At 47.9% G+C, this 286213-nt stretch overlaps 6 protein-coding genes and 1 long non-coding RNA gene across 27 annotated transcripts; 2 read left to right on the top strand and 5 right to left on the bottom strand.

Annotated features, from left to right (window-relative positions):
- Positions 1–25199: 25199 nt before the first annotated feature.
- On the bottom strand, positions 25200–28484 carry TFF2 (trefoil factor 2). Its single transcript, XM_086315629.1, has 4 exons — positions 28366–28484; positions 27573–27722; positions 26266–26412; positions 25200–25397 (listed from the first exon to the last, which is right to left on the bottom strand). Exons 1-4 carry the CDS (start codon positions 28454–28456, stop codon positions 25384–25386), a joined length of 402 nt encoding a protein of 133 aa, XP_086171755.1. The 5' UTR covers positions 28457–28484; the 3' UTR covers positions 25200–25383.
- Positions 28485–40731: 12247 nt separating this feature from the next.
- Positions 40732–45178, bottom strand: TFF1 (trefoil factor 1). Of its 2 annotated transcripts, XR_015131939.1 has the most exons (4): positions 45054–45178; positions 42471–42573; positions 41363–41509; positions 40732–40923 (listed from the first exon to the last, which is right to left on the bottom strand). XR_015131939.1 is itself a non-coding variant. In XM_086315660.1 (3 exons), the coding sequence occupies exons 1-3, from the start codon at positions 45136–45138 to the stop codon at positions 40916–40918; spliced, it is 240 nt and encodes a 79-aa protein (XP_086171786.1). In that variant the 5' UTR covers positions 45139–45178; the 3' UTR covers positions 40732–40915. The 2 variants fall into 2 exon arrangements, 1 of the variants encoding a protein (XP_086171786.1); XM_086315660.1 differs by lacking the exon at positions 42471–42573.
- Positions 45179–68150: 22972 nt separating this feature from the next.
- TMPRSS3 (transmembrane serine protease 3) lies at positions 68151–91039 on the bottom strand. Its single transcript, XM_086315615.1, has 12 exons — positions 90931–91039; positions 85712–85822; positions 84757–84873; positions 84253–84376; positions 81237–81362; positions 79531–79574; positions 78791–78956; positions 77929–78098; positions 75865–75960; positions 74642–74784; positions 73850–74002; positions 68151–70777 (listed from the first exon to the last, which is right to left on the bottom strand). The coding sequence occupies exons 1-12, from the start codon at positions 91022–91024 to the stop codon at positions 70760–70762; spliced, it is 1362 nt and encodes a 453-aa protein (XP_086171741.1). The 5' UTR covers positions 91025–91039; the 3' UTR covers positions 68151–70759.
- Positions 91040–105895: 14856 nt separating this feature from the next.
- On the top strand, positions 105896–148859 carry UBASH3A (ubiquitin associated and SH3 domain containing A). Of its 2 annotated transcripts, none has more exons than XR_015141775.1 (14): positions 105896–106026; positions 108179–108232; positions 112630–112816; positions 115253–115451; positions 119925–120094; positions 121285–121493; positions 134014–134140; positions 138014–138113; positions 139639–139761; positions 140749–141530; positions 141781–141925; positions 142561–142667; positions 145771–145877; positions 147320–147876. XR_015141775.1 is itself a non-coding variant. In XM_086338881.1 (14 exons), the coding sequence occupies exons 1-14, from the start codon at positions 105914–105916 to the stop codon at positions 147455–147457; spliced, it is 1872 nt and encodes a 623-aa protein (XP_086195007.1). In that variant the 5' UTR covers positions 105896–105913; the 3' UTR covers positions 147458–148859. The 2 variants fall into 2 exon arrangements, 1 of the variants encoding a protein (XP_086195007.1); XM_086338881.1 differs by having other exon boundaries at positions 140749–140841; positions 147320–148859.
- A 21276-nt stretch (positions 148860–170135) lies between these two features.
- Positions 170136–183555, bottom strand: RSPH1 (radial spoke head component 1). Of its 7 annotated transcripts, none has more exons than XR_015141694.1 (10): positions 183266–183450; positions 181846–181956; positions 181395–181508; positions 181187–181292; positions 179738–179828; positions 179154–179261; positions 175141–175212; positions 172252–172411; positions 171147–171287; positions 170136–170346 (listed from the first exon to the last, which is right to left on the bottom strand). XR_015141694.1 is itself a non-coding variant. In XM_086338437.1 (10 exons), exons 2-10 carry the CDS (start codon positions 181861–181863, stop codon positions 170294–170296), a joined length of 891 nt encoding a protein of 296 aa, XP_086194563.1. In that variant the 5' UTR covers positions 181864–181956; positions 183266–183517; the 3' UTR covers positions 170136–170293. The 7 variants fall into 7 exon arrangements, 4 of the variants coding, with proteins under 4 accessions (XP_086194563.1, XP_086194632.1, XP_086194493.1 ...); XR_015141708.1 differs by having other exon boundaries at positions 183094–183335; XM_086338437.1 differs by having other exon boundaries at positions 179126–179261; positions 183266–183517.
- Positions 183099–285170, top strand: SLC37A1 (solute carrier family 37 member 1). Of its 13 annotated transcripts, XM_086337746.1 has the most exons (22): positions 183228–183368; positions 192898–192955; positions 214558–214746; positions 225983–226064; positions 235263–235395; positions 236467–236545; positions 236851–236931; positions 239820–239955; positions 241772–241848; positions 243392–243558; positions 248814–248851; positions 256397–256477; positions 263333–263464; positions 266343–266433; positions 269553–269615; positions 269983–270068; positions 271120–271168; positions 272330–272403; positions 274472–274550; positions 278899–278996; positions 283741–283805; positions 284246–285170. In XM_086337746.1, exons 3-22 carry the CDS (start codon positions 214691–214693, stop codon positions 284259–284261), a joined length of 1683 nt encoding a protein of 560 aa, XP_086193872.1. In that variant the 5' UTR covers positions 183228–183368; positions 192898–192955; positions 214558–214690; the 3' UTR covers positions 284262–285170. The 13 variants fall into 13 exon arrangements, 11 of the variants coding, with proteins under 11 accessions (XP_086194104.1, XP_086193872.1, XP_086193973.1 ...); XM_086337978.1 differs by lacking the exon at positions 236851–236931 and having other exon boundaries at positions 183099–183368; XR_015141404.1 differs by lacking the exon at positions 236851–236931 and having other exon boundaries at positions 283354–283805.
- On the bottom strand, positions 244216–244819 carry LOC147379029 (uncharacterized). Its single transcript, XR_015141719.1, has 2 exons — positions 244610–244819; positions 244216–244510 (listed from the first exon to the last, which is right to left on the bottom strand). It is a non-coding gene; the product is annotated as an uncharacterized LOC147379029 (long non-coding RNA).
- Positions 285171–286213: the final 1043 nt, after the last annotated feature.

Here is a 286213-nt window from a genome sequence, read left to right as displayed (position 1 = left end):
TTTGACTCCAGCCAAGCAGATGGCCGGTTGAAATAAACAAACACACAAACAAGCAAATATAATACTCTTCAGAGGGATATAACAGAATCTAGATTCTCCACAACTTAATAGTATTATTCTGCATATAATCCAAAATTCAGTTCAGTTCAATTGCTCAGTCATATCCAACTCTTCTCGATCCTATGGACTGCAGCACCCCGGGCTTCCCTGCCCATCACCAACTCCTGGAACTTGCTCAAACTCATGTCCATTGAGTCAATGATGCCATCCAACCATGTCATCCTCTGTCGTCCCCTTCTCTTCCTGCCTTCAATCTTTCCCAGCATCAGGGTCTTTTCCAATGAGTCTGTTCTTAGCATCAGGTGGGCAAAGTATTGGAGCTTCAGCAAAATTAATGAAAGACAAAGAAACAGATATATGTCATGCATTCTGAAGAAAAGAAACCAATCAAATTGGGATGACCCAGATGTAACAATCAGATAAAGATTTTAAAACAGCAATCATAATCATGCTTGACAAATGTTTGAAAAGTGAAAAACAGTAGAAGAAAGAAAGGAAGGAAGGATGGAAAGAATACAGTACAAAAAAAAAATAGACAAAAATTCTAGAACTGAAAACTCCAATATGTGCAATCAAAACTTACTGGATGATCTTAAGAGCAAAATAAAGATGACAGAGGAATGAGTCAGTCAGCTTAAAGATAGAACAAGGTAACTTATTCTATTTGAAGAACAGAGAAGAAAGAAAGTTTAAAAAACACCAAAGCCTTCAGTACCTGTGGGGCAGTATCAAAATATCTAACAGAAATGAAACAGAGAAAATAGCAATATAAAATAATTAACAACCTTTGAAAAGATAAAGAAAAAGATAAACCTCTAACTATGTTGATGAAAAAAAAATTAAAGAGAAGAAGTGAGCTATTACTATAGTCCTATAGACATAAAAGGAAAAAATTAGGTAATGTTCAGAATAATATTAATTAATATTAAAACCAACAAATTTGATAACACAGATGAAATGGACAAATTCTGTGAAAAACACAATTTACCAAAATTCTTCTATTTACAAGAATAAATAGAAAATCAATATATCCCTGTTTCTATTAGACTTTCTGAATTACTGTCAAAAGTCTTCCTATTAATACAAAGAAAGTTTCAGGCTCCAGTGGTCTCACTACTGCATTCTATCAAAGAAAGAACTCTAATCTTATGCAAACTTAGGGGAAAAAATGATAAGGAGGAAACACTTCTCAACTCATTTTATGGAGCCAGCATGAGCCTAATACTCAAACCTGACAAATTATGAATTATGAAAGATCATTATGAACATAGATACAAAAATGCCTAACAAAATATTAGTAAACTGAATCCAGCAAGATACAAAAACAATAATATATCAGAATGCAGATGGATGTATCTAAGGAAAACATGGTAGATTTAGCATCAAATAATTTATCACATTAATCAAAAAATGAAAATAAAAACATGCGATCATTTGAGTAAATGCATAAACGGCCTTTAACAAAATTCACACCTGAACATGATAGAAATTCTCAGTAACTAGGAGTGAATAGAAGGGAACATTCTCAAGCTGATAAACGGTGTCTACAAAAAAAAAATCCCACAACTAACACCGTACCTTATGGTGAAATACTGGACATTCTCCCCCTAAGATCAGGACCAAGAAGAGAATTCTCAGTCTCTCCACTTCTATTTAATATTATGATGGTGGTTCTAGAAAACGTAACAAGGCAAGGGAAAAAATAAAAGAAACTGCAAAAGAATAAGTAGAGCTGTCTTTATTCACAGATGATGATCTTTATTTCCAAATGCTTGTGTCTAATATATAAAACAACTTTGTCTCATAACTTTGTTGTTGCCAAGATTTCTCGGGATTTTCTAAAATAGCACAAATTATGAAGGCACTGTTGATAAATCTGACTCAAAATCAAGACTACATGTTTATTAAGATGCATTAGATGATTAAAAAGTCAAGTCTTTAACTCAGAGAAGATATTTGGAATCTACATAATTGAGGAAGGGCTGCTATAAAAGATACACAAAGAACTCCTATGCACTACGGCGAAAAAGTCAACATGGTTTTTACAATACATACATAGGAAATTTACAGTAAGGGAAACCTAAGTAGTCAATAAGGATGTGGAAAAAGGCTCCACCTCACTCACAAGATAAACTAACACTAGAATAGCATATCAGCAAATGTTGATAAGCGTGTAGAGAATTAAGAGCTCTTGCTTAAAGTTGGTGCAGGCACAGCGGACACATTCAGCTTGGCAAGCATTTGGCCAATACCTAGGAAATTGAGCAATTCCGTGTTGTCTCAACAGGAAGGAACTGAGAATAATATACCTAACTGCCTATCAGGAGGAGAATGCAGTCTGTGTTAAATTAAACGAACCAGACATATTTTTCAATATAAATAAATTTCATAAGTTAGCTGTAAAATATAGAATGAAAACCTGCCTATTGTGGTCCCATTTCTGATTATTTTGAAAACAACACATACTCTTTATTACTTATGGACATGGTGAGAGTAATGCTGCTGTTGTTGTCCAGTCACTAAGTTGTGTCTGACTCTGCAACTCTATGGACTACAGCATCCCAGGCTTCCCTGTCCTTCACTATCTCCTGGAGTTTGTTCAAATTCATGTCCATTCAGTCACTGATGCTATATAACCGTCTCATCCTCTGCCACTTTATTCTCCTCCTGCCTTCAGTCTTTCCCAGCATCAGGGTCTTTCCCAATAAGTTGGTTCTTCGCATCAGGTGACCAAAATATTGGAGCTTCAGCTTCAGCATCAACCCTTCCAATGAATACACTGACTTTAGAACAGCAGTCTACTCTGGGGAGAGAGGGGAAAGGATAGAAAGAGAGGGTGCCTTTATTGTTTTATTTCTTTTTATAAAAAGAAGGTATCAAGGCAAATAGAAGCAAAGTTGAAGGTGGATAAATCTGGGTGGCACACACACATATATAAAACCATAACATTACATACTGTTTATCTAAGCAAAAGGGCTTGAAATATGGTAGCTTTTTCATTAAAAATATCCAAATAAATAGAGTGGTCCAGGAAGCAGGGGGAGGAGGGTATAAGAGTGAGCAGACTTGGGAGAAACTGGCACCAAGGCTTAAGGTCAGAATCCTGGGGACCTAGCTTGTGGAGTCATTTAAACATTTCATTCTATATGCTCAGCCAAGATCAAAGGGGTTTATCTGCACAGGGATGAGGAAGGGGACCCATGAAATTGCATCCAGCATCCAGTTTAAGAGTAAAAAAAAGTCCCAAGTCACTTCGAGTTTACTTACTTGAATTCCTAGGTCCTTGGGCTTCTGCAGTGGAATCCCAACTTTCTCTTAGTGAGTTGCCAAAATCACTAAGTATGAAGACCTGGCTGTGTCGCTGGGTGGGAATGGATGTGACTTGGCATCCCCATGGGGAAGCGACTAGTAAGTGACCATGTTTTGTATGATGACCCTTTGGATCAAAAGTGCTCTCAGTGTGACACACCACCACCACCACCATCATGTACTATCTCATCCTGCACCTCAAAGTACATCAGTGAAAATAAGTTAAAGGTAACGTTTCCTATTTCGTAGCAATGACCCACTAATTTGTGCAAAGAGCGTGTGGTTCCAGCAGAGGTGAACAAACGTCTGATTAGATTTTTCACTACTATGCAGGATAAAAATGCTCCCAATTGAAGGTACCTTGTGAAAGTGAAAGTCGCTCAGTCATGTCCGACTCTTTGTGATCCAATGGACTATACAGTCCATGGAATTCTCTAGGCCAGAATATTGGAGTGGGTAGTCTTTCCCTTCTCCAAGTGAATCTTCCCAACCCAGGGATCAAACCCGGGTCTCCCGCTTTGAAGGGGGATTTCTTACCAGCTGAGCCACAAAGGAAGTCCAAGACTATTGGAGTGGGTAGCTTATCCCTTCTGCAGGGGATCTTCCTGACCAGGAATCAAACTGGTGTCTCCTGCATCAGAGGTGGGTTCTTTACCAACTGAGCTATCAGGGAGACCCCAAGGTACCTTACGTCTCATAAAAATGCAGCTACATCTCACTCCTGGTTCTTCCCACCACATCCCCAACAATTGTCAGCTCAACTATGTAGAGAATAGTTTTTAGGATATTCAGAAAACATTGAAAGCAAATCCATCCCGTAAGACACCTGTCACCAAAAGCAAGACCATAGCGGGCCATCAAAACTTCAAAGAGAACATATCAATTACCCAGACTGGAACTCCCAAGGATCTCTTGAAGCTATCTACACAGGAGAAAGGAGCTTTCTCTGTGGGGAGAAGTCCTCACAGTTGGTACCTCTCCAGGGTTGTTGCTCATAGGAATTCTAACTGGTTTGTGCTAAGGTGCCATTTGGACATTTGCCAGGTTTGAAGCAAGCTTATCTCAGGTTGATCTTCCATACTCACCATCATTCCAGAGTTTCAAAAACTGCTTTTCCCCTGCTCTAATATATTCACCTCATTAAGAATTCAGTCCACCAGGAAATTTAAAGCTCTGTGAGGCCATCAAGAATGGCAATGTCAACAGGTCAGAGCTGATCTCAACAGCCAATGCCTCTTTACATGTAGCTCTCAGTTATAAAGGAGCTCACAAGTTCTCAAGACCCAAAATAGACCTGTTTCACATATTAAATGGAAAGAAGCTAAAACCAAGGTTCATTAATAGATGACTCATAATCCATAGCACTCACATGATAGTTTTTGTTTGCCTGTCTTGAGGAGTTTTACCAAAATGTTAATATTTGTTCAACTCCCACACACTGATATGTTGTTGAACAAAGAATAATCAGTCAATATTTACTAAACATCCATTGTGTGCACAGCCTTTATCCCATATATTGTGGGAGGTTCCAAAGGAGGAAGATGATCCGGTCTCAGCTAATAAGGAAGCTGTGGTCATGAAGGGAGCATGAAGGTGACCTCAGACACCTCACTACGGAATCCACTCTGCGTCCCTTCTGCTGTACTGCTGCCCCCCAGTGGCTCCAAGCGTTAGGAAGGAACTTTATCGTTAGAATTTGGGGTGGGGGTCTGCTATTAAGTAAATGGTTAACAGGACACGAAAAACTCCACGGAACTCCAAGTAGCTTATATCTTTAAAAGTACACTCAATTTAGCAGTTTATTTATTTTACCATAGTCCATATTTATTTGCTTTTACTTAGGGCTCAGATGGTAAAAAACGTGCCTGCAATGCAGGAGACCTGGGTTCAATCCCTGGGTAGGGAAGACCTCCTGGAGAAGGGAATGGCTACCCACTCCAGTATTCTTGCCTGGAGAATTCCATGGACAGAGGAGCTACAGTCTATGGGGTTGCAAAGAGTCAGACACGACTGAGTGACTAACACTTTCACTTTCTATACGTGGTCATGTGTGTGGAAACGCTGTAACACTGTCTTGAGGTTTAATTTCACCCTAGAATTTTTTCCTCCTGAAATTAATCGAAGATGATCTACAGTCAACCTTGTGCTTTGTTTTCTATTAAATGTATTCCCTTTAATTCCATCTGAATAAAGGTGAATAACACCTAGACTTTTGTGAATAATTAAATTAATCCAACATGATTTGCCTGTGTGGAAGCTGTTATCATCCCCAAACTCATTTAAAAAAAAAATTATTTTATTGAAGTATATAGTTGATCAACAAGGTTGTGTTAATTTCTACTGTACAGCAAAGTGATTCGGTTATACATATATATGCATTCTTTTCCATATTCTTTATGTTAGGAAGGATTGAGTGGGTGAATATGCTGATTTCAAAAATAAATTCAGGACTTCTCTGGTGGTCCAGGGAATAAGAATCAGCCTGCTAGTGTAGGGGAATCGGGTTTGATCCCTGGTCTGGGAAGATCCTGCATGATGCGGAACAACGAAGCCTGAGCACCGAAACTATTGAGCCGGTGCTTCAGAATCCCTGAGCCACAACGACTGAAGCCTGTGGGCCCTTGAGCCTGTGCTCCTCAACAGGAGAAGCCTCTGCAATGAGAAGCCTGTGCACCACACAGAGAGCAGGCCCATGCACAGCAACAGGGGCCCAGCGCAGCCAAAAATAAATATACATAATTAAATAAGTTCAAAACACAAAGGCAGCCATGTGGGAGGGAAAGCATGGGTGTTGAGGCCCTATTGTCCACACATCACTCTTCCTAACAGAGGAACTGACTCATTGGAAAAGACTCTGATGCTGGGAAAAATTGAAGGCAGGAGGAGAAGGGGACAATAGAGAATGAGATAATTGGAAGGCATCACTGACTTGATGGACATGAGTTTGAGCAAACTCTAGGAGATGGTGAAGGACAGGGAGGCCTGGAGTGCCACAGTCCATGGGGTCCCAAAGAGTCAGACGGACTGAATGTAACCGAATAGAGGAAATACGAAAGATACAAGAGATCCTGAGTCAAGCTCTGCCAGGCAGGAGGCAGAGGGGTGTCTGAAATGTGAGGAAGAGCAAGATGAAGATGTAGCTAAAACACATCTCTCTCCAGGGCATCAGGGCAGAATGAGACGGTCCTGACACTGGAGCATCTGTGGTGGGAGAGACCCTGCACAGCCCTGGGAGGAAAGATCCCAGCACTTGGGTCCAGGTGGCAGCAGCTCGAGGGCAGAGCACAGCATGGTGACCTGGACTCGCCATGATATCATGTTTATCAAGCAGGAAGGCTGAGAGAGGATGGTCCTGTGGGGTCTCAAGACAGAAGACTTGACTGAAGCTTCAGTGGGTGTCCTCAGACTCCTGAGCCGTGGTTTCCTGATGGGCAACTGTGATCTCTCCCGAGGAGGGTGCGAGGCTGGAGCAGTGATGTCAGGGCCACCTAACAGGTAAAGCACCATCCTGGCGCTGGCCGCAGGGTGGTGCTGACATCATTACTGGTGACCTGTACACAGCGACCGCCCTATTACATTGTGATGCCCTGGAGGTGCGAACTCTATAAACCTCCCCATCCATCTGTCATGACTCACTGCAGCTTGACTTGGCCTTCTGGGCTGGGTCTCACTCTGGGTTTCGTGCCCAGAGCAGCTGCCCAGTCCTTGGCACCTCCTGTCCTGCCAGCTCTTCACCCTGAGCTGGAAGCTGCTGTCTGCTCAGTTCCCTGACACCCCAGCTGCAGGGGAGGGAAGTACTCCCAGTAACAGAGTATGGAAGAGGGACTGGTAAGGGAGGAGAAGGAAGGAGGAGACCTGCCTGGAGCACATGGGTGAGGAGCCCTGTAACCCAGGGCTGCACTCGGAGGCCAGCAGTCAGCCATCCAGCAGACTGCACGGCTCCAGCCAGCGCCCGAAGGCTGTTAAAAGATAGGAGACCCATCAGCTGGGCCCTTGGTTATCATCCCGTGTTTATAGACTCTATTAAAGCAAACAAAGCAGACAGGCAGGATCTCCGCGCTGGTTTTGTTTGCCTTAATGAAGACCATTTGGACCCTAATTCAATATGCTCATTGTGCCCAGATACATGTTGCAGAACAGTGTGGCCATAAAGCAGAAAAATTCAGAGATTCTTGAGCCCATACATAACTGGTGGGGTGATTCTGAGGTTCAGAGTGATAAGGACTGTGGAAGCAGGCATGGGGCCAGGCTTCCCACAACTTTTCACTCTGCACTTTTCACTACAAAAAGGAAAAAGCTCCAAACTCTTTTTCTAGAAATTACAAAAATAATTTTAAAAGTTGTAATAACTTTGAATGATGCAGGATAAAGTGAACTGATATAAAAATATTTTCTTTTCAATGTTTCCTTAAAAATGCAATCATTTATATTATGGTCCTTTTCTCCCTTGCCTTTCACTTCTCTTTTTTTCTCAACTATTCGTAAGGCCTCCTCAGACAACCATTTGGCCTTTTTGCATTTCTTTTTCTTGGGGATGGTCTTGATCCCTGCCTTCTGTATAATGTCATGAGCCTCCATCCATAGTTCTTCAGGCACTCTATCGGATCAAATCTCTTGAATCTATTTGTCACTTCCACTGTATAATCATAAGGAATTTGATTTAGGTCATACTTGAATGGTCTAGTGGTTTTCCCTACTTTCTTCAATTTAAGTCTGAATTTGGCAATAAGGAGTTCATGATCTGAGCCACAGTCAGCTCCCAGTCTTGTTTTTGCTGACTGTATAGGGTTTCTCCATCTTTGGCTGCAAAGAATATAATCAATCTGATTTCGGTATTGACCATCTGGTGATGTCCATGTGTAGAGTCTTCTCTTGTGTTGTTGGAAGAGGGTGTTTGCTATGACCAGACATTCTCTTGGCAAAACTCTATCAGCCTTTGCCCTGCTTTATTCTGTACTCCAAGGTCAAATTTGCCTGTTACTCCAGGTATTTCTTGACTTCTTACTTTTGCATTCCAGTCCCCTATAATGAAAAATACATCTTTTTTGGGTATTAGTTCTAGAAGGTCTTGTAGGTCTTCATAGAACCATTCAACTTCAGCTTCTTCAGCATTACGGGTTGGGGCATAGACTTGGATTACCATGATATTGAATGGTTTGCCTTGGAAATGAACAGAGATCATTCTGTCATTTTTGAGATTGCACCCAAGTACTGCATTGCAGACTGTTTTGTTCACTATGATGGCTACTCCATTTCTTCTAAGGGATTCTTGCCCACAGTAGTTGATATAATGGTCATCTGACTTAAATTCATCCATTCCAGTCCATTTTAGTTTGCTGATCCCTAAAATGTCGATGTTCACTCTTGCCATTTCCTGTTTGACCACTTCCCATTTGCCTTGATTCATGGACCTAACATTCCAGGTTCCTGTACAACATCGGACTTTACTTCCATCACCAGTCACATCCACAACTGGGTGTTGTTTTTGCTTTAGCTCTGTCTTTTCATTCTTTCTGGAGTTATTTCTCCACTGATCTCCAGTAACATATTTGGGCTCCAAAATCACTGCAGATTGCCAGGAGCTGGCATATTGCATATTGAGTGCAGCACTTTCACAGCATAATCTTTCAGGGTCTGGAATAGCTCAACTGGAAGTCTATCACTGCCAGGAGCCAGCGTGAGGAACTCCGCCCGTGGCAAAGGTCATGAGGAAGGAGGCTCGGCATACGCAAAGGCGGGATCGAGCCTCAGGAGTCCCCCTGGAAATTCTCAAGCATCTACCCCCAAACCAGAGTCTGCCTACTTTCTGCTTAGTGCTCTCACCTACACCTCTGACTTTACGGGGGGCTGTCCCCCACTACCTCTCTCTGAAAAAAGAGTTAACTTATAGCTCCAGTTAATAAAGTTCCTAGGTGTGATAGTGTTTCAACCTACAAACTCCTTTGAAAGTCCTCTATCCTGCCTGAATAGGTTTTTCCGGCCACATGTGATTGTTCAGAGCCTCCCAACTGTGAGAGGCACGAGATGTTCTAAACTGTCTAAATACAGAGTCCTTTGAGCAGTTAAAAGATTGATTAGAAATTGTATTGGTGAAGGGTTTTTCACTTATTGGGCCAATGTTTGCTGCTAAGTCTCCATATCCCTTACCTGCTGTGTCCCTGGCAGTGTATTGATTAATATAATTGGTGTAAGTAGTAGCTTTAATGTTTGTAACCTTGGACCCTTGAGTTAATTTTTTTTTGTTGTAGCCCACCACATCTTTGCCCTATAGGAATGCAACTTTAATGCTTTTGGAGGGTGGCGCCTGCCTTTAGAGAAAAATAAGTTTTCTGAAGAAAGGGTCTTAAAATGTTAACAGGCCTCTGGGCCAGTAGATGATGCAAATCACCTAAACTTTTGCATATGATAAGTTTGCAGGAAGAAAGCCTAGCTTACTGCATGACTCTACCCCTTCCCCCATTATCCTCTACGCATAACTTAAGGTATAAAAACTACTTTGAAAAATAAAGTGCAGGCCTTGTTCACCGAAACTTGGTCTCCCCATGTCGTTCTTTCTCTTACCTTCTGGCTGAATTATTCAGCCTCTTTTCTCCACTGAATTTCCTCACTGAGCTATCCTTATTTCAGCCTCTTTTCTCCACTGAATTTCCTCACTAAGCTATCCTCATTCTATTACTCTTTATGTCTTTGATGAATATTTAAATAAATAGGTCGCCGATGCCGTCTCTCCTTCAAATACCCTGGATCAGCCGGGGCTGGTCCCCGGCAGCAGATGGTGACTGCAGCCATGAAATTAAAATATGCTTGCTCCTTGGAAGAAAATTATGACCAACCTAGACAGCATATTAAAAAGCAGAGACATTACTTTGCCAACAAAGTCCGTCTAGTCAAGGCTATGGTTTTTCCAGTGATTATGTATGGATGTAAGAGTTGGACCATAAAGAAAGCTGAGTGCGGAAGAATTGATGCTTTTGAACTGTGGTGTTGGAGAAGACTCCTGAGAGTCCCTTGGACTGCAAGGAGATCCAACCACTCCATCCTAAAGGAAATCAGTCCTGAATATTCATTGGAAGGACTGAAGCTGAAGCTGAAACTTACTTTGGCCACCTGATGCGAAGAGCTGACTCATTTGAAAAGACCCTGATGTTGGGAAAGATTGAAGGTGGGAGGATAAGGGGACAACAGAGGTTGAGATGGTTGGATGGCATCACTGACTCAATGGACATGAGTTTGAGTAAGCTCTGGGAGTTGATGATAGACAGGGAGTCCTGGTGTGCTGCAGTCCATGGGGTTGCAAAGGGCCAGACACAACTGAGTGACTGAACTGAACTGATATTACGGTCCTGTTTATTTCTTCTTAACCTTGTTTTAACTTTCTGGGAAAACATTGATGTTCTCTATACAAATGTTATAGAAATAAATAGGATCATAATACAGATTATTGCATTTTTAAGGAAACATCAGAAATAAAATATTTTTATACCAATCCAGTTTATCCTACATCATACAAAGTTATTGCAACTTTTTTTGTGTGATTTCAACGAGAGATTTTTTAGGAGCTTCCCAGATGATGCTAGTGGTAAGGAAACTAACTGCCAATTCAGGAAATATGAGGCACAGTTTCTATCCCAGGGTGGGAAAGATCCCCTGGAGAAGGAAATCTCAACCCACTCCAGTATTCTTGCCTGGGAAATACCATGGAGAGAGGCGCCTGGTGGGCTATAATCCATAGGGTTGAAAAGAGTCAGACATGACTGAAGCAAGTCAGCATACACGCATGCATAAGATTTTTCAATTGATTCATCAAATAACTTCTCCATTGAAAATCTGAAGATGAATTTTCAGTACCATTACTTTTGTGATTGTTATCCTCATTACTTTTCTGTATTTATTGATCAGTATTCCTTTGTTTTCAGCTTATAACCAATAGTCATTGTGATAAAAAATTAGTCAATGTATGGCTAAAAATATAAACGTTAAAACACTAATGATCAAAAGTGATTTAATTGATGGGACACTAAGCAAAGGAGGTGTCTTGAAATCAAACAAAACAGGATGCAGGACAAACCACTTACACAGGATGGAGAGGGACACTTTATAAGCCACAATGCACAATGAAGGTGTAACAACAGTTATAAATATCTTTGTACCAATAATGGGCTGCATGCTGAGTCACTTCAGTCATGTCCGACTCTTTGCGACCCCATGGACTGTAGCCTGCCACACTCCTCTGTCCATGGGATTCTCCAGGCAAGAATACTGGAGTGGGTGCCATGCCCTCCTCCAGGGGATCTTCCCAACCCAGGGATCTACCTGGCATCAGTTGTGTCTCCTGCACTGGCAGGTGGGTTCTTTACCACTCGTGCCACCTGGGCTAGGCAGAGGTACACTTTACTAAATATAACATACAGATGGTGCAGAAAGAGAGAACAACACAGCTGATGTTTAGTTGGAAACACATGGGGTGATGAGGACCCCATTCTGCGTGTAAGTTATGTGAACAAAAAAATAAGAAAATGGAGACAATATAATCAATAAGGTAAATCTTTTGTTCATTCAGTTGCTAAGTCATGTCTTGATTCTTTTCAGTCCCATGGACTGTAGCATGCCAAGCTTCCCTGACCATTATTTCCTGGAGCTTGCTCAAACTCATGTCCTTCGAGTCAGTGATGTCATCCAACCATCTCTTTCTGTCACCCCTTTCTCATCCTGTCCTCAGTCTTGCCCAGTATCAGGGTCTTTTCCGATGAGTCGGCTCTTCACATCAAGTGGTCAAAGTGTTGGAGCTTCAGCTTCAACATCTGTCCCTCCAATGAATATTTAGGGTTAATTTCCTTTAGGATTGACTGGTTTGATATCCTTGCTGTACAAGAGGCTCTCAAAAGTCTTCTCCAGCACTGCAATTCAAAAGCATCAATTCTTTGGTGCTCAGCCTTCTTTATGGCCCAACTCTCACATCCATACATGACTACTGGAAAAATCACAGGTTGACTACACAGACTTTTGTTGGCAAAGTGATGTCTGCGCTTGTTAATACCCACTCTGGGTTTATCATAGCTTTTCTTCCAAGGAGCAAGCATCTGTTAATTTCATGGCTTGAGTCACCATCAGCAGTGAATTTGGAGTTCAAGAAAACAAAATCTGCCACTTTTTATTTTCCATTTTTTCTCCATTTATTTGCCATGAAGTGATGGAACCAGATGCCATGTTCTTGGTTTAGGGACACATGTATGTCAAACTTTAAGTCCTGATAATACAGATGGAACCGAGCAGAATCCTGCAGGGCACTGCCCACCTCCCCCACCCTTGAGTACAAAACCAAGAAGTTAATGAGAACAGTAGAGCCACAGACTGTTTTTGATGCACATTTATGAGTTATTTTACAAACACTGAAACTACCACCAGAGGGAAAAATCTAACTGCATGATGCCCAGACTGCAGCCGTGACATAGGCTGCTCCATCTTGAGCAGCACTGAGTCCATGGTCAGCACAGTTCCAAGAACTGGCCTCAAGAGAATGGGACTAACACTATTGCTTATAGTAATCTGCATCTTTGTGGGCATCAAAATAGTTGCAGTTTGTTCTGCCCATATATGTAAGCAGGCAACTAAAACTGTCAGCAAAGAGATGCTATAGACACTTGTCAACATCTTCCACTCTTAAGAACATGGTGTGCTATGTCAGCATGAAGAACTTACAGAAGATGGACCTTCACCTCGATCCCGTAGAGGAGTGATGTCCTGACAAGTGGGAAATTGAAAGCAGATTTTTCGACCCTTTCCTGTTCCCCATTTCTCTTTCCTCTAAACTTAAAAAGAACCTACTTACAGGAATGAGATCCCTAAGCAATCGAAACTAACTCCTGATGTATGTTCTCCTGAATTCACACCAGGCCTTGTCTAACTTGTGGATTCATTTCCTAGATGAGAAGTAAGAATGAAGAACTGAGTAGTTCATGAAGGACTAGCTCTCTACCCCCAGCTGCCCCCCATTAGCAATCCTGGATTTAGATCATGAAGGCAAGATAATATGTGAAGAGAGAGTCAGCCATTCTGCACACCATGGAGAAGGGTGCAGAACCCAGCCTCCTGCCTCAACAATTCACTGAGATTCTCATCCTCCCCCTTTTCCTTGAAAACTGTCATGGCTGAGCAGAATCTTAGAGTTGTCTCCGGACATCAGTCACCTTCTCTCCAGATTGCTGGCTTTCCTGATTAACGCACTTCTCCTTTCCATGGACACTTGCCTCTCTAATTATTGGCTTATGAGCAGCAAGCAGCCAGATCTGGATTCCATAACACAACTTCTTAAGTGCACGTGAAATAATCACAGAATTTAATCGCAAAGAAAGCATTACATTCCATAGGGTAGAAACATCACAATTACTCTACCATCAAATGTAAAAAAGCCACAAGATAATGACAACACTTCTGGAAGTTCTTGCAAAGGGAAATTTAAACATCTCTACTAAATACTTGTAGCTAAAAGATTAACTACAAACTGAGATTATAGACTTTCTTTAAAAAATCATGATAATAGAAACATCACATTTCTGAATCTATGAAGATTTGAAACAGTAATCAAAGGAAAATTTACAGATTTAAACACATATCAATAATAAGGGAATTAAATCTCCAACTCAGAAAACTAGGAAAAGAATAAGAGCACGAGGCAAAATAGCACAAAGGTGAAGAAATTAATGAGGCAGCTAAGAGAAAAAGAATAAAGTAATCCATTGAAATCTTGGTTCTTTTAAAAAATAAAGTATGCAAACCACTAGCTAACCTAATCAAAATATAAAAACAAAAAAGGAGAAAAAAAACCCCAAATAAACAGCAACAACAAAAGAATTCTTTGGGAAACATGATTAAATACAAGAAGCTTAAAAAATGATAAGAGGTTGCTCTACATAACTCTATGTAGCTAATTTGGAAAAATCTGGATGAAATAGACAAGTTCCTAGAAAAATCACACTTTACCCAAAGTGCTTCAGTAGAGGCATTAAGCGCAAATCCACCAAAGAGGTAGCTCAGCTGGTAAAGAATCTGCCTGCAATGCTGAAGATTCGATTCCTGGGTTGGGAAAATCCTCTGGAGAAGGGTTAGGCTACCCGTTCCAGTATTCTTGGGCTTCCCTGGTGGCTCAGACAGTAAAGGATCTGCCTGCAATGCAGGAGACCTGGGTTCAGTCCCTGGGTTGGGACGATCCCCTGGAGGAGGTCATGGCAACCCTCTCCAGTCATGGCAACCCTCTCCAGTATTCCTGCCTGGAGAATCCCCGTGGACAGAGGTGCCTGGTGGGCTACAGTCCACGGGGTGGCAAAGAGTCAGACACGACTGAGCGACAAGGCACACAACGACGAGGACTTAGAGAGCACTACCGAGGAACAAGTTTGTAAAACTCTCCGTGCCCGGATGGTCTCACAGAGAAAGTCTAATAGAGTTGCAAGTACCAAATACTCCTCAATGCAACATAAATGGCTTCAGAGAATTTAAAAAAAAAAAAAAAAAGGAAAATGCCCAAATTCATACTGAAAAGATTAACTCAAAATGTGTCAGAAACCCAAAATATAGGAGCTAAGACTATAAAACTCCCAGAAGAAAACATACTAGAAAATCTTTGTGGCCTTGGATTAGGCAAAGATTATTTTAGCTTAGGACACAGAAAGTGTGAATTGTTAAAATAAAAAAAAAGGTTGAAAACACTGGGCATCTTCAAAATTACAAACGTCTGTTCTTTGAAAGACACTTAAATGAAATGGCAAGAAAATATCTGTACAAGATAAATTTGGTAAAGGTCCTGTATGCAGAATAGATAAAGAGCTATTACAACTCAACATATAGAGGACTGAATACCTGAAGAAAACTATGGGACTGACATATACAGACTCTATGTATAAAACAGGTGACTGATAAGGACCTACGTAAAGCACAAGGAGCTCTAGCCAATCCTCCGTAATGACTTATATGGGAAAAGAGTCTGAAGAAGAACGGCTATGTGTGTATGCGTGTAACTAATTCACTTTGCTGTACACCTGAAACTAACACAACATTATAAATCAATTATTCTCCAATAAAAATTAATTTTTAAAAAGATGTGAACACTTTACCAGAGAAAAAAGTAAGAAAAAGACAAGCCTCTGAAAAGGCATCATTAGTTACCAGGGAAATATAAATGAAAGTGGAAACGAGATGCCCACTCCACACAGCAGCAGACTGAGAGTAAAGGCTGAAATGTCCTGCTGGAGAGGCCGTGGGAAACATCCACAGTTGGTCAGATTCTTATCAAGTTGAGCAGAACAGTTGCCGTAGGACTCAGCCAGCCTGCTTAGCAGATATTTGCCATGAGAAAAGGTATTTAACCTTTATTTATAGCCAGCTCCAGATGTGCACACACTTGTCCCCAGCAGCTTTGTTCCTAAAACAGTGAAACGACCCTGGAAAAAACCCCGAAATCCTATGGTCGGGGGATGGTTCACAAACAGTGAAGTGGCCCCTACGCAGCCCCCACAGAGCCCTACTCAGCAGGGAACAGGTGTGGACAACCCCGACGCGCTTCAGATAGAGACAGACGCAAATGACCGTGCAAGACGTGTCTAAACTTACAGGAAACTCTCGAAGAGGCAAAACTGTAGTGAAGGGAAGCAGATCATTGGTTACTTCGGGCTGGATGTGGGAGCGATGCGTTGACTACAAAAGGGCATGAGTGGATTGAGGCGAAGGGTGAAGACGTTGTGTATTTTCATCGTGGTCATGTTTATACAACTGGATTCATTTTTCAAAACTCACTGAATGGATTCACTTAAAATAGACTAATTTTATTGTATTGAATTGTGGGCTTCCCTGGTGGCTCCGTAGTAAAGGATCTATCTACCTGCTAAGGCAGGAGATGTGGGTTTGATCCCTGGGTTGGGAAGATCCCCTGGAGAAGGGAATGGCAACCCACTTCAGTATTCTTGCCTGGAGAATCCCATGGACAGAGGAGCCTGGCGGGCTACAGTTGATGGGATTGCAAAAAAGTCAGACACAATGGCTGAACAACAGCAGCAATAACAGAGACTAATTTAAAAAACAACAACCTCAAGGTATGACCATTGGCAATATTACTGATGTGAAAACAGTGAATTGAAGTCTGTCCCCAAATTCCCATATTGAACCCTTAAGGTGACTATGTTCAGAGCTGGAGCCTTTATGGAAGTAATTAAACTTAAGTGAGGTCATCAGGACCTAACAGAAGCAGAAGATATTAAGAAGAGGTAGCAAGAATACACAGAAGAACTGTACAAAAAAGATCTTCACGACCCAGATAATCACGATGGTGTGATCACTGACCTAGAGCCAGACATCCTTGAATGTGAAGTCAACTGGGCCTTGGAAAGCATCACTATGAACAAAGCTAGTGGAGGTGATGGAATTCCAGTTGAGCTATTTCGAATCCTGAAAGATGATGCTGTGAAAGTGCTGCACTCAATATGCCAGCAAATTTGGAAAACTCAGCAGTGGCCACAGGACTGGAAAAGGTCAGTTTTCATTCCAGTCCCAAAGAGGCAATGCCAAAGAATGCTCAGACTACCACACAATTGCACTCATCTCACACGCTAGTAAAGTAATGCTCAAAATTCTCCAAGCCAGGCTTCAGCAATACGTGAACCGTGAACTTCCTGATGTTCAAGCTGGTTTTAGAAAAGACAGAGGAACCAGAGATCAAATTGCCAACATCCGCTGGATCATGGAAAAAGCAAGAGAGTTCCAGAAAAGCATCTATTTCTGCTTTATTGACTATACCAAAGCCTTTGACTGTGTGGATCACAATAAACTGTGGAAAATTCTGAAAGAGACAGGAATACCAGACCACCTGACCTGCCTCTTGAGAAATCTGTATGCAGGTCAGGAAGCAACAGTTAGAACTGGACATGGAACAACAGACTGGTTCCAAATAGGAAAAGGAGTATGTCAAGGCTGTATATTGTCACCCTGCTTATTTAACTGCTATGCAGAATACATCACGAGAAACGCTGGGCTGGAAGAAACACAAGCTGGAATCAAGATTGCAGGGAGAAATATCAATAACCTCAGATATGCAGATAACACCACCCTTATGGCAGAAAGTGAAGAGGAACTAAAAAGCCTCTTGATGAAAGTGAAGTGGAGAGTGAAAAAGTTGGCTTAAAGCTCAACATTCAGAAAAATAAGATCATGGCATCCGGTCCCACCACTTCATGGGAAATAGATGCGGAAACAGTGGAAATAGTGTCAGACTTTATTTTTGGGGGCTCCAAAATCACTGCAGATGGTGACTGCAACCATGAAATTAAAAGACGCTTACTCCTTGGAAGGAAAGTTATGACCAACCTAGGTAGCATATTCAAAAGCAGAGACATTACTTTGCCAACAAAGGTCCATCTAGTCAAGGCTATGGTTTTTCCAGTGGCCATGTATGGATGTGAGAGTTGGACTGTGAAGAAAGCTGAGTGCCAAAGAATTGATGCTTTTGAACTGTGGTGTTGGAGAAGACTCTTGAGAGTCCCTTGGACTGCAAGGAGATCCAACCAGTCCATTGTGAAGGAGATCAGCCCTGGGATTTCTTTGGAAGGAATGATGCTAAAGCTGAAACTCCAGTACTTTGGCCACCTCATGCGAAGAGTTGACTCATTGGAAAAGACTCTGATGCTGGGAGGGATTGGGGGCAGGAGGAGAAGGGGACGACAGAGGATGAGATGGCTGGATGGCATCACTGACTCGATGGACATGAGTCTGAGTGAACTCCGGGAGTTGGTGATGGACAGGGAGGCCTGACGTTCTGCGATTCATGGGATCGCAAAGAGTCGGACACGACTGAGCGACTGAACTGAACTGAACTGAACTGAGGTCATCAGGGTAGGGCCTTACCTGACAGGAGCAGGCCTTATAATCCCCTTTCTCACTCTCCCTTCGTGTATACACACCTAGGAAAGGCCACACAAAGGCACAGCCAGAAGGTGACCATCTTCAAACCAGCAAGAGTCCCTAACTTCCCAGACTGCAGCACTAAATGTGGCATCTCTGCTTTGTGAACCCACGTCAATAAATCTGGGGCTTCCCTGTGGCTCAGACAGTAAAGAATCTGCCTGCCGTGCAGGAAGCCCGGGTTCAATCCCTGGGTCAGGAAGATCTCCTGGAGAAGGGAATGGCAATCCACTCCAGTATTCTTGTCCAGAGAATTCCATGGACAGAGGAGCCTGGCAGGCTATATAGTCCATGGGGTCACAAAGAGTTGAGCACGACTCAGCCACTAACACACACATGTCAATAAATTCAGCCTGATTTGACTTTACAAGTTTAGCAATTTACAGTAGTTATTAAGGTTACTAATAGTTACTTAAGTTATTAACTTACAATCTCTGGACATCAGAGCCCACCAGGGACTCTGTCCAGGGGATTTCCCAGGAAAGAATCCTGGAGTGAGTTGCCATTTTCTCCTCCGGGGGATTTTCCCGATTCAAGGGTCAAACCCTTGTCTCCTGCCTCTTCTGCATTGGCAGGTGGATTCTTTACCAGTGCGCCACCTGCGGATCCTCCATCAGGAAGCTGAGTACTGTCAGATGCCAAATCTCTGCCCGCTGAAAGTAGGAACGTCTGTTCCCAGGGTGGCCAGCAGAGGGCACTGGAGGACAGGCAGCCCTGTGAGCGTCCTGGCCCTGGAAGGTTCCTCAGGGGGAAACTCCTTCTGTTCATTCACCTTGTGTCATAAGTGAGGCAAACAGGACGATCCCTCCTTCCTTGAAGCCTCATTTCTGACTGTGCTAAATTAAGGTTGAGGCTTCATTAAGTGCTGAACTCTCTTTTGTCGTTCAATTGCTAATTCGTGTCCGACTCTTTGCGACTCCGCAGCACGCCAGGCTCCCAGAGCTTGCACCATCTCCCAGAGCTTGCACCATCTCCCAGAGCTTGCTCAAACTTATGTCCATTGAGTCGGTGATGCCATCCAATCATCATCCTCTGTTGTCCCCTTCTCCTCCTGCCCTCAAATCTTTCCCAGCATTAGAGTCCTTTCCAATGAGCCAGATCTTCGCATCAGGTAGCCAAAGTATTGGAACTTCAACTTCAGCATCAGTTCATCCAGTGTAATATTCAGGGTTGGTTTCCTTTAGGACTGACTGGTTTAATCTCCTTGCTGAGCTATCTTTGGACCCCAGGAAATATAGAAGTGGCCAGCCATGGGACCTTCTAGAAATCCAGTCCCCCAGCGCCAGAGCAGTATTAGCCCAGGCATCTGACTCCTGGGTGTGCATCTGAGCTGCCAGGGAGGCCTGGTTGGTTTGGAGCAGGGATCCAGCCCTGGGACCGTGGATTGAAATGACTCCTTGGGTTGCCATCCGTGTGGGCTGCAGTGGGGTCCAGGAAGCTGCCAGCAGTGTCCTGGAACACCTTACAGCTCTTCACACAGACGCAGACAGGCCTTGGGGCAGGGACAAGCCTTGGGGCTGTGTAAACAGAAGGGCTCCGGGGTGAAGGGGAGGGGCTTGACGAGTGGGAACGGGCCTTGGGAACCAGGCTGGGGAGAGCAGTGATCTGTGAGGGCACAGCCCTGAGTCTGCCTGGCTGAGCTGGCTGGGAGGCACGGGGTCACCTCGCTGTGGCTGGACGGACAAGCCACCAGCCAGGGGGAGGGGCGCTGCTCACCGCCCAGGTGCTGCTGAGGGGCGCAGACCCCAGGAGCACCCTCCACTCTGTGTGTGTGGCCCTGAAGCGGTAGCTTCGTGGGTTGCAGAGGACACCATGCGTCAGCACGGAAGACAAGGCTGCTTTCTCAAGGCTGTGGGGCCCCGAGGCTCAGCACCCTTGCCAGGATCCCCACCAAGTATAGCGAGAGGGAAAATGAAGTCTCCTCTCATTTCAAGACAGAGGATGAGATGGTTGGATGGTGTCACCAACTCAATGGACCTGAGTCTGGGTAAACTCTGGGCGTTGGTGATGGACAGGGAAGCCTGGTGTGCTGTGGTTCATGAGATCACAAAGGGTTGGATATGACTAAGCAACTGAACTGAGTTGAACTCATTTCACAGGAATGCTGCCAGCAGGCAGACCCTCAGGGTGTTCCCAGGGGTCCAGCAGTTGGGGTGCAGCCTGCAGTGGGGACAGCTGCCCCCCTGGACCACCACTTTAGCCAGGGCCACAGAAGGCTCCCCAAGGAGGGGACCTGGCAGGGATTAGCCTTCCTGTATCAGCAGGGGGGACCTTGGAGGGGCTGATGACCTGGCACTGAGACAAGGGAGATCCCTTCTGTACCCCCAGGTAATGGGGCCTGGACTGTTGGGGTCGGTACATGTGAATCCAACAGTAACTAGTCACTTTCATGAAGCACTCACCACGTGCCCCGCACTGGTCCAACCACATCTCAGGGTTTAACTCATAGAATCCTCACAGCAAGCCCACAGAAAAAGGTGCTATTAATACCTCCCACATTGCACGTGAGTAAAACTAGGTACCAACCACCTAAGTCACTTGCCCAAGGTCACACGGCTAGGAAGCAGCCTTGATACAGAAACTGTTACAGAAGATAAGTGCAATGCATATGTATTAATATATATTGTTATTTAGTTGCTAAGTCATGTCCGACTCTTTTGCAACCCCAAGGACTGTAGCCCATAAGGCTCCTCTGTCCATGGGATTCTCCAGGCAAGAATACTAGAGTGGGTTGCCATTTCCTTCTTCAGGGGATCTTCCTGACCCAGGAATTGAACCCGCATCTCTCACATTGGCAGGCAGGTTCTTTACACTGAGCCAACATATATATATGTTGGAGATCTGGTATGTAAACTTACTGCAGCCCCCTAATTCCATGGTGCCCTGTGGGGGCACTGAGGGGGTCACCATGGTGGGCACCGTGGAGGTCAGGTTGGGCTGTGGCCTCTCCTCCTTCTTCTTTAGGCAGAAGCAGGGAGAAGGGGTTATCAGCAGAGGGGCTGGCCCCCTGAACCCCAAAGCAACATCTGAGGTGTTTATGAGTGTGAATCCCATCTCCAAAATATATGTATAATGAATATAACAACTATTATGAACACACAGTTGATCCTTGTGATTCGCAGGTTTTCTGTCTGCAGATTTGCTGGCTCACTGGAACTTGTATGTAGCCCCAGAGTCGGTGCTGCCTGGCTTTTATGGCCATCAGCTCTGCGAGCCTGAGCATGGCAGGGAGACCCTGAACGTCCCCCAGTGAGAGCCCAGGGCAACCCTGCCTTCTTGTTTCAGCTCACCCTATAAACCAGGGGCCTTTTCACAACCTTGTTTTTCGTATTTTTGTGCTTGTAGCTGGTGACTTTGCTTTTCGCGTGACCAGAGCACAGTGAGAGTGCCGTCTCATGTCCCAAGTGCAAGAGGCTGGGCTATGCCCTCCAGAGAAAGCATGGGCATCAGAGGAGCCCCCTGCAGGTGTGAGTTACGGGGCTCTGGGGTGAGCTCAATGTTAGTGAAACAACAGCATATATTAAATCAGTTGTCTTTATTTTATTTTCCTTTTGCAACTGTAATTATCTTTTATTTTTTGTCTGGCTATTGATTGTGAAAACTGACAAATATCTTTCACCATTGTGGGAAAAAAAAAAAAGAGAAAAGGAGAGCGAGGCAAATACAAGTGAAAATGACAGGGTCCCTGAGAATGCTCGTTTTGTAGTGTCCATCACAGCCTCCCCTCCAGAATCTTGTCCATTATTGCTGATCGGCCCTCAGCATTCTGCTTCAAAACTCAGTGGTTCTGGGAAATCATCAGAGGGCAGATTTTTGATACCAGCTGGTATGTGACCCCAAGTCCTCGATCGCCAGTCTCCTTGTTTCCACCCTCCTGCAGCAGCCAGTCTGTGTTCATCCCCACTCGCCACACCAGCTCCAGTCACCCACATGGCCTTCCTTGACACGGGAGCCAGGATCCACCATAGTCCACTCAACCCAGGGCTCCTGCTGTCTCCTGGCTTCCTCGCGGGTGCCATACTTATACTACTAAGGGGTCTTCACACAGAAACACACACCAAGCAAGGTCACGTGCTGGTCAGTTGGCCAAGAGGCCCTAAGGCACCCAGCTCTGCATTTTCCCCAATCCTGATTGTTCACGATTTGCTCATTTGGGGTCAGTGATTTCACAGAAGAGAACTACCTTGAATAATGGAATCCACTGTATGTATACTCAATATACAGCTAGCATGTAATGAGCGTAACATATAAACGCACGTTCTCAGGACCCACGCCCGCTCTGGACTCAGTTGTGCTGCACTGCAGCGTAGGGGGAAGGACTGTTAGACCTGAGGCCGCTGAGTGGCCCACTGGGTGTCAGGACAGGAGGAGCAGACGGTCCTGGGAGGAGCTGCGTTTACTGGGAGCGGCTGTGCGCCAGGGCAGCTCACACACGTATTTCCCACCACGACCTTGCTGGGGACGCAATCATCACCCACGAACGACAAACAGGACACTTGAAAACCTCGGTGATAAGACAGCCTCCCCAAGGTCACTGTGACAAGCACTGTGACATCTCCTCTTGTCCCTCTCCCAGGACCTGCCTGGCCCCCTCTCCCTTGGTCCCCTGTGACTGCCTCTCAAAGCACCTTCATCACCTGAGCCAGCCGGCCAAAGACCTGGATGAACCCCGGGGCCCAGAGACCAGGACAGTGGGAGTGAGTCCCATCCCCCATCAGACCCTCTGCACCCAGCCCGCCCTTCTGCACCATCGGCAACTTCCCAGCTGAGCCCAGCGGGGCAGTGAGCACCTCTGGAGGGAGCAGAGGGGGAGAGGGAGGGAAGAAGGCATAAGAGAGAACGAAAGGTTGATTGTCTGATGGTGGGGGGAAGGATTAGGGAGGCTTGAATGTCTCCAGCTGCTGCTCCAGGGACAACAAGGGTACCCCTGTCCCCCGGGCCTGTGGGCCACTTACAGAAGGAGATCGGGGGCTGCTCCGAACCACACTGAGATACCAGGCAGTTCTCTGTAGTCAATGGTGTGGGAGCAAGAGGAGTTAGAGATATACATCACACAGATTAAAACGGCCTAAGAACCCCCAAGCCCAGAGAATGCCACTGAAATTGCTTAAAAATCTGCACTCAGCTATCAGAAGGGCCATAAGGAGTCATCTGGGAAATGAGGGGGGCGTACATCAGAAAGAATCTGTGAGAGGAGGTGGGATTGCGGATGGGGCGTGAGAAGAGGATTCCTGCGAAAGAATCAGGGTGCCTCTACCTGCTTCCCTGGTGGCTCAGACAGTAAAGAATCTGCCTGTAATGCTGGACATCCATGTTCAATCCCTGGATCGGGAATATCCCCGGAGAACCCACTCCAGTATTCTTGCCTGGGAAATCCCATGGACAGAGGAGCCTGGTGGGCTACAGTCCATGGCAAAGAGGCAGACACAGCTGAGGGACTAACACCTGCAGCCCGGGAGCAGGAGCCTGAGAGCAGAGGCTCCACCAGATCCTAAACCCCAGACGGCCTGGCGCCAGGAACAGAAGCACCCAATTCCGGGTCCGGGAGTGCAGGTACGAGTAATTCATGTGTCAAACCTTTCCCCCAGTACGTCAATGGTGGGGTTTGACTTGGCTCTGCGATGGGGAGGTGGGGAGGCTGACTCAGGGACTCATAAACTGCACGTGAGGACAAGTTGAGAAGACAAGGCACCTGGTGACTAATCAATTCACAACCACTGAGCCACTTGTCTTGAGTGTTTCAGACCCCGCGTTCCAGCCAGAGCCATTGTTTTACGGGATTTATGTGTGTGTCTTAGCAAGATATAGACGCAACACTGACCTAAGGCAGAACGGGGCCCTTTTCTCAAAATCGGTGTCCCGAGAGGGGATGTGGAGCCAAGTCTCTACCTGGAAAAAGCACTCTAGAATTCCCGCCTTGCAGGACAAAGCCACTGTCACACAGGAGAGGCCCTGGGTTTCTGGGGTGACTGGGCCCAGGCTGGGGGAGGAGGAACGGGGAGGGGTAGGCCACAGAGTCCGGCCTTGGATCACCCATGTTGCAGCCCCACAGCTGTGTGGCAGAATGTCAGGACCCCTTCACCACGGTGCCCGAAATATCTTTCACGCCACGACCTTCCCATAGGCTGCATAGAAGCCTTGATGAAAGTTTCAAACTTCCTCTTCAGAACAGCTTTCAAATTACAGCACAGTGCTGAGGCCGTTTGCTCCCAGGCCGAGGGGAGGAGGCACAGAAGCCCAAGTCCCCCACTCTCTTTTGGAAGCGGCATTAGGGTGACTTGCATGAATTTCAAAAGCAAGCACTCAGTGATACATTTGTAAAAGCAGTTTTGTAATTGCAATCTGAAATTATTTGTTACTCCAAGAGTAGCCTGTAATTTCTAATATGCTTTTAGGGATTTGGTGATGGTGGTTTAGTTGCTAAGTCGTGTTCGACTCTTAGAACCCCATGGACTATGGCCCGCCAGGCTCCTCTGTCCATAGAATTCTCCAGGCAAGAACACTGGAGTGGTTGCCATTTCCTTCTCCAGGGGATCTTTCTGACTCAGGGATCGAACCTCTGTCTCCTGCATTGCAGGTGGATTCTTTACCACTGAGCCACCAGAGAAGCCAATTTTTTACAGGTAAAGTCTTTGAATTTTTATACAGTGATCGAGTATGAGAGTTTTAAAGGGATCATGGATTCCGAAGTTCCTTACATACAATACATTTTCACTGTCAGAGTAGCCTGAACCTATTAGATGAATTCTTGCTCTTAAAGCAGATAAAAGAATATTAAAGTTACATACAACACATATATGTACTCTCAATAACTTTCTCTCTCAAACACACATGCTCACAAGCTTTGGCCACCTCTGCGCCAATGAAGCCAACATGGAACTTAGCAGATTTTAAGGGCTTTCTTTATTTGAAGAAATCATATGTGAAGCCATTGAAAGGGATAAAAAGCAGATGACGAAAACCCAGCAACTGGGGAAACATGAAATCCGAAACTGTAAGATGGTGAGTTTTCTTCTTCTGTTTCGGCACATCCAAGGAGCCTGGAGGGTTCTCTGAAGCCACTGCCTCTTAGTAATGACAGTCTAGAAATTTAAACACAAGACGGTTAGTAAGAGTACCAGGAAGCCTGGAATCTGGGCTAAGAGGCTCCATGGGTTTTGGGACTACAGCTCTCAGTCCAGCCATCCCTGCTGGAGAAGAAGTTGCCTACGGGGACACAGCCAGATGCCCTCTGGGAGTCCATTCTCCTCAAATAATTGGTAGTTTTCCAAGTAGACCCTTAGGTCACTCAAAAAATCACTTGGAAACTTCTGAAAGAAAAAGCATGCTCTTTGGAACATCCTGATTTCCCTAAAGGACTGATGCATTCTTCCCATCCTTTGGAAACATGTGATCTTTCCTTGTCGAATTCAAGGTCAGGGACACACTGTAGCTAAGGGGGTGGCAGGAAGGAGATGGCCCCCCGGGACTGGCACTGGGGCAGGACCTGTCACCCATGGTCACGGGAGAGAGCATCAGGGTCCGCAACAGAAGAGACCACATCTGCTTTGCTCTGGATCCTACCCATGATGCCCAGCGCAGGGCAAGGCATTTGGAAGCACCCAAAATAGTGACACCAGCCAACTGTGCTGGGACCTGGGGCTGTGGCTGAGGGTCAGGTGCTTTATACAACCATCAGAAAAGACACAGTGGGAAGACCCGAGGGCTTAGTTTATTTATTTATTTTTTTAAAGCTGTCCTTGTTGAGAACATTCTCGAATTGACTTCTGAGACGGTTCACAATAACGGTGAGCTCCCACACGAGTACGGTTTTTCCTAAACTGGCCACCCCCGGGGTCTGGAGGCCTGGCATCGGGCATCCTGGCGAGCTGAGGACCTCCCCGACCCTGGCTCCCACTGCCCCTGAGAATTGCCTGTGTCTGGGCAATTCCCTGTGTTCTCCGACGTTACCTTCCACGGAGATGGGGAAGAAGCACCAGGGCACTTTGGGGATGGTGTTGGAGAAGCAGCACTTCCGGGACTCACACTCCTCAGGACTGATGCCGGGGTAGCCACAGTCCTTGCGAGCCGAGACCTCCATGACACACTCCTCCGACTCTGCAAGGCACCACCGGGTTTGGGGACAACAAGGGGATGCAGTTAGGCTGGTTCATTAGCCAGACACATCCATCCCATCCTGCTGGGGGAGCATCTTGGGCTCACAGGTTTGGGGTAGCAACAGGGGCTCCTGGGACTGTCACCCCTGGACTACAGGTGGGCATCAGCGGGTGGCCACCCCTTCTTCCTGATACCCAAAGTCAGAGAGAAAGTTGCTTCACCTCCCTGGACTTGACATGGCTCTATAAAATGGAGTTGCCCACACTACCTCTTGGGAGGATCCTTTAAAGTTATAAAGCATTTGACCAAGAATTGAGTGGCTTCCCTGGTAGCTGAGTGGGAAAGAATCTGCCTGCAATCCAGGAGACCTGGGTTCGATCCCTGGGTTGGGAAGATCCCCTGGAGAAGGGAATGGCAACCCACTCCAATATTCTTGCCTGAAGGATCTCATGGACAGAGGAGCCTGGTGGGCTACAGTCCATGGGGTTGCAGAGTCAGACATGACTGAGTGACTAATACTGACTAATACTAACACAGAGAATTGACACCCAAGGACCCTCCCACTACTGGATGAACCTTGGCGATAGACAAACCGACCACCCGCCGTCAGTTCCGTTTCCCCCACAGCCCGGGAGCCTCCGACCAGCACCCCTGAGGGGTGTGGACGGGACCCAAGGTGCTGAGTTCCACACAAATGGTTCTGCTTTGCAGACAGAACTTTTTGTGTGCCTGCCTTGAAACAGGTGACTTTTTAAGTTGATAATATGCACAGATACAAAACTCACTCTCAAAAGATGACTCTAGAAGCCTTAACTTTATTTCTTAACATTTGGGGTCTGTTTGCAGTTATGTTAATAACACATCCTGATTTTAATGCCTTTATGTCCCTTAGAAGCTGATTCAGGAGCCATAGCCAACAGGGTCCTGAGACTCGCTCTTCCTTCAAATACAGTCAAGCAGTTGGATCCCCTGAAGTCTCCCTAGTCAGATCCCCTGAAGTCTCCCTAAAAGGACAAACATCTCACCCTCGGGATCTAATGTGGACACAGGAGACAGAGGGCATTTTCTCTTCCCTTGGGCTGGCCTGAGTGGTTAGAGAGCCTGGGGAAGCTGGGTCCTGGGCTGCTGGCCGGGGCTCAGGAGTGGACCTTGCCTGTTACCTTGCTTCGGGAGGGGATTGAAACACCAAGGGACCCTGGCGACGCTGGAGTCGAAGCAGCATCCTCTGGAGAAGCAGTCGTCACTGCTGATGCCTGGGAAGCCGCAGTTCACCCTGTTGTGGGGGTTCAGGCGCGAGCACTGGCAGGCGTCTGCAAAGAAGCCCAGGTCAGCCAGCCCCCTACACGTGCCCCCGCCCGCCAGCGCATCCAGGATGCTCCATCAGCTCTGCTCCGGCCTTGTAAAGGCCGTCTTATCGCGCTTGTGTTTGAACCACACAGCGTCCTTCAGAGGAATTGACAGGGCTTGGCTGAAAGTGTTTTATTAGTTTAAAAATAAAACCTTCTGGCAAGAGGGTGGACAGATGGACTCAGGCCAAGGTCAGGATGAAAGTGAGCAAGTTGGACCCTCTGGGAGACCTTGATGGGCCTCCCACCCAGCCCCTCCTCGAGCTGGCCCACCCACACCCAAGGCTGCTCTGACCGATCCTGAAGGGGGTCCTCCTGGGACGTCTCACCCCTCTCCCCCACTGTCCTCCCTGAATGGTGGGAAGCGGGTGGACACATGTAGGAGCCAGCTGCATGGCCAGCATCCCCAGTCCTAGGACACCTTCCCACCTGCTTCCCCACCATCCACATTTTCTCTTCCAGGGAAACTAATACAAATGGAGACCCCCAGGGGGCAGGAGGCAAGGACCTCACATCCCACCACCCCCACCCTCTGGGTTCTAGAAGGCTCCCAGGCTCGCTGGCTCGGATGCTCCACATCCCCTCAGGGACCTGAATCTCCACTTACCTGGTTTCTGGGCCCCTGCCAGGGTGCACAGACCCAGCAGGAGAAGCGCAGCCAGGAGCCAAGTGCCTCGGGGTCCCATGTCCAAGTTCATCTGCACCCCAGGGCCACCAGAAGAGTGCACACTCCCCGCTGCCAGGGGTGTTTTATAAGCTTCTCTCTGTTTGCTCAGCAAGCAAGATAAACTCGTCTCTGCCTGTGGCACCAACGATTTGAGGCCTTTGTTAGGAAAACGAGTTGCGATAGCTTGGCCAGCAGGTGGTGGGGGGTAGGGGTGACAGAGCAGAGCACTGGGCTTCCCACAAGCACAGCCAGGCCACCCCCCTGCCCCTGCCCCAGGCAGGGAGCCGGGTCATGCCAGGATGCCGACGTGGAAGATAGCACATGTGGTGCTGGGCGCTCGTGGGGTTCCACCCAGGAAGGGAGAAGTTAGGGATTTCTCCTGATAAAGCACGTGGCTAATACCACAGGAATTTTTAAGTCCTGGGCCCAAGGCTACCAGGGAAAATGAGCTAACTGCTGTCAGAGCAGACCCCTTCTGCAGGAACAGGAGGATGGCAGGAGACCCTCCTCCAGGGCTCCTGGTCCCTGGTCTGTATCTCCTTGTCTCTGTCTTGGGGAAGGGATGGATCTCCATGGAGATGAGGCTGACAGGGTAAAATGAACAGCCTCAGATGAGTGTAAAAGTGACAAGTTCATGTCAGCCAAGCCTGCATGCATGCTAAGTCACTTCATTCATGTCTGACTCTGCAACCTTACAGACTGTAGCTCACCAGGCTCCTCTATCCATGGGATTCTCCAGGCAAGAATACTGGAGTGGGTTGCCATGCCTTCCTCCAGGGGATCTCCCCAACCCAGGGAGCAAACCTGTCTCTTAAGTCTCCAGCTTTGGCAGGCAGGTTCTTTTCCACTGCTGCCACCATTTCTTTTCTTCCATGATAATTGTCTGTTTTCTAAAAGATGGCACCTGTGAACCAGCCTGTGCTCAACATAAGATGCTCCAGGGGAAGGGGTCTGAAAATGGGACTCAAAGAGACAAAAGAGAAATGGGGGGAATGCACCCCATGGGAATAGAGGAGAGATGGGGTGAGGTCAAGGAAGTTCATGAATGCCCCAACACTGGGGCACTTCTGGGAACCACCAATCTGTCAAGCATGGCTTGAGCAGCCAGGAACCTGAAGATGTATGGAGTCTGGAACTCTGGGTCTTCGAGTCCGGAGAACAGACCTGCATGCTCGGGGCTTCTGCCAGCTCCAGTTCCAGCGCCTACAGATTGGACCCCTGCCTAGAGCCTTGCCGAGCAGCCTGGAACTCTGGGTCTTCAAGTCTGGAGAGCAGACCTGCATGCTCGGGGCTTCTGCCAGCTCCAGTTCCAGCGCCTACAGATTGGACCCCTGCCTAGAGCCTTGCCGAGCAGCCCTGGGGCTCTGTCTTATCAAACTGTGAAAAAGTCACCTTTCCCCACCTGTGTCTCTGTCACCCTTCACCACCACCAGGACACAGGACCCTGAGTCTTCTCTTCCAGGTTCTCAGCCCCACTTTCCTCTCTGCCTCTTCCCTCTTGGCCCAACTTCCCGCTGTCCCATCCGGGCCTTTTCAGGATTCCTGCTGAAACCAGCTGATCCATGCCAAAGAGACAGCTCATCAGCCCCTTGTTCTCTGGCCTGCATCCTCCTTGGGGAGCTCCTTCTGCCTCCATCGGAGGTGGAGCTGTTCGGGCTCCCACCCAGGGCACCATCCGTCCACATGGCACTTTTTGCTTTTAGAAAAGGGCACATTTTCTTCAAGACAAGCTACTTCCACCTGTGGGGAAGTCATTATGGAAGATGCAATGTCTACAGTGTGAGCGGCACCCACCTGAGTGTGGACCTGTGCCCACAGAATAGCCTCTAAGCTGTGTTGGGTGACTCTGATGGGAGTTGGGTGACTCCCATCACATGAGGCTGGACACTGACCTTGAGCCACAGTGTCACCTAGGCTCCTTGAAGATGCATCTTAAAAAAGATCCCGCATTCTGCAACTAAGTCAAACAAACAAGAAGAAAAAGAGAAAGTTTTACAGCAACTGAAGACACACCGCAATCAGGGGAGCATGTTAAGAATTACAAGTGATCTCTCATCTGAAACAATGCAATATGCAGGGCAACAAAATGATATTTAAGTGCTAAAATGATATTTAAGTGCTAAAAGAGAAAACCTTGTCAAGTCAGAATTCTATACTCATGGAAAATTCCTTCAAAAATAAAGGCAAAATACTTAAAAAAATGTATATATATATATATATATATATATATATATATATATATTTAGAGTGGCTCTAGATTCACAACCTAACTGAACAAAACATACCCAATATAAATTTTTTTAAAAATTTTTTAGACAAAAGCTGTAGGCAGCTGTAACTTGCCAACCTATCCTCCAAGGAATCCAAAAGCGACTGAAGCTGTGGTAGTCTCTTGATGCAGGGCATGAGTTCTCCTGTCTGCTGCAGCCACTGCCCACCTGGCTGGATTTATTCAGCTATGGCAGCTGTTGGTCTCTGTCGGAATTTGTGTTTGCAGCCCAGTCTAGTCTCGTGATATCCCCCCTGGTTTGTACAACTGTCTATTAACTAATCGCTCAGCCAGAGCTTTGTCCCCATCCAGACATAAGTCTGCTGCCTTGATTACCTTTATAAAGTGACAGTCAGTATATGCCACTCCTCTGCCACCCCCTCACACCTCCCCACCTGAAGGGTAAAGCCCAAGCGTGAGTTTCCTGAGCACGGAAAGCAAGACCCTTTATGAGCTGGACTGCTGTTAGCCCCCACCCTCTCTGTTGTCAGGTCTCCTTCCTAATGTAAGCATCTGGCCCTCTTGATGCAGCCTGACCTCTGACCCTTTGCCTGAATGCCATTGTCTCTCTGCAGACAATTGTCTTCCTCTACTCTTTGCCTTCCTAACTCCTGTCCATCCTTCAGCTCTTGACTCAGGAGCCACTCCATCCAGGAAGGCCTCCTTCCCTGAGAGAAGACAGGTGCCCTTCACCCCTCCCCCAAGCTCACTAGATTCACCGCACAGTCACATCTTCATTTTAAGTGGAGTTTTACTTTTCCGGCTCCTTCATTCATTGTACTGAAGGTAACAGCTAACCCTGCAGGTTAATTTTGCGCCAGCTTATATTCTGATGATTTCACATGCTACATCTCATTTAATTCTTAGCACAATCCAAAGGAAGAGTTAAAAAGGTCAGCCCCATTTTATAGTCTATATGGAAAATTAGTTTTCCCAAACACACAGAAAGTGTAGGGTTACATACAGAATGGGACCTACGCCTCTTTCATTTGGAAACCCCAGAACCTAACCCAGAATCTGCACAAACTAGACCTGCTTGGTGAGGGTACCTGGCACCCGGCAGATGGGGAGCAGGAACCCACCACCTAACATCACGGATCACCCAAACTTCCTCCTGAAATTCTCAAAATAATACTTAGACCTGGGTAGGTGCAAATAAGTAAGGCAAGCCTCTTCTCCTCTCTGGACTAGTTTTCTCATCTGTGAAACAAGAGCTGAAATGAGGGTTTATTAAATGATCTCCAGTGTCTCATATGCCTGGTTAAACCCTCACGATGTTGCTGACTAGGATAACATCTCACTTTTACACTGTCATTGGGGGAAAAAGAAAAATTTTATTACCAACATTTGCATGTTCAGTGTTTCTAATACAATTTATCTCCCCACCATTCCAATTTTCTGGAGTTTGGCAGTGCTGATCAATAGAGTGGGTAAGTCACAGACACTTCCAAAGCCCAAGACTTAATTTATTTACTTAAAATAAAGTGGCCAAAGTTGGGAGGAGAAAGAAATAGATAAACCAACTATTAAGAATATGGTACTGAGTTTGGGAGGGAGTGAAATTAGAGACTTCGATGAATTATATTTGGGGGTATAATTGGATGGACATAAATCTTAGCATTTTTCAATATATTGTGCAAAGGAATTCCTCCTTGTACTACTTTGAAGGACTTTAGCCAAGATTTACATTCTTTCAAAATGTCTTTTTTGAATCCCTTTTGTATCTGAGTGGGAGCTGGGTAGTATTAAAACTTAAAAATACTTAAATAATTTAGGATACCACCTATCAAGGGAAAAAAATATATAGCAGGAGTTGGCAAATGATGACCCATGAGCTCATTGCCTGTGTTTAAATAAAACTCTATTAAAACACAGTCATACCCAGTCATTCACACATCGTCTGTGTCCACTTTCTAGCTGCAATTGCAGAGTTGATTACCTGTGGCAGACACCGTATGGCCCAGGAACCTAAAATATTTACTCTCTGGTCTTTTAAGGAAAAAAAAAAGTTTATTCCTGCACTTTATTACAACTCTAAAGATAAATTTTAAAAGGGGGAGAGAAATAATCGTATTTTATTTTATAAATGAAATGCGACAGAAATGTGCCTTAGTGTTTTTTTCCCCCTTCTGTTGGGAAAATGGTATATTCAGTATTCTGGTTGCCAGGAGACAATCCCCTGTGAGACTCTCATGTTTCCACATGTTGTAAATGAGGCACTAACTGTCCCAATGGTTTAGGACCTAAAATTATAATTGAATGTTAAGTGCTGCCCTGACATCTGGCGAAATTGAGAGGCCTCGAGTGGCCTAACCACGAGTTCTCTGCCCTACTTGGCTCCCACAGATAGGGCCCCTTAGCCAAACAACCTTCTTATCAAGGGGCTGGGCACAGTTCCTGCTTATTCCCAAGTAGCGGATTTCACTTCCCTGCCAGGCTGCAGACTTACTCAAACAAGCCAGTCACATCCTCCTGCAAGAATGAGTGGGCACCCCACCCTCCTGATACTACACGGCTCCTCCTGCAGCCCCTGCTGTTCATCCTGTTTCTTATGCAACCCCGCAATGGCCCGGCATGGCGGGATGTCCTCCCCTCCTGGGGTGAGCAATATGTGACTGGTAAACTGCTATCGTCCCATCTTCCCAGGGTCAGGTGTCATGGGTCTCACCATCCTTGTAGCCTTGGGTGGAAATCCCCCCCTCCCCAGTGAGATGAATAGGGGGTGATCCAAACTCTCCTTTCTTCCAGGCTGTCTTTGCAAGGATGGTGGTGTGGCAACAACCTTGGAACATTTATAAGGTATCTCCCTCTGGAGCAGCGGGCAGGCAAGCTTGCGTACATGTGTGCTTACTCGCTTAGTCATGTCCCCATGGACTGTAAGCCCACTAGGCCCCTCTGGAATTTTCCAGGCAAGAATACTGGAGTGGGTTGCCATTTCCTTCTCCAGGGGATCTTTTCGATCCAGGGATAGAACCTGTTTGTCTGTGTCTCCTGCAATAGCAGGCAGGTTCTTTACCACTAGTGCCATCTGAGCTCCAGGAGAGGCCAGGCTTCCTCCCCTGCAATGCGACTCCGTGTGTGCTGACGTCCATCTGAGCTCATCTGTGTCACCCCTGGAGGACGTGGGGACAAGGGAACCAAACGTGCTGCTGCTTACATTGCTAGCTACGCAGTGTAGTGAGGTGTGTATCTCTCCCAAGAGTCTCCTGTCCTCTGCCAGCACCCATGAAGCCATTAACCTGCAAATAAGGTGAACCCTCAGCCCTTCTGAGTTTGCCACACTGATGTGCTGCTGCTGCTGCTAAGTCACTTCAGTCGTGTCTGACTCTGTGCGACCCCATAGACGGCAGCCTACCAGCCTCCTCCGTCCCTGGGATTCTCCAGTCAAGAATACTAGAGTGGGTTGCCATTTCCTTCTCCACTGATGTACAAGATCAGATTAAATGTAGAAAGTTTAATTAAATGTAGAAAGTCCCACCAATATTTGCCTTCAGCATAGAGGTTCCCTACTTATAGGTTTACTAAGCTTCCCTGGTAGCTCGGATGGTAAAGAATCTGCCTACAATGCAGGAGACCCAGGCTTGATCCCAGGGTTGGGAAGATTCCCTGGAGAAAGGAATGGCAACCCACTCTAATATTTTTGCCTGGAGAATTCCCGTAGACTGAGGAGCCTGGCGGGCTACAGTCCATGGTGCTGCAAAGAGTTGGACACGACCGAGTGAATAACACTTTCAAACCTCACTGTACCACATATATATGCTACATATATATATATGTGAGTATGTCTGGTTTTTCCTAATTTAATTGGTTTGCTAACCCCAAAATGTCCAGCTTGGGGCAATATTAAGAGCTGAGCACAATTAAGAAATATCTTTAAAATTATTCTATTAATTTTTTCTATGTATATCTATGATGTGCCTGCTCAGACCTTTAAACCAGTGACTGTTTGAACCCTTCCATTAAGTCCCTGTGCTGGGATTGGCCTGGGACGTGTCTCTTGTTGGGTGATTATCCCTATCGGGTTCACAAGCTCTGAATATTTCCACAAACTGTCCCTGCCCACATGCACAAAGAAAGGTGAGGGAGTTTCCTTAAGCTAACAGGACCCTTCCCAGTGACCCTACAAATAGAATCTGAAGCCACAACTTGGCCTCAGCAGTTGGTTCCTGGTCTGATCCTTAGTTCAATATATTCTGAACAGAAGCCTGTTGTTGCGAGGGCAATCATCTGGCAGCAGCGATAACCTCCATGCACATAGCCAGCCGCAGGGTGGGAAGGCTCACAGACCCAGTTATGGTGTTTGACCCATGCGTTTTAGTAAATCAGTCTCCAGCACATGGCGAAAAATGAGGGGCAGAGGTGGCAGGTTTGCACTTTGCATGGGGTGCAAGTGGGTGGAAAGACTGGATCCCAAGTCCTGAGACGTCCTATTCCTCTCTTGGACTTCCCATCAGTACGTGGTGACAAGGACCAGAACTGGGCTCTGAGCAAGGGGCCAGGACATGGGCAGGGCCACCACACTCAGGCTCTAGTGGAGAGACTCTGGGCAAGCAGTGCTGGCCCAGCTGCACCCCCAGTGACCCACAGAGCAGCCGTGATGTTAGTCTGTGTTTCTGGGGTGACACACGGGGCCTTGAATTGGACCAGCACAAGGGTCACCAATGGGAACTTGATCAGGGATGATGGAGCAGTCAGCCTGGAGATGAGTGGCCGGCTTCTGATAGGCTGGGTCCGGTCCCACCTGTGATGACATTCTTCCCGTTGCGTCCTCTTTGTCAAGTAACACATCCATGTGTGACCCACTCCCTCACTGTTCTTAACACATTGTATGTCCTTTGCCCTTTGTGGTCACCCTGGTGGCTCAGTGGTAAAGAATCTGCCTGCAGGAGAGGCAGGTTCGATCCCCAAGTGGGGAAGTTCCCCTGGAGAAAGAAATGGCAACCCGCTCCGGTATTCTTGCCGGGAAATCACATGGACAGAGGAGCCTGGCAGGCTACAGTCCACAGGGTCGCACAGAGTTGGACACAACTTAATGACTGAACAACACCACACCGTATGAGTGTCACCCACGTCTCACTGTCTCTGGGTTTGCTCACTGTCTGTACTCGACATGTTCTCAGGCTCATGTAGTCCTTTTGATTTCTTACCACCTGGACAGAACCGGCTAGTCCCAAGAGCAAACAGTCATGACCCCTGCCCTTTGGTAATTTGCATTGACTGGGGTTCCTTGGTTGCAAGAGACACCAACTGTTCTGGGTTGAATTATCTCCCCTAAAGTCACACGTGGAAGTCCATTAGGTCCTGGGGTTACCCCAGGAGCTCATAACATGATCTTATTTGGAGATGGAGTCTCTGAACGGTAACTAAGTTAAAATGAAGCCAGTGGGGTGGACCTTGGTCCAAGAGGACTGGTGTCCTTCTAGAAAGAGGAGGAGATTGGGACACAGACTCACACAGGCGACGAAGAGTGAAGACGGCCGTCTACATGACAAGGAGGAAGCCCTCAGGAGAAATCGACGCTGCCCACACCTTGACCTTGCACCTCCAGTCTCTAGAACTTTGAGAATAATGTCTGCTGTTTACACCGCCCCATCTGTGGTATTTTGCTTGGCAGTCAACAAGGACACCAATGCGAGCTGATGAGGAATGGGGAGGGGGTATCACATGGCTTCAGGTGTTACTGGAACCTCAAGCTGGGGGCACAGCCAGTCCCGGGAGTGAGGACTTGCATCCCTGCCTTCCCTGCCCGGCCCCTCAGGCTGTGTGGAGAGATGTCCTCTCATGGGCTCCTGGGTTATACACTGTTACCCATTCCACTGACAGAGACGACCCCTGCCCACCCCAGTTGTCCACCAGAAGACCCCCAACTTCCCCCCACCAAACATGAATCTCTCCCATGAGAGACTTCCTAAACTTTCATCCGAAGCTCTTCAAGGACATGGAAAGTTCTAGAAAGTTCCCCGAGTTGGCGGTTTCCAGGATGGAGGGAAAGGGCAGCATATAGGATGTCACTCAGCCATGCTGATCGGCCAGTTAGCCTCATAGTTTCACATTTGCAAAAGCCAAGAAAACTACACAGACACATCATTCCGTTGTACTGTTCTCGAGTTGAAGGCCTATCTTGAAAAACAAAGAGAAAACATAAAACTTCCCACTAACAAGTGACGTGTTCAGATGTAGAAAATAGTAAGGTGGCCTTCCCTCCTCTGGCAGAAATCCAGTGGGTCTGAGGCGCAGAGAGCTTGTCCCCAACCAGTGTCCAAGGTTGGGGGTGGGAGGCGCACAGACCCTTTTAAAGCTGTGTGTTTCTGTGTCTGTATGTGTGCACACATGCGTGTGTGCATGCATGTGAGAAGGTCCCCAAACTGTTAAAGGCTCCTTGTGCCTTATCAGCAGGGCTGTTTTCATTCAGGCACTTTATCAAGCAGCCTGCACTTTTCCCACCACCACCGGATGCTTCAAGGCCTCCACATTGGCTGTGAGAAGGCGCCCATTGCTCCTAAGACCTGCTGTCAGCTCTGCTTCCCTGGCCGTGGACTCCTGGCTGCAGCAAGGTGTGGGGCGGGGCAGTGGCCCAGGCTCCCGGGAAACCCAGACTTCCCTCCCTGGGACCAACCAATCACCTTCATGGGGCGGAGTGTGCAGGTGGGTGCATGATAGGAGAGGCAGATGATGGGGGACCATGATGGGAGGGGTCACAGGGGCAGGCCGATCCCTGTGAGTTGTGGTCACTTCTTTACAATCCTTCGCAGTGGTGAGAAGATATTTCACTCTCATGGGACCTCACCCTGTTCTGCCCCCCGCCCCCCATCTCCTCCCTCTTCTCCCCCATCCTGGCTGTGAACATAGGAAACACGTGACACCTCAGCTCCTGCCTCCCTCCTTGCACAGCCTCACTGAGCACTGGACACACTGGGACCTCCCAGACAGCAGAGGCTGGACAGCACAGGCAGGCATGGGCTTGATCACCTTCTAAGGACACCTGGTTTCCCAGAGCATCCTGCGTCTATTCTGACAAGTCCTCCCGATGTGCTGTCTGGGTGCCTGCTCTCAGCTGCCTCCATCAGCTGCCTCCACTGTCAGAATTCTTATGGATTTTGTGATTCTTGGGGAGGACAGTGTGACAGGAGTCAAGTGGAATCCTCTTTCCTGCCCGTGCATGGGGCTGGGCCCTGTGGGGGTGCCTCTGCAGGAGTCCCCCACTTTGTATTCCTCACACTGGTGAGCCAGAGAGGCTTGGTGTCCAGATGATAGAGCCTCGAAATCACACATCCATGCAGGCAGACACCAGAGGAAGGGTCCAGCCATCGTGGCTCACAGACCTCAGGTTTTTTCTGTGTAACATGGTGGGAGTGGACGGGGGTGGTGGTTGAAGGCACTAGCCCTCCATCATTCACTTCCTCAGTGGGCAGGAGACCCAGCTGGCCTCCTATCACCTGGCCTCTGCTCCACAGTCTGGCGTATATGCCAGAAGGAAGGCACTTTCCTGCCGGAAATCCTGACTGCAGGAGCACTTAGGGTCAAGGACCCCCAATCTGTGCATCACGGCCCCCTGGAAAGTGGTGCAACCCACACAGTGCTGTGCCTGGGGAAAGGAGTGTGCCCAGGTCATGTCCCAGGCCCCATTCTTGGCTCTCTATTCATTACATCTTTGAAATTAGTAAACTTGGATTCAGGAGGCTCTCCATTTTACAAGAATCTGATGTGCCAGTCTGATCTGTGTGTCTGCTCACTTGGGCGAGTTATTAAATGTTTCTCAGCTTCCAAAACGGGGATGAAGATCAGAGTGAGATAACATTTGTAGTGGGGTTTGCTTTGAAAACTAAAGAAATGCCTTTAATTTCTCCTCACACGCATCTCCCTTTGCTCCTGATCACTCCTGATTCTGAGCCTAAGGTTCCTCATGAGAGCCTGAGACAGGCAGATGGTTCAATGAAAAGTTAATGAAACACTAGATGTGCTGGAGAGAGCGGATTGCCCACGTTCCTTTAATAGAAGAAGAACCCAGGCTGAAGGACTGCATGAGGACATTTACCTTTGGTGAGAATTTGCCTCTATCCATGGTATCTGGGATGAAGGCTCATTGCTGTAAGGTACAGGGAATACACAGGTCTTGGTAAAGCACTGACAAGGAAGAGAATACTCAACCAGCGTTGGTTTAATCCATAAGAATATTCAGATTTACTTAACATGAAGTCTGTGGATGGGTGATGCTGGGGCCAAGTCAGCATTTCAGGGATAACAAGTTTCCAGTCCTGTGACTTTTCCTCATTATCACAGAATGGCTGCCTGAAGCATTGCATCACACCCTCATATCACACAGCATCCAAAGACAGGCTGCAGAGGCCGTCCAGGACAGCTAGAGGGAGCTCTCCTCTCACCAAGGGGTAAAGCCTTTCCCCAGAGCCCCCTTTTGCTTCATGGGCCAGAAAGGAGCCCTGCTTCTAACTGAAAGAAAGGTTGGGAAAGTGAGTCTTTCCAGTGTTCTTTATAGGGTGAGGTCAGGGAAGAAAGAGGGAAATAATGGATAGTAGTCACGGGGAAATGGGCCTGCTGTGTCCTGGGAGAAAGCCCTTCTCTCAGGAGCTGGGGGATGTAGGGAGCACAAGGAGCTGGGGCGGACCAGCTGGGCCTCAAGAAGGGTCTGACGAGGTCCCAGATAGGCCAGTGGAAACCCAAAAGACTCCCTCACTCCACAGCTGTGGGTGCTTGGTCCACTCCCCATCATCCAATCAACTCTAAAGAGGGGCAGGAAAGTGGGGGAGGGAGAGGAGGAGGAGACTGGCTATTCACCCCCAGGGACCGCAGTATTACCTACAGAAGCTGCATAATTTACAATCACACACTGCATTTCCAAAGGGGCCAACTGATTAGTTGGTTTTTACCTCTTGCTAGCAGGCAAAGAAGCGACTTAGCAGCAGCAGCAGCAGGCAAAGATGTTGAAAAAGACCAGAGATGCTACAGATTAAAAGGAAAAACAGCCAACATGTTTCTGCACGTTCTCCAGTGAAGGAAGGCTACAGTGATCCTCACGGCACACAGGCACACGCCTGCTGATGGGTGCGTGTGCTGGGGGCCCCACCTTGACTGTTTCACGAGTGTCCTGGCCCCAGGACATCTGTGCTTGCTTGCCCTGGTGGCCAGGGCTGAGGGTGGGCGACAGCTCTTCTGGTAAATTTGAAAACAACTAGTCACGCCAAGAGCACTGCCCCTACTTCCCGGGAACCAGCTGGCTGTGGAGGGCCAGAGTGCTCCCAGGGCTCCCGGGACCCCAGGATCAAGCTCCTGGGAGGGGAGGTGTCCAGGAGCGGGACTGGCTGGGCTGAGCTCCCTGGAGCAGGGCTGACTGCCCAGGGTGGATGGGAGGTGGGGGGTGTTTTTCTTCTTCCCACTGAGCAAGTGGGGCTGGGGGCACCAGAGGCTGCTCAGGCAGCACTGCCCACCTGGGTGGGCGCGTCTGCTCAGGTCCAGTCAGGTCCGATTGGCTCCCTTCTATCTTGCTTATGTCGGTGATGAGGGGTCACTGGGGACTCTCGACCCTTCCCTTTTGTCCTATTTTCCAACTCGGAGCTCAAGTTTGGGGAGCCAGGTGGGTGGGGGAGTTTCCTCAAGGGGTCAACTCATGCTGTCCCCCTCAATTGTTTTTATTATGAGTATGTTCAGGCACTTGGCTGTGGGTTTTATTTCCTAAGTCAGTTTCCGTGTGAGGGACGTGAAGAAATTGCAAGGCAATTTTTGTTACCACAATGAATATGCAAAGAATGTGATAGAATTGGAGCCTGTTTTCATGATTTGACAAGGGTGTGGGCTCACGTTGATTCTCTGAGGCTTTTTAACCTGATGGTCTGGTGCACAGACCCCGATGACTGACGTCCACCGAGACCACCTAACAATGTTACAAGCCACGGTCTCGTCTGACCCAAGATAGCCTGAGTTAATGTGTAATCCACAGCGAGAACCCAGAGGCACAAGTATCTCATTTCTCTTTCAAAGAAGAGAAAATTGTTTATGTTTTTACAAGAAGTTCAAGCAGAGAGGAACATTCATCTCTTTTAATTTTTAGGCTAATTTGGAATACAAAGAATCTGAGCAGTCAATCCAGGCAGGGAGTTCAGGTTCATAGGACCCCAAGATATCCGGCCAGCGATGGAGCTGAGCCCCTGGCACCAGGCAGACGTTCTTCTCACTCCAATGCCATTTCCACCAGAAAAGTATCTAAAACTAGCACGCTGCAAGGGTGAAGTGTCCAAGAGAAGAGATTCGTGAGAATAAGTATTTTCTTTCACTTCTAAATAATCACAGAGAATTTACTTAAAAACATCACTGGGAAAATTTAGAAAAATTTAGAAAACAAGGATGGTCTTTGTATCGTAATTGTCACTCTTTCCAAGCCCCCAACCCCAAGTGAGCCATGAAGCATTACCAAGGACAGCTCTTCACAGATTTATGGTTAGACATGTAAAGAAAAGCCAGGAAAAGTAGGGTGTCCCACCAAACAGGTGTTTCAGATCTTTCCATCCCCCAGCCCTGGATTAACATGGATTTAGGCAAAACTACATCTTCCTCGTCACCCCAAGGCATTACTCTGGGTAAAAACACAGCTGGCAACTTGAATTAGGGTCCCATGGTCCCGTGTATTCATTCTCTGTGGGGTCGACAAGGCCCTACCTTCCTCCACCACGGGCGCAGGGTGGAAGCACCACGGGACTCCACGGACTGTGTTGTCAAAGCAACAGCCTTTTTCTTTGCACTCGTTAGCCGTGATGCCGGGGTGACCGCAATTCTGTCTTTGATGGGGTTCCACCTGACACATCTCTGAAAGGATATGGGCCACAAGGTGAAAGCAAGTCATGGGCGGACTCCTTCCCTGTTATGACCCACCCTCCACTTTGCTTCCTTCCCCAGTTAAATCATCCATCAGACGAGCAGCCCATGGAGACCCAGAGCTCACTTGCTGGCGAGGAAACCCTGAAACTCAGGACCAATGCAGCGTCTGAGATTCACAGACTTTGCACCTACACAGGCAATTTACCCATGTGCTCGTTAATGTCAATGAACAATTATTAAACTTTAGTCGCTAGATAAGTAAATATCTGTTGAGCACTGTTTGTGGGTGCTAGAAACTGGAGCGAGCACGGGACACAGACAGGAATCTTTTTATCCCCTCAAAGATCAAGTTCACGCCAGGCCCCGTGCTGGGTAACAGGGACCCGGAAATTGAAAACAGAAAAGCTGTTGTTGAGAAGCTAACAGTCTGATGGAGAAGGAAGCCAAATAAACATACAAAACAGCACAGTACAGTCAGCCACAGGGCAAGCCCAGCAGGGGTGATTGACTACAGACTGAACAAAGTGAAGAGGGCTTCCTGTTGGAGGAGGTTGGCCAGGTAAGAACGAGGCAATATGTATTCCAAGGAGAGAGAGAGCAGAGTGTTCAAAGGTGGAGAGGAGAGAGAGCAAGGTGTGTTCCAGGTAAAGGGGGAGGCGCGGGTGGGGCGATTCGGGGAAGGCAGGCTGAGGGCTGGGAGCGGATCATTGCAGCTCTAGAGCAAAGGGAGCCACTCAGATGCTCTAGCCAGGTCCGTGAGGCCATTGACCCAAGGCACAGAACATGCAGGGGAGATGGGCAGCTAGACACGTGGGGTCTGGACTTGGGACTCTGAGAAAGAGTGCCGCTCAGATCTGGTAGTGGACAGATTGAGGCAGGGGCAGAAGAGTCTGAAGCCCCTTCTGTCTCTTGGGGGTGGGAATGGAGAACAGGGGGCTCTTCTCCACACCTGGTCTCGGAGTGCCCATGGATGAAGGCCATCATCCGGATTCCAGAGGGAGGGCTGGCTGTGCAGGTGCTCCATTCACTCCCAGGCAAGAGTGTTCCTGGGGCTAGAGGGATGTGCAACGAGGGGTTAGGAGTGTGGGTGATAAAGAGACGGGGAGGGAAGGAGCCCTAACAGAACAGGGAAGAGAGTCAGAGAGGAGGGCAGGACCGAGGTCCAGAGCAGATGTTGTCACGGGCTCTCCTTGACCTAGGGCATCGCGCTCGTTCTAAAAGACAATCCAGTCAAAGACAGGTAGATGCAGGGCCTCTCCTAGACTGAGGGGCAGGAGGCCGCATTTGCCCCCATGGAGTCCAGCTGAGTGTCCTAAGTCAGAGCACATCACACAACCTGGTCTTTGTAGGGCTTCTGTCTTGACATAGAGCAAAGGTGGTTAGCACCCACTCCACTGGGCAGGGTGGTGGGAAAGGTCAAGACGGGCTGTGTGTGCAGAGCTGGGACCACAGTTCTCATGTCCTTTCTCTCCCTAGAGGAGGGGGAGGGGCTACTTTTCTGGGTAACCTGATCCCCACCACCGCCCCCGCCGTACCAGCTGCTATCCTAAATAGGAACTGAAGGTGTCCAAGGGTTCTGTCCACAGGAGTCTACCTTGCCCACCACTTTCTGTTGCATAACAGGACTAGACGGAAATGACTTCCATCCAAGGCTACGCTTACACTGGCACCCCACTCCAGGACTCTTGCCTGGAAAAGCCCATGGATGGACGAGCCTGGTAGGCTGCAGTCCATGAGGTCGCTAGGATTCGGACATGACTAAGCGACTTCACTTTCACTTTTCACTTTCATGCATTGGAGAAGGAAATGGCAACCCACTCCAGTGTTCTTGCCTGGAGAATCCCAGGGACAGGGGAGCTTGGTGGGTTGCTGTCTCTGGGGGTCGCACAGAGTCAGACACAACTGAAGTGACTTAGCAGCAGCAGCAGTAGCTTCACTACAATTGGATGGAGTTTTCCGTTGTCACAGGATGGCTGACCTGTGAGATCCACACAGAAAGGCTGAACCTTGGGCCCTAGGGCAGGGCCAGTGGGCAGCCAGCAGCAGCCTGGATGGTGAGGAACAGGGCTGGGCTGCACAGCCTCCTGGAGCCAGGCTGTGCAGTGGGCAGAGCTAGGCACTAGGCTGGCAGGGAAGATGCAGACAGGCCAGTGGGTATGGGTGGCCAGGCACAGACCACCTCCTCCATCCCCACAGCAGGTCATACCTCCTTTCAGGTCCAGCCCACTCCCTCCTCCTTACCTTAGACTGTGGGGCCCCCTCCCCTGAACCCCCATGCCTGATCCTCTGTTCCTGAGTCGTGAGATCCTTGGAAGGAGCCCAGAGACACATGGGAACCGTTCTTTACCTCCCTTCAAACCTCTATGGGAATCCTCATTCCAAAAACTTTGGAAAATTCTTATCCTGCCCCCTCCATTTAAAAATATATCTACCAGTAATAAATAATGTTTATATGGCACTTTGTAGCTTTTCCCGAATACCACTTAATTTTGTGACAACCCTCTAAAGCTGAAGACTGACCCCTTTGTGCAGATAAAGGATTTGAGACAGACAATTCAGAGGAGGCAGTGGGACCTCCTGCCTTAAGTCCCTCCTTGGTGATGCCCATGGACTAGCCAGACAGGACACATACACCAGTGGGACAGGGTCTGGGTTCCACAGAGCAGGGGGCCCAGGAGCCCATGGAACTTGTTGGAGGGGTCCCCAGGGACAGCAACCCTCGGAATAGGCTCTTGGACGTTTGTGTGGACCTTGAGTGGGTCCAGCCCCAGGGGGCAGAGTTTGGCTCGGACATTTGGAAGAGCTATTCTTATTCCCGACATTAAAGACAGCTCTTTGAAATACGTTACTTAAAAAGCAGTAGTATGTTCTAGCAGCGGTTCTGAAGACAGGGCTTTCCTGGTGGCTCTGTGGTAAAGAATTTGCCTACCAATGCAGGCGATGCCAGTTCAATGGTTAGATAGTGTCACCAACTCAACGGACATGAATTTGAGCAAACCTCAGGAGGTCGTCCCTGTAGCTCAAATGGTCAAGAATCTGCCTTCAATGCAGGAGACCTGGGGTCGATCCCTGGGTTGGGAAGATCCTCTGGAGAAGGGAATGGCAATCCACTCCAGTATTCCTGCCTGGAGAATCGCACTGGCAGAGGAGCCTGGCAGACTACAGTCCGTGGTATCGCAGAGTCGGACACGACTGAGTGACTAACACTACCACTACAGGAGCTAGTGGAGGACAGAGGAGCCTGGCGTGCTGCCGTCCATGGGGTCGCAAGAAGCTGGATGTGACTTAGCGACTGAACGACTGAAAACAGCCATCACTGCTCTCTTACCCCAGTTCCCAACGCTTCCACCGGCCCCTCTACCCTCCCCCTGTCCTCTACATATTCTGCCATCCAAAAATCTCTCCAGGGCCTAGAACAGCTCCTGGCACAAAACAGCACTTGGCTCAAAAGTACATTATGAAGCCCTGACTGCCCCCAGAGGTGGGCCTCTGCCCAGCATGCCCATTACAGAGCAGGAAGGGGCTGTCTTACCGGTCTCGCCCTGCGCCAGGCTGCTGAGAGCCAGCGATAAGACCAGCACCACCACGCAGATCACCTTGGGCTCCATAGCGGCCATGACCTTCCTTCTCTGTCCAGCGGGGCCCACGATCCAGGATGAGAGTGGGTCCTGGCCCTCGATCTTATACCCCAGGCTCTGTTTGCTTTCTACAGAGGGCCAGATTACGTTTGCCTAAGGAGGGCCCCGAAACCTTTCATTCCAAGTAATCTCCATTGATTAAAAGGTGTTTCCCAAACGCGGCCAAGCCAAACTGGCAGGTTTGCTGATAGAGAATAATGCATTATCGTGCAGTCATCATGGTTGAAGGATTGGAGATTCAGAAAGTTCCTCTCTTATCCTGTGGGAGCCTCCCTGGTCACAACCTCATCCAGCGCCTGAGCTATTCAGAGACCCTCCTGCTAAGCAAACAGCATACTCACGGGATGGTGATTCAGAGAGAGACGCCCACACCACGCTGGGCACAGGGTCAGCAGAGGCCATGGGCTTCCCCCACAGTGGTCCTACTAAGTCAACAGCACACTTACTTGAGGGTGACTCATAGGGAGAGACGCCCACACCATGCCAGACACAGGGTCAGCAGTGGCCATCGGCTTCCCCCACAGGGGTTCAGGGAAGGACAGGGGACAGGTGAGGCTCCCCCGGATGGATGTGGTCCTTTTCAAGTGGGCGTGAAGCTGTTTCCGACGATTTTCAGGATTCATGTCTCATGGAACAGCTGTGCCCGGACAAGAAGAGCAGAAAATACTAGGAGCTGGACTTCAAACTTCTGTTCCCCATTCGTTTGTCTTGTCAGACTTTCCCCTGGGAAACTGGTGCATGCGCAAAGCACCCATAGGCTCTTTGACCTGGCCTTGTCCTGAGGGGCCCCTTTCCTGCTGGCATCCACATTGAAAACTCACGTATGTTCAACCTCCTACTTACACTGTGGCATTGTAGGAGCATTTTTACTTATTTATCTTAATTAATTAAGGATAAATTACCTTATTTTTCTTCAAAATTATTTAAGATGATTTATCTTAAAAATCGGGCTTCTCTTGTGGCTCAGTGGTAAAGAGTATGCCTGCCAATGCAGGAGACACAAGTTCAATCCCTCCCTGGATTGGGAAGATCCCCTGGAGAAAGAAATGGTAACCCACTCCAGTATTCTTGCCTGGGAAATCCCATGGACAGAGGAGCCTGGCAGGCTACAGTCCATGGGGTTGCAAAAGTTGGACACGACTTAAAGACTAAGCAGCAACAAATCTTAAAAACTAATTAATACATTTTTTTGCTTTGTTCTTTCCTTTACAATGGAGTCCTTTTCACAGAGAGGTTGTGTGTATAAGAGCTGACGTGACGCTGATGACGTATCGGGCTCTCCCTTAAGCGGGAGATCGCATCTGGGAGGGGCTCCCTTGCTCGGGTCCTCCAGGTGCGGCCTCCTCGACTCTGCACCCAAAGGGTCTCCTCTAGCCCCCGTGTCCCAGGTCCCTCCCTGCTCTGGCCCTTCCTGCCCTGCGGTTCTCACTACCTTCTAAGGGGCACAGGGATTTGCTTGCATCCTGGGCTTGTTATTTACGGATCCTTTCCCAGCCCTCCAGCAGAGCAGCAGGGCCGTGACACACAGGGCTTCACCTACTTGGTGTGCTCAGGTGGACAAGCACCTGGGGTACCTGATTCAATAAATGCCTGTTGACGAATGAATGAATGAATATAGGAGAAATGTTTTCTCTTCACTGAAAGATTAGGCTCTGGGGAAACAGTCAAGCCTTGGAGTGAGACTGATTTTTCTTGGGTGACCTGGTAAGCTTGCCCTGGTGGTCCCTCTGGGAGGGGAGTGGAGTCAGAACCCGGGCAGCCACGTTCTGAGTAAGGCTCACCCCCAGCCCACCCACCTGGCTCCGGCTGCCAATCCCAAGACAAGGTCTCCAGGAGAGGCGCAATGTGCAGGATACATGGCCGTTTGTTAATCACTCCTTGTGCATGTACGACTTTGACCTCCCGTGTAGGTGGTATGGCTGGCAGAGCCCGTGTCACTCTCAGGCCCTCTCAGACTTGCAGCAATGACTCCAAGACTCCTAGAAGACAAGGCTAAATAAGATCGCAGAATCATAGGATGATTTATGGTTCTATTTTTTTTTAATGACCACTTGTTGAAGAAGACAATGCACTGAATTGAGTGTTGGTCTGCTAAGGGGTCGTGTCATCTTGTATAAATAGTTTAAGTCCTCTGGGTTTAACTTTTCTTACTGGAAAACAAAGTGGATGGACCCTGAGGGAGCTGGAGCCTGATCTAACCTGCCATCCTCTTGTGCTAGGGTTCTGGGGTGGAGGATGCCCCTGGTTTTGCATGCCTAGCAGATCTTCCTGCTTTGGGGATAAAGTTCTCTATCGCTGGGCCCCCTCCCCCACCCCCACTTCCTGTGTTGTGACTTGGCCTGACTTGTCCCATCCCCTCACCCCGTCTCCCCCATCCCAGAGCCACACTGGTTCTGCTCAAGGGTCAGTGTCTGAGTTGAGAGAGCTGGGTGTCCTCTGCCCATCCCATCAGCTCTCTGAGCCCCTGGGGGGTGGCGCTGCATTGGGTGTATCCTGCCCTCATGCCCTCTGGCTTCTGGCCACTGTGGTGGAGCCAGCAGGACACGGGTCCTTGGGAGGAAGTCAGCAGAGTCACCCTGGATGGGCCATGATCCCAGGTCCACCTCCAGCCCCAATGGGCAGTGTTCTCCACACAGTGGTCTTCTCCAGCCTCCCAAAACTGATCCCTCTCCTCACTCATCTGGCAGAGGGGTTCATAAGCCCCAAAGAGAGGTCAGCACTGTCCATCTAATTTTCCTTTAATTTCCTGGATTGGGAGTGACAGGCTGGCTGATTGATACAGAAATTGCTACCAACAGTGACCCTCTTTCTTAACAGATCCTGAAAATGAGACGCAAGTTTGGCTCCCCGGGCAGGTCTCCAGGCACAGGTCACAAACCCATCAAAAGTGGTGTAGAGTGAAGGTAAGGCAGGGGATGTGAGCAGGGGGGCATCTCATTTCCCTGGTAAAGTGGTAAAGATGGGGGTCAGCTGGCTTCTTCCAAGAGGTACACAACATTCAAGAAGGAAAGAAGAAATGGAGGGCTGAGAGTGTCCTCCTGGGAATGGGACAGTGGAAAGGCTTTCCTGGCTAAGTGTCAGGGCAGTTAGGGTGGGGCTCAGGTCCAGCCCAGATACTGGGTTTACAGCACCAATTAGATGTCCATCATTTCCTGCTTCCTTACACCAAAGCCTTGACATTGGAGAGCAAAGAGTTAAACTCTAAACATGAGATTGGGATGCTTGGGCAGAAAGATGAGAATGACAATTTGGGATCCTGAACAAAAGCCCTGACCCTTTCCCCCAGCAGAGGCGTTCCCTCTACCCCCATCTGAGACCTAGCATCTTTCCTCTCCATAAACACTTCCACTGACCACTGCCCCCCTCCCTGCCCCACTCCACCTCACAAGGGATGCAGCCACAGGATGAGATCATCTCTACATCTCATGCACTTCCAGGTGCATGAGGTTGTGATGCCTCATAGCCCAGACAGAGGCACAGCCTGTGTCCAGGAGAGTTGCAGAGTGGCATCAGCAGGACTCTGGAAGAACAGTGTGTGGGGTGTTGGACCATAGAGGATGAGGTGCCATGCTCAGAGGACTGGCATCATAACACTCCCCAAGATTTGGGAGAGATGTGCTGACCAAGCGCACAACAGGCCGTGACCATCCTCAGCTCAGTTCAGTTGCTCGGTCGTGTCCAACTCTTTGCAATCCCATGGACTGTAGCATGCCAGGCTTCCCTGTCTATCACCAGCTCCTGGAGTTCGCTCAAACTCATGTCCATAGAGTTGGTGATGTCATCCAACCATCTCATCCTCTGTCATCCCCTTCTCCTCCTGCCTTCAATCTTTCCCAGCATCAGGGTCTTTTCCAATGAGTCAGTTCTTCACATCAGGTGGCCAAAGTATTGGAGTTTCAGCTTCAACATCAGTCCTTCCAATGAATATTCAGTACTGATTTGATTTAGGATTGACTGGTTGCAACTTCCTGCAGTCTAAGGAACTCTCAAAAGTCTTTTCCAGCACCACAATTGGAAAGCATCAATTCTTCAGTGCTCAGCTTTCTTTATAATCCAACTCTCACATCCATACATGACCACTGGAAAACCCATAGCTTTGTTGGCAAAGTAATGTCTCTCCTTTTTAATATGCTGTCTAGGTTGGTCATAGCTTTTCTTCCAAGGAGCAAGCGTCTTTTAATTTCATGGCTGAAGTCACCATCTGCAGTGATTTTGGAGCCCCCCCCAAAATAGTTTATCACTGTTTCCATTGTTTCCCCATCTATTTGCCATGAAGTGATGGGACCAGATTCCATGACCTTCATGTTTTGAATGTTGAGTTTTAAGCCAACTTTTTCACTTTCATCAAGAAGCTCTTTAGTTCTTCTTCGCTTTCTGCCATAAGGGTGGTGTTATCTGCATATCTGAGGTTATTGATATTTCTCCCAGCAATCTTGATTTCAGCTTGTGCTTTATCCAGCCCAGCATTTATCATGATTTACTCTGCATATAAGTGAAATAAACAGGGTGACAATATACAGCATTGACATACTTCTTTCCCAATTTGGAATCAATCTGTGACCATCCTGCTAGCGGGTAACCAAGCCCTGGGTTGAAAGTGGCCAAGAATTCATGCAGCAGAAATACTAGAGTCCTACCCTCCACCCCCCCAAACATGGCAACCTCGCTACTCAAGGTGGTCCTGGGTTAGCAGAATCCCACCCTGGGATCTCAGCAGACGTGCTCTGCCCCCCGGGTTTCATGAGATCAAATCTGCATTCTAGAAAGTTCCAGGCACTACACAGGCACGTTAACTGTGGAAAGGCCAGTGATGCAGCAGGTGCAAGGGTCCCTGGCTCAGGGAGGTTTCACTATTGGATGGACCTATGGTGTGAACCCTTCTCAACCACCCTGGGGTCCGACATCCCTCAACTCGACCCTCAACCATCCTCCCCAGGCTCCTGCTGATGCAGTACTGCAATCTTTTGGGTACACCTGTCACTCAGGTGTTCATAATTGCCCTGAGGGGACACCAGCATCCTTCACAAGACCCATGGCTCCTTGAGCCTTTGTAGTCCAGAGTTGACGTGGGATCCAGAGTCTCTCAGCAAGAATAAAGGCCAGGTCCCCTTGAGGAAGAGCATCACAGTAAGGCCAAAGATGCAAGTGCTGAGCCTTCCCCAGAGTGATCTGAGCCATCCACAAGGGCTCAATTGCTAGAGATAAATTATGTCCCCTCAAAAGATGCTGGAGTCCTAACCCCTGGTACCCATAAATGTGACAGTATTTGGAATTGATTTGCAGATAATCAAGTTGGGGATGAATTCATTAGACAGAGTATTAAAAAGCAGAGGCATCACTTTGCCAACATAGATCTGTATAGTCAGAGCTATGGTTTTTCCAGTAGTCATGTACAGATATGAGATTTGGACCATAAAAAAAGGCCAAGTGAGAAGAACTGAAGCTTTTGAACTATGGTACTGGAGAAGACTCTTGAGAATTCCTTGAACATCAAGGAGATAAAATGAGTCAGTCCTAAAGGAAATTAACCCTGATTAATCATTGGAAGGACTGATACTGAAGCTGAAGCTCTAGTACTTTGGCCATCTCATGGGAAGAGCTGACTCATTAGAAAAGACCCTGATGCTGTGAAAGATTGAGGGCAGGAAGAGAAGTGGACGACAGAGGATGAGATGGTTGGATGGCATCACTGACTCAGTGGACATGAGTTTGAGAAAACTCAGGGAGATAGTGAAGGACAAGGAAGCCTGACATGCTGCAGTCCATGGGGTTGCAAGGAGTCGGACATGACTGTGACTGAACAACAACATAATCCGTTATGACTGTGTTCTTATAAAAAGAGAACATTCAGACACAAATATATGCAGAGGGAAGGTGATGTAAAGACATAGACAGTTAATACCATTTGTGGCCAAGGAAACACCTGAGTTTGACAGAAGGGGGAGGACCAGGAACAGCAGTCACCCTCAAAAAAGGAGCCAACCCCAGTGACACCTTCATCTCAGACTTCTAGCCTCTAGAACTGAGAGACAATAAGCTTCTGTTTTAAATTCAGTTTGTGGTACTTTATTACAGCAGTTTCAGCAACTAATACAACCAGGGTGACTGTGTACTTGAGAAGGAAAAATAAGACTTCCTGATTAAGAAGAGATGGCAAGAATACACAGAAGAACTGTACAAAAAAGATCTTCACAACCCAGATAATCACGATGGTGTGATCACTGACCTAGAGCCAGACATCCTGGAATGTGAAGTCAACTGGGCCTTGGAAAGCATCACTATGAACAAAGCTAGTGGAGGTGATGGAATTCCAGTTGAGCTATTCCAAATCCTGAAAGATGATGCTGTGAAAGTGCTGCACTCAATATGCCAGCAAATTTGGAAAACTCAGCAGTGGCCACAGGACTGGAAAAGGTCAGTTTTCATTCCAATCCCAAAGAAAGGCAATGCCAAAGAATGCTCCAACTACCGCACAATTGCACTCATCTCACGTGCTAGTAAAGTAATGCTCAAAATTCTCCAAGCCAGGCTTCAGCAATATGTGAACCGTGAACTTCCTGATGTTCAAGCTGGTTTTAGAAAAGGCAGAGAAACCAGAAATCAAATTGCCAACATCTGCTGGATCATGGAAAAAGCAAGAGAGTTCCAGAAAAGCATCTATTTCTGCTTTATTGACTATGTGGATCACAATAAACTGTGGAAAATTCTGAAAGAGATGGGAATATCAGAACACCCGATCTGCCTCTTGAGAAATTTGTATGCAGGTCAGGAAGCAACAGTTAGAACTGGACATGGAACAACAGACTGGTTCCAAATAGGAAAAGGAGTACGTCAAGGCTGTATATTGTCACCCTGCTTATTTAACTGCTATGCAGAGTACATCATGAGAAATGCTGGACTGGAAGAAACACAAGCTGGAATCAAGATTGCTGGGAGAAATATCAGTAACCTCAGATATGCAGATGACACCACCCTTATGGCAGAAAGTGAAGAGGAACTAAAAAGCCTCTTGATGAAAGTGAAAGTGGAGAGTGAAAAAGTTGGCTTAAAGCTCAACATTCAGAAAACGAAGATCATGGCATCCGGTCCCACCACTTCATGGGAAATAGATGGGGAAACAGTGGAAACAGTGTCAGACTTTATTTTTCTGGGCTCCAAAATCACTACAGATGGTGACTACAGCCATGAAATTAAAAGACGCTTACTCCTTGGAAGGAAAGTTATGACCAACCTAGATAGCATATTCAAAAGCAGAGACATTGCTTTGCCAACAAAGGTTCATCTAGTCAAGGCTATGGTTTTTCCTGTGGTCATGTATGGATGTGAGAGTTGGACTGTGAAGAAGGCTGAGCGCTGAAGAATTGATGCTTTTGAACTGTGGTTTTGGAGAAGACTCTTGAGAGTCCCTTGGACTGCAAGGAGATCCAACCAGTCCATTGTGAAGGAGATCCACTCTGGGATTTCTTTGGAAGGAATGATTTTAAAGCCGAAACCCCAGTACTTTGGCCACCTCATGTGAAGAGTTGACTCACTGGAAAAGATTCTGATGCTGGGAGGGATTGGGGGCAGAAGGAGAAGGGGACGACAGAGGATGAGATGGCTGGATGGCATCACTGACTCGATGGACGTGAGTCTGAGTGAACTCCAGGAGTTGGTGAGAGACAGGGAGGCCTGGCGTCCTGCGATTCATGGGGTTGCAAAGAGTTGGACACGACTGAGTGACTGAACTGATCTGATCTGATCTGAAGGTCATTTAATATTAGGTCTGAACTCACACCAATCCTCAGAGCCCAAACATCACGTGGAGCCAGTGGATTTCAGGTGCAGGTTGAGGTCTTGGCCCAAGTCTGTCTCACTGTGGGTCCAGCAAGGTGACACAGGCATCCTTGGGGATCTCCTCAGGCCCAGAATTGATACATTTAGTAGGTACCTTGCTTCTCTGATTTTTAGAGAGGGGTATTGTAGCAGAAGTCTCTCTTACCAAGACAGGGAGTCAAAACCAGTATTACAGTCCAGGAAAGAATTATAGAAATCAATGCCATTATCAAGGAACTGAAAAATTCAGGAGTGGTCACTGCACATGCCCTTTGAGCTCATGTGTTTGGCCAGTGCTCAAGCCAGGTGAGTTATGGAGAATGGCTACCGAGCACACACTCTTTATAAAGGGCCAGGCAGTGAAAATTTGAGGCTTGAAAGTGAAAGTTGCTCAGTCGTGTCCAACTTTTAGCGACCCCATGGACTACACAGTCCATGGAATTCTCCAGGCCAGAATACTGAAGTGGGTGGCCTTTTCCTTCTCCAGGGGATCTTCCCAACCCAGGGATCAAACCCAGGTCTCTTGCATTGTAGGCGGATTCTTTACCAGCTGAGCCACAAGGGAAGCTCTATTTGAGGCTTAGTGGGCCACATTTGGTCTCTGTCACATGTTCTTTTTTTAAATTAATTTTTATTGGTGTATAGTTGCTCATATGTTCTTTGTTTTATTTTCAATTACCCTTAAAACATGTAGAAACCACTCTCAGTTTGCAAGTTGTATAAAAACAGGCCACAGGCAGAGCTCGGCCCACAGGGTGACATTTATCAAGTGCCCTTTGTATAGGGTATCATAAATTTAACTAAGTGTGACAATTTGCTGTTGAGGTTCTGGACATGATATTGTTCCTGGAGCAAATGCCCTGGTATTTAACATGCATCTATTGACCTAGAAAATGTTTGATTTCCCCCCATTTCTTAGAAAAGATAATCAGAAGTACATTGCCTTTGCATGGTGGGAGCAGCAATATACTTGTGCTGTGTGAGTTTGGGTTATGCCAGGTCCCCTACTCTCTGATATAACTAACACATTCAGAGGAAACTTGCTGCTGCTGCTAAGTCACTTCAGTTGTGTCTGACTCTGTGCGACCCCATAGACAGCAGCCCACCAGGCTCCCCCGTCCCTGGGATTCTCCAGGCAAGAACACTGGAGTGGGTTGCCATTTCCTTCTCCAATGCATGAAAGTGAAAAATGAAAGTGAAGTCGCTCAGTCGTGTCCGACCCTCAGCGATCCCATGGACTGCAGCCTTCCAGGCTCCTCCATCCATGGGATTTTCCAGGCATGAGTACTGGAGTGGGGTGCCAACTTGAACATTACGCTAAACATCCTTCTGGCCCATTACATTGAAGATTACATTGATGACATGATGGTATGTTGATTGGATTTGGAAAATGGGAAGTTAGAGGCCTTGTTAAAACACACTTGCAGCAGAGATAGGAACTGGGAAGGTTCAGGGACTGTGAGTGAGGTGTTTAGGAGGTCTGGGGCAATTCTCTTAAAAGAAAAAGATAAATTTCTGCACTTTGTACCACTCACTCCCTCAAAATACTCATGGGGTTTTGAGGTAATATACATGACATTGGACGTATTGTTCTGGCTTATTTTCCAGGTCACCAATAATTTTTCAGTTCTCAGTGGAGTTCAGAGTCATAGAGAGTTCTGCAGCAGTTGGTCCAGGCTGTAATTCAAGATGCCTTGCCACTGGGTCCAGAAGTTCCAATGGCTTGTGAAATATTCATGGCAGGCACAGATATTATATGACACCTTTGGGAAGTCCTACTAAGAGAAATGGGCTTCTCTGGTGGCTCAGTGGTAAAGAATCCACCTGCAATGCAGGAGACACAGGAGACTTGGGTTCAGTCCCTGCGTCGGGAAGATTCCCCCTGGAGAAGGGCATCAGAACCCACTCCAATATTCTTGCCTGGAGAATCCCATTCACAGAGGCCTGGCGGGCTACAGTCCATGAGGGTGACAAAGAGGCGGACACAACAGAAGTGACTGAGCACACACACACACACCAGGGAAATAACCACATCCAGCTGGAGTGACAGCAGGTGAAAACAGGACATGAAATGAGAAGGAAGTTAAGATAACCCACTTTGACTTCTTGACCAGCAACCAAAGCAGGTACTGTAGCAGCTATGTTTAATGAAAATGACAGAAAATGATAGTAAATACTCAACACATTTCTAGAAAGTTTAGGGGTTTCTGAGCCTTATAACAATAAGAGAAATGATCTAAATGTATATAAAAATGTAGGTAGAGAGCAAATTTGACTATGTAAAATGTCTCAAACTTTGGGTATAAAACATTTTTAAATGTAAAATGTTTGTAGTATATATGATAGACAAAGGTTTAGAAACTTATGAGACTTAAAGCTCTTACACAAAACGATGTTTAAATCCTGTAATCCTCCCACAGTTAAAGAAGCAAAGAATGTTAACACAAAATTCTTAAAAGACAATAATGCAAATGCCCAAAAATTACAGGAAAAGTGAGAAAAGTTATTAACAATCACAGAAATAATTTGAAGCAACAATAACAATATTCAAACCAATCAAATGGTCAGATTTTGTTTTTTTAATCAGAAAATGCAATGCTGGTGAATGACGTTCAGGTGGAATGAATACTTATATCCATAATAAGTGGAAATACAGCATCACCTCTGTGGAAATCAACATGGTGCTTTGTACTGAGAATCTGAGAAAGCACACACTCTCTGACTCAATAAATCTACTCTGGGGATGCCCTGAAGAAAGAATTCTAAGCATAGAAAAATCTATTTTTTCCCTCAAGAAAAATCATTTTGCATGAAGATGTTCATCAAAGGAAAGCTTACTAATAATTAAAAATTATAAACAACCCAAATTACCAGCAATAGAGAAATCACTAACATGTGTTGGTTACAGCTACATGGTAAAATATCATGCAAACATCACTATGGGGTGTGCTCAGTCATGTCCGACCCTTTGTGACACCATGGACAGCACCACGCCAGGCTCCTGTTTCCTCTACTATCTCCTGGAGTTTGCTTAAATTCACGTCCATTGAGTTGGTGATGCCATCCAACCATCTCATCCTCTGTCACCCTCTTCTCCTTTTGCCCTCAATCTTTCCTAGCTTCGGGGTCTTTTCTGATGAGTCAGCTGTTCACATCAGGTGGCCAAAGTATCGGAGCCTCATCTTCAGCATCAGTCCTTCCAGTGAATATTCAGGGTTGATTTCCTGAATTTGGAAATTACTAATCATGGAATTTGTAATCATATACAGAATTTTCATCTTGCGGTGTTAAATAAGAAAGAATGAGATCACAAAGCTTTACAACAGCTCAGTAGAAAAAAAGAGAAAAAAGAAGCTGTGCCAGTGGGCATCCCTGTGAAAGGATGAGTTTCATTGCTCTCTTTGGATTCTGCCTTCCTGGTCATTGAACTGTTTCTGAAATGAGTATAATTAACTTTTATGATTGAAAAATACTATATTTAAAAAATGAAGTGTAATGATTTTGCCCTCCCCAAAAAGAGAGAAAAAGGGGAGTTTCCAAGCCTCCCCCACTCATCAGTGAGTCAGTGAGTCTAAGAGCCGGTATCTGACGTTGGAGACACTACCCATAGTCCATGCCCCACTGACCTTCCCTAAAGTTAAACACAACTCTGGGGTTGGTGTGAGCTACCTGTAATCTCTTAGATTTCAGCAATCCCACTGTGCAAAGCTGCCCATGCCTGCCGCCAGAGTCCTAGACCCACCCGGCAAGCCCCAGAGGCCTCTACACAATTCCCCTCCCCTCCCTGCCCCCTCGCCCCCTGGCTTCCCCCTCCACAGCCTCTGAGCCCAGCAGTAGCCCTCACCACCCTTCCTGTTCAGGGAGGTGGTCCCAAGACACAACAATCTCTTTCAATGACCAAGGCTCCAAAAACCAATGATGTCCTAACCATGGCCTCTAAGTTAGGGAGCTCAGTACCTAATTCCTCACCACCAAGCCACCCTTCCCAGCCTCCCTGATTCTGCCAAGCAGCAGCTAAATCTTCCATACTCGTCTCGGCACCAGCCAGGTCTGTGCCTTCCAGAGAGTGCATCTGGATTCATCTGCTGCTTCCTCAGCTTGGTTCCAGGGAGCCTAGGGTGAGTGCAGGCCCCAGAGTGAGCACTGGGCCAGCCCCTCCGAGTGTTGCTGATTCTGTTTCTTTTTCCTGCCAGCAGGCCCTGGCTGGAGTCTCGCCTCCTTGGGCCTCGGTTTTGCTCCTCTCCTGACCAAGAGTGCTGACTGGTTCAGCCCAATGACTCCTGCTCCTGTGGTCCACCTTATTCCCTCCTGCATCCCATCCCCCAGACTCCCAGATGGAGCCCTTTGATATGATCCTTTGGTTGGTTTCAATCCCTGTCTACCCCAGACAAAAGTGTGTGGTTGTTGTTCCAGGCACGAGGACTTGCCATCTGGCTGGGACTGGTGAAGAACTGTCTTCACTTCAGCCAAACTAGCAGCATATTAAAAAGTAGAGATGTTACTTTGCCAAAAAAAAGGTCCGTATAGTCAAAGCTATGGTTTTTCCAGTAGTCACGTATGGATATGAGAGCTGGACGATATAAAAGACTGAGCGCCGAAGAATTGATACCTTCGAACTGTGGTGCTAGAGAAGACTCTTGAGAGCCCTTGGACTGCAAGGAGATCAAACCAGTCAATCCTAAAGGAAATCAACTCTGAATATTCTTTGAAAGGACTGATGCCGAAGCTGAAGCACCAATACTTTGGCCACCTGATGTGAAGAGCCAACTGATTGGAAAAGACCCTGATGCTGGGAAAGATTGAAAGCAGGAGGAGAAAGGGATGACAGAGGATGAGATGGTTGGATGGATGGCATCACTGACTCAGTGAAGATGAGTTTGAGCAAACTCCGGGAGATGGTGAAGGACAGGGAAGCCTGATGTGCTGCTGTCCATGGAGTTGCAAAGAGTCGGACATGAATGAGTGACTGAACAACAACAGCAGTGGAGAAAAGGACAAGAAGAACTACATGTAAATTACCCTTAAGTAGAGCTGCCCAAGGAGGGTAATTACTGCCCCTGAAGCTGCTTCTGTGACACTATTTCACAAGCCCAAGATTATCCTGTGGTTTAGTGATCAGTCACGATTGACCAGTGGGGAGAGATTCATTTACTAGACCAAGGTTCTAGATTTGATTGTCTCTAAAGTGGCTTAGGTGGTAAAGAACCCACCTGTCAATGCAGGATACATAAGAGGTGCAGGTTCGATCCCTGGATTGGGAAGATTCTCCTGGAGGAGGAAATGGCAACCCATTCCATTATTCTTGCCTGGGAAATCCCATGGACAGAGGAGCCTGGTGGGCTACAGTCCATGAGTTCACAGAGAGTCAGACACAACCAGGTGATAACACGCATGGGAGAACACATGTCTAAATAATTTGCAGGTTAAAAAATAAGTTTCAAAAGAAATTTAAAAGTACATAGAGCTGAGTGAAAGTGATCACAATATATCAAAATGTACATGTGTGTGTTCAGTCGCTCAGTTGTGTCCAACTCTTTGTGACCCTGTGGACTGTAACCCACCAGACTCCTGTTTTCATGGAATTTCCCAGGCAAGAATACTGGAGTAGATTGTCATTTCCTTCTCCAGGAGGTCTTCCTGATCCAGGGTTTGAACCCGTGTCTCTTATGTCTCCTGCATTCGCAGGCAGGTTCTTTACCACTCGTGCCACCTGCTAAAGCAGTGCTGAGAGGGAAATTCATTGCATAGACTTATTAATACACTAGAAATGAGAAAAGTTTTTAAATCAAAAAATTAAGTTTCCTTTCTTAACATATTTAAAAAAATTTTTTGACCATGCAGGTTGTAAGATCTTAGTTCCCCAACCAGCTATGCATCCCATGCCCCCTGCAGTGTTGTGCAGAGTCCTAACCACTGGCCTGCCAGGGAGTTTCCAAAAAATTAAGTTTCTATCTCAAAAAATTAGAAAAAAATGAGAGCCACATAAATCCAAAGCAATGAGAAGGAAGAAAACAAGAAAGACAAGAGCAGAAATCAAAGAAATTGAAAAATAGGAAAACAATAGAAAAAAAACAATGAGATCAGAAGCTAGTTCTTCAGAAAAATAAGTAAAATCAACAAACCTATGACAAAACTGACAAAAATTAAAATCAGGAAGCCACAAGTAACATCAGAAATGAAACAAGGGATATCCCTACAGACTCTGCAAGCATCTAAAGGATAATAAGGGAATTCTGTGAAAAATTTTATGTTTATAAATTTGACAACATGCAAGAAATTGATTAATTCCTCAAAAACTATGAACAACCAAAAGTCACAGTGAAGATGGACTAGGAAATCTGTAAAGAAAGAAAGAAAGTGAAGTTGCTCAGTCGTGTCCAACTCTTTGTGACCCAGTGGACTGTAGCCTACCAGGCTCCTCTGTCCATGGAATTTTCCAGGCAAGAATATTGGAGAGGGTTGCCATTTCCTTCTCCAGGGGATCTTCCTGACCCAGGGATCGAAACCAGGTCTCCCTTATTGTGGGCAGACGCTTTACCATCTAAGCCACCTTGGAAGCCACTAAAAAATCTGATCATCCTTATAAACATCAAAGAATTGTAACTTATAATGTGAAATCTCTGAAAAAAAAAGTTTCCACCCAGTTTTAAAAGAATAATTAACAAAAATCTTACATAATCTCTTCCAGAAAATAGGAAAAGGATAAACATTTCCCAGCTCATTTTATGAGGCCGGTATCACCCTGATACCAAACCCAGGCAATGATAACACACCCAGGAAAGGAAACTAGGAACCAACGTCTCCTTTGAGTTTAGATGCGAATTCCCCGACAAAATATTAGCAAACTTAATTCAACAATATAGAAAAGAGAATTATATACTGTGGCCAAAGAGGGTTTATTCCAGGTATGCAGGGCTGCTTCAACATCAGGAAATAATCAATGTCAAGGTAAAGAAGAAAACCCATGTAATCATATCAACTAACATGGAAAACAAATTGACAAAGTCTGACAGTCATTCATAACAAAACCTCTCAGCAAGTTCAGAATAGTGGGGTATTACCTCAGCTTGGAAAATGGAATCTACACCTAGAGATGAGGTCAAACTTGAAAAAGACTGAGGCTTTCCCCCTAAGACTGGTAGCAAAGCAAAGCTATCTGCTCTCATCACTACTATTTAATATGTCCTAGATCTTCTAGCCACTGAAATAAGGGAAGAAAAATATATAAAAAGAACACAGATGAGAAGGGAAGAAATAAAATCATTCATAGATGGCATGATTATACGTATAAAAGCCCAAGGAAACTAAAAACAAACTCTTAGAAGTAATAAGAAAGTTCAGTGAAGTCATAGGATTCAGGATCAGTACGCAAAGATCAAAGGTACTTCTACACCTCTCAGTTGTTCAATCACTAAACAGTGTCCAGCTCTTTGCAAACCCCGTGGACGGCAGCATGCAAGGTTTCCCTGTCCTTCACCACCTCCTGGAGCTTGCTCAAACTCATGTCCATCGAGCCAGTGATGGCATCCAACCATCTCATCCTCTGTCGTCCCCTTCTCCTCCTGCCGTCAATCTTCCCTGCCTTCAGTCTTTTCCAGTGAGTCGGCTTTTTGCATCAGGTGACCAAAGTATTGGAGCTTCAGCATCAGTCCTTCCAATGAATATTAAGGGTTGATTTCCTTTAGGATTGATTGGTTTGATCTCCTTGCAGTCCAAGATACTCTCAAGAGTCTTCTCCAGCACCACTATTAGAAAGCATCAATTCTTCAGCTCTCAGCCTTCTTTATGGTCTCTGTTAACATGCACAAACTAAAATTAATGTGATACTATTATAACCACTTCAAAAAAGGAACACTTAGGTATACGTTTAACAAAACACATTGAAGAACTGAATGCTAGAAATGACAACATTCAGATGAAAGAAATCAAAGAAAATCTGATATGTTGGAAGACTCACCATAGTCAAGATGTCAATTCTCTCCAAATTAATCTATAGGTTTATGCAATTCCTATCAAAATCCCAGTAAGGCATTATAGACATAGAAAAACTTACTTTAAAATTTACATTGAAAGGCACAAGCCCTTGAATAGCTAAAACAATCTTGAAAAAGAACACAGTGAGATGCATCATTCTACCTGATAATATGGCTTTCTATCTAGTGGCTGTAATTGAAACAGAGGGATAGATGAATAGAACAGGACAGGGGACCCAGAAATAAACCCACACAAATATGCCCTAATGATTTGTGACAAGGGAGTAAAATCAATTCAGTGAAGGAAAGACAACCTTTTCAACAAATGGTGCTGGGCAAATGGACATCCACAGGGGGAAAAGTGAACTATGACTTAAATCCACATCTTATACAAAAAATTTACTTAAAATACAGCATAAAATCAAATGTAAAACATAAACCTATAAATCTTTTGGAAGAAAATAAGTGAAAACCTTTGGGACCAAGAACTAGGCAAGAAGCTGTTTAACTTCATACCATGAACAAGACACACAAAAATTGTGATAAATGGACTGTGTAACCCATTCCCCAAATTTAAAACTTTTGCTCTCTGGATGTTTGTGAGAGGAGAATGAAAAGACGAGCTACAGACCGAGGGGAAATATTTGCAAGCTACACACCAAACAAAGGACTTGTATCTAGAAGGTATAAAAGAACTCTCAAGACTCAGCAGTGGGGAAACAATCCAATTAGAAAACAGGCAAAACGGGAACAGACATTCCACCAAGAGGATGCACAGATGGCAAATGATCACCTGAAAAGGTGTTGAACATCAGCCCTCTGGGAGACGCAAGTTAACTTCACAATGAAATACTGCCACACACCTATCAGAACAGCTCCAATAAAACACAGGCACAACAGCAAGTGCTGACGAGGATTCAGAAAACCAGAACTCTCGTGCACTTCGGGGCTTGTCAAGTGCTGGAGTCGCTCTGAGAAAGAGGGCAGCAGTTTTCTAAAAATCTAGTTATGTGACTGGGGGATCCCCCAGCAAGTGCACCTCTGGGCATCTATCTGAGAGAAATGGAAACTGTCTGCTTCCTTTATGGGACATTTGGAAATGACTGTATTTTAGAAACGAAGAACAGATTAGTGGTTGCCAGAGATTAGAGAATAGGTCTGGGGTTGGGGGTGAGGGTGGTAGATTCGTGAGGGAATTATTAATAGGTGGGGTTTTTAAAAGGGCTGAGGGGGGATCCTCGCAGCCTTGAAACTGTTCAGTGTCTGCACCGTGGTGTTGGGTACACAGGCCTACACAGGTTCTACAAGGTGAACAGAGCTGAGTACACGCAGCACACACAGGCACACAGACACACACCACAGACACCGCCTGCATACACACACCACCAAACACACGTATTCACTCCACACACACATACACGCACAGAAAAACACATAAACAGACATGTCACACATACGGACCACAAATACACACACATGCATACACACATAGACACACCGCACACGCATACACAAACCACAAGTACATACACACGTAAGCAGACACACCACGTGCACACACACATATGCTGTGGCAATTCAAGCATGGGTTGGAAGAGAACTTCTAGACACAGGGGGAGTGAGTTTATTAAGAACAAAGAGCAGAGATAATGAGGGCACTGCAAGCACAGCAGGTCGACCGCCTGCTGGACCAGGCAGAGCCGACCCCTTTTGTGGATTAGTAGCCAATATTTATAACCTCAAGACAAAGAAAATTCCTGCTAGAAGGGTGGCATTAGGTGATCAGTTAGGGTGTTACAGGGTGATTACCAGGTGGACAGTTTTGCCTAATTTGAGGTCAGGAAGCTGGTTGTTAAGGATCGGGGGGTGTAGGCAGTGGTTACAATGGGGCACAGTCAGTTCCAGAGATGACCTTGGTCGTCTCTGTGGAGTTGGGATAGGATTCCATATTATACATACCGCATATACAGAGACACACCAAACACATACCAATACAAACACACACACAGGAGTCTAAGTGAGACTGGACACATCCAAATATGGTCAGCGCACTTTGTCACTGTCCACATCCTGCCTGAGACAGGGCCCTGTAGGTTTGTAAAATGTCATCATGAGGGGAAATGGGACCACATTCACAAGAGACCCCTCTCTGCCTTACTCCTCATGCCTGCACGTGATGCTGCCACAATCTCAATAAAGATTCCAGTTAGAAAATATTAGCCTGATAAGAATAGTTCTGGGAGGGACTTCCCTGGAGGTCCAGTGATTAAGATTCCGCTTTCCAATGCAGGGCATGCTGGTTCCATCCCTGGTTGGAGAGCTAAGCTCCCACATGCCTCTTGGCCAAAAAATCAAATCCCAAAACAGAAGCAACATTGCAACAAATTCAATAAAGACTTAAAATGGTCCACATTTTTTAAAAAGGGCTTCCCTGGTGGCTCAGCTGGTAAAGAATCTGCCTGCACTGTGGGAGACCTGGGTTTGATCCCTGGGTTGGGAAGATCCCCTGGAGAAGGAAAAGGCTACCCACTCCAGTATTCTGGCCTGGAGAATTTTATGGACTGTATAGTCCATGGGGTCACAAAGAGTCGGAAATGACTGAGTGACTTTCACCACATTAAAAAAACCCTTTAAAAAGAATGTTTCAGAAATCATGGTTCTGTGGCTTCATTAAACCAAACATAACTAAAAAATCATTGTCACAGTTATTTTTGTCAGTAACCCTCTGTGTGGTTGGCCATGGGAAAGTAAACGGAAATACCAGCGCTCCACCCAGCCCCATGCACCTGACTGCACCGGTAGATAAGGCCCCCCAGCACCCCCACAAAGGCCCTCGGGGGAACTCTTCCCTCAGCCTCAAGGAAGCTGGGGGCTGTGGGGGTGTCCTCACAGTTTCACGGCCGAAGGCCTGACTGAAGCCCTGGTTGAAGTGGGTGCAGACCCAGGAGTCCCCCCTGGGCCCTGCCATCTTCCAGCATCCCTCCTGGCTGGCTCTGACTGACAAGGGGCACCCCAGGGGTGGGGGCGGGAAGCAGCTCTGGCCTGGCCACCCTCTCACAAGCCAGGAGGAAGGTGAGATGTGGCTCCATGGTCACAGGCCCAGCAGGCTCCTCTCGGGGGTCTGGGAGAGAGTCTGGAATTTCCCAGTGATCAGGAGTGGAAGAGAGTGGCCACACTCCCCAGAGCCCCACCTGGCGGCCAGGCCAGGGAAGCGCCCAGGTTTCCTTTCCAGGAGGCTCTGAGGGCAGGTGTGATAAACCAGCAGTGTCTGGACCCCAGGACAGCGCCCTGCTCTGTCCCTCCCCTTTCCTGGCCTTGTCCTCTGGGGTTGCGGGAAATGAACACTAACTTCAGATACTGCTCTGGGAACCAGTGATGTTACACATTATATATAGTGTGCCAACCTGGGGGCCTCCCGCCTGGGCCACCCCCCGGGCCTGAGGAGAGAGCAGGGGGAATCGTGCGGAGGTGGATCTGCAGCCACTCCCGAGGAGGGGCATCAGCAGAGGGCAAAGCACATGGGGAGGGGGTGGGACACAGCAGACCCCAGCTCTTCCTGCCATCCTCCCCTGCTGCTCTGACCCCAGCAAGGAAGCGAGGGCCAGTGGGGACTTCTAGTTTGCACCTAAGGTGAAAAGGAAAGAAAGAGGGAAAACGGTAAAAAGATCCTGATAGAAAAAAAAAATCTCAAGTCCATTTCTCCAACTCTGAAAACATGACATCAGTGCTCAGTGGATGGATTTTAAAGAGCATCACTATCGTTTCTTTTCATTCTTAGAGTAAATTCTCTATTTTGCCATTTCTCGCTGCTTGATAGTTTTTCTGTGAACTAGACTTGGAGTCATAATTTTTTACAGAATTGTGATCATGCTATGGCACTCCAGGATACAGCGAAGACATCTATCAGGGCTCAGTCTTCATACAACGGCTGGTTACTGTGTACCTTTAAGGGGAGAGATATGGATGGTTTTCTAAAGAGTCATAATCTTCAATTATGAGTGTAATTACTAGGTTGATTTTCACCTACTTCCATACATATATGTCCTGGTTTATCACACAGTGGCATTCAGGCAGAGTCTGTAGAGGTGGTACGTTTATTTCATGGTCATCACTCAGTCCTCCACTGGCGTCCTTGAGCAGCTTCTGGGTCCTGGGCTGGATGCTGAGATGTGCAGGTGAAGAAAACATAGCCTGAACTCAGGAGCTTCAGCCGAGATGAGAGGCAGGCTCAGAAACAAATGAGTTTGTTGCTGTATAAATATGCTTCGATCTACGTGTGTGCGCATGCACACACACACACACACACATACATACACAGAGTGCTACAGGACCCCTGAAGAATGACCTCTCTCTACAGGTCCATGAGCTTTGGGGGAAATTCAGACCATTTAGGAACCCAGAAGAGGCACATGAACCAGAAGGCAGCGAGTCTCCAGAAGCTGCTCCCAGGCAGACAGACAGACAGCCCCATGGTTCTAGGTGTGGGGCTGGGCCAGGCACAGAGGACCTTGTGTCCCACCTCACCGAGACGCAGCAGGCCACCCAGGCTTTCTTTCCTGCAATGAGGGGGAAACATGGCCAGATGAGTAAATTTGTATTAATTAATTGATTAGAAGCCAATGTTGTTTAAGATTTCTCAGCAGAAACTTGATCCTTCTTGGTCATCACCAGCACATCTGTTTGCTGGAGGCTGGGCCCTTGGAAAATGCATCTGCCATTAAGCCAGAGCTTGGCTGCTACACACGTGCCCCAGTCCCACTGTCGTGCTTTGGAGACACTCTTGCCGAGGAGCCTTTGGACGCCGAGACCAGTACAGCTGCACCCGCACCTTGAGCTTCCTCCACCAGCGGTGGCTCCTGGGCCGGGCTGTGGGCCAGGGTCGCAGGGTGGGGAAAGCACAGCTAGACCTTCCTGGAAGCTCCTGCACAATCCAGGAGGCCTCTCCAGGAGAGAAGAGGAGGAAATCAGCTCCAGCAGTTTCCTCGGCTCCTGGCAGAAGCCCTCCTATTTAGGAGAGGGAGGCAACGGACAGTTTCTGTGGCCAACTACAGCATTCACGCTGTTGACCACTTTTCTAATACTGTTTGCAAGCTTTGTATAATATCACTAGGTTTTCTGCAATTCTCAAGTGTGCTCTCAAGTCACTCAGTTGTGTCCAACTCTTTGCAACCCCATGGACTGTAGCCCGCCAGGCTCCTCTGTCCATGGGATGCTCCAGGGAAGAAAACTGGAGTGGGCTGTCATTTCCTCCTCTAGGGGATCTTCCCGACCCCAGAATGGACCCTGTGTCTCTTGCATCACCTGCATTGGCAGATGGATTCTTTACCACTAGTGCCACCATAGCCATATTAAATACTAAGGTAATGAAAGAGAGGGAGAAAGAGAGACAGAGAGAGGACCCATTTCTGGGGTACTGTCCTGGACATTTGAGGTCAAGTGGCTCCCTCATCCACTCAGGACCTTAATGTCCCACAGCTGCTTCTTCAGACCTGAGTCACCAGGGAAGACAGCCCACCCATCTATGAAGTGTTCCTCTGGCTGTGGTCGGGCTGCAGGTTAGGAGAGCCCAGCCCTCTCTCCTGGCTCCTGCTCTGGCTGGCTGTCAGGCGTGAGGTGAGTGCTAAGCTCTTTCCACAAGGAAAAAAGAACAAGATGGCAAACAGCTCCACCCATAAACCTCAAGACAGCAAATATCTCCATTGGGACTAAACATTTCTAGGTAACAGAGAAGTTGGTTATGATTTTGAATCACTATCACATCTCAACTGAAGCTGAAACCCCAATACTTTAGCTACCTGATGTGAAGAACTGACTCATTGGAAAAACCCTGATGCTGGGAAAGATCGAAGACAGGAAGAGAAGGGGACGACAGAAAATGAGTTGGTTGGATGGTATTACCAACTCGACGGACATGAGTTTGGGAAAGCTCCAGGAGCTGGTGATGGACAGGGAAGCCTGGCGTGCTGCAGTCCATGGGGTTGCGAAGAGTTGGACACAACTGAGCGACTGAATTGAGCTTAACTGAACTACGTCTCAAATGGGTTCAAGCTGGTGGTGCAAAGTCCCCTTGGACTCAGATGCCAAAGCATGTTTTACTTCCTGCTAGTATAATGTGTGCCACTGGCCCCGTGTGTGGTCCTGGGAAAATATTGTCTGTTTCACAGCTTGGTTTCCTCACCTGCAGAATGGGACTGTGAGTACCCCTGTGTCATAGGGTTGGTGTAACCATGAAAAAGTCAGCACATGAAACAGGCTTAGAATGGGGCCAGGACACAGGACATGCCAAGGAACTGCCTGCCCGTAGCGTTACCCAAGACCTTTCGAAAGATGTAAGCCAGCAAATATTTCCCAACAAAATAGCAGAAAGAAACCACAATAGGCTTGAAGTACATTTCTGGTGACCTCAAAGTCAGGTTTTCACAATCGAGATGATCACATATGAAATCTTTCATCTTTTCACAACTTGGATCTTCAATACTTGCGTTACCACTGCTCTCTTTTATTTATTTATTTTTATTGGAGTACTACTTAATTTAACAGGGTGATTTTAATGACACTGAGCTTCCCAGGTGGCAGAGGATGAGAGAGTTGGATAGTATCACCAGCTCAATGGGCATGAACCTGAACAAACTCCAGGAGACAGTGAAGGGCAGGGAAGCCTGGCATGCTGCCATCTTTGGGGTCGCAAAGAGCCACGTATGGCTTAGCGACTGAACAACAGCAACAAATTTTAATGGAGATACATGGGTTTAGACCAAGAAATGATCAAGTGCCATGATGCCATTATAGATTGAAATATGAAGAACTTGACGATTTCTCTTTCTTTTTTCCTACAGAACATTGTTTTTATTGAAGTATAGTGGATGTACAGTATTATGTTAGTTTCAGGTGCTCAACATAGTGATTCAGCATTTAAATACATTAAGTTACTGAACAATCACTGTGGTAGGTCTGGTTACCATTTGTCCCCATATCAACCTGTTACTGTATTTTTGACTATATATATGTGCTGTGTATTACATCCCTGTTGCACATTTATTTTATAACTGAAGTTTGTCCCCCTTAACCTCCTTGACCCACTTCACCCAACCCTCAACCCCTTCCCCTCCGTCGACCACCCAGGTGTTCTCTGTATGTGATAGTCTTTTCCTCCTTGTTCATTTGCTTTGCTTTTTAGATGTCACATGTAAGTGAAATATTTCCTTTATTTTTTGTGTGTTAGTCTTTGTCTAATTTATTTCATGTAGCATGATATTCTCAAGATCCATCCACCTTGTCACTAATGGCAAGATCCCGGGCTTTTTTATGGCTGAATAATGTTCCACTGCTGGAGAAGGCGATGGCACCCCACTCCAGCACTCTTGCCTGGCAAATCCCATGGACGGAGGAGCCTGGAAGGCTGCAGTCCATGGGGTCGCTAGGAGTTGGACACAACTGAGTGACTTCACTTTCACTTTTCACTTTCATGCGTTGGAGAAGGAAATGGCAACCCACTCCAGTGTTCTTGCCTGGAGAATCCCAGGGACAGGGGAGCCTGGCGGGCTGCCATCTATGGGGTTGCACAGAGCCGGACACGACTGAAGCGACTTAGCAGCAGCAGCAGCAGCAGCAATGTTCCATTGTATGTGTATGCCCCATCTTCTTTATCCATTCATCTGCTGATGGACACTTCCATATCTTGGCTACTATAAACAAGGCTGCTATGAACACTGGGGTGCATGTATCTTTTCTGAGTAGTGTTTTTTTTTTCAGACATATATCCAGAAGTGGAATTGCTAGATTAAATAGTCGCTCTATTTTTAGTTTACTGAGGAACCTCCAGACTGTTTCTCATAGTGGCTGCACCAGCTTACATTCCTACCAATGGTGCACAAGGATTCCACATTCTCACTGACATTTGTTATTTGTGTTCTTTTTGATAATAGCCCTTCTGACAAGAATGGTTTTGATTTGCATTTTCCTGGTGATTATTGATGCTGAACATCTTTTCATGTGTTTGCCAACCATTGGTATGTCTTCTTTGGAAAAAAAAATGTCTATTCAGATCCTCTGCCCATCTTTTAAATTGGATTGTTTGCATTTTCTTGCTATTGAGTTGTATGAGTTCTTTGTATACTTTGGATATTAAACTTCTATTGGTTATATCATTTGCAAATACCTTCTTGCATTCAGTAGGCAGCCTTTTCATTTTATTGATGCTTTCCTTAGCTGTGCAAAATGCTTTTTAGTAAGATTTATTTTTGCTTTTCTGAGGAGACAGGTTAAAAAAATGATACTAATACTAATTTCAAAGAACCTACTGCCCATGTTTTCTTCTGCACATTTTGCAGTTTCAGGCAACGTTCATGTCTTTAAGCCCTGCTGAGCTTGTTTTTTGTGTATGGTGTGAAAATAGGCCAATTTCGTTCTTTTGCATTAGCTAAAGAGATTGTCCATTCCCCCACTGTATATTCTTGCCTCCTTTTTGTAGATTAATTGCCCATATAAACACAGGTTTACTTCATTCTGTTCCATTGATGTCTACGTTTTCATGCCAGTACCGTACTGTTTTGAGGACTGAAACTTTGTATTTGATATCAGGAGAGTGATACCTCCAGCTTTGTTGCTCTTTCTCAAGATGCTTTTGTGAGCTACCATTACTTTCAAAGACAGCTGGGCAGAAACACTCAAAATAAAAACGGTCTTGTCGCTTTCTGACATGCAGAGAGATCTGTGCAGGAACTCTGATGCAGTAAAGTGCATCCTAGCAGTTTACCTGAGCTCCCCCTCCATATCTTCCTCCACCCTGCTCTAACACATGGCCCAGGAGGCTCCCTGGAGCTGGCCCTTCCCCAGGCACCTGGACCCATCTCTGATCTCCTTGGAACTCACCCATCTTTCCCACGGTTGCCTCAGGGCAAAGCAACAGATTCATACTCCAACAAAGTCACTTGTGATAAAGCACCCCTGGACAATGATTACTTACCAAGGAATCTTCCTCTGTTACGCATGTGTTATGGGGACTTCAGAGGATGGGTGGGTACCAGGAGGGGCCTCTAACCTGCAGCTGTGCAGGAGATTTAACAGGCCCATATGGAGAGGTAGAGAAGCCCTAGTGTCTTAATGACATGAAACTGTCTAGTTGGCCTTCGGTAACATTGTGTGGGAGTTAGGTGGTCCTGACTTATTCCTTTCTTTTCTTACTCTGCTTCTGACTACTTGGATGTAATAGGGGATGATTCTGATCTCCCAATAAATCCGTTCCAACAGATCAAAGGAATTGAGCCTCTTGAATCAAGCTTACATGAACAATCAAGATTCATTCAATAAACTCCGAGTGATGAACTTGCTATGAAAGTCTATGTCCTTCAGAAGCAAGAGATAATGATACATCGAGGACCAATGACTACAAAACTATAATCACCTATAAGTTCCCACATGTCAAAGGAGATCCTGGTACAAAAAATCGGTTTGGTTCTGGTACCTGGATGAAAGGTGTGGACAGCTGTGTCTACACTGAGAGCACTCCTGTAGGTCCTGGCTGCATATCTTTGCTGAGGGGCTTTGCAAGGGAGGAAACCAGATGGAAAAGTGGGAAAAGGTAGTGCTTAGGAGGTGTTCCTGCTTCTGTTCTTGGGAAGATCAGCAAGGAGGTTCAGGATCGTTTTATTCTGATGCCCCTCTGGCTCGTCAGAGATCATAGAATAAAATTGTTCTAGATGTGGAGGAATGAAAAGATGCTCCTTCATTCAGCTCTGCTGTTAGAATCCATGGAAGGATGGGAGTGTCTCCATCTTGGCAGGAACTCATGGTGGTAACTTGCCTCTAACTTGTCAAGTTTTCAGGTCCCTCTAGAAATGAAAACATACGTATTACCCTTTTCATCATGTCAAGTCATCTCTCCAATATTAAGATAAAGTGTGAATGAATGCTTGCCCAGTCGTGTCTGACTCTTTTCGACCCCATGAACTGTGGCCTGCCAGGGTCCGTGGGATTTCTCAGGCAAAAATACCACAATGGGTTACCATTTCCTCCTCCAGGGGATCTTCCCCACCCACAGGTTGAACACACATCTCCTTGTGTCTCCTGCATTGCAGAGGATTCTTTACTGCTTGAGCCACTGGGGAAGCCCAAGATCAAATGAGTACCAGCATTTTGCCCTGAGGAGGGCATCAGAAGTTCACAATTAATGGGGATAAAATTGGTCTCTGCTCCATGTGGACCCCAGGTAAGTGTGAAATAGTTTCCCTGCCCTGTGCACCTCCAACCAGCCACACCCCACCTTCTCCATCTCCAGCCTGAGACTTTTCCACAGTTCCCAGCTCTTAGCATCAGTGTTCCTGTGTCCTGCTCTGAGTTGTAACAATGATTCGAGCTCCCAGTAGGGAGAGAAAACTAGTGGATGAAAAATGGTGCAGTAACCTTTAGCATCAGAGAAAAAAGATGGGCTGATTCCCCTCGAGGTATGTGAGCTACTGGAAGGCCCTCCCACTGATGCTCAGAAGAAACAACTAAAACGGCAGGCCTGCTGGAAAGCTCTCGTGGAGGGAAGCATCTTCTGGGTTGTCCCCTGAGACATTTGAGAGGACGTGACTCACGGAGGCCTTCAGGGCCTGGGGCAGCCCTGGTTGATATGCTCCCCAGGCCTCAGGAGAGCCATCCACCTGCCCAGAAGAGCCTGCTCCTCCAGTTCTGGGAGGAAGGGGAGCCCTTTCTGACCATCCCACTTCCCCCAGCACACCCTGGAGCCTCCTGCATCTGAACCACCAGATGCCTGATGAGAACCTCTGGAACGGGTGCTGGGACCCTCAGTGCTAGCAAGCAGCTGAGGGAGGTGCTCTGTACCCCAGGTTGGAACTCATCACTGTGCTGTGCGGCGAGTGTGGGGGTGGGCTCTCGGAGCTGGTCAGACTCAGGCTCTGCCCCTCATTAGCCTGGGTGGGGGCTTATGAGGATCCATCACCTGTAATATGGAGATGGTCCCAGGGGCCAATAGCCAGGGCAGTGCTGAGGGAAATGGGCTGAGATATTAGGACACCTCCCTTCAGAAGCTCCCACAGTGATTTTGGAACCCTGCGCCTGACCTGCACTCCGCCCAGCTCAGGACTGAGCCAGGCTTCTTCAACCTGCTGCTGCGACAAGCCTTGTCACACAGACCCTCTGACCCTGCGAGCACCCTCATGGGGGTGCACCTCTGAGGCTCCCTGGGTGAATGGGAAGAGTCCTCTGCCCCACCCTTGTCCACTTGGCTCTCAGCCCACGTGACCCTCCCACTGCCCACCCACAGGTCCCTCCTCCCCCATCCCCCACGTGGCTCTCAACCCCTTTAGTCCTGTTCACAGGCTGTCTGCAGCCACTGCAGTGAGGAGGCTGCGTTTTCAAATGTCTGTTTTCTGAGGGAGTGATGGGTTTGGGCTGAATTTTGTGCTGAAGAGTACCGCATGGCCCTCAGCACTGGGCCAGGCAGCCAGCTAACAGCCAAAGCACCCCAGCAGGTTCCCCCGAAGCCTGTCTGCTGCCCAGCAGTGGGCTGATAGCACACAGCTACACAACAGCAGGGCTGGAATTCTAACCAGGCCCAGGCCCAGGGCCTCAGCCCTGCCCTCCTGATGTAAGGCATATATTCAAGGAAGGAGTGGAAATTGACATCAAGGCACTTGAGCAGTTTGGTGCCGTCTTAGCCAGCTGCTTTAAATGAAAAGAAAGTGAAGGTCACTCAGTCATGTCTGACTGTTTGAGACCCCATGGACTATACAGTCCATGGAATTCTCCAGGTTAGAATACTGGAGTGGGTAGCCTTTCCCTTCTCCAGGGGATCTTCCCGACCCAGGAATTGAACCAGGGTCTCCTGCATTGCAGGTGGATTCTTTACCAACTGAGCTATCAGGGAGCATTTTAAAAGGTCTTGATCCCCCAGGACAGAAAGTAGATTACTGGCTGCCAGAGGACGAGATCCTGGCAACACAGAGTGACTGCTTCATGGAGTCTCATTTCCAGGAAATGAAAATGTTCTGGGTACAGGTCAGGCAGCAGCAACACAACATCCTTCATGGGCTGAATGCTGCCAGATTTGCACTTTAGGATGGTCAGCTTCACATTGCATATATTTTGCCTCAATCAACAACAACAAAAAAAAACCCCAGCAAAACCAAAAACCAAAGTTCTTTAAAAGTGGTCCAAGGCCTGATATGGGGCTCAGCCTGGCAATCGAGTAGGTAAACATTGGCTGAATGCCCATAGGGTGGAAGGCCAGGCTGAGGTTTCTGCTGCTAGGGAGGGTGTCACCCCATGTTTGCTAAGCCATTGCGGTAGGACCTGGAGTCAGCTGGGCATTTTCTGTCCCTGGATGCTCTGTTCTTCCTCCCTCCATCTCCAGGGCTCTTCCTGCCCACCCTTGTCCTGCTAAGCCAACCTCACTGACCCGTCTCCCTCCTCCCACCCCCACTGTAGGGAGGCCCCCAAGGCACAGAGCCACCCAGACCCCTCCTGATTCCAGATGCTCCGTCCCATCCTGGTTTCCCCAAAGTCAAACTCCCCAGTGGGCACTGAGGGCTTCCAGTCCAGACCACTCCCACCTGTCTCCATGCCTGCACGTGCCCACCTGACTGGTCTCCACCCCCAGGGCTGGTCCTCAGTCACCCCTCCTATTTCCCCAGTTGGCAGAAGTACATGATCCTCCATGTCCCAGCCACACTCGCCCTGTGTATGTCCAGCCCACCAGGCCCACCCTGCCAGGGCCTTGCTTGTGGGGTTAGCCGTGCCTAGTTCACACCCAGGAGCACAAAGTCACTTCTTGACAAATTAATAACTAATTAGTCACCTCCTGGCTCCAGATAGCAGGACTGGGGGCCCACAGAAAGGATGCTAGAGCTAGAATGATAGGCACCGACATGAGCTGCAGGGGGCTTGGGGGCTGCACCCACCTCCATCTGCTCGTGAATCCAGTCCAGGAAGGAAGTGATGCGTGTGTAGACTCCAGGCTTGTTCACCTCGGCACAGCCGATGCCAAAGCTGGTGGCTCCCACCAGCTTCCACACCCTCCGTTCCTGACATACCAGGGGACCCCCGCTGTCTCCCTGGATGGCAAGGAAAGAGCAAAGGCAAGGGCACGGAACAGACATTGCCACCATGGGTCACCTGTCCTGATGACAGGACCCTGCTTCACTGTATCACAAAATACAGCACGTGGATGGTGCTGCATCCACCACCTCCCCCACTGCCCTTCTGGAACTGATTTGCCCTCCTGAGGGTGAGGTCCTCGTCCTTTGGGGATGGTCCCCCTCCAGCTGTCTCCCTGCCAGGGCTCAGAGTCCTGAACCCACAAAGTCAAGGCAGCACGGGGAGCAGAGGGGTGCTTTCAGAGGGAGGATCTGCCTGGCCAGGGGCTTCAGCTGAACCAGGCAGTGTTGGAGTCTCGTCCACTGTGGCTGTGCAGGCTAGATTCACAGGTTTCCCCTGCCCTCTGCCCTTTTGGACCCCCTGGAAACTCTGAGACCCTCCTCGCCACCTCCGCCCAGCACCCAGGCAGAGGGGAGCGTTGAGTAAACACGGGCCTGGCCAGACAGGAAAGGGAACAATATCTTGAGCAAACTTCTTCCCACACCCTGTAAATTTGCTTTTCAGTCGGTCATAGGGACGTGCTGACGGTAGTCTGTCCTGAGGGCTGGGTCACCTTGCCCACGGCGTGGCCCCCAGACGTCACTGGGTGCCCCTACCTGGCAGCTGTCCACACCACCCTTCAGGTAGCCAGCACAGAGCATGGACGGGGAGATGATGCCACCGTACACATCCCTGTGGTTGCAGACCTTGTTGGAGATGAGAGGCACGGCCGCATGGTTGAGGACCGGGGAGGCATCACCTGGGTCAGAGCAAGGGGATGGGGGGGTCTGTGCGGTGAGGGGGCCCCACCAGGAGCTCAGATGACTGCCTGGGGGTGGGGCAGCCTGACGGTAGACAGCCTTAGAGCTCTGTCCCCTAGTGAGTGGGCTGGGGGAGACCCTGCTTCATCCCACAGCCACTCATTTCCCTAAGGTCGCCAGTGTGGGAAGATGGGGCAACCACAGCCAGCAGGTACCCCTCCCCCAGGGCCCATCCTAGACCAAGCACTCGACTACACCAGCCCATTTAGTTCCCTGAACCCAGGTAACAGAAGGAAACTGAGGCTCGTGAGGTCCCACACACAGCCTTGGGGTAGAGCCTGGGGGTGGTCAGCAGAAACGTGTCCTCCAGGCCCCAACCCTCCAACCTGGGGCCCTGCCACCTTCCATGGCAGAAGGGCCTTTGCGGATGTGATAAGACCTTGAGATGGGGACACCTGGGTGGGTGGACCTTAAATGTAATCCCAAGGGTCCTTCGAAGGGCTAGAGAAGGTGATGTGATGATGGAAGAAGCAGAAGTCAGAGAGGAGAGAGAGACTGGGGGACACTGTGCTGCTGGCTGCAAAGGGGGAGGAGGAGCAGGAGCAAGAGATGTGGGGGCCCCAGAGGCTAGAAAGAGGGGCACAGATCTTCCCCCAGAGCCTCGGGGAGGATGGCAGCCCCCACCCAGACACATTGATTTACAACTTCCGACGCCATAACTGTGAGGTGGTCCAGAGTGTTGCTTTAAGCCTCTAAGTTTGGGGTCATGTGTTGCAGCAGCGACCAGAAAGTAACAACATATCTGCAGTGGTTCAGCCTCACCCCCCTCACCCAGAGGGACGGACCCCCTCTAACTCCACGTGTTTGTAGACTGTGACCTTCACATCTTATGGGCTCACCACAGGGTACACCCCGCCTCTCCCTCCTCTCAGGTCTCAGCGTCCGGCTGAGGGTTTGTGCTCCCTCCTGACCATGACATGTCAGGGGGATGTTACACTGGGACACCAATAGGGAGCAGGCACCCGGGCGTCTTGGTTCTGGGCACACTGGATGCAGAATCTGGATCTCAGACCACTGACCTCCATCCTCTGTGGCCCCCCAGCCTGATGTCCAGCACAATTTTCCATCAGGAAAGTTCTCTTCAGAGTTGGGCAAACAGACTGGTTGGGTCATCTCTGTTTGGAGAGGAAACAAGAGAGCTTAGGCCAAGGAAGCTGCCGTCTGAGAAAGCCGCCACTTGGTGTCTGCCTCTCGGGGCTGGCGGTGGGGGTGTCTCCCAGAAAAAGGTCAGGTCCCTGGTCATGTGCTCAGACTGGGGACCTCTCCCCCACCAGAGCCCTAAAACAACCCTAGACCATGGCAACATGGGTGAGTCTAGACCACAGGTCAACCGTAGTCCATGGCAACATGAGAGTAAATCTAAACCAGAGGTCAACTCAACCCAAGACCAAGGTAACATGGGTGAGTTTAGACCACAGGTCAACCATAGACCATGGCAACGTGAGTGAGTCTAGACCAGAGGTCAACATATTTTCTGTAAAGAGGAAAATAGTATACATTTTAGGCTTTGTAAGCCATGTGGTCTCCATTTCAACCCTTACCTCTGCCATTGTAGCGTTAAAGCAGCCACAGGCAGTGGTGAACAGGGTGGGCCATGTGTCAATAAAACTTTATTTAAAAGGAGGCAGAAGGTCCAATTCAACCCATGGGCCCTAGTCTGCCCACTCCTGGTCTAGACTGTGGGCACACTGCTTTATGGAACATCGCTCTGTGAATCTTCCCATCCCTCCTGACACATCTGGAGGCAATGAGCCTGCCTGTCCATGGGGGCTGTATCACATAAGCCCTCCACCAGAAGCTGTCACAGGCCCTTCACATGACCACATTCTGAGATATGAACTAAGCTTTCCAGGTAGGACAAAAATGGAAAGGTGGAGAAAGGACAAGGGCGCTCATTTTCAGTTTTATCAAAGTGCAAGTGTTGGCACCTCATTTTTTTATAACCAAGGATCATTAATCATAATTAGCAAAGGAACACCACCATTACAACTTCTCTTTGTTTTTCTAGAAATATTTGTCTCAGAGTGTGACGCATAGAGAATTCTGTGTGCTGTGTGATAAATGCGTTGATGACTCTACAAGCTCCAACCTACTGTTGGTCCTGAGCCAGGTTTCTGCTCCAGCAAGGGCCATGTTTGTTATACTCTACCTGATCTCCAAGCTGCTCTAGTCCTTGGGAAGAAGAAGGGGGCTTTTCCTGATTTAGGCAGAGGCTCATGTGCTCTGTCATAATGGCAAACAGCTGGAGAATTCTGTCCTGGGTGACTTTTCTGGTGTTTTTGAAACCTCCAATCATTAGGACTTGACATTTCCATGGGTAAACAGAGCTGCTGGACTCAGCAGCTGGTTGTGAGAGAATATTTCTGAGTATTTCCAGGAGTTGGAGATGCCCAGTATCTTCCAGCTTATACAGAAAGGGCCACAGAGAAGATCCCACCCCAGCCAGCTGGCCAGCCTGGGAGGCCTTCCCTTCCTCAGCCAAGGTCAAGATACCAGGCTTGTGGGTGGCACTGGCAGAGCACCTCACCAAAATAAGCACCAAACAAGGAAAAGTTCTTTGTCCCCAGGGACCTAAGACCCCCTTCTACCACCCACAGGTACCAGGTGGCCTGGTCTGGGGAAACCCCTTTAATCTCCAAGAGGCACTAACTGAAAGAAAGTAGCTCAGGTGAGACCTCAGTGGCCCCAGGCAAACCAAGTTGGCCAAACTAGAGCCACAGAGCCTCTGAAGTCAAATAGTCATCAGAACCACAACCCACAAAAGTAGACCAAGACCTCATAGTAAACTTGAACAGGGTGACCGTCTGTTAAAACTGAAGATGTCTGTCTCCTAACATGCTGGCCCAAATGCCCAGGATGTGATTGAAAATTTCTCCTCATACCAAGAACCAGGAAAATCACAAGTTTAATGCAAAGAGACGATCAGCTGAGAACAATCAACACAGAAATGAATCTGGACATAGGACTAGACATTGGAATTACCTAGTGGAAATTGTAAGGCAGCCTTCATCAACATGCTTCAACAGGCAATTCAGATTCTCCTGAAACAATGATAGCAGGAAAAAGACAGATCCCGGACGTACCATTGAAAGTGACAGGCCCGGCCAGCTTCATGAGGGCGATGTCATTGCCCAATCTCTTCGGCTTGTACTTGCTGTGGTAGATGATTTTTTCCACCAGATGGGAGGGGGCTGGACTGTCTAGCAGGGAAACAAGGCCCACCTGGATGGTCCAGGACTTGGGGAGGTAGAGACTGAAATGAGACAGCCCCAAGCACTTTCACCCACAGATCACAAGTCTCCCGAGAGCCAGTGCTAAGGAGGTGGCAGGAGGTGCCCCCACAAGCCCTGCAGAAGCGCAGATCCACCCGTGTGTCCCCTAGACAGGCCTTGATCTCTGCACCTCTGGGCATTTGAGAAATGAGCTCATCTTTCCATAATGGCCCATTCTCCATCAGAAATCGAAATAGAGGCAGGTGGAAATAACACGGACACTTGCTACTGTGTTTGGAAGTATTTTCTGTGGTTTTCTTCCACGCCAAACCCCCTAACAGAGATTGCTCTGGGGAGACCCCGCCCACCCCGCACCCCTCTCTCTCTCAGTCACAACATGGTCCATGGGAATGAGCTACAAGGAGGTCTAGGGGATTTGCATTGCTGGGTTTCCTAAACATGAGAGTTTCCTTCCCCTCTTTCTATCTTTTCTGTAAGAGCTGAAGGTCCTTAAAATGATCCTGGAGTCACCAATCCCACCCAGCTGATGGAGCTGGATCCACAGTGAGGATGGTCTGTGGACATGACCTTGTGACGATATGGTCTGTTTCACGCTTTCTTGACCTGCCTTGCTGCTGACCACCCAAATCAGCCTTGTCCCCATGTGGCCTGTACTGGACGGGGGTCTGTGGGAGATGAGAATGCCCCCCACCAGGAGGTCAGGAGAACTCACTCATAAACACAGTGGGCAGCTGTGACAACCCACAGTGGGGTGATGACGGACCCTCCGCACAAGTGGTAGCCCTGGAACTGCAGGCTGGCCTGCCAGGGCCACTGAGCCAGCGAGGATGTGTTTCCACCCACGATGCGGGGGCTGGAGCCCGTCCTCAGACCGCAGGCTGCAGAGGGAGAGGGAGCGGTGGGGCGGGTGCCTCAGGGGAGGGGAGGGGCCAGGTTGCCTGAGACGGGGGATGGGTAGGGTGCTGTGGGGTGCAGTGGGCACAGCCCATTGGAGCAAAGAGCTGGGAGCCAGCATCGACCTCCCCATGACACTCATGTCCCCAGGATGGTGACAGCGCTCCAGGAGCCGGGGAGCCTCATGAATGCAGGGGCTGACTTCTTCAGCTCCAGCCTTGCAACAAGAGCCCCCTGCCAGCGACAGGGGGCTCCTGCCCAGGCTAGGGCTGAGGGGTTGGACAGAGCAGGCTGTGCCCACTTTCTGGTGGGGGGAGGGGAAGCATGAGTCAGGCTGTTGCAGCCACCACGGAGTGACAGAACTCTGTGCACTGTGGTCCTGTCTGCTGCTGAGGAGTCTCTCCAGGCTGCCTCCCCTGACCTGGCAGGTGGGGTCACAGAGCTCCCACCTGGCACCCAGGAGGAAGGGCCTGATGGCAGAGTGGTCCAAGCAGAGGGGACAGGAGCCTGTGAGCCAGGGCTTCCATCTGTTCCTCTCTGCAGTCCTGCAACTCTCACCTGAGCACTTCAAGGTAACCACGTGGCCCGAGGTACATCCCTCCCTAAAATGGAAAAAGAGTGTGTTTAATGAAACACCCTAGGCCTCAAAGAGTCAGGTACCACTGAAGCGTCTTAGCACTCACACACCTGAGGCCTGGGAACCAAACACTTTTTTTTTTAACTTAAATCTTGGGCTAAAATAAATAAATAAATAAACTCTATTCCCCCACTCTTGAATACAGATTTCAATTTTTAGTCTATTAAAAAACAACCAAGTCATTAACAACCGGTGACCACAGTGAAGTATGGTGTATGTGTGACCACTGTTGAGTATTTCCAGGCTTTGTATAGCTAACGATAAGAGACATATAAAGAGCTATATTAGATAAACATATACTGGTATCATTTGCTTGTCCATTTTACCCCGATGTACTTCACTGGCCCCTGCGGGACACAGAATGTCCATGGGATGGTGTGACAGGCTCCTCTGGCACCAAATCCTTGCAGCCGGGGACACACGCATGTCAGACAGGAAAACCCACCCTGCGAACCCTCTGTAAATTCCTGCCTCTAGAGCCCAGGCCTGTCATTCAATCATGCAAGAAAAAGCTGATGTCACCAGCCCAGGGTTTTAGGACCCAAGAAATGAACTGTCCCTGAAAACTGCATTTGGGTCCAGGGGGGCGATTGTCAACTCCACGACGGCAGGCTGAAGACTATTGTTTCCTGGAGCAAAGGGTATACTCCTCTTGGGGTTTGGTCCAAGAAATCAGGAAGAGTATGGAATGTGGGTTCAGAAAGCCTGTGGACCTCCTTGCACAGGCAGGTGACCCCTCTAAGCTTCAGGCGCCTGTCATTTATGGATACCTCATTTCACCTTCCTTAGAGATCTCCTGGAGAAAGAAATGGCTACCCTCCCCAGTATTCTAGCCTGGGAAATCCCATGGACAGAGGAACCTGGCAAGCTGCAGTCCATGGGGTCGCAAGGAGTCAGACACGACTGAGCGACTTCACTTTCACTTTTCACTTTCATGCACTGGAGAAGGAAATGGCAACCCACCCTAGTGTTCTTGCCTGGAGAATCCCAGGGACGGGGGAGCCTGGCGGGCTGCCGTCTATGGGGTCGCACAGAGTCGGACACGACTGAAGCGACTTAGCAGCAGCAGCAGCAGCAGCATTTCACCTTCCTTAGAAGATCTCCTGGAGGAGGAAATGGCTACCCTCCCCAGTATTCTAGCCTGGGAAATCCCATGGACAGAGGAACCTGGCAGGCTGCAGTCCACGGGGTCACAAGGAGCCCGACACGACTGAGCGACGGACTGATTGACTGACTTACAAGTTATTTGGAGAAACATTTAATACAAATGGTGAACATTAAAGTACTTTGTAAATAAAGTTAAGTTTCTTTCTTAATTCCTTTCTTTCTAATATTTCCCCTCCTTCCTTCCCTGCCTTCTTTTCCTAAACACATCTGCAGTGCCCACTGTGTGCCCAGCCAGTACCGCACTTACCTGCATCAGGTGACCACTTCATCACCCTTCCTCCGTTTCTCTGCTGGGCTGTATCTGCCTGGTTTGGGGTTAAGTTCCTGTACTCCAGCCTGGTGTGTCCACCCTATCTAACCAAACTGGCCAAGCCCTCAACCTGCACTTGGAGAACACAACCTCATGCTCAAACTCAGTGCATGACTAGACAGAGTGGACCCAGCACCAGCTGGCACTAACCTCGTGTACACCGAGTGGTGTAAAGCAGTCACTTTGTCGTCTGGCAAGAGGTGATTGATGGACACGAAGTCCTCTCGAAACTGCTCTTCGAGCGAATCCACTCTGAGGGTGTCTGAACTCACGTAGCTGCAAGCACATTGGAAATGCAGACCTGACCTGAGAAATTCACTCTGTGCCCCAAATCACCCTGGGCTCAAGTCATAGTGTCAGAGGTATCACACTGTGTGGGGGGGAGGGAAGGTCCTGGTGTGCTCCTAAACCATCAGTGGCTTCCTTCTGCCAACCTAGCAAGGCATTTCAGACCTGGAAGAGTCTGGGACAGCCCCCTCCCTGAAGCCCATTCACCCAACCCTGGCTCCAGGCACATGGGAGAGAGGACTACTTCCTGATGTAGCTAGGTGGACCCCGCCTTGATGCTGCCTAAAGCAAGTCCCAGAAGGGACAGAACATGGAACTCATTGGGGTGTTTTCAGGTGGGCACCGAAATGGGGTTGCTGAGAACCCCAGGTAGGAGTGGAAGATTTTCCCAGGCTGCCCAGTGCTGGTGGGGCTCCCGTTACAGAGAGACGGGCAGTAGACAGAGCGCTTTGTGGGGCTCCAGGACAAGTCAATGTTTGAAGGGCCAATGGAGAATGATGAAGAGGACATAATTTTTTTCAGATCAGGTGTTGGAAGAGTTATGACATAGCAGGACGTGGAACAAGCAAAAGACAAAGTTGCTGAGTTGCTTCACTCTTGAACTCACCAACTTATCACACAGGACTTCATCAGGTCGCTGTAAATGCAGAGGGGTGGGGCAGGCGGCAGGCACGGGATGCAAAGTCCAGCCGGGTTTGGTTTGGAGGAAAATGTAATCAAGGCCGTGGCACTGACCCTCCCAGCCTCCCCAGGTATTGCTCAACCCGCTGATACAGCAGGTGCCAGGTGAAAGAGCCAGTCGTCACCGAGATGGAGGTCCCAGTGCAGGTGGACTGGGCTACAGGCGGGGCAGTAGGGTTGATGCAAAGGGATCCCAAAGGCTGCTACTGGAATCCCACAAATCGTCAAAGACTCAGTGGTAACAGTAGCCATGACCGCATCTTACAGGGTGTCCCTGTGGTCCAGGCTGGCTCTGAAGCACTCAGATACTTGAGCCTCACAGCGACCCTCTAAAGCGGGTACTATTATTAGCCTTAATTCTGAGGCCCAGTCACATGACAGGGCTGCACGTGCACTGGGATTTGGACCCAGGCAATCTGAGTTGTCTGGAGAAGGAAACGGCAACCCACTCCAGCGTTCTTGCCTGGAGAATCCCAGGGATGGCGGAGCCTGGTGGGCTGCCGTCTATGGGGTCGCACAGAGTCGGACACGACTGAAGCGACTTAGCAGCAGCAGCAGCAATCTGAGTTGTCAGTCCATCTTTTCTTTTTACCACAGACCTCTGACACGGGATGCTGTAGTGCACAGGGATCAAAGGAGGGCTTTCAATAGAGAAGTAGAATAAACAAGAATGGATACAGAATAAATCTTAAAACTGGAGCAAGAGATAGGGAAGCAAAGAGCAAGTTTAGAGGGAAGAAAAAAGGACACTGCTGAGGTGATAGCCCAGAATCTTGCATCCACTGGACTTACCCTGAGAGGGAGCAGGGAATGACCATCCCGGCAGATGGGGAGGCGTGAGCAAAGGAATGAGGGGGCCAGGAAGTGTTGGAGCCAGGGAGGGGGGTCACTGGGCCCTTCTGCTTGATGGAGAGGAGGTCAAGGATTCCAGAAGGGGAAATATTCCAAGAGGGAGAGGCAGGGGAGGCAGAAGGGAAGAGGAAGGGACGCCCCCTAGTGAGGCCAAGAAACCACCTACCCAGGAGCAGAAATGTCCAAGGGAAGCTTTCAGCTGTGAGCCATGGTGGTGCGGCTTGTGTGTATATCTGGGTAATTGGTGCGAGTGTGTGTGTGTGTGTGTGTGAGAGAGAGAGAGATACGGTGTTGCGTGATGTGATACATGCATGGTGTGTAGTCTGTGAGTATGGTGTGTTTGCAGTGTGTGTGTGGTGTGTGTAGTGTGTAAGAATTGCATGGTGTGTTTGCAGTGTGTATGTATGTATGTGTGTGTGTGGCGTGCAAGCTTCCTCCAAGTCTACGAGGAGTTGAGCCTGTGTCATTTCTGAGGGCAATTGTGGGAGTGATTTGCTATCGTCATGGGCCTAGAAGTGCAGCTGATTCCTGAATTCAGGTCATTGCTGGAGAAGAGGAGGCGGGTCTCAGGGATACAGGCTGGAGGGCAGGTTTCACCGGTTTGGGAGGAAGGACCTAAGAATACGATACTTCACATTTTGCAAGTCCAGGGTCCCTGGATTCAGAGCACTGAGGTTTTGATGCCCATTTCCTTGGGTATAAACAGGGATGTTCACGTTCTGTGGGTAGTATGAGCACTCAGAGCCCGCATGCTTTTAATCCTGAGAATCCGGAGCAAAGGGGAGCAAGAGAGATGTCCTGGGCAGCTGCTTGGGAGTCTAAAGGAAGAAGCCAGGAGAGGAGAGGGGCTGCATCAGGGCCAAAATATGTCGACCCAGTGCGAAAAGTCACATGGGCAACACAGACGGCTGAAATGCAGAGATTTTACTACAAGAGTTCTTTTTCCTAGTTAGTGCTAAACAATTGTTTTAAATGATTAGACTTCCATTAAATTACTGACTTCTCAAACTTAACTCTCTGGGGTTCCTTGGGAAGTGGGACCAAGCAGGGTGGTGACTGGAAGCTTCCCTGCAACTGTGGTCAGAGGAACCGGGGGTTTGGTCTTCAGCTCTGAAGCTCTTTACTGAATGCTTGCACCTAGGATCCTCGCCTGAGATGCCCCCAAACATGCCATGCCCCTTTGTGTGTCAGGACCTTGGTTTGCGCACGCACCGGTGATGTCAGACATCGTGAGGTTGCCGTGAGTATATTGAGGTGCCCTGTGGGTGCTCAGATAAACAGCAGCTGTCTGCCCACCTCGTGACCGCTGCTTGTGTCCTGCCTACCGCTGGATGCTCTGAATTACCTTGGAAACCCAAGCTGGGCACAGGCGACAGTCGCATGGTGACTCTTCCAGGCCTCGGCGCACACGGTCCTCCAGGTGGCAGCCGTGAACACCTGGAGCACAGCGTTCTGGCCACTCACACGGACTGGCCGGCACACAGGAAGACAGGTCGTTAGTGCCCCGAAGGGCCCTGAGACCCGGCAGAGTTTCTCTGAAGCCAGCCCAGATCCTCCTGTGCTGAGTCTGACCTTCCCCTGACCAGCATCCCACCCCCACAGGGCAGCCACAGTTCTTATCATCTGGACCTGAGTCTCTTCCAATTGCTTAAGGAGTCCCCCCAACTTAATTTAAGGTCCATATAAGGCCCTCCCTTAACACCCAGCCCAGAGTCTCCTGGGGTGAGTGCCAGTTGGGTCCCAGGTCTTGAGAATGGTGTTGCCTTGGACCCATTTCACAGATGAGGAAGGTCAAGGCCGAATTTTACTGAAGTCCTCCTGCTTCTACAGTGAAAAGGCATGACTTTACCACATCGGTACTCATCCTCCCCGTCTCTGCAGTCTGACACCCCGTCGCATCGAGCCGTCAGCTCAATACACTTAAAAGACGACCGGCACTTGTACTTCCCGGAGCAGTCAAAGTGGACTGAGGAAAGGAGAGGGGGTGTCAAGGAAGGGCTGCTTCAGTGTGCCCCACGGACAACCATGCACCTGCCACGCAGCCTTGAACTTGCTCCAGAGTCATAAAAGCTGCATTGAAACGGCAGCCCTGCCAGTAACCTGTTCCCCTCAGCCCAGTTTCTCTTCTGGATTCCAGAGGGTGGGGCAGCTGCCCCCGGCTGTGTCTCCCTAAGTGGCGTCAAGCCACAACTCAAGATGAATTTAGACTCTGGAGACTCAAGGTCAACAGAGAAAGTGCATGGCTGCGGCTGACTGGCTGAGCCAGTTGAGCAAGAAGCCCTGAGGGTGGACCCTGGCCTCCAGTCTACCTCCTGTCATCTCTGACCCTGGGTGAGAAATGAGGGAACTGTGGACCCCAATGGCGAGCACGTGGAGAGTTAAACTGATCGGAGAGCTCCTTATTTGAGGAGTAAATGAGAAGTTGTTCCCTATCAGAGACCATTCAAATGATGCACTTTCTCCAAAGCTGCTTGCACCTTATTTGAAACCTGGCTTGGCCCAGCATGAATGGCCTCCTTGTCTCCTCCACCGGCTCCCACCCTCTCCTGCCTGTGGGTTCAGTTTCATCAGCTGCCTTTGGACACATCTAACAAGGCAGGCTCCTTAGTGACAAAGCCTCCAGCATGGCCAAAGGCTCTGACTGGGGCCCTCCAGAGTCCTGCAGGCAAATAAAGCTCAAATCAGCAAACCCAGAGAGTGTTTGCCTCAGGCTGTGCAGTGGCCCTGGGAGGAAAGGGGACCTTATGAGAGTCTAAATGCTTAACAAGTATTTGAGAAGCTACTAAATAATGGATGGTACTCACTGCCCAAACCGATGGCCAGCGCTAATATCAACGCAATTATCCCAATGACAATGATGGGAAAGAACTTCAATGGCAGCAGAGACAGGATCTGGGCAGCCACCTCATCGGCATCTAGAAACCAAAAAGTGGGGAGGGAAGAGCAAAAGGCCATGGCACTACAAATTTGAAAGAAAGAAAACAAAATTTAACTATTCCTCCACCTGTCTTCAATGCAGAGAATGTTCCAGCCAAAGAAAGCTGACTCAGGGGAGTGACAGCCTACCAGGGGCACGTTCTCTAAAATTTGAGCACTATGCTCCCTGACTCCAACCCAGTTCTATTCATTCTCCACTTGGGGATGATCTGATGGGTTTAACTGTGTCCCCCTGACATGTTGACATGTTTATGCTCAACCCCTCATACCTCAGAATATCATCTTATTTGGACATAGAGTCTTTACAGAGATGATCAAATTAAAACAAGGTCATCAATATGGGCTTTAATCGAAAATGATTGGCATCCTTATAAACAGGGGAAATTCAGACACAGACCAATACACGAAAAGGGAAGATGATGTGAAAAGACACGGGCAGAACGCCAGGTGAAGATGAAAGCAGAGACTGGGGTGACTCATCTATAAGCCAAGGAAGGCATGATTATCAACAACCCCCATAATCTAAGAGGCAAGGAAGGATTTCCCTGCAGGTGTTGGAGGGAGTAATGCCCTGTCATCACCTTGGTTTCAGACTTCTAACCTCCAGATGAGGAGGTAATAGATTTCTGCTGTTTTAAGCCATGGAGTCTGTGGTGTTGGTCGCCCTAGGAAATGAATACAGAGGGGAGGTAGGACCCCACCTCTCCTACAGAAGAGGGCAACATGTAAAATCCAAACAGGGTGCTCTCAGGAGAGGAAGAGCGGGGACTTTTGAGAGGGTCACCAGATGGCATGCAGGTCATTCTCCACCAGTCACGGGTGCAGACACTGATGGCCTTCATTCCAGACCATCTCTTGGAGAGTCCCCCTGCCTGTGCTTGGAAACTCACAACTTGAAGCGAAGAAAGTGAAAGTTGCTCAGTCCTGTCCAACTGTCTGTGACCTCGTGGACTGTAGCCCACCAGGCTCCTCTGTCCATGGGATTCTCCAGGCAAGAATACTGGAGTGGGTAACCATTCCCTTCTCCAAGGGATCTTCCCAACCCAGGGATGAAACTCGCATCTCCTGTATTGAAAATTCTTTACCATCTGAGCCACCTGGGAAGCCCCCTCTGGCAATAAAGACTGTGGTTGTAAAATGATCAGTAGCATTCCAAGTTGTCCAAAACAGAAGAGAATTGGGAAACAAAAATGAGAAGGAGTGAAGAAATAATAGAAAAGGAGAAAAGTGTAAAGAAGAAAAGGGCACGGGGCAGGTAGGGGGAGAGACGAATGAGGGGACGAGAGAAGCACACTAGGCTTAGTGCCAAGGGTGCAGAGCGGGGTGGAGGAACCACTGGCACGGCCCTTGTTTAGCCTTGGATGGAGGAGCAGGTGGCATGTTCCAGGCTGCACTCTCAGCACCCAGAACAGCAGTGGCCACACTGCAGTCCTCAGTAAATGTTAGTAGATTGAAGGGAGGGAGGGAATGAGGGAGGGATGGGCACATGGATGGACGGATGGATTGTTTCAGGATAATGAAGGTGGTTTTATCTCAGGGTCAGAGACCAGTTCTTTCCAGGATGACCAATTCACTGTCAGCAAAGCAGACTCCTCCCTTCTACCTTCCCTGCCCAGGAGGCCTGCCCCAAACCAGTCAGTCTCCCCACTGAGATGCCCACTCTCCAGTCTCACTTAAAACTCAGCGGGAGCCCTGAATGGCCGCTCATCCTCCTAACTGTTCTGTAGCTAAGAGGGAGATTTAGGAAGTAAGCCCTTACTGTAGATTCAAGTGCAAGTCATTCAGTCGTGTCTGACTCTTTGTGACCCCATGGAATTCTCCAGGCCAGAATACTGGAGTGGGTAGCCTTTCCCTTCTCCAGGGATCTTCCCAACCCAGGGATCAAACCCAGGTTGGCCACATTGCAGGTGGATTCTTTACCAGCTGAGCCACAAGGGAAGCCCAAGAATACTAGAGTGGGTAGCCTATCCCTTCCCCAGGGGATCTTCCCAACCCAGGAATCAAACCAGGGTCTCCTGCATTGCAGGTGGATTCTTTACCAACTAAGCTATCAGGGAAGCCCCGAAGAAAGTGAAAGATGCTCAGTCCTGTCTGACTCTTTGTGATCCCATGGACTAGTTCTTGAGGCCAGATTACTGGAGTGGGTAGCTTTTCCCCTTCTCCAGCAGATCTCCCCAAACCAGGAATCAAACTGCGGTCTCCTGCATTGCAGGAGGATTCTTTACCAACTGAGCTATCAGGGAAGCCCCTGTAGATCCAAAGATTTTCCTTTGGTTAGAACTTTTGTATCAGCTCACGTTTGCCCCTTTACAGCTCCTCAGCCGCATGCCCTGTGGGCCCCGTCCTGGCCCCCCTTCCTCCTTGCTGTCTTTGAGGGCAAGCTTGGAATAAAAAGCAAAAGCATAGTATCTCTCCAAAGAAGGAATGCAAATGACAAACAAGCACAAAAGACCCTTCAATCTCTTCAGAAATAGAAAGAAATAAAAAGCATATTAGACATAATTGTGTATCAACTTTGCAGTGTATTATTATTAGTATTATTCCTGCTGAAGTCCAGGCAAAAAGAAATAGGTCTCCACTTAACAGTCAATAGGAGTATAATTTGTGTAAACTTTTGGAAAGTCAAACTGGAAATATGTATTGGCAAAGAATCCGCCTGCAATGCACAAGACCCTGCTGGAGAAGGAACAGGCTACCCACTCCAGTATTCTTGGGCTTCCCTGGTGGCTCAGCTGGTAAAGAATCCACCTGCAGTGCAGCCAGCCTGGGTTCGATCCCTCAATTGGGAAGATCCCTGGAGAAGAGAAAGGCTACCCATTCCAGTATCCTGGTCTGGAGAATTCCATGACTGTATAGTTCGTGGGGTCACAAAGAGACACGACTAAGTGACTTCCACTTCGCATTAAAAAGCTTAAAAATGGATAGAATATTTGACCTATTAATTTCACTTCTAGGAATTTATTCTAAAAAGTCATCAGAGATGTACACAAATCTCTACAAACAAGTACACTTAAAGGCATGACCTTGATAATATTGATACATGGACACATGAAAATAGCCTAAGTACCCCCAAAAAGGAGCTGGTGAAATAGCAAGTGGTATAGAAATGCTTAAAATGATAAAGAAGAGGACTCGGCAAACTTTTTTGTGAAGGACCCAATTTAAATGTTTTCAACTTTACGGGCCATATGGGTCCCTCTCACCATTCCTCAACTCTGTAGACAGAAGCCAGACAAAATGTGAATAAATGGATGTCTGTGCTCCAATAAACCTTAATTTATAAAAACAGACGATGGGCCAGATTTGGCCCAGGAGCCATTGTTGGACAACCTTAAAAGGCTATTAATTACTTAATGCCATGGAAATATGAACATGATATTTTCAAGTTTCAAAAAAGCTTCAAAATTTTACAAATAGCATAAGCAGACCTCATTTTATCACTCTTTTCCAGCCAATATTGCAGTTTTCATAAATTGAAGGTTTGTAGCAACAGATAATGGCTAATATTATTTAGAAATAAGTTAACTGTTTAATTAAGCTAAAACTCAAGTTTTAACTAGGTATTATGTACATTGTTTTTATACATAATGCTGTTGCACACTGAATAGACTACAGTAGAGAATAAGTTTGACTTTTACATGTATGGGGAAATCAAAAAAGTAATATGACTCAATTATAATATTTGCTTAATTGGTGAATTAAGTGGTCTGGAACCAAACCCAAAATGTCTCTGGGTTCTCCCTTTATATGTCACTTTCAAAGGGAAACACAGATATGTTGATAGAATAGGAAAAAGGCAAGAAAACCTATAAAATGATATAGTGTTATCTCTGAGTAAGAGTATAAAATTGTGGGTCATTTCAAAAAATCTTTTTGATTAACTATATTTTCTAAATTTCTATCATGAACAATGCATTGACTTATTTTAAAAGAAAAGTTTTTAAAAGTTTTTACTCTTTCCTGAAACTAGGAATTAATCACGGAGAAATTTTCAAAAATTAGCAGAAAAGAATATGTATACTGCTATTGGTTTTCAGATGATATATATTATACAGTACTAGCAACAATTATATGTCAAATGATGCCAAATGGCCATGTAGATGATACATCTACTTGATGCAAAGTTGTAATCCTATTTTAAAAAAGGGGGCGGCGTGTTTATAAAACCAAGAAAATACAAGGAACAATACATGTCTCTCTCTGCGCTGTAGATGAGCATGTACTTATAGACAAGGACACAGAGAAAATAAAGAAGATAGAAAACCCAGCTAAATGTTGGTGGCCAGGTGATTGCAGGGCACTTTTTTCTTTAATTTGCACCGATGCTAATTTTTGAAAAGTGTTTAAATTGTGTATCTTTTCCCTTACACACCTCTTCTCCCACCTCGCATTCATTTACATCAATTGTCCAAGTGGTTTAGAAGGAATGATATGACAGCCCCCTACACCGTGCTTTCTGGAACCTCAGCAGAGCCCCCACATGTCACTCTGCTTAGCCCCCAGTTCAGTCTTCCTGACCACATCCGGGACCAGGAGCCTCAGATTCCTGTGACAAGTTCTGATAGGTTCTTGCCAAAAGGATCCTAACCAGGTATTAAGGAGCCCACCATTTGCCCAAGCGTTTATGACCCATTTACAAAACCAACTTCCCTTCCTTTAGTTGCTAGAAGCAACTCCGTCACTTGCTGTTGAATTTTAATCTAGGCATCTGACACCTTCAGGGGACCCAGCTTATTTTAAGTTTTCTGGAGGGGCTGGTGACCACTGATTGTCAGGACTTCCTGGAGATCTCAGAGATTTCCTGGCCAGGATCTGACCCCTAACTCCCCAGGAGAAATTGGAGCCTCAATTTCTGAAAACTTCCATCCAGAAAAAAACCAATTGTCTCCAGGGAGTTGTTCAGAGGCCTGAACAAAGTGATGGCCTTTTTAATGCCCCTTCCCTCTGGGATTCTGCAAACCCAAGGAAGTGGCCTGTGGATGTGAGGACTCCTGGGGAGATATTTCTACAAGGGACCTTCAGCCACATGGATCATCCGTATCTGGGGGGTGAGGTGGGGGCAGACATCACACCTGGTCCCGCTTACCTGGTACAACAGGACTTATTTTCAAATCGTCAAGACCGAAAAGTGATCTGAAGGAGAAGGGGGCTTCAGCAGCAGGCGAGTCGTTCTCCCCCATCGTGACTATTTCAGGACCTCGGAGGCCGGGCTCCACCTCCACCTCCACCTCCTTCTCGGGAAAGAGCAGAGAGTGCTTGCTTCTCTATTTAGAGTATTCACATCAAAAGAATCTTTGTTGAGAGAAATCTTTGAAATCTGACAATCCACATAAAACGCACTTGGTCCCGATAAATCAAAACTATTTGTCCGGGGAGAATGCATCTTTTTTTTTTTTTTTTTCTGAGCCCCAGCAGATAACAGAGAAACGTCGAGAGAGAGCAAAAAACTATGAACATAATTCTTCCAAACATGATTTTCCCAGTTTGCTCAACCAATTTTCAGCTCAATTGAATAGCACGTCGTTAGAGATATGCTGGTTTATAATTTAGAAGTCAGTGTGCCGTAATTTTTCAGAAGATAAATTACTTTCAAACACTTTCCTCCTGTCTTTCATCCCCCATAAACTTGACCTTTTGCCTGCACAGGTGATAACACATACCGTAGTCATAAGTTTTGATACTTACATGATGTCCGTGTCCCTAAAATGCAGACAGCACCAGGGAAGGGACGGTCATCCCCAGTATTTGGAGCTTCCCATAAACACAACCCTTTCCTGGCTCGCACAGGCTTGACCTAATTAAGGATGGGAGTATCCTTGGCCTCTGGGTGCCCAGGCCCCCCTTCCCTCGCAAAGGGAGGAGTGGCTGGGCACTGACCATAGGCTTGCACCAAAGCTACACTGGAGCTCTGTTCCCACCAAAAGAATTCCACTTGTCGCAAAGCTGGACAGGTGAGAAACCTTTGGAAGTCATTTCCAGTAACTCAAAGAAGGATGGAGGGGGCAAGGAAGGGGCCTAATGTTCCCAACGAAATTCCAGCTTACTCTCCCAGGACTCAGGCATAAGTTCCCCAGGAAGCTGCTTCTGCAAAGAGCTAAAACCTAGAACATTCCAACAGTCATATAAACATAGATATGTAGATAACCCATTGTTATTTTCTGTTTACTTGTAACATTTGAAATTCAAAAGGGAGCTATCAAGCCACTTAAACTCTGTCTTCAGAGTTTAAGAGCTACACATGAAAAACGTTTATTTCATTTCCATTGCAAGGGTAGCTTCAAACTGTATCTTAGGAAACTAATCAATTCACACTCAACATTTTTTACTTTGATGCTTGCTGATACATGCTGCTTGCCATCAGCTTATGGCAAATTCCACAGCCCAACTTTAGAACAAGCATAAGAATCAACAGCAAAATGCTTTCTGAAACCAGGAACCTAGGTAAGGGAGTCCCTTCCCAAAGGGCCATGGTTGGGAGGTTTCCACTGAGAAATGTTGAGAAGTCAACTTTTAGAATCACCTTCTCTCCACCCACCCACTTCACTCACCATTTCTGGAGCCGCCATCCTTCAAAGCAGAAATAGCTTCCTTTTTCATTATAAATGCAAGTGCGATGGTAAGCAGGCCGCCAAGAGCTTAGTCCAACCGGGAAATATTTCCACGGAGTCACTCAGCCTTGTCGACTCAATCATCGCAGCAAATGACAAGATCGCGGGCCTCTGTGTAACCCTACCTGGCGGTGACTATCAGGTAGCCACTGGGAGTTGACTGCAGAAACCAGGAGGGCAAAGCGTGGCTCGCCTTTAATTAGTAAGTGAGCAACCTTTTCAGACACTTTTCATCCGAGAGGCTTTGGGTCATAGGCACCCCTTTTATTTAAAAGAACTGAGAGGTCCTGCCCGATGCTGAGCAAGCTCACCCAGGGGGCAGGGATATGCCTTGGTGGGTGCTTCTAGCCCCCTGCACGCCCTGCATGCCTGAGCCTAGGTTTAGACTTGCAGCCACTCTGCAGACAAAAAACAAGGGACCCGCGGTCAGCACATTGCAGACACTTTCTGGCTCCATTCTGCAGGGGCCTCTGCCTCCCAAGAGGCTCCCGCACACAATACAGCTCAACTATGTGTAACCACAGAGCCCTGCTGCTGTGGGCTGGGGACTAGGAGCCCCTTTAGAAGGCTGGGGAGAATGTGAGCTAGATGGAAATCAGGCATTCATTGATTTAGCAGACATTCACAGGCCATCTGCCATGGGCCAGCCATCTAGACGCAGAGCAGATGGCGAAGGGGTCAAAGGACTCACCTGTGGTTTCAGGTGAAGAAAATACTGGGAAGAGATGAGGCTGGGAGAGGCTTAGAGAATCGTGGGACAGGGTGGTGGAGGAAGGCCTCCAGGAAGAAGTGACGTCTTAGCAGCCCTTGATGACGTGATGAAGTGGATCTTGTGAGCTCGATACCGACCAGGATTCTTGACCTCCTTAATAAACAGAAATAGATAAGAGGCCAGATGAGAAATTCAGGCAAGGCTTTATCGGGGCTCCTGCAGCCCCAGGAAGGAGGAAAAAGAAGGAAGAGTTTCCCTTGATTGCTCCTTGAGGAGGCTTGACCTGGTTCCTTACACAGGTCGAAGGTGGGAGTGGGTCCAGTGGACGGGCCAGAGGGGTGGCTTAGGTGGTTTGCCCACCCCTTGGGTCATGTTGAAGGCAGGGGGCATGGGCAGTACCCTGCTTTTGCTCCCAGCTCTTCAGAAGTGGCAGTTGGGTGGTTTTGTTTTGGTCTTCTATTTTGTGTATCTTGTCCAGAATTTGTCACCTTTGTGCATGCATGCAGTTGTTTTTAGTCCCTTATACTTTCTTTGTATTTTGTTGCTTGAGGAGACGTTTGTCCAGGAGCAAGCACTGCAATAACGGTCTCAGATCCCAGCAAAGAGGGGAGGTGTCTCCAAGCACGGGAACATTAATGCCAAAGGCCCAGTGGAGGGAGTGAGCTAGTGGTGCCAGAGAAACTCAGGGAAGCCTCTGTGCCTGGAGAGGCGGATAGGCAGGTAAGGGCCTGGGCCCCTGGAAGGACTCTGGTCTGGCATCTGTGTGAGGGACAGGCTGGAGGAGCTGAGCAGGGTCAGGTAGGGATCTACCCATGTGTGTAGGGTCAGGGGTGGGTGTGGAGAGGCAGGAGGAGGCCACTGGAAACCTGGGCCCCTGCAGCCATGACCAGGTGCTGGTGGTGCAAGTGGAGACCAGGGCTGGATTTGGGGGTGATCTTTTTAACATCATTTTTATTTATGCATTTATTTATGGCTGTACTGGGTCTTCGTTGCCGCGCAGTTCTGTGGCGAGTGGAGGTTATTCTTCATTGCGGTGTGTGGGGTTCTTGTTGCAGTGGCTTGAGCTTCAGTAGTTGTGGTATGTGGACCCAAAAGTTGCCGTTCTCAGGCTTTAAAGCACAGGCTCATAGATGTGGCATAGATGTGGCTCACTTTCATTCTTTCTTAACTATCATCTCCAGTCCCTGAAGGAATGAAATGAAAAGTGAAAGTGTTAGTCAGTCGTGTCGGACTCTGTGCAACCCCATGGGCTGTAGCCCATCAGGCTCCTCTGTCCATGGGATTCTCCAGGCAAGAATACTGGAGTGGGTTGCATTCCCTTCACCAGGGGATCTTCCCGACCCTGGGACCAAACCCGGGTCTCCTGCATTGCAGGCAGATTCTTCACCATCTGAGCCACCAGGGAAGCCTCCTTGAAGAAATATTTGCTCCTAAAGACAATGACAGGAAACTTAGAACTTCATCCTTTCTTTGCTTTTACCCAGATGTCATGGGGACTGCTCCCAAGTGCAGTTCAATCCCTGGAGGACAGAGTCCAGAATGTACTTTTGGGTGTTCAGCACAATGATGAGTGTATGATGGGTCTCCATGTATATGAGCTGATTATAAACTAAGATGGATGAACAATACTGAATAGACATGCAGGAAGCAAAAGCAATCACAAGGTCATATTAACATGTGTTCACATGTTGGCATGTGTGTCAGATGAGGTCAAAGATTGAGACAATTCACCAAGGGAGTATTAGGAAAAGAGCCCATGGAGGTAGCTGAACTTCTACCACCATGAAGTAGCCTTTCAGAAAGGTAACTTACAATTCAATTCCATCAAGCTCAAGATAAATGTTAAGAAAATAGAAATCAGCATGCCTAGGGCTGGCATCTGGTATTCCCCAAGCCACTGTCTTCAGAGGTCTTGGTTTAGAGGTGTGAGAAGGGCCATCCTCCCCTGAGGGCACCCCCTGGGCTCTGTGAAGCTGTGGGGACCACCTGCAGACAGCTGGAGTTACAGGTGTGGCCTGTTTTCACCTTGATTACCTTGGTGAGTGAAGGGAGGGGTCAGTCACAGTAGAGACCGTCTGGCAGGAAGCGTCAGTCTTCTCACTTTTGGCCTTTGAAGATAGCTTTTCATTCTAAGAAAAGTGAGTTAACCTCGATAAGGCATTTCCTGGTATACGGAAGTAAGTTTTTTAAAAAAATAAAAAAGATAAAGATATATTTTAGTGTTATAATCATCATTGCTCTAAAAGTGGTTCACCCTTAGAAGAGAAAAATATGTTCGAGTAGAAGCTGTATCTCAGAGTCCAAAGCTGCCTTTTTCCCTTTGGGTAGCAAGCTTTGTTTCTTTTCAGATGTTCAAATGTAAGATTTGCAATTCATTTGATTTTTGAAATGATTTCATCTTTTGATGTCCTCAAGGGAAGAAGATAATACTTTAAAATATAATTCTTACATTTCACACTTAAAGGTGAAATATGAAAAGCCTTTTCCCCTGAGGTGGAGAACAATATAAGGAAGTTCACTACATAGATATATATCATATGTATTCAATATTTGATATCCGAGCCAGGGCAATAAAACCAGAAGAAGGAGGAGGAGGGAGAGGGAAAGGGGAGGAATAAAGAATAAGGAAAAAAGAAAAAAGATGAAAGAAGAGAAGAAAAAAGAAAGGAACAATGGAAGGAAGGAAAGAGAGAAGGAAAGAAGTAAGCGGGGGATGGAGAATTTTTAAAAGAAAATATGTACTGGTTAATAAAAAGAAATAAAGCTATTCTTGATTGATAGAAAAATTATTTTGCACATAGAATATCTTTAAAATTCTAAAGATAAACTATTAGAATTAACAAGTTAGTCAAGCAAGACTGGTGAATATAATTTAAATATAAAATAATGTGAAACCAGTAGTATTTTGATCTCTGAGCAACAGAATCAGAACGTGAAATTTCAAAAAGATATAATTTACAGTGCATCAATAATAATCAAATATCTAAGAATAATAGAATCAATATTGCGAAATGTGAAAATTAATAAGAGGGAAACCCCACTAAAATAGAATTGGGAGGCCAGAAGGGGGCGTTCTCGCAGACATACAGTTAGAAATGCCAGTTACAGGACAAATTGTCAATAACAGACCCCAACAGAAGAATCATCAAGAGGAAGGAATTACCAGTAATGAAGCCCCATTACTGAGAAAAGAGGCACACTGCATCTTCTTCAAGGAATTGACCAACTCGGTAACTCAGCTAATGAGAAACCATCATCATCGTGCACTCTCTCTTTTCTCCAATGGACTTAGTTCAAAATAAGCCCTCCCAACTTCCTCTTTTTTAGCTATGAAGTAATGTTCCTCTCCTTTATTTACGGGACTCGTCCATGATTTTTACTTTGATTTGCTTGTCCCAAATTGTAATTCTTTGTTATTCTCAAATGAACCCATTTTTGCTGGTAAAATAACTGACTTGTATTTTTTTAAGATCAACAATCTGGACACGGAAATTATGTAACAATTGGAAGTGCCTGGAACTTGGGCAGCTCACATAAGATGGTCAAATTCCTTGAAAAACAATATGAGAGAACAGAAGAAGACTAGTCCTATACCACTTTAAAAAATTAAATTAAATCTACAGTTTAAAGAGAAAGCATTAGTCACTCAGTCGTGTTTGACTCTTTGCAACCCCATGGACTGCAGCCCGCCAAGCTCCTCTGTCCATGGGGATTCTCCAGGCAAGGATACTGGAGTAGGTTGCCATGCCCCTCTCCAGGGGATCTTCCCCATCCAGAGATCAAACTCAGGTCTCCGGCATTGCAGGCAGATACTTGCAAAAGAGATTTGCAAAAATATAAAATATAAAACATGCCAATCTTATCAGTAATTTTTTTTGTTTTGTAAAATATAGTTTTCTGTTACCAAAATATGATATTTACATTAACATATAATGGCTTATTATTGCTATTTTAAAGTGGATTAATAAAATTATTTTAATTTGTCCATTTTTTAAAAAGTCAATTGGTATAATTATCGAATAAAGAAGGAAAACAATATGATCACCTCAATAGATGCAGAAAAAACATAAGATTTAAATTTAATATCTATTAATGACATTTTAACACACTTCAGTAAACCAGGAGTGAAAAGGAATTTCTTTTATTTGATAATGACTGCATACCAAAAAGCCACTTTTATGGAGGTCTTTGCTCGACAATATGGCAAGAAGAGGAAATAAAGTTCATAAATATTAAATAAATGAAGTTTATAAATATTAAAAAGTGAGGGGGAAACCGTCCTTATTTGAGGATTACATAATAGTGTACATAGAAAATTCAAGAGAATCTACAAAATATTAGAATTAATAAGTGACCTCTGTCAGATTGCTGGATGTGATGTCAGTACATAAAAATCAATCGTGTTTTTATACACAGGCAACAAACAAATGTAAGTAGAAATTATTTTTAAACAATAGTACCAAAAACAAACAACATGGAGGAATAAACTTAACGACAGAAGTACAAAGCCCTGAAAATGACAAAGCCTTACTAAGAGAAATCAGATAGAGAGACACACCATACTTATGGAATGAAAGGCTCAGTATTATTGAAACTGATCTATAGAGACAGGAAAATCTCAATCAAAATCCCAGCAGGATCTGCTTTTTGGGTTTTTTTTTTTGGTGGAAATTGGCATACTGCTTTTTATTGTCCTTTGGATTCCTTTTCTTTCCTTTTTTAAAATTAATTTTATTGAAGTTTAGTTTACACACTATAAAATGCATTCATCCTAAGTGTTAGTTCGGTCATTCTACATGCTTAGTTCAGATCTATGTGCCTATCTAGTCACCACCAAATCAGGGAATAGAACATTTCCATTACCCGCAAAGCCCCTAAATATACTGCTGCTGCTGCTAAGCCACTTCAGTCGTGTCCGACTCTGTGCGACCCCACAGACAGCAGCCCCCCAGGCTCCCCTGTCCCTGGGATTCTCCAGGCAAGAACACTGGATACACTAGTTTTGGTCAACCACTTAATCTGTTTTCTGTTTCTATAGATTAGTTTTATCATTTTTAGGATTTTATTTAAACAAAATCATATAGCATGATTTTGTCTCTGGCTATTTTTAGCTGATATAACGTTCTTTTAAATTCACCCATGATATTGTATGAATCTACAGTGTGTTCCTTATTATAGATAAATATTATCCCATTGATTGAATATGCAGTGGAAGTGAGAAATAGATTTAAGGGCCTAGATCTGATAGAGTGCCTGATGAACTATGGAATGTGGTTCGTGACATTGTACAGGAGACAGGGATCAAGACCATTCCCATAGAAAAGAAATGCAAAAAAGCAAAATGGCTGTCTGGAGAGGCCTTACAAATAGCTGTGAAAAGAAGAGAAGCGAAAAGCAAAGGAGAAAAGGAAAGATATAAACATCTGAATGCAGAGTTCCAAAGAATAGCAAGAAGAGATAAGAAAGCCTTCCTCAGCGATCAATGCAAAGAAATAGAGAAAAACAACAGAATGGGAAAGACTACGGATCTCTTCAAGAAAATCAGAGATACCAAAGGAACATTTCATGCAAAGATGAGCTCGATAAAGGACAGAAATGGTATGGACCTAACAGAAGCAGAAGATATTAAGAAGAAGAGATGGCAAGAATACACAGAATAACTGTACAAAAAAGATCTTCACGACCCAGATAATCACGATGGTGTGATCACTGACCTAGAGCCAGACATCCTGGAATGTGAAGTCAAGTGGGCCTTAGAAAGCATCACTACGAACAAAGCTAGGGGAGGTGATGGAATTCCAGTTGAGCTATTCCAAATCCTGAAAGATGATGCTGTGAAAGTGCTGCACTCAATATGCCAGCAAATTTGGAAAACTCAGCAGTGGCCACAGGACTGGAAAAGGTCAGTTTTCATTCCAATCCCAAAGAAAGGCAATGCCAAAGAATGCTCAAACTACCGCACAATTGCACTCATCTCACACGCTAGTAAAGTAATGCTCAAAATTCTCCAAGCCAGGCTTCAGCAATATGTGAACCGTGAACTTCCTGATGTTCAAGCTGGTTTTAGAAAAGGCAGAAGAACCAGAGATCAAATTGCCAACATCCGCTGGATCATGGGAAAAGCAAGAGAGTTCCAGAAAAACATCTATTTCTGCTTTATTGACTATGCCAAAGCCTTTGACTGTGTGGATCACAATAAACTGTGGAAAATTCTTCAAGAGATGGGAATACCAGACCACCTGATCTGCCTCTTGAGAAATTTGTATGCAGGCCAGGAAGCAACAGTTAGAACAGGACATGGAACAACAGACTGGTTCCAAATAGGAAAAGGAGTTCGTCAAGGCTGTATATTGTCACCCTGTTTATTTAACTTCTATGCAGAGTACATCATGAGAAACGCTGGACTGGAAGAAACACAAGCTGGAATCAAGATTGCCGGGAGAAATATCAATCACCTCAGATATACAGATGACACCACCCTTATGGCAGAAAGTGAAGAGGAACTCAGAAGCCTCTTGATGAAAGTGAAAGTGGAGAGTGAAAAAGTTGGCTTAAAGCTCAACATTCAGAAAACGAAGATCATGGCATCCGGTCCCACCACTTCATGGGAAATAGATGGGGAAACAGTGGAAAGAGTATCAGACTTTATTTTTCTGGGCTCCAAAATCACTGCAGATGGTGACTGCAGCCGTGAAATTAAAAGACACTTTCTCCTTGGAAGGAAAGTTATGACCAACCCAGATAGCATACTCAAAAGCAGAGACATTACTTTGCCAACAAAGGTCTGTCTAGTCAAGGCTATGATTTTTCCTGTGGTCATGTATGGATGTGAGAGTTGGACTGTGAAGAAGGCTGAGCACCGAAGAATTGATGCTTTTGAACTGTGGTATTGGAGAAGACTCTTGAGAGTCCCTGGGACTGCAAGGAGATCCAACCAGTCCATTGTGAAGGAGATCAGCCCTGGGATTTCTTTGGAAGGAATGATGCTAAAGCTGAAACTCCAGTACTTTGGCCACCTCATGCGAAGAGTTGACTCATTGGAAAAGACTCTGATGCTGGGAGGGATCGGGGGCAGGAGGAGAAGGGGACAACAGAGGATGAGATGGCTGGATGGCATCACTGACTTGATGGACGTGAGTCTGAGTGAACTCCGGGAGTTGGTGATGGACAGGGAGGCCTGGCATGCTTCGATTCATGCGGTTGCAAAGAGTTGGACATGACTGAGCGACTGATCTGATCTGATCTGATTGAATATAGCATAATTTGTGTATCCATTCACGAGTTGATGGACATTTGAATTTTTTCCAGTTTGGGTCTCCTGTGAATAAAGCCATCAGGGAGGTTCATGTAAAGTTTTACTGTGGACATACATTTTTATTTCTCCCTGGAAGATTGCTAGGAATGACTTGGTCATATAGCAAATGTATGTTTAACTATAAGAAACTCAAATGTCAAAATGTTGGACAATTTTGCATTCCTACCAACACTGTACGAGAGTTCCAATTATTCCACAGCCTTGTGAGAGTTCCAATTATTCCACAGCCTTGCCAATACTTGGTACTGTCTGTCTTTTCAAATTTAGCTCTTCTAGTAGGTGTATTTGGGCTTCCCTGGTGGCTCAGACTGTAAAGAATCTGCCTGCAATGTGGGAGACCTGGGTTCAGTCCCTGTGTTGGCAAGATCCCTTGAAGGAGGGTGTGGCAACCCACTCCAGTATTCTTGTCTGGAAAATCACCATGGACAGAGGAGCCCGGCAGACTACAGTCTATAGGGATGCAAAGAGTCAGACACGACTGAGCTACTAAGCACAGCACAGTAAGTGTATTCGGCATCACGTTGTGGTTTTAATTTACATTTTCATGATGACTAATGATATTCAATAGCTTTCACGTCCTCAATAGCCATTTCTGTATCTTCTTTTGTTAAGTGTTCATTTAGATCTTTTGCCTATTTTTATTTTTTTATTTTTATTTTTTTTTCTTTGCCCGCGCGCTCTTGCGGGCCGCCTTAGTGGCCAGCTGCTTGCGCGGCGCCTTGCCACCGGTGGACTTCCGAGCAGTCTGCTTAGTACGAGCCATCACAAGTGAGTGATCAGAAACCAAAGGTCTTTTTGCCTATTTTTAAACTGGATTGTTTGTTTTCTTATTATTGAGAAAATTATATATATATATATACAAAGAGTGGGACACGACTGAACGACTAACACTACTACACCCAAGTGGATACATATGCAATTATATTATATTATATTATATTCTGGATCTAAGTCCTGTGTCAGGTGTGTTTATGATGATACCCTATCCCTGTCTGTGCATGGTCTTTTTATTTTCCTTATGATGTCTTTTAAAGAGTAAATGTTTTCAATTTTGAAGCCAAATTTATCAATTTTCTGCTTGTATGATTCATTCTTTTTATGTACTAAGAAAACTTGGCAATCTCCAACATAGGAAAGATTTCTTTTTTCTTTTAGAAGTTTCACAGTTTTAGCTTTTACATTTAGGTCCATCATACATTTTGAGTTAATCTGGGGACACGATGTGAAGAAAGTGTTGAGATTCATACTTTCTCCATACTGATGTGCAGTTAACAGCACTATTTGTTGAAAGCATTATCCTTTCCTCTGTGAATTACATTGACTTCCCTGGAGGCTTAGACTGTAAAAAATTGGCCTGCCAATGGGAGAGATCCAGGTTTGATCTTTGGGTCAGGAAGATCCCCTGGAGAAGGGAATGGCAACCCACTCCAGTATTCTTGCCTGGAGAATGCCATGAACAGAGGAGCCTGGCAGGCTATAGCCCATGGGGTCACAAAGCATTGGACACGACTGAGTGACTAACACTTTATGAATTACATTGGCCCCTTTGTTGAGAACCAGTTTGGCAACATATGAGAGTCTTTCTGCACCTTCCAATGGCCCACTACAGCAACTTGACTTTTAAATTTATATGAAAAATCAAAGGGTGTAGAGAAGCAAACAACCTTGAAGGAGGAGACAAAATCAGAGGGCTCGGTACCACAGTAATCAAAATAGTGTAATGTGGACACAAAATTGAACAATCAAATAATAAAGCATAATAGAGTCAGAAACAGGCTGATACATATCCAATCAACTGACTTATAGTAAACATTCTACTGCAATTCACTGGGCAAAGGATAGTCCTTTCAGTGAACAAAAACGTGGGGAATAAATGAACTTTCACCTCTACCTCCCACCATATATAAAATTAATTCAAATGGATAGTAGAGCTTAATATGAATTGTAAACTTGGTAAAATGCCAAGAAGAAAACATCAGATCAGATCAGATCAGTCGCTCAGTCATGTCCGACTCTTTGCGACCCCATGAATCTACCTACATCCATATTGTATTAACAGTGATTTCTTCAACAGGATGTAGAAAATCCTAACAATCAGAGAAAAGATTGCTAAATTAATTACATGTTGTTCCACCCAAAGACATTACTAAGAGATTTTTAAAAAGCAGACCACAGCTTGGACAAAGTTATTGCATGTGCTCAGTTGCTTCAGTCATGTCCAACTCTTTGAGATGTCTCTGTCCATGGGGATTCTCCAGGCAAGAATACTGGAGTGAGTTGCCATGCTCTCAACCAAGGGATCTTACCGACCCAGAGACCGAACATAAGTCTTCTGCATCTGCCTCATTGCAGGAGGAGTCTTTACCCACTGAGCTGGAAGCCCAGAAAAAGTTATTCAGTTCAGTTCAGTTGCTCAGTTGTGTCTGACTCTTTGTGACCCCATGGACTGCAGCATGGCAGGCTTCCCTGTCCTTCACCATCTCCTGAAGTTTGCTCAAACTCATGTCCACTGAGTCAGTGATACCATCCAACCATCTCATCCTCTGTCATCCCCTTCTTCTCCTGCCTTCAATCTTTCCCAGCATCAGGGTCTTTTCTAAATGAGTTGGTTCTTCACATCAGGTGGCCAAAGTATTGGAGCTTCAGCTTCAGCATCAGTCCTTCCAATGAACATTTAGGACTGATTTCCTTTAGGATTGACTAGTTTGATCTCCTTGCAGTCCAAGGGACTCCTAAGAGACTTCTCTAAAACCACAGTTCAAAAGCATCAATTCTTTAGCACTCAGCCTTCTTTATGGCCCAACTCTCACATCCATACATGACTACTGGAAAAACCATAGCTTTGACTAGACACCCCTTTGTTGGCAAAGTAATATCTCTGCTTTTTAATATGCTGTCTTTTCTTCCAAGGAGCAAGCGTCTTTTAATTTCTTGGCTGCAGTCACCATCTGCAGTGAATTTGGAGCCCAGAAAATAAAGTCTGTCACCTTCCACTGTTTCCCCATCTATTTGCCATAAAGTGATGGGACCAGACGTCATGATCTTCATTTTTGAATGTTGAGTGTTAAGCCAGCATTTTCACTCTCCTCTTTTGCCTTCATCAAGAGGCTTTTTAGTTCCTTTTCACTTTCTGCCATAAGGGTGGTGTCATCTGCGTATCTGAGGTTATTGATATTTCTCCCGGCAATCTTGATTCCAGTTTGTGCTTCATCCAGCCCAGCATTTCACATGATGTACTCTGCATACAAGTTAAATAAGCAGGGTGATAATATACAGCCTTGATGTACTCCTTTCCCAATTTGGAGCCAGTCTGTTGTTCCGTGTCCAGTTCTAACTGTTGCTTCTTGACTTGCATACAGGTTTCTTGGAAGGCAGGTAAGGTGGTCTGGTATTGCCATCTCTCTAAGAGTTTTCCACAGTTTGCTGTGATCCACAGAGTCAAAGACTTTAGCATAGTCAATGAAGCAGAAGTAGATGCTTTATACATATTACACTGCTATGTATAAAATAGATAACTAATGAGAAACTATTGTAGAGCACAGGGAACTCTACTCAGTGCTCTGTGTTGACCTAAATGGGAGGGAAATCCAAAAAAGAGGGGATATATGTATACATATAGATGATTCACTTTTCTGTACCACAGAAACACAGCGTTATAAACAATTATACTCCAATAAAAAATCTTTTGAAAATGATAAAAACTAAAAATTAATTAATTAAAAATAAAATAATAAATAAAGTCATCCAACAAAAGATTCGTCTCCAGAGTCTCCACAAATGGATAAGAAAGCCCAAACAACCCAGTTTAAAAATGGCGGACCGCCAGAAGAGGCCCTTCACCTAGGAGGAAATCCAAACGAACAACCCAGTTTAAAAATGGCGGACCGCCAGAAGAGGCCCTTCACCTAAGAGGAAATCCAAACGAACAACCCAGTTTAAAAATGGCGGACCGCCAGAAGAGGCCCTTCACCTAGGAGGAAATCCAAACGAACAACCCAGTTTAAAAATGGCGGACCGCCAGAAGAGGCCCTTCACCTAGGAGGAAATCCAAACGCCCAGTAACCCGTCTCAAGGTGCTCAGTGTCATCGCCCTTTGGGGAAATGCAAATTTAGAACCACAGTGAGATACCACGACACACCCCCAGATTGGCTGCAAGAATGATAACATCAAGTGTGGGCAGGAACTTCAATCCTCTGCTGCTGAGGGGGCGAGCTGGTACGACTGCTGAGTGAAATTGCTTGGCGGTGTCTGATGAAGGACGAACACGTCCTGTGATCGCGCAATCCCACCCTGAGACAGGTGCCTAACAGAAATGTGTGCATCGGGTACTCAAAGAAATATACCAAGAATGTCTGAAGGGCACCCAAATGTACATCAGCTGACAACTAGAGAAATAAAGCATGGTGCATTTATCTGATGGAACACTATACAGGAATATAGTGAAATATGGTTACTCTCAACAAGGATAAATTTCATGCTCGTGATTTTGGGCAAAAGGAACGGACATGGAAGAGAACACACTATACGGTTCTGTTTATGTCAGGTTCAAAGATGAGCAAAATTCATATACAAGTGAGAGCAACAGCTACAGGAAAGGGAAGAGAAAACTAGGAGGCTGGGGGCGGGGCGCTGGGGCCCGGGGGCTTCCAAGGTTCTGATGATGCTTAGAACAGAGGCGCTCAACTCTGGCACTGTTATCGTCTTGAGTTGGACCCTTCTTTGCTGTCGTGTATGCTGCAGCGTTCCTGGCCTCCCCTCACTAGGCACAGTTAGCAAACACCCCCTCCTCTGGTTGTGACAATCAAAATGTCTCCCAACAATGCCAGTGGTCCCTGGGAATGGGGGCCAAAACTCCCAGGTCGAGGACCTCTGTTTTGCTGCTGGTCCTGGAGGATTAGGGGTGTGAGTCCACTATGAAAACGCAAGGAGCTCTACCCGTAGGATTCACCAGCTTTTCTGCATGCGTGTTAAACTTTATAACGTTTTTACAGAAAAGAAATCAATGAACAACTAAAGAGCCAGAAATTTTAAAACTATGAGGGACAGCTGATACAGGGTAGTTTAATGTCTTCTACAGACAGGGAAACTAAGATCCAGGTGGCTCAGGGTTCTGCTGCCAGTGGGACCCAGTAAAGAACCCCACCCCGGATTCCCCTCCCCCAGCCTCCCTTCCCACCCATGCCAGGCAGACTCCTCCCAAGTGCAGCCCAAGTCAGAACCAAGGCCGATCCCATGACCTCCTGACCCCAAACCCCACTGTGGAAGGGGCTTGGTGGGCCCTGCACCCACACTCTGCAAAGAGAACTCTGAAAAGCAGTATCTCATGCAAACAGGATATTAGCTTTGTCAGAAAGATCAGAAAGGGCTTGAGGTTTTCTTCTCAGCCTCAGCCTCTCAGCTTTATCTGCTCGCCTCAGTCTGCAGCAGGAAGCGATGGCAGCAGGCGAGACCCAGCTCTATGCCAAAGTCTTCAATAAACTCAAGGGCCGCAGCACCCCTTCCCTCCTGGACCCCCTCCTGGGCATGGGCTTCCCAGCGCACACCGCGTGAGTACCGCCTGGCCTGGCCCGGCTCCCCGGACCCCAAGCTGACCCTGCTGTGGCCACAGAACTGCGGGCGGCTCAGAGCCCTGACTTCCTGTCAAGAGGTGCACCCTGCGGGCCCGAGATTCATCTCAAAATGAGGCCTTTTCTGCTTTTATAAACGACACGCGCTTTGCCTTTTAAAGACAAACTTTGCTGTCTGGTGATGGTGGGATCCCGAGGTTTGTGAAATTGGAACCAGGGTTTGGAGACGCCTGGCTGTACCCTCTCTGTGAGCAGTTTGGATAATCACAGATGGCTTTTGAGACTTGTTGTAAAAGGCCCTAAGTCGGTCAGGGGTGGTCTCTGATCCTGGGACCTGTTGAAATACACAGGAATGTTACTTCTAAATGTGCAGAGAAACCCCTTGTGGGTAAGGGTTCTTGACTGTGTGATAATGAACAGAAATGGTTAAGGAAGCCCCCAAGCAGGGAGGATATGATCTTAGGAGAAGGGCCACACAGAGACGACTCCACCCTGAATATCCCCACCAGAGAGGGAGGGTGAAGGTGTGAGTCATGTGAACTCTTTTGCAACACCATGGACTATAGCCTGCCAGGCCCCTCTGTCCATGGAATTCTCCAGGTAAGAATACTGGAGTGGGTTGCCATGCCCTCCTCCAGGGAAAGATCCCCCCAGAATGATGAGCTTTGAGCCTGACAGTGGTGGCAGCTTCCACGTTGTTCTTAGATCTGGTCCTTTTCGTGCCTGTATTCACATGGGAAATGCATCAGAAGTCCCCTTAGGTGACTGTGGATGTGGGAGGGGGCAATCACTTTAAACAGATAACAAACCCCTGCCCAACTGGACGGAATGACTGAGGCTAGACCTCTTTTCTCCCCAAACCAAATCAGGACTTTGTTGTCACGTCACGTTCATAGTAAACCGGGAGTCTGTGAGACAGGAACAGGATCAGGCATGCACGGGTGCCTGCCGTAGGCTGGACACCGTCCATCAGGTGCAGACGAGGACATAGAGGCAAGAAAGGGATGGTAGTGGAGGGGCAGGGCTGGAACCCCAGTCCCAGTGCCTGTAACATTCACTCTTTATTATGTGACTGAAGTTGCCGTTAGACACATACTTAAAATTCCTTCCAATTTAAGGACTTTCCTGATGGTCCAGTGGTTAAGGCGCCATACTTTCAGTGCAAGGCGTGTGGGTTCAATTCCTGGTTGGGGAGCTAAGATCTCATATGCTGCAAAGCGTGACCAAAATAAACCCAATTCCTTCCAGTTTAAACATTAGCTATGTGTTGGAGTTGGAGAAACCTGTTTTAAGTGTCTCCCTGGGGTGGGAGCACCCCGGTAAGTCTCCTGCTAACCTCTCCAGAAGGCCTCAGGCCCACCAGCATCCTCTGAAATAGCCCCACTGGGCAGTGGCCATCTCAGGTTCCTGGCGATATCCAGGCTAAATTTGAGGATGAATTGCCTTCATCAAACTCCATTCTGTCTAGTTTGGGCCCCTTCGGTTAAACTCAATTCACTGTACATACAGCAAGGATGAGTAAGACATGGTTAAGCCCAGGGAGCTCACAGATGGTTGGACAGGCAGGCGAACACGAGTCCATTGAGATGAGGAGCAAGGTGCCATGTGTGTGGTGGGGAAGCACAGGAGAGCTGCACGCGCACCCTCCTTGAGCACTTTAGGGAGGGCTTCCTGGAAGAAGAACACCTGAGCCAAGCCTGGAAGACCCTGTGCCATTTCCCCTAGGGCATGTGGTCAGGGAGGCACATGTACAAGCCAGGGACGTGGCCCTGCATGGCTGCCTTGAAGATCTGAGAGTGCATGGGAGAGGGTCAGGGAGGTGGGATTCAGGCATGGGTGAACCTCAGGACATGAACCCTTGGTCTCCATGCCAGGGACTGGGGGTGGGGTCAGGGAAGGGAAATCATGGGTGGGAGTGGAGAGATGCAAGCAGTCTGTTTCCCAAACCACAGTGATGCTGCGCAGAGGGTGGAGGTCTGGGCACTGCATCACACTCTGAGGTCTCCCCATCTAGCTCTCTGGGGTCCCTCCTGAAGGTCTGCTGTATTGTGGAGACAGCCCCCCAACCCCGACCTTTTCCAAAGAATGAAAGTTAGCGTTCTGAGAGCTCCTTGCACTCTGCCTCCCACAGGCTCAAGGCATTGGCAGCCACTGGAAGGAAGACGGCAGAGGAGGCGTCAAACTGGTGAGTGGGGGGCCTGCAGGTTGTAGGGTCTCTGCAGGGGAGCTGGGAGGTCCCCAGGATCCCCCGGGCGGGCGGGCACCTCTACACAGCCCACGGTGCCCAGGGAAAGCAGTAAAAAACCCCCAGCTAGAATGGAAAACAAAAGAGAGAAAACTCTGAACAACGCTTTCTTAAGATTTCTTAAAATTCTGATATGATCCCAATGTGACTATCAATGAAGAGAAACATTCATGTGGTTTGTTGTTGAATAAACAAGAAAGAGACATTTTTGCTGATGTGAAATCGAGGTCGCCACTCTCTCCACTTCTGATGGAGTGAGAACTGGCAGGTGGTGGTGAGAGCCCCCAGGCCTTGGCACGTTGCACCTTAAGGGTGCTGGGTGCAGGGGAGCTCTGGGTTCCAGGCGGCCCTGCCAGCCTCCAGCTCTGCGGCTTTGCCACCCGCCCACTGCTACGGGCCTTGCTCTCCTGCCCCAGGAATCAAAGAGGACGCCCTGTTCTCTAAAACTCAGGCCCGCCCGCATGTGCTGTGATGCCATCATTCTGTCCCACGGTGGGAAGTCCCCTTGTGCTCCACCCTGGAATAGCTGTAGAAAATCAAACAGAAACCCCAGGTCCCACTGGCTGGGGGCCCGTTCCCAGAGCAGGATGGCGAGCACTGGGGGCTCAGGGTGTCCTCAGCGGGAAACCCCTCCTCCTCCAAAAACTCTAGGCCTCCAAAACTCAAGGGTAAAAATGCAACCCCTGTAGAGGAAAAAAGGAAACACCCAGGACCCTCTGGACTAGGCTGACTTTATTTTATTTTATTTGAATTGCCTATTTCTTTTCTTTTTTTAAATTTATTTTAATTGGAGGCTAATTACTTTACAGTATTGTAGTGGTTTTTGCCATACATTGACATGAATCAGCCATGGATGTACATGTGTTTCCCATCCTGACCCTTCCTCCCACCTCCCTCCCCATCCCATCCCTCTGGGTCATCCCAGTGTACCAGCCCTGAGCACCCTGTCTCATGCATCGAACCTGGACTGGCGATCTGTTTCACATATGATAATATACGTGTTTCAGTGCTATTCTCTCAGATCATCCCACCCTTGCCTTCTCCCACAGAGTCCAAAAGCCTGTTCCTTACTTCTGTGTCTCTTTTGCTGTCTCACATATAGGGTCATTGTTACCATCTTTCTAAATTCCATATATATGTGTTAATATACCATATTGGTGTTTTTCTCTCTGACTAACTTCGATCTATGTAATAGGCTCTAGCTTCATCCACCTCATTAGAACTGATTCAAATGCATTCTTTTTAATAGCTGAGTAATATTCCATTGGGTATATGTACCACAGCTTTCTTATCCATTCGTCTGCCGATGGACATCTAGGTTGCTTCCATGTCCTGGCTATTATAAACAGTGCTGTGATGAACATTGGGGTACACGTGTCTCTTTCAACTCTGGTTTCCTCGGTGTGTGTGCCCAGCAGTGGGGTTACTGGGTTGTATGGCAGTTCTATTTCCAGTGTTTTAAGGACTCTCCACACTGTTCTCCATAGTGGCTGTACTAGTTTGCATTCCCACCAACAGTGTAAGAGGGTTCCTTTTTCTTCGCACCCTCTCCAGCATTTATTGTTTGTAGACTTTTGGATAGCAGCCATTCTGACCAGCGTGAGATGGTACCTCATTGTGGTTTTGATTTGCATTTCTCTGATAATGAGTGATGTTGAGCATCTTTTCATGTGTTTGTTAGCCATCTGTATGCCTTCTTTGGAGAACTGTCTGTTTAGTTCTTTGGCTCATTTTTTGACTGGGTCAGTTATTTTTCTGGAATTGAGCTGCAGGAATTGCTTGTATATTTTTGAGATTAATTCTTTGTCAGTTGCTTCGTTTGCTATTATTTTCTCCCATTCTGAAGGCTTTCTTTTCACCTTGTTTATAGTTTCCTTCACTGTACAAAAGCTTTTAAGTTTAATTAAGTCCCATTTGTTTATTTTTGCTTTTATTTCCATTACTCTGGGAGGTGGGTCATAGAGGATCCTGCTATGATTTATGTCCGAGAGTGTTTTACCTATGTTTTCTTCTAGGAGTTTTATAGTTTCTGGTCTTACATTTAGATCTTTAATCCATTTTGAATTTATTTTAAAGTCAGTGGCCAAATTGGAAGTAAAAAATAAACATACTGCTGTGAGAGTAGTGGTTGGTCCCTGCTGATGGTGACTCAGCCAGAGACATCAGCAGACCTGCCAAGGATCAGGGAGACCGTGGGTCTTCTGGACTGTGCAAGAGTGGCCCAACCTCACTGGCAATCAGGGGGTTGCAAATTAGGATGCCGTTAACAACAAAAGGCAGCTTCAAGCGGTGGTGAGGATGAGGGGAAGGTAGTCTCTCTCTCACTTTCCTGGTTGCAACTTGGGGTGAATATCAACACTGAAAATGTGAGTAGATGCTGCCTGGCAGTTCATGTCTTAGTACATTCCTTGGAGAAACACAAAGAGCCTAAAAAGAGTGTGCAGGGGACTTCCCTGGTGGCTGGTCCAGTGGTTAAGATTCTGCTTCCAAAGCAGTGGCTGCATGTTCCATCCCTAGTCAGGGAACTAGGATCCCACATGCCCCGGAGAGCAGCCAAAAAAAAAATAAAATAAAATAAAAAATGTGAAAAGATCTTAATCATAGTGCTATGAAGTTTTAAAAGAAGAAAACAATTTAAATGCCCATCAGTGGCGTGGATGGATGAAGTATGGACTGTTTTATAGCCCTTAGAAGGTTCACTCTGACACACTTAACCAGTTGTATGTGTATCAACAGGGAGAGATTACAAAAACATATTGCTGAGTAAAAAATGCGAGTTGTAGTATGATTTGAACAATAGCTTTTGATTTAAATAATACACACAAGTGCTATCTACGCACCTGTTACCTAAATGTCTGTGAGAACACAAAGCAGATTAAGAGTTGAGATTTCCTCTCCTAGAGCTGGTAAGTGAGCTGTGATAAAGGGAGCAAAGCTTCCTCCTTGGTGTTTTTTTATTGTTAAGAAGAAGGTATTTGTGTGTATCTCATGTCTTCTCCAGTGGTTGTACCCTGATTTCTAAATTTAATGTTATATCACAAACACTTCTCTGAGCCATCAAAAATTATTCGAATCTGTAATTTCCAGTGACTACATGATAAAGTTATTATCACTTTTCTAGTTTTTTCCTTCGTTCATGTTATAAATAATGGTATAATAAACATTTTATACATGCAGTGTTATCTACACTTTTTGCCTTGAATAAATTTCTGGAAAGGATTTATTAGTTCAAATGGAAGGGGTATTTTAACGCTCTTGATACATCTTGGCAAATTGCTTTATGTAAAGGTTGTAGAAATTCATCCTTCAGTCTCTGGGCACCTTTGACAAAACGAAGCTTAGCTTTTATCCTCTGAAAGGCATTCTGGTAATTTTACAAGTGGGAAAATGGTATCTCTCAGTTGCCTCAATTTTATTCATTTTTTACTGTTGGTGAGAAGGAGCCTGACTTGGGGGCTGTATGTCATCTTTCATAGTATTTTAAATAACTTTCTGGGACTCCCTGGTGGTCCAGTGGTTAAGAACCCACCTTGCAACGGCGTGGACGCACTAAGATCACTCATGCCTAGAAGCAAGTAAGCCCACATGCCACAAATACTGACACCTACACGCCGGATCGAAAGACCCCGCGTGCCGTAACCAAAGCTTGTGGCAGCCAAATAAACGTAGATAACTTTCTGAACTCAAAGAAAATAGAGTAGCTGCCTAAGTTCTGTCTAGGTCTTTGGGGCTTTGATGTTTATACTTAATTTGAAGATTGAGATAAAATTAAAATGCAGGTTTTTCCCAGAAAACTTCAACCCTAAGGAGATACCTGACCCGGAGGGACCATTAGAAAACCAGGTTTTGAGTATTTTGGTCACCTTCTCACCTTGTCTTGGTTATTAGCCTGGGACTCAGACTAGCCAGGGTCTGAGACCTGGTTTCCCAGGTGGCGCTAGTGGTAAAGAAACTGCCTGCCAACGCAGGAGACATAAGAGACACAGGTTCTATCCCTGGGTTGGGAGGACCCACTGGAGAAGGAAAGGGCAACCCACTCCAGTACTCTTGCCTGGAGAATCCCATGGACAGAGGAACTTGGAGGGCTACAGTCCTTGAGGTTGCAAAGTCAGACACGACTGAAGTGACTTAGCACAGCACAGGGACCTGGGTGGATGCCCAGCTCCTCTGCGATCACACTCAGCCCTGTGCTCGGTGAGTTCTGCCTGGGTGCAGACACCCTGGTGCTCTACACATGGCGGGCTGTTCTGAGTCACCATCAGCACTGCCCTCTGCCTTCCCTGGGGAAAGACTCATTTGGCCACAGTGCCAGGTGAGTGTCCCTTCCTCTCTTGCAGGCTACACTGCCATTGCAATGACCCTTCTCTGGACGACCCCATCCCCCAGGAGTACGCCCTGTTCCTCTGCCCCACCGGTCCCCTGCTGGACAAGCTTCAAGACTTCTGGAGAGAAAGCAGGCGGCAGTGTGCCAAGAACAGAGCCCACGAGGTCTTCCCTCATATAACGCTCTGTGACTTCTTCACGGTGAGTTGGCCCAAGGCACATTTAATTCTCATTAACATAGCAGCTGAGTCATTTCCTGCAATAACTAGGTGGTGATGGGGCAAAACTAAGGGGTTTATTTTCATAGAGTGGTGCACAACAGTGATGTTTGCGTGAGATAGCCTTTACTTTCTTCCTCGTCTTCATCTGGTCAACTCCTATTCATCCTTCAGAACCCAAATCATTTATCCTCTCCCTTTTTGAGTCTTACCCCCCCTCCCCAGGCAGGCTTCCCTGATGGTTCAGTGGTAAAGAATCCACCTGCAATGTAGGAGATGCAGGTTTGATCCCTGGGTCGGGAATCTATTTTTCTCCCCTGGAGAAGGAAATAGAAACCCATTCCAGTATTCTTGCCTAGAAAACCCCATGGAAAGAGGAGCCTGATGGGCTACTGTCCATGGGGCCGTAAAAGAGCCAGTGACTAAACAGCAACATCTCCCCAGCTAGAAGCGTTGTGTGCTCCGTGCTCCCACCATCCCTTTGTTCCCTATCTAGTGGCTCTTTCCCTGTTGCACGGCAGTGTGTCTGATGCAACTTGGCATCCCTCACTGGACTGAAACCCTCAAGGCAGGGAGGAGGCTTCGCTCACTATTGTACCTGCAGAGACTAGCAAGTGCCTCAGCCTGAGTGGGAGCTTCACAAACCTGTGATGGATCAATTAATGAACAGATTGGCCAGCTGCAGATGCAGGACTTCTTCCTGCCTTGGGGACCAGCTCTCTGGCCCAGAAGAGGTCAGGAGGCAGTTCTGCAGGCGTCCTGGGAAGGACCTGGATTGCTCAAAGACAAGAGGGAGGCATGAGAATGAGGCGGGAAAGACAACACTGGGGCTCCTGACCAGAAAAATGTAGAGGGCACACGCCGCACCACCCTGGCTCTGCTGTCAGCAAACTCTCAGCGTCCCACTGGGGCCCAAGGAATCCTTTGTTCCAGGCTCCTCTGCATTGCACAGAAAGGGGGCTGCACACCTGTGCAGGATGGTTTCCAGAAGATGCCCAGGAGAAGCAGTGCCTCCCAGAGCCCCTGATAAACACCCTCATTTGCCATGAGGTGGGGAGGGATTCCCAGGTGTTGAATCCAGAAGAGTCCAGGTAAGCTGGGTGAGTTGGTCACCCTGCTTGGCCAGCGACTGGGTTCCTTTATGGCTTGTCCTGGGAGCTCATCAGGGAAAGGAGTGGCAGCCAAGCCAGCTCTGAACATGACCTTAGAAATGGATGTGCCGGTCATGACCACGGGGAAGCTGACCTGGGGCTCCAGCTCCTCACAGCCCACTGAGGCATGGGCACAAGTGCACACATACACACATCACACACACAGTTCCCTTCTCCCAAGGGAGCTGCCCCGCTTTCCCCAACCCTGCCCTAGAGGCTGAGGGTCCTTTTCCGGCAGAAGAGTGTAACAGGAATTCACTCTTTGCCTGATTCTAAGAACATACAGCCACCAAATGGTGGCGTCAACTACAGCTCTATGTATAACGTGGCTCCATGCTCCAAGGTTACATGCCTGAGGCCAAGAAATACGTGTGCAGATATGTTCATCTACATGGCGGTTATGAGTTGAGTGCCCTGTGGGTATATCCCATGCCTTCCAGGCCTGTGAGGGCTGCAAATATATGGCAGGGGTGAATTTAGTGAGCTCCTGGTGAGTGGGGAGCTGTGGGTGTGTGTTAACAACAATGATAAGGTTCATAGCTCAGAGAGCAAGGGGGGCTATGGGAAACCCAGGGGAGCCTGCTGCTGGGGAGAGGAGGGATCAGCCAGCTCCCCATGGGGGTCACTGTGTTGGGGTTCACTGGGGTCCCCCATGGCCTCATGGAGTCTTCCTCACTGAGCCAGGAGCTGTGTGGCCAGATAGTGGGTGTGTGGGTGACAGTGGGGATTGACGGGGAGCTTATAAGCCAAGACCACATCAGAGGAGACCCTTGTAGACAAGGATGGTTTGATCACCGGCCAAGTGCGAGGCCTGCTGCCCAGTCTGAAGGCCAGCAGCCAAGGAATAGGCTACAACCCTCCTCAGTAGGTTACGTTCTGAGCAGCACACCCCAGGACTGCATCAGTGGAGCCTACAGGAACCCCCAGAAGCCAATAATGCAGTTCTGAGCATAGCTGTGCTCCATGGGAGTGGGAGAGGGGCTCAGGATGCAATATGGGGGCGTTGGGTCAACTCAAGATGGAGTGAAGGACGAAGTTCAAGGGACCCAGGGTTTCCTGCCTGGGCACTTAGAGGCTATTCCATTCCAATAAGAGCTTGACCTGAATTGCCTAAGGAACTGGGGACCAGCTATAGAACAGACCCATAATCCCAAACACTGGGACCAGGTAAATTGTGTTACAGTGTCGGGAGCAAAAAGGAGGCTCCCGTGGCTGCCTGGTTCTCATCAGTTAAGGTAACAGGTGACCGACCTGTCTCTGTCCCTCAGTGCGAGGACCAGAAGGTGGAGTATCTATACGAGGCACTGAAGAGAGCTGGTGACAGGACCCTGCGCGCATTCCCCTCGGCTGTGCCTCTGGTTCTCCATTCTTCCGTTAGCTACCTGGGCTTCTTTGTGGACGACAGCCCTGCAGACATCATCCGGGAATTTGCTGTGATGTTCGCCACAGAAGCCTCCGTCTTGGCAGGTAGGCAGCCCTGGGCAGTGGTGCACAGAGAGCCCCGGTTAACAGAAGGGAGTCCCTTTGTGCCTGGGGCTGGGCTCGCCACACTCGGATGCTAGGAGTGGAGCCCAGGGCAGCAGGAGTGAGGCTGTTCCCCAGTGCAGTGATGGTCAGCCTGCGAGCTAGTCTGGTGGCGGGACATGGGGGTGCCTACACCATCACCAGGCCACTTCAGCCCTCACCTGGCCCTTTACGGCCAACAGCTACTTAGCCTTAGCCTGTGGCTTAACAATTACCTAGAACCTCCATAAAATGCCAGAATGTCCTTCAGAAACCTGAGTAAAGTAAGTTAGACAGAGACAAACACCATTTGATATCGCTGATCTGTGGAATCTAAAAAAAAAAAAAAAAGGCACAAATGACCATATTTACAAAGCAGAAATAGAGTCACAGATGTAGAAAACAAACTTATGGTTACCAAGAATGGGGAAGGGATGAACTGGGTAATGGGGATTGACATATACACACTACTCCGTGTAAAATAATAGATAACTAGTAGGAACCTGCTGTGTGGTATGGGACTTCCCCTGTGACTCAGTGGTTAAGAATCCATCTGCCAGTGCAGGAGATGCAAGCTCAATCCCAAGGTTGGGAAGATTCCCTGGAAGTAGAAATGGAAACCCACTCCAGTATTCTTGCCTAGGAAATCCCATGGGCCCCTGGTGTGCTAAAGTCCATGGAGTCACTATAAGAGTTGCACACGACTGAGCAACTAAACAAGTGCAGCACAGGGAACTCTACTCAGTACTCTGTAGTGACCTATATATGGGAAAGGAATCTGAAAAGAATGGATACGTGTATATGCATAACTGACTGACTTTGGACTTCCCAACCAGTCCATCCTGAAGGAAATCAGTCCTGAGTATTCATTGGAAGGACTGACGCTGAAACTCCAATAACTTTGGCCACCTGATGTGAAGAACTGACTCGTTGGAAAAGACCCTGATGCTGGGAAAGATTGAAGGCAGGAGGAGAAGGGGACGACAGAGGATGAGATGGTTGGATGACATCACTGACTCAATGGACAAGAGTTTGAGCAGACTTCGGGAGATGGTGAAAGACAGGGAAGCCTGGCTCGCTGCAGTCCTTGGAGTCGCAAAGAGTCGGACATGATGGAGCGACTGAACTGAACTGATATGCCAAAATAATTTAAGTTTTAAGAAAAGTGAGCAAATAGCCTCCGAGCAAGCAGAGGGCTCTTCTCTAAGTGAGAATAGCCTTGTTGTATTGATGTGGTTTTTCAAAACACTCAGCTGCTGGGAAACGGCCCCGGGGGATCATTGTGCGGCCACATGACGATGGGGATTGTAGGCTGGGGTGCCTCCCCCAGCCCCACATCCCACCTGGGACACCTGTCCTCAAGGGGCCAGCATTATGTGTAAAACACAAGTCCTAGTTGATTTGTTTAAATTTTTTAGGTATGAGCATAGTCTAGTCTCCTTGGCCTCTTGGTAGGGGGATGGAGGGGGAGGTGCATTACCTAGACTCACTTTGAGAATCAGCCAAACTCCCTTTTCTCAACCAGCAGCCCTGGTCTGGGGACTGGGGCTCCAGCTGGGGTTTAGTGGGAAGTGTTCTGGACTTGACCTCAGGTGTGAATTTTCCCTCATTCCTGGTTGGTGATGTGACCCTGAATCGTGTCTTCTGACCCTTGAGTCATCTTTCTTTTCGAATGACTGGGCCCAACCTTCAAACAGTGCAACCTGTCTGGGAACGTCCTAGTGGTCCTAGAACACAGAGGTGCTCAGCACTGCTGTGTTTTCTGTGTCTGAGACTCAGAGAGACCATGGCGCCCTGACGGGAGGACCCCCCTCTGCCCCCAAGACGGGTATGAACTTTGATCCTGGCCACATGACTAGTTTCATCAATCCCAGATTTCCACCTGGAGGCTGGCTTGACGAGTCTGGAGTCATATGTTCTAGATAGCTATAAACTTAGCCATGTCTTTGAGGAGTGCTCAGTTGCTCAGTCATGTCTGACTCTTTGCAACCCCATGGACTGTAGCCCACCCGGCTTCGCTATCCGTGGGATTTTCTAGACAAGAATACTGGAGCGAGTTGTCATTTGTGAAGAATGATCTCCTTTATGTAAACCTGAGTTCAGATGATGACTCTGGAGTCCCCTTGTCTCTAAAAGGATGACATGGCTCTTGTCAGGATGCAGTGTGTCAGCTGCTAGCCCTCACACAGAACCAGTGCCTGCCTTACTTTCACAGCCCCCTGCTCCCGCCCCAAAGGGACTCTCAATGGCCACTCATTTTAAAAGTGGAGTGACCAAGGGCCGTGAAGGGCTGTGACCCGCCTGAGGTCACTATCGTGAGTTGAAGACTGTCCCCTAGAATTCACATCTCCCAAAACCTCTGAAAAGGACTTTCTTTGGAAATAAGGTCTTTGTAGATGTAAGTAGTTGAGGTCACACTAGTGTAGGACAGGCCTTAAGTCCAGTGGCCAGTGTCCTCGTGAGACGAGAAAACACAGGGACACAGAGGAGATGCCAGGCATTGAAGTGATGCGGCAATGAGCCAAGGAGCTGGAGGAAACAAGGAGGTACCCTCCCCGAGAGCCTTCAGAGGGGGTGGCCCGAGACAACTTGGCTTTGGATTTCCAGCTCCAGAACCATGAGGACAAATCTCCATTGTTTTAAGCCGCCCAGTGTGTGGTCATTTGTGACATCAGCGCAGGAAACCGACAAAGTCCCCGAGCCAGTGAGTGTTAAAGCTGGCCCTGGAGTCCAGCCCTCTCCTGCTCCACCTGGGTCTCCTGCTGACTGGCCCCTGTCCTACGAGAGCTGGTTTTGACCCCCTGTCCATCACCCAACTCTGAGCTGGTTCTGCCCTGCCCTCCATGGCCACTGCCCCAGGCCTGACCCTGTTGGGTCAGGAGGGGTCAGTCACAGCTCCAGGGGGCCTTGCCGGCACATGTGTCCCTGCCCAGGGCACAGTCCTCAGGGGCATGGGCCATGGAGAGAAGATACACAAGTGTCCATTCAGAACGCCAGTGACTCAGTGATCTCTCGGATGACTACCGTGGCGGGCCCTTCCCAGGCCATGCTGACTCACCCCCAGCAAGAGAGCCCTCCCCACCACAGCTGGAACACCCGAGAAAAGGAATTTCCCTGCCGCCCACACACTCTCATATTTCAGGCGCCTCAATCCCCGCAACTTGGGGCATGGAGACCTCAGCGGTTTCTCTTTTACTACCAAATGCTCAGACAGAGGATAAAGATGTTAGTGGGGCCGCCACGTCTGGGCTCCAGGAAGTGCGTCATTGACATTGCTCGGTTGAGGACACGTCCTTGTGTGCCTCTCAGTGTTGCCCGTGGGTAACTAATATCTGGGCTTCCCAGGCGGCACTAGTGGTTAAGAACCCGCCTGCCAATGCAGGAGTCATAAGAGACACAGGTTCGATCCCTGGGTTGAGAAGATCCCCTGGAGGAGGGCATGGAAACCCACTCCAGTATTCTTGCCTGGAGAATCCCATGGACAGAGGAGCCTCGCGGGCTACAGTCCATTGTGTCGCACACAGTCGGACACGACTGAAGCAATTGAACATGCAAGCAACTATTGTCTACCAGAAGTCTCTGGGGGACCTTAGAGTTAAGAGGCTGGTTTCCCAGGCCACACCAGCAATCCTCACCCTCAGGTTGTTGCTGTTGAAACTGAAGCTGAGTCAGACCAAGACACTCCCCAAGGTCACCTGCCAAACGGGGCAGGTGGGTCTAAAGTCATGTCTATCTGCTTCCCGAGTCTGTACAGTTCCACTGATCACTGCCTCCCCAGAACAGAGCCGCTTTGTGGCCTGGCTGAAATCAGATCCTGGCTGCTTCGGGGACACCACCGCCCACTGACCTGAGGGCCCTGGAATGAGGACCAGGAGAGCTGGGGCCCGGGGGACAGAGGTCACTCAAAAAGGCCAGGGCCTGGCCACTCTGAAGTCTTCCTGCTTCACAAAGCCAGATGGATATTAGAGGTGCTGGGGTGTTTTCTTCCAGAGACTTGGCAACTGAAAAAAAACCATGACCTGGCTGGGATCCCAACCCATCCAGGCCACCAAGAAACATGTGCATCCCAGGGGACGAGGGAGATTTGAATCAATTGTTGGAGCAACTAGCTTGCAAACTGACAGACCCCCCCCCTCCAAGCATGTACCCCTAAACCTGTATCTCTACTCTTTCTGCTCACCTGCTTCCTGGTCAGATGTGCACACTCCCAGCCGTCTCCGTCACAAACTGACCTCCATGCAGCAGCCCATCTGGGCCAAGAACTCGCCTCATCAGGAAAGCACTGGTGCAGGGGGCGGGGGTGAGAATGGGCAGAGATAGGACCCTGTGTAAAAGCATTTGCATCGCCACCCTGGTCACGTAACCGCTGTGGACGGGGAGCCCTGGGCGTGCAGTACAGCCATCTGGGTCAAGGTGCCCATGTACCTCCTTTCACAGACTGCACGGTGAAGCCTTGCACCAAGCAGCTGCATCTCACCCTGGCCCACAAGTTCTACCCTCACCACCAGAGGACGCTGGAGCAGCTGGCCAGAGCCATCAACCCCAGCCACAGCTGCCAGTGGACAGCCACGCTCTACTCCCGGGACATGCGCTTTGTACACTACCAGGTGGGTAAGCCCAGGTGGGGAAGCCCAGGCGGGTGGCTGGACTGGACCCCCCACCCTGGGATCTGGTGAGCTGCTGCCTGCCTGACACAGCCCTGACCCCAAGAGCCCTTGGCTGGAGCTATCTCAGTAGAAGGAAGAATTTGAATCCCTTCTTGAAAATCATTTTGTTGCCTGCATTTTGGAATTAACATTCTTTTATTTGTAAGTTGCAGACATCCAGAAATTTGGAGGGGAGAAAAGGAACATTTCTGGTATTAAAAGTGGACTGTTGCAAAGATTTATGAATACATTATGTTGGCTATTAATTTGTTTAAATAGTGACTTGAGTGAAGCCTCAGTCCAGGACTCCCTCCCTGTGGGACTGGTATTAAAAATGGACTGTTGCCAAGATTTATGAATGCATTATGTTGCTTATTAATTTGTTTAAATAGTGATTTAGTGACGCCTCAGTCCAGGACTTCCTCCCTATGGGATTGATTGGTTTAGAAGATTTTGTTATACTCCTTTTCAGACCCATGGAACAAGTATGAATCCACTGTGTTCCTTCACATGGGAGAAACTGTAAATAACCTCACTCCAATGGGGGTGGATGTGACATCTGGTTATGCTTTGAGATTTTTCATATAATAAGTAAACAGAGGTAGATAGGTAAGTAGGTAGACAGATAAATAGGTATAGATTGATAATTGATAGAGGATAGACAGGTAAGTAGATGTTTAGTAGATGATGGATAGATAGATAATAGATACAGAAATATAGATGATGGATGATTGATAGATGTTAAATAGATGATAGATGGGTGGCACTAATGGTAAAGAATTGCCTGCCAGTACAGGAGATTCAGGTTTGATCCCTGGGTCAGGAAGACTCCCCCAGAGAAGGAAATGGCTACCAACTTTAGTATTCTTGCCTGGAGAATCCCATGAAAAGAGGAGCCTGGCAAGCTACCATCCATAAGGTCACAGAGAGTGGGACATGACTGAGTGAGCACAAATACAGATACTTTGGTAGATAAATGAGAGAGACAGAGACATGACAGGTAGATACCAATACCCATTTCTAAATCTCTCCAAAGAAATCTTTGCATCCTTTGGTCACATTCCACTGACATCAGCCAAAGGCTTGGGTGTGTCCTGGAGACACAGAACCCGCCCTTACTTGACACCTGAAGACTCCTGCCTCCTTTCCAGACCCTGCGGGTCCTATTCCAGTACAAACCCCAGAACGTGGATGAGTTGACGCTCAGCCCCGGGGACTACATCTTTGTGGACCCCACGCAGCAGGAGGAAGCCAGCGAGGGCTGGGTGATCGGGATCTCGCAGCGGACGGGCTGCCGGGGTTTCCTGCCGGAGAACTACACAGAGCGAGCCAGCGAGTGTGACACCTGGGTGAGACACAGGTGAGTGCTGCCCCCGCCCTGCAGCCCACACATCTCTCCTGGAGTCACAGAGAGTGTCTTCTGGAAAGAGTGTTCACAGTACTTGTGTGCTTCTAGATCATTCCTACCATTGGTGAAAATGGCCTGCTCCGTGCTGGCAGCATTATCCCTATAGGTATCTGGTAAATGTCTTGACTGATTCATGGCTTTCCACTGAAAACATTCAGAAGACATTAATTACTCTATAAAACTTTTCTGAGATCATAATCCCCAAAGGACTACAAAATACACATCCTTATTCTGAACCTGATAAATTGTGGAAGCATGCAAGTACTGTGGAAGAGATAATTAAATTGAAAATAAGCACCTGAAATCAATTATGATACACCCATACAATAGAATACTTGAAATTTTTAAAAATGATCACGAGGAGGTATTTATGCACTGATGTAAAAAAACACAAGGTAAATTGCAGAACAATGTGTATAGGATAGTACTAACTGTGGGGAACAGATGAATTAAAACATCATCCGTACTCACATATATTTATATGCATGTTCATGCAAAGGCAAAATGATAGGATACTGAAAGAGGAACTCCCCAGGTCATTAGGTGCCCAATATGCTACTGGAGGTCAGTGGAGAATAACTCCAGAAAGAATGAAGGGATGGAGCCAAAGCAAAAAGAATACCCAGCTGTGGATGTGACTGGTGATAGAAGCAAGGTCCGATGCTGTAAAGAGCAATATTGCATAGGAACCTGGACTGTTAGGTCCATGAATCAAGGCAAATTGGAAGTGGTCAAACAGGAGATGGCAAGAGTGAATGTCGACATTCTAGGAATCAGTGAACTAGAATGGACTAGAACGGGTGAATTTAACTCAGATGACCATTATATCTACTACTGTAGGCAGGAATCCCTTAGAAGAAATGGAGTAGTCATCATGGTCAACAAAACAGTCCAAAATTCAGTACTTGGATGCAATCTCAAAAACGACAGAATGATCTCTGTTCGTTTCCAAGGCAAACCATTCAATATCACAGTAATCCAAGTCTATGCCTCACCAGTAATGCTGAAGAGGCTGAAGTTGAACGGTTCTATGAAGACCTACAAGACCTTTTAGAACTAACACCCCAAAAAAGGTGTCCTTTTCATTATAGGGGACTGGAATGCAAAAGTAGGAAGTCAAGAAACACCTGGGGTAACAGGCAAATCTGGCCTTGGAATACAGAATGAAGCAGGACAAAGGCTAATAGAGTTTTGCCAAGAGAACGCACTGGTCATAGCAAACACCCTCTTCCAACAACATAAGAGAAGACTCTACACATGGACATCACCAGATGGTCAACACTGAAATCAGATTGATTATATTCTTTGCAGCCAAAGATGGAGAAGCTCTATACAGTCAGTAAAAACAAGACTGGGAGCTGACTGTGGCTCAGATCATGAACTCCTTATTGCCAAATTCAGACTTAAATTGAAGAAAGTAGGGAAAACCACTAGACCATCCAGGTATGACCTAAATCAAATCCCTTATGATTATACAGTGGAAGTGAGAAATAGATTTAAGGGACTAGATCTGATAAATAGAGTGCCTGATGAACTATGGGTAGAGGTTCATGACATTGTACAGGAGACAGGGATCAAGACCATTTCCATGGAAAAGAAAGGCAAAAAAGCAAAATGGCTGTCTGAGGAGGCCTTACAAATAGCTGTGAAAAGAAGAGAAGCAAAAAGCAAAGGAGAAAAGAAAAGTTTGCATCTGAATGCAGAGTTCCAAAGAATAGCAAGAAGAGATAAGAAAGCCTTCCTCCGCGATCACTGCAAAGAAATAGAGGAAAACAACAGAATGGGAAAGACTAGAGATCTCTTGAAAAAAATTAGAGATACCAAGGGAACATTTCATGCAAAGATGGGCTCCATAAAGGACAGAAATGATATGGACCTAACAGAAGCAGAAGATATTAAGAAGAGGTGGCAAGAATACACAGAAGAACTGTACAAAAAAGATCTTTACAACCAAGATAATCATGATGGTGTGGTCTCTCACCTAGAGCCATACATCCTGGAATGTGAAGTCATGTGGGCCTTAGAAAGCATCACTACAAACAAAGCTAGTGGAGGTGATGGAATTCCAGTTGAGCTATTCCAAATCCTGAAAGATAATGCTGTGAAAGTGCTGAACTCAACATGCCAGCAAATTTGGAAAACAGCAGTGACCACAGGACTGGAAAAGGTCAGTTTTCATTCCAATCCCAAAGAATTGAGCAATGCCAAAGAATGCTCAAACTACCACACAATTGCACTCATCTCACATGCTAGTAAAGTAATGCTCAAAATTCTCCAAGCCAGGCTTCAGTAGTACGTGAACCGTGAACTTCCAGATGTTCAAGCTGGTTTTAGAAAAGGCAGAGGAACCAAAGATCAAATTGCCAACATCTGCTGGATCATGGAAAAAGCAAGAGAGTTCCAGAAAAACATCTATTTCTGCTTTACTGACTATACCAAAGCCTTTGACTGTGTGGATCAATAAACTGGAATATTTAAAACAATAAACTGGAAAATTCTGAAAGAGATGGGAATGCCAGACCACCTGACCTGCCTCTTGAGAAACCTATATGCAGGTCAGGAAGCAACAGTTAGAACTGGACATGGAACAACAGACTGGTTCCAAATAGGAAAAGGAGTACGTCAAGGCTGTATATTGTCACCCTGCTTATTTAACTTATATGCAGAGTACGTCATGAGAAACACTGGGCTGGAAGAAACACAAGCTGGAATCAAGATTGCCGGGAGAAATATCAGTAACCTCAGATATGCAGATGACACCACCCTTATGGCAGAAAGTGAAGAGGAACTCAAAAGCCTCTTGATGAAAGTGAAAGAGGAGAGTGAAAAAGTTGGCTTAAAGCTCAACATTCAGAAAACGAAGATCATGGCATCTGGTCCCATCACTTCATGGGAAATAGATGGGGGAACAGTGGAAGCAGTGTCAGACTTTATTTTCAGATCAGATCAGTCGCTCAGTCATGTCTGACTCTTTGCAACCCCATGAATCGCAGCACGCCAGGCCTGCCTGTCCATCACCAACTCCCGGAGTTCACTCAGACTCACGTCCATCGAGTCAGTGATGCCATCCAGCCATCTCATCCTCTGTCGTCCCCTGCTCCTCTTGCCCCCAATCCCTCCCAGCATCAGAGTCTTTTCCAGTGAGTCAACTCTTCTCATGAGGTGGCCAAAGTACTGGAGTTTCAGCTTTAGCATCATTCCTTCCAAAGAAATCCCAGGGCTGATCTCCTTCAGAATGGACTGGTTGGATCTCCTTGCAGTCCAAGGGACTCTCAAGAGTCTTCTCCAACACCACAGTTCAAAAGCATCAATTCTTCGGCGCTCAGCCTTCTTCACAGTCCAACTCTCACATCCATACATGACCACAGGAAAAACCATAGCCTTGACTAGATGAACCTTTGTTGGCAAAGTAATATCACTGCAGATGGTGATTGCAGCCATGAAATTAAAAGACGCTTACCCCTTGGAAGGAAAGCTTGACCAACCTAGATAGCATATTGAAAAGCAGAGACATTATTTTGCCAACAAAGGTCCGTCTAGTCAAGGCTATGGTTTTTCCAGTGGTCGTGTATGGATGTGAGAGTTGGACTGCGAAGAAAGCTGAGCACTGAAGAATTGATGCTTTTGAACTGTGGTGTTGGAAAAGACTCTTGAGAGTCCCTTGGACTGCAAGAGTCCCTTGGACTGCCAGTGCATTCTAAAGGAGATCAGTCCTGGATGTTCATTGGAAGGACTGATGCTGAAGCTGAAACTCCAATACTTTGGCCACCTCATGCAACGAGTTTACTCATTGGAAAAGACCCTGATGCTGGGAGGGATTGGGGGCAGGAGGAGAAGGGGATGACAGAGGATGAGATGACTGGATGGCATCACCAACTAAATGGACATAGTCTGAGTGAACTCCGTGAGTTTGTGATGGACAGGGAGGCCTGGCATGCTGTGATTCCTGGGGTCACAAAGAGTTGGACATGACTAAGCGGCTGAACTTAACTGAACTGAACTGCCAAGTTCCAGCCCCGCCTGACCCAGGGTATTCGAAGGGGAGACGGTGTCGGCAACTATTTACATATTCATCAAAGATATAAAGAGTAATAGAATGAGGATAGCTCAGTAGGAAAATTCAGTGGAGAAAAGAGGCTGAGTAGCTTGGTTTACGCGGAAAATCAATATAACCTGTGACACCAGGTTAGCTCTGACCACGGAGGCTGCAGGCGCCCTCTCGAATAGCGGAAGGTGCCCCACCTTAGACACCTTCTCGACTGGGTCTTAGAAGCCCAGGCAAATAAATGGTCGCAGAGGGCCTCCGTGCTCCAGATGGAGACTCAGCTGGAAATTGAGGAGAAGAATGACATGGGGAGACCAAGCTTTGGTGAGCAAGGCCTGTAGCTTTATTTTCAACAGGGGCTTTTATACCCTAAGTTACACATAGAGGATAATAGGGGATGCAAAGTCAGCAGTCTTTGATCCTTATCAAAAACCAGGGTTTCTATCCTGCAAATTTATCGTATACAAATGGTTTAGGTGATTTACATCATCTTCTGGCCAGAAGGCCTATTAACATTTTATGACTCTTGACAAAGGTTTGTCAACCATAAGACTTATTTTCTCTAAGAGTAATTATTTTAAGGTTTGGCGCCATCTTCCGAAGGTGTTAGATAAAATTGCATTCCTATAGGGCAGAGGTGCAGTGGGTTTACAACAAAGGAAAGAATTTATTACCTTAAGGGTCTAAAGTTGCTAACACCAAGGCCACTACTTATTTTTTCTACATACCAACTATATTAATTAATACACATTCAAGGATACAATTCAGGGGATGTGGAAACTTGGCAGCAAGCATTGGCTCATTAACGAAATCTTTTACTAGTTTTATTCTGACAGTTTCTAACTCTCTGAGAGGCTCTAAGCTATTTGAATATCTTAAGCTTTCCTCTTGAGGCTGGGAGACTGTAAACAATCGTATGCATAGCTGTAGGAGTCCAGGTAAACTTGTCAGGCGAGTTAGAGAGCTATCTGAGGGGTTTAGATTTAAACACTCCTAATTGCCCAGGAACTTTATTAATTGGAGCTGTAAGTTAACTCTTTGACAGAGAGAGCGAGATGGTGGTGGGGGACAGCCCCCGGTAAAGTCAGAGGTGAGAGCACAAAGCAATAAAGTAGGCAGACTCTGGTTTTTTGGGGGGTAGATGCTCGAGAATATCCGGGGGACTCCTGAGGCTCAATCCCGCCTTTGCGTATGCCAAGCCTCCTTCCTCATGACCTTTGTCACGAGTGGAATGCCTCTCGCTGGCTCCTGGCATCGAACTGATGCCTAAAAGTTCCCTGAAAGGGAAAAACCTCTAGAAACTTCCAACAGAGCTACCCTTCAGGGTTGAAGGTGGAGTTGGGAGAATGGTCTTTTAGATCTCTACAACTGCATAATTTAAAAAAATTTTTGAAACTTAGAAATGCATTGCTTCTTCAAAATGTAAGATAATCAATTTTAACTTTAAAGAAAAAAACATAAGGAAGTTGGGTCAAAGGGAGAGAAGTCAGACAAGCCTGGGACCAAGCTTTGTATCCACCGTGCAAGCTGTGGGACTCAGGCTCCAAACCCTCCCACACCCAACATGGAACGGGACACAACTTCCACAAAACCATCACAGTCATCCCGGGGGCAAGGACACCAGTCATTCCAGAGAAGCACAATTTTTTGGATGTGGCTATGCCCATGGGTCCAGTAGCCAGGACAAAATCACAGCACGTTGGTACCACGAGGGACTGCAGAGATAATTGGCTACATCATCCTCTCTGAGAGGTGAGAATACTTGGGCCCAGGGAGCTGGAGGGGCCAATTCATCATGCAATTAAGGAAGCACTTGGTTCCTTGTAGAACCAGTTCAGTCAGTCCATTTAAGGTGGAAGATGCTGTTTCCACCCTAACTGACCATCTGAGGTCCAGGAGGCATGGGCTTCCGTCTGGCTCATGTCCTTTAGTGAGTCCTCCAGTCCTTGCTCAAGACAAAAGAGCTTCACTGGCACCAGGCAACTGGCAAGCTGGATGTTGCTACAACTATGCTGCAAAGACTCTATAGAAAATGAGTTTATGGTTACTACATTTTTCATCTTACAGTTTATCTGTCAGTAACCTGCCACCAAAATAACCATTCCAGTTTTAGGCTGGACATTTCTGGGACTATTCCTTCTAGAAGCAAGTTTTCTGTAGAAATAAATAAGTATTAACAAGAATCACAGCAAAAGAAGAGAAAACTGAGTGTTGAGCTGGGCTGTGGGTGTCTGATGACCGTGTTTTGGAAGCTCCCCATTCATGCTGGGGAAGGCGCATGGCAAACAGTGGCCTGTGATTATGGCTCAGAAAGGCAGAGACCCAGCTCTGCTGTCAGACTCAGCTGACCTGGCTGTGTCTTTTAAAACAGCCAGAAGTGTACTTTATTAACCATTCAGAGATTTTTAATCAGAAACCGGCCCCAGAATGTCAGGACACATCGCTAACTGCTTAAGCAGAAATTAAGAAATTGCAGTTCAGTGACACTGTCTCACGGCTACCTTGGCTATGGGCAGACATACTGTTGTTCAGACAGTGGATAAATATCTTGGAAAGTGTCAGTGCAGAATTCACACTTGGCACATGCAATCCAAGCAGGAAAAGTTTTCCTGCACCAGTGACCCATCTCCAGTATGACAATTCAGTCTTTGTGCCAACAGTTCGGGGTCTCTGGATTCGCTTGGCAACAAAATGACCATTACTTCGCCCATTATTTTGAAGAAAAAGATCAGAGGCCACCAGCGTGATGGCGATGGAGTTCATACATGAATCACAGCAGTTTTCAACCCTCCCTGGAGAAGAAGGATGTAGTATAACTGTCAAACAAGGAGCTGGGAATATTAGAGCTCAGAGAACACATCCTCTCTGAGCCAGGATAAGAGTCCCAACCTGGAAGCAGTACATGCCCATGAGTTTCCAAAACCACAGAGCAAGTTGGTGGCTAGTAGCTCAGAAGTTATAAAGGTGATGTCATGGGCTGCACTGGGTCCCCAAAATTCATATGTTGACAGCCTAATCCCAGCACCTCACAATGTGACTATATTTGGAGATGTCTTTAAAGTGGTGAAAAAGTGAAGTCGCTCAGTCGTGTCCGACTCTTTGTGACCCCGTGGACTGTAGGCTACCAAGCTCCTCCGTCCATGGTATTTTCCAGGCAAGACTACTGGAATGGGTTGCCATTTCCTTCTCCAGGGGATCTTCCTGACCCAGAGATTGAACCTGGGTCTCCCACATTGTAGGCAGACGCTTTGCCGTCTGAGCCACCAGGGAAATTCTTTAAAGAGGTGACTGAGGTAAAAGGAGATCTCAAGGATGAGCCCTGATCCAGCTGACTGGTGTCCTCATATGAAGAGTAAGAGATGAGGACACAAACACACACAGAGAAGGATGATCACACTTGTTCACAGGGAGGAGATGGCCATCCACACGCCCAGGAGACAGGCCTCGGGGGGAACCAGCCTTGACCACACCTCGGCCTTGGGCTCTCAAACTCCAGACTGTGTGAGAATAAGTATCTGTCCCGTAAGCCACCTCGTCTGTGGTTCCTCACTCTGGCATCTCTGGAAGACACGCTGGGACACAGCTCACACAACCCGCCAATGGCAGCTGCACCCCTGGTAAAAGTCAGGGAGAATTTAAACGCATCTATCTGTATGGTATAAGTTAAGCATTAAGTAGGTTTCTGAGGTTTAAGAGAAAAACAGAAATATCGAAATGCTACCTTCTTTCCTTTTTCCTCTCATTGCCAACATCCCCATCATAATCTAGGCTGTATTTCATTTGACAGACTAGCAAAAAAAATTCAGTTTTTCTCTCTGTCTGTAAACTTCACACATGTCATTTATAGATAACGCGGCTTCACTACCTGCTCTGTGGGCCACAAGCAGGGTGTGTGTGTGGGGGGCCCCACCTCGCCCTCAGGAAGGGGAAACCAATCAGCGTTTCCTGTATCAATGTGAGGCTCTTCAAATACTGAGAACGTGTTCACTTGAAGGGGAAAACGTCAATGGTCTGAGTACAGGGATCGTGTTCTCATCTGCTTACCACCAGCTAAAGCCCTAAATGCTGTAAGAATATGAGCCAAGTAAATCTGTTTAACCTGAACCCCTCTGGTAGGATTTACCGCTCGAGACAGGAGAGAACATGGAAAGAGAAGGTACAACTCGCAGATGACTTCAGAAATGCTTTCACTACACTGAAACCCCACGTGGGCACTGAGTGTACTGTGGTGAGGATGAAAGGTGGGTGACCGAGCCCGTGGGCCCCTGAGATACAGAAGAAATGGCTCCACTCCCAGCTCAGGACCCGGTGAGGGTCTCGGGATGCAGGCCTGGGAGCCATCAGCCATCAGCCTTACAAGAACTGGAGGGCTTGGGGCCTCTCTGAGAGAAAAAAGAAAACATTTACCAATGGGCTGAATAAGTAGGAACACACCAGGTTCACGATGGAGCAGGATGAATCCTGTCAGAGTCATTTCCAGGTTTAGTGAAGTACCTTCTAGGGCAATCCCAATGGGGTCATTTGTTGGAACTTCACTGAATGTTTGAAAAATTTATCTGGGAGAAAAAACAGGAGAGAAGAGCTAAGAACACTTTGGGAAACAAAAGTGATGGGAAGAGACATCTACCTTACTGGATATTAAAAGCATGTTATAGAGCTATGATATGGTACTGATGAGGGAAAGAGAAGAGACGGCAGAGCAGGAGACCTGGTATATTAGGGGCTCCTATCTGATGGGTGCATCAGAAATAGGAGAATACATGGGTATAAAACAGGTGGTATTCTGTATGATCCTATAGCACACACTGAGTCGAGTTAAACAGAAAATGAAAATTATTTTAAATAGAAGGACGTTTAAATGATGGTACTTCTGATTTCTGGACTAGGTAGAGTTTGAAAACAGAGAAACAATGGAGCATATCTTAAGTGAGATGTAACAGAGCCATCTTTTGGGCTCCCCTGGTGGCTCAGGCGGTGAAGAAGTGACCTCTCTTCACAAAAGTTCGATCTCTGAGTCGGTAAGATTCCCTGGAGGAGGAAATGGCAACCCACTCCAGTATTCTTGTCTAAAGAATCCCAGGAACAGAGGAGCCTGGTGTGCTGCAGTCCATGGGGTCACTAAGAGTCGGCACCACTGAATGACTAGGTAGAGCACGGCCTCTTTGGGGCAGTCTCTCAGAGCTATCTGAGGTGCTGTCTTCTGGGCTGCAGACTTCATCTTGAATCAGGTCAGATCAGATCAGTCGCTCAGTCATGTCCAACTCTTTGTGACCCCATGAATCGCAGCATGCCAGGCCTCCCTGTCCATCACCAGCTCCCGGAATTCACTCAGACTCACGTCCATCGAGTCAGTGATGCCATCCAGCCATCTCATCCTCTGTCGTCCCCTGCTCCTCCTGCCCCCAATCCCTCCCAGCATCAGAGTCTTTTCCAATGAGTCAACTCTTCTCATGAGGTGGCCAAAGTACTGGAGTTTCAGCTTTAGCATCATTCCTTCCAAAGAAATCCCAGGGCTGATCTCCTTCACAATGGACTGGTTGGATCTCCTTGCAGTCCAAGGGACTCTCAAGAGTCTTCTCCAACACCACAGTTCAAAAGCATCAATTCTTCGGTGCTCAGCCTTCTTCACAGTCCAACTCTCACATCCATACATGACCACAGGAAAAACCATAGCCTTGACTAGATGAACCTTTGTTGGCAAAGTAATGTCTCTGCTTTTCAATATGCTATCTAGGTTGGTCATAGCTTTCCTTCCAAGGAGTAAGCATCTTTTAATTTCATGGCTGCAGTCACCATCTGCAGTGATTTTGGAGCCCAAAAAAATAAAGTCTGACACTGTTTCCACTGTTTCTCCATCTATTTCCCATGAAGTGATGGGACCGGATGCCATGATCTTCGTTTTCTGAATGTTGAGCTTTAAGCCAACTTTTTCACTCTCCACTTTCACTTTCATCAAGAGGCTTCTGAGTTCCTCTTCACTTTCTGCCATAAGGGTGGTGTCATCTGCATATCTGAGGTTATTGATATTTCTCCTGGAAATCTTGATTCCAGCTTGTGTTTCTTCCAGTCCAGCGTTTCTCATGATGTACTCTGCATAGAAGTTAAATAAACAGGGTGACAATATACAGCCTTGACGAACTCCTTTTCCTATTTGGAACCAGTCTGTTGTTCCATGTCCAGTTCTAACTGTTGCTTCCTGACCTGCATACAAATTTCTCAAGAGGCAGGTCAGGCAGTCTGGTATTCCCATCTCTTTCAGAATTTTCCACAGTTTATTGTGATCCACACAGTCAAAGGCTTTGGTATAGTCAATAAAACAGAAATAGATGTTTTTTTGGGACTCTCTTGCTTTTTCAGAGCTATCTGAAGTGCTGTCTCCTGGGCTTCAGACTTCATCTTTAATCAGATCATCTTTAATAATGATTATTAAGTGCTTAAATTGTAAGCCTTCTCTATGTTAAAATCACAGACAAAACTACAAGATAAAGAGCAAGGTGATAATGCTTTTCAGAAAGTAAATAGTAATAAAGACGATGCTCCCTTACCAGTCACTCATGTGAGAGGACTGTCTGCCTCCTTCTCGCCCACCATAAATCCCAGACACTCTGCTCACCAGCTGCCTGGCATCTGACTTTTTTATCTAGTGGAAAAGATGAAAAAAGCCACCTACTGCATTCTTCACTCCTATCCGCTATGATAGGTGAACGTTGGGAGAATGTCCCCCACTCCGGTCACCTGCAGCCTCTGGGACACTTACCCTTCTCCCCTCGTCACACTGTGCTGCTTGGTCCCAACCCCTAGCTGAGGGTGCCCGTTCATAGTGTGTTTTATTCCACACCTCCTGGGCATCCTGCATCCTCCAAGGGCATTGTACCAGCATCACCTGTCCCCACGAGACCCTCCCCAATGGCTCCCCCCAGCAGACAAAGATGCTGTTGTCTTAAAAACAAAATCAAGCACAAGTTCTCTTTGTCCTGTTTCCCTCTCTAGCTACTGTTCACGTCTTTGCTCTGAATGGCTATGTCTTTTGCTCGACCCTGTTTGAAACTTGCCCACATGCTATAAAGCAGCCTATAGGCCCCATGAGTGTAGCTAATATTACTAGTTATATAGTTATACTCCAGTATAACTAGTCCTCCCCTCACAATCACCAGGACCCAGGTTCAGGTCCAGTAAGAAAGGGAACCAAGAGATGACTGTGGGTCATTCTTGTGTGTGTGCACGCTAAGTCGCTTCAGTCTTGTCCAACTCTTTGTGACCCCATGGGCTGTATCCCGCCAGGCTCCTCTGTCCATGGGATTTCCAAGGCAAGAATACTGGAGTGGATTGCCCTGCCCTCCTCCAGGGGATCTTCCTGACCCAGGGACCAAACCCATGTCTCTTGCATCTCCTACTTTAGCAGGCAGGTTCTTTACCACTAGCACCACCTGGCAAGCCCAGATGATTCTTACATACAGTTTAAAAAGATGACCTTTCCCTTTGTAAACTGAGTTTCCCCTGGGGGAACCTGGCAATTTCTTGTTGGAGGATTTCCATGACCATTGGCTCTTAGTTCCTCTTTCACGCTCCTCCTCTGGCCCCTACCCTGTCCTCTACCTCGGCATCACCACCCGCTGGCCTTCTGGGGTTCTCACAGCTCTTGTGTGCCCTGGGTGGTCCTCAGAGCTCCCAAGCAACTGCCCACCCAGGGCAGCTTTCTTGATCCCCTGGACCAGCAGCAGCCTCCACTCTGTCTACAACTGCTTGGGTACTGAGTTTGCCCACCTGCCCACTCATGCATGGGTGCCTTTTCTGTGTGTTTCCATGGCACTGATGTGTCTGTTCTACTCCCTTAGCCCCGCATCCCCACCACGAGCATCTTCATGCCTTTGGAAGGTGAATCTAAGAGGATGATGCCCTGGCTGCCCAGTGACAAGGCAGCACAGACGAGGCAGCTTAAGCAGGTGTCCCTTCTCTCACAGTCCTGGAGGCTGGAAGGCCAAGCTCAAGCTCCCTAGGCCTCCTCCTGGGTGTATAGATGGTCGTCTCCTCTCTGTGTCCCCACAGGGTCCTCCCTCTAGTCCTGATCTCTTCTCAGGAGGACCTGGGCAGGTTGAATGAGCACCCACCCTGGTAACCTCATGTTAACTTCATCCGCTCTTTAAAGGCTCTACCTCCACATAGAGTCCCATTTGGAGGTCCTGAGCATCACAACTAGACATCTGGGGACACACAGTTCAGTCCATAACAGGTGGTGATGGAGAAGACAAACCACCACCATTCCTCTGGAGATGCCATGCTTTGGGCACAGAGCTGTTTTGAACCATTGTTTTGTTTCACCCTCAAAATGACCCCACCCACCCATCTAGTCTCCTGTGTTCTCAATCACGTGATGACTGAGTGCCTCCCAGTGTCCATGTGACATGACATCCCTCTCCTCTCCCACAGGACATACACCTTCAGTGTAACCCCTGACCTGAACTCCAGAAAGGACGGCGAGGCCAGCAGCAGACGGAACGGGGAGCCCAACCCACCATCCTCGTCCAGGAGCCTCAGCAGCCTGCAGTCCCTACAGGTAACGGGGCCCTTGATGCCAAACAAACCACGCAACCGTGCCCTGGGTCAGCTCCGGGGAAACTTGGCCCCCCAGGAGCAGCTTTCATTCAGACACTGCTTCCTGGAGCTCAGGCCTGGGTGGGCCAGCAAAGGGCCCATCCTTCTGCTACCACATCCCTCTGCTCCGTCCATCCGGGGAAGAGGGTGACCCACACACACATATACATATACACATACACACACTCACATATACACATATACACACATACACACATACATACATACACACATACACACACTCACATATACATATATATACACACCACACACACACATATACACATACACACACACCACACACACATACATACACTCACATATACACATACACACATATACACACACACACATATATACACATACATACACTCATACACACACATATACACACACATATACACACTCACATACACATCACACACACACACACATGCTCACATACACATACACACACACTACACATACACACACACACATACACATATACATATATACACTACATGTACATATACACACACATACACACACCACACACACATATACACATACACACACACTACACACACATATATACATACACACACTCACATATACACATACACACACATATACACATACACACATATACACACATACACACACTACACATACACATATACACATACACTTGCACACATATATACACACACATACACACATATACACATACACACACATATCCACACTCACATATACATATACACACACTCATATATACACATACACACACACTACACATACACATATACACACACACACATATACACACACACACATATACACACACACACACATATACACACACACACATGGCTGTGAACCTGTCCAGTGTCCACAGGACAGTGTCCACAGTGTCCACATACAGCTCTTGTCTAAAGCTCAGTACTCGTGACCAAAGCTCAGTCACTCACGGGGCCAGGACACATGCTGGGGAAGGGGCAGAGGCCCAGCCCTCCCAGTTTGCCATGCTCTCTCCCTAACTCTGCCATCAGCCAGCTGACTCCTGCCCCAAGAACTCACCAGCCCCCAGAGGCTGCCTCTAGGTCAGACAAGAGCTGCACACAGGGCAGGGGAACCAGAACAGCGTGAGGGCATCACGGTGACCTCTAGCCCGGTCCTCAGGGGGACAACAGCCCGGGAAGAGGAGCCACTGACTGGGGGCCAGAGGCCTGCCAGCCCCAGGCAGACACAGATGGGCACCACCGGCTGCCTGCCTCAGTCTTACTGGGGAGGGGGAGAACTGGCCTAGAGTAGGGCTGGGGGCCCCCTGAGGCTGAGCCCCCTCTTTTCAGATTGAACAAGGAGAGGATTAGGTGGAAAAGCTCAGCCTCAGGCTCAGCCTCTGTGTGAACGTGCTGGTGTTTAGTGGGTGAGACCCTGACACCAGTCCTTGTGAATGGAACCCTCCTCTGGTCTGAGACCACTTCATCCACATGGTGAGAAAGGAAAACTGGCTACAGGTATGCCAAAACAATCATGTAGTGGGCTGAACAACGGCCCCAAAGAAGTGAGGTCTCAATTCCTGCCGCCTGTGAAACTTACAAGGAAACGTGTGTCTGCCTGTGGGACTGAGATGAGGATCTCAGTGGAGAGGTTGTTCTGGATTATCCCGTGATCCTAAACCAAATCACCAAAAGCAGGGGTGTGATGCGCGTAGAAGAGGAGACACAGCACTCAGGGAGAAGCCATGTGCCCAGGAGGCAGAACCTGGAGCCACACACCAAGGCAGCCACATGCCAAGGATGCTGGGGCTGCCGGGAGCTCAAAGAGGCAGGAAGGACCCTCTCCTAGAGCTTCTGAGGGGAACTGGCCCTGTGATAGCTTTCAGAACCAGAAGGGAACAAGCTACTTTTGTTTTCAGCCCCTGAAGTGGGTGCTATAACATCCCTGGTGACCCTGACCCCAGGCATGACCAAGTCCTGCGTCCTCCGTGGAGTGCCCCCTGCCCACCTCCTGTGGCAGCACCATCAGCTCTGCTCCCCCTCCATCCTCTAGCATCTGTGACTCGTCTTTCCACGCTTGTCCTCAGCCCCAGTGAGACCCCCTAAGTGGGGCACCTGTGGACGACTCCCTGTGTCCCAGAATCAGGCACAGGTGCTCCGGATGCTGACGGCACAAGTCACAGGAGACCACGGGCCTGTGCTGATGTGGAATTTCCCATTCTGCTCCAGAATTGCTGTTCAGTCGCTCAGTCATGTTCGACTCTTTGTGACCCCCATGGACTGTAGCCCACCAGCTTCCTCTGTCCTTGGGATTCTCCAAGTGGGTTGCCATGCCCTCCTCCAGGGGATCCTCCCAACCCAGGGATCAAACTTGTGTCTCTCTACATCTCTTGCATTGGCAAGTGGGTTCTTTACCACTAGTGCCACCTGGGAAGCCCCTCTTCCCTGGTTACTCATAGCTAAACATATACCCTGACACCAAGCAGAGAACCATCTTTAACATGCCAACACCTGGGTGGTCCTGGAGGGCCCCTCAGAAGAGGACCAGTGCCAGCAACAGAAGAGACTAGGATGGATGGATGGATAAATGATAGATAGACAGATAGACAGATAATAGATACATAGAAGATACATAGATAGATACATTAGATACAGGTGGTCCCCAACTTATAAGGTTCAACTTACAATCTTTTGACTTTACGATGATGTAAAAGCAAATCGTTCAGTAGAATTTTAAATACTTGAATTCTGCTCTTTTCCAAGACTAGTGATGTGTAGTCCAGTCCTCTCTCTGATGCTTGGCAGTGGCAGCACAGCCCCATTAGCCCTTGATCACGAGGGTGAAATACTGATACACTGATAACCATGCTGCACCTAGACAGCCGTTCCATTTTTCACTTTCAGTACCGTATCCAGCAAGTCACAGGAAATGTTTACCACAATTATAAAATACGCTTTGTGATAGATGAGTTTGCCCCTTAGTCAGCTAATATAGGTGTCTGAACATGGTTAAGGCAGACTGGGCTGAGCTAGGTGGTCAGTAGTTTCGATGCATTAAATGCATTTCTGACGTAAGACATTTTCAACTTATGATGGTTTTATTGAAATGTAACCCATCACAAGTTAAAAAAAGATCTGTACTTATCTACGTATCATATATATAGATCTATTATACCATGTAATATGTATTTTATACTATTATGTTAATACTATAGATTATGGATTTCCCTGGTGGCTCAGAAGGTAAAGAATCTGCCTGCAATGTGGGAGACCCAAGTTCAATCCCTGGGTCAGAAAATGTTTCATTCCAGCAGCCTGAAGGGACAAGACCAGGGTAGGCACTTGGAAGAAGAGGGAAGGTGGAAAACCGATGTGCTGAGGGGTGGACCATTCATTCCACTTTCTCTCCACTTCCTGTGTGCACTCTAGTGCCCAGAACATTAAAGGCTGCAAGAAATAACAGATGATTCTACTCCCACCTCATTGTAAAGGCCCCGGTAAGACAGGCTGCAGCTGCTCAACAGGCTTCCCAGCTGACACTAGTGGTAAAGAACCCACCTGCCGATGCAGGACATATAAGAGACGTGGGTTCAATCCCTGGGTGGGGAAGATCCCCTGGAGGAGGGCATGGCAATCGACTCCAGCATTCTTGCCTGGAGAATCCCATGGACAGAGGAGCCTGGCAGGCTGCAGTCCACAGGGTTGCAAAGAATCAGACATGACTGAAGTGACTGAGTACAGCACAGCATAGCTATTGAACAAGGACGGGAGGGATGCCTTGGAGTGGGGGCCGGGGACAAGTCTCAGAACGCAGTGTTAAACCTCAGGCGTCTCTCCTCCCCCCATCCCAGGCCACGATAGTGAGGAGAAGCGTCCTGGTGGTACGCCATGGGGAGAGGGTGGACCAGATCTTCGGGAAGTCCTGGCTGCAGCAGTGTACAACACCCGATGGTAAGTACAGTCCTGGCAGGATCCAAACAGAGGAATTAGAGCTAACACAGATCACGTCTCAGTATGCTTAGTCAGAGCCCTGGGGCACCATTCTTTACTCAGACTGAACTCCCATCAGAACCTAACCTCCTCCCAGATCCTCAGCTTCTTTGGAGCTCTGCCCTCTGCTTCACAAAGTGACCACAGATGAAGCATCACGGAGGCAGAAGACTCAATAGAATAGGTTCACATGTGGGGAGTCATAGATGCTCTTGAGAATATGATAAAAATGACGGAACTTCTCTTTGAATGGAAAACAAATACCACCTTCCGTGCAGAAGCAGTTAACACTTTGGCATTTAATAAAAGCCCTTAAAGCTTCCAGTTCCAGCAAAGTCTCTGTCAATGGAAATTCTGGGGAGGCGGCTTCTAGAAAAATCTTGCATAGAACCTAAGAAGACAAGATATGGAAAACAGCCGCTACCTCTCTCTGATTGGTGAACTGTTGGAAGGCTGGGCTGGTGTGTTCAGGCACAAGTGTTGACCGGCCACATGACATACATAGAGCAGGTCTCGGGAGAGGAATTTGGCTGCTAGAATCTGTTGTGGCCAGGATGTCTGGGAGACATGTGAGAGGATGTGAGGGCTTGGTGTGTTACGGAGTCCTCTGTGGGGATCACAGATAATCTGAGGATGAGATCAGACCTAACCCTACTGACTGTTTACTCTGAGCCAGGCTGTGGGCTCCAGGCATCTCCTTACTGACTCATTCAAACAACTATATCGTCGCCCACGTTTTACAGATAAGGGGAGTCAGTCAGCTGCCTCTAATACACAACTAGTCACTGGTGGTGCCAGGATGTGCACCAGACCATCCAAGCAGAGTTCAAGGTCAAACTCAAGGTGAACCAAAGTGCTCTGAGCCTCTGAATGGATTGGGGTGGGGGCAGGGCAGTCCCAGTGAATCCCCGTGAAAAGTGAAAGCGAACATGAAGTTGCTCAGTCGTGTCGGACTCTCTGCGACCCTGTGGACTGTGGCCCACCAGGCTCCTCTGTCCATGGAATTCTCCAGCCTGAAGCAATTGACTAACAGCACACAATGCAGGACCCACTCCTGCTCTCTGTATTCCGGCCCACAGGCAATGTGACACCTTAAAGCCATGGAGATGGGTTGAATTGCATCTAACTAATTAATGCCAATTTGAGATTCGTATTGAGTTAAGCTAAGTCAGTCATGGAGATGCTTGTTCTTAATCAGGGCAGTTGCACGAGTGTATCTTTGGGAGGGGTTTTGAGAAGATGAAGAAGGTCTGGTGGTGCCTGCAGATGAAACACAGGTTTTCTGAGTTTGAGGAAATGTGTGCTGAGTAGAGTAGAATTTCCTCCTGAAATTTAATCTACATTGCAGGGTGCATTCAAGAAAAAACACCGTTGACAACAGTTTAATTACTGTGCTTCAAATGTGGGTCTTGATCTTAAGCATTTAGTGGGACAGGTATGACCTAACTTGATGGAATTGAACAACTGGTACTTATTTATGCTGTAGGAAGATATTACCGGCCAGACCTGAACTTCCCTCGCAGCCTGCCCAAACGGAGCCGCGGCATCAAAGACTTTGAAAACGATCCACCATTATCGTCTTGTGGAATTTTCCAGTCCAGGATGGCAGGTATGTTTGAGGCTCAACCTAGGAGGAATGGGGCTTCCCAAGTGGCTTGGTGGTAAAAAATCTGCCTGCCAAGGCAGGAAATGAAGGGTTCAACCCCTGGATTGGGAAGATCCCTTAGAGAAGGAAATGGTAACCCACTCCAGCATTCTTGCCGGGAGAATCCCATGGACAGAGGAACCTGGCGGGCTACAGTCCATGGGGTTGCAAGAGTCAGACACAACTTAGCGATTAAATAGCAACAACCAAGAGAACAGTAACAGTGATTGTAGCAGTGATTATCACTCACTCGTACTGAGCCCTTGCCACATGCTTTGAAGGCAGTAATAGCATTATCCTCACTCTGCTGATGAAGAAACTGAGGCCCAGAGAGGTTAAGTATGTTGCCCAAGATCACATAGTAACCCAAGATCACACAGCAAGTAGGAAGCTCAGAGACTTGACCCAGGAATGGGTTGGTGGGGAAGTCAGGAGGAATGAAAGGGATAAAAAGAACAAGAGAGAAAAGGAAAAAAAAAATCAGTGATCACTGTGTACACTAAGGATGTCATTTTAAAAATTGAAAGATACATCCTGTCTTTGATTTTATTTCAAAATCTGTCCCTTTGGGCTTTTGTTTTGTCTGAGGTTCTGGTTCCACATGATTGACCTTATGGAAGAGAAGAGGCCATTGAGCTCATTTGGTCTGCATTCTATGAATTAAGAAACTCAAATCTAGAATCGGGAAGGTTCATGGGCTTCCCAAGTCACACAGTGGTTAACTGGAGGAACATACTAAAACCAGCTCCTCCCTGGGGCCATGCTGGCTGACCTTAATCACGGTTTCCACCCACACATCAGGCACAATCGTACGGGGTGCATACACTGGGGGTGGGAATCATGGAGCTACATAAAAGCTTTCCTGCCACAGGTAGTAAGCTGCCCTCCGAAGTTGCCCCCTTGGGCAGCTACAGTGATGAAGAGGGCACATTTCCCACTGCTGTTTTCCAGGGGAAGCTCTGCTGGACAGCGGCATCAGGATCACCTCAGTCTTCAGCTCCCCCGCCCTCCGCTGTTTGCAGACGGCCAAACATATACTGGGAGGTCAGTGAGAACTGCAGCGACCTTCTCACATGGCCGTGACCTCATGGTTCTTCTCTGGGGGGAGAGGGCAGTGAGCAGAGGTGCAAAGAAAGTGGATGGCTGTGAATGACAGTCTAAATTTACAAGACAGTTGCAAACCAGCCCCTGAGAATTGTGAGGAGGCACTGAGCCTGTTAGCATTTCTGGAAGGTCAAGATTTTAATTTGCCTTTGACCACCTTATGCATGAGTTTTTTAAGAGAGGTTGGTGCTGAGCTTAGAAGAGCAGGAAAGGATGTCATTGGAGGAGGAGTTATCAAAGGTGTGAAAAAAAATCAGTTTATGGAATGTGTTTTTCTATAGCAAAAATATGTGCTATTTTTGGCAAAACAGATCATGACTTCCATTTCCAGTTTTCTAATTTACAATAGAAAGTGGAGCTTTTTTTTTTCTCATTAAAAAAAAAAATCCTAGGGTAGGGTGAGTTGGGAGAGTTAGAATGTTCTAGAAGATGACTCCGATCCACCCTCTGCTTTGGCTCGGTCTGGGCTAAGTGTTTGCCAGGATGGCACTTCTGTGTGACTAACAGGCTCCACAATTGTTCATCTTTTCCGAGGATCAGTGGACCAGCCAAGTCCTCATGGGTGTGCTCCTTCTTAACCTGAGGATGAGCCCAAGTGCCGTGTGCAGTGGGGCCCACGCAAGGATAGGGTGAGCACCAGGGGGCTGCAGGTGTCTCCCAGATCCCGGGAGACTCCGGTCCTTCCTGATGGACAGAGGGTCATCCTGATAGCCTCCAACTGCCCAGTGGCTCTTGTCTGAGAACTAGCATGACTGTGCATGAAATAAAATTACGTTTTTTTCCCCCCAAAGGGTTGATTTAGACCTAGGAAGAGACTTTTTTACAGAAAGCCAAAATAAACCCTGAAGATGATAAACACGTGTGTTCTGTTGAATTCAGAGTTCAAACTGGAGAAAAAAGTTAAGATAAGAGTGGAACCTGGCATCTTTGAATGGACCAAATGGGAGGCCGGCAAAACCACCCCCACCCTCATGACCCTGGAAGAGATGAAGGAGGCAGATTTCAACGTCAGCCTGGATTACAGGTGAGCCGCCTCACGGTCATGGTGTCTGCAACTAGGCTTCCTGCTGCTTGTTTAAAGATGATGATGAAGGTGTTATTCACGAGGGACCATTGCAGTGGGGCGTGGCAGAAGAAGAGAGATGGGACTTCTCTCCAAATACAAGGCCCAGTGGGGATTTTTCAACCAGGAGAGGGGTGGGGTGGGAAGTTCATATAAGAATAGGGCGATTCTTGCAGACCTTAAACAATCCTTACTGCAGACAGGTAGGGGGACAGACACATCTGGAGGTGGACGGGGTGCCGAGTTTGCTCAGGTATCCAGGGTGGTCAGATACAGGGGGTGAGGGGTTCTGACTGAACTCAGTCCACAAGGTTGGACGTGAAGCCTACAGGTCCAGCCCACTGAGAAGAGGGTCAGGGAGCCCGGCTAGCATGTGTCAGCCAGAGAACCGCCCGTAGCTGGCTCTGCCATCACAAGCCTGTGTGCCTGTTGCTCAGTGACAATGCAGGCTGCAGCCCCCAACACCAGCCCTTTGCTGGTTTGGGGCACAAAACTGGAGGCTCACTGCTGACCATGAGCCCTAGCTAAAGGCAGAGCCATCTCGCTCCTTCTGTTGACACATGGGCCAGAATGGCAGCTCCCCTCTCCTCCTCCAGGCCCGCCTTCCCCCTCGCCTCTCTCCTGCCAGCCGAGAGCTATGATGATTACGTGCACAGGTGTGCAGTGAGCATGGAACAGATCGTCAGCACCTGCCCACAGGATGGTAAGTGCCCCAGCGACCTTGGTGCCAGCAGCCCCTGGGGCCAGAGTCCCCTACCTCTGAGTTAGAAATGGCTGATTTTGAACCTAGGAATGCCCTGACCTCCCCATCCAGTTTCCCCACCTCCAGAGTGCTGCACACTGCCTCTGTAGAGACACACGCCACCCCCAACCCTGGGGCCCCCAATTCCGGAACCGATGGGACCCAGGATCACAGGGTCAACACAGACCACCCATGCCCACTTCCCAGGAAACAAAAGTAGAAGCTAAGAACCAAACTACCAAATGTTGGGTCGTGTCTAAATGACAATTCAAACAAAACATCTGTTTAAGTTGATGGCTGAGACCATTAGAGAAATTTAAATATGGAAGGTGAATATGGAAATATTTAAAAAACACTTAATTTTGTTAGTGGGGTAATGGTATGGCAGTTGTGTAAAAATGAGAAGTCCTCATTTGGAGATGCAAACTGTGGTACATCCTGAGAAGTAGCGTGATGTTTGGGCTATGCTCTAAAAAACTGCATGAAGTGTTCATTATCCAACGAACAAATTAAGATGTACCTATGTACAATGGAATGCCACTCGGCCATAAAAAGGATGGAATTTTGACATTTGTAACAACATGGATGGACTTGGAGGGCATTATGCTAAGTGAGATAAGTCAGACAGAGAAAGACAAACACGGCACTTGTACGTGGAATCTAAAAATACAACAAACTAGTGAATATAACACAGAAAGAAGCAGACGCACAGATATAGAGAATGAATGAGTGGTGGGAGAGTGAAGCAGTGGGGAGAGGGAAGTAGGGAGGGGCAAGATGGAAGAGGGGAGCAGGAGATACAAACTGCTAGGTATAAAATAAGCTGCAAGGATCTACTGTGCAACACGGGGAAAACAGCCAATATTTTACAGTAACTATGAATGGAGTATAACTGTTAACATTGCAAATCACTATATTGTATGCCTTATATAATATTGCACATCAACTATACTTCAGTAAAAATAAAAATACCTCACGGGGAAGGATGTCAGGTAACAGATGATACCAGAGGGGCAGAACATCAACAAATGTTGGAGCTCCCTAATGAGGACACAGGGATTCATCAGACCTGCCTTTGGGGTATATATGAAAATGTCCATGGTGAAACATGAAAAGCCAATCCTATAAGACTTAAGTTAGCAAATGTGAACATCATCCATGTGTCAGGCATCAAATAGAACATCATGGGGAAAATCTCAGTGAAGAAGATGTATAATCTACCCTCAAGGGATATTTGAATGTTGTAGAAGTGGACATGGAACAACAGACTGGTTCCAAATAGGAAAAGGAGTACGTCAAGGCTGTATATTGTCACCCTGCTTATTTAACTTATATGCAGAGTACATCAAGAGAAATGCTGGACTGGAAGAAACACAAGCTGGAATCAAGATTGCCGGGAGAAATATCAATAACCTCAGATATGCAGATGACACCACCCTTATGGCAGAAAGTGAAGAGGAACTCAAAAGACTCTTGATGAAAGTGAAAGTGGAGAGTGAAAAAGTTGGCTTAAAGCTCAACATTCAGAAAATGAAGATCATGGCTTCTGGTCCCATCACTTCATGGGAAATAGATGGGGAAACAGTGGAAACAGTGTCAGACTTTATGTTTTTGGCTCCAAAATCACTGCAGATGGTGACTGCAGCCATGAAATTAAAAGACGCTTACTCCTTGGAAGGAAAGTTATGACCAACCTAGATAGCATATTCAAAAGCAGAGACATGACTTTGCCAACAAAGGTCTATCTAGTCAAGGCTATGGTTTTTCCAGTGGTCATGTATGGATGTGAGAGTTGGACTGTGAAGAAAACTGAGCGCCAAAGAATTGATGCTTTTGAACTGTGGTGTTGAGAAGACTCTTGAGAGTCCCTTGGACTGCAAGGAGATCCAACCAGTCCATTCTGAAGGAGATCAGCCCTGGGATTTCTTTGGAAGGAATGATGCTAAAGCTGAAACTCCAGTACTTTGGCCACCTCATGAGAAGAGTTGACTCCCTGGAAAAAACTCTGATGCTGGGAGGGATTGGGGGCAGGAGGAGAAGGGGACGCCAGAGGATGAGATGGCTGGATGGCATCACTGACTCGATGGACATGAGTCTGAGTGAACTCCGGGAGTTGGTGATGGACAGGGAGGCCTGGCGTGCTGCGATTCATGGGGTTGCAAATAGTCGGACGCAACTGAGCGACTGAACTAAACTAAAAAACTAAAGAGGAAAGGAGCGGACATGTCTGGAATAGCAAGAATGTTACAGGCTTCACCTGTGACTCAGTGGTAAAGAGCCTGCCTGCAGTGCAGGAGATGCACGAGATGTGGCCTCCAAAGTAATGGTGCCATTGCAACCCCATGGACTGTAGCCTGCCAGGCTCCTCTGTCCATGGGATTCTCCAGGCAAGAATACTGGAGTGGGCTGCCATGCCTTTCTCCAGGGGATCTTCCCAACCCAGGGATTGAACCTTCGTCTCTAGTGTCTCCTGCATTACAGGTAGGTTGTTTACCACTATGCCACCTGGGAAGTCCTTACAGTCACCTGAATGGATTACTCTGTGGCCCAGGACTTTCCAAGGAAGCTCGGGTTCCAGTTTCCTCCTCAGGTGGTTCAGTGGGTACAGCCGCAGGGTCTCCCTGACTCAGCAGCAGGTCTAACTCCCCAGCCTGGCTTCATCCCAGCCTTGGCTGCCCATACATGTTGCCCTGGACTCTGAAGGTCCTTCCATAAAGTGAGAGTCCTCTGTGGTCCATTGTGATGACCAGCTGATCAAGCTCAAGTTCACAGGCCTTGTCGACACAGCTCAGAGCATGGCACTCTCCCATCCCTGAAGCTTGAGGGCGGGTATGTCTGCACCCACCCTGTGTGAGGATGTGACAGGCTCAGAAGACCTTGCACGCAAACCAGAGGCCAGTTGCCAGTGTTATTAACCTGTTACCAACCATGTCTGCCTCCACCGGGGGTTGCCAAGGCCTCGGGGCACCACAAGTTTATTCCACTCGACCACTTTGGGGCCCCTGTCTGATAAGGGGCATCCTCTGTGCCTGCCCTGACTCGGGGTGCTTTCCTTCAACGGCAGGCATCATCCTGGTCGTGGGCCACAGCTCGGCGCTGGACACCTGCACTCGCCCGCTGCTTGGGCTGCCGCCCCGGGACTGCGCGGACTTCGCCCAGCTCGTGAGAAAGGTACGTGCCCCCTCTTTTCTCTTGGGGCCACGGAAGCAGGCAGCCTGAGGATGCGGGTCCCCACACCCCCTTTTCAGAACAGAAACAAATGTCCTGAACAACCCAGGGCAGCAGGGACACCCCCACCTTGTCCCCTGAGAAGGAGTCCGCTGCCTCTTGTGCAAAGGGTAGCCTCAGGCAGGGGTCTGTCAGAGGATGTCATCTTTATCATCATGACAGCTTTGGCCATTTGCTGCCAAGTTAATATAAAAAACAAGACAGAGGACTTTTATAATCAGGTCATATGATAAGTCCTTACCACTCTAGTAGTCGAGCACATGGTCCATTTGGTGAGGGTAGGTGCGGGGGTTAAGCAAATTAAGAAAGAAGAGAAAGACCAGTTACTGGGCTGGCTTGCTCTGGGGATGGTGGTGGGTGAGGGGGGAGACTGCAGACAGACAGAAAGCAGCCCCTCCCTCTAGCCTTTGGAGTCATCAAGCCATGGAACATAGGAGCTTGTTGAAGCTGTCAGAGTGCCTGGTGCTGGGCCGGGGTCACGTGTTGTTGTTCAGTCATGAACTCTCTGGACCCCATGGACTGCAGCACACCAGGCTTCCCTGCCTTTCACTATCTCTGGGAGTTTGCTCAGATTCTTGTCCATTGAGTCGGTGATGCCATCCAACCATCTCATCCGCTGTCGTCCCCTTCTCCTCCTGCCCTCAACACATACTGAAAAATCAAGTGGGTGATGGATGTGTAGAGAAGAATAACAAGTGGGCCAACCTGTAGAGCATCACCCAGCAAAGCAGAGATGGCTTTCCTCCCATTGGCAAGACGAAGGAGGCAGGCAAACTCAGGACTCAGCCCTCCCCATTCCCTGTCCCAGAGACCTACTCAGGGATAGACTTGCCCTCTGCCCTTGTCCTTTTCATCAAGTTAATCAGTTGATTGACCGGCCTTGAGGCTGGGAGTGAAGCAGTGCAGACAACGCCTGTGACGAGCGATAGTCTCTGACCAGGTCATGGCACCATTGCCGGCCACAGCTTGTTTGCTGCAGGTGTGGGCAGCAAGGTGTCTCTGAGCCCCAGAGTGGCCTGGGGGCTGCAGAAGAGCAGACCCCTGGCCCAGCCTGGCCCAGCCAGCACCTCTCTTTGCTGTGCAAAGCCCTTGGGTCTCTGAGCCCCTCCCTGCGCTGCCAGGAAAAAATACAGTCCTCCGTCACCCTGAGATGCCATGGCACCCCCAGTTGTGACAGACAGTGAGGTCTGCAGACACTTCCCACTGCTGTGGGAGGGGCAGGGAGTCCCCCTGGGGGCCACTGTGTTAGATGTTGGTGCCGAGTTCAAGGCCACAGTGCCAGCATGGATGTATCATGCCAGGCTTCAAGGCTGCTGGCTTGAGAACAAGTCTAAAATTGATCAACCTGGTATGGAATATTAATAACTGATTTAACTCTGCTCCAGGTCCCATCTCTGGGTATGTGCTTCTGCGAAGAAAACAAAGAGGAAGGAAAATGGGAGTTGGTGAACCCACCTGTGAAGACGCTGACTCACGGCTCCAACTCTGCGTTTAACTGGAGGAACTGGATCCAGGGCAACTGATGCCACCTCTGTTTGCATGCCTCACATTGGAGAGAAGGGACTCTGCAGAGGCTGTGAGGCACTGCTATCTTGAAGGGATGGGGGTTTCCCCGAGGTGATTCACAGAAGCACAAAACGCACTTTCAGACACCGGAGTGTTGGTCATCTGCCAACCGCCACCCTGCGAGCTAGGCTGTGGGGACACCATCTTGTACCCTGTGCATCTGCCGTGCCACTTGGCGGGGGATGAGGACCCGTGACTCTGGTTCCAGACCCACCCCAAGCCTACCCCAGGGAAAATTCCACTTTATATGTTTTTGTCAAGTTCCCAGCTATTTTTCCTTTTTCTGTTTCAATCACTCTTGGGCTGTTTCCACACAGGCTGAAGGAGGTAAAATATTGAATAAAATGGTGCAAGGAAACCACCTACCAGATAAAAACCAGGAACCGAGCTTGGTGTCCACAGACCAGGTATCAGTGACCTGCTGCTGCTATAATGAGTGAGCCCATGGTGGTGGTTAGAGACATAAGTTTTAAACACACATGCATTTACTCTGTTGCAGCCCTGCAGGCCAGCAGTTCTGAAATGGGCCAGAGGAGTACTCTTCTTCCACAGCCCTCAGGGAGAGTCTGATTCTGTTTCTCTGGCCTTCAGAGGTGCCCGCACTCCTGGCCCCTGGCACCCTCCTCCATCCTCAAAGGCAGTGGTGGCGCCCCTTCAGATCCCCCTGCTCCTCTACTTACACAGTCACATCGCCTTCTGCTGCTGACTCTCCCATCTCCCTTTTGTGAATTCCCTCAGATTACACTGAACCCACCCAACAATCTGAATATCTCCCCATCTCAAGACCCTTAACTTAATTCCACCCGCAAAGTCCCCTTCGCCGTACCGTGTGACACAGTCACGGGCCCAGGGCTCAGGGCGTGCACCTCTCAGGGGCCACCCTTCAGCCCATCAGCCCCCGTGCTCCCAAGCGCATTGGGCTATTTATGCAGAGGCCAGGGTGGAAGGCTTGTGACACCCCTTGGTGCTTACTCAGCTTCTCTTTTGCTCCATTTTGATCCAGTGGAGCTGGGAGGAGGGCTTTGAAAAATGGAGGGGGTGGGTCCCGCCCTGACTGTCAGGAGAGGGAAACCAGAGAGGACCCCCACCCAGGCACAGTGAAGCCTCCAGGGATGGTGCAGCCAAGGGTGCTCTGACTTTGAACAAGCTGGTCCAGGCAGTCAATGGAGGGGGCACCCAGCTCCGTCCTCTCACCCCATCCTTGCCCAAGAAGAAGAAATAGCCCTCAGAGTGCTCAGAGGGAGGGCGCAGTCACGCTGAGACACTCTGCTGACCCCAACACCTCTATTCTTTTCTGGATACACCAGTGCCACACTGACATTCCTAATCATGATGGTGAATAAAAATGTCACAAGTCAAGCTTGTGGGATTTACACATTCGCCACTTCTTTGGGGTGGTCCCCAAGACATCTGGGTTCACCCTCTGTGGGCTGAGGCTTCTGGGTCTCATGGCCTGAGTGGTGAAGGAGACAAACCACCACCTCCTCCTCACTGGACTACCTGTGGGCGTCTACACCAGACAACAAGATGGGTCTGAACCTCAGAGCTTGAGGTCAAGTATGCAAGGGACACAGTTCTCTTTATATCCTATAATGCTGGTTGACAAGACCTCCTTCTGCAACAAAGGTAGAAAAGCCCTCTTCTGTCATTCTTGACTTCTAGAATGACCCTCAAGTGGGAGGTGGGGGGAGTGGGTGGGAGGCGGCTGGAGCACAGAACTGTGCTGGGGAGGGGTGCAGAGCGAGGTGCCTTTGGAAGTGTTTCATTATTTGGCATAAGTTTTTGGTGAACTAATAAGAAACCAAAAAAAAAAAAAATTTCTGAGCACTTTCTTCTTTCCTTTGGCCCTGCTGGTCCTCGGGGTTCACAAGCCTCATCTGACCCCTGCTGATATCATCTGATATCATCTGGAAACAGACATCCTGTTCCCACAAGCTCCCACCTCCAACCCTCCCCGCTCCCCACATCATCTCTTCGATGTCTTCACCTATGGACAGGAACAAAACTTGAAAGGAACCCCCCAGCGTGGTTTACTCGCATCCCCGACCCAGCAAACGCTGTCTATGAATCTGGGGGCGCGATGACTGGGATTCTTCCCAGCTGAGCTTTCTCAGAAGAAGGGAGGAGGCTGAAGCTGGAGGAGGAGTTGGCCTAGGGCTGGGTTGCCGAGGAGCCGGGGATCCTGAACTCACACCTGTGATGGAGAAGCACTGAGCCGCAGGTTCTGGGGCCACCAGTCCCTGCAAACACTCTGCTGAGTTTCTCTGAGGAGAAAGACCCGTCACGTTCCGCTGAAGCCAGTCTTATTTTAGAGCCAAATTTGAGACGCTTCAGCTACGAGTTGTGTTGCTGAATCCTGTCTTCCCTTCCCAAAATTCGTTCAGATGAAGTCCTAACCCCAGCACTTGAGAATGGGACTTTTTTTTGGGGGGGTGGGGGACAGGCCTTTAAAGAGGTAATAAAAGTGAAATGCACTCACTGGGGTGGCCCTAACCCAAGATGACCGATGTCCTTATAAGAAGAGGAGATGAGGACCCTGACACACACAGGATGACCACATGAGGACACGGAGCAGACGGCCATCCATATGCCCAGAGAAAGGCCTCAGGAGAACCAGCCCCGCCCACACCTCAGCCTTGGATTCCCAGCCTCCAGAGCGTAAGACTAATTAGCAACTATTTTTTGAGCTGCCCAGCCTATGGCACTTTGTCAAGGCAGCCCCAGGACACTAATACAGAGCGTGAAAAACACTGATACAAATGCCAAAAACAGATGTTTCTGAAGGGCTGGACCAGCCAGAGGCATGCAGTTCCCACAAGGAAGATAATAAATGTCACACCAACCGAACCCACTTAATGCATCCAGATTCATGCATGACCTCTTCTGACTCTTTCTGTACCTATTTTCAAATAGGAAACACAAAGATCTGACTCCCTGTGGGCAGCTCTTACAAGGAATAAAGGCAAGAACCCAGGCCACACAAAGGTCCTCCTGCCCTGGCCCTGGGGAAGAATGAGGTCTGGGGACACTGTGCCGACACCCTGATGTATTTCCCAGAGTCCCCAAGGGAGCATGGGTGCTTGAGGAGGGGGTCTGTGGGACACTGCCCTTCTCAGCCCCCAAGTTCATGATGTCTTTGCCAACCTGCCACCTGGAGGAGGGCCAGGCACCCATCTAGGTCACGGCCAGGGCTCCCAGAACCTCTTTGCACAGAGACAAGTTGGGGTTCTCACCTTCTCCCAGGCCCTTTACTACTTGGTCTCAGGGGCTCACAAAGGTCTACAAACAGCTCTAACTGCTCCTCCCACACCATCCATATCAGCGCAAGGAGCCGTGGAAGATGAAGTGGAAACAGAAACATCCTTCCCACCCATGCACGTGCAGAGCCCCCACTCCTTCCAGGCAACTGTCACATGGAAAGCCAATTGTCAGTATTTGCCTGGACCACAAGCCTGGAACCCCATGAAACAGACTGAAATCCTCACACCCCAAGAAGAGAATTCAGCAATGTGGCTGAGTTCAAGGGTGAATTCAGATGGCAATAGCTTTTCTTTATGGCCACATCCCTAGGAGCTATAATGCAGGAAATGTCCTATTTGCATGGCCATGACAGCACAACATAAATGCCTTAGGAATACACTTACAGGACTGGTGAACATAGCTTATCCCTGAGGGACGCAGAGAAGGCTGGGACGGTTCCCACACAGAAAGGAAGATTCAACATCCACAAAGATGCTGTCTCCTAAATGAACCCACAGAGGGATCACAGTCAAATGAAAATTGTAAAAATGACTTTTGAGGGAGATAAGTGGATTTGAAAGTTCATGTGGAATAACAAACATCCCAGGAACAATGAACAAATTCCAAAGAGAGAGATGGGGGGAAGGAAGGGAAGTAACCCCAAGAGACAGTAAACACACTACAGAGCTACTGTAGTTAAAACAGTGTGGTCGACATGCTGGATTTCAGGCAGAGAGAGCAGAGCTATAAACAGAATACAGGGGTTTATGTTCCTTAAACTGGGTGATGGGATGACTGGGGGTAATTGGACGGTTAAGTCAGCAATGTTGAGACAATGGGGTCACCATCTGGGGAAAGGAAAGGAAATTTTTTCACTCATTAAAAAAAAAAAATCAAAGATTTAAATGTAAAAAGTGAAATTGTAGAAGTACTAGAAGATACCCTGTGAGAATTTTTTTTTTTTTTAAGTATTTCAAAGTATGAGGAAAGCCTTTGTAAAACCATGACACAGAAATCTGGAACTGTAAAAGGAAAAAGAGATAAATTCAACTAAAACATTTTTCAAATCTGCTTTGAAAGGCACCTTAAACAAAGTTTAAAAGTACAAGCTGGAAAAGCCATCCGCTCCTCCCTACCGGCAGCCCCTCCTCCCGGGAGCTCTCCTGCTGTCCAACCCTCCCAGCCTCTGCCTTCTGTACCCCAGGGACCCCCATGCCCTGAGCCATGCTCTGCCCTGCTCTGCTGTTTGCTGCCACTTGTTTGTGTGGGCATCACTTGTTTCAGGGAGTGCAGTGGTGACTGGGTGCCAAGTTCATTGTAAGCCAAGGACCTGGGCACAGAGCGGCAACCAGCCACCTCTGAGACAGTGATGCACCTGCAAACCCACTCCATTCACATGGTCCAGGGTTTCCCAGTCTTGGCTCTATTTACACTGGGGAGGGTCCATGGTTTGCTGTGGGGGGTGCCCTGCGCATGGAGGGACATTCAACAGCATCCCCGGTCTAGACCCAGTAAGATGCCAGAAGCACTCCTCCTCCCTATTACGATAACCAAAAAATGTGTGTGTGTGTGTCTGTGTGTGCTTAGCTGCTCAGTCACGTCTGACTCTTTTGCAACTTCAAGGACTGTAGCCTGCCAGGCTCCTCTGTCCATGGGATTCTCCAGGCAAGAATACTGGAATGGGTGGCCATTCTCTTCTCCTGGGGACCTTCCTGACCCAGGGACTGAACCCAGGCCTCCTACATGGCAAGCAGATTCTTTTTACCATCTGAGCCACCAGGGAAGCCCTCCAAATGTCTCTGGACATTGCCAAACGTACCTGGGAGCAAAAGAGCCCTGGTTGAGAACCACTGATGCATTCCTTTGGCAGAGATGCCAAATACCCTGGTCCTGGGTGATGACATATCTAGGCACTCAGGCTCCCCAGGACCCACAGAGGTACGCCAGCAGAACCCCTGCTGGGTACACGTGCTACTGTGAGACAGATGTCAGAATGAATAGGACCCTTCTTGAGCAGAGCAGCTTGTGATGATCTGAAGCGCAAGGCTCTGTGAGTTAGTGGACAGAGGAGGCCTAGAGGTGCCCATGAACAGATGTGTGAGTGGCAGGGATATGCTGCTCTGGCAGGGGCCCGAGAACAGCATGGATAAGCTCTGTCCAGCGGCCAGAGCTTTCTGTCCTGGTGGCCAGTCCTGGTGACAGCCCAGCCTTGCTTCTAGTCTTTTAGTGTGTTTGACTGAGTCTTCCAACCAAATTCTAGATCTTTAAAGTCTGTTTGTTTGTTTTTTAATTTTTAACTTTGTATTGGAGTATGGTTGATTTACAATGCTGTGGTAGTCTCAGGTGTACAGCAGGTGTACGGCAATGGGATTCAATTATATATATATATCTCCATTCTTTTTCAGATTCTTTTCCCACATGGGTTACCAGAGTATTGAGTGCCCTGTGCTATACAACGTGTCCTTGTTGATTACCTATCTTAAATATAGTAGTATATGTATGTTAATCCCAACCTCATGATTTATCCCTCTCCACCATCTTTCCCCTCTAATAAACATAAGCTTGTTTCCTGAGTCTGTTTCTGTTTTGTAAGTAAGTTCATTTGCTCGCATTTTTAGATTCCACATAAAAGCAATACCATATGAAAGTCTTCCACGAACACCCAAAGGCTGTAGAGTCCTTGGAACTAGCGCATGATCCTAAATCAGAGTAATCTTCTCCTCAGTCCCTCCCTACACTCCCCTCTCTCCAGGCCCCAAGGGCCAGCAGAGAGTGCGGATGCACAAAGATTAACAGAATTGCTTGAAATAGGTTCCATAATGAAGGCGACGTTAATTACTCAACTGTATAAACACCTCCAGCATTGTGTATAAACATTTCCTCCAGCAGGGGAAATGAATGGGGTTCAACGGACCTAGGTGTGAGCTCCAATTCTGTCTTTACTCATGAGATTGAAGACACAATCTCCGTGTGTCCTGGGCTCACCTTTGTGACACAGGGCAACGTCCCTCACTCTGTTCTGGAGGAAGCCTCATTCTCTTACCGGTGGCTGGTGGGGGAGGGGGGGCTGATCTGGAGTGTCTCTGATGTTTGTTAATTTCCGCAGGGCAAATCCTCCTCTCACCTTGGTTGATTCTGAGCCACCACCAGTGTTGAAACAGTTGATTTACAAAGTGCCTGAGAATTTCAAAACCCACTCTCTTGATCTGGTGTGAACCGGCTGAGCCCACCAATGCTCCGTTGGCTTAGTGGGAGGGGCTTCGACCGGCCTGTGGGCGCTATCGCAGCAAGTGCATCAGGCCGGTGCCCACTTCCTGCGGAGGAAAACCAGTCTCTTTCACAAAGCGGAGAGGGGCAGGAGGAAGGGGCCAGATCAGAAGAGACCATGGCCCTGGCCTGGGAGGAAAGACTCAGAAGAGCTGGGGCCGGGGTTTAGAGTGAAATGCTAGCCTCCGGACAGACGTTTGGCTCCTAAGATCCCTCCAAGGTTCTCTCTTTTGGATTCCCAGTCCAGATGGCGACTCTGGCGCCTGCACCCTGCCTGGAGGGAGCCTCTCTCCTTGCCTGTACCTAGCCACCCCGTTCAACTGAATGCCGCCTGCTTCCACCCGCCCTGACTTGCTGCCTCCCCCACACAGGAAACGGACACACTTCCTCCGAGGCAAGACAAGGCCAAATACTCCACACGCTGAGTGAACGCTGGGAGGTGGAGGCGTCAAACTACCAACTGAATTTGACATTTAGAGTTTGTAGGTTTTACAAGGCTGCTCCATCACAAAGGGTAATAGGAAGCCAGCTGTGTCTAAAGATCTTTGCAAGTGTCTGCAGAAAATTCCCAGAATCCCTAGCTTCTCATTCCTGTCTGGTTCCAAGGAAATGCCATTTCCAGCTGTTGGGTACCATTTTATTCTAAGACTTCAGCCTCCCAAAAAGCTAGAAACCAAACACACACACACACACACACACACACACAATCTTCTCAGTGAGGTAAAGATGTCCTGGAAGAAGTCATTCCCCAAATGAATGATCTGGAAATCTCAGATTTCTCCTTCTCCCTCCAAAAATGTCTCTTTCAACTCATAACTCATTATCTTTCATGCTGTTCCATTCACAATAAGATGAGGATCTGTTAGTGCAATAGGCCAAATACTGCAATTTCCAAAGAAACCGTAGCACAAAAGTGAAAAAATCCCCAAAGAGAGGTGCTCTGAATGAGCCATAGGTAAGCTCTCCCCTAGAACCCTTTATGGAAAGAGAGCCCAGCTTATTTTAGCCGCTGATTTTGGAAAACATGTTTTACTGCCTTCAGTGGTCCTTGAACAAATTTTGCTGTCCTTGGTCTGGGTGCTAACAGAAGGGCAGACACTGTACCCTGGCTCACATCATCATTATTAAAAAGCGGGGATCTCAGAGCTTATAATCTGGAGAAACACAACCAGTCTTTGAGGAAAAGCAAGAAACTCTGAATAAGCCATCTAACATCTTGCTTCTCAAAATTGTGTAAGGATGGACGTCACCTGGGAGCTTGATGGAAATGCAGAGTCTGCATCAAAAGTGAGTGAGTCCTAAAGGTAACTTGTTATGGGACTTGCTTCTCACCATGAATAACTAGAAATCTGGTCTCAAAAATACATGAAATAGAATTTTTTCAAATGTTGGACAAGAGGCAGTGTGAGACTGTGATGACTGTAAAGGAAAACAAACAAACAAAAAAAATTAAATGAGCCCTAATATAATTTCAGCTTTCTACCTAGAAGTAGTTTATAAACCAGAATTCAGGGAGGGAAATATAAACAGAATCTAGAGATCTTCCAGAGTTGAGTGATGGATGAAGCAGATAGAAATGGTAGGACAAGGAACACAAAAGGAGGGAGACACAGAGAAAGAGGTCTAGAATCTACATGGAGGCTCCCTTGAGTCTCTGGCTGAATTCCCATCTGAGCAAGAGGAGAGAGAAATTCCACCAAGTCAGGCAATGAATGACCACTGAACCATAAGCAAAATACTTCTCAGAGCTTTACATGTGTATGAAACACTTGAGTTCCCCCAGTCAGCATGCAGAACTGCTCATTGAATATGTAAGGCATTCAATAGGGGCCAAAAAAACTTACATGTTAGTGACAAACCTAGATAGTGTATTAAAAAGCAGAGACATCACTTTGCCAGCAAAGTCCATTTAGTCAAAGCTATGGTTTTTCCAGTCGTCATATGTGGATGTGACAGTTGGACCATAAAGAAGGCTGAATGCTGAAGAATTGATGCTTTTGAATTGTGGTGCTGGAGAAGACTCTTGAGGGTCCCTCGGACTGCAGGGAAACCAAACCAGTCAATCCTAAAGGAAATCAACCTGAATATTTATCAGAAAGACTGATGCTAAAGCTGAAGCTCCAATACTTTGGCCACCTGGTGTGAACAGCTGACTCATTGGAAAAGACCCTGATGCTGGGAAAGACTGAGGGCAAGAGAAGAAGAGGGTGACAGAGGATGAGATGGTTGAATAGCATTACTGACTCAATGGACATGAGTTTGAGCCAACTCTGGGAGACAGTGAAGGACAGAGGAGCCTGGCATGCTGTGGTCCATGGGGTCACACAGAGCTAGATACAGCTTAGCAAACGAGCAACAACAACAACAAATCGGGATACCACCCAATAATTTGAACAGGAACATTTAACGTAAAGAATTATGAACTGTAACAGGGGAGTAAGTATAAAAATTGAAAGAGAATACTAAAAAACAACTTAAAGCTGAGGGACGGTATCCAAGAATGGACAACTGTGGGAGGAGGGCTTCCTCCCTGTGGCTGGGGTTCAGACCTCACTGGAGACAGTATTTGCAAGTCACTGGGTGCAAAGAACTTTGCTAGATTGTGCAATCCAGAGTTGGTTCACAGCAACCATGGAAACAGGAAACACCCTGCAGGCGCAGATGGACCAAGGCTGGTGAGCCACTGTGCAGAGAGGGACGGGACATTGGAAGTCCACTTGCCAACAGAGTGGCGTGAAGCCTGGTGTCCATGTCTGGAGGGCCATATCCAGGCGGTGACCAGACTGTGTTCAGGATTTAAAAAAAAAAAAATAAGACAACATGCCAGAACCAGAAATAGAAGCTCTTTCCTCCTGAAATTTCCTTCCAGCACCCTCTGCTGACAAAACTTAATATTGTGCTTTTTGAAGAGGAGGAAGAGAAGTGTTAGTCACTCAGTCATGCCCTACTCTTTCCAACCCCATTAACTGAAGACTGCCAGGCTCCTCTGTCCGTGTAGTTTTCCAGGCAAGACTACTGGGATGGGTAGCCAATCCCTTCTCCAGGGGATCTTGCCGACGCAGGGATCAAACTCAGGTCTCTTGCATTGCAGATGGATTCTATACCATCTGAGTCACCTGGGAAGTCCCACTGAAGAGGAGACAGGCTTAAAGCTTCATTACTGCCACACAGGAGAACCACGGGTGGAGCAGGAGCTGAGAGGCAAACAACTGATAAATGGCATGAGTCACACCTTAGCAGTGGGACAAACGCAGAGTAAGAGGACACTTTAGACCTGCTCCAAACAAATATAAAACAAAAACATCAAGCCAGTCTTCAAATATCTTAACTGTGAGACAGAAAAAAACTCCAACTGTCTTCAATGAAGTACAATAAAACCCAGAGCTCAGCATCAAACTGACAATGTCAGACATATAATCGAAAATTACTAGACAGGAATTCAGCCTTTGGTCAAGATGGAATTAGAGGGATTGGCTTTCTTTCCTGCTAGAAATGGAAATATATACATATAACATATGGTTATTGAGATCTTTTACACCAGGCAACAGAGGACAGTGAACTCTGGGAGAGAGACACAAACAAGGTAGGCTGTACAATCGCCTGTCTTACTGCCTGGGGAGAGAGGGTCGGATAACAGTACAGAGAGGGCGAGCCTAGGTAAGCCCAGCAGGCTGCCTGAGTAGATGAGATGGGTGAGAGTTTGTAGTGACAAAGCAGCAGGAATTCACCAGTACCAGACAAGAAAGTTGCACAGAGAGAACTCCAGGGATATGTGGATGGTAAACTTGAGTTATTCAGTGGTACACTTATTTACTTCTTTGGCTGTTTCAAGTCTCAGTTGTGGCACATGGGCTCATTATTGCATCGGTATTCCAAACTTCATTGTGGCACACGATCTCAGGAGTTGTGGCACACAGGCTTAGTTCCTCTGCAGCATGTGGGATCCCAGTACTCTGACCAAGGATAGAATCCATGTCCACTGCACTAGAAGGTGGATTCTTAACCACTGGACTACCAGGGAAGTCCCCAACACACTTACTTAAATCAAGTTTCTTGAGATGAAAACTACAACTTTAAAACTGAGGCTTAAAAACACACTGGATAGAATTTATGGTCAATTGGACATTGCAGAAGAAAAGATTGGTAAATGTGACCACATAACAATAAAAAGCAACCAAATAAAAACAGAGAAAAATGACTGACAACAAAATAGGACATTGGTGAATTGTAAGAAAATCTTGAGTGGGCTAGTGCATGAAGGACTGGAGTCCTTGAAAGGGAAAGGGGAAAAAATATTTTTGAAAAGCAATGGCTGAAACGTTTCTAAGTCTGATGAAAAGTACAAACCCACAGCCAAGAATTTCAACAAACTCCATGCACAAGAAATATAATGAAAATTACGTGAGAAAAAATATAATCAAATTGTTCAGAACCAGGAATAAATAGAAATCTTAAAAGCAGAAAGAGTAAAATTATACAAAACATACAGAGGCACAAATTTAAGAATGACTGCAGACTTTGTGTCTGAAATAATACAAGTAAGAGGAATGTGGACAAGCATCTATAAGTATTGAAGGAAAACCTGTCAACATAAAGTTCTATACCAAGTGAAAACATGCATTAAAAAAAAGTGAAATAAAAAGTTTTTCAAATATAAAAAGCTAAAGAAATTTATCACCAGCAAAGCCACATAATAAAAAATATGAAGAAAATTCTTTATCAGAAGGAAATGATGCCAGATGGAAATCTGAATGTATACCCCAAAAATAAAGAACATCTACCATAGTAATTGGATGGATAAGTACATAATATTTATTCTTATTGTTATTTTTGAGACCATGGGATAGAGAGACAAAAATAATAATAACAATGTAGGATAGGGTTTGTAATATCTGATGAATTAAAATACAGGGCAACAATAGACTGGAAACACGAATAGAAAGATTATATTGTAGGATTCTTATACAACATAGGAACTAGTATACTATCATTTGAAGGCAGACTGTGAGTATTTAAATATGTGTACTATAGACCCTAAAACAATTGCTAAAAAACGAGAAAAATTCATATCTAATATCTAAGTGATAAAGGAACCATAAAAATAATCCAAAAAAAGACAAAAAAGGAGGGAAAAGGCAATAATAGTTGGCTTTAAACCTAACCATATCAATAATACCAATAAATATCAATAAATAATACCAATAAATATCAATAGTCTAAACATACCAATTAATGTAGTTCCCTGGTGGTCCAGTGGTTAGGACTGGGCACTTTCACTGAAGTTGTCTGGGCTCATTCTCTGGTTGGGGAACTAAGAGTCCCCCAAGCCACAAGGCATGGTCAAAAGAAATAAATAAAATAAAAAATAAACATACCAGGGCTTCCTTGGTGACTCAGTAGTAAATAATCTGCCTGACAATACAGGAGACACAGGTTCAATCCCTGGTCTGGGAAGATCCCAGGCTGCAGAGCAACTAAGTCCTTTAACCACAACCCGGTGCTCTAGAGCTTGGGAACTGCAACTGCTGAAATCCTCATGCCCTAGAGCCCATTTCTGCAAGAGAAACCACCACAGTGAGAAGCCCTTGAGCTGCAGCTAAAGAGTAGGCCCCACTCTCTGCAACTAGAGAAGGCCCATAAGCAGTGAAGACCAGAACAGTCATAAATAAATAAAATTATCAAAAAAAAAAAAAAAAGACATACCAATTAAAGGGGCTTCCCTGGTGGCTCAGATGGTAAAGAATCTCACTGCAATGCAGGAGAGCCAAGCTCAGTCCTCCTGGGATCCAGGAAGATCCCCTGGAGGAGGGCATGGCAACCTTCTCCAGTATTCTTGCCTGGAGAATTCCATGAAGAGAGGAGCCTCAAGGGCTACAGTCCATGGGATTGCAATGAGTTGGACATGTTTGAAATGACTTAGCATGCTTGCACACACCAATTAAAAAGCATAGATAAATATATAATCAAGACCTAACTATATGCTACATACATGAAATATCTTTTGTATGTGTTTTTTAACTTATTCTAAATAGAAGAATAGAGAAAGAAATACCATGCTTGCCCTATTCAGAATAAAGCTGGAATGGCTATTTTAATATTAAACATTTCAGAACAGTAGAGTTACTAGCAGAACCCTAGGGTTCAATCCCTGGATTTGGAAGATCCCCTGGAGAAGGAAATGGCAACCCACTCCTGTATTCTTGGGTGGGAAATCCCATGGACACAAGAGCCTGGCGGGCTACAGTCCCTGGAGTCACAAAGAGTCGGATACAACTTAGTGACGAAATAACAAGAGCAACAACCCCTTGGCCACCACCCACCCCTTACTCCCCAGCCCCACTTGCACACACCTCCCTACAATCTGCACTTGAGAGTTATTCAGACACGTGTACACTGTGATGGGATATGGATGGGACACGAGCTACCCATCCTGTGCGTACTCCAAGCAATATTTTGATCACAGTCTCTGTTCTGCAAATCGTGGTCATGGAAAAAGCAAATAGAAGAATCCCTGGAGTAAAATGGCTTATAATTTTATTTCAGTAGTTGGTTTTATTGTGGTGATAAACCTAAAATAGCCCACTTACAATACATTTTATGACTTTAATATAGCTTGTGACTTCATAATTCTATGACACTTATGAAAAATATATTTATATTAAACTCGCAAAAGGCAATACAATCCAGTCATTTAGTGTAAGTTGTTTCACATACTTTAAATAATCTAAATTCTAGAATATTGTTTTCAAATAAATTTATTGTGTTCAGCAGATATGTTCTGGATCGCTGGTGTATAAAAGGAATGTGAGTGGACTTAATCACACAGCTACAGTAATCACTGTTCATCATGGTACATAACCATATTACCTACATTTTCTCATTCAATCCTCAAGGCAACTCTTTGAGATATACAGTGGAAAAAAAAAAAAGTAACATGCAGCGATCATGATGCCAGCTGGCTGTAAGGCTGGTGTCTGAATTCTGGTGCTTGGGACGCATCTGCCTTTGTCCTTACCACCGTGACTCTGAGCCATGTTATAAGTGCCCTAAGACAGTGGTTCTCAAAGTTCGGTCCCTGTGTTAGGAGAAGCACACTGACAGAAACTGGTCACAGTGCCCAGGCACCACAGTAACTATTTGCATGAGTTAGTTTATGACAGGCAGTACTGGTAAGGGACGTTGAATTAATAAGGAATTAATAAGCCACCACCAACCGGAATAACTGGGGAAAGGTCAAAAGGAGACACCTCATGTCCCACCACCTCCCAGAATCCTCCTCGCTGGCATCCATCTTGGCTGAGCAATGCATGGACCACCAGGAAGCACCCTGGGTCAGAATGATTGGCCAGAGACAACCGGAAACTAATCCCATCACCATAAAACCCGAGCATAGGGAAAGAGCAAATGAACCAAGATGGCATGGTCAGGCTCTGTTGTCCCACGGCCTCTCGCTCTTGCCCCTGTTTTGTAAATAATGATTATGTAACAGCAGAGATCCCTTATAGCACTGGGAATGCGTGTCACAAAGTACCCACTTGGTCACAGGCTACCTTGTGCTGTATGCCTGCGTGAGCTCTACCTAGAAAGCAGGGGCGATTGCTGCGCAATTGCGCAAGCTGTGTCTGTTGGGTCAGCCATGGGAGGACAGAAGATAGCTTGTCTATTGCTATGACTGCTGCGTCAGTCAGGAGAGAATAAATGTGTATGCAATTCCTATGGCTCCTTGCGTCTCCTTCCAGCTTCTTAGCCCACACCTTGCCTACCCTGGGTTCAGCAAACAGTGTGAACCCCAAGACAGTTGGCACTGTGAACAGGATCAGCAATACACAGAGACTGTGAGCCACGTGGCAAATCAGTCCTGGGTTCCCTTAACCTACTGCTCTCCACCTGGGTGCCCCTTCCCAATAAAGCCTCTGGCTTCATCAGCACGTGTGTCTCTTCAGACAATTCATTTCTGAATGCTAGACAAGGGCCCCCTTTCGGGCCCTGGCAGGGGCCCCCCTTCCTGCAACACCTGGACCAACAGCACCTGCATCCCCTGAGAACTTGTGACAAACACACTGGGGCCCACCGCAGACTCAGTGAATCAGAAACTCTGGGGTGGAGAAGAGTAATCTGTTTTCACAACCCTCCAGGAGATTCCAGTACACACTTAAGCTTGAGAACCACTGCAGTGAGGGAACTTAGCTTTGTAAAAGAATCCCATTGCAAGTCCATTAGGAAGGCTGGCCCTTTGAGGTTGGTGATCAGGTGTTCATGTCCCATTCTGCCCAGGACCCACCCACCACCTCTCACACCCCCAGCCCTAGAAGAGAACTGAGGCCAGCAGGTGAGATTTGCTCAAAGGCAAGGCACTATATGACAAGAAAATGATCTCATGACGTGACATATATATGCATACATATACATATGCATTCATCATGTATATCATGTATTTATATATGTGCATATTTGTTCCTTGTTACAATTTTGATGAAGAAATAATAAGGTCTTCACTACAGGGAAATTCAAAAATGCACACACCACCTTGCAGTCTGAGGCTCTGCACTGCAATGACCCTCTCCCCAGAGAAGCTCCTGGGACCCCATCCACCCTTCATGGGGGCTTCTGGGTGTTTGAGGATACTCCCAAGAGCTCAGTAAAGACTGACCAGTAAGTTCTTCCTGCCAAATTTCTGTTGTGGGAAAATAAATTACTGCGTAATTACCCGGATTACAGTAATTGTAATCCGGGTAGTTACAATATTGAAATTGTAAAAGCAGTGTTTGGTGAGCCTGCAGGTGGCCAGCTTTGTTTTCACAGGACCAGGATCAACACTTGGTCTTGGCGAGAGGCCCCCTGTGGACTGCCCCCAGGCGGAGGGGAAGGGTGCACAGATTTTTGCTCTCGGATGGGACTCCCAGGGACCCAACGGAAAGTGGGCTGCTTGGGTGGAGTCGTAAGCAAACCACTTATTCCTTTTTTTCTTTAAGTCTCAGAAAAAGAAGACCCTGAATTTAGGGAAGCTAGAGACATAGACGGCATTTCAACTAATGCTCATTTTCTTATCTTCCTCCAGATGTCTGAGGAAGAAGACAGAAGGACAGACGACCAAGAGGAACGCAACCAGCAGCAAGGAGCCTGAAGAACGCATGCGCAACGCCGCTTTCGGCGGCCTGGGTAGGTGGGGCGGGGCCTGCGCGATAGGGCTGCTAAAACAACTCTTGCCCAAACCTTCAAGGTTGACTGTTGCGTGTCCACGTGGTGCCAGAGTCTGTGGTGAGGGCTGGGTTCGCAGGTGCAGAGCTGGGTGTCTTCTGACCTGTGTGGACCCCGCTGGAAGGTCCGCTCCCCTTCTCCCCGCCAGCCTCGCCCCTCCTCTCCTTTCTCCTTCACTCCTTCGTGTCTGTCCCTTAGGGAAGCCAACCTCTGTTATTAAAGCCTTTCAACACTTGCTGGGAGCAGGTGGCTTTGCAATCTGATGCCTGTTCTGCCCAGGACCCACCCATCACCTCTCACGCCCCCCAGACCTAGAAGAGAGCTGAGGCCAGCAGAGCCCAGGGGTGAAGCACAGGACACCCCCACATACACACTGGAGCGGGGCGGGAGATGGCACCCCCAGGGAGAGGATTACAGGTCCACCTGGTGCCACCAGCAGAGCCTGGGGGGCCACGTGGACGTGGAGTCAGACTACTGGACCCAATGGATGGAAAAACGCCTAGATTTGGCTGGAATGTTTGACACAGGTTCTCTCATTTGGGGTTTACATTTGGCTCAAGCCCTGAGAGGGTGTTTAATAATCTACCAGGTTGACTTATTGAATCCTGAACACGGGTGGTTTAGAATTAATGAGGTAAAACTGCTTGAAATCCCTGGCCTGCTGTGCAGAACAGAGGCCAAAGGCTCGGGGAAATAGAACTGTGGAAATGGGTCTGCTGTTTGCAGCTGACTCAGCCAGCCCCTAATTGCAGCCCTCTCCCCAGAAGCCAGATGGCAAAAAAAAAAAAAAAAAAAAGCATCCTTAAGGAGCTCTGGGGGTCTGTCCTCTCCAAGCTGGAAGTGAAGTTGGGGGCTTAATTCCCCATCTTGGTGGGAATAATGGGGCCCCCAGGAAGAGGGCAGTGCGCAACCACCAGGGAGGAGGCCCAGGGAGAGCAGGGCATCCGTGTTGCTGGCTCCTTGCTCACAGGGTCCCTAGACAGGAAAGAGATGCCTGCCTGCTACGTCCTGCTCAGCAGATGAAGGCTTGGAAATCCCAGGACTGCAGCCCAGTTCCTGGCCCTCAGTCAGTTCCCTCCACCCCTCAGGATGGTCCTTTGTTGGGTGTGCCCTCCAATGACCCTGTTTTGAAAGAACCATCTGTTTCTCTCTGGGATCCTGATCTCAGAGGGCTGTGCACTCATGGCCTTTCATCTCAGTGGGGCTGATGGTCATTCCACAAGCAATTATTTAAAAATTCATCAGGAAGTTCTCCTGACCACAAAGACAATCCAGCTGAAACGGAAACCAAAATTCAAGTAAGGAGGGAAAAAAATGGGTTTTGATTTAGACTCCGGCTTGATAAACTAAAAATTATGAACATGGGTTAGTCTTATCTGGTTTTTACCTAAAGGTAAATTAGGCAAAATTGCATTTCTGCTCAAATTCTTGGAATAAGGAATAAGCCAAAGTGAGCGATGTCAGTGGAGCGCTCATAATGGTTCTGGTAAAGTTTTATGAGAGCATCACATCATCATAGATCCTGTGACTGACCAACAGAATATGTGCACCAATGTGATCCTTTTAGCAGAAATATTTGGCCTGTGATTTTTCCCAAGAGCTCTTCATTCTCCTCTGAATTAAGCTGCTGTGTTTTGAAGGCCTTGTTATGTCTCTTTTGTTGATGGTCTCCCTTGCGTGCTAAGTCGCTTCAGTCATGTCTGACTCTTTGCAACCCCATGGACTGTAGTCTGCCAGGCTCCTCTGTCCATGGATTTCTCCAGGCAAGAATACTGGAGTGGGTTGCCATGCCCTCTTCCAGGCAGTCTTATACCCAATTGTAATTCAGTCTAACTTTGCCAGCACCTCTCCCAGTAGTTTTGTTTGTGATTTGAGCAGTCCTCCAACATTAGTCAATTCCATGAAATTTTATGTCTTTTGCAAGACTGGAATTTTCACTTGGCATCTGTTGGCAGTATTGTATTGCAGAAAATTTGACAGTCAGAAAAACTGACTGCCAGAAGTGTGGGCATGATGGTCAAAGACGGAAAGGTGCCAGCACTGCCCAGGGCTCGGTGTTGAGTGAGGAAGCCTTCTTTCGGTGGCCAGGACATTGGCTAACATGGTCAAGGAAGCCAGACTGCTCTTGCTTCACTGTGTAACAGGGGATCCTAGGAACAAGCGCCCCACTCCAAGCCCCACCTCCAGCACACTGCCTGGCAGGCAACTGGCTTTCAGGAAATACTTGCTGGATGAATGAATTGAAAATTATGGGAAAGGCATAAAGAAAAACAAAAGAGGGCTAGAAGACAGGACATTAAGGAGGGGTCTAGAAGAAAGCAGGTCAAAGGAGGCCTTTGTGAAGAGGTAGAAGGTAAAGACGAAATAGAAAATATATAAATTGGTCTCTGTTCCATGCACAGGGTTCCTGAAACCCTAGTCATTTTCTAGGTGGTCAAACAACTAGGAGCATCACTGTTCTGATGTTTGGTCCTTGACCCCAGGTCTTGACACAGAGCTCCTAAATCCCTTGGAATTTCCTGGGTGATGGGAGAGTCTTTTGTTCCAATCAGATGACTCTGGGTGGCTCCTGAATGGGAGCTGATCTTACCAGAAAGACCAGCCAGGATGAGAAGCTTGGAGTTTTCAGCCCCTGCTCCCCACAGTTCTCCAGAGATGGGATGGGGGCTGGAAATGGAGTTAATGATTGATGGTGCTTATGTGAGGAAGCCTCCATAAAATCCCAACAGGATGAGGTTTGAGGCTCTTCCAGTTGGTTCTTCTGGAGCGCGATGCACCCCAATTCCATGGGTTCAGAAGCTCTTGTGCTCAGGAGCCTCTGTACCTGTTCCTCCGGGTGTTTATCTGCTTCTCTTATCTCATTCTTTAATAAATTGGTAAATGTGCTTCCCTGAGTCCTGTGAGCGGTTCTTGAAAGTTATTGCATCCAGAAGGGAGGTGGGTCATGGATGCCTCTGATTTGCAGCAATGTCAGACAGAAGTTGTGGGTCAGCTGGGGACCCACTCCTGGCCTTCGGCATCTGCTGGAGGGCCAGGCAGTCTCGTGGGACTGAGTCCTTATCCTGTGGGGTCGGATGCTGTCTCTGGTGGCAGATGATGACTTTGACCCAGGGCAGTGGTAGCCACATAGAGCAACTGGATGCCAAACAGCACTCCTCTGATCTCAAGAGCCAGAGGACCAAGTTCAGGGCCACCACAACTGCTGGAAGGTGAGCAGAGACTCCAGGAGCAGAAAAAGCCAGAAAGGAGGAGCCTCAAATTCTGTAGATACATCTGCCCAAATTAGATCCATCAGAATTTTGAAGTTCTTCTCATCAAGGATGGTCAGGAAAATAAAGAAGCAAGCCACAGACTGAAAGAAAACATGTCTGATGGAGGGTTAAATCCAAAGAGATAAGAACTTTTAAAAATAAAAAAAATGAGACAAGCCAATTTAAAAAACTGGGAAAATATTGAACAACATTGAACAAAGAGTGATATGTAAATATCCAGTAAACCCATGAATAAATGCTCAGTATCTCAGATGGTAAAGAATCTGCCTACAATGTGGGAGACCTGGGTTCAATCCCTGGGTCAGGAAGATTCCCTTGGAGAAGGGAATGGCTATCCACTCCAGTATTCTTGCCCGGAGAATTCCATGGACAGAAAAGCCTGGCAGGCCACGGTTCATGGGATCACAAAGAGTCAGACACAAATGAGCGACTAACACACACAGACATTGTTAATATTAGCTAAAAGGGGAAAAATTGATGAAATTTACATACAGTGTGTGGATTGAGAGGATCATATCAAATTATATACAGGTGAAATTTCCTGATTATGATCTTTATACTGTGGTTATGTAAGAGAATGTCCTTGCTTTTACAGAATACACTGAAATACTTAGGCATATCTTACATTCAAATGGTTCTGAAAATATAAACACTGTATACATATATTCACACATGTGTATATACATTTATATACATACTATTCTCTCTCTTTTTTTATCTCTAAAACAAATAGAGCAAGGTGTAAGTAATTGCTGATCTTGGGTAAGGAGTATACAGGAGTTCCTTTTACTATTCTTGCAGTGTTTTTGCAAATTTAAAGTTACACCAAAATAAATTATGAAAACATGGAGGAAAGTGTACTGAAATTTTCAAGGACTAATGGAGTTGTGTCCACAGGACCAGAAGTTAGCATGCAGAACTACCCCTGGCCAAAGATGCATCGGTTTCATCATGATAAAGAATAAGAATTGTGGCAGATAAATATATCATATCCATGAAAATCCATGAGTCCTTGATGACTGCTCAAAAAGACAGGTCCAGAACAAACCAGTCTGTTACCATTTAAAGCACTTATTAAACTAATGTCTATTAAACTTATGTCTTTTTATTTTAATTGGTAATTCAAAGGAAACAATTGAGTATTTACCCTGTCTTCCCAGGGTGACTGTATTGGAAACCAAATAAATGCATATTTTACAGCCTGATAAATGCAGAAGGATCAGTTGAGTTAGAAAAACCATTTTTAAAACTAACTGGAGTGGCCTGAATGGTGGCCCCAAAGATAGCAGGTCCTAATCCCTGGAAGGACTGTTTATTGGAAGGACTGATGCTGAAGCTGAAGCTCCAGTACTTTGGCCACCTGATATGAAGAGCCAATTCATTGAAAAAGACCTTGGTGCTGGAAAAGACTGAGGGCAGGAGCAGAAGGGGCCAACAGAGAATGAGATGGTTAGATAGTATCACAGACACAATGGACATGAATTTGAGCAAGCTCCAGGAGATAATGAAGGACAGGGGAGCCTGGCATGCTGCAGTCCATGGGGTCACAAAGAGTCAGACACAACTGAACAACAACAACACAATCCCTGGAATCTGTGAATGGTATCTCATTCGGAACAAGGATCTTTGCAGATGTCATTAAAGATTTTGAGCTGGGGAGATGATCCTGGATCCTGATCCCAGATCTAATTTGAGAGCCCCAAATCTAATCACATGTGTCCTTGTAAGACAGACAAAGGAAGGTTTGATGCAGCATCAACATGGTGATGTGGCCACGAATCAAAGGACATGGGAGCCACCAGGAGCTGAAGCAGCAGGAAAGATGCGCCCCACCACTACCACCACCTCCCAGAGCCTCTAAGGGAGCACAGCCCTGCTGAGACCTCAGTTTGGGATGTCTGGCCTCCAGGGCTGTGGGAGAATACATTTTAGTCGTTTATGAGTGAGGATGTGCTCAGTCATATCTGATTTTTAGGGACCTCATGGACTGTAGCTGATAGCTTATGGTGAACGATGTCGGATTCATGATCTCCGAAGATTTGGCTTCGGGATCAGGGACCAGGCTTGATCACCCAAGAGCTTTTGTGTAGCAGAGTTTTATTAAAGTGAGAAAGCTTCTGACATAGACATCAGAAGGGGGACGGAGAGTGCCTCCCTTGCTGCTAGTCTTAGCAAGTGAGCTACATCTTTTTCAATTGGTTATTAACAATAAGTCAAAAGAATGTCTCAAGGTTGTAAAGATCTTAACAGACCTACTCCCACAATTTACATTTTAAGATAACAGAATTAGAACTTACAATAGAAAGATCTTACCAGACCCACTCCCACAATATACATTTTAAGATGACAGGATTATTCAGAAGGGTCTTAAGAAGGAAAAACATGTCCTCAAGGAAGATACTCTGCTATGCTAAGTCACTTCAGTCGTGTCTGACTCTGTGTGACCCCATAGACGGCAGCCACCAGCCTCCCCTGTCCCTGGGATTCTCCAGGCAAGAACATTGGAGTGGGTTGCCATTTCCTTCTCCAATGCATGAAAGTGAAAAGTGAAAGCGAAGTCGCTCAGTCGTGTCTGACTCAGCGACCCCATGGATTGCAGCCTACCAGGCTCCTCCATCCATGGGATTTTCCAGGCAAAAGTACTGGAGTGGGGTGCCATTGCCTTCTCTGAAGGAAGATACTATATTGACTAAAACAAAGCAATAAAGAAAAAAACCTTTGTCCTTTTCTCCTCCTTGAAAACTCCAGACCCCTATCTCCTCCTCGAGAGCCCCAGACCCCTTTTTCCTCTCAAGGGCCCTGGACCCCTTCCTCCTTGAGGGCCCCAGACTCCTTATCAACCTACCTGAGAATTAGCTCTCTCATAACCCTCCAGGTGCCTCTGTCTATGGGATTCTCCAGGCAAGGACACTGGAGTGGGTTGCCATTTCCTCCTCCAGGGGATGGATCTTCCTGAGCCAGGGATTGAACCCGAGTCTCTTGCATTTCCTGCATTGGCAGGTGGATTCTTTACCACTGCGCAACCCAGGAAGCCCTTTTAGTTGTTTAAAGCCACCCAGTTTGTGTAATTTGTACAGCATAATTCTTAAGGGTCCTAGGATTTTCAGAATGGTAAATGAGCAAGGGCCTCAACTTTAAGTCAGTTCAGTTCAGTTCAGTCGCTCAGTTGTGTCCGACTCTTTGCGACCCCATGAATCGAAGCACGCCAGGCTTCCCTGTCCGTCACCAACTCCCAGAGTTCACTCAAACTATGTCCATCGAGTCGGTGATGCCATCCAGCCATCTCATCTTCTGTCATCCCCTTTTCCTCCTGCCCCCAATCTCTCCCAGTATCAGAGTCTTTTCCAATGAGTCAACTCTTCGCATGAGGTGGCCAAAGTATTGGAGTTTCAGCTTTAGCATCAGTCCTTCCAATGAACACCCAGGACTGATCTCTTTTAGAATGGACTGGTTGGATCTCCTTGCAGTCCTAGGGACTCTCAAGAGTCTTCTCCAACACCACAGTTCAAAAGCATCAATTCAAGTAACCAGCTGGTTACGGTAACAAATTCAATCAAAACTTTAAAAATGGTCCACATTAAAAGAAAATAATCTTTTAAAAAATCATGGCAAAATAACTTGGTAACTTTTAAAGAACTTGAGAACTTGAAGCAGAGGCTATTTCATAAACAAAGGAAAATAAAGAAATTTATTTGCAATGATAAAACATTTTAACAAACAACTAAGTAAGAAAAATTAGTGATACATCAGTAATTACTATGCTGGTGTCAGAGCATCTTTCTGATCCATCTCCTACCATCCTGGCTTTGCTTCATCTTATTCTAGCAGTTCTGACTGTCTGCCTTCCTCTTCTTCAAAACTGATGTTTCCTGAGAAGAAAAAAGGAAACGTGAGTGTATTAACTTTATTTCTATTTAAAAACTATTGATTTGCTTGCAGATCTTTTGTAACAAATATTAAACACATTATCAGGCAAATTCATGGAATGTTAACTTTATCTTAGACAGACTTATATAGTTTTTGTTTTGGTACCAGTAATAAAGTAGGCAAAAAATATTTTCAGAGTAAATGCTAAGATAAGAATATGCATGTCAGTGAGAGTAAGGTTCATCATTGTCTTTTGCCTATGTGCACTGATCAGTAATGAAATTAATGGACTATAATTTATAAACAACACTGTTGAAACTCTGGTCTCTATAAAGGCTGTAATCCACACTTCCCACCCTCCTTCCCCACCCCCATAATAGTGTTTATGTGAATTAATGATGAAAAATTAAACGTTGAAAGGGTTTACACTTTGAATGTGTATGCTATATATTTCTTTACAGAGCATTATTATAAAGTGTGATAAAGGTGAAAACCATGTCATAAAATAAAGCCACATCAATATCTACCAGGACACCCAAGTCATGCGGTATTTGGTGAAACCAAGACTAGCAAGGACAGAGTCAGAGAGAACACATGTCACACAGCTGTCCTTGTGCAGGACAGCTAAGAAGGTGTGACATTCCCAGGGTGGATCCCCTGAATGACCCTGGATCCCAGGGTCAGTTCCCCAGGCCTGACCCAAGGACGGCCTCCAGCAAAGGCAAAGAAAATGCTGTGCCCGCTCCAGGGTGCTAGTGCCTCGTCCCCTCTGCCCACCTCGGTCACCGAAGCACAGGCTCACCCTGGTCTAAGCTGTCATATTGGAATTCCTCTCGGTCCTCTCTACTGGCGTCTCCCTCCTCGTCTCCAGGCCGCGTCGACTCTAACTCCCCCTCTGACACATCGGTCAGAGGCTGGACCTCCTCCACCATCTCGCCGCCACCTGAGATGGACAAAAGGAAACGGTATCAGCAGGTGCCTTTCAGCACCCACTCCTGCCTCCTGCTGACAGCAGGGCCCACCTCTCCATCAGGGGACCACCCCCAACTCAGAGTCTCAGCTCCACCCAGGCCTGACACCTGGTCCCCGGTCCCCATCACAGTGACAGGTTTAGGGATGGGCATCCCTTGTCTGATAATCTAATTCCCAAGGGTTTTTTGTTTTAAGTGTACAGTATATATCCCAGGGGTTTTGATGAGCATATGGAGAAAGAAGCCCTCTGTTTTCCAGGGTTCTTGAGCAGATTGGGTGACAATCTGATAAAGTCACTGAGCTTTGATCTCCAAAGGGAAGGGGGTACCACCAAGTAGAGCCAGTACACGGGAAAGTGGAGACCAGAGAGAAGACGCCTGATCCAGCCAGACCTGAGGTCGTCCTACCCGACTGCTCCAGTGGTATGAACCAATGAATTAGTGTCAGTATTATTCCACTTAGGCCAACTGGAGTTGATCTTCAATCCCTTAGGGCTTCCTTGGTGGCTCAGATGGTAAAGAATCTGCCAGCAATGCAGGAGACCCTGGTTCAGGAAGATCTCCTGGAGAAGGGCCTGGCAATTCACTTCAGTGTTCTTGCCTGCAGAATCCCATGGACAGAGGAGCCTGGTGGGCTACAGTCCATGGGGGTCACAAAGAGCTGGACACAACTGAGCAACTAGGACTTTCAATCACTTGCAACAGAAGGGCTCCTGCCCAGTGTAACCTTTGATCCTCCACAGCCCCCTGAGGACTTGCCAGGAAGTCCCCTGTGATGGTCACAGAGAAGTGCTGTCCTTCAGGAAGGACCTGTCACTCCAGTTGCAGTCAGAGCCTTGCCCAGGTCATGCCCACAGCCAGTCACAGGCCAAGGAGAAGGACTCAGAGCCTGCCCCCCGAGAGCCCCATTCCCCTCACCCCCTTAGACCTCCATACCCTCAGCTCCTGGGGCCTCCTCCTGGCCTGGTCTGTCTGCAGCGGGCTGCTCCTGGGGGAGGGTCGGGGTCCACAAGGCCAGCTCTGTGATTTTGGTGGCTTTCCATTTTGGAATGACAGTTATCAGTGTCTCCTCCTCCTCCTCCTCTTCTCCTCTTTCCTAAGTTAAAACAATGTAAATTGACCAACATGCATGGGATGTTTACAGTACGGGTAGATGGGACAGGTTTTGAAAGGTGCTTTAACATTTCCATAACAGGATTCAGTGATCAGAGTAATTGCCAGTGTCAATGGTATAATTCAAGAGCTGAAAATGGAGCTTAAAACAACAAGGATGAGAAATCAAAGTGGGATCAGTACAGCTCCCGCACTTATCTCGGTGACAGTGCAAGAGGTTTTCAGACTAACATTTCCAGTTAAGAAATGGCCAGAACTAATGACTCTTTGCAACCATTCAGCTACATTTCAGCTCTAAGATTCTTCAAACATAACGAAACAAACACTGAAACCAAGTAGGACCCCGTGGGGCTCCTGGGCATGGATGTCTTTCTGTGTCCCCCATTTCTTGTTTGTAGGAAACAGACTCCAGCCTTTATGACCTTCCCTGAGTTCCCAAGGGCAGGTTCAGGCACTTGCAGGTTCAGGGAAGCGAATGGATGCAGAGATGAGGGAGGAGCAGCCAAGAAACAACAGAGCAGCCTTGGGGAAGGGGCCCAATTCTGCTTCAAGAGACACACAGAACTGTGTCTTTGAGCTCTTCTGCAGAACTGAAACCCTAACAAGTGGAAGATGTTAACTACGTGATGAAACATTCTTCATTCTGGAGAGAAGGTCATAGTTGGATAACCTGGAGAACCACAGAACTCATCAGGGGAACACCTGAGGCCAGGTTAAAGGACCGCAGGACCCGCACACACCCCATCCTTGTCAAAACCCTGCCCTTGAACCACTGCTGTGAAACTCCTCGCCAAATCCCCACCCCCCGCCTTGGGACACACTATGGAAGGCATTAGCTTGCTATGTCTGCCTTTGCCTGGCAAACCAGTAAAGCTAGTCTTTTCACCAAAACTCTGTCTCTGAGATTCAATTCTGCATGAGTGGACAGAGGTCAAGATTCAGCATCATCACTGTAAGCAAAAACCTAAAAACACCCAAAGACATCTACATAAGGACGTGCAAGGGCATGGACTCCTAAGTTCTAGTCTCAAGGATTATGGAGAGATAAATAAAACACAGTCAAAGTAAACAAAGTCCATCAGTTCTAAATGTGGAATAGTTTATTTGTTGTAGTTCAGTTGCCAAATCATGTCCAACTCTTCGCAACCCTATGGACTGCACCAAGCCAGGCCTCCCTGTCCCTCACCACCATGATGTATAATTCCAACAGTGGTTAACAGCCGCATATGTTGATGTTGCCAAGCATATTGGTCTACTTCTCAGATTTGTAGACCAAGTAGACCAATATGCTTGGCAACATCGACATATGCGGCTGTTAACCACTGTGGGAATTTTGGGCTTACCAGGTGGCTCAGATGGTAAAGTGTCTGCCTGCAAAGTGGGAGACCCGGGTTCAATCCCTGGGTCGGGAAGATCCCTTGGAGAAGGAAATGACAACCCACTCCAGTACTCTTGCCTGGAAAATTCTATGGATGGAGGAGTGTGGTAGGCTACAGTCCATGGGGTCGCAAAGAGTTGGACGCGACTGAGCAACTTCACTTTCACTTTCTTTCTCAGATTTGTACTCATCACAAAATTCCAAAGATTTGAACATCAGTCCTATAAATATGGAAAACTTCACTGCCACAAACATGATAACATCTAACACACAGAGTAACAGATCCCTGCCTAATACTTCCCCTGAGTCACTCAGAAATAAACTGAACTCCTTGGTTTAAAAATGTGTACCCCAGGAAGGGTGACGCCAGGACCCCAGGACAGTGGAGCTCAGACTTCAGTTGTGCCACAATCCCCTGGAGAGGTTGTTCATGTACAGATCGCTGGCCCAGCCCCAGGGTTTCTGATTCAGGAGGTCTGGGGTGAGGTCCAGTAACCTGCATGTGGAACAGACTGCCAGGTGTTGCCAAAGCTGCAGGCCCGGGGACTGCACTGCAGAACTACTGTCTAGGGGGTGCCTGCTGTCTCGTCACTCGTAGGTGCTCACGTGCTCTCCCCACAAGATGCAGGCCCTCCTTCTTCCAGCTGCTGGAGGGTGGGTGGCCACTCACTCATAGCAAAGTCCCTCCCATGAACTGCCCTTGGCCAAAGCAAGCCGCACAGCCTAGGTTTCATGCCCCTCTCTGTCCACGGGCAGCCCACACCCAGTGACCAGTCCACATGGGAGTCTAAGGTATCTGGACTCTGTTCAGAACATTTTTAAAAATTATTTTATTTATTTTTGGCTGTGCTGGGTCTTCCTTGCTGCTCTTTCTCTAGTTGTAGTGAGCAGGGGCTACTCTTCCTTGGGGTGCGCAGGCTTCTCACTGTGGACACTTCTCTTGCTGCAGAGCACCAGCTCTAGGGCATGCAGGTTTGCATGGTTGTGGCTCCTGGACTTGAGAGCAAAGGCTCAATAGTTGGGGCGCATGGACTTAGTTGCTCTGGGGCTTGTGGAATCTTCCCATATCAGGGATTGAACCCTTGTCTCCTGTACTGGCAGGAAGATTCTTTACCACTGGGCCACCAGGGAAGCCCTGTTCAGGACACTTTGAAGGGTTATCCCATTTCAGAGTTCCCACAGGGTCCCATCACAACCCAACTTTCCCTTCTGCCCGACTCCATTTCCTAAACTGCCTCAGGGCAATTGATCCCAACACAGATCTACAAGGTGAGCATCATCGAACAGTTTATTTGCCTATGAATGTAGAAAAAGATATAGACTCTGCAACTTACCACGTCAGTCAAGCGATACTCCCCGTGCTGTTCACATCCAATATCAAACACGTACTTTCCAGGGCCAACAGGCTATGAGCAAAGAGAAACCAACTTCATTCTCGAGTGTCAACGCCCGGTAGAAAGTACAAAATGTGTAAATGTGTATACAAAGTACATAGAGTATAAATGTGACCTGCATAAACTCTACCCAGAATCATGGAACTGGGGAAATCCAATACAAATTAAAGATGGCTTTGTAAACTAATGGCTAATGGAATGCAAAGTGTAGGTCCCCTTACCTTTGTTAAAAAAAAAAAACAACTACATTTTATTTCTTTACAAAAGTATTTATGACAGAAATTTTACTTAGTCAACACCCACAGTCAAACTAGCTAGAAAAGGACTACTAATAAATAATTTTAAAATATTTATGGAAATATAGTTGATTTAAAAAGCAGAGACATTACTTTGCCAACAAAGGTCCATCTAGTCAAAACTACGGTTTTCCCAGTAGTCATGTATGGATGTGAGAGTTGGACAATAAAGAAAGCTGAGCCCCGAAGAATTGATGCTTTTGAACTGTGGTGTTAGAGAAGACTCTTGAGAGTCCCTTGGACTGCAAGGAGATTAGACCAGTCAATCCTAAAGGAAATCCATCCTGAATATTCATTGGAAGGACTGATGCTGAAGCTGAAGCTCCAATACTTTGGCTACATGGTGCGAAGAACTGACTCACTGGAAAAGACCCAGATGCTGGGAAAGGTTGAAGGCAGGAGGAGGAGGGGACAACAGAGAATGAGATGGTTGGATGGCATCACCGACTCAATGGCCAGAGTTTGAGCAAGCTCTGGGAGTTGGTGATGGACAGGGAAGCCTGGTGTGCTACAGTCTATGGCGTCACAGAGTCAGACACGACTGAGCGACTAAACTGAACTGAGAGTATGAACATATTTAGAGATACTCTTCCATAACATCAGTAGTCAACGTGGTATGCTATTTCATCAAGGAATCATCATCTATTTTACTCCCTGTTGTTAATATTTGTTATGCTGATACTTTGACAAAAAACACTGTGTAAACATATTCTGAGCTAAATCTTTATGTACAGTCTTGATAATTTCCTCAAAGTAAGTTTATAGAAATTGAATTTCTGGAGAAAAGTATGTATAGGTAGATAGATAATCTGATAGATTTTATCAGAATGAGCCTCTAGTAACTTTCACTCCTACAACAGCACTTAAGATCCCTTTGTCTTCAAACCCTTATTTTTTTCTGGGCATTAACATTTGTTCTCTTTACATTCTTATATGTAAAAAAATAGAACCTCAGAATTTTAAGTCACATCTTTTACATTATTAGCAAGGTTTAATTTTTTTCAACATTTTTGAAATTTAAATCATGCTGATTGACATAAGTGCTTTACACATTACATGTTACAAATATCCCAAGCCCATTTGTCCTTTAGGTTTTAAATTTTCTTTACTGTGTTTTCTAATCTATATGGGATTATGTTTGTCAAGTGGGATCTCTTGGTTTTTCCTTTATATTTCTGTTTAGAAAGTCCATATTTCTCAAAAAAAAAAAAAAAGCCTATTTTTCTGTCTGTGGCTTTCTGTTTACATTTAAATCTTTATTTCTTCTAGCAAGTATGGTTGGCCAAAACATGTGCTTGGATTTTCCACGACATCATATGGAAAACCCCAAATGAACTTTTGGCCAACCCAGTGTCTTCACCTAAATGCTGAAGGACAAACTCTGGTTTTTTTTCTCCCAAGTTGTCATCAGGCTGTCCCAGCACCATTTCTTGATTTCTCCCCACCATTTCTTTCAGCTAGAAATGACATCCTTTCAAGTGCTAAATTATTATATATGCTTGAATCTGTCTACTCTTTGACCTAAGTCCCTGACTATGTGTATCTCTAACCTAGCAGCACACTGTTTTCGTTATTGAAGCTTTACAGTATATTTCACAACTTTCCAGCAAGGATGTGAACAGGTAAGTCTCTGAAGGAAGACAGTCAAACTAGCAGGAGAAGTGTTTGAAGATGCTGGGCCTCACCAGTAACCAGTGAACTGCACATTAAAACTATGAGATAACATTTTTTACCCAATGAGGTTTGAAAAAAAAAATAAAGACTAATAAAATCCAATGTTGGTGAGAAAATGTGATGAAGAGACTCCCACATTCTGTTGATCAGAGTATAAACTAGCTCAGCTTTTCAGGACAATCGGCAGTGTCTGGCATCATTTAAAACATCAACAGTTTGAAAAAAATACCAAATCTAGGAACACAGGCTGCAGCAGTAGGCTGCTGGCATTTGAATCCTAGCTCCACCACTTAACAGAACAACTTTGGGAGCCTCAGTTTAACCTGTCTTTGTTTTTGGTATACTTATACATCAATGGGGACACTTTTATTTTAAATTATATGAGTTAATACATGTAAAATACTTAGAACAGTGCCTGGCACATAGTAATTACTCAAAAAATGATGCAATATTATTAAGGTAGAATGAAACTAAGTTATATACAACATTTACTGCATCTAATCATCAATAAATCACCAGCATCTGTAAGAAAAAAAATATCAATACTTGTACATTCTCCAATTCCACTAGCTAACCAACATAAAAACTTCCAAATGTGCACAGATAGAAGATGTTTCTCTGGGCATATTTTTGTGTCCTGATAACAGAGTGGTCCTATTTATATAGTTAAAATCCCCACACTGCACTTCTGTATGAGCTGTCTATATAAGTCTGTACCTCCAGGCCGCTTGAGGTGGGTGGGGAGGAGTCCAGAGGAGGAGTGTTTTACAAGTGGAACATCCTGGTGTGTTACCTGTGCAACTTTAAATCTTCTACTAACTGGCAGAATGAAGTCTCACTTTCATTCTCATTCCTCAGGTTGGTTTAGGTTCACCATATTCATTGATTCCTCCCAACCAACTTATGTTAAATTCTCTTTCCTCCACCCACCTCCCTGTGCCAAAAAAATATCAACGGAGAATTTTGCAAGAATGACATACTCAGTGGAGAAGGAACTGGCAACCCACTCTAGTATTGCTGCCTGGGAAATCCCATGGACAGAGGAGCCTGGTAGGCTATAGTCCATGGGATCACAAAGAGTCAGACACAACTGAATGACTAAAACAGCAAACATGTTTAATGTATAGATTTGAGGAAAAGCTGCCTGCACTAAAGAGACTACAAGTAGAATCTGTAATAAGGGCGTGAATTATACGGGAATGAAAACTGGAATCTGGGGCAACTTTATTAAATCAGTTGGATGTTCCCTATGTCAACATCTAACACCTTTCATTTGCTTCAAAAACTTTCTTTTTGTGGAAAGTGTCTGTTCAACACCTGATCAAAGCTATAGCAAATGCAGGGTGGTAGGTAGGTTCCAAATGATTCAGGGTTTCTCTGCATCCCACCAGGGCTTGGGAAGTAGGACAAGCAAGACCACAGAATCCTCCAGACAGAGATGATCAGTCGTGGGCACTGTGAACTGGAAACCTCCAAGCCCAAGGCCAGGAGCAGCCCTCCAATCCCACCGCAGCCTGAAGTGGGTGGGCTGGCACAGAGCTCAAGGGAGGAAATCATGGGGTCTTCCTTCCCAGGCTCAGGCTGTGGCCCTCTCAGGAGAAAGAAAGTCAAAACGTTACATGCCCAACTGCTCAGTCATTCAAACAAGTAAGTATTTCATATCCAATTTACTTATGAGACCAAGGTCAAGATGCCCCAATGCTATAAGGATTTCCATTGCTGGGAGGCTGTGTGAATGTTACAGGGATGCAGAGACCCGCCAAGCCTCCCCCGCGCCCACCCTGTCCTTTGTGGGTAGCAGAGAGGCTCAGCTCTGTCTCCCGATCTGGAGAGGGTGGACAGTTTGCCTGGGTTTGTCCTCTTTCCTGCTCACACATAGTCACAAGCAGGGCAGGGGGTGGGGCACGGAGGGTGCTGCTTATTTCACTGGCAAATGTCACTGCCCATTGACTTACGTTTTTGTTCAAGAACTTGCCCTGGTACCTGTGGTTCAGGTGGATGAGCTCAGCTGCGCCCTCCTGTTGGCCATTCACCCAGGTACCCACGTACTTGCTGCCCGTCTCTGCATAGAAGTAGGTGCCCTGCCCATGCCTGGTGAAGACAAGGAGCACAACACACTTGGTTCTGCTGCAGTGAAAACCCTTCCAGGTTTATGAGACAGAAATTTAAATCCAGGGGGCCTAGGCTGATGTGGCTCACAAACGAAATGGCTTCTATATCTGGGCTCATTCAAAACACATCCTGTTCACAGTCCAGGCATGGCTGGGCACCCCTGCTGGGCAGCGGCAACCTCCTGCCCGTCAGCTGGTTGGCTCAGGCAAGGGGCAGGGCTCCCGGGAGCTGTGACTCAGCCCCAGCAGGTTGTCCTGTGTCCTCCATGGCTTGGGGCCCTTGGGCCTGTTTCCCAGGGAATGCACCTGACCAACAGGGCATTGCCCACAGGCTCGCCCTAAAGCTATGAACCGCAGGCCGCGCTGCCCCGTGGGCTCCGGTCATGATTCTGTTGCTTAGTCACGGTCGTGCGCTCACGACGTGAACCGAGGTGTGGGTCCGAGGGGGAATCGAACCTTTGGTGGGCAAACCACTCTCCGGTGTAGGTGTCGTTGTTGATGTAGTAGTACACGCCGTGGCCGTGCCGCAGGTCGTCTGCCCACTCCCCTGGAGGGACCGCACACACGTGTGTGTATGTACATATGTATCTCCACATATGCACATATTTTATCATACATAACATATATCTTGTCATACGTAATAACATACATAAATAGAAATGTTGTTCAAATTAGATTAACATCTACACTGAAATCAAAATGACCACAATGAGATTAGGCTCATAAGGATTTAAAAGAATTCAATTAAATCCTAAATTAAATTGCTTTGAGCTGATTTAAAAAGCAGACGGAGCTATGTCTGGAGCCAGTTTTCTAAGATTCATGAAACAAAACAAAAGAGAAATCCCACTGCTAGAAGGAAGAGCAGCGACACTCTCCACTTGGGTCTCGGGTTCCAGCAGAAGTCCCGAGGCTGCCTCGGCTCTGGTTTCACGTGGCCAGCAGACAGGCCGCTCCAGCCTGCCCCCTGAGAAGGTGGCATCTGAGCTAAGACACGCCGCTGTCACACAAGCGACATTGTCTCTCGCCTGCATTTACTGAACAAGCACCATCGGTTAGCCCTGGCTCTGAGCATCTCACCTGTGTGAGTCCATCTGGTCCTCACACTGAAGAGGAGGAGGCAGAAACGAGGCGGAATGACGTCCCTGAATAAGGTCACAGCTATTGTCACCCCAGCACCAGGGTTGGGCTCACAGATCTTTTTGGAAATCTGATGAAAACTAGACAATTTCTGCCCAGAAAAGCAGCCCAGAGCCTAACCTTTGCACGCAGTTTGCGAAGCTCACCACCCACCCCTGCCTGTCGGAACTGCCTTCATCTGTTGTTGGGATTGACTTCCCTGGTGGCTCAGACAGTAAAGTGTCTGCCTACAATGTGGGAGACCCAGTTTCAATCCCTGGGTGGGGAAGATCCCCTGGAGAAGGAAATGGCAACCCACTCCAGTATTCTTGCCTGGAAAATCCCATGGGTGGAGGAGCCTGGTAGGTTACAGTCCATGGGGTCGCAAGCAGTGGGACACGACTGAGCGACTTCACTTTCACTTTTCACTTGTCATCACACAGGTGACAGTGGTCGGGGGAGCAACAGTGAGGTTCATGTTAGGGGGCAAGAATCTTCCTGAGACATGACTCTGCCACGTAACACAGAGGTTACAACTACAGCAGAGGTAAGAATGCCTCCCAGAGCAGAAGCCCTCGGTGAAAGAATCATCATATAAACGACACCGTGTTCATCAGAAGAGGGGCTGGTCAGAAACGGAAAACAGCAAAAATGACTCCAAGGAGAAGAATGCCACCAAGCACCAATGGCCTCGGTCCACCCTACTACCCCGGGTCTACCCTCACCCGCAGCTTCCCTACACCCTACCCCCCCAGCAAGAAGGTTTGCTTCGTGGTAACACTTCACCTTCATATCTCGATCCATCTGGGTAGATGAACGTGCCTTGGCCGTGCTTTTGGTTTCTAACATATTCTCCGATGTACCGAGCACCATTTTTAAATTTGTAGATCCCCTGAAACACAGTGATGATATAATTTATATCACTCCTGGATTTAATGATTGCTAATAGAGCATTAAATTGGGAAAACCACCCACTCAAGTCACCGATTCTGACCTGGCCGTGTCTTTTACCATGCTCATAGTTCCCTTCATAAATGTCCCCATTGGGCAGTCTGGCTTTCCCGTGTCCGTGCCGTTCACCTGCCTCATTCCGTTCCCCTTCATACTCCTGGACAGAAATAATCACAGCTACTCTTTATTAAGCACTAACCATGTGCTAAGCATTTCGTGAATTCAATAGTATTCCACTGAACTCTCCCAACCCTTGACCTTGTCTCCCAGGCTCCAGGCCTGGGAGACACGGAGCATCAGTCCAAGCCCACACAGCTGGTCCCTGTCCATGGTGGACATTCACTCTCTCCCTCCACTTTATTATGACAATCCTTTACACTGTAAACAAAACCAACCACTTGGGGGAAAATGCAAGATGGTCCAAGTTGTGTTCATTACAAGGACATGTTTTAAGTATTAATAGCATTTGCAGGTGGAGCAGGTCCTGAACCCACCTTCTTCCAATAATCCATAATTTAAAATACAAGTCATCCCTGGGTATCCGTGGCCTGAAGACAGCTTTGACCTTGAGGAAAGCTCTGATGTCAGGAGAGGAACAGGGGGAGCTGAGGAATGAATCAGGTTCAACGGTCAGCTTGAGTTTCCAAACTCAATTCAGTTTAACTGATTTTTAAACTCAAGAGGCTTAAGGTTCAAACACTCATAGCCCAATAGGGAAATAATTACATATCTATCTTTATAGTGGGCTTCCCTGGTGACTCAGATGGTAAAGAATCTGCCTGCAATGCAGGAGGCCTGGGTTCGATCCCTGGGTTGGGAAGATGCTCTGGAGAAGAGAATGGCAACCCACTCCAGTATTCTTGCCTGGAGAATTCCATGGACAAAGGAACCTGGAGAGCTATAGTCCATGGGGTTGCAAAGAATTGGACACGACTGAGTGACTAACACACACATACATACACACATCTTTAAAGTAAATCAATAAAAAACAATACTAGCTTCTCATTTCCCTATTGTCTCTATCCTTCATAAAAGACATGTTTCTCAAGCACCTAATTACATGGGTGTAACATGTAAATAATAAACAATGAAATAGCAAGGGCACAGAGAATGATCTGACCTGGAATTGGATCTGGATAGACATTAGCACAAATTCAGACACATTAAATCAAGGGCTTTGGGGAAAAAAACATTTTTGCATTTTTTGTTCTTTTCTAGCACTGTTTGGCTCAGAAATTCATGCTCAGATATAAGGCAAATTTTATAACCTTACAAATTTGTTTCAGGGTTAGTCTAAATCAAAATGTATAAAAGACTCCTCTTCCTGACCCAGAGACTCCCAAATATACCCAAAACGAGCCACAAGGTTGGCACCTTTCTCAGTCCCTTGGACAACAAGGAGATCAAACCAGTCAATCTTAAGAGAAATCAATCCTGAATATTCATTGGAAGGACTGATGCTGAAGTTGAAACTCCAGGATTTTGGTCATCTGATGTGAACAGCATTGGAAAAGTTCCTGATGCTGGGAAAGACTGAGGGCAGAAGGAGAAGAGGGCATCATGGAAGGGTCGGAAGAGCCCAGCTTGGGATGACCAGCCATTCAAGGAAACTGCCTCCGTGGAGGGTAACAGCAGGACGCTTCCAATGCCTTCTATTCGGAAATCTTTGCCTTTAACGGGAGGAGGAAAGGTGGAGGGGGGAGCGAGAAGGGATGTGGTAAGAGGACGTCATAACGTTTCACCTTTCAGAGCCAACTTGCAGGACGCAGCGCCCGCTGTGGCCAGCATGGTCCTTGTCTTTGGCTGGGCCTCCCGGAGGGACTTTGGCGGGCCTCCAGGCCGTCCCACTCTCTGAACCCGGTTTCCAAGGGTCCACGCAACCCTGGGAGCTCCTCCCTTACCCGGAACTCTCACCCCAAGATCATTCTCTCCCTCCTCTTCCAACTCCTCTGAGCCCAGGTCCGACATGGCTTCGCCCCAGTCTGGATGTCCGCTGCCGCCTGCGCCTTTCTAGTCGGTAGGTACCAGCTGCTTGCACCACCGCGTCCGCCGTCGCCATGGAGACGCGACCGGGCTCTCTCCCTCCCAGCCCTTGCGGAGAAGCTGGGAAGCACCGGAAGGGTAACCGTTAACCTTCGGGTGCTGTCATAGCAACGGGTCGCAACTGCCAGTCGCCTTCTGGGGAGAGGGGCGGGGCCTGGGGCGGGACGGCTTGGGAAGGAGCCAATGCCTGCCTTCAGGTGCTGTCATAACAACGTAAGGAAAGCCTCGGCCAATCGTCACCCACGGAGGAGGGAGGGGGCGGGGCCTGAGGCGTATTGGGTACCCACCTTCTCTCTTACCTGGACACCACATGGCTGTCCCCTTTAACCAGCGGCTGGGTGATGCTGAAACGAGAAGGGGTGGAGGAAGCTCATAGGGCCAGCTCTGGAAAGGCCTCGCCCCCCCTAGAGGTGGACACTGACCTTTCTTAGCCCTGGCCCTTGGTTCCTTGGGTCTCTCCATAGGCCCTGCCTGCCCCTCATCACCTTTCTGGACTCTTCTGACCCTTCCATGTTGGTAGTCCACAGAGATGCGTTCTTCGATATCTTTTCTTGTGTTTGTAAGCATCTTCTCCTGACTCAAGGAGTCAGCTCCGACTCATTAGCAGATGCAAGGCTACCCTGATGCCCGTCAGGGTTTGACACCCCTCCTCCATCCCAGATGTGAGACCAGTCTCCTGGGAATTCCCAGTGGAGCTCACTCCCTCACACACACACACACACATTCACACTCATTCCCACTCTTAAATGGGCCTCTCTTCCTAGCTTCCCTCCAGTTATCTGACACTCGGTCTGCCAAGGACCCCTCATGATCTCCTTCCCAGTTCCTCTTGTCACCACCCTGATCCAGGCCGTCTCCCCTTGTTAACTCTGGCAATAGGCTCTGATTCAGCCTGTTTGTCTCCAGACTTAGGCACTCTTAACCACTTCACCCTCCTCCTCTATTTGGAAACCCACGTGCAGACCAGACTGCATGCAGACCACTGTATTCACTGTCTCCATATTCAAACCCCAAGTCATCCTCTCAGCCTCCTGGTCCATCAACACCTTCCTATACTTGTTACATGATTCAGATAAAAGCAAACCATGAGCACAGTCCCCAGTACATCCTTCACTTCCCCACATCTGTGTCTTGGCCTATGCCAAATGCTTCCCCTGGAAGTCTTCCTTCTGATGGCCTTGCCTATAGTCAGAGCCATTCTTCAAAGACTGGCTAAGGAACCACTTCCAGAAAAAGCTCCAAATTCATGATAAGGATGCCCCCAGGGAGGAAGAGAGGGACAGGGTTGGAGAAAGAGGAAAGGACTTCACCTCTCTGTATCATCTATTATCTATCTATCCATCTGTCTATCTAGTTTAAAGGTCTGAGCATGACAATATGCAAAATTTAAAGTAGTGAGTTTTTGTTAGTATATATTAACCATATTTCTCTGTATTTTTAATTTTTTACTCTAAATATTGGACACCTTCCGAAAAAGGAAAAGAGGGCAGCAGAGTGTGGGATGGTTAGATAGCAACGCATGGAGTTGCAGTCTGTGGAGCCGTGGTATAGAAAGCTGCCTCTGCCTTTTCAGCATCTGTTTTTCTCTGTGTTGGCTTCTTTCTCTGGAAGCTTTTAAAAATAAATAAATAAATAAATAAATATTGGACACCTTCCACCTGCAGCTTCTTCTGATCCTTCAAGTGAGTTGTTCTCGCTGTCTTTCTCTTAATTCCCATTGTACCTTGAGCCATCTTTATCATACACACAGGACAAGCTCTGTCTCACGTCACAGTCATCCAGGTGGTTGTCTGATTATTGGAGCCACATTGCCCTCATCTCTGCCTCCCCACAGCACCTAGAAAAGTGTTTTGCACACAGTGGATGATCAACCAAGCCAGGGAAATCCAGTCCACGTGAGCCTTTAGATCCCCGAGTGAGACGCAAATATGTTCTTCCTTTATCACATATACTTGAAAGCATCTCTATTTTGCATGTGGAAATAAAGACCACCCAATGAGAGCAAGCAAAGACTTTTATTCGGGGCTTGTTCTAGCAAGAGGGTCAGTCATGATCACTTATATTTTGAAAGAGACTAAAAAGCAGGCAGAGGAGTGGGGAAACTTTATAGAGGAAAAAACGTAAGAATTTAGTATCCTGATCGGAGGCTGAGAGTATGGGGGAAGCTGCTGGAGGGCTCAGGAGAACCCAGGCATCCTATGTGATCGGTGAGGGTAGAAATTCAGCTTTCTCTGATTGGCCCTAAGGTGGAAATGGGGGCAAAAATTAGGTAAACTCTCAGCTATTAATCAAGTCTTGGCCATTTGGTGGTGCATGTGTGCTCAGTCGTGTCTGACTCTTTGTGACACCATGGACTGTAGCCCGCCAGGATCCTCTGTCTGTGGGATTCTCCAGGCAAGAATACTGGAGTGGTTTTCCATTTCTTCCTCCAGGGGATCTTCTCTACCCAGAGATCGTCTTCTGTGTCTCCTGCATTGGCAGGCATATTCTCTACCACTGAGTCACCTGGGAAGCCGCATTTGGAGCCTATTGTTAAAGGGGTTCTTATTTGCTCCTGGATCAGTTAGAAAAGGACTGACTTCCTGGGAGTCTGGCCTACAGTAGGGTGGTTTCCTGGGAGGGTTACTGTAGATAGTGGGTTGGTTTCCTGGGCTTGCTGCTGCAAGTTGTGGATCAAAATTCAGTTTTTAATTATGGTTTGGCCACTGTACATTTGTATATCTAATTCTTAATGTGTTTTTGCAAATTATACAAATAATGTGTTTTATCTTAAATCTAAATATTGCATGGTATTCTTAGTGGCTTTTAAGGTTTAATAACTTTTATAATAATAATATTCCCAATTTTTAATTATTTAAATCTAATACTTTAAAAAATTGATCTGCTGCTGCTGCTGCTAAGTCACTTCAGTCGTGTCCGACTCTGTGCGACCCCATAGACGGCAGCCCACCAGGCTCCCCCGTCCCTGGGATTCTCCAGGCAAGAACACTGGAGTGGGTTGCCATGTCCTTCTCCAATGCATGAAAGTGAAAAGTGAAAGTGAAGTTGCTCAGTTGTGTCTGACTCCCAGTGATCCCAGGGACTGCAGCCCACCAGGGTCCTCCGTCCATGGCATTTTCCAGGCACGAGTACTGGAGTGGGTTGCTAGTGCCCTCTCCAATGGAGGGAAAACAAGTCTTAAAGTCATCTTCATTTAGTGGAAACATTACTCACCTAGAGCCAAAATGCCCAACTTTAAAGTCTGGGATTGCACAGCCTATTAGCTTTGGTGACCTCAGGGAACTCCCCGGTCCTCTGAGCCTCAGTTTCCTATCCTGCTGTTGTTGTTCAGCTGCTAAGTCGTGTCCGACTCTTTGTGACCCCATGAACTGCAGCATACCAGGATTCCCTGTCCTTCACTATCTCCCAGAATTTGCTCAAACTCATGTCCACTGAGTCATTGATGCCATCCAACCAGCTCATCTTCTGTTGCCCCCTTTTCCTCTTGCCCCCAACCTTTCCCAGCATCAGGGTCTTTTCCAATGAGTTGGCTCTTCCCATCAGGTGGCCAAAGTGTTGGAGTGTCAGCTTCAGCATCAGTTCTTCCAGTGAACATTCAGGGTTGATTTCCTTTAGGATTGACTGATTTGATCTCATTGCTGTCCAAGGGACTCTCAAGAGTCTTCTCCAGCACCACAGTTCAAAAGTATCAATTCTTTGACCCTTCTTTATGGGTCATAAAGCCTTCTTAATGGTCCAACTCTCACATCCCTATCCTGTTAACTGAAGGGAATAAACCCTTCCCAACTCAAACAGTTGCCCTGGGGATCAAAGATGACACTTTATTAGTACATTATTTATTATGCTAGCTATATAATGCTATCAACAAAGATATTACAAAAGAATCACACATCATTAACAGAAAATTCTCATACCCACCTCCCCATAAAGGTATGTTGTGGGATGTTGCTGGAGAGGGAAGCAGTGACTGAGGAAACACAGAGTTTGATCTTACTGGCAGCATTACAGAGCCCAAACCCATGATGCAGATATCCAAATAATCCCCAGGTCTTCCAGAACACACAAACCTTTCCCTCTGAAACAGCTGCATAATGGAAGGTTGCAGTCTTAACCACATCCCAGACCCAAATCCATCACTCTTCAAAAAACAAAACAATGTACAGGCAAATTAATGCACAAGACCCTACAATTATATTGTTTGTTACCTGCAAAGTTAAAAACACTGTAAACACCCAAATGAACAGTATTTCTTGTGGGAAAAAGTGGGGACTTCAGAAGGACTGATTGTGATTTTCTTCTTTATATTTGACAGATGCCACATTTAATTCAGTAGACCATGTCTTTTTTAATAAAACCTCAAAACATTTTCAATATTAGAAATCTGGAATGAAATGGAAATACAATCAAGAATATGCAACTAGATGTTAACTTTTCTGCACATAAAAAAAAATGTCAGAAATTCAAATTTTCTCTCACAATGCCAGGAAGTAATAATGTTCTGACTGTGCTGGCAGTGTTTGAGGAATTTTATAGGAATTGTCTTATTAAATAATCACTGTCATTTCCCCATTGTACAGCTAAGGAAAAGAAGCCACAGAGAGGTAAAAGACATTGCTCAAAATCACACAGCCAATGGGATTCAAACCATGCCATCTGACTCAAGCTATTACTGTTAATCACTATACTCTACTGCCCTCCCCCCAGATCTCTGATTTAAAGGAATAACTATGGTTTTCTGGAAGTGACCTTAAGTTAAAGAAAGTGAAGTTGCTCAGTCATGTCCAACTCTTTGCAACCCCATGGACTGTAGCCCACCAGGCTCCTCCGTCCATGGGATTCTCCAGGTGAGAATACTGGAGTGGGTTGCCATTCCCTTCTCCAGGGGATCTTCCCGACCCAGGGATTGAACCCAGGTCTCCCGAATTGGAGGCAGACACTTTAACCTCTGAGCCACCAGGGAAGCTCTTAAGAGAGAGGAAGTGACCTTAACCATCTACCAAGTGGAGAACCACTGGCTCAAAGATCCTTTGATTAAAAAAACCAGAAAGTGGTTTAAACATACCCTGCTCTGGATCACACCATAAGCAGCTGGATGTCTAGCCATTGAATTATTAGATCCTAAAACTTACAATTTGATTTATGTCTTAAGCAAATAAGTCAGAGTCCCCCTGCCCCTCAAAGTCCCTTGTGGCTCTGTTGGTAAAGAATTCTCCTGCAATGCAGGAGACCCAGGTTTGATCCCTGGGTTGGGTAGACCCCCTGGAGAAGGAAAAGGCAACTCACTCCAATATTGTTTGGAGAATCCCATGGACAGAGGAGCTTGCGGGGCTACAGTCCATGGGTTAATAAGAGTCAGACATGACTTACTGACTAAATCACCAACATCCCTCAAAAATATCTTTCAGTCAATCTATAGTAATTTCACTACCCTGCAGGTTTAGCAGTTGTCCAAATAAGGCAAAGTAAGGTAAACTTCAGGACTGGACCCCCAGCCTCCTGCAGCAGCAACTAGCCCAGAGATTGCTTCCAGAAAGAGGATGCTGTCTCTCAGGTCAGGCTGAGAGCCCCACCCACCCTCTCCCTAGGGAGACCAGAAAAGGCATCATTAGGTCAATGGGACCTCAGGCAGCCTCAGCCTCTGTGACCCTTAACCCCCAGGTGATAAGCAATCATTTGGTGATCACAGAAGCAGAGTTTTCCAACTCTGGAGGCCTGCAGAGTTTTCCAACTCTGGAGGCCTGCAGAGCTTTCCAACTCTGGAGGCCTGCAGAGCGCTCACACAGCGAGGCCATCACTAGGAGTTTCTTCCCAGGAAAAAGGAGGAAGTTCTCTTCTACTTCCTCCCCTGGCCCTGGAGGCACTTCCATAATCCCCCAGCCAGCCGGCCCCTCCCATCACCCCCCGGGAAGGGGTTCCCGTCCTCTCCCCTTCCCCCACCCTTGCGCAGATAAGGCCTCCGCGGGAGAAGGGAGGGGCGCGGCCCTTGGGTGAGTGGAGAAGGCCGGGACCACGGTTTCTCCGAGCTCCTTCCCCCAGGCAGAAGTTAACTTTTTGCTCTTCTTAAATATAAATGAGAGACCCTCCTCTCTCTACCTCCCCCACACCCAGCGAAAAGGAGTGAAGGAAACCCCGTCAAAGGTTCAGCGCTGAGGAGCTGAGGAGGGTGCCTTGTGCTTATAGGGTGGGACTGCCCCGGGGGAGGAAAGTGTCCTGGAGGCCTCCTGGGGGTCCGCTTCCGAGCTTCCACACCTTTCTGACTCGCCTCCTAGCCTGGTCGGGCTGCCAGGCAGTTGCCATGGCGACTGGCTGAGTCGAGGCCCTTCCCTACTTGAGAATGCTGTGCTCTGCTAAGTCGCTCAGTAGTGTCGGACTTTGCGACCCCATGGACTGCAGTCCGCCAGGCTCCTCTGTTCAAAGGATTCTCCTGGCAAGAATACTGCACTGGGTTGCTATTTCCTTCTCCAGGGGATCTTCCCAACCCAGGGATCAAATCCAAGTCTCTCACACTGTGGGCGGATTCCTTACCGACTGAGAAATGTCAAGTCCCTGAGGACTGATGCAAATAGGGTTGGTTCCCTGTTTGTTTACAAACTGCTCAGATAAAAACCACAGACTTTTCACCATAATGAATTCAGGCCCATCTTCACTGTGGAAATGGAAGGTTGTTTATTAAAATACTTGTATTCTTGAGTATTGAACTCCTCAGTTCAGTTCAGCCGCTCAGTCTTGTCTGACTCTGCAGCCCCATGGACTGCAGCAGGCCAGGCTTTCCTGTCCATCACCAACTCCCAGAGCATGCTCAAACTCATGTCCATCCAGTCAGTGATGGCACTCTCATCCTCTGTGGTCCCTTTCTCCTCCTACCTTCAATCTTTCCCAGGATTAGAGTCTTTTCCAATGAGTCAGTTCTTCCCATCAGGTAGCCACAGTATTGGAGTTTCAGCTTCAGCATCAGTCCTTCCAATGACCATTCAGGATGGATTTCTTTTAGGATTGACTGGTTTGATCTCCTTGCAGTCCAAGGGACTCTCAAGAGTCTTCTCCAACACCACAGTTCAAAAGCATCAACTCGTCAGCGCTAAGCTTTCTTTATGGTCTCACATCCATACCTTACATCCATACGTGACTACTGGAAAAACCATAGCTTTGACTAGATGGACCTTTGTTGGCAAAATAATGTCTCTGCTTTTTAATATGCTCTCTAGGTTGGTCATAGTTTTTCTTCCAAGGAGCAAGCATCTTTTAATTTCATGGCTGCAGTCACCATCTGCTGTGATTTTGGAACCCAAGAAAATTGAACTCCTATATATGCACAAACACACACTTAGAGGTGTACCTACAGATAGATATAAAAACACAGGCACTGCAATTGCTTTAAAAAAAAAAAATAGAGTTTCTATGGCATTTAGTGGGTAGGAGTCAGACCCAAATTTGAAATCTTAGCTTTGTTTGCTTCTTTCTGAATAAAATGGTGGTAATAGTTCACTGTCCTTTTAGGGTTGTTGTAAGGTCTAAATAAGATGTTTATAATGAGCTTAGTGTGTGCCCAGCACACAGTAAAACACCTGGTAAATACTAGCTATTATTATTAATAATTACATTGCTGTTGCTCAACAATAATAGTAAATGTTCACTATTATTGTTAATAACTGCACTTTGGTTACTCATATAGAAACAAACACATTCTGTTCATCAACAGGTCTTTGGGGAGGTTTTGACTCCAGATTATCTTGGTCATTTTCAATTGTGTCTTCCTGGAGAAGACTAAACTGCCAAAGATGGTTCAGCCAGGTAATTGTGACAGTCAGAAGTTACTCTGTGAACAACAGATGATGTCTAATGCTTATATTTAATACCACTAATACCCATAAGGGTGGAAAGAGACAGAAGTTTCTGGAAATATACAGATAAGTAGGTTTCTATGTGTAAGGAGCTCTTAACTGTTTGAGGTTATGTCTCTTATACGAGTACAGCTTCCTGGTGGCTCAGATGGTAGAGAATCTGACTGTCATACTGGAAACCTGGGTTCAAGCCATGGCTCGGGAAGATCCCCTGGAGAAGGGAATGGCTACCCACTACAGGATTCTTGCCTGGAGAATCCCATGGACAGAGGAGCCTGGCGGGCTATAATCTATGATTATCACTCTTATAAGCGTGGCAGTTGACAAGAAGGAAATACACATCCCTAGAGACATTACTTTGCCAACAAAGGTCCGTCTAGTCAAGGCTATGGTTTTTCCTGTATGGATGTCATGTATGGATGTGAGAGTTGGACTGTGAAGAAGGCTGAGCGCTGAAGAATTGATGCTTTTGAACAGTGGTGTTGGAGAAGACTCTTGAGAGTCCCTTGGACTGCAAGGAGATCCAACCAGTCCATTGTGAAGGAGATCAGCCCTGGGATTTCTTTGGAAGGAATGATGCTAAAGCTGAAACTCCAGTACTTTGGCCACCTCATGTGAAGAGTTGACTCACTGGAAAAGACTCTGATGCTGGGAGGGATTGGGGGAAGGAGGAGAAGGGGACAACAGAGGATGAGATGGCTGGATGGCATCACTGACTCGATGGACGTGAGTCTGAGTGAACTCCAGGAGTTGGTGATGGACAAGGAGGCCCGGCGTGCTGCGATTTATGGGGTCGAAAAGAGTCGGACACGACTGAGCAACTGAACTGACTGACTGACTGACGTATTAATGCCTTATTCTAAAATGAATGTCCTTCCCTGGTGGCTCAGATGGTAAAGCATCTGTCTGCAATGCAGGAGACCTGGGTTCAATCCCTGGGTCGGGAAGATCCCCTGGAGAAGGAAATGGTAGCCCATTCCAGTACTCTTGCCTGGAAAATCCCATGAACAGAGGAGCCTGGTGGGCTACAGTCCATGAGGTCGCATAGAGTCAGACATGACTGAGCGACTTAACTTTCACTTTCCCGACTTGCAGATAAGAAGCTTGGTTCTGCGTCTGATATTACCTGTGACCTTGCTATGACCCGCAGTGATGGTGGTAGGAGATCCTATGGGACAAGGGGCTGCACCTTTCAGGGCCAGACGAGTCTGAGTAAGGAGCAGAGGAGGAGGGTGCAAGCTGAGTGACATGTCCACACTTCCCAGAATCAGGCTGCCCAACCTGCCGGAGGTCATAAGGGTCAAATAAGATGTTGAGGATGAGAATGCTCTGGAAACGCCAGATGCTGGGGAAACGTAACATGTATGTTTAACTGATCTTTTGAAGTCATTGATTGTATAATATTTGATGCATATAGAAGAATACATATTCAGAAATGTCAGTGATGTAACAAAGTCACTCAGTGAACACCTGGGAACCTCTCCCCCAGCTAAAGAAATGAATGAAGAAATGAGGAAAATCATAACCCTCTGAGTGCACAGGTCTCTGTCCACACCTCAAATCCGACTCTGCTGTAGAATTCAGTTGTATAGGATGAAGGGTTACTGGGCGGTGGGAAGAAACCTTAAGACTATAAACACCTACTCCCGCATTGCCTTCTAGAACTCCAGTCCTGCCCACTCCAACAGAGTGACTGATCGCTGCTGCTCCCCTGCCTGCTGTAAGTCATTTCTCTTATCTGCTAATTTTCTGGGCAAAACAGTGTCTCAGAGTGCCTTTACTTTGTATTTCCCTGAATATTTGTGGAGATAAGGACCCTCCCTCCCCCACCCCAGGGCTCCTTCTTCCTCTACGTTAGCTATTGCTGACTATTTAGATCACATTTCTCCAAGACACCCTCATGGATCCTTGTACGTTGTTGCTTGTTCTCTGAAACACAAGACCCATGTTCTCTACCTGGGGAATAGTTCTTCAGCTTTACTACAGTAATTCCCCTACATACGAACCTTCAAGTTGTGAACTTTCAAAGATGCAAACATGCATTCCATCAACGTCAGGCGTGAGTGAAACTGCAGCTTGCCCTTCGTCTCCTATTGCTGGTGACCCTTCAGCTCTATAATCTCCCACCTCCTCTCCCTCCTGCAGTCAGTAACTCTTCTTGTCTGTTCACTCAGTGCCAGCCTCCGTATGTCAGCTGTTGTCCTGGACTACTGTACTTTTCAAGATACTGTTCTATAATACTAACATGTTTTTCTTTATTTTTTGGTTGTTTCTTTTGTGGATTATTTGTGTGAAAAGTATTATAAATCTATCCCAGTAGAGTACTATATAGCTGATTGTGTTCACTGGGTACCTGGGCTGAATTTGTTGTACTTATGAACAAATTGGACTTGGAATGGAACTCATTCATACATAGGGGACTTACTGTAACTTACCTAGATGTCACCTCTGGGGGCCGCCTCTCCTGATGGTGAGATGCCACTCTGGCTCCTTCTGACACCCCTCTGGCTGTGGTTGTTGCCCCCCCTGCCTAGCTGTGACTTGTGTTTCTGGGTCAACCTCCCTAGGGGGACCAGGGCCTTGACCCCTGCAATCTAGCACAGAGCCTAGACTTGGATTATTAAAATTACTAAATGCTCTCAGAAAATTGGGAAAATACAGTAAAGTATAAAGAGGTAAGTAAAGATGACCACTAACCCTGCCTTCCAAAGACTTCTCGTATCCTCCTCCCCTTATCCTCCCAGCCTTCTTTAATGGGGATGTATTTGTATTTAATTGGAATTGTTTTATTTTTCACTTACGATTATGGGGTAATGCACCCAAATGTCTTCAAAAGTGTTTTCAGAAACAATAGTATTTCATCTTAAAAGTTCCTGTCCGTGTCCATGCTCAATTCTGTCTGACTCTTTGTGAGCCCACCAGGCTCCTCTTTCAATGGAATTTTCCAGGTGGGAATACTGGAGTGGGTTGCCATTTCCTCCTCCAGGAGATTTTCCCTACCCTAGGACGGAACCTGCCTCTCCTGTGCTTCCTACATTGGCAGGCAGATTCTTTACCACTGACTTACAGGGTTCACTTCAGTTCATTCACTCAGTCTTGTTCAACTCTTTGTGACCTCATGGACTGCAGTATGCCAGCCTTCCCTGTCCATCACCAACTCCCAGAGCTTGCTCACACTCTTGTCCATTGAGTCAGTGATGCCATCCAACCATCTCATCTTCTGTTGCCCCCTTCTCCCCTTGCCCTCAATCTTTCCCAGCATCAGGGTCTTTTCCAATGAGTTGGCTCTTTGCATGAGGTGGCCACAGTATTGGAGTTTCAGCTTCAGCATCAGTCCTTCCAATGAATATTCAGGACTGATTTCTTTTAGGATTGACTGGTTTGATCTCCTTGTGGTCCAAGGAACTCTCAAGTCTTCTCCAACACCACAGTTCAAAAGCATCAAGTCTTCAGAGCTCAGCTTTCTTTATTGTCCAACTCTCACATCCATACATGACTACTGGAAAAACCATAGCTTTGACTAGATCAACCTTTGTTGGCAAAAGAATGCCTCTGCTTTTTAATATGCTGTCTAGGTCAGTCATAGCTTTGCTTCCAAGGAACAAGCATCTTTTAATTTCATGGCTACGGTCACCATCTGCAGTGATTTTGGAGCCCAAGAAAATAAAGTCTGTCACTGTTTCCCCATCTGTTTGTCATGAAATGATGGGACTGGATGCCAGGATCTTAGTTTTTTGAATGTTGAAATTTAAGCCAACTTTTTTCCACTTTCCTCTTAAAATTATTTTGACTCAATCAAGATTTGATATAAAAGAATGAGTGAAAATGTTCAATACACATTTGAAGGATGTAGAGGCGGTACTTGAGGAAACTGTACTCCAGTGTGTTACTAAGCAAATGCTGTTTCACGTGTCTTCTCTGGGTACCTGCTTCCCCCGGCTATGGAATGACCCTCAAAAGCCCTTTCTCAGCTGTAGGTTCTGGCCTGTCCTCTATGGTTCTGGCATCCCTGCTTGTCTGTACATCTCTCTCTCTTCCCCGGGTCTGGTTTTTTATGTTCTAGCTGCTAGGACAAGCCTCTAGGCAGTCATAAAGCAAATGCAATCATCAGAAGACATAAACAAGTCATTACCCTCTCCCTCCCCAAAGAGGAGAGTCAGGAGGTGACTAGAGTGAGCTATGTCCTAGTGATCTAGAAAAGGTAGCACCTGGGGGAGCCCAGGGCCAAGCCTTCCAGTGACCAAGTGAGTGCCGAGGTCATCATTGGAAGCTGTGGTGGGAGCTGGCACTGTCACCCCTGGGTGAGCAAGGTGGATTCAGCTGCCTGGGCAGAGAGCCTCCCCGTTCACAGCCAGACTTTCCCAGGCTCCATGTTGGCTGGGAAAAGATGGGCTTGGTAGAGAGAACATGAGTACAATTGCCCCTCGGTTTCTGTGGGGAGTTGGGTCTAGAACCCCACCTCCAGCAGATACCAAACTCTAAGTATGCTCAAGTTCTTTATATGGTATCCTGTTTGCATACAACCCACACTCATCCTCCCATATACTTTATCTCTGTTGCTATTGTTTAGTCCTAAGTCCTGTCCAACTCTTTGCGACCCCATGGACTACAGCACCCCGGGCCTCCCTGTCCTTCTCATAGTTTGCTCAAATTCATGTCCCTTGAGTCAGTGATGTTATCTAACCATCCCATCCTCAGCCTCCCCCTTCTCCTCCTACTCTCAATCTTTCCTAGCATCAGGGTCTTTTCCCATGAGTTGGCTCTTCGCATCATGTGGCCAAAGTATTGAAGCCTCAGCTTCAGCATCAGTCCTTCCAATGAATATTCAGGGCTGGTTTCCTTTAGGTTTGACTGGTTGGATCTCCATGCAGCCCAAGGGACTCTCAAGAGTCTTCTCCAACACCACAGTTCAAAAGCTTAGTTCTTTGGCATCCAGCCTTCTTTATGGTCCAACTCCTGCATCCATACATGACTACTGGGAAAACCACATCTTTGATTCTACTGACCTTTGTTGGCAAAGTGACATGTCTGCTTTTTAATACGCTATCTAAGTTTGTCATACCTTTCCTTCCAAGGAACAAGCATCTTCTAATTTCATGGCTACAGTCACCATCTGCAGTGATTTTGGAACCCAAGAAAATAAAGTCTGTCACTGCTTCCACTTTTCCCCTTCTATTTGCTATGAAGTAATGGGACCAGATGCCATTATCTTAGTTTTTTGAATGTTGATTTTCAAGTCAGCTTTTTCACTCTCCTCTTTCACCTTCTACAAGAGGCTCTTTAGTTCCCCTTCACTTTCTGCCATTAAAGTGGTATCATCTACATATCTGAGGTTGTTGGTATTTCTCCCGGCGGTGTTGATTCCAGCGTGACTGATTCATCCAGTCTGGCATTTCACATGATGTACTCTGCATATAAGTTAAATAAACAGGGTGACAATATACATCCTTGATGTAGTCCTTTCCCAATTTTGAACTAGTCCATTGTTCCATGTCCAATTCTAACTGTTGCTTCTTTACCTGAAAAAAGGTTTCTCAAGAACCAGGTAAGGTGGTCTGGTAGTCCCATCTTTTTAAGAATTTTCAAAAAAAAGAAAAAAAGAATTTTTCAGTTTGTTGTGATCCAACTGTCAAAGCCTTTTGCATAGTCAATAAAGGAGAAGTAGATGTTTTTCTGAAGTTCTGTTGTTTTCTCTGTGAGCCAATGGATGTTGGCCATTTCATCTCTGGTTCCTCTGCCTTTTCTGAACCCAGCTTGTACATTGGGAAGCTCTTGGTTCACACACTGTTGAAGCCTGGCTTGAAGTCAGGTTATGTCTAGATGACTTCTAATACCTAATACAATGTCAATGCTGTGTCAATAGTTGTTGGTGTGTAGCAAATCCAAGTTTTGTTTTTTGGAGCTTTCTTGAATTTTTTTTAAAGTATTTTTAATATTTTCCATCCACTGGTTGGTTGAATCTACAGATGCAGAATCCAAAGGTGAACAGGGCCCACTGTAGCCACATTCTCCCACCAGGCTGTTAACATATTGTTTCAAATAAAAGCACCCCCTCTTCATAAATCACCAAATACAGGCCCAGAGGGAAATTTAAAGTACAACCCTGTGATTTATAACACATAATTTACCAAATCACACCTAGACTGAAAAGTGTCAAGCTTTGTGGAAGACCTCATAAAAAGATTCCAATTCGCAGACTTCCCTGGTGGTCCAGTGGTTAAGGCTTCACCTTCCAATGCGAGGGTCGCAGGTTCAATCCCTGGCTGGGGGCTAAGGTCCCCCATGCCTTGGGATCAAAACACCAAAACATAAAAAAAACAGAAGCAATACTGTAACAAATTCAATAAAGACTTTAAGATGATCCACATCAAAAAATCTTAAAAAAAAAAAAAGATTCCAACTTTCTTATCGTGTTTATCTGCACTAGCTCAGCTGGAGGTGGGGGAGGGGGTCCATGGTATGACTCCACTCCTTTGCTGATGAGCCAGATTCCTGTTTTCCTCTCCCTGACCTACTACCTATAGGCTTAAAACTAGGAGGAATTACAACAGATGGACTCCAGCAACAAGTTAGCCCTGGGGTGGGGCTGAGGGGTTCCTGGCTGAAAGCATAGGTCAATGCAAATATCCAGTAGCCCCCGTGGAGCCAGGGTCTGGCTACTCCCAAGGCTCTCAGGCATTTTCCAGGGACCACTCCCCTTATTACAGCACAGAAAAAAAGCAAGAAACATCACCAGGGGCTGGGAGCAGGAACATTTGACCCTGTCTTAGACAGGCAGTTTGCTGAGGGCCACCCTTGCAAATGGGCAGGTGCCTCAGTGTTAGATGTTATCACAGGACAGCTCAGACTTTAAAGAATCTGCCTGCCAGCACAGGAGATGCGAATTTGATCCCTGGGCTGGGAAGATCCGCTGGACAAGGGATCAACCATCTACTCCAATATTCCAGTCCATGGACTCCAGTCCATGGGGTCACAAAGAGTCAATCACGACTGAGTGACTAAAACACACACCCTTGCAAATGGGAGGGTGCCTCCATGTTAGGTGTTATCACAGGATTTGCAAAGCTACTCTCCACAAAATGTGTCCTAACGCAGGATGTGAAAGTTGCTTAGTCATGTCCAACTCTTTGCAACCCCATGAGGATACAGTCCATGGAATTCTCCAGGCCAGACTACTGGAATGGGTAGCCTTTCCCTTCTCCAGGGGATCTTCCCAACCCAGGGATCGAACCGAGGTCTCCCTCATTGCAGGCAGATTCTTTACCAGCTGAACCACAGTATCATGAAGTCTAAAATCCTACCACTAATGAGTCATGGCCTAGGCTAAGCATGTGTGTGTGTGCCTTCTATCTTTGTTTTTTACATTAATTTTATTATAATTATTATTATTCTATTTGAAAAAACATGGCTTGGTGCTTTTTGTGCCTCTTCTCACAGCCCAGAGGCAGCAACTCTCCACTCTGACCCTTTCTCTGTTTATAAAGAAACTATGAGTTCCCTGAGATTGTTCTGTCCAGCTTAGACTTCTCGGCACTCTTGTTTTGGAGCTGAGCTCAGTCTCTGACATTCCCTGACAATGTTTCTAAATACTGTTAAACCCTGCTGCCTGGGCCCTTCCCATCCAGACGAGAGCCTCGGGTGGGGACAGAGTGAGTCAGCTAGGGTTGAGTCAAGAGGTTGGCAGCTTGCAGCACCCCAAGGCCTGGCCTTCTTTTTCTTTATTTATCTTTGTCTTTGCTGGGTCTTCCTTACTGCTCAGACTTTCTCTAGCTGCGGAGAGCAAGGGCTGCTCTAGTTGCAGTGCACAGGCTTCTCACTGCAGTATCTTCTTTTGCTGTCTAGCACGGGATCCCGAGTGAAGGACTTGAGTAGTTGCAGCTGCTCAGCTGTAGCGCACAGGCTCAGTGATTGTGATGCCATGGCTTAGTTGCTCTGAGTCTTGTGGGATCAGGGATCGAATTTGTGTCTTCTGTGTTAGCGGGTGAATTCTTCACCACTGAGCCACCAGGGAAGCCTGAAGGCCTGGCCTTCTTCTCTCTGGGCCCCCGGGGACCTAGCAGGCCTGCTTCTCCATCCTTGGTGGGACCACAACTCCTTGGCATGTGGACTCTTGTCTGCCTGCAATACAGGACATGCTTCTAGTGGGAGGCTTTTCATTCTGTTCTTTACCAACAACATTAGCAACTGAACCAAAAACCTCCCTGGTACACCGGTTGACCACCCCATACTGCTAGAATTTTTGCTGTTTGATCAGTAGAGATAAAATGAGATGCCTTCACAGTAAGTAAACATGTACTGATGTTACCTTTCCTTATCTCTCCAATAATATTTCATGCTTTCCATGCCTCGAAGCGGGAGGCATTTTCTTGTGCTCTGAAGCCCAGCTTCCTCAAGGCTCCCTCTGGGGCCCTTGTCCCCCTCTGCCCTCCCCGGGCAATGTCTGCCCTCTCTGGATTTGCACCTGCCATGCCTCATGGTTTCCCTGCAGAGACAGAACTTCTTGGTGGAAGGTCCTTTTTTTTTTTTTTTTGTCTTATTTCTCATGGCAACCCCTGCTTCTACATAGAACTTATTGTGCATGTAGTTCAGTTCAGTAGCTCAGTCATGTCCAACTTTTTGCGACCCCATGGACTGCAGCACACCAGGATTTCCAGTTCATCACCAACTCCCAGAGCTTGCTCAAACTCATGTCCATTGAGCCATTGGTGCCATCCAACCATCTCATCCTCTGTCACCCCCTTCTGTTCCTGCCTTCAATCTTTCCCAGCATCAGGGTCTCTTCCAAGAGTCAATTCTTCACATCAGGTGTCCAAAGTATTGGAGTTTCAGCTTCAGAAATTCCTTTAGAATTGAATGGTTTGATCTCCTTGCAGTCCAAGGGACTCTCAAGAATCTTCTCCAACACCACAGTTCAAAAGCATCAATTCTTCTGCACTCAGCTTTCTTTATGGTCCCACTCTCACATCCATACATGACTACTGTAAAAACCATAGCTTTGACTAGACAGACTTTGTCAGCAAAGTAATGTCTCTGCTTTTTAATATGCTGTCTAGGTTGGTCATAGCTTTTCTTCCAAGCAGCAAACATCTTTTAATTTCATGGCTGCAGTCACCATCTGCAGAGATTTTGGAGCTCCGCAAAATAGTCTGTCACTGTTTCCATTGTTTCCCCATCTATTTGCCATGAAGTGATGGACTGGATGCCATGACCCTCGTTTTCTGAATGTTGAGTTTTAAGCCAACTTTTCTACTCTCCCTTTTCACTTTCATCAAGAGGCTCTTTAGCTCCTCTTTGCTTTCTGCCATAAGGGTGGTGTCACTACATATCTGAGGTTCTTGACATTTCTCCCGGCGATCTTGATTCCAGCTTGTGCTTCATCCACTCTGGCATTTCACATGACGTACTCTGCATATAAGTTAGATAAGCAGGTCAACAACATACAGCCTTGACATACTCCTTTCCCAATTTGGAACCAGTCCGTTGTTCCATGTCCAGTTCTAACTGTTGCGTCTTGACCTGTATACAGATTTCTCAGGAGGCAGGTAAGGTGGTCTGGTATTCTCATATCTTTCAGAATTTTCCACAGTTTGTTGTGATCCACACAGTTAAGGGCTTTGCCATAGTCAATAAAGCAGAAGTAAATGTTTTTTCTGCAACTCTCTTTCTTTTTTGATGATCCAACAGATGTTGGCAATTTGATCTCTGGTTCCTCTTCCTTTTCCAAATCCAGCTTGAACATCTGGAAGTTCACTGTTCATGTACTGTTGAAGCCTGGCTTGGAGAATTTTGAGCGTTACTTTGCTAGTGTGTGAGATGAGTGCAATTGTGCAGTAGTTTGAACATTCTTTGGCATTGCCTTTCTTTGGGATTGGCATGAAAACTGACCTTTTCCAGTCCTGTGGCCACTGCTGAGTTTTCCAAATTTGCTGGCATATTGAGTGCAACACTTTTACAGCATCATCTTTTAGGACTTGAAATAGCTCAGCTGGAATTCTATCACCTCCACTAGCTTTGTTCATAGTGATACTTCCTAAGTCCCACCTGACTTTGGACTCCAGGATGTCTGGCTTGGTGATTGGTTATCTGGGTCATTAAGATATTTTTGTATAGCTCTTCTGTGTATTCTTGCCACCTCTTCTTAATATCTTCTGCTTCTGTTAGGTCCATATCATTTCTGTCCTTTATTTTGCCCATCTTTGCATGAAATGTTCCCTTGGTATCTCTGATTTTCTTGAAGAGATTGCTAGTCTTTCCCATTCTGTTGTTTTCCTCTATTTCTTTGCATTGATCACTGAGGAAGGCTTTCTTATCTCTCCTTGCTGTTCTTTGGGACTCTGTATTCAGATAGGTATATCTTTCCTTTTCTCTTTTGCCTTTCACTTCTCTTCTTTTTTCAGCTGTTTGTAAGTAAGTGTTAGTCGCTCAGTCATGCCGGACTCTTTGTGACCCCATGGACTGCAGCCCACCAGGCTCCTGTGTCCCTGAGATTTTCCAGGCAAGGATACTGGAGTGGGTTGCCATTTCCTTCTCCAGGGGATCTTTCCGACCCAGGGATTGAACCAGGGTCTCCTGCACTGCAGGCAGATTCTTTACGGACTGAACTATAAGGGAAGCCCTACAGGGAAGCTGTTTGTAAGACTGCCTCAGACAACCATTTTTCCTTTTTGCATTTCTTTTTCTTGGGGACGGTCTTGATCACTGCCTCCTGTACAGTGTCCTGAACCTCTGTCCATAGTTCTTCAGGTACATAGTAGGTGCTCATTTTTGGTGACTCTCTCATATGGATGACCCCACCTTCCAGCAGGGTTGAAGTTGCCTCTTTCTTAAGACCAGGGAAAGCAGTGAATGTTCCCTGTGAATAGAGGGTGGTGAAAGCTGAGCCTTCCACGTGGAGCTGTCCACTGCTGTGTCATCTCTCAGTGCCACTGGACTCTCGGACACATTTGCACTGCCTCACAGACTAGCACCAAAAGACGTTCATCTCATGACCTTCCTTCTGGTTTCCCAGCTGCGCCTGCTGTCCCCTCCTCAGGGTTCCTAGAGGTTCCCCTCAACTCTCTGGATGTCCCCCCAAAAGCCTCCCTCTTCACTTTCACAGCTGACTTCTTTCTGTGACAAAGGGAACAGAGGTAAGACTCCACCCCTCGTGCCTTTTCACCTGCCAAGGGACTGCGCTCTGCTCCTGCCCTTTTCCTTCACCCCTTCTCCAGCCCGAGGCTCATTCCTCCTCACATACTCTGGATTCCTGCTCTTTCTTCCTGTAGTGGGACTTGTGTCGTTAAAGCTTGGAGCTCCCTTTCCTGCCCACCCCCACCTTCCCTTCTGGCTGCTCCAGGACCTGGCCTCCTGGGGGAGGGGCTGACTCCAGTCTGGGCAGGATATGCATGACTGTGTGTCACCCTGGAAGACAAAGTACCTGGGTCACATCAGAAGGACCCAGGAGTCACTTAGAAGAGCCTCCCACTGGCCAAGGACTGGCCAGTGTGGTCCAGTGAGATTCAGGGAGGAGAGTAACAAAGGGAGTGGATGCAAACACAGCGACTGTGGCTCCACCCACTAATGCTGAGCATGAAAACGCAGAGCACAAAAAACTCATGGCTCACTTTTGAAGAATACTAGAAAATCAGCTCATTTTTTGGACAACTGATGAATAAGGAACCTTTATTCTGCCTTTCCTATATGAACTGTGCCTCAGAGTTAACTGAATAATTGAATGATTGATGAGGGGACATTTTTCTTTATATATATATATAGAGAGAGAGAGAGAAAGAGAGAGCAGCACATTTATATAATTTTATTTATGTATTGTTTACTGTGCTGGGTCTTCATTGCTGCCCAAGCTTTCTCTAGTAGGGGTTACTCTTCATTGCAGTACATGGGCTTACTGCAGTGGCTTCTCTTATTGCAGAGCACAGGCTCCAGGGCACACGGGCTTCAGTAGCTGTAGCTCACAGGCTCATTAGTTGTGGTTCCTGGGCTCTAGAGTGCGGGCTCAGTAGTCTTGGCACATGGGCTTAGTTGCTTCACAGTATATGGGATCTTCCTAGACCAGGGATTGAACCCGTGTCTCCTGCATTGGCAGTCAGATTATTTACCACTGAGCCACCAGGGAAACCCCAGAGGGGATGTTTCTTTTTATAAAAGTATGCTAGCAAATAAAAAAGAAACAATGGAATTCTGATAGCGGCATCTCACAAGTATGGATTCTGTCTCTAATGAAGTAATGAATTTAGGTGCTGCTGCTGCTGCTAAGTTGCTTCAGTCGTGTCTGACTCTGTGTGACCCCATAGATGGCAGCCCACCAGGCTCCCCTGTCCCTGGGATTCTCCAGGCAAGAACACTGGAGTGGGTTGCCATTGCCTTCTCCAATGCATGAAAGTGAAAAGTGAAAGTGAAGTCACTCAGTCGTGTCCAACTCTTCGCGACCCCATGGACTGCAGCCCACCAGGCTCCTCCATCCATGGGATTTTCCAGGCAAGAGTACTGGAGTGGGGTGCCATTGCTGTCTCTGGAATTTAGGTGAGGCATGTCTAATACCGCAGAGGATGACCCAAGGCTCGGTGCCTCTCTGCCTTGAATCAACCAGAATATGATCAGACCTCAAGACCTCATTGCTAGTTTCAGGAAATACAAAGGAAATGCACAAAGAATGAGTTTGATCATGTCATAAAGAAGGAGGCAGCACAGCACACAGTGTAGGAAGCTCCACAAGAAGAAGGGCCCGGCCTCCGTGATGACAGTGACAAGTGGCTCAGGACAAAGACAGAAGGGAATCTCCAGATGGAGAGACCTAGGAGACATGTCAGACGATACGCTAACATGGGCTGTTCGTGTCCCCACCTGAAAGTGAACTCAGAGCATGAGACCTCTTACAGGACACTCAGGGGAGTGAAAACATGGGCTGGGTAGTTGATGCTGCTATGGGATTATTCTTGCTTGGGGGAGCCATGATGATGGTAAAGTGGTTATGCTTAAAAATGTATCTTTTAGAAATACACGTGAAATTGTATAGGTGAAATATAATGTCTGGGATTTTCTGCAAAATAATCCTGGGACAGGAAGTGAGTCAAGACAGGAAACAAAACTGGCCATACACTGATCATTGACGAAGGCTGGTGTTGGGTCCCTGGGGCTTTGTTATGTTATCTCCATTTTCATCTATGCTTGAAAATGTCCACACATTTAAAACATATCCCTTCTCCTCCCTAAGTCCCTCTCCAGCGTTGGGCCTTTCCTTTCTTGGTACAGCCAATCTTCCTGGAATGGTTTTCTGCTCCACGCTGTCTCCTTTTCCACACCCACCCCACCCCACACCCATGGAAACTTCAGTCATCCCCTTCCAGGTGAAGTCAGTAGACGCTGACTTCTTTGCAGCCTCCAGTGTCTCCCTCGGGTTCCTGGACATCACAGTCTTCTGGCTTTTCCCTCTGCTCCATCCTCAGCTTCCAGCCCGTCTCCCTGCGTGGCCCATAGGTGTTGGCAAGCTTTCTTCCCTCCTGGTCGTCTACACCCACATCCCTCACCAGCCTAGGGTTCTTCCACAGACTCCAGACACACATGTCCAACTCCAGTCAACATCCCCACTGAATGGTCCTTCAGGAACCGATCGCTCAACAAATATAAACTAATTCCCTGTCCCCGCCTCCGCCCCTCGAGTCTGTTTGTCCTCTCTTTGTTCCCTGTCTCTGTGAAGACGCCACCATCCACGTAACTGCCCAGGTCCAACAGTTGGGTGTCCACCCTCCTCCTCCTCATTTGCCTCCTTTCTGTCACCTCTTAGACCTTCCTTCCATCTGCGCTCCCAGACAACCATCAGATTGCTGCCAGAGTCCTCAGCCTTGCCCTCTCACTCACCCCGCTCCATCCCCACTCCCCAATCAGCCTGTCTTGGAGGCTTTTGTACCTGCAGTGCTCCCTCTGCACAGACTTCTCTTCTCCAAGCTCTAGGCCAACTCCTAGTGTGCTCCTGACATGTCACCTCCTGTGACCATCAAGTCTGGGTCAGGCAACCCTCTTTGTCACCCATGTCCACTATTGGACTTCTCAGGTGGCGCAGTGTTAAAGAATCTGCCTACCAATGCAGGAGACTCAGGTTCGATCCCTGGGTCAGGAAGATCTCCTGGAGGAGGAAATGGCAACCCACTATAGTATTCTTGCCTGGGAAATCCCATGGACAGAGGAGTCTGGTGGGCTACAGTCTATGGGGTCACAAAGAGTCAGACAAGACTTATCGACTAAACAGCAGCAACAGTGTCTCCTATTATAACGAGTTGGTATTGTGATCGCTGGTGACCTGACACCTCCGCTAGCTGGAAGCTCTTGGCAAGGAAAGGACCACATCTGTCCAGCGCTGCACTGTGTCCAGGGGATTCTCCTGGCCTCCACCCCCTCCTAGTCAGGCAGTGGGAGGTCTGGAGCAGAGCTGGGGCTGTGGATTCCCTGAATCTTGCCCCCGCTACTCCTCTGCTAAAGTTCCTGTCAGTCCAACAGGTCCCTCTGTAGCCTTAGTGCCCTGGATCCCAGTGACAGCCCACTCCCCTGACTTCCACGGACCTCAGGTGCCAACTTCCTGATGCTACTCACCTGGGAGTGCCCTCCCTAGCACTGTTCAGGCTTATACAGAACCTTACAGCCTTGTTCTGTGTTAAATAATGTTCCCCTCCTGCCCTGCCCCACCCCACAAATTCATGTTCTTCCCTGAAGCTCTGAATGTGGCCTTAGTGGAAATGGGATCACTGCAGATATAATGAGTTTAGTTGAATTCCTCCTGGAGTTGGGAGCATAAATCCAGCATAACTGGTGTCCTTATCAGAGGGAAAAAGAGATACAGACAGAGGGAGAAAAGGCAATGTGAATGCCGACAAGCCTGGAGAAGGTAAAAACAGAGGCTGATTAGAGCCATGTAGTTACAAGAAGGCAATGGCAGCCCACTCCAGTATCCTTGCCTGGAGAATCCCATGGACAGAGGAACCTGGAAGGCTACAGTCCATGGGGTTGCAAAGAGTTGGACACAACTGAGCAGCTGACACACACACACACACACACACACACACACCCCGACAAGGTAAAAAACACCCGGGATGGCCAGTGACATCAGAAGCTGAGAGAAAGACGTGAAACAGAAACTTCCCTGGAGACTTTGGAGGGAGCACATCCCTGCCGACATCTTTTTTCTTTTTATTAGATTTTTTTTTCTTAATGTGGGCCATTTTTAAAGTCTTTATTGAATTTGTTGAAATATTGGTTTTGTTTTTATGTTTTTGTTTTAGTTTTTTTTAGCTGAGAGGCATGTGTGATCTTAGCTCCCTGGCCAGGAATCAAGCCTGCACCCATGTACTGGGAGGTGAAGTCTTAACCACTGGACCGCCAGGGAAGTCCCCTGCCCGCGTCTTGGCCTCCAGAACCGAGAGACTGTAAATGTCTGTTATCTTAAGTCACCCAGTTTGAGGTCCTTTGTTATGGTCACCCCAGGAAATGAACCTGAGTCCTCCCTCATGCTCACATCAGTTTCCCTCTGAGAGGACCAGCCTGTTCCTGCCACACGCCTTTGCTCTATGAATCCTGGGCCTCTGTGCCTGGCTTGGGGCTGGCTCCATTAGGCACCCAAGACATGTCTGTTGGATCAGAGTGTTTGTACCTCTCATTGGGTCTGTTCCTCTTTTCTGAAATAAAATCAAAATAAATTCGAACTCGACATGGAAGTTTGAGGTTAAAGCCAAGGGCCACCCAGGCAGATGTGTTCAGGGCAGCCCCAGGTCTGGGCACCCTGGGCTCATCTCTCTGGAAGCCTGGCAGTCGGCTTTGGCACCAGCAGCCCGTAGGCACTGCTGTGCTGACCGACATGCTTCATCATGAGCTTGAAATGCTGGATATGAAATGTCAACTGGGCTGGAAATTTATTTGTTGATTCGCACAAGAAATGTCAACATAACAAGTTGAAAGAAAAGAGTGTCAGATTCTTAAATATAATTTCAACTTTTGGGAAATGTTGTGATTGTAAAAAAGGCTTTCTGGTGGTCATCTACTTTAACCAAGAAAGTGTCCCCATGGTAACATCCCAGCTGTCTCCCATCCTGAGCTTACATGCACCCACGTCAAGCATGAGACCTGGTATGTCCACTGGAGCAATTACTTGTTTTCATTTCAAAATGTGAACTCTTTTATTTGGAAATTTCATACAAATTTACTGTCTCCCTAATACTTTTCAAATATTTCTTACAATCAATCATACAAAATAATAACGTAAAAACTATATTTTGTAAAATATTACTATTTTAATCTTTGTAAAATTAATAGGGGCTTCCCTGGTGGCTCAGTGGTAAGAATCTGCCTGCCAGTGCAGGAGAAGCAGGAGTTGTAGGTTCGATCCCTGGGTTTGGAAGATCCCCCAGAGAAGAAAATGGCAACCAGCTCCTGTATTTTTGCCTGGGAAATTCCATGGACAGAGGTCCACGGAGTCACAAGAGTTAGACACGACTGAGTAACTAAAACAACAACAGCAAAATTGATAGATGAATATTTTTGGCAAATATTATGCAGACCAGCTCAGGTTCCTCTGGTTTTCCCTGGTGTTCCACACAAGGATCATCTCTTTCTAGGTGAGAAATGGTGCAGAAACGGGGGGGCTCCCTGCGCTGAGTTCTCCCGCATCTTTTCATGCTGTTGGCAAACATGGATGAGGCCTTCTGAGTTGGGCAGGACCCTGAGAATCCCTTGGTCCCAGGCTAGGGGCTAGGAGACAGGTTTAGAAATAACCAGTACTAGTTCATTGTGATAGATAAGTCAGGACCCAGAGGTTCCCGTAGCGCCCTGGGAAAGCAGTAAACTGACAAATACTTGACCTAGGTCTTGAAGTTTGAGCTCACTAGAAAAGGCTGGCCTGAAGGCCCAGGGCAGAAATAGCAACCTGCCATGTGAGAAAGTCTTGGAAACTAGAGAATGGTCTGAGCTTTGGTCCTGAAGTCATGAGTGGGTTTGGGTCTTGCTTTCTAGCTAGTAAGGACTGGGGCTCATTCCTGATCCAAAGGCAGGGGTCTTGAAAGGTTTTCCTCAGGAACGCCAAGGTCCAGTCTGCTTTGGGAGGGCAGTTTGAGGTGCTGGAGAAGTGGATTTGGGGAGGGAGGGCTTGCTTGGAGGCTGGGAGCCTGAGGAGCCCTGAGCAGAGCCCTGGGCAGGTGAGAGTGCAGGGTGACTTGGAGGGACAGGGAAGCCAGGCTGGGCAGGCTTGAATCTGCAGGAATGGAGAGTTAGGGAAGGGAGGAGAACTGTCTGAGAGAGGAGGTCTGGGGAAAAAGAGACCTTACCAAGGGGAGACAGAAATCAGGAGACGGGCCGCCTCCCTTGCAGGGTGAGCAGCAGCTCACCTGTGGCTCGACCTCTGGCTTCAGTGAAGTGGCAGTTCTCCTTCCCAAATGGAGGAGGTGTCTCAAAAGCCAACAGAGGTGGGGTGTTTGACACCCAGTTCAGCCAGCGGGAAAGAATGGCACGGTGTTCCCCAGGCACAGCAGGGCCCCCGAGACCCAGGTGGGTGCCTGCCCAGAGGCCACAGGGCCCTCTGTCTCCTACAGACCTCTTGGGCATTTACAGCCAGGCGTTGAATTTGTTTTAGCTTCAAGCGTTGGTTTAATCCTGTGGACACTTCTTCCTGGAGTTTCTTTTCTGTCTCATGGGGTCCTTCCCGGGAGCTGCTTTCCTGGGAGCAGGCACCTGGGCTGGGTTTGGATGCCATGTGTCCACCCTGGGTGCTCTGCGGTCCCGAGGAGAATAATCAGGCTCTGGAGGGGAGGGGGCGGTGCCAAGGGTCGGGATTAGGAGAGGGGAGGTTGGTCTAGAGCAGGTGACTGAGAGCAGGTGAGGTGAGCCGCGTGTCACACTTACACAGGTTTGATCAAAGATGGGTCAACACAGCTATCATGGGCCCCATTTTCATTTAATACAACGTCAGTCTAAGTCTGACCCCTGAAAGGAGGCAATAGGAATAATGTTGGGGGCAGGTGGCAGCGGCAAGGCTGCCCCTTTAGTGCCATCCTTTCTCGGAAGCCGCGCTCTGGGTAGGACCTGCCTTGAGGACTAAGCGTCCTTGGGGAACGCCTCTTCGATCAGTGGGAACTCAAGCCCGGGCGCGCGCAGGCAGGTGCCGCCGGGACCTGGGACCGCGGGGAGGACTCCTGCGCGGCGATGCCCCGGGCTCCGCGTGGGGGCGCCCCGCCCGCCGTCCCCAGGCTGTCAGGGCCCCCGGGCGGCTCCGGGGCCGGGGGAGGACGGGAGGAGGATGAGCCGGAGGGGAGGGGCCCGAGCCGGCGCCCCGCGATCGCTGAAAGTGAAAGGGCCGCCGGGGCCTCCGCGCCGCCCCAGGAAGTCGCGACAGGAAGCGCCCGCGGCTGCGGGGCCGGGCGGCGGGGCGCGGGCCTGGGGGCGCAGGTGAGGCGTGGGGACCCGGACGGGGCGGGGAGAGGGTTTGCGATGCGCGGACCCCTGCCCACCGCCCGCGCCGGCCGGGCCTGGGAACCAGGGCGCCGGGGCCGAGCGACACCTGCCAGCGCTGGCGACGCGCGGGGAGCCGGGGTCCCTGCGCCGGGCGCGCGTCTTTGTGCTGGTCCGGGGCCGGGCGCCCCCCGGGCCCAGGGGGGCGGATGCAGCCGGGCGGGGGTGGGTCTACGGGATCACCCGGGCTCCCCGGGACCCGGGAGCGGAGGCGCGGAGCCGGTGCTGGGCCGGCACCCGCCCATCGGAGCTCCGGGCGCGGGCGAGCACAGCCGTCCTCCCGGGCCCTTCCCGGGCCGCTGGGCCGCGGTGACAGCTATGCCGGGGGTCGCGCGGGGAGTAGGGCGCGGGGCCGTCGCGCGGCGGAGACGGGGGCGTGCCCGCCTGTCCTCCTCCGGGACCGACCGCGGGGAGGAGCCGCCGCCCGCACCCGGGGCCTTCGGGTTGTTTGTCTCTGAGCGGCTGGTCCCCAGAGCCCGGAGCCTCCGGGAGTGATTTACAGGACTCAGAGCCCCGGAAAGTCACCCGGCCTCGGGGCAACCACAGTCTGGCTTATTTTTCCTCCTGCCCCCACCCTCCTGCCGTCCCAGCCTCCGCAGCCACCCTGCTGATCCCGGTGACCTGGCGACCCGGGACTGCGACCCCAGTGCTGGAGGCCCCACGCCCCACCGTCAGGTTTGAAATTCTCTAGCCCGTCTTTCCTTTCCTCTCCCTGAGCTGCCCGCCTGGACAGTGCCCACCTGCCCTTGAATTTCAATCGTCTGAGGATGTCTGAGTTGGTAACTAGATTAAATTTCCCCATCGCTCTTTCTTTAAGGCCTTTTAAAATCAACCTTGAGAACCCAGGACTGGAGACCCCCAGAGTCTTACCACAGGGTTTTGGAAGCGCCTTTGCAGGTTCTGTGTTGTGCACACCACCTGGGGTGCTGCTTGTTGGTGGGAGAAAGCGATCGAGATGGAGGGTTCGCATTTGTATTGAAGCCCAGGAAAGAGATACTGGCTTTTGTCATTAATCTTTAATATTGCCTAAAGCACAGACCATAGAAAATGTGTTCTCTGGAAAGCAAGTTTCCCTCACTCATTACCTTTCTCTCCCTCATAAAAGAAAAATGTATGAAAACTTGTTTGCCTTAAAATGAGACCCAGCTTAAAAGCTTTGCCTTTAGGTAGATTATTTAAGGTATGCATGGGATTGCTTTGACTACTGACAACAGAGCTTCAGTTGTGGGAAGACCCTTTCTGTGTTATTCTCTTCATTGCTTGCCTTTGAGTCTCTTTTTCACCTCCAGTGAGTACACAGGACTCTTCCGCAAGTGGTGAGGCCAAAGGTGGAGCTCCAGAATTCATGTTGCCTTCAGGTCATTCCATTTCATAGTTTTACAGTTTATAGACTAAGTTGGGCTCTTTCGCATGATGGGTATAAAAACGTGCTTTGTGGATTGTAACAGAGATGCTGCTGTGGGGTGCTTCTGAAGTTGTTATCTTTGAAACTGGATATTCTTACACTTTTCCCTCCTGTGGTGCTGTGAGTTCCAGGTGTCTATTAAGAGCCATTTTTTAAAAAGTGCATGTTCTTTTTATGTACTTGGGTTATGTGTCAAAAACAAGGCTGAAACCAAGTGATCAGCTCCAGTTCTGCTGTTCTCTCTTTGCAGGGGATCTGCCCAGAGGAAGCGAGGCGGGGGAGGGGACTGAGGGAAACTGGACCAACCTGAATTTGCCCCAGGTGTCCAGCGCCGCGGGCCAGCCTCTGGGCCAGCCGGGGGCTGGCAGGAGAGCACAGAGTTGTCAGCCCTGTCCTCGGAGCTCTTGACCAGCCCTCGCTGGAATGGTCAGTGGTCACTGGTCAGACTTTGGAGGAAAGGGCCTAATTAAATCGAGCTCTTAACGTCTAACGTGTAAAATCACTGTGTTTACACATCTTAACTGCACCAACGGTGAGAATTTATAGCACTGGAGTTACCCCATTTTATAGGAGGAGGAAGAACCGTAGTTTTCAAAGGAAATCAAGATTTTTTTTTCCTGCTGATTTTTCCAATGTCTTCTGGATTTTGTTTTAAAGTTCCAAGTTTTACCAGCCTTGAATTGAGGTTGACTGATGAGTTGGTGTGTTCGTGTGTGCTTAGTCGCTCAGTCATATGTGACTCTTTGCAACCTTTGGACTGTAGCCCGCTCAGCTCCTCTGTCTATGGGATTCTCCAGGCAAGAATACTGGAGTGAGTTGCCATTTCCTCCTTCAGGGGATCTTCCCAACCCAAGGATTGAACCCGAGTCTCCTGCACTGCAGGCAGATTCTTTGCCTCTGAGCCACCAGGGCAGTCCCTTAGTAGGTGTAGTAGATGCAGTTGGATACTTCCAGATAAGCTGTACCTAGAGAAGCAGTGTCTGGACAGGGGAGGACATTTGCTTCTGACCATCCATTCCCGGGCGCTGTAAAATGCAGACCAAATCCTTTGCTTTAAAGTCAGCACCCAAAAATTGTTTCTCAACGTATGGGTGCGGTACTTCAGTTGTGTCCAACTCTTTGCGACCCTATGGACCATAGCCCGCCCGGCTTCTCTGTCCATGGGATTCTCCAGGCAAGAATACTGGAGTGGGTTGCCATGCCCTTCTCCAGGGGATCTTTCCAACCCAGGGATGGAGGCCTGGTCTCTTATGTCTCCTGCATTGGCAGGCGAGTTCTTCACCTCTAGCCCCACCTGAGAAGCCCCTTCTCAAAGTATGTTTAGGTCCAAGTAGGAGCCCACTCATTTTGAGCAGAATTTTAATAAAATCTTTTTAAAATCTAGAGATATGAGCAACAACAGTGTTGAAACGCTTGTGGAGCTTGATTCCACACGTCTCCTGGGCGCTGGCTCTGTGCTAGACCAGGGAATGGGGGCTGGGTGGTCGCCTGCAGTCCCTTGATGCCTCTCGTGATGTCTCCTGAGAACAGAACCAGCTCCTCCTGACTGGGCATCTCCTCCACACCAGGCTCTGTGCTCAGGGCTGTCCACAGATCGCACATCTCATTTGTAATAGCAACCCAAAAATGTAGATGCTACCATCCCTGTTTTTAGCTGGGGCAAGTGAGGGAGCAGGAAGTTTGTGACATGCCTGGGATTACCCAGTGCAGGGCCAGCCATGAGGGCAGGTGGCACTCCAGGCAGGATGATGAGCTGGGAGGAGCAAAGGTGTAGTTCTCCTGGCTGAAGCAGAAGGAGGGGCCTCGTTGCCTCTCTGAGAGGAGATGGGGGTCAGGGGACAGGTATGACAGCTTGCTGTTGTTCAGCATCGCAGCAGTCATGTCTGACTCTTTGCAACCCCATGGACTGCAGCACACCAGACTTCCTTGTCCTTCACTATCTCCCTGAGTTTGCTCAAACTCATGTCCATTGAGTTGGTGATGCCATCCAATCATCTCGTCCTCTGTCACCCCCTTTTCCTGCCCTCTATCTTTCCCAGCATCAGGGTCTTTTCCAACAAGTTGGCTCTTCCCATCAGGTGGCCAAAGTATTGGAGCTTCAGCTTCAGCATCAGTCCTTCCAATGAATATTCAGGACTGATTTCCTTCAGGATTAACTGGTTTGATCTCCTTGCAGTCCAAGGGTCTCTCAAGAGTCTTCTTCAGCACCGAAAGCATCAATTCCTCAGCACTCAACCTTCTTTGTGGTCCAACTCTCACATTTGTACATGACTACTGAAAAAACCCGTAGCTTTGACTACACATACCTGTGTTGGCAAAGTGATATCTCTGCTTTTTAATATGCTGTCTAGGTTTGTCATAGCTTTTCTTCTAAGGAGCAAGCATGTTTTAATTTCATAGCTGTGTGATGGCTTGCCAAGGTGCATTTTGAAAGCTCACCCTAGAGGGAAGGCAGGCGTGAACATGGGGATCCTGAGGCCCATTTTAGATCCTCTAACTTAGAACTGTTGGCTGTTACTTGTCTGTTATCTCAAGGAAGTTGTTTAAAGACATTGAATACATTTCTAAGCTTTAAATCAAAATCAATGTTCCATCAAAGGTAGCCTTCTTTAAAAACACCATATAACCTGTGACTTTTCCATAAGCACTAAGATGGAACCGTACGTGCTCCCGAGGGCGTGATGTGCTCTGTGATGTAATGCATGGGTCCCCAAGATTCCTCCTCACCCAGTGAACATAGGAGAAAAACTGGAAGACAGCACACGTGTTGAGGTTGGCTTTGGAATGGGCGGCCAGGCCTCCCTGCCGCTTTCTTCCTGTCTTGCTCAGAAAGGGGCCATTTTCCAAGGCTCCTACAGTGACCACAGGAGTGAGAAATGAGGAGGCTGATTCGAGGTGTTCATCCCCATGGCATTACATGTATTTAGACTCCATTGCAAAGCCACAGTCAAATGATGGGCTTGATGACCCACCACCTGGTCCAGGCCTACGTTCCTCTCTGTTACTGTAGCTCAGGCGTGGCCTGGCCCCCAGTGGGGGAATCAGAACTGGCTGGTTGGTGGCCCTCTGGTGACTGAGCACCTGGTGTGACCTCTGGGCTCCTGCTGGTCTCCTGTGAGTATGAACATCAGCTCTGCGGAGTGTGGTGGTGAAGAGTGAGCGGTTGATCTCTGGATGCCTTCCGGATGGAGATAAATTCAGCCGTTCTCTCTTCATTGCACCCTCAGAACATCATGTGAAGTTCCTTTCAGTGATAGTTGAAAGGTAGTGTGTCCCCTCAGGGCACACACTCCACCCCCACCAGGTGGCTGTTATGGTGGGAGCGCCCTGTCGCGTCTGGCTCTGCTCTGGGCTGGGTGACCACACTGCGTGTAGTTACTTCCGCCAGGGCCTCGGACGACGCCTGACCTTTCCACCCCTCCTTCTCCTTGTAGACAGCTGAGCCTCTCCTGGAGGAAAGAGAGGAGGCGAGTCCCCACGAGCATCCTTACTCGCTTCCTGGGATTAAGAACCTATTTATGAAGCATCTTATTTTATGACCGAAGCTCCACATCCAGGGAGGCGTCAATGGCCCAGCTTCCCCCTGGCATTCGCTTCATCATCTCGTTCTCCAGGGATCAGTGGTAAGTCGGGGGCACCGTGCCACCCTGCAGCCAGCAGGCCCCCCGCCCCCAGTTTCCTGATAAGACACATGTGGATGCCCGCCCTCCCCATAACTGTTGAGTGGTTTATCCATGGTGGAAGTGGTGACCAGGAACGCTGCTGAGCTGTCCACCCTTGCTTCTGCAGGGACAGACAGACTGAAAACCTCTGGGGTTCTCAGTGGTTTCTAGTCCACTGAATATCATCTTGGTAGGATGAGTAGGCTGCAGTCCATGGGGTCGCTAAGGGTCGGACATGACTGAGTGACTTCACTTTCATGCACTGGAGAAGGAAATGGCAACCCACTCCAGTATTCCTGCCTGGAGAATCCCAGGGACAGGGGAGCCTGGTGGGCTGCCGTCTATGGGGTCGCACAGAGTCGGACACGACTGAATCGACTTAGCAGCAGCAGCAGCAGGATGAGTAAATGGCTGTGGGTGAAATAAGTATATTAACTCTGAACTCTACGAGTGGCCTCGCTGAGCTGGGACTTTGGAAGAGAAAATGAAATCTAAACAAGTTAAACACAGACCAAAACACCCCTTTCTGTTCCGAGAGCACCCTGTGTGCTCTCTGAGAGTCCTTCTCCTAGGAGACTTATGAATCCCACACACACTCCTTGGAGGAGGCTGAAGGTGAGGGCGGAGTCTAGAGCTGGGCTGTCTCGTCTCTAAGCCACACTCTCTCCTGCTGATCTCTGTCAGGAAGAGAAGTGTTTTCCCTCTACCCTGTTAGGTTGAATGACTGGGGGCATGTGAATTAAATCGACGAAAGACAGTTGCACAAGAGAGAAGACAGATTTAGCCACATATGTGTGGGAGTTCACAGAAAAAGGTGACTCCTGGGGGCCTTAGAATTTGGGGTGTATATACCACCTTAGTAGGGGAAGAGAAGGAGGAGGGCATGTTTGGGAAAGCAAATGACTTTTTGGAAAGGTAAACGGGCCCTTGGGAGACTGGCAGGGGGCCAGGATACAGTTGGACAGAGTCTATTTGGGTGTGAGGTGGGTGCTTCCCGCCTCTGGTACTAAGACTCAGTCTCTCCTAGTTGCTCGCAGGGAGGATTGATGACAGTTGAGTTGTTTTGGAGGCTCTGTTTTTAGGCAGATGAGAGATTTCAGAAACTCAAACACCTTCTGCTCACAGTAATGTTTATGCCACAGCGTGTGTTCTGGGTCCCTTAGGCTCCATCTCCCAGCCATGTGCCACCTACACATCCTTTGCAGCTTCTCTGGCCCAGGCTGGTGGCTGGTGTGCCCATGGGGTCTCAGAAGTGACTTCAGACATCTGGCTCTTCCTGGAATAGTTCACTTGTCGATTCATTTCCCATCTAGCGCTAGTCTAGACAGAAGTAGTTCAACACTTACCTTTTTTTAGTGGGTATTTATTTTTGTTTTCTTTTGTAACTTTATTTGGATACAATTTTTCAAACTCACAGGAGGAAATGATAAGAATTTACATAGAACTCCTATAATCACAAATCCACCCCCCGCCCCCGCCTTTTTTTTTAGGTTAAACCCTTAGAGATAGAGCATTGCTTCTTACACTGTAATGTGCATGGGAATCATTCAAAACTTGTTAAAATGCAGATCCTGACTCAGCAGACTTGGGGTGGCACCTGAGAACCTCCATTTCCCAGGTGATGTGATACTGTGGGTCCACAGACCATTCTTTGAGTAGCACAGAGATGGCGTATTTGTCTTCATTTCTGTTCCATCTCTACCTCAGACTTGCTCTTTGACCTTGAAAGGTTATTTAACCTTTCTAGACCTCAGCTTCCTTGGCTGTGAGAGAATCAGTGTCAACATTCCTGCCAAGGACATTTATTAATATATATTTTTAGCAGCACTCTGATCTTTGGGGGGCTGACTTCCCTCCCTTGCATGCAGCTGTGACCAGCAGGGGAGTCTCAGGATCTTCTGTCCCCTTACAGAAGCCAGTAGAGACCCCTGAGGCTCCGTCCCACTGACCTTCTGCTGTAGCCCAGGTCCAGCAGGAGGCAGGAGCGGGCCTAAGGTGGGCGAACCAGCCTCTCTGTCCTGGGACTTTGAATCTCAAGTAGAGTGAGCCTAGGGCAGAGCAAATGGTGAGGTGTGTCTGGTCTAGCTCTGCCATGTGCTAAGTCGTGTCTGATTCTTTTGTGACCCCATGGACTATAGCCCATCAGGCTCCTCTGTCCATGGGATTCTCCAGGCAAGAATACTGAAGCAGGTTGCCATGCACTTTTCCAGGGGAGCTTCCCAACCCATAGATCAAACCCACATCTCCTGTTGAATTGCCTGCATTGCAGGAGGATTTCTTTACTACTGAGCCACCAGCACAGTCCAGCTGTGGGGCCAGGCTCAATGGCAGATTCTTAACGTTCATCCTCATTGCTTCTCCCTTCACCTTCTCTCATCTGTGTGTGTGTGCAGATGTATGTACACACACACACTCACACACACTTTTTCATGAACCATTTGACAGCAAGTTGCAGACATTATACCCTTTTATTTCTAAATACGTTAGTATGTATTTCCTGTAAATAAGATATTCTCATGTAACTGCTTCCCTGGTAGCTCAGATGGTAAAAAATCCGCCCTCAGTGGGGGAGAGCTGGGTTCTATCCCTGGGTTATAAAGATCCCCTGGAGGAGGGCATGGCAACCCAGTATTCTTGCCTGGAGAATCCCCATGGACAGAGGAGCCTGGTGGGCTATAGTCCATGGGGTTGCAAAGAGTCAGACACAACTTAGCAACTAAGCATAGCACATATAACTGCACACAAAGATCAAGATCAGGAAGTTTAACGTGGGTGTAATGCTATTATCTAATCCACAGTCCATGTTCAAATGCCCAATAATGTCTTTTATAGACTTTTCTATAGACTTTTGAAGTCTTTCTATAGATTTTTCTTTTTCTTTAATAGATTTTCCCCTGGGCCAGGATCTAGTGTGTGGGCACACTCGGCATTTACTCATCCTGTGTGTTTAGTTTCCTTTCATTTGGAACCATATCTTGGCCTTTCTTTGTCTCCTGTAAGCTTGTCATTTTTGGAGAGTACAAGCCATTTATTTTATAGACTTTCTTCTTTTGAATGTGTCTGTTGTTTCCTCATGGTTAGATTCAAATTACGCATTGTTCTCAGATATAACACAGAAAGGAGACAGCTTCTCCCTAACGGTAATGGAGTTACAGATATTGGTGGGGCTGAGGGGACTGGATAAATCGTGTGGTGCTGGGTTGAAATGAAAGATATCAAGAAAAACTGGAGAGCAGGTAAGCAGAGAAGTGTGTGTGTGATGTGTGTGATGTGTGTGTATGTGTGTGTGTGATGTGTGTGATGTGTGTGTATGTGTGTGTGTGATGTGTGTGATGTGTGTGTGTATGCTGTGTGTGTATGTGTGTGTGATGTGTGTGTGATGTGATGTGTGTGTGATGTGTGTATGTGTGTGTAATGTGTGTGTATGTGTGTGATGTATGTGATGTGTGTGTATGTGTGTGTGATGTGTGTGATGTGTGTGTATGTGTGTGTGCTGTGTGTGTATGTGTTGTGGGTGCAGGTGTGTAAAATGCCTTCTCTTGGCTGGAGATAGGCCCTGGAAACAGCAGCATCCCAGCAGCAGTGAGTACCCCTGGTGCTCGATCTTGGTTTCTGTGTACGGTTTCCTATTGAAGGAGCCAGGCAGGCATCCTTGGAGACTGGGATGGTGTCATCACTGGGCAGGGAAAGTGAGATGAGCCGGGAATATCTGGTGTCAAAAAATAAGACAGTGCTTAAAAATGAAGTGGCTCTCACTGGCCAAATATGAGATGAGATTTTTTTTTTGGCTGTGCTGGGTCTTCTTTGCAACCCGCCGGCTCTCCGTGGCTGCAGGCAGCCTTTCTCTAGTTGTAGTGGGTGGGGTTGCTTTCTAGTCGTGGTTCACAGGCTTCTCACTGCTGCAGCTGCTCTTGTCTCGGGGCTCCGGAGCACACAGGCTTCCGTAGTTGCGGTGAGTGGGTTGAGTTGCGCCGTGACATGTGGGATCTTAGTTCCCAGACCAGAGATTGAACCCATATTCCCTGCATTGGCAGGTAGATTCTTAACCACTGGACCACCAGGGAAGTCCCTGGGATAATATTTTAAATAAACAATACTAGTAATGAATTATAGCCCATTGACAGAAACAAGTCCATGCTCCTATAACTGAATAAGCATAAATGGGAGGAGGGAAAGCTCTTTCCCACAATGGGATGCCAGCCACTGAGTACAGAGCAGGAGTGTCCAAGCTGGAATGTCACCTTTTGAAACCATCAGGAATGCTTGGTTTAGGTAAGGAGCATCAGTAGACACACAAAATTGGGAGAAAGTTGGGTAAACAACTGGGTTAGCTACCTAACCTCAGAGTGTTTTCCCATAAATTGGTTATTAATTACTAGAGAGAAAATGGTATCTTCTCTGACGGGCAATGAGGCAGAGAGCCCCCAAACCAGGTGGTCAGTACTTAACATCACTGACGTCATGGCCCCCTTTAGGGTGCTCTGGAGGGACTCCTGTCACGATATGCATGGTTTCCTTGTTCCTAAAGTAAGATGTCTTCTCACTCATTTCTGTGCCAGGTCATTACTGTTCAGGTATTCTCATCTAAAGCATTTTTTTTAACTTCTTATTTGCCTATTACCTAGATAAATAACACTGAAGGAAGGAAGCTGTATTCTCCCCTGAGTCTCTGAACTGGGAGCAGGCTTCCATTTATCTGGGAATGCAGGCAGCATCTAGGACATTTCTGAGGATGCTTCGAAGGAGCATTGCTGGGAGAGGCTTTCATGGCTAGAAACTCAAGCTTAACCCAAATGCTGCTGCTGCTGCTGCTAAGTCTCGTCAGTCGTGTCAGACTCTGTGCGATCCCATACAGGGCAGCCCACCAGGCTCCCCTGTCCCTGGATTCTCCAGGCAAGAACACTGGAGTGGGTTGCCATGTCCTTCTCCAATGCATGAAAGTGAAAAGTAAAAGTGAAGTCACTCAGTCATTGTCCGACTCTTAGCGACCCCATAGACTGCAGCCTACCAGACTCCTCCATCCATGGGATTTTCCAGGCAAGAGTACTGGAGTGGGGTGCCATTGCCTTCTCCGAACCCAAATGCTAGTCTTATAGTATTGCTAGATACAAAGAATGCTACCTGTTGTCAGACATAACTACAGAAAGTAAGTGGAACACCAATGAAGTTAAGGATCAAATTATTCACTTTTAATTGTATTTGCTTAATATTCACAAGCCTAAATGTAACACAAAACAGGAATCAAAGTATTGGATTATATTAGTTTCCTGGGGGTGCTGTAACAAGTCCACAAGCCGGGTGGCTTAAGATAATAGAAATTAATTTCTCATAGATCTGGAAGGAGGAGTCTGAGATCCATGTGTCACAGGGCTGTGCTTTCACAGAAGGCTTGAGGGAAGAACACTTTCTCACCTCTTCCCATTTCTGGTGGCTGCTGGCTGTTCATGGCAGTATCTGTCCTGCTCTGCCCTCATTGCCACGTGACCTTTCCTCCCTGTCTATCTCTGTCTCCCCATGGCCTTCTCTGAAGTCCCGTAGCTGGACTTAGGATCTCAGTGGATTTGACATCATATGTGAGTTATATGACGCCATATGCATGCTAAGGTGCTTCAGTCATGTCTCTTTATGACCCCATGGACCATGGCTGGCCAGGCTCCTCTGTCAATGGGATTTCCCAGGCAAGAATACTGGAGTGGGTTGCCATTTCCTCCTTCAGAGGATCTTCCCCACCCTGGGCCTGAACCTGCATCTCTTAGGTCTCCTGCATTGGCCAGAGGGTTCTTACCACTAGCACCACCTGGAGTTGAGTATTCAGTTCAGTCCAGTTGCTCAGTGGTGTCTGACTTTGTGACCCCATGGACTGCAGCACGCCAGGCTTCCCTGTCCATCACCAACTCCCAGAGCCTACTCAAACTCATGTCCATCATGTCGGTGATGCTATCCAACCATCTCATCCTCTGCCATCCTGTTCTCCTCCCGCCTTCAATCTTTCCCAGCATCAGCATCTTTTCCAGTGAGTCAGTTCTTCACATCAGGTAGCCAAAGTATTGGAGCTTCAGCGTCAGCATCAGTCCTTCCAATGAATATTCAGGACTGATTTCCTTTAGGACTGACTGTTTGGATCTTCTTGCAGTCCAAAGGACTCTCAAGAGTCTTCTCCAACACCACAGTTCATAAGCATCAATTCTTCAGGGCTCAACTTTCTTTATAGGAGTTGAGTACGACCTCAGCTAATTACCTCTGCAAGACCTGATTTCCAAAATAAGGTCACATTCTAAGATTTATAATGGACATCAGTTTGGGGAGTCACAAAGAATCAGACACGACTGAGCAACTTTCACTTTCAGTTTTGGGGAAACAGCATTAAATCCACTGCAAGATGGATAAAACAAATATTATCCAAAATCCTTACTTCATAAATGACAAAGGAAGAAAGTAGGTGAGGATAGAATTACAAAATGGGAAAGAACTTCCAGAGGGCTATTTAGGCCTTTCATCCCCATAATCCAGGATAACCCCCAGAAGTGAGAAGTCTGCTTGCCTTCCAGGACAAGGGTGTTGCCATGGCCACTAGGAAGGTACCAACCCCACAGCGTGGCTGCTGTGATTTAAAAGTGATCAGTGGGGCCATGTTCAGACCTTCTGGAAGGGAAAACTCAACCTCTAGTGGCCGGCCTTTCCCATCTGCCCAGGGTTCTACGTAAGAAGATGCGGAAAGAGGGAGAAAGGATAGACTTGGAAACAGAGGGAATAGAGTTGACCTGATGGTTTCTAAATAAACGATAGAGGTTCCTCTTCCAGAGACACTTATTCCGTCTCTAGGAAATGCCTGGTGTGCAGTGTAAGTTGACCTTTGCCCTGACTCTGCAGGGCGGGTTGCCTCTGAGTACCCTGCTAAGGTCACAGAGCAAGTGGTAGAATCTGATGGGCCTCCTAAGAGCCAGTGCTATCAGCTGGGCTTACAAGCATCCCCTGATCTTCCTAGACAATATTGGGCCACCTCAGGTGGTAAAGAAACTGCCTGCAATGCGGGAGACCTGGGATCCCTGGGTTGGGAAGATCCCCTGGAAGAGGGAACTGCTACCCACTCCAGTATTCTTGCCTGGAGAATTCCACAGACAGAGGAGCCTGACAGACTACAATCCATGGGGTCCCAAAGGGTCAGACACAACTGAGGGACTCTCACTTTCACTTTCTGGTACTCTCGGGGCTTCCCAGGTGGCGCTAGTGGTAAAGAACCCATCTGCTAATGCAGGAGACATAAGAGACTCAGGTTCAATCCCTGGGTCAGGAAGACCCCCTGGGGGAGGGCATGGCAACCCACTCCTGTATTGTTGCCTGGAGAATCCCATGGACAGAGAAGCCTGTCAGGCTACAGTTCATGGAGTTGCAAAGTCAGATATGACTGAAGCGACTTAGCATGGCAGGCACGGCTTGTACTCTTCCCAGAGGGGCTGATTCATTAGGGTGTTTCACTTCCACACAAAGCTGAACTGAAAACATCCAGAGGCAAGTTCTCCACTCTGTAGTCCCCGATGACTGTGCTCCGGTCCACATCACCATGCATGGGGCAGTCCTGGGACTTCCATCCACCCTGCAGGCTCTGTGCAAGTGAGCTTCACTTGCAGAACCACTCATGAGAGAAGGAAGCAGAGGCCCCAACAAAGAGGCAGGGACTCTAGAGAAGGAGGCAGGGGCCCTAGAGAAGGAGACAGGGCCCCAGGAGAAGGAGATAGGGGTCCCAGAGAAGGAGGCAGCGGCTCTAGAGAAGGAAGCAGGGGCCCAGGAGAAGGAGGCAGGGGCCCAGGAGAAGGAGGCAGGGGCCCTAGAGAAGGAGGCAGGGGACCCAGAGAAGGAGGCAGGGGCCCAGGAAAAGGAGGCAGGGGTCCTGGGAAGGAGAAAGTGGTCCCAGGGAAGGAGGCAGAGGCCCCAGAGAAGGAGGCAGGGGCCCTGGAGAAGGAAGCAGGGGTCCCAGGAAGGAGAAAGGGGTCCCAGGGAAGGAGGCAGAGGCCCCAGAGAAGGAGGCAGGGGCCCTGGAGAAGGAAGCAGGGGCCCGGGATGACTGGCTAGTTTTTAGTAACCTGTATAGCTGAGACAGCCTAAATATGAATGCAGGTGTATTAGGGCCCCAGGGCTCTTTAGACCTGGACACAAGACAAACTCTCTGTTTCTGGGTTTATTTATTCTATTTAATATATTAAATATATTTTAATATTAATATTTATATTTTAAACATTCTTAATAAAACTAGAATGTTTATAAGTGGAAAGTTCTGGGTAGAGTGTGGCAAACATGAGCCCAAGGCCCATTTAAGTAGAGCCGCTCACTCCACATCCTTCTGCGCTAGGTGATTATGAGATTCTCCTGGTGGGTAGCACACCTGTAAGCCGGTGCTACATAGCATCCCTGAGGGCTCCAGATCTTTCTCTCAGACTCTGGTTCTGGAGGGGCTGGAGGTGACTCAGTCTGAGAACGTTTTCTTACTCCTTGTGGAGGTGAGAAAAGGGAACTCTGCATTCAAATGGGGGCTGACCGAGGTCGCCCCTAGCCTACACCAGCCCTAGCAAGTGGTCATCTGAGTGACCAGTGGATCTAGCTGTGGGTTGGAGAGTCAAGTGTTGAAAGTTCCAGTGGTCCAGAACCTTCCTAAGTTAGCACAGAGGAGCAGTGGGTGGGATCATGGAGAGATACCAGCAAAGAAATGAGAGCCCCCCCCACTCCTACCAGGATGACAACTTTCAGAAATATAAGGACAAAGGCTGGATTTTGGTCACCAATCCACTGAACTTGCAGTCTGTATTCTTTGAGGTAGATGACACAGTCATTTTGTTATAGTTGCACATTTTTCCTATCTGCTAATTGATAGGGACTTGAAGAGCAAAGAAGCCTAGGAACTTCATCAGCAAGCATTTCCTTGCTGAGGAATAGAGCCTGGGGGCATTTATTTTACAAGTGTTTATTGAATAGCTGGCAAAGTCGGTGTGGTGCGTACTCACTGAGCACAGGTGTTCCAGAGGATGAAGCTTTGAGTCCTATTGTACTACCAAGTCTTTTTCCCCCCATCTGAAATATGACTTTTTTTTTTAATCTGGAAATATTCAACTCATACCTTTTCTGGAGTCAGGGCTTCCCTGGTGGTTCAGATGGTAAAATGTCTGTCTGCAAAGCAGGAGACCCAGGTTTGATCCCTGGGTCAGGAAAATCCCCTGGAGAAGGACATGGCAACCCACCCCAGTATTCTTGCCTGGAGAATCCCATGGACAGAGGAGCCTGGCATGCTACAGTCCATGGGGTCGAGAAGTCTCAGACATGACTGAGCAACTTCACTTACTTACTTTTCTGGTGGCCAGAGAGGCAGATACCCCTAGGAGTCTTTATGTTAGTGAAGGAAGCTGACCTTGAGAACTAAATCAAAACACTGGAAACGTGGGTAGAGATAGGAGGAAGTTGTTGTTCAGTAGCTAAGTCATGTCTGACTCTTTGAGACCCCATGGACTACAGCATGCCAGTCTCCCAGGGTTTACTCGGATTCATGTCCATTGAGTCGGTGATGCTATCCAACCATCTCTTCCTCTGCCACCCATTTCTCCCAAGGGTCCTTCCATATCGAGGGCCTTAGAATGAGCCGCCCTCCTGGGGTTGTGGCTCCCCTGCAGAAAAAGAAAGAGGGGCCCCCTCTGGGTTCTGTGGCCTCTGCCTTCACCTTGGTTAATGACCAAGTGAAGTCTGCACACAGTTTGAAGATCATTGGCATTTCCAGAACAGAACAGAATGGATTCTTCAGGGTTGGGAGCTGGGCCTCAAGACGCAGAGGGCCTGCCTTCCTGGCTGGAGCCCCTTGTCATCTCTTGCCAAGGACGTTTTCCTCCTGACCTGTTTTCTTCCCTGAAGGGTTGTTTTTCTATAGCATGGTTCAAACGTTCAGACTAGAATAAACTTTCATCTTCTTGCTAGAGCATCTTGTCTGTCGCTCCATACAGCTCAGCACTTCCTCTCAAACTGCTTTTCTCGTAAACCAGGGCTCTCGGCCAATAGTTTTTATGTCATTGACCTTATTCATAGCTTGTTGGCATCACTGAGTTGTTCTCACTGAGGTCAGTGAAATATTTATATTTCTTTATTTCTTGTGTCCTTCTAAAAAGTTGCAGAGAAGCTAAAAAGTAAAAAAAAATAAATATGATCTTAAATGCCCAGGATAGCAGGCTTGTAAGTCACTTGCAGTTAATTTTGTTACAAATTAAATAATCTTTTTTTTTTGTCTACTTTTTAAGCACATGTGTACATCTGGGTCCTAGATTCCTCTTTGATTAGTTTTTCCCGTGGATGTTTAATTTCAATTTACAAAGTAAAAATGGCACATGTTTTAAATATTCTATTGTAGTGATATGATATATAGGATTCATCTTTGATATAGGACTGAATCAATAGCATACAGCATAAGGAAATTTAAGAATACAGTTGCAATGTATTCTTAATGCATCTTTTATTATGTTGTTGAAGTATAGTTGATTTACAATGTTGCATTTAATTTCTGCTGTCCAGCAAAGTGATATACATATTTATGTTCATTTTCATGTTCTTATCCATTCTGGTTTATCATGGGATATTGAGTATAGTTCCCTGTGCTATACGGTGGGACGTTGTTGTTTATCCATTCTGTATGTGATAGTCTGTGTCTGGTAATCCTAAACCCCCACTCTGTCTCTCCCCCTTGTGGTTACTGCCATGGCAACCCCAGCTCTGTCTTCTCTGTGAGTCTGTCTGCATTTTGTAGATGAGCTCATTTGTGTCAGATTCCATGTATAAGTGATGTTATGAGTATTTGTCTTCCTCTTTCTGACCTCTTTTGCTTCGTATGATATCTCTGGGTCCATCTGTGTTGCTGCAAATGGCATTATTTCCTTCTTTTTAATGGTTGAGTAATACTCCACTGTGCGTGCGTGTGTGTGTGTGTGTGTGTGTGTGTGTGTGTGTGTGTGTGACACACACCGCACCTTCTTTATCCATTCATCTGTCGATGGATGTGTAGGTTGTTTCCATGCCTTGGTTTTTGTGAATGGCGCTGCTGTGAACGCAGGGGAGCATGGGCCTTTGTGAACGCTACTTTTGCCTGGGCACGTGCCCAGGAGTGGGATTGCTGTCTCATCTGGCATCTGATATTATTTTATGTCATCCCTGCCACTGTTTTGTGTTTCAGGTACAGAGCCTTCATTTTTATTTTGACATTTTTGCTGTATGCAAGTTTTCACTTATCTCGAAAGCCTATCAGCATAGTTAAGGTAAGAAATCATTCAAAGCACTCGTTCATTTCCTGCCTGTAATCTCTATAAGGAACAAGTTACTTTAAGAGCCACTTGTGGGGGAGGGGAGTGTGAGGGAGAGTCGTGAGATAAATGGAGAAAATGGATTGTTTGAGAAGCAAGCTATTTTGCTGCTCTGCTTTTTGGTTTCTCTTTCTCCTGAATCTAAAATCTCTAAACTGGTTTCAGGATTTATAATTTCAGTGGTAGTATATTTTCAGTTATATTCATTGACCATTCCAGAATTCTAGATCTTAGTTAAATATCTATTCTGTCTTATATGAATTTTCTCTCTAAATATATCTGACCTAAAATTGCTCCCCAAATTGCTTCCGCGGTCATTAGGTTTTCATTCTAAGTCTGACAATGGTTCTGCTTCTTCGTTATTCTTAGAACACTGGATTTCTGTGTGAATGATGGGTGGGCAGGAGTTATTAAGCAGGCATTTAACTCGATTTGAAGAAAAGGAGGTTAAAGTAGACATTTCTACATAATAGCCAATTATAACTTGGGGGAAAAGCAGGAATCGGAATGACATCATTTTGCCTGCAGACTGTGAGCAGGCTTGAATGACTTTTGACTCTTTATTATAGAAGGATGAGGAACTCATCCAGGGCCAGAGAGAGTTCATTTACTTCACTTTCACTTTTCACTTTCATGCTTTGGAGGAGGAGATGGCAACCCACTCCAGTGTTCTTGCCTGGAGAATCCCAGGGACGGGGGAGCCTGGTGGGCTGCCGTCTATGGGGTCGCACAGAGTCAGACACGACTGAAGTGACTTAGCAGCAGCATCCCACAGGTGGGCTGGACACCAGAGGGTCTCCTTCTGATGGTCACGCGCATCCCCTTGTAGCCAGGGCCACCCTCCTGGCTTCCCTGATGGGGGCTTGGGGCTTAATGATGAGGCAGTCTTGTGAGCAGCTTAGCTGAGTTTTCATCAATCACAGTAACTGTGGCTGAGCCCCCAGCCTGACCAGGCGCATGAGTCCCTTGTTTAATATCGCCATCACAGTTGTCCTGAGAGCATCCCTTTGAGGAAATTGAGACTCTGGAGCCTAATTCCTCCATGAAGGCTGGGACCACGCCAGGTGAATTCCATGACTTCAGGGTCCCCGCCCTTAACCTCACTGGCTCAGGGTCTCTGTTGTCCAGTTGCTCAGTTTTGCCTGACTTTTTGCGACCCCGTGGACTGTAGCATGCCAGGCTTCCCTGTCCTTCACCATCTCCCGGAGCTTGCTCAAGCTCATGTCCATTGAGTGGGTGATGCCATCCAACCATTTCATCTTCTGTTGCCCCCTTCTCCTCCTGCCCTCAATCTTTCCCAGCATCAGGGTCTTTTCCAAAGCGTCAGTTCTTCCCATCAGGTGGTCAAAATATTGGAGCTTCACTTTCAGCCTCAGTCCTTCCAATGAACATTCAGGGTTTCAGGGCCTCTAGGGTAGGTTTAAGTACCTAAGTACATTCACAGCATCACCCCTAGATTTTCCTCAACACACATATGGTCTGACTCAGCGCCTTCAGTGTGCCTGGTTGTGGATTAGCCTCATCAGAACCCAGGGGCTTCTTGGCCTTCTGAGATGGATGACATGTCCCACTACATGTGATACCTTCCTTTGTAATGCCTTACAAGGCTTTCACATGCCTGATTTAGCTCATCTTATGTATATTCCTGTTGACCCACGGGACAGTTTGAATTATCTCTCACCCATATTTATTAAAACATTATGAATAAATAAAAATATATTTGCTTCCCTAGAATTGATCACCAGGGGTGGTGACTTACATAGCGATTCACATTCTTTCATGCCATTTATAGTGACCTGACATGTCATGTCAGCATGAGGCTGCTTTGTTTATACTTGCTGCTAATATCTGTCATTTTCTCTGATTTTAGTAGATAGCAAAAAGGAAAAATAAGTGATAAAGATGAAAACAGGTCTGGGAGGAGGTGGGGTTACAACCTTGTTCTCTTTTCAGCTGCTCTAGATCTAGCTCCGCCTCCTACCTAGAGGCTGGAGGGACACTCGGTGAGGGACTCTTCCCTGCCGCCCCCTGCCCTGGGCTGGGCCAGAACAAAAGCCTGAAAGCAGGGGGTTCTCCGGAAAGCTGCTGGGATCCAGGTTCTCCGGGGGGCGGAGACCGATCTGAGTGTGAATGTTCAGCTCTTTCTGCACACAAGGGACCAGGAGAAGAAAGCTCTGAAGTCCATAGGCGGACAGAAAACAAAGCCTGAGGGACTGGAAGTGCTCACCTTGGCTTTGGAGGGAAACTTGCTATCTGGAAAGTTCCACTCTTTCTAAGTATTTGTATTTAAATAGGATGCAACTCCAATGAAAATCTCAGGAGTGTCTTTGTTAATTGAATTAAATAACCTTAGAGTTTATATAGACTTCCCAGGTGGCACTAGTGGTAAAGAACCTGCCTGCCAGTGCAGGGGATGTAAGAGACTCGGGTTCGAGCCCTGGGGTGAGAGGATCCCCTGGAGGAGGCACAGCAGCCCACTCCAGTATGAAAAGAATGTCCAAGAATTAATTACCAAATTGTGAAAAAGATAACATTTTTAAGCCCCTATAATCAAATGATTATGGTATTGCATGAAAGCAAACAAGGAGGTCAGTAGAATAGCATAGAAAATACTGTAGAAGCACAGTCGAATGGCGACAGGTGATGGGAAAAGGGTAACTCATCTAATAAGCGGTGATTCATCTGGAAGCTTCATAATATTGAACCTCTGTCATATAAAACAAATGGATGAATTAAAGATTTAAATATGAAGAATGAAAAGTACAAATCCAAGAACAAGATCATGTCCATTTTAGGGGTGTAAAGTGGGGAAACCCAGAGCAACAATGGGTGGAGGCGCTGAAGAGGCAGTTCACGGGCAAGGGATCCGAATTTCAGGAGCTGCACTGACTGTGTGCAAGCTTGCTGATGTCTGTAAGTGCAAGTTCAAGTAACAGTGTGCCACTTTATACCCACTAATGGCAAAGCATATAAGACAGTGACAGCCCTTGCCAGATGCGAAGGGTTTACAACCTTTTGGGAAGTGTCTGGGTAACACCTGTTGACATTAAAAATGCTTGTCCTTCAGTTCCTGCTTCTGGGAACTTTGTCCATAAAAATAAAAGCACTTAGGAATATCCGCATAAACATCTTATTGCATCTTTATTGCAGCCTTATTGGCAATTAAAAAAAAGGGAAAAGGGGAGAGGAAAAACCCTGGCTATTATGTGAACTTAATCAGCAGGTGAAAGTTTGAATAAATTATAGTAAATTCATATTCTGATATATACAACTACTTTAAAAATTAATTAGAGCAAAATCAGTTGATGCAGAAAAATTCCTCGGAGGTATTTTTGAGTAAAAAGAGTGAAAGTGTACATAAGTCCATGTAGAATGATCCCATTAAAAAATAGACAGTGACCCCAAGGCCTCCCGGTGTATTTCTGAACACCTGTGTAAGTGGGCGTGTGTCCGCATATGCAGGTGTGTGTCTTCATGCGGCGCCTGTGACACAGACCAGCTGACCACCAGCAGGTGCTGCCGTAAGTGGGGCACCATTTGTCTCTTCCCCCTGCTCTGAGCACTATCTTGTCCACTCTTGCCGCTGTAACAAAACCCCACAGACTGGATGGCTGTAAACAGCAGACGTTCTTGCTCATGATCCTGGAGTCTGGACTTCCCCAGTCATGGTGGCAGCATCATCAGTTTCTTCCAGCCTGCAGACAGCCACCTCGTGTCTTCATATGCTAGAAGGTTGAGGAGCTCTCTGGGGTCCTTTTTTTTTTTAATCTTATTTATTTATACTTGAAAGATAACTGCTTTACAATATTTTGTTGGTTTCTGCCTGTATCAACATGAATCAGAGATATGTTCCCTCCCTCTTGAACCTCCCTCCACCTCCAATATCCCACCTCTCCAAGTTGTCACAGAGCACTGGTTTGAGCTCCATGAGTCATACAGCAAATTCCCACTGGTTGTCTACTTTACATAAGGTAATGTATATGTTTCCATGCTAGAGTAGCATGCGGGTCCCTTTAAAAGGCCACAGGACTGGAAAAGGTCAGTTTTCATTCCAATCCCAAAGAAAGGCAATTCCAAAGAATGCTCAAACTACCGCACAATTGCACTCATCTCACATTCTAGTAAAGTAATGCTCAAAATTCTGCAAGCCAGACTTCAGCAATACATGAACTGTGAACTTCCAGATGTTCAAGCTGGTTTTTGAAAAGGCAGAGGAACCAGAGATCAAATCGCCAACATCCACTGGATCATTGAAAAAGGAAGAGAGTTCCAAAAAAACATCTATTTCTGCTTTACTGACTATACCAAAGCCTTTGACTGTGTGGATCACAATAAACTGTGGAAATTATGAAAGAGATGGGAATACCAGACCACCTGACCTGCCTCTTGAGAAATTTGTATGCAGGTCAGGAAGCAACAGTTAGAACTGGACATGGAACAACAGACTGGTTCCAAATAGGAAAAGGAGTACGTCAAGGCTGTATATTGTCACCCTGCTTATTTAACTTCTATGCAGAGTACATCATGAGAAACACTAGGCTGGAAGAAGCACAAACTGGAATCAAGATTTCCAGGAGAAATATCAATAACCTCAGAGATGCAGATGACACCACCCTTATGGCAGAAAGTGAAGAAGAACTAAAGAGCCTCTTGATGAAAGTGAAAGAGCAGAGTGAAAAAGTTGGCTTAAAGCTCAACATTCAGAAAACTAAGATCATGGCATCTGGTCCCATCACTTCCTGGGAAATAGATGGAGAAACAGTGGAAACAGTGTCAGACTTTATTTTTGGGGGCTCCAAAATCACTGCAGATGGTGATTGCAGCCATGAAATTAAAAGACGCTTACTCATTGGAAGGAAAGTTATGACCAATCTAGATAGCATATTCAAAAGCAGAAACATTACTTTGCCAACAAAGGTCCATCTAGTCAAGGCTATGGTTTTTCCAGTGGTTATGTATGGATGTGAGAGTTGGACTGTGAAGAAAGCTGAGTGCCAAAGAATTGATGCTTTTGAACTGTGGTGTTGGAGAAGACTCTTGAGAGTCCCTTGGACTGCAAGGAGATCAAACCAATCCATTCTAAAGGAAATCAGTCCTGGGTGTTCTTTGGAAGGACTGATGCTAAAGCTGAAACTCCAATACTTTGGCCACATCATGCGAAGAGTTGACTCATTGGAAAAGACCCTGATGCTGGGAGGGATTGGGGGCAGCAGGAGAAGGGGACGACAGAGGATGAGATGGCTGGATGGCATCACCAACTCAATGGACGTGAGTTTGAGTGAACTCTGGGAGCTGGTGATGGACAGGGAGGCCTGGCATGCTGCAATTCATGGGGTCACAAAGAGTCAGACATGACTGAGCGACTGAACTGAACTGAACCCCGTTTATGGACTTTCCTGGTGGCTCTAACAGTAAAGGGTCTGTCTACAATGTGGGAGACCAGGGTTCGATCCCTGGGTTGGAAAGATCCCCTGGAGAAGGAAATGGCAATCCACTTCAGTACTATTGCCTGGAAAATCCTATGGACAGAGGAGCCTGGTAGGCTACAGTCCATGGGGTTGCAGAGAGTCGGACATGACTGAAGGACTTCACTATCTGTAACCCCATTTATGAGGGCTCTACCCTCATGACCTAATCACCTCCTCCAGTCCTCCTGTCCTAACACTATCACGTCAGGGGTTAGGTTTCGACATATGAATTTGGTGGGACACCACTACTCAGAGCACAGGGGGTACCAGAACTTTTACTTTTCCTCTAGAACTGTTTTTGCATATTGCTGCCAAGAGTTCTCTTAACCCAGAGCTTTATAAAAGGAGTGTGAAGGACTAGTTAGAATAAGTGGCCCCACACAACCTAACGAGCTCTAGAAAGTTGTCTAAACATATGCACTTGGTATAGATGATGTACACACTTGTATGTGCACATGTGTGCATCTATGTACATGCACATACTAAACTCCATGTGTGATCCAAAGGTGGAATGGAGCTGACACAACCTCATCCTCCTGATGAGGCCTGAGTCCCCGGCTTGATTCCTGCCCCCCCACCCCATTGTCACCTGTCAGCATCTTCTGGACCCCTTCCTGATTCCCCCTGGGTTATCTCCTCCATTAGAAAGAGCAGCTTCGAGGAGGCCTTGGCCAGAAAACCCAAGAGCAAACCCATGTTTTTGGAATGAATGAGCAAATAGAGTTTCTCAGTGTGTAGTTGCTCAGGTTCAGAGTTTAGAGCATAGGGTCTTCATTAATGTACATTTATATAAAAGACAATTATGCCTAAGTGGCTGATGGGCAAGTGCGTGCGCACCCACGCTTGTCCCTGCCCCTCCCCCACACACAGTGCTGCGTGATGTCATGGCTGTTCTCAGCCTCCTTCCGTCATGCTGATAACCTGTCTTCTCTTGCTCCCCACCCCCCACCTGCCAATCACTGTGGCAGTTCATTTTGTTTTGTGGTTTATTTCACTGTTCCCATTCCATTGTGTATCACACAGACATTTATTAAACCGTCATGAGCCCCGAGTACCAAGAACGTTTCATTCTGCTCCTCCTCCTTTGGCGTCTCACAACTCTTATTTCTCAGCTGCCACATTGTCTTCTGATTGATCGACTTTTAATAACTGCCTGCTGTGTTTTGATTAATTTCATGTGTAAAAAATTTGCAAAGGAGACTGCCTTTATGAAAACAGAAGGCTAGCTACCCCCCCAAAATGATTTTATAATATGATAAGAATCAGTTCACCTGGTGAGTTTGTTTTGTTTTTACAAACTAAGATAATCTTAGTTTTATTAGTCCTTATCTTCCTGCAAACACCAAGTTTCAGGAATATCCTCAGAACTCATTATACTCAAGTAATCTTCAATCTTTTATTGCTTTTGCTGCAGCCTTTCCATGGGATGGGGTGGAGATTGCATTTCTCACGTGAAAGAGCTGGGGGAGAAAGGGGCTGAATGAGAGGAGGGGCAGCTGGAGGCGTCAGGGTGCCTCAGTGTGGCTGGACCCCAAACTCACAGCTTAGCCAGTTTCTGAGTGCTTCTGAGGACTGAGCACCCCAGGAGGAGCTCTCCACACACACCTCCACCTGCTCACCTTTACAGCAGCGCTGGGGTGGGCTGCACTGTGCTGGCTCCATAACGGACGGTGGGAGCTCACCTCCCGTGACTCGGCCGAGGCTGGAAGCTGGAACAGCGGCACCCAGATCCTGGCTCAGAGGCTATGCCCCTGACCAGCAACAGCAAACCAAAACAGGAACCCTCTCCTGCTTGTTGATGAAACAAAAACGGGTGTTTTCTAATCCTTTCCATCCCCTGTGGATGGTGAAAGAGGGTGTGGACCTGCCGTGGGAGCTGCATCTACAATGGTCCTCTTCGCAGACTTCCGTGAGATGCAGGTGTTAGGAACCCCACATCAGCCTTGCTCACAGGTTTCCGTGCCCCACCCCCAATACACAATCTACAGGGTCCTCGAATCCTGCCTGGGGCTCCTTCAGTGAAGGGTGAATAGACAGCATCAGTGGCACCTCTGGATCTGGCCCTGATGGCTTCCGAGAGAAGCATCAGGGGAAGGTGGGCACACACACCCGGCTCCTGAGGGCAAAGACAGGAGATGCTTGCATCAGGTGGGTGGGGAGGTGCTGAAATCCAGCTTCACGGAGAGGGGCAGGGCTGCAGGCTCCCCAGGCCCGGTCCTGAGTTCACAGTCACGCCCTCAGTTTCTCAAGTGGCCCTAGGGGGCCCGAGGACACCAAGGTGGTGGTGCCCCACCCCACGACCGGGCGGATGAGCTCAGCTAAGAAAAGCTCTTTGCTGAGTGTTACCTTGAGTTTGGAAAGCAGAACCTTGGCTAGTTTTAGGGCCATGTTTATATTATAGCAAGACAGCCCAGTGATGACGACAAAGCCATGTGACCAGAGTCGCTGGGTCCTGTGTGCCAGGCCAGGTCTCAGGGGTGTGTGTCCGTGTAAAATCAGGAGGTGTCCACTCTGGCTAACCACGGCCGTGGCCAGGTGGCCTCTTAAAGGACATCAGCCTCTTTGGTGACTCCCTTCTGAAGAGACAGGGTGTCCACGAAGCGCAGGTGGTGGACAGTCCTCCTGGCTGCCCCCACCTGGCGGACTGGGGTCCAGTCCACTGCAGTCCTGCTGCTGTGTGTCTTGACCCCGGGGTAGACGCCCCTGCCGGGGCCCCCTTCCTAACATGCGCCCAGGCCTGGCCCCTTCAGGCCTCTGCTCCCCCTGAGGGCCACCTCCCTGGCCTTGAGGACACCTCCCTTCTACCCTCACTCATACCAGACTGATTGGTTCATCTGAGCCACGTGTAGCGAAAACCCCAGAAAGCCCACAGCAGGAAAGAAGTGGGACCGGGGGCCGTCTGGGGAGGGACACTGTGTGACCCCCAGGCTGCCTGGCAGATGCATGCAGTCCTGTCTGCCACTCCTTGTGTTTCAAGGAACAAGTCGCCAGTTTCAGGTCCCCATACCACGATGGCCCGGGCTGCCATATGGCCCTTTTCGAACATGCATGCTCCTCCCTAAGGAGCACCCTGAGCTGGTTTTAGGCATGTTTTTGAGATACAATTTGCACAAAGTAAAGTCCACAGACCTCAGTGTCTGGCCTGGCAAATATTTGAGGTCTGGCCAGTGTCCAGCTCTCGAGGGCGCCCTGTGCCTGGTCCCCGTCGTTACCCCACCATCGCTAGGTGACCACAGTCCTCTCGGTGTCACCTGGATTCTTTTCCTCCTCCTGAGCTCGTGAGCAGAGTCCTCCCACGTGTGCTCCTCTGTGGAAGGCTTATTTTGAGATTCAGCCTCATGTGGACCTGAAACTTGTTTCCATGATATAAATACAGCAAGATGGATCCATGCATCTGCTTTGGGCACGTGGTCCTGGGCACGGCCCGGCTGCTCTGAGCAGTGGTCTCTAGGTGGCCGTACGGGCTATGCTGGCTGTGTCTGTGCTCAGGAGGGGCTGGGCGCTGCAGAGCTTGGGAAAGGTCCTCATCAGCAGACATGCGGTGGGTCCTGCAGAGACATTGCCCCAGGGGTGCCTTATCCCCTGAGAACACAGTCACCCTAGGATGGCTGTCCCCACGCTGCACCCCTGAACCCCACTGAGTTCTCTCTCTCTCTGGCTTCTGTCCACCCCACGGGTGTCCCAGGGTGAATTGCACAGCTACTGCACGGCTTCAAATGATGGGAAAGTCGGATTCAGCAGGCGGAGCCAAAAAGCCAGAGATGCCCTTGCTCACCAGCTCCCAGACAATGGGACCGACTGCGGCTGGGCCCCGTTCGGTGAGTTCTCTGTCTGTTCCCAGCCGCCACCCCCACCACCGTGCTCCGCCCAAAGGCTTCCTCCACAGGTGGAGACCCCAGAGCTGGCTGGCTGGCCTGGCTCCCCTGGCCCAGCTGATCTTAGCAGCGGTAACGATGCCCTTGGATAGATGCAGCCACGCCTCCGGTTGCAAACTGGTCCCTCCTCCCAGCAAACCAGCCTCCCGCCTTCAGCTGCTGCTGTGTCTCCAGTGCCCATATGCAGGGATTCCCAGCCTCCAGGATCAGAGGAGCTGGTATAATAATAATAGAGACAAAGGGCACAATAAATGTAATGCGCTTGAATCATCCTGAAACCATTCCCCCATCCTGGTCCATGGGGAAATTATCTTCCATGAAACCAGTCCCAGGTACCCAAAATGTTGGGGAACGCTGGGTTAGTGATTAGATCTACTGAAGGTCGGGCTTCCCAGGTGGCGCTAGTGGTAAAGAACCTTCCTGCAAAGCAGAAGACATAACGAGATATGAAATCTATCCCTGGGTTGGGAAGATCCCCTGGAGGAGGGCTTGGCTACCCACTCCAGTATTCTTTCTTGCCTGGAGAATCCCATGGACAGAGAAGCCTGGTGGTCCATAGGGTCGCCAAGAGTCAGACACAACTGAAGCAGCTTAGCATGCATGCACTACTGAAGGTCATTTGCAGGTTGCATTTGTCCAAGCTGGAAGTCAGGACTGACAGGGCACAAGCTGTGGGCGGAAACAAGAAAGCTGTGCTGCGGGGCTGGCCAGGGCAGGACCTGGGGGTGATGGTGCTGAAGCAAAGCCAGGGTAACCGTGAAACAGAACGAATAAACTGCAGGCTCACCCCAGCGATTGGGATTTGACCTGATGGGAGGATATTTATGTAGCGATAATTTGCAGCGTGGCGACTTTATTTCCCGTTGCTGCGTTTTCTGTGCTACCATCTGAGGACACCACCCAGCCCTAGCGAGCAAAAGTCAGTATTTCACTGCCCCGCTCCTGGACGTACGCTGACATTTAGTGAAGGCTAAGCAACACTCTGGCTCCCCCATTGCTTCTCGACCCGTGCAGATCAGGACAACTATCAACAGCTGCTTGGAGCCCTGGACTACTCCTTCCTGTGCGCGTACGCCATCGGCATGTACCTGAGGTAGGTCTGACTGGGACTGCAAGACCCAGCTGGTCCACTGGGTGCAGAGGGAGGCTCAGGCATGCTGAAGATGCGGCCCAGTCCACAGGTAGTGGTCCTCTCGTCTCTTCTCAGACATGAGGTGAGGTGGGAGCCAGCGCACGCCCCAGGTGTCCTGCTGACCTGGCAGGCTGTCCTCAGATGACTTATCCTGGCCCGGGGTTAGATGCATGGTGAACCCTGCAGGGACCTGGTCACTCTGGAGCAGGATGCTGGTAGCTCCCCACTCAGCAAGCCCAGCAGAGCACCCTCTCCTCTGGTTTCAGGGGCTGTCGTCTGTTTACTAACCTGCCTGGCATCCGAGCAGTTCACACGGGGTGTGCCTGGCGTGTCCACTGGATGCCCAGGTTAGCTGGACCAGTGCCTCCCCCGCCTGCCAGAGGCCATCCTGCCTGGCCGTTGGGGGTGTGGACTCCAGGGACACGTTGCTGGAATTTGATCTTGGCTTTCTTTGACTACTCACTCAGGTGGCTTTGGACAAGTCACTGCACCTCCTCGGGCCTCAGTTTCCCCTTTTACAAAACTGGGAAACCAGTAGTTCTTAACTCACAGAGGTGTGATGAGAGTTAAATAAGTTAGTATATATAGGATGCTCAGAAGAGGGCCCATCTGTGTTCCCAGCATCTGTTGCATATGATCACCATTACCCCATTCTTGATCCAGTTCTGAAGTGGCCCAAGAAGGTGGTAAATGTTAGCAGGTATAGGATATGTGATTGGCCAATTAAAAATGGCTATTGTGTCAGTCCAACCAAGTTTAACAAAAAAAAAGAAAAGGCTTATAGGGACCAAGGCCTTTAGTCCAAAGAGACTTTTGTTCAGAGAGAGAGATTTTAGAGCTTTGAGGATCTCTGCTTTCCCTATAAATGTTTACCTTCTTTGCTGAGACCTACCCTGACTGTGTTATTATCCAGCCCTGGGCCCCACCTCCCCAGCTCAGGACCCTGTGGGTGGCTGGGTGTCTGGTGCCCAGACAGGCAGTTTCTGCTGAAACCCCGTGTTGAACTTGCACATCTGTAGAGCAGCAGGGCTTGTCTGAGCGCGGCTCAAATAGTAGCAGACGCAGGACAGAACGCGAGCCCAGCCTCAGAGAAGGACGAGGTAAGCCTCAGGCTCCCGAGGGCCTCGACCGTAGCCAACCAGCCATATCCTACCCTGGGGTCAAATGTTTGTGATCTACAGACTACAGTTTTCCTGGACACCAATAATCAATAATATAAAAAGACCCAAAGGTTGAGTGTGTTTTTCTGTTACTGAAAAGCAGTGTTTAAATGTGGTTCTCAGCTGGGAGTGACTGGAGCCATTCCTGGTTTTCTCAGCTGGAGAAGGGGGGCGCTGCTGGCATTGAGTGGGCAGAGACCCGGGTGCTGCTAAGTGTAGGACAGGACCCAGGACAGCCCCTCACCGCAAAGAATTACGTACCCAAGGTGCCAGGGGTGCTGAGGCTTAGAAGCCTGGTTTGAATAAAGTGGTTTTTTCATTGCTTATTTATTGGCAAAGATGGTTCTTCATGCACTTCGCCAACAAAGGCTATTATGAAATAATATTACTTTATTATGAAATAGTGTAGCAATGTGAAATTCACAGTAGACTTGTGACTCGAGGGTTTACCTGCTTCCTTGTGTGGCCTTTCAGTGACCCCATGGCACATGGCTAGTGATGTGGACGGTGCTGGTTTAGTGGATAAATCAGACACAGTGGCACCTGCATTGACCCAGCTCAATGCTGGCAGCTTCAAGCATGAATGGTGTGGCTTTCATTACCTGTAGGAGCCTGATAAAATGTGGAATGCTGCCCCTTCTGTTAGGTCTTTTCTTTAAATACTTTTAAACGGAGACCAAATTGAGGCTTAGTATTATCTAGCAAGACTGGAGGACATTTGAAAGCCCAGCAATAGCAGTAACTCTCTGGAGGCCCATCTGACTCTGCACTTGCTCTGTGACCTTGGACACCTCAGCCAGCCCCCCCAGGGACATGGCTCCTCTTCTCTGAAGTGAGCAAGATGAAGTAGATAATTCCTTTAGCTCTAGGGTGCTCTCGAGTTTGTACGTGATCAGGTTTCTACTCAGCTTGAAATTTGACCTGAATGCTGTTTATAATTTTAAATCACTTTCTCTGTTTTTGTGTTTAAAAGGTCACTTACATGATACTGGGTAGATCTTTTTTTTTTTTTTTTGGTAAATTCAGAAAGAAGAGCTCTCTAGGGTATTGGTTCTTGAGATGAAAGACCAGAATTTTGGAGTTTGTTCCCAGGGGAGGCAGGTGTCATTCTTCATTACATTTCATATTTATCTGACTCATAGAATGATTGCATGGAGGAAAATGAGACCCATAGGGTTGAGTGTAAGAGGCTCATAATCGTTAATGATTGTTCTCCAGCTTTTTTATTCACTTAGTAAGTGATACCATCAGGCTGTTCCATGGTGACATCTCCTATAGGGAAGTAATAAAGAGTGTTTCCTATGGCATTGGGCAGCGTGGTGTGATGGTGGTAAAAACCTGTTAAATATATAGCCCTGGTATGAAATTTTCACCCTCCCCAGAAGCACCAGAACTATTTTATTGCACACCCACCACCTGCCAGGTGCTTAACCAAATTTACTTGTCTGAGCACCTAGGCAACTCTAGGAAGCAGATCTCTAGAAAGATTAGCTCTTTATTGAGTCATCCTGTTGTTTAGAAGGAGGATGGAGCATGGAGGCTTTGCCCCCATGTTTCAGGCTTTGCCTTAAATAAAAGACTCTGTCGGTCTTTAAACCAGATCACAGTGGTTGAGGCAGGAGGGTCATCAGCAGAGCCCCTTTCGCTGCTCACGCACAGCTCAAGGTCACAGGTCGTCCCTTTTCCTGCCACCTGTCTACAATCCAACAGTCAGAACTTTAAGACACTATATATTCCCTGGCTATTGTTTTTATATAAAACAGGATTAAGCCAGCAGGACAAGTTTTTTGCTTTTTTTCACTGGCAGTCATCCTTTCTGTCAGAGTGTTTCAATTTTACGATTTGACAGTTCCTTCTACTCTAAATAGAAAGTCTTAAAGGATGTCTCTGATTTCTGGTGAATAAATGCTCCATTGAGAAATAATTGTGATTAAAACTTCCTGGAAATTGGAGTGCTTTCAAGTTCTAAAAGCTCAGAGAACAGCCTGAAAGCATCCGGAAAGCAGTGGCCGGCTCGTTTACGTCGTGGGTGTGTGCATTTTCTCGTGTTTGTCTTTCTTTTTTCTCGTCCTCAGTGGCATAATAGGGGAGCGCCTCCCCATCCGGTGTTACCTAACCTTCGGGATGCTGGCCAGCGGCGCCTTCACTGCCCTGTTTGGGGTAGGGTACTTCTACAACATCCACAGTTTCGGGTTCTACGTGATAACTCAGGTGAGGTCCGGTCCATGGCTCACCACACGTTGGGTTTCCACCATGAGCTGGATGGGGTGTTCATGTCACTTCTGCCAAGGGAGTAGATGGCGGAGGATGGGAGAGGTGGCAGAGCTGTGTCCTGTCTGAAGTCAGGATCAGCGCTAGACCACACGGCCCCTTCTCTCTCCTCTGCTCTGAGATGCCAGCAGCCACGAAGTGTTTCTTCGTGTCAGGAGTTGCCACTTAAAGAATCCTATCTGTTTTTACCCCAGCAGGGGGATTGGAGCATGAAGCCCTATGAGTCCTTCTGCCTTCGTTTGGATGCGTTTGAGATGCTCTGTCCTGTCACAGACTTGACTGCTCCAGAGTTGGGGGATGTGGGTGTGGCAGGGGGAGGAGAGGGTTGAGAGGCCTTGGGGGCAGTCAGTGGATGAAAAGTGAGGGCCTGACAGAGCTGCAGGGGATCGAGGGCCAGACGGGCCTGCGGCCGGCCCCTTCTAGCAGGCCCGGCTCTGCCCGGAACGCTCGGCTCTGCCCCTGCCAGCAGCCCTGTGGGTAATACTGACTGGACGCAGAAAAGGACTCAAAGCAATGATGGCTCAACTTCTGAGGCTCTCCAGAGAGTCCAGGAGGATGTTCTAAGATCATGGGGCAAATTATATGTAATTTGCTCTTACAACTTTCGCCACAGGACTTCAAAGAGTTTGGCTGTTTTTGTTACCAGAGTGAATGTACACTTTATAGTAATACAGAAAATTAGAATTCCCCAGAGTCGCAGCATGTTCCTGGAGGGAAGGCTGAGCCTGTTGGCCCCCAAGACCAGACTAGCGGCTCCCAGGCTGCCTCCCGGAGGCCAGTCCTTCCCTGCGGAGGTTGGAAGAGACTGGAGGTTGGGCCTTGCTTTGTGTTCCTCCTGAAGCTGTCCCCTGAGGCCACTGAGATGAAAGCAAAGCCAGTTGCCTATACACTTCCTGAGTCCCTTCTTCCAACGAAAGCTCAGGGCACTCTTGGCAAGTGGAGAATGTTTCTCCAGTTTCCAGGTCAAGGTTATGCTCAATTCAGTGGAGCCTTAGCAACTGTACCTTCTTGATGGTGGAAGGAAGGAAAATGTGCAATTTATAAGCCACGTTTGTGGTTTCATCACAGTTCTATAAAACAGAGAAGGTTTTTCTCTTTTTATAAAGTTTTAGGTTGGAAAGACACTGGACAGCTTGGCCCCAAGCTGTTCATCTCTGAGCAAGAGATTTTCTTTTCTTTCTTCTCTCTGCTTATTCTAAAATTTTCATAGTAGGCATACATTACTCTCATAATAAGGTATATACGTGTGAGCTCAGTCGTGTCTGACTCTTTGCAACCCTATGGACTGTAGCCCACCAGGCTCCTCTGTTCATGGGATTATCCAGGCAAGAATACTGGAGTGGATTGTCATTTCCTTCTCCAATATATATATACATATATATAGGGCTTCCCTGGTGGCTCAGTGGTAAAGAATGTGCCTGTAATGCAGGAGACCTGAGTTCATTTCCTAGGTTGGGAAGACCCCCTGGAGTAGGAAATGTCAACCCACTCCAGTATTATAGCCTGGGAAATCCCATGGACAGAGGAGCCTGGCAGACTACAGTCCATGAGGTCACAAACAGTCGGACATGATTGAGCAACTGAGCACGCACATACATATATACAGTTAAAATGCACGTTTGGCTATCGAAGCTCCCATTGAATGGGCTTCTGCCCCTTCTTCCTGTGAGGTCCCTGCTGTGCACCCAAGCCCTGAACACGGGCTCCCTCCGTGTGCGTGTCCCCCTCAGTGGTCCTCTCCTTTGCTCTGTTGCAGATCATCAATGGACTTGTGCAGACCACCGGCTGGCCCAGCGTTGTCACCTGCCTGGGGAACTGGTTTGGAAAAGGCAGGTGAGGAAGGCAGACTGTTTCCAGCAGCTTTCATTCTTCTGATGAAAACTAGACCACTTTATTTTTAGTTTTTCTTCAGATTGATTACAGAAAAATCACCTTAGTCTACTGTATGAGATAAGATGCTTGAAACCTCTGGGACTTGGGGGTCTGAAATTCAGATGGGCCTTTGTCCCAGGAGATGCCCCCCATTGTGGGCAAGGAGGAGTCTGAGTCACCCTCACAAGCCCACCAGCAGCCTGGGCTTTACCTGGCCTCTTGGGAACCTGGAAGAAATCAGTCAGGGCCTCGCCCCAGGCCTTTGGAAGAAGAAGCTACATATTCACAGACTGGAAGGTACAGGGAAGTGTTGGCAGGTCCTGTCGAGGTCACCCAGCACCTGGTAGCAGAGCTGTACTCACCTCTGGACCTGACTGGAGTCAGAGGCCATCCTAAAGTTCGTGTGACACACAGCACAGCCAGGACCACGATTAGAAAGTGGTTGGAGACGCTGGACAACATAGGGAAGCTAAAACAGGAAACCCACTCATCCAGCTTTATTTAGCCATGTTCATCTGGCGGGTTCATCAGCATGAACTTTTGTTAACAAGATGTTTCATCAGATGATTGTATTCAGATTGCATGCTTGCTAAGTTGCTCGGTCATGTCCAGTGCTTTGTGACCTTATGGACTGTAGCCCTCGGGGCTCCTCTGTCCATGGGGATTCTCCATGCGAGAATACTGGAGTGGGTTGCCATGCCCAATTCCAGGGGACCTTCGCCATGCAGGGATCTAACCCATGTCTTTTATGTCTCCTGCATTGCAAGGGGGTTCTTTACCACTAGCACCACCGGGGAAGTGAAGTGAAGTGAAGTGAAAATCGCTCAGTCGTGTCCAGCTCTTTGCAATCCCATGGACTATACAGTTCATGGAATTCTCCAGGCCAGAACACTGGAGTGGGTAGCCTTTCCCTTCTGTAGGGGATCTTCCCAACCCAGGGAAGATCCCAACCCTGGGATCTTCCTAACCCAGGTCTCGCACATTGCAGGTGGATTCTTTACCAGCTGCGCCACAAGGGAAGCCCTGTAATTAGATTGCAAAGGCACAAATTTAAATTTCAGGCTTTCTAAGAATTTCAGGAAAAGGCCGCTTTCCTCTTTTAATCATAAAATGAATAAGCTAAGAGAGATGTAATTATACAGCCACAGTAAGTGAGGAAACAGCCATCTCATAAACACCCAGTCCTGAGCCTTGCAGAGATGGTGTGTGCACCGCCTGTCTTTGTGACCTCATGGACAGTAGCCATCCAGGCTCCTCTATCCATGGGATTTCCCAGGCAAGAATCCTGGAGCGGGTTGCCATTCCCTTCTCCAGGGGATCTTTCTGACCCAGAAATCAAACCCGCATCTCCTGCATTGGCAGGTGGATTCTTTACCGTTGTGCCACCTGGGAAGCCCCTTTTGTTTCTACATCAGCTCATGCACTGTGCAGGCACTGTTGTGAGCTCACGTGCTGACCCACTGAATCCCTGAGACCTCACCTGCCATCTCCTGCTTTGTTGCAGGCGAGGTTTGATTATGGGAGTCTGGAACTCTCACACGTCCGTGGGAAACATCCTGGGCTCCTTGATCGCTGGCTACTGGGTGTCCACGTGCTGGGGCCTGTCCTTCATCGTGCCCGGGGCCATCGTGGCTGCCATGGGGATCCTGTGCTTTCTGTTTCTCATCGAACGTAAGTACCATGGATGGTGCCCCTCCCCAGGGTGGGTGGTGGCTTCTGGGGGACGAGTTTAGCAGAAGAGGCTGTTGTGGCTTCGTCCCGGGCAGGCATGGGGTTGCCTGGCTCTCCCAGGCCAGGCAGACTTCCTTCTTAGGTACAGGCTTCCCTGATGAGCTGTTGTTCTCCTGGTCTGGTTGGATTTTCTGTCGTTTCCTGATTTCTGGAGTAAACTGATGCTGAAACTCCTCCTGCCCTGTCCCCTCGCTCTGCAGCATCAGGAGTACGTGGTCTATCTCCGCCGGCCACGTTGCTCACTGCCTGGCCCACGTGGCTGTGCCCGCTCACCCCAGTCTTGCTGCCACAAACTGAAACGGTCCTTGCCAGTTGTCTGCTCTCTGATAAGAAATATCCTTGACAATGTTTTAAAACCATGGCCTGACTTAAGCTCATATATCTTAATTAGACAAGAGTGTTCTACCAGAAAATCCAATCCTTTGTTCCATCCTGGACTCAATACCAGATTTCTGTTTTAACTGCATGTGAAAGTAATTTTTAAAATCATGATTGGCAGGACAAGGATCCTAACAGTTACACTAACTGTAGAGAAGCAGGGGCTGCTTTAGCTGTTACATGTCAGGGTGTTCTAATCCCACAAGCTATTCTGATGGGTTGTATTTGGCATTTACATCTTTAATTTGGTGTAAAGCTAAATAAAATCATATGGTACTAGACAGCGCCCCACTGTCAGCTCCCAGGTAGAGATGCTCCAGAGTCAAATGACTTCATCCCTGTGGAACATTAATTGCAGCCTCAGCTTTGCATTCGGAGCAGTTTCATCATCCAAGAGATTAAGGCATATGACATTTCTCACTTCTTTTTTCTTGTTTCTAATGGTAAGCTTTGCATTTTTAAGATAACTACCCATTTAGTGGAGCACACAGGAGGCTCTCAGGCCAACGTTGTCCTGTCGGTGAGGACAGAAAGTTAGATGAGGAATTACCGCCCTGCCGCACCCAACCCTAGCTGCCCCCCACCCCATGCAAACAGTGGGGGCGCTGCTCACCTCCCAGTTTCACCGTTTCCTCAAGGGGCTGAGGAAGCTTTTAGCAGCATCTCGAAATGGCCTGAACAAGTGAATTGTTAAACAGCTTATGGGCGGGGGAGCTTCCTTGCTGACCTGTGGAGTCAGCTGTAGCTTGCGTGTCACAAAGTTCCGGGAAGGCCACACGTCACCTGTTTTCCTCCGGCTGTCTCCCCAGCACCTGGTGCTGGGTCACCTGGCCTCTCCCGGGACTCCTTCCACTCCGCCACCTGGACAGTGACTCACAGGCACCCCCACCCTCTCCGTGAGTCACTCTGCCCAGCGTCCAGAGTCCACAGTGGCTTTTATTCTCCTCCTTAACTGACAAAGGGTCGGTTCTGGGGAAAGAGGCAAGGTGATGAGGGACGGAGTGTGTGGCAGTGGACAGGAGCTTGTTGCTGGCCTGGCTGGGGCTCAGTCATCCAGGGTGGGACAGGTTTTCCAGGAACAAGGAAGTCTTGATTTCATGGTTTGTGATAAAATGAGAGCATCTTCCCCAGAGCCGCAGCTTCTGTGGTTGCTGAGGGGCGATGCTGAGAGGGTCTGTGTGGCAGTGACGGGGGGAGGGGGTTCTCCCAGAGGTACTTTCCTACCTATGCACCATCCTCTCACCCCCTCTCCTGTTTCCGTGGTGACCCGGGGCTTTGCATCCCTTCCCGCCTCCCACCCCCGGCCCACTCTGGGATGAAATGCACCTGCCCAGGTCCCCCCTAAGGTGTTGCTAGGAGATGTATTGACACCGACTTGGGGCACGCTGAGCACTCGTGTCCCCCCTCCTTGGCCTGGGGGGAGGCGGCTCTCAGTGGGCCCTGAAGACTAACAGGGGTCTTGGGGTGCTGCAGGCTGGGGGGAGGGTGCTGTGGGGCCGAAGTCCCAGCCACAGGCCCCTCCCCTCCTTTCATCACATTCGTGTGGTCAATGCCAGGTCTCCTTACATGCAGTCTTAGCCTTTCGCCGTTACCGGTAAATATGGTCAAGGTTGTGCAAGGCCATCCACTGAGTTCCTGATCCCCGTTCTTCACAAGGCCCCCAGAAATGCCCTCTCACTGCTCCTCCTCCTCTGCCCCACACCTGCCCCATCCCCTGCACTGCTCCCGGCTGGGGCAGGCGTCTCTGCACACTCTGGCTCCCCCCTCCCCTCGAGCATCGCTCAGTCACCTGGTCCTGCCCTCTCTGCCTTGGGCAGCTCCTCTCTCCACAGGACTGGCCGTGCTTGTCTAAAGACCACCAGAGACCACCCTCGGCGGCTCCCTCTGTCCTCGCCTGGCCTCCACCAAGGTCCCCAGGGCCTAGCTCATGGGATTGTGCACGCCTGCTGGGCGTGGTGTTTCCCCACCTTCCCACTGACCGTCTTCCTCTTGAGATCAAGCTCTAGAGCCGCTGCTCTATGCACACGGCTTTGACAGGATGCCAGTTGGTTGTGCACCTGACACCTCCCCCTGGGCAGCCCCTGTAGCCAGCCTCGTGGGAGGAGGCACTTCTGTGGCCCCCTGACCATGCCCACCCCCGCCAACACTGGGATCACGAGTCACAACAAAGAGAGAAACAGGTGGGCAGGCTCGACCCGAGCCAGGTGCTCACGAATGAGTCTTTTCCTCCTGGCCCCGATGTCACCTGCGAGCCGAGTCCACTGTCGACACTGTCACTCTGACAGGCCACTGGTCACCCTCTGCAGCAGAACAGAAGACCACGGGGTCCTTTCTGTCAAAGGGATCGGTCCTGTATTCTTCCAACAAGGACATGGCGTTTGTGTGAATGACAGGAGGCAGCTGTAAGCACATCCTGTGTCCAAGGGCAGATCACCTGCAGAGAGGAAAGATCAGGTCCACGTGCATCTTGGTGATTTATTTCTGCTCCCTCATTGTCCCTGATCCCTGACTCTGGGGTGGGTGGCAAAGCTGCAGCTGTGCCCCTTCTTGTGACCAGCAGTGAGGGACAGGCCATCCCTGCTCATCCTTCCTGCCCAGGGCTGGGCCCAAGGACCCCATGGGCACCCTGTCCTCTGGTCCCACTAGGGCTGCCTGGGAAGGTGCCCTCAGACATATCCCAACCAAGGGGTCACATGTGCCAATGTCCTACAGGTGAAAGCCCAGGAAAAAACACATCCTGGGGACTGGCCATGCCCACAAGGATGAGCCACTGGGACTGCCCCAGGGGCTCCCATTATGGGCACGGGAAAGCTGGGGGTTGAGGGGAGCTGATATCAGTGCGTATCGCCAGAGCCATCAGGTCCACCAGGGCTCCCTGGGCCTACCCTCAGCAGAGGGTGAGCCAAGAGGAGCCTGCAGCCCAGGATCACATGTGGTCCAGGGACCCCTATACTATATCCCACTCTGTGTCTTGTAGGAGGGAACTCCGCTGTGGGAATTTTAAAGTCCTGTGGCTCAGTTTGTGTTTCAAGGCAGTGAAACTATCTCACCATCTTTTTATAAAAAGGCCCAGGTTCTGGGTGGTGGTGGGGGAGCAGAGCTGTTGAAAGGTGGCTTTCTGGATTCTCAAGAAGTGGGGTTTGCTTCCCAAGGCTGCTGCTGCTGCTGCTAAGTCGCTTCAGTCGTGTCCGACTCTGTGCGACCCCATAGACAGCAGCCCACCAGGCTCCCCTGTCCCTGGGATTCTCCAGGCAAGAACACTGGACTGGGTTGCCATTTCCTTCTCCAATGCATGAAAGAGAAAAGTGAAAGTGAAGTCGCTCAGTCGTGTCCGACTCTTCGCGACCCCAAGGACTGCAGCCTACTAGGCTCCTCCATCCATGGGATTTTCCAGGCAAGAGTACTGGAGTGGGGTGCCATTGCCTCCTCCATTCCCAAGGCTACTCAGGGCAATAAGCTCAGCTCTCGTTCCCAGATCACATGGACATGGTCTTAAATTAGGAAAATGAAAAATGCCTAGCTTCTGGATTTGTTCCTTTTCATGTCCTTCCCTCCATCAATGAGAAATTAATCACTAGATTTAAGAAAGAATTGGAAAGTTTTATTTGAGCCAAATTTGAGCGTTACTATTATCCGGGAAGAGTGTCTTAGAATGCTCTGAGAACTGTTCCACCAGTTAGAAATCAGGACACAGATTAGGTTTTTGAGACAGAAGACTGTACATCAAATGTCATGTTATTGACAGATCACAAATCCAGGTCTGAGCGGCATCGTGGTGGGTCCTGTGACCCCTGACCAGACCCAGAAGGGATGTGATCTTTAAGGACTGTTCTGTGGATGCTGGGAGAATGTTGTTCTTCCTGGATGAGCAAGTGATCCTGCCAATGGGGAGATTTGAAAAGTGAAAGTGTTAGTCGCTCGGACATGTCCGACTCTTTGAGAACCCATGGACTATAGCCCACCAGGGTCCTCTGTCCATGGGATTCTCCAGGCAGGAATACTGGAGTGGTTGCCATTCCCTCCTCCAGAGGATCTTCCTGACCCAGGGATCGAAGCCTGGTCTCCTGCGTTGCAGGCAGATTCTTTACCAGCGGAGCCACCAGGAAAGCCCTGATGGGAAAGTCTGGTCCATGCCTAATCCAGATACAGAATTCACAGTGAGGAGGAGAGGTCTCCAAAGGGCAGAGAAGAATCTTCATGTTTAAATTTTTCTTTGCTTGCTATAAAATATGACTTATTTCACACCTCCTTGCATTTCAGTAAAAGGCATTTTGTTCTATTTCAAGATAGGTGTTTTGTGCCCACTAATCTTTCCTTCTTATTCATCCCATAACATTAAATGACTCATCCTAAATGTTATCAGAGTCCCACTGCTCAGATCTACTGGTCATGTTTTCTCTTTCCTTCTGACATTTACCCTTTAAATGTATCTGACAAGGCTGGTCTCCACAGTACACTTATGTTCTGCTTATTTTTGTTTGTAAACTGTTTTCTGTTTTGCAAAGCGGGCTTCAGATTCATGATGACCTGCGTTTGCTGGCACTGGTTGCCTGTTCTCCCAGCTTCAGTGCGCAGGGATCAGGCCGTCTCGGGGCCTGAGTGAGGGAAGGGGTGTGTGCATGTGGGTTTGTGCAGGGGTGGCCAACCTCTGCCCTCACCCACCAGGCATGCTGCCTTGCACATTGTCTTTTTTTTTTTTTTTTTTTAATGGTTGTTAATTTAGTAAAAGTGTCAGATGGTGCCTTGTTCTGGTTTAATTTCTTGTGTCGGAGGAAGCACCCAGCCCTGATTCACACTGTTCCTGTTTGGTGTTTCAGATCCAAAGGACATCGCCTGCTCTGCCTCCCCGGCCTCGGTAAGGACATGCTCTCTGCTTCTCATGTCTTCCAGGACTGTATCTGGTTACTGTCACCAGCCTGACCCTGTCTGTCCTGTCCGTGGGTAACAAATGTGCACACCAGTCCCACCCTCAAATATCAGCAGTTCTAGAAAAAGGATTACTTAAAATGATAACAATCATCACTGTCCTCACGTGTAATTGTCCTTGTGCACAGCTCAGACGTATGGAAGAGCATCCCTGTGCTGAAGGCGTTCCTGCACTTGTGTGTGTGACCTGGGCTGGAGCTGAGTCATTTCCCCTGCTCAGTCCTCCTGAGAGCTCGAGGAGCCCCTGGGGTGCCAGCTTCTCCAGGTCTCGTGGGGAATCGGGGCTCCCCTTCCTCTTTCCAACTCTCAAAGGGATTCGGTCAGAGGGAGAGACTGGACTGATTTCTGGGGACGTTTCATCAGATTCTACAACAGTGTCAAAGTTCTCTTTTCCACAGGAATTCTGCTCACTTCCTGTAGGGCCCTGGAGAGACATGGTTGAGGGGAAGGGAGGGCTTCCCGAGGGGCCCCAGAGGCCAGGGGCTGAGGCTGAGCTTGGCTGCTTCCCCATCGGCTCTGTCCCTTCACACATGCCCCTCATCATGAGCAGAGCTCTGTGCAAAGCTGCATCTGCAAGGCCTTTCACAGGTGCTGACTTCTGGGCACAGCCCCGTCCTGGGAATTTCCCATCCAAAGGTCTTCTTTTCAGCATGCAGTTTTTATTTTTCCAGTTCTTTAAAGTTTTTGTTACAGAAATTTTAAAACACGTAAGAAAGTAAAAAGAATAGTGTCATGAATGTGCGTGTACCCATTACCTGCTCATCTCATGTTATCAGTACCCCTTCTAAGACCCTCCCCCCCCCGTCTCCTCAGGGTTTATTTTGTATGCAAATATTGGTCATCATATTGTAACATTTTGTCTCTGACTATTTCAGTGTATGTTTATAAAATATAAGGATTCTTTTTTTTAATTTTTTAAAATTTATTTATTTGGCTGCTCTGAGTTTTAGTTGCAGCATGCAGAATCTTCCTGAGTCATGTAGTCTCAGAAGTTGTGGCTTGCAGGCTTAGTTGCTTCTTGTCATGTGGGGTCTTAGTTCCCCAACCAGGGATTGAACTCATGTCCCCTGCACTGCAAGGCAGACTCTTAACCACTGGACCACCAGGGAAGTCCCGTAAGGACTCTTTTATTAAAAACAAACAAACAACAACAGAAAAGAATAGAAAAACAATAGGGAAAATCAATTAAACTTGTCAACAGAAAAAACACACAACCTGTAAGTTGTGAGCGATGTCTTATTCAGAGAACTCACTGAGGACTGAAGCCTCCCAGTGGCTCTGAGGAAGTGTTCCAAAGAGGTAAGGGAGGGGCCAGGATGGATAGGAGTTTTTGCTGAAACAAAAAGCCACATACTTCAAAAGATTATTGCTAATCACAAAAAACCAGACATCTCAAGTAAATGATTTTATTGCTCGTGTCTGTATGGTAAAATGCAGGAGACTGGGCTCATTGAAATTATTCCTTAGATAAGCATTCTATATATCCTAGCTCTCTATGGCTAGGATCCTTTTTCATATTCCTGAAACCCCTCAGGGCACCCTTAGAAGGGGGCTGTAGTGGCTGATGGCTTGGTGGCAGCAACATTCTTTGTTTACTGAAACTGGGAGGCAACATTTTTTGACCATAAGTCAAAAGTTGGTTCTTTGAAAAGATCTGTAAAATAGAGACTCCTTTAGACTGATTAGGAAAAATACAGAAGATTCACATTACCAAAATCTGGAATGAGAGAGGGGATGTTACTACCAACTTTATAGAAAGAAGTATAAAGGAATTCTATGGACAACTGTATACTAACAAGTTAGATAGCTTAGAATAAATGGGAGAATTCCTAGAGAAATATAAATTGCCAGAACTGACTTGAGAGAGAATCTGAATAGACCTATAACAAGGAAAGAAACTGAATTATTAATGAAAAGTTTTCATATTAATACAAAGATAACCCCAGGACTAGATGACTGCACTGGTGAGTTCTACCAAACATTCAAAGAATTAATACCAGCTATTCACAAACTCTTCTAAAGAAATAAAAGAGAAAACTCGCCACTTATTCTATATTATCCTACAATATAGAAGACATCACAAGAACAGAAAACTGCAGACCAAGTTCTCTCATGAGTGTAGATGCAAAACTTAACAAAATACTAATCCAGCAGCATATAAAAAGGGTTAAGCATCATGATTCAATGGGGGTTATTCCAGTATACACCTGGTTTAACACCTGAACATCAATTAATGTAATACTTACCTTGATAGAATAAAGGACAGAAACTCTGGGGTCATTTCAATAGAAGCAGAGGAAGCCTTCAACAAAATCCAGCATCCCTGAATGATGAAACACTCAGCAGACTAGACATAGAAGCGACTTGCCTCAACCAGATGAAGGGCATCTATGAAAATCCACAGCTAACATCACACACTTCATGATGAACGATGGGATGCTTTCCCTGTAACATCAGAAACAGAACAAGGATGACTGCTCTCGCCATTTCTAGTTAATGTACAGGAAGTTCTAGCCAGAGCATTTGAACAAGAAAATGAAATTCGAGGCATGCAGATTGGACAAGAATAAGTCAAAAGTGCCTCTTTGTAGACGATGTGATCTTGTCTATAGGAAATCCCAAGGAATCCACCAAAAACCTGTTCACACGAATTAAAAAATTAGCAAGATTGCAAGATACAAAATCAGTATATAAAAGTCAGTTGTATTTCTATACATTAGCAATGAACAATCCAAAAATGAAATTAAGAAGGCAATTTTATTGACAGCAACAGCAAAAGGAATGAAATACTCAGAAATAAATTTAACCAAGGAAGGACAAGACTGATACATTGACAACTACAAAACATTGTTGAAAGAAATTGAAGGCCTAAGAAATGAAAATACATCCTATAGTCACTGCCAGGAAGACTCAGTGAATATTGTCAAGATGGCAGTATTTCCCCAAATGGACCTACTGATTGTGTGTAATCTATATCAAAACCCCAGCTGGCTTCTTGGAAAAAATTGATAAGTTAATCCTTGATTTCTTATGAAAATTCAAGGAATCTAGAGTAGCCAAAACAATCCTGAAAAAGAGTGAAGTTGGACTCACACATCCCAATTTCAAAACTTACTACAAAGCTGCTCTAGTTAAGGCTCTGTCTATGTTACTATCATAAGGTTAGACATATAGATCAATAGACTAGAACTGAGTCCAGAAACAAACCTTCACATGTGTGGTCAACTGTTTTTCGACAAAGGTGCCAAGACCATTCAGTGGGAAAAAGATGGTCTTTTAAACACGTGGTGCTGAGACAGCTGGATAGCCACATTCAAAGAATGAATTTGGAACACGTCTTCATACCATACACAAAATTAAAATGGATTAAAGACCTAAAGTGAAAGTCATTCAGTTGTATCCAACTCTTTGTGATCTATACAGTCCATGGAATTCTCCAGGCCAGAATACTGGAGTGGGTAGCCTTTCCCTTCTCCAGGGGATCTTCCTAACCCAGGGATCGAACCCAGGTCTCCCACATTGCAGGCAGATTCTTTACCAGCTGAGCCACGAGGGAAATCCAAACGTACTGGAGAGGGTAGCCTTTCCCTTCTCCAGGGGATCTTCCCGACCCAGGAATCGAACCAGGGTCTCCTGCCTTGCAGGCGGATTCTTTACCAACTGAGTTATCAGGGAAGCCCCAAAGACCTAAAGGTGAGAGCTAAAACTATAAAACTCTTAGAAGAAAATACAGGAGGAAATCTTCATGATCTTGGATTAAGCCAGCATCCTTGGATATGACACCAAAACTACAGAGCATGGAGGTAAAAACAGATAAATTGGACTTCACTGAATTTAAAACTTCTAGGCTTCAAAGGATACCATCAAGAAAGTGAAAATACAACCCAAAGAATGGTAGAAAACATGCACAAATCATATATCTGATCATAGACTTATATCTAGATTATGTAAAGAACTCTGCATTCAGAAGGGTGTATCTTTCTGTTTCTCCTTTGCCTTTAGCTTTTCTTTTCTCAGCTATTTGTAAGGCCTCCTCATACAACCGTTTTGCATTTTTGCATTTCCTTTTCTTTGGGATGGTCTTAATCACTGCCTCCTGTACGATGTCACAAACCTCTGTCCATAGTTCTTCAGGAACTATCCTAAAGGAAATCACTTCTGAATGTTCATTGGAAGGACTGATGCTGAAACTCCAATACTTTGGCCACCTGATGCAAAGAACTGACTCATTGGAAAAGACCCTGATGCTGGGAAAGATTGGAGGTGGAAGGTGAAGGGAACGACAGAGGATGAGATGGTTGGATGGCCTCACTGACTCGATGGACATGAGTTTGAGCAAGCTCTGGGAGTTAGTGATGGACAAGGAAGCCTGGAATGCTACAGTCCGTGGGGTCGCAGAGTTGGACACGACTGAGTGACTGAACTGAACTGAACTATATAAAGAACACTTAGAACTCAGTAATAGAAAGACAACCTAGTTTAAAGGGGTTAAAAGAATCTGAAGAGGTGTTTCTCCAAAGCAGATAAGTAAATAGCCAATAAACACATGAAAAGCTGTTTAATGTCATGAGTCATCAGGGAAATGTAATCCAAACCATAATGAGATACCACTTCATACTCACTGCACTGGCTGGAATCAAGAAGATAATAGCAGATTGGAACACTCATACACTGCTGGTGAGGATATTAAAATGGTGCAACCACTTTGGAAAACAGTCCGGCAGTTCCTCAAAACGTTAAGCGTGGAGTTACCAGATGACCCAGCAATTTCACTCCTGGGTGCATCTGAAAGAAATTCAGTGCAGTGTGGTGCGTGTGCGCCCAGTTGTGACCCCATGAACTGTAGCCCACCAGGCTCCTCTGTCTGTGGAATTTTCCAGGCAAGAATACTGGAGTGGGTTGCCACACTCTCCTTCAGAGGATCTTCCCAATCCAGGGATAGAACCTAGGTCTCCTGCATTGCAGGTGGATTCTTTACCACTCATGCCACCTGGGAACCAAGAGAAATTAAAACATATTTACTGTACACACACACACCAATACACATGCGCGTGCGTGCACACACACACATACACACCATAATTCCAGTGGCTGAGCTGTATCTTGTCCGACAAGCCTATGTGGAGGGTGTTTTCTTCCTTCTGAATCTGCTGGTGTAAGAAGGTCTCTTTCTTTTCACTTGTTAGAGAAAAACATTGGCCTATATTATTTCTGAAGGCCTTTCAGTCTTAAAAATGTGAAAGCCATTCATAAAAGTTTAGTTGCCTTAACCAGCATCTTTACGTTTTTTTATTCTTCAGTCTTGTCACTTTGCCGACAAAGGTCCGAATAATCAAAGCTATGGTTTTTCCAGTAGTCGTGTATGGATGTGAGAACTGGACCATAAAGAAGGCTGAGAGCCAAAGAACTGATGTTTTCAAATTATGATGCTTCAGAAGACTCTTGAGAGTCGCTTGGACTGCAAGGAGATCAAACTGGTCAATCCTAAAGGAAATCAACCCTGAATATTCATTGGAAAGACTGATGCTGAAGCTCCAATACTTTGGCCACCTGATGTGAAGAGCCAGCTCATTGGAAAAGATCGTGATGCTGGGAAAGACTGAGGGCAAAAGGAGAAGGGAGCAGCAGAGGGTGAGATGGTTGGATGGCATCACCAACTCAATGGACATGAATTTGAACAGACTCTGGGAGATAGTGAAGGACAGAGGAGCCTGGTGTGCTGCAGTCTGTGGGGCTGCAAAGAGTCGGACAAGACTGAGTGATTGACTCTCTGACATACATCACAGCAGGATCCTCTATGACCCACCTCCCAGAATATTGGAAATAAAAGCAAAAATAAACAAATGGGACCTAATTAACCTTAAAAGCTTCTGCACATCAAAGGAAACTATTAGCAAGGTGAAAAGACAGCCTTCAGAATGGGAGAAAATAATAGCAAATGAAGCAACTGACAAACAACTAATCTCAAAAATATACAAGCAACTCCTACAGCTCAACTCCAGAAAAATAAATGACCCAATCAAAAAATGGGCCAAAGAACTAAAGAGACATTTCTCCAAAGAAGACATACAGAGGGCTAACAAACACATGAAAAGATGCTCAACATCACTCATTATCAGAGAAATGCAAATCAAAACCACTATGAGGTACCATTTCACACCAGTCAGAATGGCTGCGATCCAAAAGTCTACAAATAATAAATGCTGGAGAGGGTGTGGAGAAAAGGGAACCCTCTTACACTGTTGGTGGGAATGCAAACTAGTACAGCCACTATGGAGAACAGTGTGGAGATTCCTTAAAAAACTGGAAATAGAACTGCCTTATGATCCAGCAATCCCACTGCTAGGCATACACACCGAGGAAACCAGAAGGGAAAGAGACACGTGTACCCCAATGTTCATCGCAGCACTGTTTATAATAGCCAGGACATGGAAGCAACCTAGATGTCCATCAGCAGATGAATGGATAAGAAAGCTGTGGTACATATACACAATGGAGTATTACTCAGCCATTAGAATACATTTGAATCAGTTCTAATGAGGTGGATGAAACTGGAGCCTATTATACAGAGTGAAGTAAGCCAGAAGGAAAAACATCAATACAGTATACTAACGCATATATATGGAATTTAGAAAGATGCTAACAATAACCCTGTGTACGAGACAGCAAAAGAGACACCGATGTATAGATCAGTCTTATGGACTCTGTGGGAGAGGGAGAGGGTGGGAAGATTTGGGAGAATGACATTGAAACATGTAAAATATCATGTAAGAAACGAGTTGCCAGTCCAGGTTCGATGCACGATACTGGATGCTTGGGGCTAGTGCACTGGGACGACCCAGAGGGATGGTATGGGGAGGGAGGAGGGAGGAGGGTTCAGAATGGGGAACACATGTATACCTGTGGTGGATTCATTTTGATATTTGGCAAAACTAATACAATTATGTAAAGTTTAAAAATAAAATCAATCAATGCAAAAAAAAAAAAAAAGACTGAGTGATTGAACAACAACAGTTGGAGTATAGCTGATTAGGGGCTTCCCAAGTGGTGCAGTGGTAAAGAATTGACCTGCCAATGCAGGAAACGTGGATCCATTCCCTCGCCAGGAAGATCCCCTGGAGAAGGAAATGGCAACCCACTCCAGTATTCTTGCCTGGGTAATCCTATGGACAGAGGAGCCTGGTGTGCTGCAGTCCATGGGGTCGCAAAGAGTTGGACGTGAATTTGCGATTGAACAACAGCAATGTTCTTCAGTCTTGGATGACTCTTCAGGAAAGGATTTCACTTTTACCCTCTGTTATTCTGAGGGTCTGGAGTCTTGAGAATAAACTGAGCAGCTTTGTTTTGTTTTAAACATTTGCCTTATTTTTCCTTGGTAGCATTTTCATGAAGACAGTATCCTTGCTGCAGTGAGCGTAGCTGTCATTTCTGGTCGTTGATTCAGTAATTGCTCTAATTAACTTTCTTCCCTCAGCATCCGAGAGGCTACGAGAATGGTGCACACAGGTTCTGGCCGCAGAAGCCAGTCCCAGCTGAGGAGAGGAGCAAGCCTCTGGTGAGTTCCGCAGGCAGGCAGTTGGGGTCCTGCCTCAGTGACACCTGTTGCAGACACCCAGGGTGTTGTATTTCTTCAGTTCACATTTTTGTTCATTTTGTTTGGATGGTGGGCTGTGCTTACTTTAAGTTTGTGACTCGAATTTGTGAGTGATTCATTCATTGGACAGCCATCTGCAGCATTTGGGGTTGCAGCCCCTCTCCAGGTGAGACTGTGCCAGGGGCATCATCCCCTCACCCAAAATCCTGTCACCCCTGTGGATCTCACATCCTGGGGGAAAGAGGGCAGACGTGGGGTACAGAGAGAAACCAACCAGACAGAGCTGCCCAGAGAGGACTGAGCAGGCGCTAGTTCAGGCCTGGTCTTGGGAGCTTCCCTGAGCCAGTGGCCTTGGGCAGAGGTGTCTAGGAGGTGAGGGCTGAGTGTGCACATACTGACCCAAGGGGGTTTCAGGTGGGGAGAGCATAAGGTGGGCTGGGAATAAGAGGGGAACCCGGAGACAACGTAGAAAGTCAGCTTCCAGCCCCTTCACTGCCTGTCCATTATACAGAAGAAGTTGAGGCACAGATGGGCTGAGCTCCCTGCCAGGTTCCCCTCAGAAATGAAGAGGTTAGATGCAATCCAGGGCTCTTCCCTGGCCTGGGCCTCACCTGAACCTCTCCTCTTAGGATGCAGTCAGCCCTCCGTATCCAGGGGTCTGTGAAACCTGCCCATATGGGGGCCGACTGTTCTTAGCCATCGAATGCGAGGGATTTGAGTCTCTAAGGGGAATCCTGATACCAATCCCCTACAGATCCCGGGTACCAAGGGAGGGCTGTGCTCCCAAGAAATGCCTTGCATCGCTTCTGCCTGGCTGAGCACACCCCGCTGCAGGGCCACTTTATATTTGGTTATAATCCTTGAAAGTGTATGGTATTTTCCTTTCAAGTCAGTTAGCTTAAAGGATAAGTGTTCTAAACAGACTCCTACACTTTTTTTCTTTATTGTCCAAGGGAACTATTTCAGGTGGTTGAAATAATGGAAAAAGGAAAAATAGTGTCTCATACAGTTTGGTTCTTGGATTTTAGTGAAATTCAACTGAAATGCTTTCAAATCTCTACTCATTTCTGAGTTTCCATCAAAATCAGGTATCTCAGATTGGGCTGATGTAACAAAAATATCATAGACTGGGTGACTAAAACAATAAGCATTTATTTCTCGCATTTTAAACGTGTGTTTCTGGAGGCTGGGAAGTCCCAGATCGAGGCTCCAGCAGATCCGACATCTGGAGAGAGCCTGCTTCCCAGCTGGTGGGCAGCTCCCTTCCCCAGGAACCCTCACATGGTGGAGCAGGGAGGGAAGCCAGCTCTCTGCTGTCTCTTCCTATATGGGCACTAACCTCCTCACCCAGCTCCACCTTTGTGGCCTAATCACCTCCAGGAGGCCCCACCTCCTAATTCCATCATGTTAGAGACAGGAGTTCAACATACACATTTGGGGGGAACAGAAATACTGGTATAAAGCATCGGGTCTTAATCAGTGTCCAGATGGCTCTAATTCCTCTCCATTTGTTCCAAAGACTTACCCTTTTCTAAAGGTGCGAGCCAGGCCCTGTGTTCTGATGTAGTTTTGTGTGTGTGTCTGTGTGTGTGCTCAGTTGTGTCTGACTCTTTACGACTCCACGGACGGTAGCCCATCAGGCTCCTCTGTCTATGGGATTCTCCAAGCAAGAATACTGGAGTGGGTTTCCATGCCCTCCTCCAGGGGATCTTCCTGGATCCCAGGAGGATTGAACTTGGCTCTCCTGCATTGCAGCAAGATTCTTTACCATCTGAGCCACCAGGGAAGCCCCTTTAATTGATATGTCTTTTTTTTTTTTTTTGATAATTTTATTTATTTATGACTGTTCTGGTCTTCACTGCTTGTGGGCCTTCTCTAGTTGCAGAGAGTGGGGCCTACTCTTTAGTTGCAGCTCAAGGGCTTCTCACTGTGGTGGCTTCTCTTATTGCAGAAATGGGCTCTAGGGCATGAGGGTTTCAGCAGTTGCAGTTCCCAAGCTCTAGAGCACCGGGTTGTGGTTAAAGGACTTAGTTGCTCTGCAGCCTGGGATCTTCCCAGACCAGGGATTGAACCTGTGTCTCCTGTATTGTCAGGCAGATTATTTACTACTGAGTCACCAAGGAAGCCCTGGTATGTTTATTTTTTATTTTATGTATTTCTTTTGACCATGCCTTGTGGCTCAGGGGACTCTTAGTTCCCCAACCAGAGAATGAGCCCAGACAACTTCAGTGAAAGTGCCCAGTCTTGACCACAGGGATCAAACCTGCATCTTTTGCATTGGCGGGCAGATTCTTTACCACTAGAGCCACCTGGGAAGCCCCTCTAATGTAGTTACTGGCCAGGAAAGCTAGCCTTGTCTTCTAGATGGGACTTCCTCTTCCTTTTTCTTCTACAAACGTCTATGTACCAACATGTCACCTAAGAGACACTGACATATTCCGAGGCCCCAGTAGGTGCTGTTTCAGGCCGACCTTGATGTGCACATAACCAGGCAGGCGTCGGCGGCGGTGGAAGGGCATCTCCTTTCAGCTGGCCCCGGTGCACTAATCAGGCCTGGTCCCCTCCCTTCTGTCGTAGGAAGGGCTCACGCACTAGGTGGCCCTCAGGTCAGCAGGCAGGATGAGTCACAGGTTTGACAGCACACCCTGCTGTCCCCTTTCACAGAGTGACCAGCTCAGAGCTGAGCCTCACCCAGGCCCCTGACCACGATGGCTTTTCAGCTGGGACTGCTTAATCCTTTCCTGCCCCAGGCATGGTTCTTAATGACTTCATGGGAAAAAAAATCATAAAGAAGGGAGTAGGGCGAGGACAGGAACAGAGAAAGAGGCTCTGGGATCACTTCCCATGTGGTGACCTGCATCCAGCTTTGTGGGTTTTCATGATGTCATGTTGGGGATGGTTGACATTTGTCTTCCTTATAGCTATGTGTCTTTTTTGTCATCTTTGGCTTCTCTAAGGGTCTTTTGTTTAATAATTCTTTCCACTTTCTGTTTTTTATCTTTTTAAATTGTATTTTTATTGAAGTATAGTTGAATTACAATGTTGCGTTAATTGCCTGCTGTACAGCAAAGTGACTCAGTTATACACACGTATATTAACACATTCTTTTTCATATTCTTTTCCATTATGGTTTATCACAGGATATTGGATATAATTCCCTGTGCTCTATGGTAGGACCTTGTTTATCCATTCTGTATATTCCAAGTTCCATCTGCTCACCCCAAACTCCCAGCCCAACTCTCTCCTACACCTCTGAGGGTCTTTCTGATGGGTGTGGCTCAGCAACCACTTAAAGGGTGCTGAGCGGGTGTTTAGATGCTAAAGGTTAATGCCCGAGATCGATGGGATTGGGGGTGGGGTGGGAAGGAGGTCCAAGTGGGAAGGGATATATATACATATACATACAACTGATTCACTTTGTTATACAGAAGAAACTAGCACAACATTGTAAAGCATTTATACTCCAATAAGAAATTCTTTAATAAAAACAGAAATAAAGGTTACTCCATCCAACAGCTCCACGTGGGGCCAGCACAGGCTGAGGCTGGGTCACTCATGCAAACTCCCGCGTGTGTTTGCTTTCATCACACGGAGCCCTTTTGCTCTATGAATGTGTCAACCTCAGAGTGTGGATCCTCGGCTGAACAAGCCCCCAGCCCACTGAGGGCTCTCTGTCCCAGGAGATGCCCTGGGGGCTCCAGGCACACCACTTTCTGTACCTAGTTCCCCCAGCGGGTCTCTGTTGGTTCCCGGAAGGAGGCAGCTTTGCTCTCCTGGTTCGCTTTGGGACCCCCCTCCCCCACCATGACCTCACTGATCCCTCGTCCAGACGCTGCAAAATACGGGACCTGGGAGGCTGGAATCACCCCCTCCTCACTCCCCCAGGTTGTGCATAGAGGATGAGCAGGTGTGGGCAGGAGGTTGTCTTAAATGAAAACAGGGCTTCCCGACCGGCCTGAGGGGCTCCTCACAGCTTAGGGCAGAGAGGCTGGACTGGGGCTTTGAACCCAGTATACAGAATACTGTAGCCAGTGTTCTAAACAAGGAAGGACCAGTGCCAGCCCTGGGCTGTGACCAGGTGGGTTTCTCTGCTGGACCTGTGATTACTACCCTCCTGGTTGAGCAGTTTTTTCTCTTCCTTTTTTCTCGTTCAGTTCAGTTCAGTTCAGTTGCTCACTCATGTCCGACTCTTTGCAACCCCATGAATCGCAGCACGCCAGGCCTCCCTGTCCATCACCAACTCCCGGAGTTCACTCAGACTCACGTCCATCGAGTCAGTGATGCCATCCAGCCATCTCATCCTCTGTCATCCCCTTTTCCTCCTGCCCCCAATCTCTCCCAGCATCAGAGTCTTTTCCAACGAGTCAACTCTTTGCCTGAGGTGGCCAAAGTACTGGAGTTTCAGCTTTAGCATCATTCCTTCCAAAGAACACCCAGGGCTGATCTCCTTTAGAATGGACTGGTTGGATCTCCTTGCAGTCCAAGGGACTCTCAAGAGTCTTCTCCAACACCACAGTTCAAAAGCATCAATTCTTCAGCGCTCAGCCTTCTTCACAGTCCAACTCTCACATCCATACATGACCACAGGAAAAACCATAGCCTTGTCTAGACGGACCTTTGTTGGCAAAGTAGTGTCTCTGTTTTTCAATATGCTATCTAAAGCATCTTTTAATTTCATGGCTGCAGTCACCATCTGAAGTGATTTTCTCGTTATCTGGCTGCATTTCATGGTTCACCTGTCAAAACATTTAGTGGTTAAAAACAGTCTATCCTGCGGTTCTCAGCCTAATGACACAAACGGCTCTCTGGGGGCCTGCTCCCAAGATTGCTATATTGGGTCTAGGGTACAGCCTGGGAGTCTCTCAGAGTGCCTAGGAGATGCCAGGGTTGAGAACAATTGATTTCGTTTCCTACACAGGACAGCTGGTGCTAGTGGTAAAGAACCCACCTGCTAATGCAGGAGATGTAAGAGATGCTGGTTGAACCCCTGGGTTGGGAAGATCCCTGGAGGAGGGAATGGCAACCCACTCCAGTACTCTTGCCTGGAGAACCCCAAGGACAGAGGAGCCTGGTGGGCTATGGTCCATTGGGTGTCAACTGACTGAAGTAACACTTAACACACACACAGGACAGCCGTGTAATTCTCCCGAGAGAAGTTTATCTCCAAACTCAAATAGAGGGTCTCTGTGTTCATATACCTCTGTGGCATTGTCTTCAGGAGGATGCTCTGGTTCCAAGCCGGGGCTTGTCGTCTACATCCTGGAGCATCAGAGCACACGGTTCACTGTGGCCATGCTCACCAGAGGCCAGCTCTCGATGTCCGAGCCATGCATGGCGGGAACCAGGCTTCTCAGCGACGCAGCCAAGAGGGCGGTGCTGGGTGCTCAGTGCCCGAGGGGCTGCCCCTGCTGCAGCCTGCCACTCTGTTTCCCAAATCTCTGTTCTTCACTAGAAGAGAATTCTGATATCAAGAAAGAGATGTGGCAATGCTTTGTCATTTTCTTTTTTTTTTTTTTCAATTTAACTGCATTTTGAATCCTGCTTGCACAGTATAGTGTGAGTGAGTGATAATCACTCAGTCTTTGTGCCCCAATGGACTGTAGCCTGGCAGGCTCCTTTGTCCACAGAATTCTCCAGGCAAGAATACTGGAGTGGGTGAGATAAATCAATAAAACCTGTTTGATTTTGTGGAAAGTCTGGAATACATAGAAACATCTCTTTTTAAGTCTTCGACCTTCATAGTGCCTTTATGAAGGAAATTTTTCAATCATCCTTGCTCTGACTTGATGTCCCACCCTGAGTTGGGGACCACTGTTCTCTGCTTTAATGATGATAAACTTTAGGGATGTCCAGAATCAAAATTTATGAAATATTGGAATTAGTTTATGAAGTTTAAAATAATATTGTTTGTGATTATGTACGTCCTTTGTGAACTCCTTAAAAAATACAGGATTGTGTAGAAAATTAACTGACATTTCATACAAATTACATATAATTCTGGGGCTTCCCTGATAGCTCAGTTGGTAAAGAATCTGCCTGTAATGCAGGACACCCCAGTTTGATTCCTGGGTCAGGAAGATCCTCTGGAGAAGGGATAGGCTACCCACTCCAGTACTCTTGGGCTTCCCTTGTAGCTCAGTAAACAATCCGCCTACAATGCAGGAGACCTGGGTTGGGAAGATCCCCTGGAGAAGGGAAAGGCCACCCACCCCAGTATTCTGGCCTGGAGAATTCCATGGACTGTAGAGTCCATGGGCTCGCAAAGAGTCAGACATGACTGAGCAACTTTCACTTTCACACATAATTCTACCACTGAGTGATAACCATTGTCAGTTTAGAATTTAGCTTCTTTTTCCCTATAAATAAATCCAATAGTTAACCTACTTAAATAGGTTTATATTTAAACATTCAATGAGATCATAATGAAAATGCTTTTGAATGATGTTTTATTGCTTAATGTATCATAAGCACTTTCTCATGTCTTCAAATCTCACAACCTTTTTTTTTACAACTGCAGAATATGTTGGTTATGTGGCTGTTCTTTAGCAATTTTTCTCAATAATGGTGTGACATTAATTTTATCATATAAGTATTTTTCCACATCGAAAAGTATTTTTCACAAATAGAGTCCTAGAGTTGAGTCAAAGATTCTGCATGTCTTTGATTAATGTTTCCCAAAACCACGTGGATGCTGATGGCCATAAAAACAGTGGCCATGTGAGGATGTTGTCCAAGGCATACCCACCTCCCAAGTCGACTGCCTGATAACACGTCTTCTTCTTTTCCTTTCTCTTTTTCTGCGGGGTTCGTCTCCAGGACCCAGAGATGCAGCGTCTACTGCTGTCGGATGGGAAACACTCGGGCCACCAGAACCACGTGGTCGTCCTCCCGGCAGACGGCGGGGGCGGCATGGCAGCCATCAGCTTCACAGGGGCCCTGAAGATTCCCGTGAGTACACGACCCTCTTGAAAGGGGGCATTTGTGAACAGTGAACAGTGTCTGTTTACTACAAATTACACATAATGCTGTGAACAGACACTGGGCTGTTGATAAGTTTAAAAGGAGAAGTCCATGATCATATTATCTACACATTAGAAATCCAAGTGCTGTCCTTATGGCTGTTTTGTTCAACTCTTTGTGACCCCATGGAATGTAGCCCGCCATGCTCCTCTGTCCATGGGATTCTCCAGCAAGCATACTGGAGTGGGTTGCTATTTCCTCCTCCAGCGGAATCTTCCTGACTCAGGGATCGAAACTGTGCCTCCTGCATTGGCAGGCAGGTTCTATACCACTGAGCCACCTGGGAAGCTCATAGAAATCCATAGCATGAACCAGAATTGCAAGCAGATCAGCTCAGGGCTGAATAAGGCTGCAGTGTTTTGTTCACCTATTAATAGTTATAAAATATATTATATATGTATATTATGGATGTGAAGACCATGAGCTGCCAGAGCAGAGCATGCTGGGAGCTGTGCAAAGGCCTGGGAGCAACTGTGTTCCTCTGACGTGGAGCTGTGGAGGGGGACAAAGGCAGGGAGCCAAGAGCAGAGACAGGAGGAGGGGGAGAGCACACTGGCCGCTGGGGGCCACACTCTAGAACACCTGGCTCCTGCCCTTGGGTGCCTGTTCAGGGGAACAGATGCAGGCAGGGGCACTTCCCTCATTCTGGCCTCGGGGACAATTGGAAGAGGGAACCCAGAGGCTCCATAGCAACTATGCTGAGCCAGAAACCTAACAGTGCACCCAGAACCTCAGCATCCTGGCACCCAGTGAAGAAACTCAGAACTGCTGCTTTAAACAGAGAGTTCTGCCAGCTCCCAGATAAAACTGGGCTGCCGAGGGCCCAGGAGCTGCTCTCCTGCCAGAAGAGACCACTGAAGGTCCAGCCTGGACTTTCCAGGGTCCCTAACAAAGATATATGGGGGTTTGGCCTGCAGGAGATGCTAGTTCCAAATAACAGTTATTTTTTAAATTTGTTAATAACAAGTAGTAGCTTTTCTGCTGCCCCTTCATTGTGTAGCTGGGTCAAATACAGCTGCTAGAGTTAAGTGCCCACCATAAATAGGAGTTGGGTGGAGGCAAGAACAGGCTTCAGAGCCCTGGCCTGGCCTGCCCTGGGCGGGCTGGTTACGCCCGGCACAGGTGGTAACCGCTCTAGGCCTCTGTTTCCTCACCTGTAGTGCAGGCTCAGTGGCTGTATAACTAGTTAGTGCTGTTCTCGGGATCAAATGAGATCATTAACTACACAACAGGCACAATGCCACGCACTTGGTAAGCATTATACACACCGCCCATACTGGGTGTGACTGTGAAAACGTTGTTTAACTTCCAGAGCACTGACATGAATTGCATACTGTGTCCTCTGCTTGGATTTGAAGGGCGTGCATAGCTATGCACTGTGATAGCCTGGGAGAAGCAACCGAGGTGTCGGCAACCGAGCAGTCGGTTCCTTAGTGTTTACCCGATTTCTCACGCTCATTTCCCAAGCGATACCTGGACTTACTATCTCACAAGGGCCACCTCTTTCTAAACGTAGTCACAAAATGGAACATATAAGCATTTCTCAGTAGCCACGAGACCCCAAACCTCAGTTTCCTCATCAGAATCTACATTTCTCTTCTGGGTATCACTGAACTCAGGTCCAGCTGCTCGCTGCTTGAACTCAACACTTAAGAAGCAAATGCTGATAGAAAGGAAAGTTGCTTTAACCAGAGTAGCCAGCAATCAGGGAGGAGGACTTGTGTCCCCAAAACCAACTCCGAGGAGGCCACAAAAGTTCTTAAAGAGAAAAAGAGTAATCTCGGTTCATCACTGAGATGAAGGATCAGGGCCATCATCACCCCCACTGCCTGCAGGCTTGTCGGCTCTTTGTGATCTTCCTCCAGATGCTGTATTGTTCACACAGGTTGCTCGTGAGAGTACTGAAGGGGAAGCCGAGGAGGAGATCTGGTCATCTGTTAATTACTTATTCTTCATTTTTATTTCTTTGATCTAGGAAAGAACTGACCAGTTAGGCAAAGTATTGTGTGAGCTAAAAGATTTGAAAGATCTGGCCTCGGCCAGAAATGAATAGAGTATGCGAGTGACTGGTTTAAGTTCAGTTAAAATGTAGTGGACAGTGACTGCAGCCATGAAATTAAAAGACGCTTGCTCCTTGGAAGAAAAGCTATGACAAACTTAGACAGCGTGTTAAAAAAGCTGACGCATTGCTTTGCTGACAAAGGTCCATATAGTCAAAGCTATGGTTTTCCTGGTAGTCATGTGTGGATGTGAGAGTTGGACCGTAAAGAAGTCTGCGCGCCAAAGAATTGATGCTTTTGAATTGTGGTGTTGGAGAAGACTCTTGAGAGTCCCTTGGACTGCAAGGACCAGTCCACCCTAAAGGAAATCAGGCCTGAATACTCACTGGAAGGACTGATGCTGAAGCTGAAGCTCCAATCCTTTGGCCACCTGATGCTAAGAGCAGACTCATTGGAAAAGATTCTGATGCTGGGGAAGGTTGAGAGCAGGAGAAGTGGGTGGCAGAAGATAAGATGGTTGGATGGCATCACCGACATGATGGACATGAGTTTGAACAAACTCTGGGAGATAGTGAAGGACAGGGAAGCCTGGCAGTTTACCGTCCAACGAGTTGGACATGACTTAGGACTGAACAACGCCAACAACACCACGTTATAGCTTTGCTAAAGTGACAAGACAAAAGGGGCCTCCTGCAGAGAGCTCCTCCCTGCCAAAAGCTGCTCGCAAATCCTCACTCTCAGAACATCGCTCCATTGCTATGGCGTCATGCGCCAAGGTCTGTCTTCTGTCCTTCCCTCTCTTTCAGGGCGTGATAGAGTTCTCTCTGTGTCTGCTGTTTGCGAAACTGGTCAGCTACACGTTCCTTTTCTGGCTTCCACTCTACATCACAAATGTAGGTGAGTACCATTGCTAGCAGCACAGCTGGTTCTGTTCAAGGGCTGTGATCAGGACTCCCTTTTATCCACCGGTGTCTATAAACTTGGAAAGCAGAGAGATGCATGATGCTCTTGAATCGCATAGCATGATTAGTAGAAACGTGCAGACAAAGACGTAGATGTGGAGACAATGAGATGGTTTAGATGGCATCACCAACTCAGTGGACAAGAATCTGAGCAAACTCTGGGAGAAAGCAGAGGACAGAGGAGCCTGGCATGCTGCAGTCCCTGGGGCCGCGAAGAGTCAGACACAACTCAGCAACTGAACAACAACAGGCAAAGAGAATTCAGACGGGAATGTTTTATTGCCATGATGAGAACCTAGATGGAGTTTAAAGGGTTGACATGGTGTTCTCCAGTTGTGGCTACTGGTTCCCCAAAGGGCTTCCTATCTGGGGCAGCCTGCTTTTAAATTTAGGCTGCATCTGACTTGGTCACAGAAGCTGGTGAGCAGGGAGAGAGACCCTGGGGATCTCAGATAATACAGCCTTCATGACTGACCTAGAAATCGCTTCCTGGAGCTGAGCTCTAACTCCGGGGAAGCAGACAGCTTGTCCTGCATTTCAGAAGTCCAGCAGGGGCTAAAGCTGTAGGTTACTACACAGCACACCCATTTGTAGTAACACATACCCCATGTCCTGGGCGTGAACACAGGGAAGATGAGAAGGACCAGCAGTTCTTGGAGGAGAGGTCCCTGTGTAGGGGCTGCAGCCACAACTGGACAGGGACCCAGACAGTCAGCAGGGCCTCTGGGCCCCAGAGTCAGGGATTTCGAGGACAAAGCAAAGAAACCAGGGAGGTGTGTGCCCTGGTGAATGTGAAAAGAGGAGAAATTTGGGACGTGGAAGCTCCAGAGCACAGACCACGTGTCCCCAGTGTAACTGAAAGCGGGGTGGAGCTGCTCACTGCTCAAAAGCTAATAAAGAGGCAAGGTTGGTGGAAAGGAAAGTTTGTTCTATTCTGGATGCTGGCAACAGGGGTTGGGGGGGTGGGGTTGCCTGTCCAAAGGCTAACTGATGGCTAGCCAGTGGGCAAGAGCTTTTATAGATAGAAGGAGGGGCTACATGCAGAAACAGCACAGTCAGCTCTGACAGTCATCTGGATACTGATCATTGGTGATCTGACCAGGGTCATCTTGTTTTCAGTGCAGTTAATCTTCAGTTAAAGGTCCGTCTAGTCAAGGCTATGGTTTTCCAGTAGTCATGTGTGGATGTGAGAGTTATATTATAAAGAAAGCTGAGCACCAAAGAATTGATGCTTTTGAACTGTGGTGTTGGAGAAGACTCTTGAGAGTCCCTTGGACTGCAAGGTGATCCAACCAGTCCATCCTAAAGGAGATCAGTCCTGGGTTCATTGGAAGGTCTGATGTTGAAGCTGAAACTCCAATACTCTGGCCACCTCATGCGAAGAGCTGACTCATTTGAAAAGCCCCTGATGCTGGGAAAGATTGAGGGCAGGAGGAGAAGGGGATGACAAAGGATGAGATGGCTAGATGGCATCACCGACTCAATGGACATGAGTTTGGGTGAACTCCGGGAGTTGGTGATGGACAGGGAGGCCTGGCGTGCTGCGGTTCATGGGGTTGCAAAGAGTCGGACACGATTGAGTGACTGAACTGAACTGAATCTGCAGTTCCAGGATCGGTTTGTTCCTGTTTCCTTGAGGCCAGTTCTTGGAATTGTGGCAGCTTATGTCACAACTACAGTCTGGTCATCATTAATCTCTTTCACCTGGTGGGAGTTTCAGTGTCTGTAAGACAGCTCACAGGAGATGGCCCCGAATATTATCTATAGTCCTTGAGGAGGTCCTTGACTTTGCTTAATAGCTGCATTATTATTGTGTGGTCTCATTTGACTGTGTTCTTTTGTTTCTGCGTTTTCTCACTGCTCTGATTAAACTCACTCTTTGGCTAAAGCTTTTCCACAGACAGAAGGCAGGTGGAGGACACGGGCTGGGGGAAGGACCACAGGGTCCTGCTCCGTTTCACCAGCAGTGTTGTAAGGACCAGCAGAGCGGGATGTGAGCCCGAGGCAGCAGGGCAGTTTCTCGGGATGGGAGTCGGAGGCAGTGAGGGCACCATCCAGCGTCAGCCGAGACCCAGTCTAGGTGGGAGTTAGAGACACAGAGTCCTGCCTGAGCATCCTGAGACCTCGGCCTCCTTCTCTGGGGGAGAAGGTTCCAGCCCCTCCCAGGTCTGAAAGCGGGGGGGTCATACAGTCTGTGTCGAGGGGGCTCCCATGGGCCAGCCCTTCCCCAGGCCGTGCCCTGCAGCCCTGAGTCTGACCTCACAGCTGCCCTGAGGGGACACAGAGCAAAGGCGGGGTGATACCTAGACAGAGCCAGATGAACCCTCACCTTTCGGTTAGGAGTGTTCATTTTTCACACTTTCTGTGTGTCTGCCCACAAAGCACACTCCTTTTTTCCATCTACTCTGGTAATTACTATTTTAATGCTAATCTGATCTGCTGCCACTGCTAAGTTGCTTCAGTCGTGTCCGACTCTGTGCGATCCCATAGGTGGCAGCCCACCAGGCTCCCCCGTCCCTGGGATTCTCCAGGCAAGAACACTGGAGCGGGTTGCGTTTCCTTCTCCAATGCACGAAAGTGAAAATTGAAAGTGAAGTCGCTCAGTCGTGTCGGACTCCCAGCGACCCCATGGACTGCAGCCCACCAGGCTCCTCCGTCCATGGGATTTTTCCAGGCAAGAGTACTGGAGTGGGTTGCCATTGCCTTCTCCGCTAATCTGATCATGGATCTCATAATTGCTGTTTGGTTTAAATCGTGCTTGTGAAACAAAAGAATGTTGTGTGTCGCTTGTACACTGCTGCGGCCTTCTCACGGTGACATTCTGCCATCATTTTTTCTTTTAACTTTTAATTTTGATTTGGAGGGTAGCCAATTAACAACGCTGTGATGGTTGCAGGTGAACAGCCAGGGGACTCTACCCTACATATACATATGTCCACTCTCCCCCAAACTCCTCCTATCCAGGCTGCCACGTGGCACTGAGCAGAGTTCCCTGTACTGTACAATAGGTCCTTCTTGGTTATCACTTTAAACCCTCTGCTGTCATTCCAACAGATCACCTTGATGTCAAGAAGGCGGGGGAGCTCTCCACCTTGTTCGACGTGGGTGGGATCTTCGGTGAGTTCGTTTCCTCTTGTCCTGCTTTGACAAAAGCCTTCACCACCGAGGTGATGCATGGACACCCTCAGCCTGGATGCTGTTTGACTTGACTCCCTACTGGGAGGCCCCCAGTGCCTGGCCTCTGATAGCACGTCACGCCCCATCCTGGGCTCCCTGGGGACCAGGATACCTGGTGGGCGACAGACCAGTGATGCTAGGATGCTCCCAGGCAAAGGGGCTTTGGGGCCAACCTGCTCAAGGGGTGGAAAGGGCCCAGGGAAGAGGTCCTCCTCTCCTTGCTGCTGCGGCAGTGAGGGTCCTGCTTCCTCTCCATGGGGCCCCACTGGGCACGTACACCCCTCAGGACCCTCCCTCTGCCTTGCAGGTGGGATCCTGGCAGGTGTGATCTCCGATCGCCTGGAGAAAAGGGCCTCCACCTGCGGCCTGATGCTGCTGCTCGCGGCCCCCACGGTAGGCCCGGCAGCCCCTCCCGCCTCATCACGGCCCCCGCACCTCCGGATCAGCCCCCCTGTCCTCCCACCCACACACCTGCAGCTGCTGGCGCAGCTCCTCTCGGGGCTCTGGTTTCTGGGACCTGGTGTCGCCTCCACCCCGCTCAGTGCCCCCCACTCAGCCTCCCCTCCCCCAGCCTCCTGCGCCCTGCACACTACGCACCAGCGTGGCTCCTCCCTCCTCCCTGCCTCCACGTGTGCGTTTGTGGGCTGTTCTCTTTGGGGTGCCCTTCCCCTCCTTTCCCCTCCCCCCAGCAGGCTCCTGCTCATTTGTAGAACCCCCACTGTGGCTGCCCTACCCGCTTCCCTGGGGAGCACCACCCCTCCCCTCATAACCCAGGTTCCATTGCTTTTCAAGTGTTTAGTTGTGTGTGACCTCGGGCGGGTGACTCCCTCTGAGCCCATTTCCTCATCTGAAAAACGAGGATGCCGGCAGCACCACCTCACAGGGTGAAGGCGAGGGCCAAGGGGAACATGGTTACACCGTCACTGTTTCCTCAACATCATATGTAGTAGTATTGCTCATCAACTTGTGCTGACTCTTTTGCCCATCTGCTGCTCCACTGAGCTGAACAGAATCCAATCTTCAGTCGTCCTGGGGCCCTGGACATTGTGCAGCACAGACTCTCCAAGAACCTTGATGCAGAAGCACTGACTGGGCTCCCCTCACCACCCGGGCCCTGGCGTTCAGGGCTTATGGCCCAGGAGGAGACACGGGGCTCAGGGAGAGCTGCGCCAAACCCAGGGTCTTCCCCCAGGAGCTCAGGGTGGGGCGTTCCCGGGTTTCCAGCTCACTGGGCGATCAGACCCTACATGTCTGCGTCCAGCCTGGGGACAGTTTGCAAGCGTCTGGACACCTGTCTTTGGACAGCCTGCCAGGGCAGCATGGCCTTCCTTCCACTGTCTGGTTGCTGCCCAAGAGTCACTTTTCAGAAATACACATTCCTGGGAAATCTCTCAGCTACTCATAGTAAACCTTTGTTCCTCTCCTGTTTTGACACCGTTCACAGCTCTACGCTTTCTCCTCCATCAGCAGAATGGGGCTGGAAGCCACCATAGGTGAGTCTACGAGGTCTTTCTTTCCTTCAGCCATTTTTTTTTGGTCCGCACGGCTTTGTGAGATGAACTGAAAAATCCACAAAGAAGCAAAGATGCGGCTTGCGCACTGTGCTAAAATCATCCTTGTGTTCCTCCTTGGAGGGGGTACTTTCAGAGGGGCCCACGGGGGTCCTGCCTGCGGAACTGAGGCCGCAGGTTTAAGAGCCAGTGTGGGAGAGTTCAGGCCCCGGGGCTGGCCTGTGAGAAGCCCTGGGTGCCCAGTGCAGGAGCCACTCAGAGAAGCCCACATCCCCTGGAAGGCAGCAGCTGGAGCTGTGGTCCCCAAGTCCTGCACCCCCAGCATCACAAGCCCAGGGGCGGCCGCTCTCTGAGCTGCTCTGTCAGCTGCCACTCTGGGCACAGTCTCTATTTTTAACTTTCCATAAGCAGCTCTATCAAATTAAGGCTCTGACACTGAGTAAATGCTTCTTTTGGTCTCACAACCCAGCAGAGGAGATTGGTAGGGATCCCATTAAAAGTTACCCAGAGTGCAAATTCTGGATGCAAGGGGCCCATGAAGTGACCCATTAGTCCAGGAGCTTCCACTCAGAGCAATGTGACCCAGAGGGTGGTTCCGGAACGTGAACCTGGGGTCAGGTTAGGAGACTGCATTTCAGGAATGGGCACAGTGGTCCCGCCCATCGGGGACTGGGCTGTGCTGGAGCCCCAGGTCTCCTGGGGGTGGCCATCAGCGGCTGTGGGCAAAGAGAAGAAGTCCTGTCCGCTGCAGACGAGGCTGTGGTGGTGGCCGCATCGGGTGCTCACCCCTGTGGTCACGTCTGTGCTTGAACGTCGGGGTTCTCGCTTCCTCTCAGCACGGCTTCTGCTCTCCAGGTTCAAGAAAACAGGGGCCAGGTTCTCTGAACTTGGCTTGAGTCTTTGGGAGTGTGATTAGACCTACAACCATTTTGGGGCAAGTTTAACGGAAGATGTTTATGATGCTTGCTCCAGCTGTGGCCACTCCCTGGTGGTGTGGGCATCTTCCCAGGACCGGCCCGTGTCCAGCTCAGGGCAGGGCCAGCATGCAATGCCAGGATGCCCAGCAGGGGGAAGCTTAGGCAGCAGAGGCTCCCCAGGGCCTGTTGTGCTGGCTGACCCTCTCTGGGCTTCTGTCTCCTGCAGCCATGCTCCTCCTCAGCGGGGCCCTGGTCAGCGGGCCGTACGCGCTCATCACGACTGCTGTGTCTGCCGACCTGGTGAGTGTGCGCAGCTCATCACAGAGCCGGGGCCAGGTGCTGGCGGGGCGGCCGCCTCTTCCATCACAACTGTTGTGATGGGTGGTCTCTGATAGCAAAACGGTCTGTTTCAACGAGCACTCCTGTGCAGACGGCCAGTAAGGATGCTAAGAGTCTTCTGAAGCAGATAAGGGGACACGGCCGCCCCGTCCTGTAAACCAACAGCCCAAGGCCTGATGCCAGCGTCTGGCTCGCTCCTCTGAGCCACTCTGGCAGCCCTGGAAGCCAGTGGCCGTGACCCCTGGAGCCCATCCTTAGGGCCTCAGCAGAGTCCGGCCCGCCATGGGTGTCCCACTCTGTGCCCAGCCCTCTGCTGGTCTTGGGGACTGCAGGGACAAGCCAGGTGGGGTCCTGGCCCTGGGAGGACATGCTCCGAGGCAGAGGCCAGGGTGGTAAAGAAACGTTTACTGCACAGGGTGGTGAACTCCACGCGGGCCTGGGGATCCATGGCGGCTCCTGCCCAGTTCTTCCAGGAGGAAGCACTGCTGACAGGTGGCCTTTGACTCCAGGCCAGAGGGACCCAGAGGCAGCAGGGCTGTCTCATCTACCCGACAGGAAAGACGAGACATGTCACATGGGAGCCACTTGTGGACGTCGGCAGGATACATGCAGTGCACTGAAGTAAAAGCCCCTGATAGGAAGTAGTGTCATGAATAACTGGGAGAGGAGAGGCAGTGTCCTGTACAGAAGGGTGTAGGCAGGTCCTCTGCCCAGGGGCAGGGAGCCCACCTCCCCTGTCCTCAGGGGCGGGCTGAGCACAGAGGACAGCATGGGGAGGGGGGATCGAGTAACTTCTCAAGGGAGAAAGTCAACAGCCCCGCCCTCCGCCAAAGTCACAGTCAACACCAGCAGGGAAGCATCAAGCTGATGCATGGATGCAGGGTGAGAGGTGATGCCCACGGTCCTTCACCTCCATGATCTCCCTCCTAGAACCCACACCCATCCAGTCACGGGAAACAAGCAAAGTCCCAGAAGCAACGTCTGCAAAGCTGTCACAGCCAAGAGGAGCCCCAGGAGATACATGGACCTGGGTGGGCTCCTGGGACACAGATTGGAGCTCCAGGAGACACATGGACCTGGGTGGGCTCCTGGGACACAGATTCAGTTAGACACTAGATAAAAAGCCAGAGGTCTGAAAAAATCATGGATTTTCGTGATGAGGCATCAATATTGGGTCATTCGTCATGAAAAATGTAGCCCAGCAGGGCAAGATGTGAACACAGGGCAAAGCGAGTGCAGGGCTTGTACCAGCTCTGTCCTCTCTGTGCACACTTTCTGTGAATCTAAGATTGTTCTAAATTAAAAGCTTATTTAAAACCACAAGCAGTCCCCCACACGTGGTGCACAGACTTGTGGGAGGGAGGCCAGGCTTCTCAGCGTCTGTCCAGCGTGCCGTCCCCACCCCGGCTCCCGAGCGCCCTCGACCTTTTCTGCCGGCTCCGGTGGTCAGCTTGGGGACGGGACGAGCACCGTGCGTCTTTTCATTTTCCATGCTGGATGACACGGTGCCTCAGTGATGGTGCCAAGGAGAGGCTTGTTTACTGAAGAGAATTCCAAGTGTTCTTTTAACTAGAATACACTTGAAAGTATTAGTCTGTCAGTCGCGTCCGACTCTTTGTGACCCCATGGACTGTAGCCCACCAGGCTCCTCTGTCCATGGGATTCCCAGGCAAGAATACTGGAGTGGGTTGCCAGTCCCTCCTCTGGGCATCTTCATGACCCAGGGGTCAAACCCGGGTCTCCTGTATCACAGACAGAGTCTTTACTGTCTGAGCTACCAGGGAAACCAGAATGCACTTGGACAAGTATTAATATCTCTGATGGTTTTTTACTATTAAAGACATTTGAAGCTTTGCATGCTTTTCCAAGATGAGTCTGGGATGGAGTAGAGCTTCAGTCTCCTAATGGAAAGACTCCACGTTTTGCTTTGCACAGTGATTTGGGTGGATTGTCGTGCAGGAGGTGTAGGTTTATTTCTCACTCTGCCATTGCTGGGGCGTGTTTCACACTGATGTTCCTTCTCCTCCAGGGGACGCACAAAAGCCTGAAGGGAAACTCCCATGCCCTGGCCACCGTGACCGCCATCATCGATGGAACCGGATCTGTAGGTACGTGGATGTTTTAGCCCAAAGAGGTTCATCATGGTCCAAGGGGAAACCATGTCATCACGTCTAGCTAGCAGACGCCCTGGATTCCACCTGCTTTTGTGTTATCAGGATCAGCTGGCCTTCTCCTTTTAAGTACTTGTTTATTTAGTATTTATTTGTTTGGCTGTGCCAGGTGTTAGCTGTGGCATGCAGGGGCTTTAGTTACAGCATCTAGTTGTGGGATCTGGTTCCCTGACCAGGAATTGAACTTGGGCCCTCTGCACTGGGAGTGTGGAGTTTTAACCACTGGACCACCAGGAAAGTCCCAGTCCTCCTTAAAACGTGAGCAGATCCAAAGCACATGCAAGCCCTGGGAAGTGAGCAGCTGGCCCTGCCAATCGTCTCTGATGGGAGGCTCCCAGAGGAGACGTGGTGTGTGGCTGGCAGGTCAAGGTTTCTTCAACGTGAGAGGACATGGCCCCAGGTTTTCCTCCAAGCCAGCAGTGGGAAAACTGGCCCACAGGCCACTGGTCTGCTGACTCTTTATCACTGTCATTTCAAGGGGGATGGAATTCTTGCATGAGTGCATGTGGGCTAAGTCGCTTCAGTTGTGTCCGACTCTTTGTGACCCTATGGACTATGGCCCCCTGGGCTCCTCTGTCCATGGGGATTCTCCAAACAAGAATACTGGAGTGGCTAGCCTGCCCTCCTCTAGGGGGTCTTCTCAACCCAGGAATCAAGCCTGCATCTCTCTCTTACATCTCCTGCATTGACAAGCAGGTTCTTTACCACTAGCGCCACCTGGGAAGCTCGGATAGAATCTTACTGAGAGGTAAATGACAGGTGAGCTGTGGGTCCCAAAGCTCATGAGACGTGTGTCACCAGCCCCGTCAGGGGTCTTGGAGAGAACATGGCAACGTGTTCTGAGGAAAGAAAGGGGGCGAAACAAGCCCCTGGCCCCTGTGAGCTGGGCACATGGGACCTGGTGACAGCAAGCCTGTCCTGATCCGAGTCAGGAGGCTTACAGGGATGTCCTTGAACTTTCCTGAGGCTCAGCTGGGGAGCTCGCAGTCTGGGACCACTCCTGCCAAGACCCCGAAGCCGCCTGTGCTCTGCAGACCCTGGAACTGGAGGCGAGATGTGGGCTGGTTTGGCCCTCGCGGCTTCTCTGGGAGGTCTCGGGTTGCATCCTAGCATGTCACTTCCCACCACAGGTGCCTGATGCCAGGGGGGCAGTGAGAGAGAGGGCAGGCCAGGTGGGGCAGGCCCTGGGGGCCTGGAACACCCTCTAGCAGTAAACCAAGCGTTTTCTGGATGAAGGTGGCTCTGTGAGTTCCACCAAATGCTGGCCTCTCTTCAGCCCACCTTGTCTGGGGCCTGCAGACCCCTCCCCACCCAGACTCAGGGCCTGTCTCCTGGCCTACCCTCCTCCGGGGCCCCGTCCACTGTCTGCTCTGTACTGTCTTCTCCCTGCTCCTGGTGGGAAGCCCCAGGACAGGAGTTGGTTTCGTTTTCTGCTGTGTTCTCAACCCCCCCGGCAGAGCCCAGGAGCGGGTGCTCAGTGAGGGGGCAAGGAGGGCATTGCTGGGTGGCTCTAAAGCAGGAGATTGCAGACAGGCCTGGGGGGTGGGCAGAAGGTCTCCCGTCCAGGCTGCTGGGTTTGCAAGTGAGGGCTCAGGGGACAGAGGCCGGGGCCCCCCTCAGCCCTCACAGCTCATGGAGATAGGGCCCCCCAGCTCCTACTCCTGCCACATTATGACAGTGGTCACCACTCTGGTGTCTTCAGGGAGACCATTCCCTTTGGGGGCTCCTCTTGCAGCCTTTGAGACAAGTCCGGGGAAAGGGCTGTGGGGGCAGGGTCGTGTCACGTGACAGATGTCCGTTGCCCACCAGCCTGCTATCCCGGCTCTCGCAGCACACGAAAAGCTTCTGCAGCCTGGAAGATGTGACGTCATTGGGAGACTCCTGGGCCGAGTGCGGTGCTCGGGGGCTGAGCAACCCGGCAGCATCCTCCCACCTCCCGCCTGCAGAGCCCTCTGTCTGAGTCCATCCCTGGCTGCCACTGTGACACCCTTTTCTGAAAGCAAACAGAGCTCGGCGGGCAGTGCTGACTGATTTTAAAGTAGAAGATGAGGAGTTGAAGAAGAGGAAATGATGAAGCAGCTGGAAGGCCACATATTTCTTGATTTCCTTCCCAAAACAAGAGGGAAGCAGAAGTCCTTGGCCCAGGGTGGAGACTCAGCGTCTATGCACGGGGGCAGCTCTGAGCTGCAGGAGAAACCAAAGCCCAGCTGTGAACTCCTCCCACCCCCACGGAAGGACTGCAGGGGGCGACTTAGACCGCCTCGACCTCTATGCTCCTCTGTGTTCAGTGCTGACCATCCAGCGTCATCACTCCCACCCAGGCGACAGGGTCTGGCTGGACTCGAACTCCCCCAGGCTGTGCCAGCCCCAGTGCATGACGACCCGGAGGTGGTCGCCATGGAAACGGCATGCAGGCTCGTCCACCGCTTCATCTACCTCGTTGTTTCTCTGCCTAAGTGCTGCCCAAGGACACCGAAGCCGAGCAAGGCTCAAGTGGGAACACACAGTTTCAGCAAAATTCTGATTCTCAAGGGCATATGCCTTGATATGTTTGTTAAATGTCATAAATGTTGGTTCCTTTGGAGGCAGAGATTGACTGATTATAAATGAGCCGAAAGTGCCAGCCTGCTCAGTCATGTCCGACTCTTTGCAGCCCCATGGACTGTAGCCACCAGGCTCCTCTGTCCATGGAATTTTCCAGGCAAAAATACTGGAGTGGGTTTCCAGTTCCTCCTCCAGGAGATATTCCCAGCCCAGGGATCGAACCCGGGTCCACTGTATCGCCTGCTTCACTGGCGGTCTCTTTACCCGCTGAGCCTTCGGGGAAGCCTAATGAGCGGGACGCCTTCTTGCAGTTCACCAGAGCTGACGGTTCCAGGGACTCCAGCTGATGTGTGTGATGTGTTCACAGTGCTGAGCGCTGCACCCCAGGGGCTGCAGGCTGGTTGTTTCTATATGTTTATGCAATTCATTAGAGCCCTGACGTTCTTCAAGTTCATTTTAATTTTCTCGAAGTAACACATGATGTCACTTGAGAAACCAGATAGCCTTAGAAAGCATCCTAAGTCTAAACTGAGAAACTATCTAAGAAAATATCTAAACTTAGGAACTGTACTAAATGCAAAGTGATAGCCCCCTGCCCACGCCCCCCTCCAGAATTTCCTCCAGAGTCAGTGTCTTCTAGCTCCGTCATCACCACAGGAAAGCCTCTTGTCACCCTCGGCAAGAACTCCACCTCTGACCTCTGGTCTTCCCCCTCAGAGGTCCCCAGCTCCCTGTACCTGTGCAGCCTCTCTGCATCCCTGCTCCCACCCCTGTGCCCTGGACACCCAGGACCCACCCAGCCTGGAAACGGATGCCCTTGATCCCTGGGAAACTGTGCTGTGTTATCTCTTTGACAAGTTTCCTCCACTGTTTGTCTTCCTGGAAAACTTACCAGTCAATGTTTAGCTTTCTGGAGTCATCCTCCAGCTCTCTCTTCTCTTTGTCTGACTGTCTTTGTTCTTTTCCTCCATCTTCTGAGATGCTCTTGGCTTTCCTTTCCCACTTCTGCACTCGACTTTTTATCTTCACCGTCACAGTGTTCTGTTCGTTGGTGTCGTTCTGCCTTTTTAATCCCTCCCGTTCTTTCTTCGTGGATGTGGTGCTATGAGATTGAATCCTGGGCAGTTGCTGGTGTTAGATGGTTTTCAGACATAGACGCGGGGGTTTCACGCGTTTCAACTTCATTCTCTGTGGTTCTCGTAGGTGTGACACACTTTCTTAGGAATGTTTTTCTCCCTGGTTTGTTTATTTCCTCCAGGTTCCCCTTGAACCAGATTGTTTTCTTTCAGGACGAGGCTTTCCTCTGATATAAGTGAACCTTGGCTGTCCCCTCATATATTCATGTTTAATACGGGGCTTAATCACTCATTAAAACGCTTTTCTGTGCAGCTGGCATGGGGGAGTGTGTAAACTGTTGGTCTATGGGGTCTGAGTGGGGTCTGGAGGAGGAGACCCCCAGTACCCATGGGGGTGTGCCCCAGCAGTCCCGCTGTTGTGAGGGGGGGGGGGCAGTGTGAAAGATCTTAGTTCTCCAACCAGGGATCGAACCTGTGTCCCTACTGTGGAAGCACAGAGTCGTAACCACTGGACCACAGGGAAGTCCCCTTAATGTGTGTGTGTGTGTGTTTTAATTATGAATAAGGTGTTGAGGACTCCCTTGTGTTTACTGGGCCTGGGTATTTGGGTGGTTGCGGTCCAGGGTCCTCTGCACACACCATGTATGTCCATTTCCTCATTCCAGGAGCAGCGCTGGGCCCGCTGCTGGCAGGGCTCATCTCCCCATCAGGATGGAACAACGTGTTCTACATGCTCATGTTCGCAGACGCCTGTGCCTTACTGGTGAGTCGCCTCACTTTTCCTCCAAGGCTTTCACAAGTGTCTCTGTGGTTGTCACGGTCAAACGCTGGGGATGCTTGTTCCTGTGGACTCCCGCCGCTCCCAGGGGACTTTGGGCCGGTGATGCGTCCCTCAGGCTCCTGGGCCGGGGCTCTTTCTCCCTCTGGCTTTGATGCATCCAGAGCAGCAGCAGGCAGTTTCCAGCAGGATGGGTGAGAGGTCAAGAGCAGGGGCTCCCTGGCCTTGGATCCTGAGCCGGTCAGCTATGAGTGGCTGGGTTCGTGTATGACTTGGGTGGTTCCTGAGCCCCTCTGCTCCAAAGCATCCACCTGTGAAGTGGGCAGCACGGGGACACCAGGAACATGATTACTGTGTTGCTGTGGGGATTAAAGGGGACCATGCGCCGAGTCCTACCTGGTGCCCTGACCTTTCCCACACCCCTCCTGTCCGTGATCAGCTGCACTGGGGAAGCGCCTGATTCCCACATCCAGAGGACCGGAGGTCAGAAGAGGAGCCGGGGCTGCTCAGGCAGCACTAAGCAATCTGCTCTCTGGGCCCCGTGGCCTGTCCCCTCCTGCGTGAGAAGAGAGGAGGGTTTCCTGGGGATGGCGAAGGCCCGTCCCCACAGCACAGTCCTGCAGGGGCCACCCATGAGAGCGGCCACCATGCTCTCCCTTACCAGTCACCCACACCAGGCCCAGACCCAAAGCCACCGTCTCCTCTCAAGTCACCTGGAAAAGTGAACATTTACCCCAGCACAAATGAGTTGAGCACCTTGGAAGTTTATATTTTCATTCCCAGAAGCCCTAAGTCACAGATCCCCAACTTTATACACAATCAAATACCAACTCTCAGCTTATGAACCTGTGAGGTGGGCAAAGCAGCCCCTCAGTTAAGCCCCCAGATCATTTCTGCCAGGTAGCAGTGAAACTTCCATAATTAAGGCTATTTAAAGATGGACTATTCTTCTAGTTCAGAAATAACGTGTATATATACATTAAACTTCCTTTTACTGCACAACTACACTCGTAAGAAAGGAAGGGACATCCCCAGGAGCCAGAGATGTAGAGACTACATGAAATATGTACCAAACTGATGCTGGGCGGTTATACCTCCCCCACCACGGTCCCCAGCCCCAGGTGCTGGACCGGCCCAGGACGGGGAGCTGGAAATGGAGCCCCCCTCCTCAAACCCGGACCCTCAGGGAGCTCTGGGTGCAGTGAAGGCATAAACACGCGTGCGTACTGGCACAGGAGAGAAGCAGGATCTGCAACCTCTTAGCCTGCTCACCAAACTGGGGAGAAATCTTCCTGGAAGCTAAAAGTTAACCTTCAGTTGAGGGCTACAGTAACCTTCAACTTTTTAACTTATATTCTGTAAATATCACACAATGAGTATGTAATATTACAAAAAAAATGAGTAAAAAATGATACTAAAATACTCAAAAAGCGAGTATTACAAAAAAGTGAGTAAAATTGGTCCCAGGATGCTGATATACCCGGTTCTTCAGCAGAAGCAAATCCCAAGTCAACTGAGAGGGACAGTCCTCACCCCAGTGGCACTGGGTCCCGCAGCTGTCACCCCGCTGCAGACAAGCTCTTACCCCAAATCAGGAAACAGTAGGAAATGGTCTGCTGTGATGGGGTGACAGGCACAACAGATAGACACCCCCAAAAAAACCCAGGTAAAAGGGTTACCAGACAAACTAAAACATATTTAGCATTTCCCTGGTGGCTCAGTTGGCAAAGAATCTGCCTGCAATGCAGGAGACCGAGGTTCAATCCCTAGGTCAGAAAGATCCCCTGGTAAAGGGAATGGCAGCCCACTCCAGTATTCTTGCCTGGGAAATCCCGTGGATAGAGGAGCCTGGTGCGTTATAGTCCACGGGGTCGCACAGAGTTGGGCACGACTTAGCAACTAAATCACCAAGATTATCATACTCAGTGAAGTAAGTCAGAAAGAGAAAGACAGATACCATCTGATGTCACTCATACGTGGAATCTAAAATACAACACAAATGACCTATCTATGAGATGGAAACAGACTCACAGATGTGTGTTTGCCCAGGAGGAGTGGTGGGAGGCAAGGATGGGGAGTTCGGGATTAGCAGAGGCAACCTATTATGTAGAAGACAGATAAGCAACAAAGTCCTACCGTATACCACAGGGAACTGTATTCAGTCTTCTGGGATAAACCATAATGGAGAAGAATATAAAAAAAGAATATATGTGTATAAACTGAGTCCCTGTACTGCACATCAGAGGCGGGCACCACACTGTAGATCAGCTATATGCGTGCGTGCTCAGTTGCTTCAGTCGTGTCCGACTTTAGCCCTCCAGGCTCCTCTGTCCATGGGATTGTCCAGGCAAGAATACTGGAGTGAGTTGCCATTCCTTCCTCCTGGGGATCTTCCCAATCCAGGGATCATGCCTCAATTTTTAAAAGATGAAAAAAACAAGAAAACATTACTAAAGATGGCAAAGAAGAAACCAAATTCATGAGAAAAGAACAAGAGCTAAAAAAGACAAAGCTGGTGAGATGCAGGTATAAGGAGACCATCCAGAATGCAGCCCAGGAAGAGATGGAAAATACTGGAGAGCAGACAGAGACTGGAGGCCCTGTGCTGTCCAGGAGGAACTCTAAAGGAAGAGACTGCGGAGACCAGAACTCTCTGAAAAGAGCTGAGAACAGAAGCAGCCCCTGCCATCAATGATGTGCAGACATGGGGTGGATGCAGGGAATTTGGGGGAGGATCCAAGCAGAAGCGCAGGCTGGCTGACGCACCCCTACCAGCACACAGAAGATGGGCTTGGAGACCCGGACCCCAGTTACAAGAGACACACCTGAAATGTCAAAACACAGAGAGGACAAAAGGGAAGACTCACACACACAACAGGCAAATAATAACTTTGAGGCTGCGGGACCAGCCAGGTTAGATGAGAAACTAAAGCCACAGTCACTGCAGGAGAGAGAGAGGGCTTCAGCAGGCGGCTGGGCGGCTCACCAAGGGCAAGTCTTCATCCTTAAAGACCAGACGCGCCTCCTTTCTTTGCGGGTCCATAGGCCAGTTTCCCCTCCTTGCAGGTCTGAGCCTGGACCTCAGTGAACCCGGCAGGTCATCCTGGGGGCCTGAGGACTGTCCAGCCGCACTCACGCCTGGGGGCTGTGCTCCCCAAGCCTCGTGCCTTCTCCTCAGTCTCCAACTTTGGTCCCATGGGGCTGTGGCCACCCAGGTGGGCTCTGGGCCTGGGAGGTCCATTCACTGCGGGCATTGCACACAGAGGCCACTTTTGTCCTGTCTGGGAAGCTGGTGTTTGCCCTTCAGAATTGTCGCTGTGGCTCACAGGGCACCCCGGCCCAGAGGAAACACTCGAGGGTCCTTCCTCATCTCCTTCCTCTTAAGGATCTGCTTTCTGTGGTCACGGGCCCTCCCTGATACAGATTTGCACGTATTGGACTCGGCATTCGTATTGAGGAGACTCCAGCTCAAACTCAGCAAGGCGGTGCTAGACCATGGGGTCTAGAGGTTCAAGTTCACAGGATCAGTGTTTTTAGCCAGAGTGTGACATAGCCACCCGCAGTGCTCGGAGCATCTGTCAAATCCCCACCCTCTGGCTCAGCCACCGAGATCCCAGGAGCCCCACGTGTAGGTCCGTCCTCGAGGAGGAACACCTGTTGTCTTCAACCTGCACAGCCACCATACGAGGCGTGACTTAAGCTCCTTCCTGAATCTTCTGCGTCTAAGAAAACAAACGTTTCTGCTCCCAGAGTCTGCCGGTGGACTTGGTACTTGGTAGCTTGTGTTTTATTGAAGGAGCCCCTCGAAAGCTCCTCCAGCACCCCCACTGACAGGGCCTCCTGGGCCCAGGGCGCCTGCGGCTTCCCTAGAGGAGGGGCCACGAGAGCCAGGACTTCCTCGGGAGCCCCTCTCGCAGCCCTGAGCAACTCACATCGGGGGTTCCTCCCGGGGGGTGGGGGTTCCTCCCGGGGGGTGGGGGTTCTCAGCGCTTAGGGAAAGACTAGATCCACAGCTGCAGACGGTTCCGCTCAGGGCAAGACTTCACCGCAGGTCGGGATGTGCACACGGACTCCGCCGTCTTGGCAGGTGAGGGCCGTGAGGGAGACGAAGGCAGAGCTGTTATGGGTCTACCCTGAGACCGCGGGGTAGACCACAGGCCTGGGGCTGGGGCCCAGCTGTCCCAGGAGCTTCCCCAGAGGTGGCTGGGGCCTCTGGTGACAGCGGCCAGTGAGTACTGGCCTCAGAGTCCCCCCAGGTCCCCCAGTCTCACTGTGAAGGTGAGTCACCTTGTCCTTTTTTTCCCTTGGATATTTTATGACTAATCTAGTTTCATTTAAACAGACGTCCTTCTGGATGAAATCTGGCCTAAGGGCCTTATTCCCAGGAGCATGGCCTCCACTGTGATACATGGGACTACGTGACCAGCAGCCCAGCAACCCTGCCCTGAGACCAGGCCGGCAGGCAGCTGTGCCTGAGTTGGGGGTCGGGGGCACCCGCTGCTCTGCTTTAGAATTTTACATTCAGAGGCACGGGGCAGCCCCCCACCCCCATCATGTGACACGGGGAACCGCAGACGTGACGAACTGGAACTTGAATGCTGAGCTGGTTGGGCCGGGGAGCTGGCAGAGTGGGGAATGGCTGTGCCAGCCCCTCCCCAGTGACAGCAGGGCGCCCGCCCAGGGTCTCCCAGCAATAATGTGGTCTTCTCTTTGCTTTGGGCACGTGCAGTTTCTGGTTCGCCTCATACACAAGGAGCTGAGCTGCCCAGGGTCGGCGACAGGAAACCAGGTTCCGTAAGTGTCTCCCCTGCCCGTACCCCACCCGTGCCCGTCACTTATGTCCACTGCCGCCCCGGCTTCTCTGAAAGGCCACACCTCACCCACGGTCCCTGGCACTCTGCACCTCACTCACTCTCATTTCTCCTTTCCTAATGAATACCAGGTGGGGATGCGATCCAGGTAAATCTTTTCTCAAAATAGAGTGAAAAAAAAATGCTGATTCAGTTGTTCCCTTTGGGCTGCAGCTTTCGGACAAATAGCAGCTCCCGGGCTCTGCCTGGCTCTGCCCCCCTTCCTTTGTCCTGTCCCCTCCGCTCTCCCCAAGGCCAGGGGAACGGGAGGCCTCAGGAGTCCCCGGCAGACGGGGAGAAGCGGGCACCTGGGCTCTGCGCTTTGGCGGTGAATTGAGTGCCCCTGGCCGGGTGACCAGCTGCTTTTTCTTCTTCCTCTTCCAGGTTTAAGGAGCACTGAGTCTTCGAATCCCATGAAGGAGGGCTGGGCCCATCCTTCACAAACTTTTTCAAGAAAAAGTTCAAATAAAGGATCCTGTGTTGAAAAGAATGATTTTGCCCTTGCCTTTTGCACATTCACCTGGAAAAGACACGCAAGCCACCTTGAGAATTCCTGGCACCTAGTCAGCCGGCCCGTGGGCTTCGGGCCACGGGAGGGGAGCCCATGGGCGTGCTGGCTGCCACCCACTGAGCCCCTCAAGCAGACAGCTCCTGGGCGCTGGGCAGCCCCTCCACGTCCAGAGTGACGGCGGCAGGACTGGTGTGGCACCCAGGCCAGCCCTGGTCTCTCAGGTATTACAGCACTGATGTCTGAGCGGGTGGAGCTCTGGCGACAGGAAGGCACCGGGGGACGGTAGGGACGCTGCAGGTGGTGGGAGAGCACGCAGCAGAGACGCCCTGCAAGGCCAGAGCTGACACCTGCGTTCACAGCAACGCGGAGCTCAGACCGAGGATGTCCCCAGCGCTTCCTCCTGCTCTTCATCCACCCAGAAACAGTCCAGGGTGGACTGCGGTGAAACCATCAAAGCCTTCGGACAGGCTGGAGGGCCACCACAGAACCCCGGAGGTTCCTGTCACTGGAACCCCAAGGGCCATGACGCCACTGGCCCCATGAGTGATTGCCAGGAGGACAGTGAGGCCAGGCCCTCCGCCCAGCCCTCTGTCCCCCCTCCCCAGCACTGCAGACCTGGGCCTGTCCTCGGAGACTCGGCACTGGAGCGGATTTATTTATTGAAATGTGTGAGGTGTTGTAGAAGCTTAGGAGACACAAGTGGCACCTTGTTATTTACTAAGACAAACTCCGGTTGTTCTCTGGCCACTTGTTTCCTCAGTTGTTGCCCTTTGAAATAAAATGTTAAAAAAAATAAAACTGAGACAGAATGTTGGTTATTTCTGCTCACATCGCCATTATATTCAAAACAGAAAACTTCCAGGGAGAGCACGTGCCCTGGGTTTTCTCAGGGTTGGATCCTGACTGTGGTTTGGCAGCTAGAAGCGGAGACCGTTTCCAGCAGACAAGGGGTCACCCCGAGGCAGGCTGGGGCCTGGGAGCCTTTGCTGCAAAGCTTGCACCTGGGCGAACCTCTTCTCCAGCAACAACACAGAGAAACTACAAGGGACTAAAAGTAACTGTGTGCGTGAGAGTTGGGGCAAATTCTGGTCAAAAGATACAAAAAGACCAAAAAACCCAATTGCCACTCCTGAAGAGCAGGGAGCAAAAGGAGGATTGAGCGTGCCCCTGCACTCAACACCACCTAAGGGGTGAGCAAGCCAGCTAAGCCACCCCTCCAGCCTGAGCCCCAGACACTCCCCTCTCCCCTCCCCTCACCCCAGGTAAGAAAGCAGCGAGCAAGCAGGTAACATGTTACTCTTCTCACTTCCCACTGCTGTAGCAGGGGCTCCAACAAAGCCTTGCCTGAGGCTCTTGTCCGGCCTCTAGTCAATCTGTATTGATCATGGGAGGCCAAGGACCCTGGTCAGTATCAACCCTGCTCGGGGACAGCCCCCAGTCCGCACATGGTCCCCACTCTCCTGGGAAGGGCAGGCAAGGTGAGGGCTCTTCTGAACACAGAGGTCCTCACAAGGAGGTTTGCTATTTTATTAACAAAATTTAGACACTTGGAAGGTTTCCTCCTACGAAAGATAAAATTCCCATTTGTTAAAATGTTAGAGAAGACTTGAGAGTCCCTTGGGCTGTAAGGTGATCAAACCAGTCAATCCTAAATGAAATCAGTCCTGAGTGTTCACTGGAAGGACTGATGCTGAAGCTGAAGCTCCAATACTTTAGCCACCTAATGCGAAGAGCTGATTCGTTGGGAAAGACACTGCTGCCGAGAAAGATTGAAGGCAGGAGGAGAAGGGGATGACAGAGGATGAGATGGTTGGATAACCTCACGGACGCTATGGACATGA

The sequence above is a fragment of the Bos grunniens genome, chromosome 1 (genome assembly GCF_055505025.1).
Source record: "Bos grunniens cultivar Pamir isolate PY7600 chromosome 1, Bosgru_T2T1.0, whole genome shotgun sequence".
NCBI lineage: Eukaryota > Metazoa > Chordata > Mammalia > Artiodactyla > Bovidae > Bos > Bos grunniens.
The sequence above is the reverse complement of the archived record's forward strand: the minus strand, read 5'-3'. Positions and strand labels throughout refer to the sequence as shown.

Coding starts and splice junctions, on each gene's coding strand:
- TMPRSS3 (XM_086315615.1), bottom strand. CDS start 91,024: ATGGGGGAGAACGACTCGCCTGCTGCTGAAGCCCCCTTCTCCTTCAGA. Junction 84,377..84,756: donor GGAGGATGAGTACCGATGTG/GTAAAGTCATGC, acceptor TGTGCCGGCCAG/TCCGTGTGAGTGGCCAGAAC. Junction 78,957..79,530: donor GGTTACCTTGAAGTGCTCAG/GTGAGAGTTGCA, acceptor CTCCCTCTGCAG/CCTGCGGTCTGAGGACGGGC.
- SLC37A1 (XM_086337746.1), top strand. CDS start 214,691: ATGGCCCAGCTTCCCCCTGGCATTCGCTTCATCATCTCGTTCTCCAGG. Junction 236,546..236,850: donor GCCATCGGCATGTACCTGAG/GTAGGTCTGACT, acceptor CTCTGGTTTCAG/GGGCTGTCGTCTGTTTACTA. Junction 272,404..274,471: donor CTGCTGTGTCTGCCGACCTG/GTGAGTGTGCGC, acceptor CTTCTCCTCCAG/GGGACGCACAAAAGCCTGAA.
- TFF1 (XM_086315660.1), bottom strand. CDS start 45,138: ATGGCCGCTATGGAGCCCAAGGTGATCTGCGTGGTGGTGCTGGTCTTA. Junction 41,510..45,053: donor CCTGGCGCAGGGCGAGACCG/GTAAGACAGCCC, acceptor ATATCCTTTCAG/AGATGTGTCAGGTGGAACCC.
- UBASH3A (XM_086338881.1), top strand. CDS start 105,914: ATGGCAGCAGGCGAGACCCAGCTCTATGCCAAAGTCTTCAATAAACTC. Junction 140,842..141,780: donor GGCCAAACATATACTGGGAG/GTCAGTGAGAAC, acceptor TGTTGAATTCAG/AGTTCAAACTGGAGAAAAAA. Junction 145,878..147,319: donor TCGCCCAGCTCGTGAGAAAG/GTACGTGCCCCC, acceptor ACTCTGCTCCAG/GTCCCATCTCTGGGTATGTG.
- RSPH1 (XM_086338367.1), bottom strand. CDS start 183,319: ATGTCGGACCTGGGCTCAGAGGAGTTGGAAGAGGAGGGAGAGAATGAT. Junction 172,412..175,140: donor AGTATCGCTTGACTGACGTG/GTAAGTTGCAGA, acceptor GTTTTAACTTAG/GAAAGAGGAGAAGAGGAGGA. Junction 170,347..171,146: donor ATATGACAGCTTAGACCAGG/GTGAGCCTGTGC, acceptor TTTTCTTCTCAG/GAAACATCAGTTTTGAAGAA.
- TFF2 (XM_086315629.1), bottom strand. CDS start 28,456: ATGAACTTGGACATGGGACCCCGAGGCACTTGGCTCCTGGCTGCGCTT. Junction 27,723..28,365: donor GGCAGGGGCCCAGAAACCAG/GTAAGTGGAGAT, acceptor GCTTCTTTGCAG/ACGCCTGCCAGTGCTCGCGC. Junction 26,413..27,572: donor CAATCCCCTCCCGAAGCAAG/GTAACAGGCAAG, acceptor GGTGCCTTGCAG/AGTCGGAGGAGTGTGTCATG.